The 287,444-nt window shown below is 44.5% G+C and overlaps 8 protein-coding genes and 1 pseudogene across 22 annotated transcripts in view; 5 read left to right on the top strand and 4 right to left on the bottom strand.

Moving 5' to 3' along the window:
• SPINDOC (spindlin interactor and repressor of chromatin binding) overlaps positions 1-8,119 on the bottom strand; it is a 12,380-nt gene extending 4,261 nt beyond the window's left edge. For 2 of the 7 annotated variants that reach the window (XM_081239167.1, XM_081239163.1), the window contains exons 1-6: positions 7,743-8,119; positions 7,407-7,496; positions 4,022-4,351; positions 3,794-3,943; positions 3,491-3,643; positions 3,152-3,352 (exon numbers count right to left, since the gene is read on the bottom strand). In XM_081239167.1, the coding sequence (XP_081095293.1) occupies positions 3,152-3,352; positions 3,491-3,643; positions 3,794-3,943; positions 4,022-4,351; positions 7,407-7,496; positions 7,743-7,869 (1,051 nt within the window). In that variant the 5' untranslated portion in view covers positions 7,870-8,119. Of the gene's footprint in view, positions 2,661-3,151; positions 3,353-3,490; positions 3,644-3,793; positions 3,944-4,021; positions 4,352-7,406; positions 7,497-7,742 lie in introns of all 7 variants that reach the window. The other 5 variants (XR_014016271.1, XM_081239168.1, XM_081239164.1 and 2 more) reach the window with 5 other exon arrangements.
• A 15,286-nt stretch (positions 8,120-23,405) lies between these two features.
• On the bottom strand, positions 23,406-24,105 carry LOC308620852 (large ribosomal subunit protein mL40-like; annotated as a pseudogene). The gene is made up of 2 exons: positions 24,100-24,105; positions 23,406-23,996 (listed from the first exon to the last, which is right to left on the bottom strand). The product of its transcript is annotated as a large ribosomal subunit protein mL40-like (transcript).
• A 36,338-nt stretch (positions 24,106-60,443) lies between these two features.
• On the top strand, positions 60,444-69,276 carry ZFTA (zinc finger translocation associated; the record flags this gene model as incomplete). 2 transcript variants are annotated; one of them, XM_081238987.1, is made up of 5 exons in its annotated part: positions 60,444-60,582; positions 62,732-63,229; positions 63,771-64,157; positions 64,670-65,221; positions 65,384-69,276. In XM_081238987.1, the coding sequence occupies 5 exons, from the start codon at positions 60,444-60,446 to the stop codon at positions 65,845-65,847; spliced, it is 2,040 nt and encodes a 679-aa protein (XP_081095113.1). In that variant the 3' UTR covers positions 65,848-69,276. The 2 variants fall into 2 exon arrangements, with proteins under 2 accessions (XP_081095113.1, XP_081095114.1); XM_081238988.1 differs by lacking the exons at positions 63,771-64,157; positions 64,670-65,221.
• Positions 69,277-69,285: 9 nt separating this feature from the next.
• Positions 69,286-131,559, bottom strand: RTN3 (reticulon 3). 3 transcript variants are annotated; one of them, XM_081238985.1, is made up of 8 exons: positions 131,134-131,559; positions 103,431-105,749; positions 78,256-78,463; positions 76,196-76,334; positions 75,689-75,758; positions 75,162-75,208; positions 73,577-73,635; positions 69,286-71,472 (listed from the first exon to the last, which is right to left on the bottom strand). In XM_081238985.1, the coding sequence occupies exons 1-8, from the start codon at positions 131,276-131,278 to the stop codon at positions 71,427-71,429; spliced, it is 3,033 nt and encodes a 1,010-aa protein (XP_081095111.1). In that variant the 5' UTR covers positions 131,279-131,559; the 3' UTR covers positions 69,286-71,426. The 3 variants fall into 3 exon arrangements, with proteins under 3 accessions (XP_081095111.1, XP_081095110.1, XP_081095112.1); XM_081238984.1 differs by lacking the exon at positions 103,431-105,749 and having other exon boundaries at positions 131,134-131,476; XM_081238986.1 differs by lacking the exons at positions 73,577-73,635; positions 103,431-105,749 and having other exon boundaries at positions 131,134-131,484.
• A 7,151-nt stretch (positions 131,560-138,710) lies between these two features.
• On the top strand, positions 138,711-189,792 carry ATL3 (atlastin GTPase 3). Its single transcript, XM_081240576.1, has 13 exons — positions 138,711-139,031; positions 151,531-151,745; positions 151,887-152,030; positions 155,548-155,652; positions 156,153-156,203; positions 166,544-166,600; positions 167,614-167,706; positions 168,735-168,873; positions 181,152-181,279; positions 182,128-182,184; positions 183,434-183,505; positions 183,897-184,328; positions 185,113-189,792. The coding sequence occupies exons 1-13, from the start codon at positions 138,986-138,988 to the stop codon at positions 185,197-185,199; spliced, it is 1,626 nt and encodes a 541-aa protein (XP_081096702.1). The 5' UTR covers positions 138,711-138,985; the 3' UTR covers positions 185,200-189,792.
• A 3,576-nt stretch (positions 189,793-193,368) lies between these two features.
• On the top strand, positions 193,369-221,644 carry LOC308619807 (phospholipase A and acyltransferase 3-like). 3 transcript variants are annotated; one of them, XM_081238983.1, is made up of 5 exons: positions 193,369-193,437; positions 194,117-194,194; positions 209,852-209,954; positions 214,623-214,891; positions 221,372-221,644. In XM_081238983.1, the coding sequence occupies exons 2-5, from the start codon at positions 194,180-194,182 to the stop codon at positions 221,471-221,473; spliced, it is 489 nt and encodes a 162-aa protein (XP_081095109.1). In that variant the 5' UTR covers positions 193,369-193,437; positions 194,117-194,179; the 3' UTR covers positions 221,474-221,644. The 3 variants fall into 3 exon arrangements, with proteins under 3 accessions (XP_081095109.1, XP_081095108.1, XP_081095107.1); XM_081238982.1 differs by lacking the exon at positions 193,369-193,437 and adding an exon at positions 193,463-193,635; XM_081238981.1 differs by lacking the exon at positions 193,369-193,437 and adding an exon at positions 193,464-193,671.
• A 30,061-nt stretch (positions 221,645-251,705) lies between these two features.
• LGALS12 (galectin 12) lies at positions 251,706-261,976 on the bottom strand (the record flags this gene model as incomplete). 3 transcript variants are annotated; one of them, XM_081240115.1, is made up of 9 exons in its annotated part: positions 251,706-254,124; positions 254,588-254,738; positions 256,610-256,698; positions 257,322-257,348; positions 257,991-258,029; positions 258,591-258,710; positions 259,562-259,775; positions 259,870-259,958; positions 261,908-261,976. In XM_081240115.1, 9 exons carry the CDS (start codon positions 261,974-261,976, stop codon positions 253,978-253,980), a joined length of 945 nt encoding a protein of 314 aa, XP_081096241.1. In that variant the 3' UTR covers positions 251,706-253,977. The 3 variants fall into 3 exon arrangements, with proteins under 3 accessions (XP_081096241.1, XP_081096243.1, XP_081096242.1); XM_081240117.1 differs by lacking the exon at positions 257,322-257,348; XM_081240116.1 differs by lacking the exon at positions 257,991-258,029.
• A 6,611-nt stretch (positions 261,977-268,587) lies between these two features.
• On the top strand, positions 268,588-287,155 carry PLAAT5 (phospholipase A and acyltransferase 5; the record flags this gene model as incomplete). The annotated part of the gene is given in 5 exon segments (XM_081240743.1): positions 268,588-268,638; positions 281,496-281,528; positions 281,530-281,590; positions 281,593-281,610; positions 286,090-287,155. Coding segments are annotated over 5 exon segments (504 nt in total). The 3' UTR covers positions 286,431-287,155.
• Positions 282,580-284,840, top strand: LOC308620966 (transcription initiation factor TFIID subunit 7-like). The gene is made up of 2 exons (XM_081240907.1): positions 282,580-282,916; positions 283,036-284,840. The coding sequence occupies exon 2, from the start codon at positions 283,340-283,342 to the stop codon at positions 284,387-284,389; it is 1,050 nt and encodes a 349-aa protein (XP_081097033.1). The 5' UTR covers positions 282,580-282,916; positions 283,036-283,339; the 3' UTR covers positions 284,390-284,840.
• Positions 287,156-287,444: the final 289 nt, after the last annotated feature.

Raw genomic sequence — 287,444 nt, 5'->3', positions numbered from 1 at the left:
CACACACACACACATACACACACACACAGAGGCCCTGTTTTAGGTGCTCACACACACACACACACACCAGGCCCTGTTCTAGGTGCTGACACACGCACACACACACACACACACACACACACACAGAGGCCCTGTTCTAGGTGCTCACACACACACACACACACCAGGCCCTGTTCTGTGCTGACACACACACACACAGAGGCCCTGTTCTAGGTGCTCACACACACACACACCAGGTCCTGTTCTAGGTGCTGACACACACACACACACACACACACCAGCAGGACAAAGAGGCTTTTTTCCACTATCTGCACACACACACGCGCGCGCGCGCACACACACACCCCCCAGCAGGAGGCTTTTTTCCATTGTCTGCGAGTGGGCCCTCAGGGCTCATCTCCTCTCCTGGCCGGGATGCCTTCCCCACCTTCAGCCTGGGAGGTCCCTGGAAGTCCAGCCAAGTCGTCCCTGACTGCTTGACACACATATCCATCAGGTCAGCTGACCTGACCACAGTGACTCCCCGCACCCCAACTTTTATAACCTCGATTTAAAGTGGTAGGATCTTTACTCAAATAAGATCTTTGGAGAGCTTCAATGAAGAAAACAACTCAAAGTAGAGACATTCTGGTTGAAGCCTCACAGGTTTCTGAGAAATCTGAGCTTTGGGTACTTAAAACCCCAAACCAACCTGAAACCACTGGTCTGGAGCCTGTGCTCTGCACAGAAACATCGTGGGCACCACACTATTCTCTATTTGCTGACTTGTACCCTTAGGCAGACTGTGAGTTTCGTGGGGACAAAGGCTATGGCACTCCTGTCATTTCCCATAGCTGGGCTGCAGGAACACTTGCTGCTGTGTCACTTAGTACCTCCTGCAGTTTCTGGACTGTCTCCAACCTCCCTAGGTGCCTGCCTCTGCCGGGAACACCTCTCAGCCCCCTCCATCCCTCTCACATCATTCAATCAGCTTGCTGAACCCCAAATCTCAGGCTTTGCCCACTCACCCCAAATAAACCTGAGATCTCAAGGATGCCCTTCTCACCTACTGGTCACTCCACACAGGTGGGGTTTGGGCACAGGGTACTCCAGGGGTCAAAATAAAGGCCCCACTTTCAAGAATGAAACCAGAAGACTCATCAGCCAGTGGAAGAGATCAGCCATTTGGAGCAGGGGTCCACTGACAATACGAGGGGGCCTGGGAAACACTCAAGTCCAGGCAGAGCACGGTCCTGGGGAAGCAGGACGGGAAGGTGACTCAAGCTGAAACCTGAGACAGTTAAAACCTCACAGGGGTGAGGCCTGCCTCCAGACTAGAAAAAGTGGTAAAAAATAAATAGATGAAAGCACACGTGCAGAGACGTGCACACAGAGCTTTGTAAAAGGTCTGAAGGACGTAAGCCAAATTTTTGACAGTGGTCACCACTGAGTGATGTGGGCTGAAGTGACAGGTTTGCCTTTTTCTTTAGGCAAAAAGTACACCTCCTTTCTGAGAGGCCTCCTCTGGGGAGCCTCCAGCACCCCATGTGCCATCTTTCTCAGGGCTCCAACTCCAAACGCCCATTTCAGGCAGGCGGGACGAGGCACTCTGTGTGTCACACATTCACTCCTTCAAGAACCACTTTCTGGGGCTTCCCTGGTGGCACAGTGGTTAAGAGTCTGCCTGACAATGCAGGGGACGTGGGTTCGAGCCCTGGTCCGGGAAGATTCCACACGCCGCGGAGCAACTAGGCCTGTGCATCACAATTACTGAGCCTGCGCTCTAGAGCCCGCGAGCCACAACTACTGAGCCCGCTCGCCACAACTACTGAAGCCCGCGCGCCTAGAGCTTGTGCTCTGCAACAAGAGAAGCCACCGCAATGAGAAGCCTGCACACCGCAATGAAGAGTAGCCCCCGCTCGCCACAACTAGAGAAAGCCCGCGCGCAGCAACGACGATCCAACGCAGCCAAAAAAAAAAACAAAACAAAACAAAACCATTTTTTGCGTCTAAGATGCTGCGAGCAGGGCCTGGCCTGGCAAGATAAAGAGAGAGAGGAACCAGGCTCAGCCCTGCCCTGCTGGAACACAGGACAGTCTCATCTCAATTCTGCTACTGCTAGGTTACGTGACTGTGGTAGCAGTGTACTGGTCCTTCAAAGATGTTCAAGTCCTAATCCCCAGGACCTGTGAATACGGTATCTTACACGGCAAGGGAGAATTAAGACTACAGATGGAACTGACATTGTTAATCAGCCAACTTTAAAATAAAATAGAGATCTGGATGATCTGGGTGGGCTCAGTGTAATCACAAGGGTCTTTAAAGGGGAAGGAGAAGGCAGAAGAGTCAGACCCAAAAATGGCATCCTGAGAAAGACTGCACTGGCCATGGCCTGCTTTGAAGATGGAAGGAGGGCACAAGCCAAGGAATACAGGCGGCTGCTAGAAGCTGGAAGAGGCAAGACTTCCTCCTTTAGGAGCTAGAAAGAAACTCAGCCCTGCTGACACCCTGATTGTAGCCCAGTGAGACCTGTTCCAGTCCTCTGACCTCCGGGACTAAAAAGTAGTATATCTGTGTTGTTGTAAGCCACGAAGTTTGTGGTAGTTTGTTACGGCAGTCTCAGGAAATGAATACAAGGACCGTAGAGGAGGAACCATCTCTCTGAGACTCAGTCGGTCCATCTGGAAAAGATACTTTTATAAGGGCCAGATGAGCTGCATATCAAAGTTTCTTAAAATCAGAGAACATGATAAAAACACAAGCGCTTACTGCTATTATTAGACGTAAACTGCGCTGAGGTGTCTGCTGAGTGTTCGCCCCTTCTATTCTGCTATCGGTCCCATTTAGGCCCCTGGTCCACCAGGGCCAAGGTGGGCACCTCAGGCTCCAGCTGGAATCAACCTTAACTGTGGTGATGGGTGTCGGGCTTTGGGGAGCACTGGCCTAACCCAACCTAACAACCAGCCAGGACACTGCCAAGGAGCTCGCAAAAAACTCAGCTCTCTGGCTGGCCGCTGTATTTAAATCCACCTGCCCTCGGCCCCTCTCCCAGGGGACTGGAGCACCAGCCACCTCTACCCTGGGCTCTGCTGCCAAGCAGCCTCGTGGAGGCCAGACCCTAGGGATGCGGCCTTCCTGACCCCGCACTTGTCATCCCCTCTCAGGAGCTCACCTGGGGAGGGGCTTTCTGGCTGCAGAAGACCTCCTTCTGCCACTCTCCCCTCTTTGGGCGAGTCCTTGCTGTCTGAGGCCCTGAGCTGGGTGTGGGAGAAGAGCTGGAGGACAAAGCCAGCGGGGAAGCTGCCGTCGGTGAAGTGCCGGACCTCGGCGGGAGCTGCAAAAGTCTCGGTGGGTGAGTCGGGTGAGGGGGCACCTGGAACGGAGGACAGGATGGAACTGTGAGGTCAGACTCCCAAGGGCTGAGCCCATGGCCTCAGCTGAGGTGCAGGTGCCCTCTGCCACACATCCCCCCACCCCGCCAGGGTCCTAGCTTTCCTCCTGGAACCCACACCTTCCTCGCCTTCACCTGGGTCCGGGTCTGGGTCCAGGTCCAGGGTTTTGGTCATGGGTCTGCCTCTTTTCTTTCTGACTGGCTCCTCCCCAGGGGGCTCCTTCCATCTCTGACCACGTGGCTTCTTGCTTACCGGCTCTGGGACAGGGGCCGCTGCAAAAGACAAGACCTTTTTAAGAGGCCTGATTGCCGTAACCACAGGGCTGCTGAAGGTACCTGCCCAGCAGCCTCTCTCCACCCAGATGGCAGGGCCCATGCTTCCCCTCCCCGCAACTCAGCCTCTGAGGCTTTGGGATGACTGACCAGGAAGCTCCAGAGGGCGGAGTCCCCTGGGCCGGCTCCTTCTAGGGAGGGAGGGTTTGTCCTCGGAGTCGAGGAGAACGACAATCTCTGCTGGCATTTCAGCAGGGTACGGGTTGGAGTCTGGGTCCACTTCGACCTCCTGGCCCGAGTCTGAAGGGGGCAGATGCCAGTGAGCAACAAGAGTCCTGACTTTTCCTTCCCCCTCCACCCCTCCCCCAGCCCAGCTACCTGAATGGGGTGGGGACAGCTGCTCTGCCCTGAAGTCTTGCAAAAGGGCCACCCCCTCACTCCAGGCCTCCAGGATATTGCTCTTCTCGGAAGGGCTCAGGTCCAGGGTGTGAGGGTGCTGATCCAGGATGTGGGCGCGTGCCGTGTCCGCCGAGGGGGCCTGGATCTCGGCCCCACACACCATGCACAGCGCCCGCCCGCTGCCTCCCGGGCTGTTCCCCACCAGGAACTCCTGCTCCCAAGACACCTGCTGCCTGGGCTCCTCACAGCCATCGCCGCCTGCCTCTAGCAGGCTGGGCCTCGGCGGTGGGGTCTTCTCCTGCTGGGCCACTACGGAGGGAGAGGAGGAGGTGGCGACTGTCAGTAAAGGTGCCCACAACCAACAATACAGAGAACAGGATTCCCCAAACCTGGTGGCATATGTAGGGAAGGAACTTTCCCACCTAGAGTCTCTTTCTCCCTTCCCCTGGAGCCCACAAGGCACTCGCCACGATAAACACAGCCTACATGCCTCGGCATCCTGCTACCTCAATCTAGTCTCGGACCACAGGCCCAACAGGTACTTCCAACAGACTGCGTTCCTGCCTGTCTTCGGCCTCGGCAGCCCATCAGTCTGGCAAAGTCCTCTACTTCCTTCATGGCCCTGCTCAAAACCTCAGCCCTGTGAAGCCTTCCTGACCTCCCACCCCTGGCAGGTGATTATATCCACGTGCGACTACCAGGCCACGGCGAAGCACTTCCTTGAGGACAAGAATGGTAAATTTTGTCATCTTTCTGTCCCCGCAGGGCCTGGCACATAGGAGAGGAGACGCTCAATGAGCCTTCTCGGGTCAGTGAATGGCATCCATGCCTGTTCCTCCACTTGTTGAGGCCCCTTCAAGAGGCCTCCCATCCTGTCGGAAATAGCCTCCCCTCCCAAAGCCTTTGCAGCAGTGACCTCGCTCGTCCCTACTGGTCGACACAGCATCTGTTCCCTGTGCGTGTGGACCACAAGCTCCGACAGGATGGGAACCCTTCTCAGCTCAGCAAAGGATGCAGGCTCAGACCCACGTTAGCCTGGCAGCTCAGGGCTTCTGATCCCTTGTCGCTGCACCTCCCTCCCACCTGAGAAGATGGAGAGAAAGACAAATATGGGAGACCCTAACACCTGGGGACTACCTGGAAGAGGTGGCATTTGAAATGGGTCTGAGAACTGGCTTGGTCTCAGAAGGTCTAGCTCCAAGGCTGGGTTGTACCCCTCTCCCATGTGACCGTGGGCAGGAATCCCTTGGTTGCAGTTGGGCTTTCTTTCCCACCACTCCTCCAAAACAGCTCTTGTCAAGGTCACCAGTGCTAAACCCAGCGGTCAGCTCTTCAACTTTGTCCTTTGACAGATGGCTTCTTCCATCTTGATTTTTGTCCCTTGGACTCCAGGGTACCACCTTCTATTGGTTCTTCTCTTACTTCACTGGGGCTCTTTTTTGGGCACCCGTGCCAGTCCCTTCTCTGGAACAGAGTCGTCTTCTCACCCAAGGCTTGTCTGCCGTCCCTTAGAAAGCTGCCATCTGCCCCACCTGAGCTCCCTGTTCCCCTCACTGCTTCATTTCCTACTCGTTCCCTTTGTCTCCTGATTACACTGTAGGTCCAAGACAGCATGGATTTTTGACCCTTCACAACTGTATCTCCAGCACTCGGCACAGTGCCTGGCATGTAGTGGCATTCAGCAGTGTTTGATGAGGAATGACTCAGTCTCCAAACTGGAATCACTGGAGCATTCCACAACAGTCCTGGGTCCCCATCTTTATCTACCTTCTTCCTCTGATGGTCTCAGCCCAGTGCCTGCCTGCTGACAACTCCCATGTCTATACCTCTAACCAGACTCTCCCAGGAAATTTAGATTTACATGCCTTACTTACCATCTGACATCTGTGCTTGAATGTGTCATAAACTTCTCAAACTTGCCATGTTCAAACCTTAACTCCCCGTCTCCCGCAGGCCTGCACTCCAGTCTTCCCATCTCGGCAGATGGGAAGTCCATCCTTCCAGTCGCTCAAGCCAAAAACCTTGAATTCGTCTGTTTTTCTTTCCCACCCCAAATCTTTCAAGAAGCTTCTGCTTCAGGACATTTGTACTTGCTATTCTCTCTGCCGAAAATTCTTAACCTCCAATTATCTACAGGGTTCTCTCCCTCGCTTCCTTTGGTCTGTGTTCAAAATTCACCTTATTAGAGAAGGCTTTCCTGACCACTTGATATTCCAAATGAAACACCCTCACTCTTTTCTCCTTACTTTGATTTCCTGTTCTCTGAACCACCTGACATGCTATACATTTATTTATCTTCATTTATCTCTGGTCATTAGTATCTACATATATGTTTCAGAAGAGCAGAGTTTCGACTTTCTTTATAGCGATTAGCATGCCCAACCTAAAACAGTGCCTGACATATAAGAGGTGCCCCCAAACACTTGTTGAATGAATTCACTTCTCTGGGGAAGGAGGATGCTCTCGCAGGGTTGTTGAGAGGGTTAACTGAGACAGCCTGGCACTGAGCACTCGAGAAATGTAAGCATAAGTACAGAAAGAACCTCTCTTTTGGATTGAAAGCTCTGAGAAGGGTAGTGGCCTTTATTTCCCTCATTTTATAGCACTCTTGATTCCAAAAAGGAGAGGCAGTGCAGGGAGACATCACCATGTCCTGCTGAGGCTAAATGAACGGCCTTGCTCTTAACCTTTTGGGTACTGTCCCCCTGAGGGACGGGGTATCTAGGAAGGAAAAGATTTTGCATTTTCATGAATAGTGTGTCTTCCACTAAGGTGGCTCTTTGTTTTCTAACGGTTTGCAAGATCCTGAGGACTGTTGAAATCGGTGAGGGAGGAGGGGAAAGCGAGTGCTCCCAGACTGCTCCTCAAACCCCTTCCCGAGGCCAATCCCCTTCTAGAGTGGCTGAGGGCGCCCGTAGCAAGCACTCCTTTTCCAAAACTAGGTGTCCTATGCAACCCCTTTCACCCTTGCAGCGCTAGAATCTGACACCTGTGGCTTATGCAAGTGCAAGGCACGGGGATGGTGAGGGGGGCGTAGGAAAGCTTTCTGCACGGAGCGCCCTTAAAATCCACCTTTTGGCGGGCTGCAGCGGCGCCTGCCTCCACCCACCGAATAGCTCCGGACACCAAGGTGCGGGGCCGCTAGCTCCGGCGTGAAGGCCCTGCCGCCCCTCGGCCCTCGGCCCTCGGCCCTCGGCCCTCGGCCGAGAACACGGCCTGGCCCCTGGGCCTGCCTCTGCCTCTGCCTCCGCGGTGGGGGAGGGAGGGAGAGGGGGAGGGGAGGGAGAGGGGGAGGGAGAGGGGGAGGGGAGGGAGAGGGGGAGGGGAGGGAGAGGGGGGAGGGGGTGGGACCCGCCAGCGTCACCTCGAAGCCGTCGTGCTGGGCCCGGGCGAGGGGGCGCTCGGGCACCGGAAGATCCGGAGCTCGCGGGGCGTGGATCGAAGGCTCCAGACCCTGGGCGGGGGAGGGGGAATTCGGGCAGGCCTGAGATTCCAAACCCCGCTGGGGGTGGAACAAGAGGGCGCCAGTACCTCAGACAAGGGGGAAGGGGGCGCCCGGGCACCAGGCCGGAGTGGAGTGGGGGCGCTTGAGCCCCAGACTGGAGGTGCGGGAGGGGGTACCCAGACCCCCGACTGGTGTGGGGGGGAAGCCCGAGCCCCGGACCGTGACGCGCAAGTGGGATTCCCCTCCCATTCTCACCTCTGAGCATCGGCTCGGGCCGCGGGATAACGGCCACCACCATGGCCTCCTCGTCGTCCTCCCCTTCCTCGCATTTGAGGGTCACCTCGAAGCAGTCGAGCGCGGCGCCCTCGGCCTTCAGGGCCATGGCGCGGCCGGGGGGGCTCTCAGTGACCGGACGCCGGAGGACTGGCGCGCAGGCCTCAGCGCAAGCCGGCGGCCGCCTCCCGCCCCGTGCAGGCCCCTCCCCGCCGCCCGCCGCTCGCCGGCCCGGCCTGCGACGGGCGCGTCTGGGCCTCCCCGACACCTAGAGCGTCGGGACCCCGGGGGGGAGGGCTCAATCCTGGGCTCTAGACCCCCGCCGCTCCCTTTTATGGAGGCTCATTGTCGGCGCCCTCCCGGCCGGCCCGCTGCGGGCCCGCCCCCAACTCCGAGCGGCCAATCGCGCGTGGCCCCGCCCCGGGCACGCGGCTCCGTTAGAAACCCCGCGACCCGCAGGGGGCGGGCAGGGCAGCTTGCTTCCGGCTGTCCCCCGGCGCGGAGGTGCGGGTCTTGGGCCCGCGGGAGAGGACCCTGAGCTCCCCCGAGCCGGGAGCGTCCTGAGCCGGCCGGCCGAGCCTGGCGGGTCGCCCTTCATTGAGACGCCAGTCGGGCACGTTGGCTGGCACGAAGAGCGCTACCAAGTGCCCCAGGATTTTGAGCGGGGTCTCTCTTGCCTTTCCCTGAACAAGCCTTCCTCCGCCAGAGGATGTCCGGGGCGCGAAAAGAACCGGTGGGGGAGCGGAAAGCGCCTTGGCGTGGGAAGAGTAGAGAATGAATTCCTTCCGATTCGCTAGCTCTGTGATCTTGGGTACGTTATCTGTTTTCTTAGACAATTTCATCCTTTATTTCAAAAAACATTGTGGAGCCTTCTGGACAAGGGAATGGAAAGATGAAGAGCCAAGTGGAGTGTTGTGGGCGCGCGTAAACCACCCCGAGGGTTGTGATTTACATTTTTTAAAAGTGAGTCCAGAGATTGTGACCCTCCCCACAGGTCACGCAGAAGTCCTTGAGAGCTCCAGCTCCACGCTGGTCCAGTTGCCATGACGCTGCTGCATCATAATTCTATTGTGGCTGAGCTTTGACCTCTGTGACATAGAATGGGCATCTCCCTCTGCTGTAGAAGCCCTCATGAAATTTCAGTGGAGAACATGCCTGACACTGAAAATCCGTCTTAAAATGCCACGGTATTAGACCAGACACAGTAGTAATCAGAATAATGTAGTAGGTTGGGGTGGGAGGGGAGATGTGAACTAGTTTATGTGGACTACAGTATGGTTTTAAGTGAATGATTTTGTTACTTTCACATGTATCCAGTACTTTAAAGGTTTTACAAATAAAGGTATTACCAAGCCTGTTTAACCTATTTCTATCTAATGGTTGTTCTCTACCCTTTTGCTACAGATCCCTTCCTTGCGCTTCTGCTCTGCTCTGTATTGCCTTGCAGGGTGCAGTTTCTCAGGCTTCCAGGACAGCTGCCTTTCAGGCTTGGGTTTGGCCAATGGGAGACAGTGGCAGGAGACTGGAAGTTAGGAGGTATGAAAAAGCCAGGTTACTTCTTCTCTTTCTCTCTCTTCCTCCGGCTCTGGCAGGTCTCCAGCAGCAGGCGAGGCTCCCCTGTGGTACCACCTCCTACTGGATTAGGCTGCTGTGGTTCCAACTTCCGATGGTGGTCCTCCCCGCCAGGCTCCACTAATTCCATCTCCTCTATTTGTCCCTCCAGTTAAGGAGTGTGGGCAGCTTCTGGTTTTTGCTAATCTCTGGGTTGCCTCCTTGTCTGCTGTTGGGTTTCTCAGCCCTTCCATCACCCGTGTCACCAATCCCCTGCATTAAATTCTCTGTTTTTACATTCTTAGAGTGGTTCCTGTTTGTGTGGTTGGACCCTGAGCGATACAGCCAGTATTATACCAGGCACTTTGTAGACATTATTTCTTAGACCTCACAAGTCTTATGTAGTAGACTGTGTTGTTCCCATTTTACAGAGCAGGAAGTTGAGCCTTAAAGGGTTAACTTACTTGCCCAGCGTAATACAGCACGAATCCTATTTCATCAAATCTAGCATGAGCATTTTTCCCTACATGTTAACATCTTTGAAATGGGGGTGCTTTTTTCTCTAATGGACATCAATGTGAAGTTTTAAGACTATCAAAAAAGTGTAAGATGGGGACTTCCCTGGAGGTCCAGTGGTTAGGGCTCCGTGCTTCCACTGCAGGGGGCATGGGTTGGATCCCTGGTCCGGAACTAAGAAAGTGTAAGATGGCCCTTCTGATATTCAGATAGTGATGATACCAGCAGAACATAAACCATGCTGTTAAAAAAGAAGAAGAAGAAACAACAGGCCCCAGAGCAGAGTCATTTGCCCCCATGACAGCAAACCAAGACTTAATTGCATTTTCAACCTCTCCCAGGAATGTGACCTATAAACAGATAATCTGAAATTTCCTGATCAGCACTAGTGAGGTAATCTGCATAAAGACCCCTTCCGTTCCCTTCCCCCAAAAAAGAATATGACCTGGCCTGAAACAGTTCTTTCCTTTTGCTAATAACTTCCCTACCCATCCGTCCTTCCTTCTGTAAAACCCTTCCATTTTGTACAATTCCGCAGAGCACTTTTCTGTTTACTGGATAGGACGCTGAATCATTAAATAAAGCCAATTAAATCTTCAGATTTATTCAGTTGAATTTTGTTATTTATCAGTGCTTAGAATGAGACATGCTTAGATGCTCAGATGGGGCCACTTTGTGACCACAAAAATGACTTGGCCTTTCTCTGAGTGACTGGGTCCTTTTTTTTTTTTTTTTTTTTTGTGGTATGTGGGCCTCTCACTGCTGTGGCCTCTTCCGTTGCAGAGCACAGGCTCCAGACGCGCAGGCTCAGCGGCCATGGCTCACGGGCCCAGCCGCTCCGCGGCATGTGGGATCGTCTTGGACCGGGGCACGAACCCGTGTCCCCTGCATCAGCAGGTGGACTCTCAACGACTGCGCCACCAGGGAAGCCCGGTCCTTTTTATTTTTTATTTTTTGGCCACACCACGCGGCTTGTGGGATGTTCCCTGACCAGGAATTGAACCTGGGCCCCCCCGGAATCCTAACCACTAGGCCACCAGGGAATTCCCGATTGGTGCTTCTTTACCAAAGATACAACTCTAGCCCCCTGTGAATCCTCCTGCCTCCTAGGTAAGCATTATAAAGATACCCAGTCTGAATTGCCTCTTCTTCTTGACACCATTTAATCCAGAACTGGTCCCTACTTCCCTAATCCCTCTGCAGAACCGTGGAACAAAAGCCCAGGAGATACACACAAGGGTGTCCCCAGGATGCACTCTCCTTACTGCTTCAAGTTAAATAAACCTGACTTTTTTTGACTATGAGTGTGTTTCTGGTGGTCTTTGGTCAAGGGCTTTGACAACCTTAACCAATTTATTTTGCTTACATTTTCTATTTTTAGATATATGAAGAATGATATATGATAAAAATCTACCTCAAGATATCAGTAAGTCTAAAGACCTTTTAATAACTATAAAATACAATTCCAAGAGATAAGAAATCATTGTGTCAACTTGGCAGTGATTTTTGTTAGGGTTGCCTAACATAATGGTTCATGTTGCATCTTTCCCTAGATTGAATGAAATCCAATCAGTTGCAAAAGCAGGACTCAACTCTGCTTCTGCCAGTTCCTTGGCCTTGCTCTTTCCACTACAGCACCACCAAGCTGCCTCACAGTGAGCTTTAAATAGTTGTTAAATGAATAAAAGAGTAGATATTATTAGTTTTTATACACACACACACATACACACACACACACAAACTGAATCCGAGAGAAGTCATTTGAGATCAAATGACTTGCAAGTCACAGAGCGATTCTGACTGCAGAGCTTCAGCTCTTTTCCATCATGCCTGCTGCTGAGGGAGCCCTCTCTGCACCAAGCATCGGAGGGGAAACTCTGGACCATCTCAGATGGAGTTGTTACCAGTTCCCATCCCAGCTACGTAGTCCATGCTGAGTCCTTTTTGAAGGAATTGGAATTTTAATTGCTGAGCTAGCCCCGTGTGGAGGAGAGAGGGTAGAGATTTACTAGACAGGTATGTCTGTAACTTGTGAATTTGGCCTTGGATTATGAGATTCCTAAAACATGGGAAGGACAGACTGGAGATAGGAGAGTTGAAAACAATGGCCTCTGTTCCAGTAATTAGCTGCTCCAGCCCATCATCTCCTGGGTTGGAGGCCCAAGCTGGGATGAAGCATTGCCTTTTTTTTTTTTTTTTAACATTTAAGAAAAAAATTGTAGTTAATTTACAATGTTGTTAGCTTCAGGTGTCAGCAAAGTGATTCAAACTTTCAAATTTTATTGTTCAGTATATATATATATTTTCAGTATATATTTTTAAAAATGGGTATTGTTGTTGTGACTTTTATATATTTATTTTTTTAAATAAATTTATTTTATTTTATTTTTGGCTGTGTTGGGTCTTCGTTGCTGCACGTGGGCTTTCTCTAGTTGCGGTGATTGGGGGCTACTCTTCGTTGCCGTGTGCGAACTTCTCTTTGCGGTGGCTTCTCTTGTTGCTGAGCACAGGCTGTAGGTGTGCGGGCTTCAGTAGTTGTGGCGCACGGGCTTAGTTGCTCCGTGGCATGTGGGATCTTCCCAGATCAGGGCTCGAACCCGTGTCCCCTGTGTTGGCATGTGTCACCAGGGAAGCCCCTATATATATACATTTATATACTTTTCCATGATAGGTTGTTACCAGATGTGGAATGGAGGCATTTCCTTTTGATACAGCTCTTACTGTTGGCATTGGGGGCTTTGGTGATGAGACGGGGTGGGGCGGGTGGGCTGCTGTGGGAAATGAAGCTAGATGATGAGAGGGCTGTTTGAAGGCTAAGAGGAGGGGTGTGGCTTCACTCCTAACTTCCTTGGCATTTTGTAGCTGTCTACAAAAGCCATAATAAATATATGTCCATGCTCTTTAGCTCAATAATCCTATTACCATAGGTTACCTTAAAGTCATCTGAAAGCAGAAAAATGATAACCTAACAAAGACGTCATAGTAGCGGTCACTGCTTGAACTATTCATTCCCTAAAACTTAGACTGTCACTCCTTGCTGAAATCTTACTCAGTTCTTGCATGAGGCTCGGGGTCCCCTTCTCTTGGTTCCTGAGTCAGTTTCAACACCTCTACTGTGTAACTCGTGCTATAATCACTTGTCAGCATCTCCCAGTCCCTCAGTCTGTGGGTTCCCAGAGGGCAAGTTTATTTCTCGTGTACCTTTCTAGTTCCAGCACTGTTCCGGGAGCTATGGTGTTAGCACCAGCTCGGTGTCTACACTGCAAAGATCTTGTTCAAACAAAATGGATTTATTGGCTCATGAATTCAGGGAAGGGCTGAATGCCTGAACACGGGGGAGGGCAGGGAGACAGGTAGGATGCAAACGCCACCAGTACGATCTTCCCATCTTAGTCTCTGCCTCTTTCTGTGCATCAGCCTTATTCTCTCCTTGTTAGATGTTTTTTTTTTTTTTTTTTTCCCATTTAGCAGGAGATTTCCCACCATTTCCCATCCACTAGCTTCTAGCTCAGTACATTTCAAACCTTGTTTCTCCTCCACTGCCCACATGGGCCTCGGGTGCCAGGCGCTGTAGACCACACTCCTATCACCAGATGACTTCTGGCCTTGCACTTTGGTGTCACAAAGTGACCTGAGTCAGCTTAGTGGGCACTAGGAGAGTTTCTGGAAGCCATCCCTACTCAGGACAGTTATCAGTAACTGTATAGGGAAGTGGCTACGAACGATACACATCTATACCAGTAAGCTCCTGCTACCAAGCTACTACACTGCTACTGAACTCAACAGTTGGGAACTGCCAATGGCCATCCCTCCTCCACTTGACACGAGGGGAAGAATGGTGGAAAAGAAGGGAGAAAACGCCAATTGAATGCAACAGGAATTTTTGGAATGAATTAGTATAATAGTAAAATACTAGAACTAACCACAACGCCCAATAATAGGAATTGGCTAATTAAATGATGGTGCAATAGCACCACAAAGAACAAATTTCCAGATTGTCACAACATGGAAGGTCATTTATGGAGTAATGTTAAGTGTGCAAACCCACAAACGCACACAGATCTTCCTCGATTTACATCCCCATAAACCCATCTTAAGTTTGAAATGGTGCAACTCAGATTTGGACTTGAACCCACGGTCTTTTAATTGAGATCACACAGCTGGCCTTAGGACTTAATGAAGCTCAGGTTTTTTATGTCTCATCACAGAAAGAATTCAGTGAGAGACAAAGCGATTATTAAGAAGTGGACTTATTTAGAGAGATACACATTCCATAGACCAACGCATTCTGTCTCAAAAGGTGAGAAGGGCCTTGGGAGAAACACACTTCACAGACAGATTGTGGGCCATCAGAAGGCGAGAGGCCCCGAAATATTTATGCTGTGGTCAGTTTTTATGGGCTGGGTAATTTCATAGGCTAACGAGTGGGAGGATTATTCCAACTATTTTGGGGAAGGGGCAGAGATTTCCAGGGATTGGGACACCGCCCACTTTTTGACCTTTTATTGTTAGCCTTAGAACTGCCATGGCACTGGTGGGTGTGTCATTTAGCATATGCTAATGTATTGCAATGAGCACATAATGAGGCTCAAGGTCTACTGGAAGTCAAATCTTCTGCCATCTTGGACCTAGTTGGTTCTAACCAGTTTTTGTTAGGTCCTTTGGCTATGTCATTCTTTTTTTTTTTGCGGTACCGGGGCCTCCCACTGTCGCGGCCTCTCTCGTTGCGGAGCATCCGGACGCGCAGGCTCAGCGGCCATGGCTCACGGGCCCGGCCGCTCCACGGCATGTGATATCTTCCCGGACCGGGGCACGAGCCCCTGTCCCCTGCATCGGCAGGCGGACTCAACCACTGCGCCTCCAGGGAAGCCCTATGTCATTCTTTTAAAGATCGTGCCCTGCCCCCTTCCTTCCTGTTTCAAGTTGAAAGTATTGTAAGTAGAAAATGCATTTAATACACCTAACCTACTGATCATCGTAGCCTAGCCTAGCCTTTCTTAAACATTAGCCTACAGTTGGGCAAAACCATTTAACACAAAGCCTATTTAATAATAAAATGTTGAATATCTCATGTTTTATTGAATACTCTCCTGAAAGTGAAAAGCAGAATGATTGTTTACCCTTGTGATTATGTGGCTGACTGGGAGCTGTGGCTACCGCTGCCCAGCATCATGAGAGAGGCTGCATATTGCTAGCCTGGGAAAGGATCAAAATTCAAAATTAAAAGTATGGTTTCTACTGAATGTATATAATTTTCCGCCCATCATAAAGTCGAAAATCATAAATCAAACCATAGTGAGCCAGGGACCACCTGTACACTATGATTATGTTGAAGCAAAAAATTGAATAACATTGCTACAGATTGGAAGTAAACATGAGAAATGGAAATAAGTCTGTTATGATGGCAGAATTATTGGTGAAAAAATACAAACATTAAAAATAGCGATGAGGGCTTCCCTGGTGGCGCAGTGGTTGAGAATCTGCCTGCTAATGCAGGGGACATGGGTTCGAGCCCTGGTCTGGGCGGATCCCACATGCCGCGGAGCAACTGGGCCCGTGAGCCACAACTACTGAGCCTGCGTGTCTGGAGCCTGTGCTCCACAACAAGAGAGGCCGTGACAGTGAGAGGCCCGCGCACCGCGATGAAGAGTGGCCCCCACTTGCCACAACTAGAGAAAGCCCTCGCACAGAAACGAAGACCCAACACAGCAAAATAAATAAATACATTAATAAAAACTCCTACCCCTAACATCTAAAAAAAAAAAAATAGCCATGATAGGAACTTCCCTGGTGGTGAAGTGGTTAAGAATCCACCTGCCAATGCAGGAGACACAGGTTTGAGCCCTGGTCCGGGAAGATCCCACATGCTGTGGAGCAACTGAGCCCGTGCGCCACAACTACAGAGCCCGTGTGCCTAGAGCCCATGCTCTGCAACAAGAGACCACCGCAGTGAGGAGCCTGCATGCTGCAACGAAGAATAGCCCCTGCTCGCTACAACTAGAGAAAGCCCCCACGCAGCAACGAACACCCAATGCAGCCATAAATAAATAAATAAATAAATTTATTTTAAAAATTGCGATGACATATTTTTATATAGAAAGATATTCATAAAATTTTAACTGACAATAGAGATCACAAAACGGTATGTATATCGTAATCCTAATTATGTTAAAAATAACATCAGTGTGATTATATATATGTAAGAAATTGTATAACATTAAACACTAAGCTGTTAACGTTGGTTAGCCCTGAATGGTGGAATTATAGCTTTTACATTTTAAAGTTTTCTGTACTGTCTGATTTTTTTACTTTTACAATCAGAATTTAATATACAGTCGTTTCTATCAAAGAAAAAAGGCTCCCAATGCAGCAGACATTAGACAAATGTCTCATAGTGCAGGAATGGCAAGTATTTGGCCCATTGGCTGCAGTAGGTTGGCTTATTTCCAACTATTCCACTCCCCCCATAATAAGATTACAGGCCCAGCCCCGCTGCCTTGAGACTTTTTAGTGCCTCTCATTAGGCAATGAATATTTATCCATCCCACTGACTTTGGGCTTGGCAGACTTGCCTTGTCCAATGGAGTGTAAGCAGGCATGAGGTAAGCTATACCCTAGCTGAGGCTTCATGAATGTTTGTGTGACATGCCTTGGCCTTTCCTGCTTGTGCCACCCACCGTGAGAAGAGCATGCCCCAGGGAAATGCTTTTTTTTTTTTTTTTTTTTTTTTTGCTGTACGTGGGCCTCTCACTGTTGTGGCCTCTCCCGTTGCGGAGCACAGGCTCCGGACGCGCAGGCTCAACGGCCACGGCCCACGGGCCCAACCGCTCCGCGGCATGTGGGATCTTCCCAGACCGGGGCACGAACCCGTGTCCCCTGCATCGGCAGGCGGACTCTCAACCACTGCGCCACCAGGGAAGCCCGGGAAATGCTTTTTCTTCAGCCTGGGTCCTAGAATGGGAGACACCCAAGTCCAGCTGGCCCAGTAGAGGCACAGTTGACCTACAGACCTGTGAGCAAGAAATAAATGTTTGCTTTTCTTTTCTTTTTTTTTTTTTTGGCTGCACCACACAGCATGCGGGATCACAGTTCTCCAACCAGGGATCAAACCCGAGCCCTCTGCAGTGGAAGCGCAGAGTCTTAACCACTGGTCTGCCAGGGAAGTCCCCAGTGTTTGCTTTTCTGAACAACTGCATTTTGGGGTTGTTTGTTACACAGCCTTGACACAGCAAGAAGCTGAATAACACTCCAGACCCTGCATTTTCTTCCCAATCCCCTTGTTCTTTTCTGAAAAAAATTTTATATGGCTGAGGGTGGCATTAGGGGGACAAACCTTGGTTTGCCTGAGTGATTGAGGGGTTTCCTAGGACATGGGACTTTCAGGTTTTTAAAAATAGCTTTATTGGGCTTCCCTGGTGGCACAGTGGTTAAGAATCCGCCTGCCAATGCAGGGGACACAGGTTCGTGCCCCGGGCCGGGAAGATCCCACATGCCGTGGAGCGGCTAGGCCCATGAGCCACAACTACTGAGCCTGCGCATCTGGAGCCTGTGCTCCACAACGAGAGAGGCTGCAACAGTTAGAGGCCCGTGCACCACGATGAAGAGTGGCCCCTGCTTGCCGCATCTGGAGAAAGCCCTCGCACAGAAACGAAGACCCAACACAGCCAAAAATAAATATAAAACAAACAAATAAATAAATAAATAAATTTCCAAAAAAAAATCAACCAACTGTCAAAATGCATTAAAAAGTAGCTTTATTGAGATATAATTTACATTCCATACAATTCATTCACTTACAGTGTACAATTCAATGTTTTTTTAGTATAGTCACAGAGTTGTGCAACCGTCACAACAATTTAATCTTAGAACATTTTTGTCCCTCCTAAAAGAAGCTCCAGACTCATCAGCAGTCACTAGCCATTGTCCCCACCCCCCATCCCACAGCAACCACTAATCTACATCCTGTCTATAAATTTGCATATTTTGGACATTTCATATAAATGGAATCATACAGTATGGCCTTTTGTGGCTGATTTCTTTTAATTAGCATGTTTCCTAGGTTCATCCTTGTTGTAACATGTATCAGTGCTCCATTTCTTTTATTGCTGGACAATATTCAGTTGTATATATAGACCACATTTTACTCATCCCTTCATCAGTAGTGGACATTTGGGTTGTTTCCACTTTTGGGCTACTGTGAATAGTGCTGCTATGAACATTTATGTACAAGTCTTTGTTTGCACATCTGTTTTCAGTTCTTTTGGGTGTATGCCTAGGAGTGGAATTGCTGAGTGATACGGTAATTCTATGTTTAACTTATTGAGGAGCGGCCAAACTGTTTCCCACAGCTGCTGCACGGTACATTCCTACCAGCAGTGTAAGAGGAATCCAATTTCTCCACATCCTTGCCAACACTTGTTATTGTCCATCTTTTCTATTACAGCCATCCTAGTGGGTGCACAGTGGTATATCATAGTGGTTTTGATTTGCATTTCCCTAATGACTAATGATGTTGAACATCTTTTCATGTACTCTTTCCCCATTTGTGTATCTTCTTTGGAAAAATGTCTATTCAAATTCTTTGCTTGTTTTTAAATGAGGTTATTACTCTTTGTATGGTTGAGTTGTAAGGGTTCATTATACAGTCTGGAACCTAGACCCTTCTCTGATATATGATTTGTAAATATTTTCTATTCTGTGGAGTGTCTTTTTACTCTCTTAATTTGCAGCACAAAGGTTTTAAATTTTGATGTAGTCCAATTTATTTTTCTTTGGTCACTTTTGCTTTTGGTGGTGTGTCTACCAGCCTCCTTGTTCGTGGCCGACATCCCGAAGCAGTTATGGCATTTTTTTCTCACTGAAACTGGATGCCACCTACCTTGAAACTTTCCTCAACACTGTGCTATAGGCATTGTAGTGGTTAAAAGCCCAAGCTCTGGAGACAAACTGTGTGGGTTCAGACCCCCACTAGTGCTACCACTTAATGGTGGTGTTTTCTTCACCTGAGGGTCACTTGCCAGATGAGCACAATGCTAGGTGTAGGCGAGAGAAATCAAGAATGGGTATAGACCAGTAGGATACTTAATATAGCTTATCTTGTATATGCTCTTGTAATGGATTGGACTTAATGGAGGGCCTGAACAGATCTGAGAGTTCAGGATGTGGACCATACAGGAAACTCTGGTGCATTACTTCACATCTTCTCAGGCACACACCTCTTTACCAGCCACTGTTGCCAACTTCGCACCGGTACAGCCCGACTGCATCTTGCCCATACTTTGCACCTCTCACTTCTTGCTCTGGGGCTTCTCTGACCCCTCCGTGTGGGATGCTTGGAGACCCACTCAGCACTAATATATGCGCACCCTAGAAGAGGGTGGAATGAATGCCCCTGGGGCCATCGTTGACCAAAAGGGATGGGAGCTAATGAATAAGTGCTTACACATTTGTCCTTCACTTTGTTTCCCCAAGGATACCAAAAGAAGGGGTGAAGGATGCTGAACAGGTATAAACAACAGCTACCCACTTTTTCTACTAAAAAAGAATCTATAGACGGATCCCAGGAATCTATACGTGTAACAAGCCCTACGGGTGACTCCTATGCACACTAAACAAGTTTGCAAAACACTGAATTAGGGCGTTTTCTGAAGGAATTTACATTATAAGAGGAGCAGAGATTACAGCCCTGGCACACTTGAACATTCCCTTGCATCACACAGAAAAGCACTATATGATTGTCTGTCTCCATCTCCATCTTCATGGATGCTTTTCCTCTTCTGACTTGGCATTCCCGTCCTCAGATGCACCAAGCATGTGTACATGAACTTCCTTCTTAGTCTCTATGTAAGATGACTTCTCTCCTCCAAAGGAAGGCTCCAGCCCTCTTCCACAGGAGGAGGTTTTCCTTCTGGGTTCCTTCCTGAATCCTGTTGTCTATAGAGAGCAGGGTCCTGGGCTTCAGCCGGAAGGGCACTGATGTTCGCTTCCTGCCAGCCCAGCAAGCTATGGGTGATGAATGGCCTCTAGGACCCAGAGCAAGGATGCCTACAGTGGAGCCACCAATTTAATTAGCTCAGTTGGAAGAGTGAAAGCTGCAGGGCCTGCTGGTTCCCTTATTAGATTTTATTCCTAGGTAAGCACATCTTTCAAAGACCCCCAGAAAGTTTCTGGAAGCAGTAAGGATAAATGTCTAAAAAAAAGTTTTCCCCATTTGCATGGCTCTCTCAGAAAGTATTCCTTCCTGTACTGCTTGGGTCTTGGGGGCATCATTAATCCATACCCACTTTTATTTATTTGTTTGTTTGTTTATGGCCACTCTGCACAGCCTGTGGGATCTTAGTTCCCCGACCAGGGATCGAACCCGCACCTCCTGCAGTGGAAATGCGGCGTCCCAACCACTGGACTGCCAGGGAAGTCTCAATCCATACCCACTTTCAATGGCTGCTTGACTTATGACCCAGGGAGTAGTTTTCATTAAGTTCTTTTGATTTAGAGTCTCCCTCAGATAAAGTTGATAGTGGTGGGGTTGGGGAATTTGGTAATTCTTCCTGATTTAAACAGTATAACATGTGGCCGATCTGACTTTGGCTTATTCTAGGGCAGAGGGAAGGACTCCCCAGTTTCCACAATGGGGACCATGTCTCATATATCTGGTCATGTCTTTTCCTTACTTAAAATTCATCCATGGTTCCCAGTTACTCAAGGATAAAGTCCAAAATTATTAGCCTCACTTTCAAGCCTTTGCCCATATATATGAAAAGTCCTGAGCTACACTGGCTTCAGGCACAGCTGGATTCAGAAGCACACATATTTTGGGGAATCTCATTTCTCTCTATCTCCAGGCTTTGTCTTCTGTATTGGCTTCATTTTTTTTTTTTTTTTTTTTTTTTTTGCATTACGTGGGCTTCTCACTGCTGTGGCCTCTCCTGTTGCGGAGCACAGGCTCCAGACGCGCAGGCCCAGCAGCCACGGCTCACGGGCCCAGCCGCTCCGCGGCATGCGGGATCCTCCCGGACCGGGGCACGAACCCGCGTCCCCTGCATCGGCAGGCAGACTCCCAACCGCTGTGCCACCAGGGAAGCCCTTGGCTTCATTTTCAGGGAGAATCCACTATGTGGTGGCAGAGAGGAACACATAGTGACTTCAGGTTTATAATCTGGTAGTTTATCAAACTCAGCGGGGAGTGAATGCAACTTGTCCAGTAAATTCTAGGAAAGTTCAGAGGATGCCTGTTATTAGTGAGGCTAGGTCATATACCCATCCTTGACCATGCTTTTGGTTTATTGTCCACTTCTGATGCTTTGGGGGTGGGATCACCCCAAATGAACGACTTTTTTGAGAGTGATGTTTGGGTGTTTCCAAAGGATATTTGAGATGATATTATTTTAAGAGGAGGATGTGGCATACACCATCGCCTAAGAAATAGCTGTGTTCCTCTTTTTTAAAAATTAATTAACTTTTTTGGCTGCATTAGGTCTTCATTGTTGGGTCTTCGTTGCTGCACACGGACTTTCTCTAGTTGCGGAGAGCGGGGGCTACTCTTCCTTGCGGTGCACAGGCTTCTCATTGTGACGGCTTCTCTTGTTTCAGAGCTCGGGCTTTAGCCGTGTGGGTTTCAGTAGCTGTGGCTTGCGGGCTCTAGAGCGCAGGCTCAATAGTTGTGGCGCACGGGCTTAGTTGTTTCAGGGGATGTGGGATCTTCCCGACGCAGGGCTCGAACCTCCGTCCTCTGCAGTTGCAGGCGGATTCTCAACCACTGCGCCACCAGGGAAGTGCCAACTGTATTCTTCTTCTTCCTTGCTAACAGAGTCCAAATTTTTTTAGGCAGCAAGATGCTAAGGGAAGGAGAACCCCTCCCTCAGCCTCGGGCTGAATCATAATTGGTTTAACCCAAGGCCTGGAATCCTATTCCTATTATAGTGATTGGTTTGTGGGTCTGCATGTGACCTGGCTCTAGCCAATGAGAATCTAAGGGGCAGGCTGCTGGAGGGCTCCTGGGAAATATTTTCCTCCCTGAGAAAATAAGTGAGGACATCAAGGAGAAGCCTCTGCCTACCTTCTTTGGATATTGTCATGGGAAGATGAGAAGCTTAAAGCTGTGGCAGCCATCTTGAAACCATGAAGAGAAAGTGAGATTCACAGAGAAGCCAATGCATCAATCTGCCTTTGTTGAGAAGCTGAATTATCTAAACTTAGTACCTTCTCTTGACTTAAAAAAAAAATTGTGCTAAAATACACAAAATATCAAATTCACCATATTAACCAATTTATTTTATTTGTTTTTGTTTGTTTGTTTTTACTGTATGATATTCACCCATATGTGGAATCTAAAACAAACAAACTGGTGAACACAAAAAAGAAACAGACTCACAGATATAGAGAACAAACCGATGGCTACCAGTGGGGAGAGGGAAGTGGGGAAGGGCAACACAGAGGCAGGGGATCAAGAGGTACAAACCATTACATATAAAATAAGCTACAAGGTTTGTTTTCTATGTTTGTGAGTCTGTTTCTGTTTTGTAAATAAGTTCATTGGTATCATTTTTTTAGATTACACATATAAGTGATATCATATGATATTGGTCTTTGTCAGACTTACTTCACTTAGCATGATAATCTTTAGGTCCATCCATGTTGCTGCAAATGACATTATTTCATTCTTTTTTATGGCTGAGTAATATTCCATTATATATATATATATATATATATATATATATATATATATATATATATATATATATATATATATATCACATTTTCTTTATCCATTCATCTGTTGGTGGACACTTAGGTTGCTTTCATGTCTTGGTTACTAAAGGGGAAAGGGGACAGGAGGGGTAAATTAGGAGTTTGGGATTAGCAGATACACACTACTATATATAAAATAGATTAGAAAACAAGGTTCTACTATATAGCACAGGTAACTATATTCAATATCTTGTAATAAACTATAATGGAAAAGAATCTGAAAAAGAATATGTATATATGTGTGTGTGTGTATGTGTGTATAATATACGTATATAACTGAATCACTTTGCTGTACACCAGAAACTAAGACAACATTGTACATCAACTATACTTCAATTTGAAAAAATAGATGAAGGGAATTCCCTGGCAGTCCAGTAGTTAGGATGTAGTTCTTTCACTACCGAGGGTTCGGGTTCAATTCCTGGACGGGGACCTAAGACCCCACAACTCACATGGTGGGGCCAAAAAAAGAAAAAAGAAAAAAAGAAAGCCACAGGATATACTGTACAAGACAGGGAATATGGCCAGTATTCTACAATAACTATAAATGGTGCACAGCCTCTAAAAATTGTGAATCAGTATACTGTACACCTGCAACCCACGCAATATGGTACATCAACTACACCTCAATTAAAAAAACAACAAAAACTGCATGCATCTTACCATGCTTCCAGTGTACTAGACATTTCTTGCTCACCCTGTGCAATCAGAATGACTCCCTCTATAATAGATCAATATGTTCTGAGATGTCCAGGTGGCCCAAGTCAAGCATTGAGCCTGGTCATTCCGGCTTTCTGGGCCAGTGTGTTCTGTGGACAGCTGCCTGCAGCTCTAACTCTTGAACTCCACCTATGTGTACACCTTGGTGATGTCATGGTACCTGCCTTCCGGGGGCTGGTAGTTGGAGATCGGCGGTGTGTACTCTAGCCCCTGTCTCTCAAAGGGGAACAGCCTGGGGTCCCGCTCGGTGGCTGCCTCATGGTGTTCCGGGGATGTGAGCCGCAGCTCCTGCAGACTCCATGCCGGGCCTCAAGCATGGACCTGACGGCGTCCTTCTCCAACTCCATGTTGTAGAGCGACCACTTCTTCCGAAGCAGAGCTCTCTGCTTGCTCTCCTCCAAGGGGAGCTGCACCGCAGGCCGGTGTCTCACTTTCCCTGGGAACTTCACAGGCGTGATAAAATCCTTAAGGGGAATTAGCTCGTGGCTGTCCTTTTCCTGTCGTGGCATCCTCTTTTTCAAGCGGTCCTTTGCAGCTTGGCCTTTTGTTTGGATTTTTCTTCTCCTTCTTCCTCCTCTTCCTCTTTCTCCTGCTTCTCCTACTCTTCCTCAGGGGCTCTGCTCTCTTGGGAACAAGTCCCCAGAGGCACAACAGTGAAGCTCTGGTGGTGTCTCTCATCTGTGTCTGCCAAGCTCCCAGAAGCTGGTTCGAGGGGCACAGGGGCACTCCAGAAGGGACCTTCTAACCACTTTAAAGTGTATAACTCAGTGGTATTTGGTATGTTCACCATGTATGAAACCATTACCACCATCTAGTTCCAGAATATTTTCATCACTCCAAAAGGAAATCCCAATTCTCCTTGCCCCAGCCTCTGGCCATCCCTGCTCTATTTTCTGCATTTGCCTATTCTGAATATTTCAAATAAATAGAATCATTATACAGTATGTGGCTTTTTGTATCTGGCTTCTTAGCATAATGTTTTCAAGGTTCATCTATGTTGCAACCTGTATCAGTACGTCATTTCTTTTTGAGGCTGAATAATATTCCACTGTATGCATATACCACATTTTATTTACCCATTCATCAGCGATGGACATTTGGGTTGTTTCCACCTTTTGGCTATTGTGGATAATACTGCTATGAACATTCATGTACGAGTTTTCGTTTGAACACCTGTTTTCACTTTTGAGTATATGCCTAGGAGTGGAACGATGTGGTACTTCTGTGTTTAACTTACTGAGGAATTGCCAAAGTGTTTTCCACAGTGGCTGCACCATTTTATATCCCCACCAGCAATGTAGAACGGTTTTAATTTCTTTACATCCTAGCCAACACTTGGCTATTTTCTGCATTTATGATTATAGTCATTCTAGTGGATGTGAAGTGGTATCTTATTGTGGTTTTGATTTGCATTTACCTACTTACCAATGACAATGAACATTTTTTCATGTGCTTTTTGGCCATTTGTATATCTTTTTTGGAGAAATGTCTATTCAAGTCCTTTGCCCATTTGTTAATTGAGTATTTTCTTTTTGTTGGTTAGTTGTAAGAATTCTTTAAACAGTATGGATACTAGACCTATCAGAGGTATGATTTGCAAACATTTTCTCCTCTTCTGTGGGTTGTCTTTTCACTGTCTTCATAGTGTTCTTTGATATACAAAAGTTTTAAATTTTGAAGTCCAATTTGTCTATTTTTTTCTTTTGTTTCCTGTGCCTTTGGTTTTATATCTAAGAAACCACTGCCAAATGCAAAGTCATGAAGATTTACCCACATTTTTTGTGTGTGTGTGTGTTTTTTTTTTTTTTTTGCGGTACGCGGGCCTCTCACTGCTGTGGCCTCTCCCGTTGCGGAGCACAGGCTCCGGATGCGCAGGCCCAGCGGCCATGGCTCACGGGCCCAGCCGCACAGCGGCATGTGGGATCTTCCCGGACCGGGGCACGAACCCGTGTCCCCTGCATTGGCAGGTGGACTCTCAACCACTGCGTCACCAGGGAAGCCCTACCCACATGTTTTATTCTGGGTTAAATTTTGCATATGGTGTGAAGTGAGGGTCCAACTTCATTCTTTTGCATGTGGATATATCCAGCTGCCCCAGCACCGTTTCTTGAAGAGACTATTTTTTCCCCTACTGAATGTTCTTGGCACCCTTGTCAAAAATCAGTTGACCATAGATACATGTTTTTTTTTAATGGACTCTCAATTCTATTCCACTGATCTGTATGTCTATCTTTATGCCAATACCATGCTGTTTTGATTACTGTGGGTTTATAGTAAGCTTTGAAATTGGGAAGTATAAGTCCTAGAACTTTGGGTTTTTTTTGTTTTTTGTTTTTGTGTGTTTGTTTTTTCAGTATTGTTTAGGCTGGGCTTCCCTGGTGGCACAGTGGTTAAGAATCCGCCCGCCAATGCAGGGGACATGGGTTCGAGCACTGGTCCAGGAAGATCCCACATGCTGTGGAGCAACAAAGCCTGTGCGCCACAACTACTGAGCCCGTGTGCCACAACTACTGAAGCCTGCACGCCTAGAGCCTGTGCTCTGCAACGAAGAGAGTAGCCCCCACTTGCCACAACTAGAGAAAGCCCATGCACAGCAACGAAGACCCAATGCAGCCAAAAATAAATAAATAAATAAATAAAATTTTAAACATATATTGTTTTGGCTATTTGGAGCTCTTTGAGATTCTATTTGGATTTTAGGATGAGTGTATGTATCCATGATCAGACCCCTGATGTTGAGTGTGAACCTTTCCTTCTCTTCTGCTGGAGGTCACTGACATGGTCATGATAGTAAGTGTGGCAGCAGGCATCCTAGGAGTGGGCCTGGCTGCCATAGGCATCACTGGGCTCCAGCTGGACAGAAGCAAGTGGGAAAAGCAATAAAGCCAAGGAATTGCCCTGACAGCAACCAGTTGGTATGGAGAAGTCTTGCTTAGCCAGCAGACCGTGAAATTTGGTTTACTGATTTCATTCTTTGTGCTCCTTTAGGCTTATTTTAATAGAGCTAAAAAAAGCACAGGAAGAATTTTATTGGGGGAAATGCAGCCTAAGTGAATCTATTAAAGACACAGTTGGGCTCTGTTATGGACTGAATGTGTCCTCACAAAATTCATGTTGAAGCCCTAACCCCTAATATGATGGGATTTGGTGGTGGAGCCTTTGGGAGGTAATCAGGTTTAGATGATGTCATGGGGGTGGAGCCTTCAGGATGGGATTAGTGTACTTATTAGAGGAAGAAGAGAGATCAGGTTTCCCTCTCCTCCTTGTGAGGACACAGTGAAAAGGCAGCCATCTGCAAGCCAGGAAGAGGGTTTTCACAGGAACTGAATCTGTGAGCACCTTGATCTTGAACTTCTCAGCTTCCAGAACTGTGAGAAATAATTGTCTGTTGTTTAAGCCACCCCGTCTCTATCATTTTGTTATGGCAGCCTGGGTTGACTAAGACACTCCTGATTTCCAGGCGAATAATTCTAATGTTTTTCTTTTTAGGATGATGCTTTCTGTAAGGTTTTAATTTTTAAAATTGAGGCTAAAATGTGTGCAATAAAGTGCACAATTTTTTTTTTTTTGGTTGTGTAGCATGGCTGACGGGATCTTAGTTCTCCCACCAGGGATCGAAACTGGGCCCTGGCAGTGAAAGTGCCGAGTCCTAACCACTGGACCACCAGGGAATTCCCTGGAATGTCCTCTTTTTTGATGAACTTGTTCAAGCCTTTTGCCCATTTTAGTGGGCTGTTTGACTTCTCAGTGAGCATTCACACAGAGCAAAATATCTTCACATTCTGTGCCACTTCAGAGAGGTCCAGTCACCTATTTCTTTCCTAGACCTCCTTGCTAACAATTTTCCAATCACATCTCTCCCAAGTCTCTGGCCATCCAATTAAATCATGGTTATCTCTTCATGAATCAGTGTAGGTCTGTACCTTTAGCTATCTCTCTTTCTAGAAAAAGTGAGCCACAACGTGTGCTTCTCAAGTTTCTGTCTCCCGGGAGTATTTCCCTTCACCAGTGTCTTTCAGGACCAGCCCTCAGTGGGGCTGTAGTGCTGCAGCCGTGTAAGTTCAAACAGTGCCAACATGCTATGCCAAACTGCTTGTAAACCAGGCCCAAAGTTTTGCTTCCTTGGTTAGCTGCTCATAGAAATACCCTATCAGGCTATAGGGAGAGAGAAGAGGCCATGTATTAGAGTAGGCACCATAGCAATCTGGGAAGTCAGGCACATCAGCTGCCAGACTTGGACCAGAAAGTATAGCTGGTACAGATATCTAGGAAAGGCTGTTGCCTCTGCATCTGGTGCTGGGCTGGATGTTGCTGTTGGGTAGCAGGGCCAGCGGTTGGAAAGAAGGGCTGGACAGTCTGGGATCCACTGGCATCTTTAACCAAAGTGCAAGGGCTGCTTCATTACTTCTGCTTCCTCAGACTCTCACAATTGTCTCTTTGGGCCAACTCTGACCCAGGACCACAAAAGAAAGGGGTTTTTGGGATATGTATTTCCATCTTAGCCAAAAATACAACATAAAGCTACTATGTCCATCCAATGAGTTATTAATTTCAGGAATTATATTTGTCCATTGGACTTTTTTTGGTAATAGATTCTCATTCTCTAGGGAAATTCTGCTACATCTCTTCAGCCATTTTCTCTTCTTCTTTTGTATTTTCTTTAACATATTATTGATAAAGTCTGTCTACTTATTGCAATTTCTGAATTATCTGTGACTCTGCTTCTCATTTCTGTTCTTTTTTTTTTCTTTTGAATATTGGTCCTATTTTCCTGCCTCTTTGCATGTCTAGTAAATATTGATTGTGTGTTGGATATTTTGTACAAAAGGACAATTATTTTTAAAAAAATAGACTATAGGGACTTCCCTGGTGGTGCAGTGGATAAGACTCCATGCTCCCAGTGAAGGGGGCCTGGGTTTGATCCCTGGTCAGGGCACTAGATCCCACATGCATGCTGCAACTAAGAGTTCACATGCCACAACTAAGGAGCCCTGGAGCCACAACTAAGGAGCCTGCCTGCTGCAACTAAGGAGCATGCCTGCCACAACTAAGACCCAGTCCAACCAAAAAAAAAAAAATAGACTTCATTTTTGGGAGCGGTTTTAGGTTCATAGCAAAACTGAGAGAAAGTTACCATGATTTCCCATTTACCTTCTGTCCCCACACATGCATAGCCTTCCTCATTATCAACATCATCCAGCAGAGTGGTACATTTGTTACAACTGATTAACTACATTGACACATCATTATCATCCAAAGACCATAATTTACATTAGAGTTCCCACCTACATGTGCTGTACAAATGTATAATAACATGCACCCACCATTATAGTACCATACAGAGTAATTTCACTGTCCTAAAAATCCTCTGTGCTTGACCTACTCATCCCCCTCTCTCTTCTCACTAACCTCTGACAATCATTGATCTTTTTATTGTCTCCATAGTTTTGACTATTCCAGAATGTCATATAGTTAGACTCCTACAGTATGTAACCTTTTTAGATTCACTTAGTAATGTGCATTTCAGGTTCCACCATGTCTTTTCATGGCTTGCTAGCTCATTTCTTTTTAGTGCTAAATAATATTCCATTGTATGGATGCACCACAGTTTTTATCTGTTCATCTGAAGGATATCTTGGTTACTTCTAAGTTTTGGCAATTGTGATACAAGGTACTATAAACATCCCTCTGCAGGTTTTTGTCTGGACATATGTTTACAGTTCCTTTGGATAAGTACCAAGGAGTGCAATTGCTGGATCATATGGTAAGAGTATATTTAGATCTGTACGAAACTGCCAAAGTGGCTGTACCATTTTGCATTCTCACCAGCAGTGAATAAGAGTTCCTGTTGCTCCACATCCTTGCCAGTATTTGGTGTTATCAGTGTTCTGAATTTTCACCGTTTTAATGGATGTGTAGTGTTATCTAATTGTCGTTTTAATTTACATTTCCCTGATGACAAGTGATGCAGATCATCCTTTACTGTGTTTATTTGCCATCTTTATATCTTCTCTGGTGAGGTGTCTGTTAAAGTCTTTGGCCCTGCTGTAGACCGGATGTTTGCAAACCCTCCAAATTCATATGTTGAAATCCTACCCTCCAATGTGATGGCATTAGGAAGTGGGGGCCTTTGGATATGATTAGGTCATGAGGGCTCTGCCTCCATGAATGGTATTAGTGCCATTATAAAGAAGACCCAGGGCTTCCCTGGTGGCGCAGTGGTTGAGAGTCCGCCTGCCGATGCAGGCGACACGGGTTCGTGCCCCGGTCTGGGAAGATCCCCCATGCCGCGGAACGGCTGGGCCCGTGAGCCATGGCCGCTGAGCCTGCGCGTCCGGAGCCTGTGCTCCGCAACGGGAGAGGCCACAGCAGTGAGAGGGCCGCGTACCACTAAATAAATAAATAAATAAATAAATAAATAAATAAAAATAAAGAAGACCCAGAGAGCTCCATTTCCCTTTCCACCATGTGAGGTTCCAGTGAGAAGATGGTTATATATGAACCAGGAATCAGGTCCTTACCAGAACCTGACCATAGTCACATCCTGATCTTGGACTTCCAGCCTCCAGAACTGTGAGAAATAAATTTCTGTTGTTTATAGACCACCCAATATATGATATGCTATAGCAGCCAAAGTGGACTAAGACGGGACTGTATTTTAATCATGTTGTTTGTTTTCTTATTGTTGAGTTTTTTAAAAAATAAATTTATTTATTTTATTTTTGGCTGCATTGGGTATTTGTTGCTGCACGTGGGCTTTCTCTAGTTGCGGTGAGGGGGGGCTACTCTTCCTTATGGTGTGTGGGCTTCTCATTGCGGCGGCTTCTCTTGCTGCGGAGCATGGGCTCTAGGCGCGCGGACTTCAGTAGTTGTGGCTTGCGGGCTCTAGAGAGCAGGCTCAGTAGTTGTGGTGCATGGGCTTTGTTGCTCCACGGCATGTGGGATCTTCCTGGACCAGGGCTCGAACCCACGTTCCCTGCAGTGGCCGGTGGATTCTTAACCACTGTGCCACCAGGGAAGTCCGTCATGGTTTTTTTTTTTTTTTTTTTTTTTTGCGGTACGCGGGCCTCTCGCTGTTGTGGCCTCTCCCGTTGCAGAGCACAGGCTCCGGACGCGCAGGCTCAGCGGCCATGGCTCACGGGCCCAGCCGCTCCGCGGCATGTGGGATCCTCCCAGACCGGGGCACGAACCCGTGTCCCCTGCATCGGCAGGCGGACTCTCAACCGCTGCGCCACCAGGGAAGCCCCCCGTCATGGTTTTAACTGAGCATTTTATATGATTCTACTTTCTCTCCTTTCTTAGCATATCAGCTATACTTCTTTTTTTAGTTTTTTTAGTGGTTGCCCTAGAGTTTGTAATATACATTTACAAGTAATCCAGATCCACTTTCAAATAACAGTATACTACCTCGTGGGTAATGAGTTTCTTACAATAGCAAAATAATCATAACTCTTCCCTCCTGTCCGTTTGCTCTCAATCATGTCACTTATATATAAATATACATTATATATGTATACATTGTTACTATTATTAATTTGAACAAACTGTTATCTATTAGATCAATTAAGAATAAGAAAACTGGGGGACTTCCTGGTGGTCCAGTGGTAAATAATCCGCCTTCCAATGCAGGGGATGGGGGTTCGATCCCTGGTCAGGGAACTAAGATCCCACATGCCATGGTGCAACTAAGCCCGCGTGCCACAACTACTGAGCCTACGTGCCTCAACTAGAGAGCCCACATGCCACAAACTATAGAGCCCACGTGCTCTGGAGCCCGTGTACCACAACTAGAGAGAGAAAACCCACGCTCCACAACTAGAGAGAAGCCCACGCACCACAACGAATATCCTGAGTGCCACAGCTAAGACCCAACACAGCCAAATATAATAAATAAATAAATAGAATAGAATAGCATTTTTAAAAAAAGAATAAGAAAACTGAAAGTTTTACCTTCACTTATTCTTTCTTCGATATTCTTCCTTTCTTTATGTAGATCCAAGTTTCTGACCTATATTATTTTCCTTTTCTCTGAAGAACTTCTTTTAACATTTTAAAAAAGAAATGGCAGGTGTACTGGCAAAAAGTTCTCTCAGTTTTTGTCTGAGGAAGTCTTTATTTCTCTTACACTATTGAAGGATAATTTTACAGAGTACAGAATTCTAAGTTGTTTTTTTTTTTTTTTCTCTCAGCACTTTAAATATTTCACTCTACTTTCTTTTATTGCTTGCATGGTTCCTGAGAAGTCAGATATAATTCTTATCTTTGTTTCTCTATAGGTAAGGTATTTTTTTTCCTTTCTGGCTTAGGATCTCTAGTATTTTTCTTTATCTTTAATTTTCTGTAGTATGAAAATGATATGCCTGTGTATAGTTTTATTTTATTTATTTATTTTTTTGGATTTATCCTGCTTGATGTTCTCTGAAATTCCTGGATCTGTGGTTTGGTATCTGACATTCATTTGGGAAAAGTCATTATCGTTTCAAATATTTCTTCTGTTCCTTTCTCTTTCTCCTTTTCCTGTTATTCCCATTATGTGTATGTTATACCTTTTGTGGTTGTCCAACGGTCCTTGGATAATTTGTTTTGTTATTTTCCATCTTTGTTCTTTTTGCTTTTTCAGTTTTGGAGGTTTCCTTGATGTCTCCTGAACCCCAGAGATTCTTTCCTCAGCTATGTCATGTCTACTAATAAGCCTGTTCATTTACATTACAGTGTTTTTGAGCTCTAGCATTTCTTTTGCTTCTTTCTTAGGATTTCCTTCTCTCTGATTATTGCCCATCTGTTCTTTTTTTTTTGGCTGTACGCGGGCCTCTCACTGTTGTGGCCTCTCCCGTTGTGGAGCACAGGCTCCGGACGTGCAGGCTCAGCGGCCATGGGTCACAGGCCTAGCCGCTCAGTGGCATGTGGGATCTTCCCGGACCGGGGCACGAACCCGTGTCCCCTGCATTGGCAGGTGGACTCTCAACCACTGCACCACCAGGGAAGCCCTGCCCATCTGTTCTTGCATGCTGTCTACTTTATCCTTTAGAGCCCTTTTGGACATCATATTAGCATATTAATCATAGTTGTTTCAAATCCCTGGTCTGATCTTTCCAACATCCCTGCCAAGGTTGGTTCTGAAGCTTGCTCTGTCTCTTCAAACTGTAGTGGGGTTTTTTTGGTTTGTTTTGTTTTTGTTTTTTCCTTTGAGCATGTCTTGTCATTTTTTCTTGATAGGCAGGCATAATGTACTAGGCAAAAGGAACTGCTGTAAATCAGCCTTTAGTCATGTGGTGATAAAGTGTGGGAGGGGGGGGAAGCATTCTATAGTCCCATGATTAGGTCTCACTCTTTTAGTGAGCCTGTGCCTCTGGACTGTGAACTTCACATGTGTTTCTTCATTTTTTTACCCCTCTAGGGTGGGACAGGATGACTAGAATTGTCTGGAGTTGGGTACTTCCCTTCCTCAAGGTCAGTTAGGTTCTGATAAAACCCCAGCAGGTTAGGCTCTGGTTCAACATTTTCTCCTGAAGGCAGACCTTGTTAAGAACAGAATATTTGGCATATTTCAGAATGGTTCCTTTTCCCCTCCCCTTGACAGAGCATGAGGGTTTTTTCTCTGATATTCACTGCGAGAACCAGGTAGGGCCCTTGGAGGTAAACCTCCCATAAGTGGATCCTCCTATGACAGGGTCCCCCTAGAGACTTTAACTCGGAGTGTCCACTCTGAGCTGCAAGCAATTCATCAACTATAATTCAGGTCCCCCTACCCAGCACTGGTGCCCATGGACGTTTCAGCTTGAGTAGATCTGAATCTCCGTATGTGCCTGTCTCTCCGATTTGGGGCATGGCAGTTTGCTGCCCTCACTTCTGTGACCTCACTGTCACAGGTCCCTGGCTCTCTGTGACCTTCTGTCACTTGGGACCTCACTTCTCTTACACATCAAGAAGAGTTGCTGATTTTTCAGTTTGTTCACCTTTTTATTTGCTGTTAGGACAGACTAGCAACTTCCAAGCTGCTTATGTGCTGCACCCAAAGGACCATTATCTTTTATCCAGATGACTTCAATCTTTCACCAGAGGATGTTCTACATTTGGGCTCCTGCACTAAGAAATTGATCACGTCAAGTTAGGGATTGAGCTGGATTGGGGAGAAGTTCCAGTTTTATGAATACTCTATCTACCTTTGTTTCATCCTCATTTCTCAGGCATGAGCCTTCTGGGCTTTTGAATGAGAGCCTAGACATTCTCTGTCCCAGCCTGTGGGCTGTGGGAGGTTTTATTCTGTCTTTTGGAGGTTTTGAGTTTAACTCTCCCACCTCCCGCCCCACATATCTTCAAAATCTGGCCCCTTTGTTTCAGGCAGGCCCTCTTTCTGTAATTGGACTTTGTCTCCTAAACACCACGCGACTGCAGAAGATTTTGCTCCCTCCACCTTTTAGGGGCCTCCAGGAGCCTCCAGCTCCTCATGACCACCAAAATCTTTGCTGGTTTCTCTTTCTCCCAGTAATGTTCCTTTGCCTGAGCTAAGCTTTTGTGTCCAGAATTGGCAAATGCCTCCAGAGAAAAATATTTGACCAGTGATCCTCAGCTTATTCAGGAATGAAGGCTCTTCTCTCTGGAATTTTAGTTCCTCTCATTCAGTCATAGCTCTCTGCTGACTTTAAAAAGACAATTCTTGCAATTTTTTGTTTTTCTTCTAACTTCTGCAGTGGGAGCATTGGTCTGCTGAAAACCTCTATATCCTGGTTGGAAACAGAAGTCTTTTGATCTTTTCTTAAATTCTGTATAATTTACTTTCATTATTTCTTCAAATATTTTCTCCTCTCCAACTTTTTTTCTCTTTCTGAAGTCTTATTATCTGGATATTTTTACTTCTACTTTAATACTCTGTCACTTATATTATTTCTTTTATATTTTCTAATTTTTTTTGAATCTTCCTTCTGGGAAAGTTATTCAATTTGGTCTTCCAGTTCACTAATATTTTCTTCAGCTGTATTCATTTTATTTATCCCATCAACCTGGACTGATCAGCACTTCTGGTTCTGAAGGGCTACTAAGAATTTATCAGACTGTTATTTTCATTCATTCACGTATTCATCAAATATTCATTGAATGCCTAACTTATGCCAGGCTGGGTTCTAGGCATGGGAAATTCAATCACCAACTATACAAAGGAGGCTTACTAATTTAAACCTCTAGCTCAGATTCACACATGCAACAGCCTCCTTGACATCAGAGGCATCTCAAACTCAACATGTCCAAAATTGAACCAGGGATCTTCCCCTAATCAGTATTCCCTTGGTGGCAAGTGGCAGAACTCCAAGTCAAACTGGTTTAAGCCGTAAAGCAAAATTATTGGCTTAGTTAACTGAAAAGTCCAGGGGTAGGATGACTTCAGGCCTGGCTGATTGATATTAGAGGCTCAATGATATTGACAAGACACAGTATCTGTTTTTCCATCTCTTGCTTCTGCTTTTTTCTCTGCGGACTTACCTTGTGGGATCTTGTTTCCCCCGCCAGGGATTAAACCCAGGCCCTCGGCAGTGAAAGCGTGGAGTCCTAACCATGGGACTGGCAGGGAATTCCCTCTGCTGACTTAACTTCTAGGCTTACCCTCCTCACATTAGGGTGAGATGGTCACCAGCACCAACAGGCTTACATGCTTCCAGCTCAGTGACTCCAGCAGACAGAGATTCTGTTTTCCCAATAATTCCATCATCAGCTCCAGGCTCAAGTCTTGCTGCCTTTGCTTGGGTTTTATGCCTTGCTATGAACCAATCATTGTAATTTGTAGAAGGAATCTTTGGATGAGCCAGATCTAGGTCTTAGGCTGACTCCTGCAGCTGAAGTTATGTTCTGCTAGATTTGCAACCCAGTGAAATAAAAAAGCCTCTTTCCTGAGCGCTCCATCAAACGTTTGAAGGGGGTTCTCATCTGCCTGGCTTAGGACTCATGGCCTTTTCCAAACCAATGTCTGTGTCCTATTGGTAGGCCTGGATCTGGAGTTGCCAGATTTCATAAATAAAAATATGAGACATTCAGGGCTTCCCTGGTGGCGCAGTGGTTGAGAGTCCGCCTGCCGATGCAGGGGACATGGGTTCGTGCCCCGGTCCGGGAAGATCCCACATGCCACGGAGCGGCTGGGCCCATGAGCCATGGCCGCTGGGCCTGCGCGTCCGGAGCCTGTGCTCTGCAATGGGAGAGGCCACAACGGTGAGAGGCCCGTGTACCACAAAAAAAAAAAAAAAAAAAAAAAAACACAAGAGACATTCAGTTATATCTGAATTTCAGATAAATAATGAATAAAATGTGAAGATCCATATGTCCCAAGTAGGCATCCTGTACTTTATCTGGCAACATTACCTGGGTCATACACCAGTCCCACAATGTGGGGGATGAGATCAGCCACACCCAAACCACTTGATTTAAGTGTGAGAAGCACAATTCCAAAAGGAAAAGTGGAGTTGCTGTTTCCAGAAAGAAGCATGGATGTGGACTGCACAAATGATAGTTGACCTTGATACTCTCTGTGCACACCCAGTTCATTGCAACCCATTAGCCCTTCCCCATCTCCTTTATCCCTGCTGAGAGATCCCCATTTGGTACGGGAAGTAGATAGCACTCCCTTGATTTTAGGAATATAGGCTCTGCCCTCAGCCTCGGGGGATAAATTATGATTACTCTAAACTACCAGTGATAATCCTTTTCTTTTTTGCCAAATGACTGGTGTTAAAGAGAAAATTATTCATGACAATTGTTGACGATGATCAGGTAGACTTTATTCAAGGGGCTGCTACAATGAGGGTTTGTATTAGGGGAGGGAGATCTGGATCAACTTCGAACACAATAAGGAAAAGTGGGGATTTATAGCCAAGGAGCAGGGTGGGGGTCAGTGGATGGAAAATTACTAAATGGAAACCTCAGGGGTGAGGGTGGGATTGTGGCTAAACCGACCTAACAGAGTCTTGCTAAAACTGAATGATGCAGAGATGAATACGGAAGCCCAAAAGTCAGGGCATAGTTGAGAATAGAGTTCAAAGGAGGCTGACTGGAGTTTGTCAAGGAAGAATCTTTGTCACTGATACAAATCTTCCTAGCTTCCTTTGTGTCCAGGTATGGTCATGCAGCCAGTTCTGGCCCATGAGAGGCAAGGGGAAATTTGCTGGGGAGTTTCTGGAGAGGATTTTGCTTCCCAGATAAAAAGACAGAGCCCCTGAAGGGAAGGACCTTGTGCCCCCCCTGCACCCTACTTTTTACTTGGAACGCTGGTGTGAGCACATGATATATGGAGCTATATCTGTCATGAGACAACAAACATAGGAGTAAAAAGCCATCATGCAAAAAATGACGGGGCTGAAGAGTGGGAAGAGTCTGAGAAAACTCTGGAAACTCCAACCTCCGGGCTTCATCTGTAAACAATAAACAGCCTTATAGTTTAGCCTCTGCCTTCTGGTACTTGCAGCCACGTGCTCCCCAGCTCATCTGGCCCCTCCCCTGAGCCTGCTTTTCTCCCAATGTCCCACAGCTCAATAAATAGCACCATCACCATAGGCAGAACACTCTATGACATACATCACAGCAAGATCCTTTTGGACCCACCTCCTAGAGAAATGGAAATAAAAACAAAAATAAACAAATGGGACCTAATGAAACTTCAAAGCTTTTGCACAGCAAAGGAAACCATAAACAAGACCAAAAGACAACCCTCAGAATGGGAGAAAATGTTTGCAGATGAAGCAACTGACAAAGGATTAATCTCCAAAATTTATAAGCAGCTCATGCAGCTCAATAACAAAAAAACAAACAGCACAATCCAAAAATGGGCAGAAGACCTAAATAGACATTTCTCCAAAGAAGATATACAGATTGCCAACAAACACATGAAAGAATGCTCAACATCATTAATCATTAGAGAAATGCAAATCAAAACTACAATGAGACACCATCTCACACCAGTCAGAATGGCCATCATCAAAAAATCTAGAAACAATAAATGCTGGAGAGGGTGTGGAGGAAAAGGGACACTCTTGCACTGCTGGTGGGAATGTGAATTGGTACAGCCACTATGGAGAACAGTATGGAGGTTCCTTAAAAAACTACAAGTAGAACTACCATATGACCCAGCAATCCCACTACTGGGCATATACCCTGAGAAAACCATAATTCAAAGAGAGTCATGTACCAAAATGTTCATTGCAGCTCTATTTACAATAGCCCGGAGATAGAAACAACCTAAGTGTCCATCATCGGATGAATGGATAAAGAAGATGTGGCACATATATACAATGGAATATTACTCAGCCATAAGAAGAAACGAAATTGAGCTATTTGTAATGAGGTGGATAGACCTAGAGTCTGTCATACAGAGTGAAGTAAGTCAGAAAGAGAAATTTAAGAATTTAAGGAATTTAAGAATAAACTTTTTAAGGATAAAATTTAAGAATAAAATTTTTAATTTAAGAATAAAATAATTTAAGGAATTTAAGAATTAAAAAAAATGTCATGAAGAACCTAGGGGTAAGACAGGAATAAAGACACAGACGTAGAGAATGGACTTGAGGATAAAGGGAGGGGGAAGGGTAAGATGGGGCAAAGTGAGAGAGTGGCTTGGACATATATACACTACCAAAAGTAAGGTAGATAGCTAGTGGGAAGCAGCCACATAGCACAGGGAGATCAGCTCGTGCTTTGTGACCGCCTGGAAGGGTGGGATAGGGAGGGTGAGAGGGAGGGAGATGCAAGAGGGAAGAGATATGGGAACATATGTATATGTATAACTGATTCACTTTGTTATAAAGCAGAAAGTAACACACCATTGTAAAGCAATTATACTGCAATAAAGATGTAAAAAAATAAAATAAAATAACACCATCACCTTTCCTTTCATGCAAATCAAAACTTCAACATCATCACTGGAGCCTCCCTCTCCTCCCACTGTCCCTCACCCATTTCTGCTGAACTTCCTCAGTGACTCTGGAATCTGCCTGCATTCTACATTTCCACATCCACTGTCATATTCCTAGCAGCTCCTCTTTTTTCTCCTGGTCCAGTTCAAAGGCTTTCTATCCATCTCCTGCCTCTACTCTTTGTTCCCCTGCAATATCTTTCCACAGTTATCTTTTCAAAATATAAATCTGATAATGTCAACCTCCCTCACAATGTTTAAACACCCTTCGGTTACCTCCTCTTACTCTTAGAAAAAAGACCAAAATCCTTAACAAAGCCTTTAAAATCCTGCATGCTTGGCCCTGCCTCAAGCCATATCTCATCCATGCCACTTTCCTCTTTATATGAGTCTGTTTCCTTCCACCACAGGACCTTTGCACATGCTGGAATGCCTAGAATAATCTTCCCTACCTCCACTCCCCTGACACACTCTTGCTCTGCCCTCAGATCTTTCCTTTACCCTGGCTTTCTCAGGTGAGCCTTTTCCTGTCCACAGAGACCCTCTCCATTGCTCTCAAGACCTAGGAGATGTCCACAGGTATCTCTTCCCTGCCTCCCCTGGAATCCTGCCAGGATTACCTTCAATTGCTGAGATCCTTCCCCTCTGGAACAATCCAGCTGCTTTGCTTCTGTGAACCCAGGCTTTCAGATCAACGACCTGCTCATTCTTCCACAGCAGTGAGAACAGAAGACTAATTAACATTTCAGTACATTATTTTGACATACAAATAAGAAGGTAATTATATTCTTGTGTTTTCCTGACTGGGTTTTGCAGCAGACCACCATAGGTCCTTGAAATGCCTACAGGAAACCTAAAGTATGAGGACAATTGAACCAGGAGCAGGGGGAGAAATGCATTCCAGGTGCAGTATGTGTACAGCCTCCTCCTTGAGGGGTCCTGGAGTGCTAGTAGTTAGAGATGAGGATAAGGGGTAACCTGGGCTGTGAAGGAATGGATTCTGATTCTGAGGGCAATGAGAAGCCAGAGGGCTTTAAGCAAGGGAGGTACTGCACCAGATTTGCTTTAGAAAGATCATTCTAGTGCTCTGTGGAGAATGGATTGCAGGGGACAAGACTGGGGCAGGGAGATAGAGGAGGAGGCTGATGCAGTGGTGCAGGAGAGATGATGGTGTGAAATTAATTAAGCAAGGAGGCCATTAGCCTGAGGGGGCTCTAATGCTACATCACCTAGGGAAGCAAACCAAAATCTAAGCCTGCGAATATCTCAAGGTTATGAAAGCAAAACCTAAAGACAAACAACCACAAAGAGCCAACTAGGATTTAAGTTATAGCCAATCAATACTTTCCTTACTTTGCTTCCAGTTTTTCCATATAAAAGTTTTCTTCAGCTCCCATCAACAGAGCACTTCTAACCACTTTCAGTTTGGCACTGCCTTATTTGAATTGATTTTTGCTCAAATAAATTCCCTAAAAATTTAGTATGCCTCAGTTTATCTTTTAACTGTTCTGGTGTCAGAAGTGGGATCCAAAGGAGATGCCAAATGGCCCACAGGAGCAACAAGCAACCAGGCAGAGGTACCCGCTGAGCCCATTGAGCTCACTGCTTTCTTGCTACATCTGAAAGATGGGTAAGTTCCTTTCATGTCTGAGGTTTGCAGGTTTTGTGTTTGAAAAAGCTCCCTGAATTTATTCAATCATTTCTTTCTCTGGTCTGGGTCTGGGGGCCAGCTGACTTAAAAGAAACTGGACTGGGTCCAGGGTCAGATTAGGTCTGACTTAAGCCGGACTGGGTCTGTTAGGGGAAATACTGACTGAAACTGCCAGCCCTGGCCAGGCAACATAGTAACCACTTGCATGAGTCATTTTAAACAGGAGGTCCTGGTAAGGAACACAGAACTAACAAACTACCACCAACTGGAAGAATTCAGGAAAGGTCAAGAGGAGAGAGGAGATGCCAGTCCATTTCTCCTTCCAACCTCCCAGAATCCTTCTCACTGGAATCCATCTTGGCTGAGTGATGCACGTACCACCAGGAAGGACCCTGAGTCAGAACAATTGGCCAGAGACAACCCGGAAACTAAGCCCATTCCCATAAAACCCGAGACTGCAAGCCACGTGGCAAAGCCGTCCTCCTGGATTCCCTTACCCTCCTGCTGTCCACCTGGGTACCCCTTCCCAATAAAGTCTCCTGCTTTTTCAGCACGTGATTAATTTTTTATTTTTATTTTTTTTGCAGTACGCGGGCCTCACTGTTGTGGCCTCTCCTGTTGCGGAGCACAGGCTCTGGGTGCGCAGGGTCAGCGGCCATGGCTCACAGGCCTAGCCGCTCTGCGGCATGAGGGATCTTCTCGGACCGGGGCACGAACCCGCATCCCCTTCATCGGCAGGCGGACTCTCAACCACCGCGCCACCAGGGAAGCCCTCAGTTGCCTTTTAAAGTGAGGCCCTCTGCTGAGCCTTGAATACTAAATGTAACCATCTTTTCTCATGGTCAAAGGCTGAATTAGGGCCATCATAAAAGGTTCTCCAAATCCTCAAGAGAATCCTCAAAATTTTTATGAGGAATTTAGAATTCTAATTGCAGCCTATGATATGGGCTCCCAGATCGCTGCCAGTTTATTCATATGACATTAGGACCTAGCAATACCCAAAAATAAATGACTGAAGCCCAGTGGGAAGACCCCAAGAGTGATATTAAAGACCCACATGCAAACCGCTCTGCCAGGGATGGCCCAAAAGGCTCCAGAAAAATAGCCCAAGACCTAAGTGAAAAAAAATTTTTTTAATTAATTAATTTATTTATGGCTGCGTTGGGTCTTTGCTGCTGCGTGCAGGCTTTTTCTAGTTGCGGCGACAGCAGGAGCTACTCCTTGTTGAGGTGCGCAGGCTTCTCATTGCGGTGGCGTCTCACGTTGCAGAGCATGGGCTCTAGGCATGCAGGCTCAGTAGTTGTGGCTCACAGGATCTAGAGCGCAGGCTCAGTAGTTGTGACACACAGGCTTAGTTGCTCCACGGCATGTGGGATCTTTCCGGACCAGGGCTCGAACCTGTGTCCACTGCATTGGCAGGCGGATTCTTAACCACTGAGCCACCAGAGAAGTGCCTATTTGAAAGAATTGATAAGGTATTTCCTCAAAAGACTGACTGGTCTATCAGTCAGTCTTGCAAACAACAAAAAAAGAATAAATCAGTCTCAGATCATAAGACAAATTGGAAACCCTGTTTGTGAAATTCCGGGCTTTCTTTATTAAACGAAGGCTCAGAAAACACCTTCACTTCCTTATTCATTAGCGAGCTCTGGCTGAACTAAGTAGCCTAATAAAGAGACACAAGCTGTGCTGGGAAGCCACCTTTCCTGCTGAATTAATAGCCCTAGCTAAGCATTTTGAAAAAACCCTGGAGCAAGCTGAAATTCAAAAGCCAACCAATTTACGGCCCTGAAGTTACAATAGTTCCAAGGGCCAAGGGGACCTCCACGAGCACATTAAAAGCCAGAACCTAGAGATTCTTCACTCAGGAATACTGTGCCCTGAAGTGTCTGCCTTTGCTGTAAACGAGTCAGGCACTGAAAAAAGCAATGCCCCCTGCTGAACCCATCATTTAAGAGACCTCCACCTATTAGTCCAGACTGCCTTTCCATTGGGGGAAGTCAAAAAATTTGATTACTGAAATAATAAGCATTGATGGGGCTTTGAGGGATCCTTTGGTAAGTTGCTCCCCAGGATTCCTCTAAATGAGAAAAGGGAAACTAAGATAAACAGTGCAGAATACGGCACAGTATGGGGGTTTACCATTGCCACTTTATCTATATTAAAACCCACTTTCACAAAACAGCAAATCCCTTGGAGTAAAGTATTCCCATACTGAGGGTTTCTAGCCAAAGGCAAAGGGTATTTGTGTCTAAACTAAACTAGCCCAGGTGACACTAGGGCCATTTTTGGGAAACCATAGTTGCCTTCTGTGTGACGTGGCCCCAGTAAGCCTGTTAGGATGAGATTTGCATTCTAAAATAAAGAGTTACATAAAATTTAACTCAGAAGGAATTTCCTGACCCTCCTGAACCTGAGGTGTTCTGCTCTCCGCAAGCAGGAATTGATGAAATTGAGACTCTAAAGTATGAAAGCCCTTAACTCTCAGAAGGGCGTGAATGCTGGACTTCCCTGGTGGCGCAGTGGATGAGAATTCACCTGCCAGTGCAAGGGACACGGGTTCAAGCCCTGCTCCAGGAAGATCCCACGTGCCGCAGAGCATCTAAGCCCATGTGCCACAACTACTGAACCTGCACTCCAGAGCCCGCGAACCACAGCTACTGAAGCCCGCGTGCCTAGAGCCTGTGCTCCACAACAAGAGAAGCCACTGCAATGAGAAGCCTGTGCACTTCAACGAAGAGTAGGCCCCAACTCGCCACAACTAGAGAAAGCCCACGCACAGCAACAAAGACCCAACGCAGCCAAAAAAAAAAAAAAAAATTGCTTTGACCATTCGGGGTCTTTTGTGTTTCCGTACAAATCGTAAAATTTTTTGGTCTAATTCTGTGAAAAATGCCATTGGTAATATGCTAGGGATTGCATTGAATCTGTAGATTGCTTTGGGTAGTATAGTCATTTTCACAATACTGATTCTTTTTATTAAAAATATTTATTTATTTATTTATTTGGTTGCACCAGGTCTTAGTTGCAGTAGGTGGGCTCCTTAGTTGCGGCTCCAGGGCTCCTTAGTTGCAGCTCATTGACTCCTTAGTTGCAGCATGTGGGCTCCTTAGTTGCGGCAGGAGGGCTCCATAGTTGTGGCATGCAAACTCTTAGTTGAAGCATGCAAGTGGGATCTAGTTCCCTCACCAGGGATCAAACCTGGCCCCCCTGCATTGGGAGCGTGGAGTCTTATCCACTGGACCACCTGGGAAGTCCCACAGAATACTGATTCTTCCAATCCAAGAACATGGTATATCTCTCCAACTGTTTGTGTCATTTTTGATTTCTTTCATCAGTATCTTATAGTTTTCTGAGTACAGGTCTTTTGCCTCCTTAGGTAGGTTTATTCCTAGGTATTTTATTCTTCTTGTTGCAATGGTAAATGGGACTGTTTCCTTAATTTCTCTTGCTGATTTTTCATTGTTAGTGTATAGGAATGCAAGAGATTTCTGTGCATTGATCTTACATCCTCCAACTTTACCAAATTCATTGATTAGCTCTAGTAGTTTTCTGGTGGCATCTTTAGGATTCTCTATGTATAGTATCATGTCATCTGCAAGCAGTGACAGTTTTACTTCTTCTTTTCCAATTTGGATTCCTTCTATTTCTTTTTCTTCTCTAATTGCCATGGCTAGGACTTCCAAAACTATGCTGAATAATAGTGGCAAGAGCAGACATCCTTGTCTTGTTCCGATCTTAGAGGAAATGCTCTCAGTTTTTCACCATTGAGAGTGATGTTTGCTGTGAGTTTGTCGTATATGGCCTTTATTATGTTGAGGTTGGTTCCCTGTATGTCCACTTTCTGCAGAGTTTTTTTTTTAAATCATATATGGGTGTTGAATTTTGTCAAAAGCTTTTTCTACATCTATTGAGATGATCGTATGGTTTTTATTCTTCAGTTTGTTAATATGGTGTATCACATTGATTGATTTGCGTATATTGAAGAATCCTTGCATCCCTGGGATAAACCCCACTTGATCATGGTGTATGACCCTTTTAATGTGTTGTTGGATTGTTTGCTAGCATTTTGTTGAGGATTTTTGCTTCTATGTTCATCAGTGATATTGGTCTGTAATTTTCTTTTTTTGTGATATCTTTGTCTGGTTTTGGTATCAGGGTGATGGTGGCCTCATAGACTGAGCTTGGGAGTGTTCCTCCCTTTGTAATTTTTTGGAACAGTTTGAGAAGGATGGGTGTTAGCTCTTGTCTAAATGTTTGCTAGAATTTGCCTGTGAAGCCATCTGGTTCTGAACTTTTGTTTGTTGGAAGGTTTTTTTTTTTTTTTTGGATGCGTTGGGTCTTCATTGCTGCGCAAGGGCTTTCTCTGGTTGCAGCGAGTGGGGGCTACTCTTCTTTGTGGTTCATGGGCTTCTCATTGTGGTGGCTTCTCTTGTTGCAAAGCACAGGCTCTAGGCGCATGGGCTTTAGTAGTTGTAGCACGTGGGTTCAGTAGCTGTGGTGCATGGGCTTAGTTGCTCCACGGCATGTGGGATCTTTCTGGACCAGGGCTCAAACCTGTGTCCACTGCACTGGCAGGTGGATTCCTAACTGCTGTGCCACCAGGGAAGTCCTTGTTGGAAGACTTTTAATCACAGTTTCAATTGCATTACTTGTGATTAGTCTGTTCATATTTTCTATTTCTTCCTGGTTCGGTCTTGGAAGGTTGTACTTTTCTAAGAATTTGTCCATTTCATATTAGGATATGACTTATACTTATACCTCATGCTGTTGAGAGTCTATTAAACTCCCATCAGACTCAACATTTTTCAGCAAGCCGACTAACATGAGATCCTTCTCCTCTCACTTTTTTTTTTTTTGGCCTAGCTGCGCGGCATGTGGGATTTTAGTTCCCTGACCAGGGATCAAACCCATCCCCTCTGAAGTGGAAGCACAGAGTCTTAAGCACTGGATCGCCAGGGAAGTCCCTCCTTTCACCTCCTAACCTCCATCTTTTTTTTTTTTTTTCATTTTATAGTTTTATTTCATTCCCATATATGTGTGTGTATATATATATACATATTTTTTAACATCTTTATTGGAGTATAATTGCTTTACAATGTTGTGTTAGTTTCCACTGTACAACAAAGTGAATCAGCTGTATGTATACATATATCCCCATATCCCCTCCCTCTTGTGTCTCCCTCCCAGCCTCCCTATCCCACCCCTCTATATTGTCACAAAGCATCAAGCTGTTCTCCCTGTGCTATACATCTAAGCTTCTTCTTGAGCGCTGCAACTTTCTCAACACTGCTGCCCTTGCAGACAATGGTACAGATCACTGTAACTGTGTAGACATGGTGTCATGGTTATTGACCCCTTGCATTGACTTACAGGACACATCGTTAGAAAACCAAGATCTGATACTCTTTGTCGCCGGGTCCTATGCTAAGAATGCGGAAGGGAAACCTCAATCAGGATATGCTATGACGGCTCAATAGGAATTATTGGAAAGGTGAAGCCTTCCCCAGTTTAACTTGGCTCAACCAGCAGAACAATAAAATATGCTCTCACTTGGAGTTGTCAGCTATTCAAAGGAAAATCAGTAAACCTTTATACAGATAGTAAATATGCGTTTGGGGTGGTCCATGACTTTGGTATATTATGGAAACAGAGAGGTTCCTCACTGCTGGTGGAAGGCTGATCAAAAATGGGGCCCAGGGCTTTGCTGGTGGTGCAGCGGTTAAGAATCCGCCTGCCGGGCTTCCCTGGTGGCGCAGTGGTTGGGAGTCCGCCTGCCGATGCAGGGGACACGGGTTCGTTCCCCGGTCCGGGAAGATCCCACATGCCGCGGAGCGGCTGGGCCCGTGAGCCATGGCCGCTGAGCCGGCGCGTCCGGAGCCTGTGCTCCGCAACGGGAGAGGCCACAACAGTGAGAGGCCCACGTACCGCAAAAAAAACAAAAAAACCAAAAAAACAAAGAATCCGCCTGCCAATTCAGGGGACACAGGTTCGAGGCCTGGTCCGGGAAGATCCCACATGCCACGGAGCAACTAAGCCCATGTGCCACAACTACTGAGCCTGCGCTCTAGAGCCCGTGAGCCACAACTACTGAGCCTGTGTGCCACAATTACTGAAGCCTGCATGCCTAGAGCCCGTGCTCTGCAACAAGAGAAGCCACAGCAGTAAGAAGCCCGTGCACTGCAACGAATAGTAGCCCCCGCTCGCCGCAACTAGAGAAAGCCCGCGCGCAGCAACAAAGACCCAACCCAGCCAAAAATAAATAAATAAAATAAAAATCTTAAAAAAAAAAATGGGCCCCGTGTAGCACTCCCCCAATGGTCCAGTAGTTAGGGCTCTGTGCTTCCACTGCAGGGGGTGCAGGTTCTATCCCTGGTAGGGGAATTTCCACATGCTGCTCAGGGTGGCCAAAAAAAAAAAAGAAAAAAACAAACCAGGGCCCCAAGTAAATGAACAGCTCTCTGTCATTCTATTGTCTAACTGAATTGCAGTTATTAAAACTGAAGCTCATACTAGAAAGACAGAACCTGAGTATCAGGGAAATGCTCTAGCAGACGTCCATGCTAAATCAGCCATCACTAAAATTGTATCAATATGCAACTTGAATGAACTCCATAAGATTGATTCTAACCAAATTATTTATGATAATTTATATAAAAGGCAAAATCAGGCATCTGAGCTGGAGCAACAATGTTGGGACCAACAAGGGTGCAAATTTCATATTAAACAATTCACTGAGGGCCAGGATAGTCGCCTGGTTCTTCCTGAATCCTTGAAAGTGCCATTAGTAAAAGCTCTACATTTTGCAACTCATCATGGCACAGATAAAATGATCCAAATTATGAAGAAGTATTGGTGGAATGACTACTCCAAGGTCACAAATTTGGTTTACCACCAATACCTGATTTGTCAAACCCATAACCCTGGAAAGACTATTAAGGTATTAGATGGAGCATTCTCACCACCTACTGGGCAGGCCGTTTGAACACTTACAGATGGATTTCATTCACTTGCCTCCCTCAGTGGGTTACTGATATGTTCTTGTAATTGCTTGTATGTTCTCAGGATTGATTGAAGCCTTCCTAAGCAGAAAGGCTGATGCTGCAACTGTGGCTGAGAAACTTTTAGAAAATATATTTTCTTCCTGGTGCTTCCCCAGAGAAATCTTCAATGATAGGGGAACTCATTTCACCAGACAAAAAATTAAACAAATAAAGCACTGCTGACTCAATGGCATTATCGTTGTCCTTAGTCAGCTGGTAAAGTAGAACAGACAAATGGTAACTTAAAACTAAAGCTAGCTAAATTAACAGAATCAACTGGACTGCCCTGGACTAAAGTTCTACTATTCATTTTAATGGTGATTAGATCAACACCTATGGGAAAGGATAAAGTAATACCTTATGAAATAGTGACAGGAAAACCTGTGCCCTTGGTGAAAGAACCACATCTGTCTCCTGTACTCAAATTCTGATATGATTCAATATTGTAAAGCTTTAACGTATTATGCTAAAATGTATTTCCACCAGGTAAAAGAAGCTTTTCATGACCCTCCTACAGATTGTCGAGGCTTCTACAGCTTAGAGCCTGGGGAGTGGGTCTTCTTCTCAGGAAACGACACCTGAGAAAGACTGCCCTTGAACCTCGTTAGAAGGGACCATTCAGGCTCTCCTCACTGCCCAGATGGCAGCCAAACTTCAGAGACTTGAACCTTGGGTCCACATCTCCCAGTTGTAAAGGGCTCCTCCAAACTCTTGGAACTGCATACTAGCCGGAAATCTAAAGTTAAAATTGGGAGATTCCTCCCCAGAAACAAATGACATCTTGAGGTGGACAGCTCGCTCAAGATCACAGATCAAGATCTTTATCTCCAATATGAAATCTTTATCCCTTTCACCTACTTGCTCTCTGCTTTTTCTCTTCATTAATGCATGGAAAGATAACACTATAATTAGGATTTCACAAACAATAGCTACTGCAGGAAACTTAACTAACTGCTGGATTTGTCATGCTAAACCAAAATCAGTACATGAAGGGAGAGACCCTTTAGTTTACCCTACAAGTAATTTCACTGAAATCCCCAATGCCACTGTGTGCCTAAATTGTTCGGCAGCTCCCTTTTATAAAGGTAAAAATACTAAATCTACATATCCCCATTCCTTGCTTCAATTTAATCCAACCCTGGGATGGGAAAATGAGATTCACTCAATATATATATATATATAAAACACTGCAGAGCAGCCAATGTAAGTCAGACCATTTATAGGCTTGCTGACAGGCCCATATATTTAGGTGGTCTTTCAGTATGTTGGGTCTTGGTAGGATGGTGCTAACACCTCTGTACCAACCAATGAGCCCACAGATGCTAATACTTATGAGGGAGCCCTATGTGCACTTCCTGGCTATGGCTTTATATGTGGAAGTTTTGGTATTGGCCTCTATGCTTGAGCAACTCATTGTCTTGACAGCTGGAGGATGAAAGGGCACTGTGCTCTTTTTTTAATTTATTTTTATTTTTGGCTGCGTCAGGTCTTAGCTGCAGCATGCGGGATCTTTTGTTGGGGCGCACAGGCTTCTCTCTAGCTGTGGTGCGTGGGCTTCTCTCTAGTTGTGGCATGTGGGTTTTCTAGTTGTGGCGCATGGGCTTAGCTGCCCCGCGGCGTGTGGGATCTTAGTTCCCTGACCAGGGATCAAACCTGTGTCCCCTGCATCAGAAGGCGGATTCTTTACCACTGGACCACCAGGGAAGTCCCAGGGCACTGTGCTCTTGCTGCATTTAGTGTTCCATTGTCCCTTCATAATACCTCAGAAACTCAACGTTGGCCACTCCCTTGAATTTATACTATGGAGCAAAAAGAAGTTTGTCAGCAGATGTTAACACCTCTGGATGGGCATCATTTGGATGGTCCCTACTTCCTTGGCTTGGAGTTAGTATAAACAAACATATGTTTAGAAACTTATTCTTAACTCTGGCAACCATAGCTGAGTCTACTGCTAAGGCCTTGGCTGCACAACAAAAGTACCTAGGCTCTCTAGCTAAGGTGGTTTTAGATAGTAAAATTGCTTTAGATTATTTGTTGGCTGAACAAGGGGTCTGTGCCATAGCTAACACCTCCTGCTGTACCTGAATTAACACCTCTGGTGTTGTAAAAACTCAAATACAAGAAATTAACAAACAAGCTACTTGGCTAAAACAGATTGGTACCACATCAGGTACATTCTTTGATTTACTTGATACCAACTGTTTTGGTTTATGGGGGCCCTGCCTGGCTAAGGAGTGTACTTCAGTCTTTTGGTATTATCCCCCAGGAGTCATCATTGCAGTCTCCCTGGTGGGCTGTGTTGCCTCAAAGATCTCAAATGCATGTTTGCAGCCATCAGCAGCAAATCAGATGGTCTCACTGTGCTTGGAGAAACAGAAACAAGATGTACAATGGGATAAACAGCAAAAGCAATTCTTCTATGGATCTGACATCATAACCTGATAAGAGCAATTTAACTCTCATAGTGACTGAGAATGGGGCTAATACTAAACTTTTGTTCATCCTCCAGATGATCAAAAGGGAGAATTGTTAAATTAAACAAAGAGACCATTAGACTGAGGTGGCTCTAGTGCCTCCGCACCTACGTAAGCAAACCAAAATGTTAACCTGTAAATACCTCGAGGTTATGAAAGCAAAACCTAACAACCAATCATTAACAGCCAAATAGCGTTGAAGCTATAGTCAATCAGTAATTTCCTTACTTTGCTTCCACATTTTCTCTATAAAAGATTTTCCTCAGCTCCCATCTGCGGAGTGCTAACCACTTCCCATTTGATGATGACCAATTTGGATGGATTCTTTTTTTTTTTTTTTTTTTTTGCGGTACGCGGGCCTCTCACTGTTGTGGCCTCTCCCGTTGCGGAGCACAGGCTCCGGACGCGCAGGCTCAGCGGCCATGGCTCACGGGCCCAGCTGCTCCGCAGCATGTGGGATCTTCCCGGACCGGGGCACGAACCCGTGTTCCCTGCATCGGCAGGCGGACTCTCAACTACCGCGCCACCAGGGAAGCCCTGGATGGATTCTTTCTCAAATAAATTCCTAAAATTTTAATGTGCCTCAGTATCTTTTTTTTAAATTTTTATTCATTCATTTATTTATTTTTGGCTGCATTGGGTCTTCGTTGCCGCGTGTGGGCTTTCTCTAGTCGCGGCGAGCGAGGGCTACTCTTCGTTGCTGTGTGCGGGCTTCTCATTGCGGGGGCTTCTCTTTTTGCAGAGCACGGGCTCTAGGTGTGTGGCTTCAGTAGTTGTGGCACGTGGGCTCAGTAGTTGTGATTCGTGGGCTCTAGAGTGCAGGCTCAGTAGTTGTGGCTCATGGGCTTAGCTGCTCCACAGCATGTGGGTTCTTACCGGACCAGGGCTCAAACCCGTGTCCCCTGCATTAGCAGGCAGATTCTTAACCGCTGCGCCACGAGGGAAGTCCGCCTCAATACCTTTTAACAACAGGCTCTGAAAGTTCGGTCAGCAGGGGAGAGACACTCAGGAGTTAGAATATAAAGGCATTTGTGTGATTGGACATGGAATGTTGGGGACCATTCACATTCCCCAACATTATAAAACCGATAGGACCCCCCAAAGGATGTAAATGTCCCAATAGTTCAGGCAGCAGCTTCTATTATCCCTGCACTGCTGCCAGCTTTGCACACTGGGCCAGTCCTTGATTATAGAGAACATGACATTTCAGGGCTGCTGTTTCATAGAACTTCCTGAAGGCCACATACAAGAAATAGTAATTGTGTATATATTGCATGAATAAGTGGGAAGATAATCAGAAAAGGGCTTGTCTTTCCCTAAGAATTGGGCAAATATAACCTAATGAAATACAATGACTGTTTTTAGTGAACAGTTAAGGGGAAGAAAGAAGGCAGAGAAACAGGAAGGAGGAGACATGCCCGAGGGGCAGTGGGCACCAAGTGGCCAAGGGGGCAGAGGTGTCCACCCACCTGAAAGCCCCAGCAGCCTCCAAGCTGCTCCATCACCCCGCAACTCTTCCTCTTTTTCTCATGATAGTATTTTATTGAATAACTTAAATCCTTCTGCATCTTACTTTTATCACTTTAATACACATAGATCTACCACATTCTTTTTTACTGCCATATAGTATTTATAGCATGAACATTCTCTGGCTTATTCAGCTCTTTTCCTACTGAAGGACAGTTAGGTAATTCCTGGGTTGTCATTACCTGACATGCAAAGAACACCCTTTATCCATATCTTCTTGTACATGTACGTTTCTCCAGTGTAGAATCGCTGGATCAGAGGGTATGTGCATTTTGCAAATAAACTTTGTAAAATTTTGGAATAAATTGAGATTTATAGAAAAGTTGCAAAGAGTACTGAGAGCTCCCATATTTCCCTCACCCAGTTTCCTCTAACATTATCATCTTACATTATCACGGTACATTTGTCAAGACTAAGAAACCAACTTTTGCATATTACTGTGAACTAAACTCTAGACTTTATTTGGATTTCATTAGTTGTATTAGTCTTCTCAGGCTGCTATAATAGAATATCACAGACTGGGTGACTTAAACAACATAAATTTATTTTCTCACAGTTCTGAAGGCTGGAAGTTCAAGATCAAGGCGCCAACAGGGTTGTCTTATGAGGCCTCTCTCTTTGGCTTGCAGATGGTCACCTTCTCCCTGTGTCCTCACATGGCTTTTTTTCTGTGCATACCTGCATGGGGAGAGAGAGAGAGCTCTTTGGTGTCTCTTCCTCTTAGAAGGACACTAGTGTTATGGAATTAGGACCCCATCCTTATGATCTCATTTAACCTAATTACCACTCTAAAGGCCGTCTCCAAATACAGTCACATTGGGGGTTAAGTCTTCAACATATGAATTTAGGAGGGGACACAATTCAGTCCATAACACTAGCTTTTCCACTAATGTCCTTTATCTGTTTCAGGATCCAATCCAGGATACCACATTGCCTTTAGGAGTCTGTGCATTTTTAGATTTCAATAGATTTGGTTAAATTGCTTCCCGAAGTGGCCCTAGTGGGGCTTCCCTGGTGGCACAGTGGTTAAGAATCTGCTTGCCAGTGCAGGTGACGCGGGTTCGAGCCCTGGTCCGGGAAGATCCCACATGCCGTGGAGCAACTAAGCCAGTGCACCACAGCTACTGAGCCTGCCCTCTAGAGCATGCGAGCCACAACTATTGAGCCCGCGTGCCACAACTGAAGCCCGCACGCCTAGAGCCTGTGCTCTGCAACAGAGTAGCCCCCGCTTGCCACAACTAAAGAAATCCCGCACCCGCGCGCAGCAGTGAAGACCCAGTGCAGCCAAAAATAAATAAATAAATAAATAAATTTAAAAAACAAAAACAAATTGGCCCTAGTAGTTGACACATTCCCAGCTGTGTGTCCCCCTTTCCTCATGCCCTCCCCATTCCTGATAGTTTCAAACTTTAAAATCTTTGCCAATCAATTGGGTGACTAACAATATCTTTCTGTTTAATCAGCAGTTTCCTGAATACAAGTAAAGTTGAGCTACTTTGCTGGCCACCTGTCGTTCCTGGACTGTGAACTGCCTATTTTTAGCCTTTGACCTTTTTTTTTTTTTAAGTGTATGATGAGTTTTTCTTATTGAATTATAAGACCATGTAACTTTGTGAGGGGAAGGGCTATGTCTTATAGTCACTGCTGACACATAGTAGGAGCTTTTTGTTGCAAGAATCAGAGATTAATTTAAGGAAATGAAAAAGGGGATGTATCCCAGGGGACCCAGGTATGCGTGTAATGAGGCCTCTTCAGGGCTTGGAAGCAGGAAGGGCAGGCAGCACCTTTTCCCCTTTCCACAGTCTGGGTCTCCTCACTCTGTTCCGCATAGTGGGAGAGGCCTGGTCCTGATCGATGCAGCTTCAGCCACCCACCCTCAGACATCATCTAGCTGTCTGTGAAATCCCGAAAAGTGTCAGGAGAGAGGATCTGATTGGCTTTGCATGGGTCAGGGTGACACTTCCACTGGACAGTCACCTCTAGGCCCTTAAGCTGGAATGTATGGAGGAAAGATGGCTGCTGGGGGCTCCCACTCTGGGTGGGGAGGGGTGAGCTGGGCAGAGAGCCAGAGGACAGCCAGCTCCTGCAGGATTGTGACGGATAGAATAGGAGAGATGACCCCCCAAATGTGCCTTGCCCCTGTATTACTAGTGTCTTGTTAGTAGCTGGAATGACAATATATTCTCAACATGAGTGACTAGACATCTTGTTTCTGCCATTCAGCATCCCTTCTTTTGTTAACTTCATATGTTTTTTCCTTATAGCATCCACCCTTCTCAGTCCACATGCTGACTCCTCCCGGAAAGGGCATCTGACCCCAGGTACAGGGAGGTGGCACATCCCATGTGTTTGGCCACAGTGATGGGTTGAGGGATAAACATGTGATTAAGCATGTGATCCAATTCAGGCCAATGAGAGTTAGACCTGGGATTTTGTTCACATTGCTGGAGAAAGGAAGATCTTTCTTTTCTGAGGGCCTTGAAATGGCGAAGTAACAGGTCTGGAACTGCTAGGGGCCATCATTTGAAAGACTTGTCCGAAAGGGAACCAGGGAAGCAGGGTAAAAACAAAGAGAGAGGGACTTCCCTGGTGGTCCAGTGGTTAAGACTCTGTGCTCCCAATGCAGGGGGCCCAGGTTCAATCCCTGGTCAGGGAACTAGATCCCACATGCCACGACTAAGAACTCGCATGCCGCAATGAAGATCCTGCATGCTGCAACTAAGACCCGGTGCAGCCAAATAAATAAATAAATGTTTAAAAAAAATAAAAAAATAAAAACAAAGAGAGGGAGAGACAGAGAGACACTAAGGTCATGGTGACTCTACTGAGCCTTGGGTCAAGTTACGTCTGAAGACAGCTCTTCTGTAGTTTTCAGTCCCATGAACAAATACACCCTCTCCCCACCTTAAAAAAAATACTGAACCAATTTAAGTTGTGTTTTCCATCATTTACCAATAAAAGTGTGCTGACTCATACTGAGACAGGATTAATGAAACATTAAGTAACCACTGGAATGTTCTGTGTTGGATAACAGGTTATAGAAAAGGGACAAAGAAATCCCACATGTCTGATGTTTGTTTTTTATAAAGAAGCATTTTATAAAGCAAATATTTATTTATTTTTGGCTGCGTCGGGTCTTAGTTGCGGCACATGGGATCTTTCATTGTGGTGAGGGGGACTCTTCATTGTAACACGCAGGCTTCTCTCTAGTCGTGGCACGTGGGCTCAGTAGTTGTGGCGGGCTTAGTTGCCCCGCGGCATGTGGGATCTTAGTTCCCTGACCAGGGATCGAACCTGCATCCCCTGTATTGGAAGGCGGATTCTTAGCCACTGGACCACCAGGGAAGTTTCCCACATGTCTGGTTTTGACACATTTAAAGAGGGACAGGGATGAAGGCCTTGCTGGTCAGTTACTTCTTTTTTTTTTTTAGTTTTTGGCTGCGTTCGGTCTTCGTTGCTGCGCGTGGACTTTCTTCAGTTGCGGAGAGCAGGGGCTACTCTTTGTGGCAGTGTGTGGGCTTCTCACTGCGGTGGCTTCTCTTTGTTGTGGGGCACAAGCTCTAGGCACGTGGGCTGCAGTAGTTGTGGCTCGTGGTCTCTAGAGCTCAGGCTCAGTAGTTACGGTGCACGGGCTTAGTTGCTCCGCGGCATGTGGGATCTTCCCCGACCAGGGCTTGAACCCGTGTCCCCTGCCTTGGCAGGCGGATTCTTAACCACTGTGCCACCAGAGAAGTCCCTCAGTTACTTCTTGTTCCCTGTTTCTGCTCAGGGCCGGGTCAGGGAGTTGGACCATTATGAGACTTGTCTCTCCTTAGTGGGGTGAAGTAGAGGGAAGACTAACATCCTCAAATGTTTATAAGCCAGATCAGGAGGGTAGGACACTGAGACCATCTTGAAGACATCCCCACAATGAGGGGCTGGGGACCCAGCAGCAGGCCAGCATCTGAGGCTGGTTCTGCGGACCTTCTGATGCATCTATGGTTTTCTGCACTAGTGGTAACTCAAGCCACTTGAGCCATGGTCCTTAGAGTTATTCTTCCTTCGGCACCAACAGGTAAGAACACGAATGCTATCCTGTATTTTCTGAGTGATCACGTCACCCCAATAAATAGTTATACAGCCTGGGCATTAAGAATGTTTCACTGGGGGTGGGGGGAGTGGGAGGTACAAACTATTGGGTGTAAGACAGGCTCAAGGATGTATTGTATAACACAGGGAACATAGCCAATATTTTGTAATAACTATACATGGAAAGTAACCTGTAAACAGTGTATAAAAACAATAAATTTTTAAACTTAAAAACAAACAAATAAAAGAATGTTTCGTTGGACCAACTCCTCCAGAATCAGAATCAGAAATCAGAATGTGAGACCTAGGGTTTTCATCTGTGAGTCAACCTCAGTGGTGAGATCTGTAACAAACATTCAATAAACAAGAGTTGAAAGAAAGAATGAATGAATAAATGAATGTGTTTGAGAATAAACTGTGTAGTGTGGGTAAGTGCAAGAAACTTTGAAAGTTCCAGAATGATAAGTATGGAGTAATTCTATTTAGTTAAAGCTTAAAAACATGTAAGTCATTGATTTATATTGTTTATGAATACGTGGGCAGTGAAAGTACTGCAACTTGTATGGGAGGGACAAGCACCAGCTTCAGGAAGGGTGAACTTGGGCAGGGAGGAAGGAGGTGGAGCAGGAAGGCTTGCCTCGGAGCTTCAACTGTCTCTGTGATATTTTTTCTTAAAAAATGCTATGTAGCAGATACATCAAAATGTTTACAGTTGTTAAAGCTGGGAGGTATGAGAATATGTACATAGGTACTTATATATATTTTTCTGTATGTTTGAAATATTTTATAATTAAAAAAAGTGTTTTTAAGTGTCAGGGCTTTAGAGACCGGGAGGCTGGAGTTTAAGTCTTCTTTTCACCAATTACTAGCTGTGTTTTGGACAAGTTACTTCCTTTCTCACCTGTGACTCTCCCTCTTGGGATATGTCACATCCTCTTCACCTGCAATGAACACTCGACTAAGCAACATTGGGAAACAGCTTTTGCCAGTTTTCTCTTCTCTAAAAACAGAGACATCATTGGCTGTTTTATTTGCAAATTTGAGTGCCTGGGGTTGAAATTCCTCCCCCCTCTCTCCCCTCAACACGCACATATAAAGTTTGAAGTTTACCTTACACCTGGAGATAATCTTTAGGTTTGAAATTCCTTTGGAGTTTTACAAGGGATGATTTAATGTACAGTCTACATGGAAAGTCCCTTTGACATTCATAGGCTGTATGACCCATTGACTTTTGTTCTTTGAAAGGGTTTAGGTCTGCCCTCTAGAGAACACTGAAAACCCACTTTTCTGAACCCGTTCTATAGTTCTGAGACATTTCGAAAAGTAGAATCTAGAATTTGTGGCAAATTTGGGTCTAGTGAGGTGGATGTTATTTACGGCCTGAAAAACTTCCTTTAGGAACGCTCTTCACAGTACCCCCTTCTAGTCACTAGGGAGGCCCTTCCTTCAACGGGACTCCAGAGGAGCCACTGAGGCCCTGGAAAGACAGTCCGATTCTGCCCCGAGAGACTGTGGCTCTTGTAGGCTGGGACCAGCCACCCTAAGGAGCCTGCGGTGCTGCCGGCTGAGGACCACAGATGGTGGCCTAAGCATGTGTGTCAGAGAATGGAGGGGAAGTGGCCTGGTGCAAAAACGAGGAGTTCTGGCTTCCATACAGGCTCCAAGGTCTCCACTTGTGACCTCATTCTGTCTCCACCCCCAAATCTGTCTTTCTTTTTCTATCCCTGCCCTTCCAGTGCAGACGCTGGGCGTTAGCCAGGCTTTTCTCTTGCCATCACATTCCATCAGTCACCACGTCCTGTAGGTTCTACCCTCGTAATATAGCTCAATCTAGGACCACTGCTGGCATCTACAGGGCCTTTGTTAGAAATTAGTTAAAAGGGCCCTCTCTGGGGACTTCCCTGGTGGTCCAGTGGGTAAGACTCCACGCTCCCAATGCAGGGGGCTCGGGTTCCATCCCTGGTCGGGGAACTAGATCCCGCACGCATGCTGCAACTAAGAAGCCCACATGCCACAACTAAAGATCCCGCATGCCGCCACGAAGGATCCTTCATGCCACAACGAAGATCCCGTGTGCCGCGACTAAGACCCAGTGCAGCCAAAATAAATAATACAATAAATAAATATTTTTTAAAATCACATTCATTTTAAAAAGGGTGGGGTGCTTCTCTGTGCTAGTGAAATAGGAAAAGATGCTCGCTCTAGGTGGAGGCAGCTTTCAGGTACACGCTTGGCTAACAAATAGCTTGTAGGTGAGAAGAGGTGCACCTTCCTTCTGGCTCAGCTGGGGGCACAGGTGGCATTTCACACCCCCCTCCAGTGTCTCTGTGTGCAGTGAAGATGGCACCACAATGTGCTGGGACCCTGCTCAAATCTTTGGCTTCCTCTCCATCCACCCTGTAGCTGCTGCCTTACAGCCTTTCTGTGGCTGGCGTGGATGGCTCCAACTGTGTTCAGTCTTTCTCTCTCTTCTCGCCCTCCTCCCTTGTGTTCTCAGGGCTGCCTGCTGACTGCCCTGCACACTGGCTCCAGGCACTCCCTGGGCCTCTGGGACAAACACGGACTCTCAGCAAAGGCACCCGAGACTCTTGTCCCTGCTCTTTCCATTTCCTTTTCTGCCTCTCCCACCGGAAATCTTCCTTCACCCCAGAGCTTCCCTGCCTCTATTTCTCATCCTGGCAATACCTCCTGGCCTTTGAAGACTTGGCTCAAGCCATACCTTCCCTAAGAAGTCTTCCCCAGTTGGTTGGGTAGCCTCTCCCCTGGCACTTGTCACCCTGTATTGCAATCAAGGCTGGCTAGACATTGGGCCCCGGGAGCACAGTGCCTAGAGCCCTTGATAATCTTAGGGGCTCATGAAAATATTTTAACTTATTTAAAAATCAGAAGAAAAAAAGAACTTTAAGGGTCAAAGAAAATGTGTTATTTTTTCTCACATCAGAAAAAAAAATTGTAGGGCCCATAAAAATCCATTAAATCATTTTTCTTTTCCTTTTTCCTTTTTCTTTCTTTTTTTTTAGAGGAAGATGCCCATGGAGGCAAAAGTACCTAGGACCCATGAAAAGTCTTAATGTGACCCTGGCTGCCATTGTCCACCCAGTAGACTGAGAGTTCCTAGGAAGTGGGGAATGGGAACTCCCAGGGCTGTGCTATATAATCTTTAAACCTCTGTATCCCCAGCCCAGTGCTACATACTCAGGACTGGCTCAGTCAATGCTTTCTGAATAAGTGGATAAGTAAATGAATGAATGGACTTGAGTGAGACTCTTGACTCCGAGTCTCCGTTTCTTCATCTGCAAAGCAAAGCTTCATCTTTGTAGGGTGGCTGTGAGGATCAGATGGTGAGTGGAAGATGCCTTGGACCTGTGGAGCTTGGAGCGGGTCCTGAATCTACGCAGGATGTGAGCGAGGAGAGGAGCCAGAGGTTGTTAAAAATGGCTCTAGGTGGTGTTGATACCTTTTTGTTGGTAACAAGCAAAATTATCCTATTTATACACAGAGAAAAAGAACCGGAAGGACATTTACCAAAAGTGTCTCAGTGGCCAGCTCTGAACATGGGTTGTCTTTGTAATTGTTTAAAAAACATACTTAGGAACATGTGAAGGCCAGGTCTGTGTCTTATTTTCCTTTTGTGTCCCTGGCCGGGCATAGGTGAAGGACATATGAATAAGGGAATCCCCCGTCTCATGGTCCCATCTGGCACCACATCAGCACCAGGGCCCCTGGTGGGCACCCAAGTGGGTGGAGTGCAGCAAGGCCAGTAGTGGAGAGAGCAGAGCTGTAGGACGGAGACTCTGTTTACCCAGGGTGATGTCTCTCGCAGGCCCTCATGGGGACTGAGGAAGTGATGGGACAACATCTCCAATGGGACAGACACCTTTAGACACTTCAAAAATTTTAGTTCCTGGTCCCTCTTCACGAACACTTAGGAAGCAGGCTTCCTGTGTCCCAAGTAATTTAATATTTCCCATGGCTCCCCAAGGACTGGAATCGTTTCCTTTTTATAAGCTGTGGGTGCTAAGTCAGAAACAGTATCAGACTTGTGCATCTTGCTCACTGCTGTCTGCCCAGCGCCTGGGAGCATGCTGGCACACAATAGGTGTAGAGTGAGCAAATGAATGTGTCAAGAGTGACTTCTTTAACGGGTTGCTGGGCACCTCCCCGAAGAAGAGAATAAAACCCACCTCTAAATAATGAGACCCTGTATGGCCTCCCGCACCCTGTAATTTGGATCTCTAGGAATCGCCTTTGTTGTGGGTGACCAACCACAGGCACAGAAAGCACCTGCTTCTCCAGCCGGTCCTCGAGGAAGGACCCCAGGCTGCCGTGCCCCTAGCTGCTTCTCCAGGTTCCTTCTCTCCGCTTCTTGGGACCTGGGGCTTCCGAGGCATCCCGGGGCTCGCAACCAGGGTCCGCCCCAGAGCTTCCCAGCCGTGGTGGCGCGGGTCCCCAGGTGCCCGACTCCCCAGGTGCCCGACTCCCCGCCCGGGGACAGCGTTCTTCCCTTCCTCGTGCGGGGCAGAGGGTCCAGGACCGCGTATAGGACCTCGTGTCGCACCCCCAGGCCTGCGGGGGCAGAAGCCTGAGTCACGGCGGCGCACGCCCTCCCCTCTCGGCTTCCATCCTGGGGCCACCTCCGCCCGGCAGCGTCGGGCCCCGGCGCAGCCCGCTCTCCGCGGTCTACTGCTCGCCCCCTCTCCTCGGCCTGAGTCTCCGCGGCCGCGGTCCCCGCCCCGGCCAGCTCCGGGGGAGCTTGGCCCGCCCGCCCTCCAATGCTGAAGCCCGAGCTCCCAGCGCTCCCGGGCGGCTCCCGCGGGAGGGGGCGCGGCCGCCCCCGCGGCTCCACCCTCTCTGCGGGGACGCGGCCATCTGGGGCCCCTGCCAGTCGTGTCCGCTCTGGGGCCCGCGCCTAGCTCGCGCGGGAGGAGGCAGTCCCTGGCAGGGACCGGGGCCTCCCCACCGAGCGACCCCCTTGCCAACGCCGGTGCGGGGAGCCGGGCGCTTAGATGCCCCGAGGGGGCAGTGGCTGCGAGCCGAGCTTGGGTGGAAGCGCGTCGCAACGGACGCGGCGCCCCTGGCCGCCTCGGTGACCCTTCAGGAGCCGGGACCCGAGCCCCGGAGGCGGCGGCGCGGGCCCGCGAGGACGGCGAGGTCCGTGCTCCTAACGTCCGCGGCGGGCGAAGGTTGCGGAGCCTTGGTCGGGCTGGTCGCCTCATGCCTCTCCCCCCAGCCCCCCGCGAGCTGGCAGGAGGAAATAGCGCGCGGCCCCTTTAAATTTACCCAGGAGCCCTTAAAGGAGCCCCAGGGGCCCCAGACAGGAATCCCCACCCCGGTCCAGCCCGCGCCGCCGAGCTAGCAGTCAGCCGTCCGTGCGGCCGGCCGCCCAGTGCATGCGCCCCGCGCTCCGGGGCCCCGCGCACCGAGCGCCGCGCGCGGGCCGCCGCCGGCCCCGCGGCCCCGCGCCCTGCCGCCCCGGGGCCCCGCTCCGCAGCGCAGCGCATGGAGCCTGGCGGGGACCACCGGAGCCGGAGCGGCGGCGGCAGGGGCGGCCCCGGGCCAGCAGCGGCCTCGGCACGGGGCCGACGGCTGCCGCCCGCCGGATCGAGCGGCGGCGCGGAGCCCGAGGAGGACGACGGCGGTAAGAGTTGGCTGGGGCCGGCGGCTCGGGCGGGGGCCCCGGCATGGGGGAGGGGAGGGCTGCGGCTCCGGGCTCCGGGCCCCTCTCCTCCGCCGAACAAAGGGGGGGACGCGGGCAGGGCGGCCGGGGGCGCCACCTGGCGGGCGCGGATGGCGACTGCAGGGCCAGCGGAGGAGCCCCCCGCCCAGCTCCCGGGGTTGGCCCGCGGGGCTCGGGCGGATCCCCTCCCCCTTAAAGGGCCCCGCGGCCCCCGCCTTGGAGGCTAAGCTGGAGGGGCCCCAGAGGGCCTGGCCAGGCGCCGCGGGGCTCGCGCTCTAGGCTCTTGGACTTGCGGCCCCCGCCCCTTTCTCTTTCAGACTCCCAGGTGGTCTCCCTTATCCGGCTGTCTCTTAAAAGTCTGCCCAGCCCTTTGGTCCCTTTCCGGGCTTCCCACCAGAGGAACTGAGCTGGGACTCCGCTGCTTTAAGTTGGGCTGCCCTCTCCTCTGTGGCCTTGCCTAGAGAAAGGAACCCTTTTTCTTTTTCCCTACGTTCTCCCTGGGAAAGAGCACGGCTTGCGCCTCTTGGGGACCTACCAGTACCTTCCCCACGGCGGGCAGTTCTTAAAGGGATGGGCTCGCCCACAAAGGCATACACCCACTCCTGTCCGCGCGTTATCCCCTCCCTTCTTTTCAGAAATTTTGCCACAATTTGTCAGCTATGGGGGACCAGCCAGTCCTCTTCGTTTGCTCTCAGAGGAGACTGTTTTTCTTCATCCCTCTGCTTCAGGGTCAACGCCTTAAGACCCATGAAGCTACTGTCCAGGCTAGGGAGACTCAGCCCTAATCCCCGAGCTCCCCTCCCAGAAATTCCCCATCCCCTTTTGTTTTTAAAGAATCCCAGCTCCTCCCCTTTTTTCGGCTCTTAAAGCGCCAGTCCACCTTAGACTAACATCCAGCGCTGGAAGGATGCTCGGAGACCAGCTAGCTATCCAGTGCCTTTGCAGACAAAGACGCTTAGGCCCAGAGAGCGGACATGACCTGTCAGAGGTCACAGAGCAAGTTACTAGTGAAGCCAGGAGTCGAACCCAGGTTTCTGACTCTGAAACTAGTGTTTTCTTTTTCTTTGGATCTACTTACACCAAAACCAAACAAAAACAGTGATGACAGGAGCCCTCTCTGATCCTGCCTTTTGTTTCCCAGACCGGGGGATTCTCCACTGGGAGAATGACCACACCTGTCTATTCAGCCTATTTGTCCAGGGGACCCTTTTCTAAATAAAATAAGGTCCAAACTGTAGGGAAAGTGGGGGACTGCTCAGTGTCTCTATTTGGCAAAAGGGAACACCACTGGGTTGGTGGCCTCTCCACTGACTGCCCTCTGATTGCTGGGCAGTGGCCGGCTCCCGGCCAGAGCAAAAAATAAATCCCCAGAAAGACTTAATGGACTCCAGTGGGTGGTGGCCACTCCCTGCTGCAGAGTCTTCAGTAGCCACTCTGGTGGCCCTCCTGCCGTCATTCCCTTTCAGTCATCGGCTCTCCCAGACTCTAGGAAAGTCAGAGTCCTAAAAACTCCTTTCTCTGGAGGTGCTGACAGCTTTGTCATGGGGATCCCTCCTGTGGGTTTCTAAATCTGGGGAACTGACAATGTTTAGTGCCCTTTAAAGTAGGATTCTCAGGAGGGTGTATTTGAGGCATTATTGGAAAGAGGGAGAAGATCATCTTTGGGTGGGGCCCTCCTGGCTGGGGCCTTGGGCAGTGGGTCCTGTGTGCAGCCCTGGATGCAGACAGATGCCCCCTTTGTTCTTCTCACCCTGCTGCGGCTGTAACCGCCAGGGCATGCTGCTCTGCTGGCTGTACCCCTACAGCTCTCGTCCAAAAAGGGTGCCTTGCAGAGCCTGCTGCCTCCTTGGCCTTCACCTTATTTTTTAAAAAGTCAGAGCTGTGCCCTGCATTCTTTTGTTCTTGATCCTCTCTCAAAGGGGTCTTGCTCTTTGTAAAGGACCAATGTTTTGACGCCCTGCTCTACCACCTCCCTTTTATTGCTGTTGCCATCCCTTTCCTGCCCCTGAATGACCTCTCTCCCACCTCCCTTCTCTTGCAAAATCGAAGCCCTAGGTTCTTTCCCTGGAAATCGGAGATTGAAAAACTGTCTCCCTTTCCCCCTCTTCAGGGCAAGATCTTCAGCTGGAAGGGGGTGCCTTGGGGACCTGGGGGAGTGCCCCCCTGCCCTCCTCCAGGGCCAGGGGACCAGCATCCTCAGGCAGGAAATACTCAGACCACTGTGAGGCCCGGGCCTCGAGGCCTGGAAAGAGCCGCATCCCTGGCCGTGACCACCGGCGCTACTACCACGACCACTGGCGGCTGGAGTACCTAATGGACTTCAACCCTGCCCGTCACGGCATGGTGTGCATGGTGTGCGGCAGCTCCCTGGCCACTCTCAAGCTCAGCACCATCAAGCGACACATCCGCCAAAAGCACCCCTACTCCCTGCATTGGAGTCCCCGGGAGAAGGAAGTCATCAGCAACAGCTGGGATGCCCACTTGGGGCTGGGGGCCTGTGGAGAGGCTGAGGGCCTAGGGGCCCAGGGGGCTGAGGAGGAGGAGGAGGAGGAGGAGGAAGAGGAGGAGGAAGGGGTCGGCCTCCAGGCTTGCCCTCCCAAGGGCCCAGGTAATGTAGGACATGGGGAAGCAAGGGCCTGGGTGGTGGACGGGGCCAGGTGGGGACAGCCTGGGCTTCTTAGCCAACTAGCTGGTTTTCTGGAGCAAGTTATTGCTCCTTTTTGGGGTGAGGTCTGTTTATTGGACAATAGTGGGGGAGAGACAGTGGGATTAGGGGGTCTCCAGCGTCCCTGACAGCTTTGACATTCTGTGGTTTTAGAAGGATCCAGGGAGTGGAGGCTGGGGAGAGAGGCTGGGGAAGGTCTGGGAGCAGAGGGCACTGGAAAGGTATGACTGACAGTGAAGTCTAGGGAAAGGGCTAGAATGTGGGTCTGGGGGAGGAGTCGGGTGGGCTGAGGGTTTGTGTTCAGGAGGATTAGGAGATGGAGGAGTGAAGACCTGAGGGGAGAGGAAGGGAAGGGTAAAGCTTAGGCAGAGGGCTCAGAGTCAGAGTGAGGGAGAGGCTTATGGATGGAGGACCTGGCTGTGGTGGCGGGGGCTCCCCCGGAGGGCCAGCATCTCAGTTCCTTCCCTTCCTCCAACCCTTTCAGGCAAAGCCCCAGCTGGTGGGGGCGGCCGGCGCCAGCGGCGAGGGGGCTCAGGGGCACCCCGGGCTCGGCGTCGGCGCCTGTCTGCCTCCCGGAGGGCTGGGGGCAGCAGGGGGCTGGGTGCCCGGCGCCTGGAGCGGAGGCTGAAGGAGTCCCTGCAGAACTGGTTCCGGGCAGAGTGTCTCATGGACTATGACCCGCGGGGGAACCGGCTGGTGTGCATGGCCTGTGGCCGGGCACTGCCCAGCTTGCACCTGGATGACATCCGTGCCCACGTGCTGGAGGTGCACCCCAGCTCCCTGGGGCTCAGCGGCCCCCAGCGCAGCGCCCTGCTGCAAGCCTGGGGTGGCCAGCCCGAGGCACTGTCTGAGCTCACCCAGTCCCCACCAGGTGCGAGGCCCATCCCAGGGCCAGGACCCCTTCATATAAGGGCTGCAAAGTGAGGTCTGTGGCCAGAACCGGGAGGGACTCATCCCCCCCTACACACACACACACACCCGGGAGGACTCATTCCCCCCCCTACACACACACACACACACACACACACCCCGGGAGGACTCATTCCCCCCCCTACACACACACACACACACACACACACACACACACACGGGAGGACTCATTCCCCCCCCTACACACACACACACACACACACACACACGGGAGGACTCATTCCCTCCCTACACACACACACACACACACACACACACACACACACAGGAGGACTCATTCCCCCCCCCTACACACACACACACACACTCTTTCCCGCTCCCTCTCTCTCTCTCTCTCTCTCTGGTTGGGCCCTCTAGCTTAGGGCTGGGGAGAGGAGCAAGGGACCCCTCTGTGTGGGTAAGGGCAACCCAGCCAGTAGGCTGAGCCCCTCTCCCTCACCCCTTCCCCAACAGACGATGACCTCGTCCCCCAGGACCTGACCAGAAAGAGCCGGGACTCGGCCCCCGCTGCTGGAGCCCCCTCCTCTCAGGATCTCAGCCCCCCAGACGTAAAGGAAGAGGCTGGCTGGGTCCCTGAGAGGCCCGGGCCGGCAGAGGAGGAGGAGCTGGAGGAGGGCGAGAGGGTGGGGATCCCGGGCCGGTCTCCGCGGGGCCGCGACCACCGCCGCCACTACCAGGAGCGCTGGCGGCTGGAGTACCTCATGGAGTTGGACGGCGGCCGGCGCGGCCTGGTGTGCATGGTGTGCGGGGGCGCGCTGGCCTCGCTCAAGATGAGCACCATCAAGCGGCACATCCGCCAGCGCCACCCGGGCTCCACGCGCCTCAGCGGGCCACTCAGGGCCCTCATCGCCCAGGAGTGGAGCGAGAAGGCCGCCCACCTGCTGGCCTTGGGGCTGCCCTGCCCCGAGTCCCCCAGGGACCCTGCCGCCCCCAGCACAGCCGCAGCCTCCGAGGAGGGGGGAGGGGAAGAGGAGGAGGAGCCAGAGGAGGAGGAGGAGTGGTGGGGTGAGCTGGCGGAGGGCCAGAGCAGGTGGAGAGGGAGAGGGGCCAGGGTAGTAGGGGGTGGGGAGAGTGGAAGGTCGAAGGGGAGAGGGGAGGGTGGGACAGGGCAAAGGTGGGGGGTTACGAAGCCCAGACGCTCCAGTGCGGTCCTTTGTTCCGCCCTAGGCGACGTCCCGCATTCCCCTGGAGAACCGTCGGAGCGGCCCGCCGAGGAAGAGGAGGACGATGAAGACGGCCCAGAACCCGGGGGACTCGCTTTCCCACCACTGCCGCCGCCGCCGCCTCCGCCGCCTCCGCCTCCTCCCCCCCGCAGCCGAGAGCAGCGGCGGAACTACCAGCCGCGCTGGCGGGGCGAGTACCTGATGGACTACGACGGCAGCCGGCGCGGCCTGGTGTGCATGGTGTGCGGGGGCGCGCTGGCCACGCTCAAGGTCAGCACCATCAAACGGCACATTCTGCAGGTGCACCCCTTCTCCATGGACTTCACGCCCGAGGAGCGCCAGACCATCCTGGAGGCCTACGAGGAGGCGGCACTACGCTGCTACGGCCACGAGGGCTTTGGACCGCCCGCCCCGGCGCCGCGCGACGGCGGCGCGGACCTCAAGGCGGGCGCCGTGTGTCGGGCGTAGAGGACTCACACTCGAGGGGCCGTGCCCGGCTGGCTGTCCGGCTGGGAGCCCCAGCTTCCCGCGGCCCTGGCCGCTGCCGCTGCCCCCCGCTGGCCGGGCCGGGCGGAGATTCGGGATTGGGTGGCGGTCTCCGGCTTGCGCTCGGTTCCAGAGAGTTCCCCAGGCTAGTCGGGGCACCGCAGGAATCGCGCTCTCCTCTCGGACCCGGAGCCCAGGCCCTCGCCGCTCAGGGCCTCACGTTCCTGAGAAGCCACAGCGTTTGCACGGAGAGCTTCCGGGCCCCGGCCGCACCCGCGAGGCGATCCTGTGCCAGGCCGGGACGGGGGCACTGACAGTCAGTATTAGGGCCCCAAGTAGGTGGGGGAGGCAGAAAGGACGCACCGACCCCTTTTCACGGCCGGGGGTCCAGCTCTCAGAGCTGCACGTCGGCAGGCACGGCTCCCCGGTCGGGGCGGCTGCTGCCCAGTCGTTACTGGCTTGCTCGACCGCTCCGGGGCCTGGACTGAGGACGAGGGCCTTTCTCGGGAGGAGAGGCAGCGGGGTTGGGGAGCCAGCCCGCCAGCCCGCGGTGAAGGCGCGTAGTACCGCGGGTGGTCGGGCGGGGCGGTTGCCCGGGGCGGGGGTGGAGCTGGGCCGGGCCCCGCCTGCTGTGCCTGCCTCAGGGCCGGGCTCTCCGAGGACCGCCCCACCCGCCCCCTACCACGGCCGCCCGCACCGAGATCTTGTAAAGGGATTAGCACTTTTTTCCTTTGCTCCTCTCCTGCTCCGAAGGCCTCCGTTTACCCTGAGCTCAGTCAGGCGCTCCCGCTTCAGCGCCCGTCAGTCCGAGCCCGGGGCACTGGAGGTCCCGGCAGTTGGCGTTCTGTTCCTGTCCCCTTTTGTACGCGGTGGACGCGCCACCCGTTCTCAGCCCCCAGGGCCTGGGGCCGGGCCTCGGCCTTCGTTTCTCTTCCCCGCGGCAGCGCCAGGTCCTGAGGGGCCGGGAGTGGGCCCCACGATCTCCCAGGCAGGTCCGAGAGGGATGTGTAGATTCATTCTCCTGTGGAGAACAGGTGGCCCCAAGATCAGGCCCTTTTTGCTCTTTGTATTTTATTTTGAAACTGTATTTAATGCTTTTATATGAGAGGGGGAGGGGCGGGAAGAGAGCTGTCCGTCACCCTTATGTGCAAATGTCTTATTTATTATGCGTGTATCAGAGATAAGCTGTGAGGTGGTGGAGGAAGGACCTAAAGGGAGGAGGTGCGAGGAGGCGCGGATGGGAGAACCCCAAACATCATAGACGAATGTGTGTCTCATCGGGGCCCCTCCTCGGAGTCTCTGGCACCCACTGTCTGCTCTTCACATAGGCCAGTTCCTTTGGTCTTAAAGCCTGAGAGTGGGGAGGTCAGCGGGTTGGGACTTCAGGGCTGGGTCTGGAGGGGAAGGGGCCCTGGCACCTGGGGCCAGGAGCTGCCTCTGCGGGGTGGGAAAGCAGACAGCAAAGAAGCCTTTCCTCTCATCCCAGTGCCCCCAGGCCAGAGCCCAAGGTTCAAGTGCCTCAGGCCCAGTCCCCTTGTCTCCTCCTGATTGGGAATTGAATTTTATACCACGGATTTTATAGCATTTTTATATAATTCAAGATTGTCTGAGTTGGAAGGACCTTGGAGATCTAGTACTTGCCCCCACCCCTTTCACAGATAGGTAAAATGAAGCCCGGAAACTGAAATTATCGCACACCAGGTAGGAATAGTACTAGGACTAGAATAAAAATCTCAACTCCCAATTCAGTGTTCTTTGCACTACACTACACGGCCCCCCAATCTCTGGTAAGTTAAAATTTCTTTTACCGTTAGGCCTGCCGAAGGATGACCTGTGCTGGGTGCTGCAGGCCCTCAGTGCAGTTGTGGCCCCCTGGGGATGGCAAAGAACAGCACACTTCCTTGTAACGAACGAATATTCTATAGGGCAGTCTTGCCACCACTGGCTTCAGCTGGAGGGCACCAGCAGCAGCCTTCTCCACCAGAGCTCCCGAAGTAGGGCTGACTGCCGCCTGGCCCAAGGTCTCTCTACTGGGCAAGGCTCTGCTGTTGTGTTGTTGATGCCACCAGGGGTTCAGGAAATAACTGCATGGGCTGTCAGTTGACTGAAAAGTGAATTCCTAGAGTGTCTGAACCTCCAGGTTTTTTGAGACAGTATTAAAAGCTTCAGAACAGGGATTATGGATGGCACCAGGTTGGATACTCTGCCATTTTTTAATTTTCCTTCATGCATGTTGTTTTCAGATCCAGAAGGAGGGTTGTGCCACTTCTGCTACTCTGCCTATTCAAAAACAGTAGGCAAACTGGGGCAATTATTATAGTCACCCAAGCCCTCTGCCGAAGTTCAGGTAAGCCAGGGCAGAGAGCAGGGTGGGAATGGCTTTTCCCTTGATTGGGAGAGGACTTAGGAGGGCAGGAGTGGATGTCTTTATTACGCAGCAGCCCCAAGCACTCCACTGGTTCTCAAAAGTGGCCACCAGAACAGCATCATCCCGTTAGGAACTTAGTAGAAAGGCAAATTCTTGGGCCCCTACTTGTAGATCAGAAACTGGGGTGGAGCCCAGCAGTCCGTTTTGAAAAGCCCTCCAGTGATCATGAGGCATGCTGAAGTTCTGAGCACCAATGACCTAGAAAGTGCCACTGCAGTGATTACTACTTTGCAGCTATGGCCTCATGCGTTAGGAGATTAGGTGGTCCCCATCTCTAGGTGCCTCCTCCTTGCCTTGGGAGTCTGATATGAACAGGTGAAGTTTCTTCATGAATATTTTTGTTAATGGTATGCTTGCTATTATGGCCAATATGTAAATGTTACTCTGAATACATATTTATATACCATGTTAGTGATATTATTTGAACATTTGTATGCGTATTTGTGAAGTTGTTTGCATCAGTTATTTTTTAAAATTTTCAGCCTAAGTTTTCTAAGAGGTATGTTGAATAAAATTTTAAAATCCAGCTTAACGGTCATGGCAGCCTTCATCTTGGGAAAGAGCTAATCCGAGACAAGTTCTTTCAGCAAAAACCCGATGGAAAAGTTTCCATTTGCCATGGTGATTGACTCATTTTAAGTACATTGTGACTGAGTTATAGGCTGCTTCATGTTGCAGGTGGGGGAACCTTCCTAGGTTGGTGTAAACTGGGACAACAGACCCCTCTGGCCCCCTTCCACTCATCATCTTTTTCCTAAGGTCATCTCTTAGAGGGTCTCTTATTTTCTGTCAGAAACCAAATGCACAGTTTTGCTCTACTATGGAAATTCTACAGTCTTGGAAATCATTACCAGTATCAACTATTAGTCTCTCTTTTTAAAGCCTCAGAAGTGGAGTGGGGATGGGGGCCAGTGGAAGCCTTGTTTGGTTCTTACTTCACCCAAACTGTGTATAAAGAATAAAGTTAGCAGAATGACATCACAGTCACTGTGTTGTTTTTATTATTATTTTTATTAATACCACATCAATTTGCAGTTTTACAGGAACCAAGATTCAAGCTCCTTAGGCGCTACTGTACTTTTATGTTGCACGCACATACACGCACACACAGTTTCATTAGTAATTTTTCACCCATAGATTTTTCTTAAAAAAACAAAAAATTCTTGTGTGGCACAAAGATCTGTCCAAATTAATCTAAACACAGCACTAACAAAACAAAGAGCTAGGTGTGGAGGCTTCCACTGCAGAAAAAGGTCCTTTGGAGGGGAAGCCCAAAAAGATGATCAGTACACTTACTTCCTGGGAGGGCAAAGGATGGGGATGGAGAATGCGTTCCCTACTATGACATGAAATCAGTTAAACATTTCAAAAGGAAAGGGGGCTAAGAAAATAAGAGAGTGGAGTAAGGCAAGGGTACCTTTTACCCATCTAAATTCCTAAGTAATTTCCTCAACAAAGTAGAAGGAAAACTTCCTTCCACTACCTTCTACAGAGCTGCACTACTTTGGGACTGTCAAACACTGTAGCCTTTAAAGTCACCGGTGCTTATTCCCTCTGGATTATCACGACTATGAGTTACAACCTGAAGGAACTCACAGATGATTTTCTTTCAAATTTACTGAATTTTCATGTTGGAAAGGGAGGAAGACACTTATAAGTCTCAAATGGGAATCAAAGATTCCCAAACGCCCTCCATCTGATGTCAACGTGAACTGTTTTGTTGTCTTTTAATTGTGCACGGAGCCTGTCAACACAATCTGGCCCTGCCTGATCACCCTTACCTAAAGCTTCTTGGACAACACTCTCAAAAGGTACCCTGTACCACAGTAGAGGTGCCAAGACATTTTATGTGCCTGAAAATGAAAGGAACCCTCAAACAACACACACCCAATAAGCTAGCCTCCAAGTTAAAACTCCATATGAATCACAAAATGCACTTCCTTACACAAATCTGTGATCTCTTAACCACAGACACAATCTCCTCTCAAGCCAGCTCAGCTTTGGTCCTTAGGGGAAAACGATGAGCACAGGTTAAAGATGTAACACGTGCAGGAGGAAAAGATAAAAGAGAAAAAAGGCCTTTGTGTTTCTGTAGTTCACCTCTTGAGAATGTCTCCCCACCATGGACTGAGACAGGATTACAATAACTCAATAACTGAGGAGCCCACATGCAGATTAATTTTTTTCTCTAACAAGTTTACAGCAGTGTACAGCAGTTACAGACATTTATTTTATAATAAGAAAAGTACAACCATATTTATTAAACTTGAGGGTAGGAAAGAGGGAGGAAAGCCCATTCAGGAATAAGCTCTCAAACCAAAGCTCAGAACTGGTGTCCGAAAGAGATGACACAGACCCCACAGTCCCACATGGCGGAGCCTTTCCTCTCCTAAGGGTGAGCGGGAGTCGCAGCAGCAACCCTGTGCACTCCTTCTCATCCTACTTTCCATCTGCATTCTTGGTTATCGGATGGCATTCTGAGAATCAGGAATTATCACTATCGACTATAAGTTATTCATAGAGTTGAAAGTTATATCGTTAAATGAAGAAGAATAATATGAGGGGTAGCTGCTCACATTGTGGGGCAGGAAGATGGGATCACAGGGCTGCAAAAAACAAAACAACAACAAACAACAACAAAAAAGAGGGAAAGAATCCCATTCTTGTCCCCAGATAATTTCTTTATAAGTTAATCGTTATTTCTTAACTTAAAAATAAGGTCAAAACTATGATGGAAAGCTATGTAAGACTGACTAGTCCTTGAAATTTGAATAGAAGAACCCAAGAGATGTGTTTTATTTTTCATTTTCTCCTTTACCTCCAATCTTTCCCCTCCTTTCTAGCTACAGGTAAAGCTCCACCATCATTAAGGTATTGATTTATCCTATTAATTTGATTCTTTCTTTATCCTTTTGGGTTCTAAGACATCAGTTCTTTTTTAAGTCCAACAATTCTTGTGCTTGATACTGAGGGTAAAGGGAAAGGAGGGGAGAAAACACCAAATTAAAAAAAAAAAAAGCTTGGAATGCAGGCTCAAGCTGACACTGAGCACGGTTCCTTTATAGTACAAGTAACAACATTATAACTATTAAATGGTGTTTTAGTGACTGTTGCATTTCTGGTTTCCATGTACTTATTCTGCCTTTTTTTTTGCAACTCCAGGGAGTTTTGCTTGAATCCTATTAAGGAAAAGGAAAAAAAAAAAGGGTGAAAATACAGACATTAGTTCTAGGTTTTTATTTTAACACTGATGCTAGAAGACACTCCTGGATTTACCAGAGCCATGTGAAAAACACTCCCATTTCCACAGGGCTTCCTCTGGATGAAAAGTGGCAGGGGCTGAGTCTGGCCTGGGATGAGCTGAGGAGTGTACCAGGACCCATCCCCCTCCCTGTTGCTGTGCCTGCTGCCTGTCCTCTTTCACTCCTGAACCTCCTGGCTCCTTCACTGGGGGTTCCAGAGAAGAATGAGATGTATCTAGGCATAATGCCTGCTGACTGTGCTCTACATGATGGCAGTGCAAGAGCCCATTTCTCTTGGAATGCCAGGTTACCCATTAGTGTCACAGAAGGAACCAGGAGTCAAGGGTCAAGGTCACATATAAAAAAACTACAGGAGCTGGCAATAGTTCCCCGCCCCGCACAGGACACTAAAGCTGTCCTTTATTTTGTGCACTGAGGTTACCCATCACCAAGGGTACCAAGGGACATTCACATCCCTCAGCTAATGTCAAAGCTACTCCCCACAGAGTGGGCCAATCAGCTCACACTGCTAATCAAGACTTTAGGTTTAAAGCTAAGTTATGATCATCTTTTACACTAAGGAGTAAACAGCAACCATATACAAATTTGTTCCAGGGGCTTCCCTGGTGGCGCAGTGGTTGAGAGTCCGCCTGCCGATGCAGGGGACGCGGGTTCGTGCCCTGGTCCGGGAGGATCCCACATGCCACGGAGCGGCTGGGTCCGTGAGCCATGGCCGCTGGGGCTGCGCGTCCGGAGCCTGTGCTCCGCGACGGGAGAGGCCACAACAGTGAGGGGCCCGCATACAGCAAAAAAAAAAAAAAAAAAAAAAAAATTTGTCCTAACTGCCCGTGTCTGGCTTGAGCTCCAATGTCTACCTAAGAAAGCAAAAGAGTAGGTAAAGATCCTGGCATCAAGCCAGAGCTGTCTGGATATAGTTGAGATTTCCTCTTATCAAAGCTGGAAAAAGCACTAAAATTTGGGGTGTGAAAGGTGGGAGTGGACACAAAGAGGATTTAAATGCTTGTGATGTTTTGTCTCTTGAAGAAAATCTGAAGAAAATATGGAAAACATGGAAAAATATTAACATTTTAATTCAACGTGCTGGGTTCCATAGTGTTTGTTACAAATAATTGAAAATAAAAAAGAGAAACAGTTCTGTGATATAGGGAATCATAAAAATGTCTACCAACAACTTATTACTTGATTTAAATATTAAATTGGTTAAAACAGAAGGATTTGGTAGTCTTAGAAAAAAGAGGTAGCTTTGAACTTTAATACATTGATTTACTAAAATTTTTATTTCTGAAAAGGGAGGGAAGAGTTTGGCTTAAAATTGATATTTGTGAAAATTGGGGACTTCCCTCTTGGTCCAGTGGCTAAGACTCCACGCTTCCACTGCAGCGGGTGTGGGTTCGATCCCTGGTCGGGGAACTAAGATACCACATGCCGTGTGGCGTGGCCAAAAATAAAATAAAATAAAATAAAATAAAACTGATATTTGTGAAAATAAATGAAGGTGAGTAGACAACCACGAACATTTAAAAACCGGTGCAAGGGCTTCCCTGGTGACGCAGAGGTTGAGAGTCCGCCTGCCGATGCAGGGGACACGGGTTCGTGCCCCGGTCCAGGAAGATCCCACATGCCGCAGAGCGGCTGGGCCCGTGAGCCATGGTTGCTGAGCCTGCGCGTCCGGAGCCTGTGCTCCGCAACGGGAGAGGCCACAGCGGTGAGAGGGGAGAGGCCACAGCGGTGAGAGGCCCGCGTACCACCAGGAAAAAAAAAAAAAAGCAAAAAAACAACCGGTTCAAAAAGGCAGAGTGATCCTAACTCCATTGATCCTTTTTAGTCTAAGATACAAGGCATGCTTTACAAAGAAGCAGATGAAATAATTTTTAGTAAAATCAAACTATTAACCAAGGTTTTCTTTTTCCCCAGGGTAAAAATTACTTTCTTTGGCATTAGCATTTTACACAGGAGACTAAAAATAATTGGGGAAAAAAAACACATGTCATGATGAAATGTAGGACCTAAGCATACTCACTTTTCAACAATTGACTTGGTCTGATCGCGGGCGATGCCAACATAGTGATCAATCTGGATCTTTAACAAAGAAAAGCGACTCAGTTGTGGCAACACACAGATTAACAATTTTCCTGAAGGTAATTTTTTTGTCTAGTTTAACCATTTTTAAAAAACACTATGGAATATTCTGGAAAATGAAAATAGTGCTCAGTTTTAAAAAATACTTGCTAGGTATTTCCTTCAGAGACACTGGAGTATATAGCATTTTCTGAATACTAGAAACTGTGTGTCTAATCTATATTCTGTAATCAGAAATGTGTTTTGGGGCCTCCCTGGTGGCGCAGTGGTTGAGAGTCCGCCTGCCGATGCAGGGGATACGGGTTCGTGCCCCGGTCTGGGAGGATCCCATATGCCGCGGAGCGGCTGGGCCCGTGAGCCATGGCCTCTGGGCCTGCGCGTCCGGAGCCTGTGCTCCGCAACGGGAGAGGCCACAACAGTGAGAGGCCCGCATACCGCAAAAAGAAAAAAAAAAAAAAAAGAAATGTGTTTTGACTCCTGGGTGAGACTAATTCATTTAATATCAAAAAGCCATGAATAGGGCTTCCCTGGTGGTGCAGTGGTTAAGAATCCACCTGCCAATGCAGGGGACACGGGTTCGAGCCCTGGTCTGGGAAGATCCCACATGCTGCGGAGCAACTAAGCCCGTGTGCCACAGCTACTGAGCCTGCCCTCTAGAGCCTGCGAGCCACAACTACTGAGCCTGTGTGCCTCAACTACTGAAGCTTGCGTGCCTAGAGCCCGCGCTCCACAACAAGAGAAGCCACCACAATGAGAAGACTGTGCACCGCAACGAAGAGTAGCCCTCACTCGCCGCAACTAGAGAAAGCCCGGGTGCAGCAACAAAGACCCAACGCAGCCAAAAATAAATAAAATAAAGTAAATAAATTTTAAAAAGCCATGAATAAAAGTCTGCTGATGCATGACTTAATCTATCAAGAACAACCTCATAGCATCTAGTATACTCTGTATACACCACTGTACGATGCAAACATCTGTTCATACTGATGGATCCCCACAATAGCCTTAACAGTTTAAGTTTCTTTTTAGACACCAGCTTTTATTTAAGCATTTTTTCAGCTTATTTTTTTGGAACAGATCCATGTGATAAAAACTCAAAAGGTGGGGACTTCCCTGGTGGCGCAGTGGATAAGACTCTGCGCTCCCAATGCAGGGGGCCTGGGTTCAATCCCTGGGTCTGGGAACTAGATCCCACATGCATGCCGCAACTAAGAGTTCGCATGCCACAACTAAGGAGGCCTCCTGCTGCAACCAAGACCCAGCGAACCAAATAAAAACAACAACAACAAAACCCTCAAAAGGCACACAGCAAGGTATAAGTTCCCTTCCTACCCTTAACTCTCCTAGACATTCAGCTTCTCTCCTTAAAGGAAACCACTATTACCAGTTTCTTACAGGCACCTGACCTATAAAATTAGATTGTAAAAATGGTTAGAAAAGGATTGCTCTGAACTTTCAATGCCTAAAAAATGAACTAAAATTAGTCATACACCAACATATCTGATTAGAAACAGACAAATGCTTACCTTGTACTTCTCATAGACAACTGGAACACTGAAAATGAGCAGTTCAGCTGTAAGACAGAATCATGAGACATGGCAAGTGTAAATGTGAGATGGTCACAAAGTCTCAAGACATAAGTAACAGGAACATTTTTCTTCATAAAATATAGGGAAACACAGATCTTCTTCAATATGAGAAATCCTGGCCAGAGCTCTCAATTAAGGACAGTTAGATACAGGTACACAGGCTTCCTTCTTTGTACTACAAATAATTTCCAAATTATGAAAATGATTTCTACAAATAAGATCCCCATATTTAAACCAAATCTAGACAACTCTCCTTTATTTCTAGCTGTCTGGATATTTCTTTATAGGTAGGACCATTTAGTAAACCTGTGGCCATAAACACAGATTCCTCTGAGGTCAAGGTCTCTATGGATGTTAAAGGCTGGGCCAATGTGGAAGGACTGGAGCAATGCTGACAACTCTCTTTGCTCTTACTCTTAGCAATTACTTCATAGAGCCTGGAGACATTCTCCTTGCCATCTTACCAAGAATCAGAAGGGTGATCCCATTGAAAACGGCACCAACATAGGTCATCAGCCACATGAAGACAGCCAGCTGTGAAGGCCAACATCAGAGGGTTAAGCAGGAATAATCGTAATGCAAAATTCAGGTTAACTGATGCCATTCTTCTCTAGCTAACTGAGTCTGCATAAATTTAGCGATGTATGCCATAAATAATTTCAAAATGAAGGTCACCTCATTTGTGCTATACATTTGAGGGTGCGTAAGAGAACTCTATAGTTCTCTCAGGCCCCCAAACAGACTGTAACTGCATTTCTGTCAATTAATACATTAGCCTTGTTCTGATGTTAGTTCTCCAGGTGCAGAGGTACCTCCTTTACTAACTCCTGTCCCCATTTTTACAGGTTGATTGAGAAAAGCATACATTTGCTTTTGTCTGATAAAACCCTATTAACTGCTTTTCCTCTGAATTATAACCTCGTCCCTGATTTTCCTCAGCCTCACCACCAAAAGCTGTAGAGGCAACTAACCTTCAAGGAGTCAACTAGATCTTCCACCAGAAAGAGACGAATAATGAGTTTCAGGGCCCTGTTGACGTGCACCATGGCAGCGTTCACGTAATTATGGAAAGCTTCTGAGGACAGAGTGATGTCTACGTCCAGGTAGGCTCTTCCAGAAGAAGAAACAATAGTCACACATTTGACATGGCAGGAGAAGATCTCTTTCTGTTAGCACAGAAGTTCTTTAGAGTATGAAATTCCCCAATCTGCAAAGGCATTTTTTTGCTGCCATGGGGTGGGGTGGGGGCACCACTGTCATTTAGTGCGCAGAGACAAAGCTGCCAGATGTCCGCAGGATGGGAGTGTCACGCACGAAAAAGAACTGCCCTATGTCCTGCATAACTTTTACTGCCTCATAGGATATTCATGAAGGCGAACCTATTTGTAATTATCAAGAGCCCAGAACATATAAGAGCAAAGTATTTTTTCCCATAGTTTTAACATATCCTGAATTGTCTAAAACTGTGTTTTGTTTATGCTAAAACGTTATTAAGATTTTTTCCCATCATTTTAGAAAATCACACCTATAAGGGAGATTATACATGTATGTGCAAGTCTTTATTATGGGTTTTTTTTTGGTGTAGTTATGTCCAAGCAATTAAATATTGACTGGAATACATATTATTTTATTGTCAATGGCTTTCTATTTATCACTCTTTATAATAAGGATCAATTTTTAAAATGTTGTTATATATGTTATATAATATACCATACAATGGTATATTATATAACATTATATTATATGGTATATTATCTATGAATTTCATTTCAAAATGATAAAGGAGGCATTATAAAATATTTGGTAAGAAAACAAAAAGACCTAGGTCCTGTCCCCAGACACATTACAGAATTGAGATACAACCATCTGCTCATAAACTGTTCATTCGCTCAGTACGTGCTGAGCACCTACTGAGTACCAGACCCTCTGCTAGGTGTAGAGATATCAGGAAAGATAAAACTGCTTTTGCCTTAAAGAGCCTACAGTCTTGTGGGAAAAACAGAAGAGTAACAGACATGTTTTTCTTTCCTATTTATTAAGAAAATATTTACCAAATACAAAAGTTATAAAAATTAGATGCTGTAATTAATGCAACTTAGCAAAACACATTTTATAAATCCACAACAGTGTCACACAAAAGGGAAAAAAACCCTGCCAACACATTGGAACTTGTGGCAAAACAGTAAAATTTATCCACTCAACCAACCAGCAACTATTGATTTGTTAAAACTAATTTGCAAATAACTTTTTAAATGTCATATATAGTTTAAATTATTGCTTCTATTCTCACCAGGAGAAAATACAAGGACCAGAGCTGCAGCCAGACACCTATTCTGTCATAGTTCTGAGAGATCATAGAAGTGTTTCTTTTTCCATGAGAAGAGGTTTTAAAAAACTGTCATTTTGAAAGTAAATTAAAAACTAACAAACAAACAAAAAAAACCCTGTCATTTGCTGATGTTAAAGTTTTTATGGCCTAAGACTTTCAAGAGGAAAAGCGTGAGGAAAACATCTGTTAAAGTCATAGCACAGTAGGAAAGGTTTAGCAACTGGATTCTAGAAATGCATGACCTACTGACTTAATCAAGACCTGCCCCTGGTATTAAGGAAACTAAAGGAGAGACAGGAAGGAAATCAGTAATAAAACCAAGAGTAAACACACCGAGTTCTGGTATCGCCAAGAAGCCAGCCTCAACACCAAAATTTCAAGGCTGTTTTAAGAGTTAACTATGTGGCAGCTTACACATGTACTTGGGACCCCATCTGAGTGCTGTCCTAGATGCTCTGCTTTCCTACTGACCCTGCTCAGGAATTTAGACAGTCCTTTTTGGTGAGCCTCTAGTTTGTTAAAAAGTTCCTAGCTCCCAACTTGTTCACTTCATAAGGTGGTCTCAAGTTGATGTTTCATGCCACTGATCAGCTGCATTAGGCCCTATAATTCTTGATTTTTAATCAGGTCTGATTTAGATCTGACCAGCCTCAGTGAATCCCTTCCCTAAATTGTAGTGTTACTTGTGATACTTCAACTCACTTGAATGGATGGCCTTCTTCTGACTTCTGTACAGCTTGGATGACAGACTTGTAGACCCTGAAGCTGATGGTGACAGACAGAAGAGCCAGGATGAGGTAAGAAATCACACTGATGACACTGAAAGCTGCCAGGGAGAGCAGCACGATCAGTGTGGTGCCAAAGACAAACCCAGTCTTCTTCACATCTCGCCAGAAAATTAAGTCGTGCACTGCCAAAAGAAAAAAGAACATAAGTTATATGAACACCCGAGCCACAAGGCTAGGACTGTTCTCCCTGGCTGTGTCCTGCACACTGGAGAAGCATTACACTAGCATGCAATTACAGGTGCACCCCCTCCTTAAGACAATGATAAATGAAAATCAAATTACATCAGGGATGATGATTCACACTGCCAAAGGTACCTCTGTTTCTGGATAGGTTTACAGAAACTTAGAAACTGATTTTTTAGTCATGGCTACTGAAGTACGATGGGATAAAATATCATTTACTTTAAATGTTTCAGTAGAGCAACTGTGGGAAAATCTTGCTAACTGTTGACTAAATTAAGCAAACCATGCTTATAAAAACATACCAAGTTATGTTAGTGTTGGTTACAATGAAACACCAGTCTCTATGTTGATCTGAAGAGAACTCAAGGAAGGATTTTGGGTAGGGGACCATATAATTACTAAACGATGATACTTTTGAAAATGAATGGGGACACTATTAATAACTGTTAGGAAATAGGTATAAACCAAGACTGTCTCAGGCAAGTGGGTCTTATGGTTGGGAAATCCAAACTGGAAAAATCTAAGTTCTTCTCCTTAAAGACACCTCAAAAACTCCGAGTGTGAGGGCTAGCAATTACTTCCAATCTAGCAATGCCACAACATTTGAATTCCAATCCGTGAAGTCTAGCTTCAACACTAATAGCCCTGTGCAAGTTTCTTCTGTGCTACTCTTTCCTTTTAAAGAAGAGTAAGGACTTTGGAATTGGAGAGACAGGAGTTTGAGTTCTGGTAATTTTTAGCCATGTTACCTTAATTAACCCTTCTAAACCTTTGTTTTCTCATTTATAAAATGAAGAAAGTGACATCTATTTCTTAGAGTTGTTTTAAGGAACATATAATGTTCCTTAAAGCTAATGTATGCAGAATGCTTATTAGCACTGTACACAACACATGGTAAACACTCAAATTTTAACTATAATCCATATATGTATGTCACAGTTCGTATGACTACAAGAACAGTTTCAACACAGAATGCTTAGTAATGGAACTGCCTCTTGATGTAATGCACTGAGAACAGCACAACACTTCAATGGTATTCTTGCCAAACCATATAACCTGAATCTAATGAGAAAGCACCAGATAAAACCAGTTTGAGAAAAGTCTACAGAACAATTGACCAGTATTCTTCAAAAATATCAATGGTATGAAAGACAAGAAAACGCTGAAGAACTTTTTCAGATTAAAGGAGAGTAAAGAGACTTGAGAACACATAAATGCAAACTGTGATCATAGGCTGGATAAGGGGGTACAAACAGCTATAAAGAACATCGCTGGGACAAGTGAAACAAACTGAATGTACACTATATAATTGATAAAAGTACTGTATCAATGTTGAATTTCCTAAATTCAATAAATATACTGTGGCTACGCAAAACAATTCCAAACAATTTCTGTTTGAAGGAAACATACTCCAAAATATTTAGGGGTAAAGGGGAAGGATGTTTGCAAGCAGTTCTTAAACGGTTCAGGAAAAAACATGTTCTATAGAGAGAGGGAGGGAGTGATAAAGCAAAAGTGGTCAAATGTTAACAATTGGTGAACTAGAGCAAAGGTTATATGGGAGTTTTTCTTACTATGCTTACAATTCTTTAAGTTTGAAATATTTGAAAGAAGGAAAGACAGAGAAAAGCTTAGAGGATAAGGCTGGGCCTAGAGAGAAAAAGACCTTAATGTATTGGAGAAGGAAAAAGGCATAAAAACATTAGCCTAAATGCAGATCTACCTTTGTGCAAATTAGAAAAAGCCACCCTTCCTCGTGAACTTTACTGCCATCTGCTGGAAAACAGTGACGAAACAGTCAAACCTACAATGATAACACATGTGACTGGTGCCCCCTATAGGTGTGCAGTATACAAACTGCATAACAGTATGGAAGGCCCTGGGCTCGGCCTTAAAAACAACGGTAGAATTGTGGTCTGGGCTAGAAGCAGGAACATACTGATTAGAAGGGGGATAACAGAGGGAAAGCTAGGAAAAGATGGTTCAATACCACAAACCTCTGGGATGCTCTTTGTCCACAACTTCCCACAATTTGCTCCTTTACCCCATTCAGGTCCTGGTGCATGGGATACCGCCTCAGAGACTGCCCACCCTATCTCACATCCTCTCCTTCTCCTCATTCTCTATCTATCACTCATCTATCTCCTCATTCTGCCTTATGTTTCGTCAGAGCACTTGTCACTTTATTTATCCACAGCAGGCTCTTCATAGCTGTTGCTGAATACTTAAACATGAGCTAAACTAAGCTAATGACCAAGAGGTGGCATAATCACAACTTTCATTTGTTTTCTGATAATCCCTCTCAATCTAGTCAAGTTTCTGCACCTAACTCCTATCAAGTACAGTGGACCAAGGATTCTGAGTACACAATATCAAACAAAGGCAACAGGCATAGTCTGCAAACATTTTCCTCTCTGATCCTTGAGGGAGAGTTAGGAGGATGAAACACACGTAGGAAAAGCAAGAAAGGAGACAGATGCCAAAAGTTTAAAATGTGAAGCCACTAGACTTAGGGTTAGTGTTTATTTCATAACCAGGAAACCAGCAAGAAGCTGCAACTGTTCGATTCCATGAAATGTTCTTTTGCTCTTCTACTTTTATTCATCTGCTCTTACTATGTCAGTGTAAGACTTTTTAAAACCGGAAATTCCCTATTTTTAATGTGTTTTCTTTCCTTCCTTTCCCATCCTTCTCTCTTTCAGTAAGCTTTAATTTAGTGGCTACCACGGGCCAGGCAAGTGCTAGGAACTGGGAATACAACACAACAGTAAACAAAGCAAACAAGGTCCTTACTCACATTCCAGTGGGGAAGAGAAGCAATGAATAACAAACAAGATACATGTCACTTGTAACCGAGGCCGGTAAGAATATAAACCCATTGTGGTATGATGAGAGTAATGTGTGTGCACACATGCACTACTGTAGGTACGGTGGTCAGGAAAAGCCTCTCTGAGGAGTTGACACTAAAGGTGAGACATGAAGGATAAGCAGGCCATGCAAAAAAGCCAGGGGAAGGGTATTCTAGGCTAGAAGATTCATGTGCACAGGCTCTTGGGGATGGTGGTGGTGGGCTTTGGCATTCCTTAGGGGAGGGCAGAAGGCCAGTGTAGATGGTGTGTAGTGAGTGAAGGGGAGAGTGGTGTGAAATAAGGCTGGAGAGCCTGGCAGGGACTAGATCATGGAGTATTTTCACAGAGCAGAGTAAGGAGCTTGGACTTTACCTCAGGTGAAATGGGAAGTCACTAAAGAAGGCCAAGCAGGGGAATAACATGATATATATATATATATATATTTTTTTTTATGTTATTTATTTATTTTTGGCTGCATTGGGTCTTCGTTGCTGTGCACGGACTTTCTCTAGTTGAGGCGAGCGGGGGCTACTCTTCCTTGTGGTGCACGGGCTTCTCATTGTGGTGGCTTCTCTTGCTGTGGAGCACGGGCTCGGGCTCTAGGCATGCGGGCTCAGCAGCTGTGGCTCGAGGGCTCTAGAGCACAGGCTCAGTAGTTGTGGCACAGGGGCTTAGTTGCTCCACGGCATGTGGGATCTTCCCAGACCAGGGCTTGAACCCGTGTCCCTTGCATTGGCAGGCGGATTCTTTTTTTTTTTTTTTTTTGCGGTACGCAGGCCTCTCACTGTTGTGGCCTCTTCCGTTGTGGAGCACAGGCTCTGGACACGCAGGCTCAGTGGCCATGGCTCACAGGCCCAGCCGCTCCGCGGCATGTGGGATCTTCCCAGACCGGGGCACGAACCCGTGTCCCCTGCATCGGCGGGTGGATTCTTAACCACTGCGCCACCAGGGAAGTCCCAACATGATATATTTTAAAAAGAGGAACACTTTTACTGCTGTATAGAAAATGGATTGGGATTGGCAGAGACTCCCTAGGAGGCTAACACGGGGCTTCAAATAAGAAATGATTGTCATTTAGATGAGGTCAGGATGGAGCAGAGTGGACAGGCTATATTTTGGAGACAGAACAGACAGAACTTGGTGATGAACTGGATATGGGAGGTGATGGGGGAAAGAAATATGGATGAGACCTAGTTTTGGGGCCTGAGCAAATGGATGGATGTGGTGTCGTTTACTGAGATGAGAAAGGGCCATGTTAGTTTTGGGATGGATGTCTAGAGACATCCATAAAGAAGGTGGTTAGATCTACCAGTGGGAAGCAAACAGGACAAGTCTGAGCTGGAGATACACATTTGGAAATCATCAGCACACAAATAATATTAAGAGTCATGGACTGCCAACTACGCCAAAGGAAAAAAAAAAAGGAAGTCACAGTAATGGAAGAGGTTATGTAGTATTGATAGGGAAGAAGGCCCAGTCTTAATTCTGAGGTACTCCGATACTTAGTAGCTGAGTAAAAGTAGAGGAACTAGAGAAAGGAAACAGAGGAAATAACCAAGGAAGCAGGGGGTAACTAGGAGAGTATGTATGGCATCACAGAAGCTGAAAAAGGAGTGCTTTGTGGAGAAGGATGTGGAAACGGGCCAATTCTGCTGAGGTTGAATAAGGAAAAAAGTGATCCTGGACTTAGTAATATGGAGATAGTTGGTGATCTGATCAAAGCTGTTCAGTGAACAGCTGGCGGGGGCTGAAGAGGAATCAGTGGTGAGACATGGAGGCAGTGTGAGAGAAAATGCCTAAGAAGTTTGGCTGTGAAGGGGAGTAGAGACATTCAGAGCCAAGGGATGGTTTAACAGATGGGAAACACTAAAGCACGCTTCTATGCAGTCACAAGCAAAGGGAGACTGAAGATAGGGAGCAGAAGCAGTGACGCCCAGGAGAAAGGAGGGACGGAGATCCAGAGGCCAGGTGAAGGGACTGATCCTTGTTAGAGTAACATAGTGAAGAGGATGAAGAGAGATAGACACAGGCCCATTCACGGATCTGAAGAATGGAAGAGGAGGGACTCCTGTCTGAATGTTTTTATTTTCTCAACAAAAGGGAGCTGAGGTCATCAGCTGGAAGAGGGCAGGGGAGTGAAGACGGTTTATGGAGAGAGAAAAAGATATGAAATGGTTGTTTCAGATAACTGAGAAAGTGTCTTAAAACTCTTAGAAGAAAACACAGGAGCACATCTTTCTGATCTTTCTGATCTTGGATTAGGCAATCCTCAGACATGATACCAAAAGCACAAATGACAAAAGAAAAAATAGATAAATTGGGCTATATCAAAACTAAAAAACCTCTGTGCTATAAGTAGTACCAAGAAAATGACAAGAAACCTCATAGAATGAGAGAATATATTTGCAAATTACTTATCTGATAAGGTATTTGTGTCCAATATATATATAAGAATAAAGAATTATAACTCAATAATAAAAAGAACAGCCTAAATGAAAAAAATAAAAAACATAATAAAAATGAGAAGACACAAGAGGGAGGGGATGTGGGGATATAAGTATACGTATAGCTGATTCATTCACTTTGTTATACAGCAGAAACCAAAACAACAATGTAAAGCAATTATACTCCAATAAAGATGTTAAAAAAAAAAAAAGACAGAAAGGATCCAAATAGACATTTCTCCAAAGATATACAAATGGCCAATAAGCACATAAAAAGAGGCTTAACATCATTAGTCATTAGGGAAATGCAAATCAAAACCACGGTGAACCCACTAGAATGGCTATAATAAAAAGTACAATAACAAATATTGGCAAGGATGTGGAGAAATTAGAAACCTCATGCATTCCTAGTGGGAATGAAAAATGGTGCACCCGCTTTGGAAAACAATTTAGCAGTTCCTCAAAAGTTAAACATAGGGTTATTATATGACCCAGGAGTTCCACTCTTAAGAAAATGGCCAAGAGAAATAAAAACATACAACACAAAAATCTGTGTATGCCGATGTTCACAGAAGCGTTATTCACAACAGGGAAAAAGTGGAAACAATGTAAACATCCATTAACTGATGAATGGACAAATAAAATGTAGTATATCCATACAATGCAATAATTATTTGTCAATAAAAAGGAATAAAGTCCTGATGCTACATATTACAACACAGACAAAACGTGAAAACATTAGGCCAAGTGTGAGACGCTGATTACAAAAGACCACATATTGTATGATTCCATTTATATAAAACATCTAGAATATGCAAATCTGTAGACAGAGAAAGTAGATGAGTGGTTGTTTAGGGTTGTGGTGGTGGTGATGGGAAATGGGGAGTGATTGCTAAGAGGTATGGGGTTTCTTTTTTGTGGGGGGACTAAAACGTTCTAAAATTGGATAGTGGTGATGGCAGAAAACCATTTAGCTGTACCCTTTAATGGATGAATTGTATAGTATGTGAATTATATCTCAATAAAGGTGTTAAAAAAACAAACAGACAAACCTGCAATTATAGTCAGGGATTTCAACACCTCTCTCAATAACTGGCAGAATAAGTAGACAGAAGATCAATAAGAATATAAGACTTGAATGCTATTAACCAACTTGACCTTCTTGACATTTGAAAGAACACCCCACACAATAACAGCAGAATATACATTCTTTTCAAATACATGTGGAACATTTACCAAGATACACTAAATTCTGGGTCTTGAAAAGGATTCAAGACACTTTCATGTTTTCTGACTATAACGTAATTACATTAGAAACAATAACAGAAAGATACTGGGAAAACCAATATTAAACTTTGTATAAACTAAATACGCTTCTAAACAACTCACAGACCAAAGAAAAAAATCAACAGGGAAATTACTGAGTATTCTGAACTGAATGAAAATCAAAATCAGTGGGATCCAGCCAAGTGCCTATATTAGAAAAGAAGATGAGAAATCAGTGATCTCAGTTTCAACCTTAAAAAACTAGAGAAAAGAACAACTTGAACGCCAAGTAAACAGAAATAAGGAAAGAAGAAAAACCAGAGCAGATCTCAATGAACAGATAACAGAAAAACAACAGAGAAAAATCAATGAAACCAAAGTTGATTCTTTGAAAATATCAATAAAATAGATAAAACTCTAGCTAGACTGATCAAAAAAAAGTGCAAGAATACACAAATTGCCAAAATATCAGGAATCAGAGAGGTGACATCACTACAGATTCTAAAGACATTAAAAGGATAAGGAAATATAATGATCACTATTATGCCAATAAACTAGACACGTTAGATGAAGAGGACACAGACTATCAAAGCTCACTCAAGAAATAGATAAACTGCGTAGTCCCATATCTATTACAGAAACAAAACTTATAGATAAAATACTTCCCATTCAGAAAACTCCAGGGGAATTCTACATCACTGGGGAATTCTGCCAAACACTGAACAAGAAATAATAGCAATTCTACACAATTCTTCCATGATAATGAAGAGAGAAGGTAATGTTTACCAACACATTTTATAAGGCCAGCATTACCCTGATTCCAAAACTAGACAAAGACATTACAGGAAAAGAAAGCTATAGACCAATATTGCTCATGGACATAGATGTAAAAATTCTTAACAAAAATTTAGCAAATGCAACCCAACAATATGTAAACAGAGTATATCATGACCAAGTGTCTTTTTTTTTTTTTTTTTGCGGTACGCGGGCCTCTCACTGCCGGGGCCCCTCCCGCTGCGGAGCACAGGCTCCGGACGCGGAGGCCCAGCGGCCATGGCCCACGGGCCCAGCCACCCCCCGGCATGTGGGATCCTCCCGGACCAGGGCACGAACCCGTGTCCCCCACATCGGCAGGCGGACTCTCAACCACTGCACCACCATGGAAGCCCCAAGTGTCTTTTTGCAAAAATCCAAGACTGGTGTAGCATTCATAAATCAGTCAGTATAATTCATCATATCAACAAACTAAAGAAGGAGAACCATATGATCATCTCAAAACATACAAAAAAACAAAATCCAATATCCCTTTTGATAAAACCTCTCAGCAAACTAGGTGACAGAAGGGAATCTCCTCAACTTGATAAAGGTAATCTACAAGAAACGTAGAGCTAACATCATATTTAATGAAAGAAGGCAAGGATATTCTCTTACTACTTCTGTTGAACACTGTATTAGAGGTTTTAGCCAGTGCAGTAAATCAAGAACAATAAATTAAAAGGCATCAAATTGGAAAGGAAGAAGTAAAACTGTCATTATTCACAGATGGCTTGAGTGCCTATGTAGAAAATCTGACAGAATCTACAAAAAAGGTAATAAGTTTTAGCAAGGTTGCAGGACACAAAATTAACTATATTTCCATATATTAGTATTAACCAATAAGAAACTGAGCTAAAAACACCATTTAAAACAGCATGAAAATATGAAATACTTAGGCATAAATCTAACAGAAGATGTATAAGACCTGTACACTGAAATCTATAAAATACTGCTAAGAGAAACAGATGAAGACCTAAATTAATGGAAAGCTATATTGTTTTCAGGGGTTAAAAGACTCAAAATTGCTAAGGTGTTAATTTATCTATAATTCTAAGTAATTCCAGTAGGCTTTTTAAAATAGAAATAGACAAACTGATTTTAAAATTCCTATGGAAATGCGAAGGACCTAGAAGAGCCAAAACAACTGTGAAGAAAAACAAAGTTGAAGGACTAACACTGTCTGATTTCAACGGTAATATAAAGCTACCATTATCAAGATGGTGTAGTATTGGCTTAAAGACAGGCAACAGAGCAATGACACTGTATACAAAGTCCACAAACAGGCCCACGCATACACGGACAAACTGTTTTTTGACAAAGTTGCAAAGTCAATTCAGGGGAGAAATGAGAGTCTACAACACATGGTGCCAGAACAACAGAATATACATGTACAAAAATCCCCAAACTTTTATCAATACCTCACATGACATGTAAAAATTAACACACAAGAATCACAGACTTAAATGTAAACCTAGTACTATATAGCTACTAGAAGAAAACAAACAAAAATCTCTGTGACCTTGGAATTGGGAAAAATTTCTTATATACAACAATAAACATTTGATACATAACAGAAAAAACTGGAAAACTGTATTTCATCAAAATTAAAAACTTCTGCTCTTTTTGAAGGACATTGTTAAAAGAATTAAAAGATAAGCCACAGACTGGAGAAAGTATTTGTGAAGAACGTATCTGATAAACAACTTGTATCCAGAATGTGTATAAACACACACACACACCCGTTATCAAAAACAAACACAATAAAAACTAGTCAAAATTTGAACAGACTTTTCATCAAAGAAGATATATGGATAGCAAGTAAACACATGAATAGATGCTTACCACCATTAGTCATTAAGGAAATGCAAATTAAAACCACAATGAGAGCCTACTATGTACCTGGCACAATGTCTAGGGTTAAAAGACTGACCATACCAAGTGTTGGTGAGGACATGGAAGAACCGCAACTCTCATACATGGCTGGCTGGAATATAAAATAATGCAAACCACTTTGGAAAAAAAAAATTCGGCAGTTTCTTACAAAGTTAACTACGACTGGCCTATGATCCAGCCATTTCACTTGTATTTACCCGAGAAAAGAATATATTGTGTCCATATAAAGACATGAATGTTCATAGCAGCTTTATTTGTAAAATAAATAAGCAAAACTGAAAATCAAAAATTCAGCAAAAATTGAAAATAACCCAAACGTCTGTCAACCAATGGTATATCCATACAATGGAAAACTACTCAGTAATACACTCATCAACATGGATGAATCTCAAAAAAATTAGGTTGAGTTAAAGAAGCCAGATAAAAAAAATAGTACACATATTTTATGATTCCATATATATAAAATTCTAGAAAATGCAAACCAATCTAGTGACAGCAGACAGATCAGTGGTTGTCTGACAGGAGGGAGAGATTTAAAAAGGGAGCAATGAGGGCTTCCCTGGTGGCGTAGTGGTTGAGAGTCTGCCTGCCGATGTGGGGGACACGGGTTCATGCCCCGGTCCGGGAAGATCCCACATGCCGCAGAGCGGCTGGGCCCGTGAGCCATGGCCACTGAGCCTGCGTATCCGGAGCCTGTGCTCCGCAACGGGAGAGGCCACAACAGTAAGAGGCCCACGTACTGCAAAAAAAAAAAAAAAAAAAAAAAAAAAAAAAAAAGGGGAGCAATGAAATTTTTGTGTGATGGAGATGTTCATCATCTTGATTGTGATAGTTTCATGAGTGTATACATATGTCAAAACTTATCAAACTGTATATTTTAAATATATGCAATTTATTGCATAGCTATTATACCTCAATAAAGTTGTTTTGTTGTTGTTGTTGTTGCGGTACACGGGCCTCTCACTGTTGTGGCCTCTCCCGTTGCGGAGCACAGGCTCCGGACGCGCAGGCTCAGCGGCCATGGCTCACGGGCCCAGCCACTCCGCAGCACGTGGGATCTTCCTGGACCGGGGCACGAACCCGCGTCCCCTGCATCGGCAGGCGGACTCTCAACCACTGCGCCACCAGGGAAGCCCTAATAAAGTTGTTTTTTTAAAAAAACTTAAATGACCAGGAGGTAATATATATCATTTTTGGTCTTCAAGTGGTTAATCTAACAAATTAAAAACTTAACAATTATGCATGAGACAGAATCAGAGGAAAAGGAAGAATAATGTACAGTAAAACCTTTTTAATTTGAAGTCTTTTACTATGAATTCAGACTTCATAATAATCTAACCAGCCCAAGCTTACCTCTGTATTGTCTATAAATGTCTGATAAATAACAGAACAGTTTCCCAACCCCTTAAACGACTCAGAAGTACTATTTATAAACAACAAATGTACACATACTTACAAAGATTAAATCTTATTTAAAAATTACCAACAAAGAAAACTTTACTCTAGAAATCTGGTTACTGTGTCAGAGATGAGCAACCTATGGTCCTGGATGCTAAGGCAACATCAGAGATGATTATGAAAGGCATTAGTTAGATCCAGCTTTAGGTACAATTGTGAATTAAGCAATGTTTATTTTAGGGATTATTCCAGTTTTCTCTTTGGAGCCCCTTCATACCTCCTGGCTTCCACTTGGCCCCAGATCCCTACTTGGTGACCCGCTTTATCCCCAGCTTCAGAATCAGTACAGCAAACAACAAACTCTGCTCCAGACTGCCTGGGTTTGCATCCTTTTCTATTTACTAGCTGTGTGATTCTGAGCAAGACACTTAACCTCTCTGTGCCTTGGGTTCCTCATTTGCAAAATGGAATCATACAGTATCTGGTTTTTAGGGATGTTGCCTGCATTAAATGGGTTAATCTGTAGAAGCGCTCAGAACACTACTGATTAGGTAGTAATACAAATGTTAGCTATTATTATTATTATTCATTTGACTGCTAATTCCTGCTACAATTAAAATGGAAAATTGAAGAACTAAAGTTAAAATCTGCTACAGAGAATTAAAGTTTTTTTCCTTTCCTCTTTGTTGCTATGATACTAAGAAATTAAGATTGGGGGATTACTAGGGACGCTTTCAACCATATCAGCTCCTTTGATCTATTTTACATACTAAGCTTCCACATAAAATTTCCAATGAAAAAGAAGTTGCACTGTCAGCACTATGATTAAGTAAAGAGAATGGCCTGTAAAAGGTTAGAGGGAGGCAGAGAGCCAGGAGGTAAATGCAATACGACAGGTGGGCCTACAGGTTAGGCTGGACTAGCATAGATTCAGGAGATTTTGACATAGAGGTGGAAACCTAAAGCCATGGGAACAGAAGAGATCACCTAGAGGCACCTCAAAACACCTCAAACCCCATTTATTCTACCCTCCATGCAGTAACCCAAGACAGAGTTACGGAAACAGGGCTCACCACTCCTTCTCCCTCACCCTCCACATTCAAACACCGTGGCCTGACAAAGTCTACCTCCTTGAATCTATCCACAGGAAAAGAAGATCTTAATTGAGAGCCAGTGGGCTAACAAACTGCCACTCTAGTACACTACCTGACAGAGACAGAATTAAGCTTTGGCTAGCCTCTTCCAAAGTCCTGAATACTGACCCAAGCTAGTTCAATGGGTACTAGAAAAAAAAATGAAAGCCAAAAGTTCTCAGAAGTGCAAAGTCAGTGTTTTCCTTACTTTTCAATTATAACTTTATTATTATTATCACATGACCTAAAATTTATTTTCATTTGAAAGACACTTGTTTCTAGTTATGTTTCAATATGTTTAAAGTCTTGTGCTGCACTAAGTATTGCTTAGAATCCATTTCAATATATAATACACCTTCTCTGTATAAATTTATGTAAGTAAAGTCAATAATTTCTCAGTTACCTTAATTATTTTGCTAATGGCAGATGAAGCATCTGACAATGAATATATTCACCAAGAGTGTTTATATTGCTGGTAGAATGACTGATTCATTCCTTCCTTTTATTTTCCAAATCTTCTATAATGTGAGCATACTTTTTATTTTAAAAACTTTTAAGGATATCTATCTCTTGCCCGTATTATTTAAGGATGCAGTACTGTTCTTACACCAAAAGAGGGCACTAACACACCCAAAGGTAATCTCAAGGCAGAGGGAAAAAAATTGGTTCCTGCCAATTCAAAGAACAGCAGCACCATTGATTTTCATTCCTAAATTTGGGGAAATCTCTTGGTTTCATGACAACTTCAACCATTCCCAAAGCCATTCTCAAACTTTACTCTCCCAAGTATACACCTCGAAGAAAAGAAAGGCTGCTCAAATGCTTATTCTGAAAAGGAATAAACGTGCAAGAAATTTCAAGGTTTAGTAGTCTTATCATCTTTTTCATTTTCAGGAATAAATCACCAACTAAGGATCCATACAACATGTTCTATCTTCTGTGCACTAATTTTACAAAATTTGTAAATACACATCTCCAAGATTTAAATGTAACTGAAAGAGCTAAAAGAAAAGAAAAAAGGATTTATGACCACAAAAGGGAAACTGTTCAGTAATAAAAGGGGAAACGGAAATGGGCAGTTCAGTTTTTTATATGAATAATTACTTATGTAAAGAAAAGTATGCAGACATTTTCACATTGATTAGTTCTTTTCTTTGGTTACTTTTGCATTAATAGTTCATAATAAGTGAAGCCACTTTTTGAGTTGCAAAAGACATTGTGGATAATGTGTTTATAAACTCAGATCCAAATTTTGTGGCTGCTGAAATGGGTTAATAGTCTGCTCTACTACAGAGTTATGCTTACCAAAGACACTCCGTTCAAAACGGCACAGAAGGATCACTGACAAAATACAAAACTCACTGTCAAAGACAAACACACATGCTTTGGCCACGGATGCACCTGGCAGCAGGCCAAAGAAATTTGTAGGAATCCCTTTCAAGCTAGCAGTCTTCTCAAAGATGGTCAAGAAAAAAGTTTTTCATTCATTAAAATAACCTAACAACCCCACTTGCTTTCAATTTCAGATTTTAAAAGCACAGAAGACAAAATGGCCTTGACTACCCTTGCCCAACAGAATAACTAGGTGGATCTGAAAATGTGAACTTCTGAACTAAGTTATCTAAAGAATATAATTAAAGATAATAAATGCAGTGCTGAATCATGATGGAAAGGATAAAGGCACAAAACTCTGGCTTTAGTTTTCTATCCTTTTTTTTCCCCAAGTACAGTTGGTTATTTGCACATGTTTGACAACTTCTTAATTCTCCAACTAAGAAAGTCTAGACTTAAGTCTGCAGAAGATAACCAGATCCAATCTAAAATTAAACAAAACACTAGTTAATTGCTAATAACTGTGAAAGCCCAAACTTAAAAAGTGATTTTATGCCCTTTGCACACATTTATTTTTAATTCAATCTTCCGATGCTAGTCTTGTTATTGGTAACATGACACTTCTCCTATGGTTACAACACACTTGGACTTGGATGCTTCTTTGACAGTCTGTTAAGTAAGGCAGATAAATGACATGGTTTCAGACTATTGTAATAAGTGATAGAATTGTTTTCTTCTAAAAAACAGCTCATAGTCTCTAAAATCTTTACCAGAAATAAGCAAAAGAAATGTTAAAAATGAAGTATTAGGTAATATACATACCCTTGACTTCTGAGATCTCATTCTATTTTCCTGGGAGCTCTACTGAGTGTTTCCCTCATGGAAAAAATGGGTATCTGCTCGGTAACCGGGACAGCTTTTCCCCATTCTGCCTTATTCCCCCCAACCTTTAACTTCCTCCCAACACATTGCACATTAGAAATCGTTTAGAGTGAACACCCATATAATCACTACCTAGATTTTTATTCAATACTAGCAATGTCTTATTTTAATTTTTTTACTGTGGTAAATATACGTAACATAAAATTTAGCATCTTAACCATTTTTAAGTATGTAGTTCAGTGACGTTAAGTATATTCATTGTTGTGTAACCATCACCATGATCATTAATGTTTTACTATACTTACTTAACTGTTCTTCTTATCCACTAGCCCAACTTTTAAAAATATATTTCAAAGTAAATAACAAATATCAGGAAATGATCTTCAGCTTGCATATCATTAACAAAGTTCAATATTTACTGTTATTCTTTTGATATAAGATTTCCATACAATACATCCACTGAGTCGGGACACACGCACACACCTGTGTAACCCTATCAAACTACAGAATGTTATCGTCACCCCAAAAAGTTTTCTCATGTTATCTCCCAGACAACATGCCAAGAAGTAGCCACTGCTCTGCTCTGGTTCTTTCCCCTACATAGAATAGTTTGCTTGTTCTACGATTTCATATAAATGGAATCATGCAGTATGAATGCTTTCTGTACTGCTTCTTCCACTATTCATAATTTCTGAGATTCATCTGTATTTGCTGCAAGTATCAAAAAATAACTAGCTATACCACAGGTTATCTACTCCTTTATCGATGAATAGCTTTGAGCTGTGATGAATAAAACTGCTATGAACATATACGAGTGTTTGTATGAATGTTTTCATTTCTCTGCAGTGGAGTTGCCAGGTCATGGGACACATGCATGTTTAGTTCTCTTAAGAAACTGGCCAACCTTTCTCCAAAATATCTGTACTATTTTACATTCTTACCAGTAGTTTGAGAGTTAGTTGTTGTCAGTCTTTAATTTTAGCCATTCAGGTGGATGTGTAGTGATAACTTATTTTAATTACGTGAAGACTTGTGAAGTTGAACACATTTTCACTGGATTACTGGTTATTTGTATATCTTTTGTAAGTGCCAGAATCTTTTCTGCCCAATTTCTTTTATTGTGTTGTTTGCACTTTTATTGTAGAAATGTAGTTTTAAATATTTCCTGGATACTAGTCCCTCATCAAGACACGTTTTGTAAATACTTTCTCCTAGTCAATGGCTTGCCTATTAGTGGTGTCTTTTAATGAGGAAGTTTTACTTCTGATTAAGTCTAACTCATCAATCCTTTATTTTATGGCTAGTGCATTCTGTGACTTAAAAAACCTTTGTCTACCTCCAAGTCATGAAGATATTCTCCTATGCTTTCTTCTAAAAGTTTCATGATTTTAGTTTTTAATGTTCCATTTTAAGTTCATTTCTGCATATCATATGATGTAGGGATTGTGGTAGGCCGAATGCTAAGATGGCCCCAAGACTCTTACTCCTCGGTGTACATGCCTTATTTAATACTTCCTCCTACCCCCAAATGTGAGCAGACCCTGTGAATATGATGGGATAGTCACTCTTGTGTTTAAGCTTCAGTTATATAAGATACTGCAGCAGACTAGAGAGAAATTCTCCTAACAGCTTTTTTTTTTTTTTTTTTTTTTGCCGTACACGGGCCTCTCACTGTTGCGGCCTCTCCCGTTGCGGAGCACAGGCTCTGGACACGCAGGCTCAGCGGCCATGGCTCACAGGCCTAGTCGCTCCGCGGCATGTGGGATCTTGCTGGACCGGGGCACGAACCCGTGTCCCCCGCATCGGCAGGCGGACTCTCAACCACTGCACCACCAGGGAAGCCCCTCCTGACAGCTTTGAAGAAGCAAGCTACCATGTTGTGAGAGGGCCACAAGACCAGGATCTGAGTGCAGCCTCCTGGTGGTGGGCACGATCCCCGCCCCACCGCCAGCAAGCTAGAAGAGAGGGATCCGGTCCTTCAACCTCCAGTGAATCCTACCAACAATCAGTGAGCTTGGAAGAGAACCCTGAGCCTCAGATGAGATCCCAACCCTGGTTCACACCTGGTGATTTCAGAATCACACTTTATTTCAGCCTGGTGAGATCCTGAGGAGAGGATCCAACTAACCTGTGCCCAGACTCCTGACCCTTGAAAACTGTGAGATAATAAAGTTGGGCTAAGTTGCCAAATTTTTGGCAATGTGTTATTTCTGGATTCTCTGTTTCTTTGACCTACTTGTTGACTCTTTTGCAAGTTCCACAGTCTTTATTACTGGAGTTTTATAATGTCTTGGACTATTCCAAGCCCTCAATTTTGTCCTTTTTCAAGACTGCTTTGGATTTGCTAGGTCTGTGTACTTCCAAAGAAATTTTACAATGAGCTTGTCAATTTCTTTTTTTTTTTTAATTTTTTATTTTTTTATTAGTTTCTGCTTTATAACAAAGTGAATCAGTCATACATATACACCTGTTCCCACATCCCTTCCCTCATGCATCTCCCTCCTTCCCACCCTCCCCATCCCATCCCACCCCTGAGCTTGTCAATTTCTATTGAAAAATTCTTCTACGACTTTGAACTGTACTGAATCCATAGGTGAATCTGGCTAGGACTGACTTCTTTACGATATCCAGGTTTCCAATCCATGAACACAGCATGGTTCTCTTCTTAGACAATTCTTGAGCTTCTCTCTGCAGTTTTGTAATTTTCAGTATAGAAGTCTTACACATTTTTTTCTTTTGGTTAAATTTATTCCTATTTTATGCTTTGGTGCTATTGTAAATGGAACTTTAAAACTTTTTAATTTTCTGATTATTTGTTGCTAGTATATAACAAATGAAACTGAGTTTTGTGTATTAACCTAAAATCCTGTAAACTTGCTAAATTAAATTCACTTATTAGTCTTAGTAGTTGCTTTGTATCAATAGATTCCTTAGGATTTTCTATGTACACAATCATGTAATTTGCATATTAAGACAGCTTAACAACTTCTTTTCCAATAGTCATTCCTTTTATTTCTATTTCTTGTCTTAATTCAAAGGGGAGGACCTCCAGTATAATGCTGAATACAAATGGTGAGAGTGAGCATCTTTGCCTTGTATCCAATGTTAGAGGAAAGTGTCCAATATTTTGGCATTAAGCATAATGTCAGCTATAGTTTTCAAAAGATATTATTTATTAGACTGAGGAGATTACCTTCTATTCCTAGTTTGCTGAAAATTTTTGTCAGAAAAGGATGTTGAGCTTTTTCAAACACCTTTTCTGTATGTGACAGAGTGCTGGATTTGATATGCTAAATTTTTTTTTGATTTGCTAACTTTTTTTTTGATTTGCTAATATTTTGTGAAGGAATTTTCATCTTATTATGTTCCATAGGGATACTAGTCTATGATTTTCTTTGTAGTGTCTTTCTCCAGTTTTGGTATTACTATACATATACTAGTCTATGAGTTGGAAAGTGTTCTCTCCTCCTTTTTCCTTAAGTGCTTGAAAAAACTTCCCAGTAAAACCACTGGGCCTCGACTTTTTTTGGTGAGATTTTTAATAATGGATTTAATAGAAATTGTGTTAGCTTTGGTAAATTATATTTTTCAAGGAATTTGTTTCATCTAAGTTGGCATAAAGTTGTTCATAATATTCTATTGTCCTTTTAATATCTGTAGGATCTGAAATAACCCCCTTTTCATGCTTAATATTGGTAATCTGTATTTGCTTTTTTTTTGATCAGTCAAGAAATCAATTTTGTTAATCTTTTTCAGGAACCAAATTTTGGCTTTGTTAATGTTTTTTATTCCTTTAATTTCTGCTCTTATCTTTATTCTTTCTTTCCTACTTCCTTTGGATGTGCTTTGCTTTTTCCAGTTTAAGTTGAAACCTTAGATCACTGAATTTAGATATTTTTCTTTTCTAATACATGCACTTAGAACCAAAAATTTCCCTTTCAGCACTACATTCCACAAGTTTGATATATTGTATTTTCACTGTCATTCAGTTTAAGACATTTAAATTTTTTTCTCATGATTTCTTCTTTGAGCTATAGATTATATAAAAGTGATCTGTTTAATTTCCAAATATTTGGGAATTTTCCTAGATATCTTCATTGTTTAAAGTTTTTATTTCATTATGGTCTGAGAACATTTTTATTTATTTATTTTTTTGCGGTACACGGGCCTCTCACTGTTGTGGCCTCTCCTGTTGCGGAGCACAGGCTCTGGACGCGCAGGCTCAGCGGCCATGGCTCATGGGCCCAGCCACTCCATGGCATGTGGGATCTTCCCGGACCGGGGCACGAACCCGTGTCCCCTGCATTGGCAGGCGGACCCTCAACCACTGCGCCACCAGGGAAGCCCTGTGTCTTTACATTTAATGCATATCTTTTATAGTCAGCATATAAGTAGGTCTTGCATTTTTATGCAGTCTGTCACTCTGATTGTAGTCTTCAGTCCACTAACATAGTGATCGTACCAAGTCTCCCACCTCTTGGGAGACATACACCCTTGACTTTTCAATCTACTTAAAATATTGTACCACTTCATAAAAAATGTAGGAACCCCTGCTATAGTATAGATTCACATACTCTTGTCTTTTGTTATAAACTGTCATATGAAATAAACATTATAATCTCCGCACACATTATAATTTCTCCTTTAAACAGTCTTACATATTTTAAAGAAGAGGAAAAAAAATAAGTCTTTTATTTTTACTCAGCTATTTACCATTTTCAATGCTCTTCATTCTTTCCTGAAGGTCTAAGTTTCTATCTGGTATCAATTCCCTTCAATCTGAAGAACTTCTTTTTCTGTTTCTTGTAGTACAGGTCTTCTAGTGATAGATTCTCTTAGTTTTCTTTTATCTAAAAATGTCTTTATTTTGCCTTCATTCTTGCAAGGTATTTTTGCTGAACAGAGATCCTGGTTGACTTTTTTCCCCGTTTGGCACTTTAAAAGATATTATTTCACTGTCTTCTGGCATCTGTGGTTAGTGGTAAGAAGTACGCTCTAATTATAATTGTCATTCCTTTATGCGTGTCAGTTTTCTCCTTATCTTTCGTTTCAGCAATTTGACTAAGATATACTGGGAAGGAAAGGATTAACTTGGCAGTTCTGGAATGCTCAAACCCTGAACATGCCAAAGAAAGGTCTGTCTTCAGGACTGGCCTTTGCCTGGCTCCTGGGAGATGAACTCTGAGCCCTTGGCATATTCTGGCTGATAAGTGTTTTTGCATACCTGGGGCCTTGGGCCATGCTGTACCAGCATGACCACTTAAGTCTACCTGAACAATATGATTTATGGCAAACACCTGTTCTTGCTCTAGGTGGCTGGGGTCTGAGTAGCTGAGGTAAGTCATGGGGATACTGCGTGCCACCCTGAACACCCAGGACTGGGTGAGCTTCCCTAGTTGGCAGCACTTTGCACATGTTGTCACGTGTCCTTGATGGGAGAATTAAGGACAGCTCTGTGTGACTCTACTGGACACCTGGAGCTTGCACCTGGTTCCTCCTGGACTTTATCCCATGTGTCTTTCCCCTTTGTCAATTCTAATCTGTGTCCTTTTGCTGTATACAGTGAGTACAACAGCTTCTGAATCCTGTGAGTCCTTCTAGCAAATCATTGAGCCTGACAGTGGTCTTGGGAACCTCTGACACGTGTACCAAGGTATGGTTTTCTTCATCCTCATCCTAGTAGGTGTTTGCTAAGCTTCTTTAATCAGTAAATATGTTTTTCATAAAATTTGAAGGTTTTTTTTCGGCCATTTTATCTTCAAATATGTTCTTCTCCAGCCTCTCACTTTCTTCTCTTCTGGGATTCCAACTATACATGTTAGCTCTTATAATATTGTCCCAAAAGTCCCTGACGCTTGGTAATATTTTTTTCTTTCTATTCTTCAGGTTGGGTGCTTTTCTGTTCATCTATCATCGAGTTCACTGACTCTTCTATCATCTCTGTTTTACTGTTAAGGCTACTCAGTGAATTTTAATTTTAGCTGCTGTATTATAGAATTCCACTTTGCTCTTTTTTGTTTCTATTTCTCAGTTGAGGTTTCCCTTTGTTTTCATTCAGTGCAAGAATATTTTCCCTTACTTCAACTGATCAGTTATAGTAGCTGCCTTAAAACCTGTTTGTCAATTCTAACATATGAAGTTAGTTTCTGTTGGTTGTCTTTTTTCTTCAGACTAAGTTATATTTTCCTGGTTTTTAAAATGTTGTGTAGTTATAGATAATATCTTGGACATTGCGAATATTATGCTGTATAGCCTCTGGACTCTGTTATATTCCTCTGGAGAGTACTGATATTTCTGTTTTAGTATGCAATTAAATTTGGCTTAGACCCAAACTGCAAACTCTCTGGGCAATCAATACCTCAAATCTTAGTTCAGTTCTTTTATCTTTGTGGTTCAGGGATTAAAAAGAAGCTTAGATAGAGAGCTTATACTCAGAATTTTAGGCTGTCACTCTCTAGATCTCTCCTTTCCAGGATTCCTCCTCCCCTCACTTTTCAGTGGTTGAACAGCTGTGGCTGACCTGAATTCTGTCCTCTGATAAGTTTTCTATTAAGTTTTAAACCAAGCTGCCAGGGGCCAACCTTCAGCCTTCCTCTGGCTAAAAGCAGTAAAAATGGAAAATTAATTCCATGCTATCTCTTCCTGAAAGTGTCAGCCCTTTTTCAGAATCTGTCTGCTTTTGCTCATTTTCCAGTGTTTCCAGGGCTCCCTCGCTGCCCCCACAATTTTGTCCAGAGACATAGTTACATGCAGAAAGATCAGGTCCAGTGAAAGCCTACTTGGCCATATTGCAAGAAAAGTCATCGTGATCTTATTTTTAAAAATTCACTTCAGAATCACTGTGTGTAGGTATACAGATTCACTTTTTTTTTTTTTTTTGCGGTATGCGGGCCTCTCACTGTTGTGGCCTCTCCCGTTGCGGAGCACAGGCTCCGGATGCGCAGGCTCAGCGGCCATGGCTCACGGGCCCAGCCGCTCCGCAGCACATGGGATCCTCCCGGACCGGGGCACGAACCCGTATCCCCTGCATCGGCAGGCGGACTCTCAACCACTGCGCCACCAGGGAGGCCCCAGATTCACTTTTAATGATACCAAAGTAGGTATTATTCTGAAAACCTTGTTTTCTAACTTGTTTTCTTCTACTTTAAGCATTCATCATGTAATAAAAACTCTGCTATATTCAATAATATAGTTTCTATTAATTAATTATGAACATTTTCACATAACAGAAGAAACTTCAACTTTGACAGCAAATTGACAGTAACTAGAAAAATAATGCACACACCCAGAAGTGAAACTGATAAGCAGTGGCACAACGACCCTAGAGAAATATGTGCGTATGTGTAAAAACAGGCAAGTACAAGGACGTTAACTTCAGCACTGTCTATAATAGTAAAAAAATGGAAAATAATCCAAATCTTAATTAAAAGAGAAATAACATAGTAATAAAATTGATTACTACACAGCTGTTAAATAGAATTATACACATTTCAACATGAAAAGAGTTAAAAAAAAACCTAATGTTGAATGAAACAAGTTGCATAACAAAAATAATATTAGTAAAGCTTTAAAAATACAAAACAATACCACACATGCACCAATTTAAAATGTAGTGGAAGGATGTTATCAGCTCCACTGACGGTAGTTACCCTCTGGGCAAGGGGAAGGAGTGGGTCAGGTGGTAATCAAAGCATCCTTTAGTTTGGAAGCAAATATGATCACTAATTAACAATTAACAGAGTTAATTCTAATGTATAGAAATACAAGTGTATGTCTTTTTGTACTTTTCTATATTTTTCAATTTCTTAAAAAAAAAAACGGGGGCTTCCCTGGTGGCGCAGTGGTTCAGAGTCCACCTGCCGATGCAGGGGACACAGGTTCGTGTCCCGATCTGGGAGAATCCCACATGCCACGGAGCGGCTGGGCCCGTGAGCCATGGCCGCTGAGGCTGCGCGTCCGGAGCCTGTGCTCCGCAACAGGAGAGGCCACAATAGTGAGAGGCCCACGTACCGCAAAAAAAAAAAAAAAAAAAGAAACACCAACCTATAACAATTTCAATGGCTATATAGTATTCGACTGCACAGATATATTAAAAGATACTCAAACAATCTCTAATTGTTAAGATACTGAGATATATGCCACTATCATAAACAGCCCTACAAAGAACATCTTTGTAGTTGTTTTTGCACATAAATGCTTTTTTTTTTTAACTTAGAATTCATACCTAGAAACAAAATTGCTAGGTCATTTCTAGTTCTTTGTTATATACTGTCATATATACCATAGAACAGCAAAAGAAAAATAAAATACCATTAATTTTTTCATTGTTTCTTTTGCCTCTTTTCCCCAACAACTTTAGGCAGGACATAATTACAGAACTGGTTTTACTTTAGAAAGGAAGACTACTCAGATATACTACTTAGAACTAGACTCTGGTATATTTTGCTATAGTTTATATTTTAAAAGGTTTATTCATGAAGACAATTTTAAAAGGTTTTCAATTCTGAAACCTTAAGGAAGACCTTTTAGCTTCTTGGTCTAATTATACTAGTCTTCTTTAATCATCATCTAAAAATATCTACTAATCACAGAATTTGGTCAGTGACAAATATCCTAAACTTCCATACTCCTTTTTACCTCTCACACTAGATTAAATAACTCAGTTGAGATTTACTGATAATTACTACACAGTACTTTATTTACTACAACACTGTGAAGCAAGGCAAAATAACTACGAGAATATTAACAAAGGAAGATGCCAAACTAATCTGGCCAGTTGTCTAAGGTCACACTAAAGCAGGTATTTGCCAGAATTAGACTCTGGATTGTTGCCTTACTTCTATATGCCTCATCACTCACAAGAATTACCTTTAAGAATTTTGACAACTAATGAAGAAAGCTAGAATATACCAGAGTCAGAGAATCATATTATTGAAATGATATCGATGAACACCTACTTCAACGTCCTCACTTTACAACGGAGGCCCCAAAAGGTGATGTAATGTAACTGTTTAAAGTCACAATTCTAGACTCTGTAAAGCAACAATAATTCAACTCTCTTTAATCCAAGTTCAACAATCTTCAATTACTAGAGTATAACAGCTATCCTTAACTGCCATTTCAAATTTTTGAGTTTATAAAAAAGCCTCGATGTTTTCACTGATAATTATTAACACTTCATTCAACTAACAAATAATTATCCAGTACCTACTATATGCCAGGTCCTGTACTTGGTGCTAAATGAATATTCACTATATTCTAGGCCCTGCATTACCTGTATTTTCACATGTAACCCTCTCACTATTATAAAGTAAGCACCATTAATATCTCTATTTTAAGGATTAAAATTTAGTAAGATTAAATAATCTGCCCATGGTCTTCAGCAAGGAAATGTCTTTATAAAAAGTAAACAGTGCCCTTCTGCTGCAGGCACTAAGGGCAGCAACCGTGGCTCTGCAGCAGCCCATGACTATGGGCTTCAAGGTGACCCACGTGAGCAAGGAAGGTGACGCACAGATACCAGCAGGGCACCTTACCAAGCAAAGCAAGTTAGTGAGGGACAAGCTCTGAGAGGCATGGGGCTTCACTCCTTGCAAGGAGTGCCCCTGCAGGAGGAGCTGAGCAGTGTTCTGGATACTGTGAGGAGAGGAAAGTGGCTGCTAAGGACTGAGCCCCCCTCCTTACTCTGCATAATTAAACCTTCACAGAAAAAAAAAAAAAAGTAAATGGTATAATCTCACTTATAAATTTATCCTAATGAAAATATTTTTTGTTTTAAATATTATAACTCTGCATATGATTTCATTTGAAAGAAGGGATCTATTGTTTAAAAAGTTTGGAAGGGCTTCCCTGGTGGCACAGTGGTTGAGAGTCCGCCTGCCGATGCAGGGGACACGGGTTCGTGCCCCGGTCCAGGGGGATCCCGCGTGCCGCGGAGCGGCTGGGCCCGTGAGCCATGGCCACTGAGCCTGCGCGTCCGGAGCCTCCGCAGCGGGAGGGGCCCCAGCAGTGAGAGGCCCGCGTACCGCAAAAAAAAAAAAAGTTTGGAAAACCACAGAGTCCTACATAGCACCTAACACTGACCATACAGTAAGTGCAGAACTTGGTATCAGATTAGAGGTTGCGGGTCACTTTTGGAGGGTTTTATATATCCTTTTTTCATTATACTTTCTAAGACACCAGAACAGAGAGCATTTGAAATAATTTAACTGAAGGCCAACCGCTAGCAAAGTAATCACTCAAATAAACAGAAGACAAGGGGAAGGGCTTCTAGTACCATACATTGGGTTTTGGCCTGAAGCACGATAAACAAGGTCCAAAGTAGAAGAATGCACGAGTTCTCTTAAGTATTACTCACAAAGCTGTACTACAATACTGGTTACCTACTTTCAGAGCATAAAATCTCTGCGGTGTAAGATCAAATTAATTAAAAGTTTCATTTACTATCTTCCCAGCAGGGATTCCTTTATCTTTGATTGCTAAATAGATTTTCCAAGCCCCATAGCAAAAAACCCAAGTGCCAAGCAGTGCTACTATTATGGAGATTTAAAAATAAGCTTTGTAAATAAATAAGAGCCTAGGATATTCTTAAAAGCAGCAATCTCCCCTAGGGGCAACGTACAAGAAAAGGAGAACCTTGAAAAAACTGGACCATAAAATTCTTTCTTTAGGAGAATATTAATTTGAACAGGTTGTCTGTTGCTTTGGAAAATATTTGTACAAGAAAAACAAATCAAGCAACCATTAAAAAAATCTACGTTTTCCCGTTTTACTGTATATTTTTATTCTAGCTGTAATTTTGGTGATATAAATCAGAGACTAAAAAAATAGCACTCTAAATAATCAATCATAGCAGAATTAACCACATGCAGTATTTCTAATGTAAACAGTTACCTGAGAATTCTGTCTGAAGTCTTGCTAGGACATCCTTGTTTACCAGTCCAGTCTTGCTAAGGCTGGAAGGGATATCTACCCTAGTAGCTTCTTTGGTAATAGTGGGCTTCTTGGAAATCCCGAGATCAGATCCAGTCTTGACATCTTTGTGTTCTAGGACATCACAGGATCTCTCTGGCCAAGATTCTGGAGCAAATGTTAAAGTCTGCTTGAGTATTCCTTCGGGAGATTCTACTTTATCCTGTTCAGAAGCCGACTTCTCAGCCTTCCTTTCACTCAGTTCTTTCAGTGCTTTGATTGTGAGCTGTTCCTGGTCTAAGTCAAGAGATGCTACTGGAGTACCTTGGGTAGGGAAAACACCCAGAAGCTCACTCCCATCTGTTTCTTTGCTTTGTTCACTGTATTTGCCTTCTATGTTTTTAATTTCAGAACCACCTGACTCACTTTCATGTAAAACGTCTACAGGAAGAGCTGTTTTAAAGTCCTCAGTTTTCTCTGATGTTGCTTCGAAGGTGTTTCCTTCACCTTTACCTCCTATTCCTTTCTCTCTGGTTTCTGTAAAGAGGTCCTCTGGGGAAGAATCATCTATATCTTGAACACTTTTTTCATGCAATGACTCCAAATAGGAAGAGGCTGTCACATTTCGTGAGAATTCTGTCTTACCATTAAAAACCTTTGGAGGTGCTTCTGAAGGAAGTTTGGGGTTCTCAGCTGCAACAAGCTTTTCAGGAGCAACTGCACTCATACTGCCTGACTGCTCCACATCTTCTGACATGACATTCGCATTAGGTACTTGTGAACATGCTGCCTCACCAGCTGGACTCCTGCCAAGAATATCAGGCTGAACTTGTCGTGGCCCAGAGTCACTGATGGACCCGTCAAGGTTTCCAGATGTCTTATCTTCCCTATTACAGTTAAGACTCTCTTTGATTGCTCCTTCATCTGTTTTTACAACAGCACTTGGGATGGAAACAGGTTTGTCAGCCTGAATTCTGTTGCTCTCAAATGAAGTACCTGCTGTGATGTCCTCAGACGCACCAGAACCACCAGCCTCTGTCACTTGTCCCAACACAGAGGTCTGCCAGGTCACTTCACCTCTCAGGTGGCCATCAGGTAAAACCACTTTCACTGTGGCCACTCCAGAACCAAGAGAGACACATTTCTCAAGTGGAGATCCGGGTAACTCTGTAAGTGTGTCATCTGTTTTTTGCACACTGCCTCGCACACCTTTGATATGGATTTCCTGTGTGGAGGTGAGACAGTCTGGCGTAGCATTTTCCTGCGGGAGAGATGTTTCTGCCCAATCACCTGTTGATTTAGGGATAGTAGTGCTCCCACTGATAGAACATACAGGAATTTTCTGATGAGTGTTACTTTTAAGATTTACAACTGGAATTTCTGAAACATATTCACCCATGTCAGGGCCTGTAGCTTTTGTGATGTAGTCAGATTTATCACTCTGCTGTTTTACTTGGGGAACCAAATCCCAAGTCAATATTTCATTAGTAAAGTTATGCATATCATTTACACATCTAGATACCTCCTCCAATGCTGCAGTTGTGTGTGAAAACTGCCTAGTGAGCAACGCAGAGGCTGGGGAACGCCCTGTTTCTTTATCTCTCAGTGGAAATACTTTGTCATTAGACTCAGAAATGTCTGCAGGTGATTCTCTATCAGTGTGCACTGCCCAGCTACCAAAATCATTTATGTTTTCCTTATATGCGTCTTTAAATTCTCTGTCAAATGCTGCTTTGTCAATAATTACTTCAAATGGTGATTCAGGGGAATCCTTTTCCATAATACCAACTCCTGAAACTTCAGAGGGGGACAAGGAATATGTACAAATACCTTCCGCTTTATACTGCTCGGTGGGTGGCTTCTGGGCTGTTAGCAAAGTGAATTTGTCATCTGCATCCAAGGCAGTTCTATCGTCCCTACTTGGTACCTCATTTGGGTTCTTGGACTCTTGATCTTTATTTATCTGCTGTTGCATTTGACCAACTTCCTTTGAGAGAAAAGCAGGATGATCTGGGAAACTGTCTGGAATGGAAGGACGGTTACAGTGAACTCCTTCTGAAACAGAAACTGGGGAGTCTGCTATGTCTTTACTGGTCCCCTGAGGCTTTTCCATCTTTTTCACATCTAGAAGAGCCAAGCAGTCTTTTCTTTCTTTGGTTAAAATAGGCTGGCTGCCTAACACTTTACTTTTTTCTCCATGTAGTACTGTAAGGTCAGTGCTATATATTTCAGAAGGTGAACAAAAGAAGGAAGTCAAAGTTTCTGAAGGTGGCTCATCAGAGCAAAGAGAGCTCAATCCCTCTATGGTCAGAATTTGAAAGAAAAAAAAATTGTTTACCAGGTACAATTACACATTAGCTAGTCAGGCCAAGCAGCATGCTTTTTATTTTAAAATTCGTATATATACACACAGGATGTACATATACACACACATAAATTTATAACAAAACAATGATCAACAGCTATCCTATAAGACATGCATAAAAATGTCAGCAGTGAAACAGAAAAGGCTTATCATGCTACAAATTGCAAAAGACAAAAAATTTTCACGACAAAATACTTTTCAATTTACTTTTTCCCTTTAATGGTAAAGCATAAAGAAGGGTATAATAAGATGGATAATCTGGGGAAGTGTTTTTCCTTTGGTATTTGATATAGCTATTCAACAGAAACAATGTAATCCATATAAAACAAACAACTTGATATTATGAAGTACTGATATGCTCTCATCTGTAGGGGGAACAATTCAGGACACACACCTTCTATAAAACCACTGTTAAGAGTCTGACAGTCTGAAAAGGAAAAAAAGAAGTGACCAGAGTTCCCCTCCCACCCCCAGAGATAGAGCGGACCCTTCCTAAGTCTAAAAATCAGACTAGAAGTAGTCTATTCCATCCATAGGGAAGATGGGCCCCAGGAACAGATGGCTTCAATGTCTTAAATTAAAGGGCACTGAAAAGGTCTTAAACTAAAGGGCACTGAAAAGGCTGGTCTGTTCCAAAATCTCTTGCACCACCTTGCCAATTCAAACAAAACTGAACTGTGCAAATTGGTTTCCTTTATTAAGAAGAGTAAACTTCAGAAATCCTTTTAAAAACAGAAAATATCCCCCTAAAAGTAATACATTAATTAAGTCTTAACAGTTTTTAATATCACAGTAGCCACTGATTTACCACACTGTTTTCCAACTAACCAATCTAGGAAGCTTTTACTGGGGAAAAGATCAAAACAACTGTCCCAAGGGCAGGCACTATCTTTCTTACACACTATTGTATCTCTGGAGTTGGAACAAAGTAGGTCTTAAATAAATAGTTCCAAATGAATGAATCAAACATTCAGCTTGGTCAGATGTGAGACCTAAGTAGGCTCAGGACAGCAATGCCTTCCTTGAGTGTGAATGAGTAATTAGGAAGATGTGAAAGAGAAAAAGCTTAGGGATTACTTTTACTCAGCTTATGTTCTTTTTCAGTGAGAAGCTGAATTAACCAGACAAAAGCAAAATTATGATTTATTCAAAACCATTTTATAAAGATGAAAAGAAATATCTTATTACAAGAAATAAAATTCCACTATAATAAAAATGTTTCCAAATGCCAGATAAAGTTCCCCTATTTTAACACATCACTGGAGTCTGATGTAATAGGATCTCTGACTTTTAGAACAGTGTAACTGTAATCATCGGGGGTGGGGCGGGGGCAGGGAAAGTCTTTGTAAATTGAGGAAAAATAAAGTTTGGTGGTACAAACTGTACCAGTGAGACAGACAGTACAGTAAGCTGTAATTCATATTTAGTTCTAATGCAGTAAACATGGCTTGCATCTCTCACTGTATAGTATGGATACTCAGCAAGATTGGATTAAGGATAAATGAAGCTCACCACTGTAGATTAAAATGTTTTAAAAAACCTGAAATTTAAAGAACTATGGCCTACGTTTAAATCAGAAATATTCCACAGGGCTTCCCTGGTGGCACGGGGGTTAAGAATCTGCCTGCCAATGCAGGGGACATGGGTTCGAGCCCTGGTCCAGGAAGGTCCCACATGCCGCGGAGCAACTAAGCCCGTGCACCACAACTACTGAAGCCATGTGCCACAACTACTGAAGCCCGCGCACCTAGAGCCCATGCTCCACAAGAAGAAGCGACCGCAATGAGACGTCTGCGCACCACAACAAAGAGTAGCCCCCGCTCAAGGCAACTAGAGAAAGCCCCTGCACAGCAACGAAGACCCAACGTAGCCAAAAATAAATAAATATATTTTTAAAAAAAGAAAAAAGGAAAGAAATATTCCACAATCTGAGCTATGTATTATTACTGAATTTACTGCGGACTGTTCCTACCAGGAAACATTCAATGGACTAAATCTGGAATAAGGTAAAACTGGGACCGCCCCCCTCCCTTCAAACAGGAATGGAGGACTTCCCTGGTGGCGCAATGGTTAAGAATCTGCCTGCCAGTGCAGGGGACATGGGTTCGAGCCCTGGTCTGGGAAGATCCCACATGCCACGGAGCAACTAAGCCCGTGTGCCACACTGCTGAGCCTGTGCTCTAGAGCCCGCGAGCCACAACTACTGAGCCTGCGTGCCACAGTACTGAAGCCTGCACGCCTAGAGCCCATGCTCCGCAACAAGAGAAGCCACCACAGTGAGAAGCCTGTGGACCACAACTAACAGTAGCCCCAGCTCACTGCAACTAGAGAAAGCCTGCGCGTAGCAACAAAGACCCAACGCGGCCAAAATTAAATAACTTAAAAAACAAACAAACAGAAATGGAATCTTAAGGTGAACAAAACTGACTCCACCTCAGAGGGAAGGCTCAGCTTATATGTTTTATAGAGACTGAGATTTCAGAAGATTTAGACCTGTCATTTTACAGAAACAAGTGGACAAAATGAATTAGTAATAATTCATTAGTAGTTACTGAGTGCCATTATCACGTGCCTAACACTGTTTTAGAAACTAGATTAAAAGCAGTGAACAACACAGAAAAAATCCTTGCCTTTGTGGAGTTTACAATACAGAGTGGGAGACAGAAAATAAGCAAAATCAATAAGTAAAATGATGATGATGTGGAGGTGGACTGGATGAAATGAAAAAGAAAGCAACCTACATTGAATGCTAATGAAAGAATGCACACAGTACTACAAACATAAAAAGCAGGGTAGGGCGGTTCCCTGGCGGTCCAGTGGTTAGGACTCGGTGCTTTCACTGCCGTGGGCCCTGGTCAGGCAACTAAGATCCCGCAAGCCACACAGTGAGGACAAAAAAAAAAAAAGCATGGTAGAAATGTTTTGCTTTGTCAGGACACAAACTTTTCAGTTTTCTAAGCCTTGTTTCTTTTCTAACTTCCTTGAACTCTTTTTTTTTTTAAGATTTTTTTTGATGTGGACCATTTAAAAAATCTTTATTGAATTTGCTACAATATTGCTTCTGTTTTATGTTTTGGTTTTTTGGCTGAGAGGTATGTGGGATCTCAGCTCCCCGACAAGGGAATGAATCCGCACCCCCTGCATTGAAAGGTGAAGTCTTAACCAACGGACCGCCAGGGAAGTCCCTCCTTGAACTCTTAATACTCCAAAAGTTTCGGGTTAGGTATATAATAATCTGAGGTAAAGCTAGAAGATTAGGTTAGCAATCGTATTCTCAGAATAACAACAAGTTCTGTACTGAATGCCATGACTGCTTGACAGACTTCAAGCATCTTACTGAAGATCTGTCAATATGATGTAACTATTATATATACAAAAGAACTTTAATCATGTTCCCTAACAATAATTTTGTGACTTAACACTTGGAGTGGATAGTGTTTTCAGGGCACAGGTTTAGGGGGTAAACAGAGTATGATGTTGCATTCATTCCTCAGTGATCATGAGATGCAGATATTAGCTCTCATGACTGTCAATCAAGGTTTCCCACATGTAGCAAAATAAGTTAGCATCCTCATCTTTGTTTTAATTTTAATAATTATCTTGTTTAGAATTTCAGCAAATGGAAAGAAGTTTATTTGGCTAGTTGAAACCCTCACCAAGTTGAACAGAGCTGACCTGTACCAAGACAATGAAAAAACTGGTCTGGAAGTAAAGAACTTATAATGGCATGAAAACATTAAATAAAACAAAGACCAGAATCTAATAAGCCTTTAGAAACTAAGCTCCCATAAGTAAAGATTCTTCCAATTAGTCAGTATGACACAATAGTCATTAGTGTTGTCAAAGTCTGTACCTGGCAAAACAGCAGAAAACTCCAGGGAGTTTGAAGGGTGTTAGTTTTTAAAAATACTATACGCTGGAAAACTGCCTGATGGAATAACTCTGGATTATCTTACATCTCAGAAAATGTCCACTACCTTTCCTTTTCCAAAAGATCCAGCCCTTCACATGCACTACAAGATATTTTCAACATTACTCAAAACACATGTCTGTCAAAAATCTCATTATATTTTCTAGATTAGTTATTTGCTATAATGCAATTTAATGTGCACATTCATTTTCAAAAAGTCTAGTTACTCAAAAATATAGCATTATTCTAGTTATTAACAAGCAAGAGTTATACATCTAATAGACTTGTCAAAAAGGGAATCAATATATGGTAAGAGGTGAAAAATGTCATAACCCCGTAATGATCACGAGAATGTCCCCAAATGTATTTCAGTACTGAGCTCCCTGCTTACTCAATTTCTTCTTAAACTCTAAATATTCAGAAGTCTCCATTTAAGTATATTATTTTAAATAAGACTAGGAATTTAAGTTAGCAGTCATATTCTAAATTTCTAGACCACTCCCAAACCAAAAATTCCTATTAAAAGATGCAAACTCCGGTCTTTTCTGGTGGCGCAGTGGTTAAGAATCCGCCTGCCAATGAAGGGGACATGGGTTCGAGCGCTGGTCCGGGAAGATCCCACATGCCGCCGAGCAACTAAGCCCGTGTGCCACAACTACTGAGCCTGTGCTCTAGAGCCTGCGAGCCACAACTACTGAGCCTGCATGCCACAACTACTGAAGCCCGCATACATAGAGCCCATGCTCCGCAACAAGAGAAGCCACTGCAACGAGAAGCCCACGCACCACAACAAAGAGCACCCCCCGCAACTAGAGAGAGCCCACGCGCAGCAACGAAGACGCAACACAGCCAAAAAATAAAACACCAAACAAACCAAAAAGATGCAAAATCCTTTCATCACACTTACTAATCGTGTGGCCTTAATCTCAGTTCCTTAATCTCATCTGAAAATTGAAAATTGGGATACTAAAGCACCTAACTTGAGAACTGCTGTGAGGATTAAATGAGTTAATACATGTGAAGTGCTTAGAACAGGATCTGGCACTTAATAAATCTTCCATAAATGTCCCCAAACACCATATTCTCAAAAAAGTATCTCCTGACATAGAGACTCCAGACCATATGCCTTTTTGTTTGGGGAGAGAAAAAAGGCATAGTGCCAAATCACAACCACCTTCATGTGGTATATAATAAAGAAAATCCTCATTTAGAGTTTTAGACACTTTCCCTCCAACCAGCCATAAATAAAAGGAAGTAATTCTTTTTTTTTTGCGATACACGGGCCTCTCACTGTTGTGGCCTCTCCCGCTGCGGAGCACAGGCTCCAGACGCGCAGGCTCAGCGGCCGTGGCTCACGGGCCCAGCCGCTCCGCAGCACGTGGGATCTTCCTGGACCGGGGCACGAACTCGTGTCCCCTGCATCAGCAAGCAGACTCTCAACCACTGCGCCACCAGGGAAGCCCTAAAGGGAAGTAATTTAAAGAGCTTTTATCTACTTCAAAATTTTGGGTGATGCAACTTCTGAATCATCTAATACAAACAAAATGCCTATGACATTCCAAGAATTGTGCAAAGTACTATGTGGATAAAGACATTTAATACAACCCAACATATAAAAAATTCTAAGTCAATGCTGAAAGATAAAAGAACTTTTCCTTAACAAAATGTTTCAGCAAATGATCTTTACCATCATCAAAGTATATTTTAGTTCAACGTACAACTAGCTGAACAATTTAACAACCTAGTAAAAAAACAGCCCTTGGCACCAGCTTTTATAGTCCTTTTCAAACTTTAGAACAACTACTAGTACTTCATGGGCTCTATCTCTCTGACTTACTGACTCAGAATTTCCCGAGTAGGATGGAGCTTAACGATCTGCATTACAAGTTTGCCAGTAATGAACCGTTTGGGAACCACAGCTTTACAGCGTTTTATTAGTTTTCAAGGGGTAGAAAAGCCGAGCAGTACTGCAGAACTTTAGCCCTGTAAAAATTCCACAGGCGTAGAAATTGGCACTCTTCACTCTCACTCACCACAGATTCTTTGTCCAGGAACACAACTTACAGGTTAGTAGGGCATGGGGCAGGGGTGATCCTTTTGTGCCTGCTTTAAATACTTCCATATACTAATTTTAAAGTACATATACTAATTTTAAACTTGAGGGAATTCCCTGGCAGTCCAGTGGTTAAGACTTGGCGCTTTCACTGCCGTGGGCCTGGGTTCCATCCCTGGTTGGAGAACTAAAATCCCACAAGTGGCGAGTGGCGTGGCAAAAAACAAACAAACAAAATAAAACAAACAAAAAACACCCTTCTCTTTACTTTGTTTCTTAGTCCCCAAACTGTCTTTTAGGAAAAGGTTTAGTACTTTTTTATTTAAGTGTTTTATAACTTAATAATGAAAACACAATGTGATCTAGAAACAAGTAAGCAATAATGAATGTTATATGAGACTTCTTCCTTAAAAGAGTGAATAACTTAGAATTATGCTATACTGGAGTTACCATTTGGTTACTACCCCCCCTCAGGAAATTCATTACTTTTAACTCAAAGGATACCTGTAACAAGGAAAAAGCATACACATCAGTGAAGAAAGGGTGCCAGCCTATAGTAAACCACTAAGTTACTTTTTCACATACATACTATGCATAGTCATACAAGGGAGGCTTGAAATATTCAGGTATAGGTTTTTCTACACTTGAATTTTCTCATGTTCACAAAACAAGAGGGAAAGACAAATTATCGTGCAAAACAGTATAAGCAACTTTCAGCCAAAGCATCAAAATAGGAAGTTAGCCAGCAGACACTTTGCAGCCAAGCTAGATCCTAAACAAAAAGTCTCTTTTGTACAAAGAAAAATGTTTTGCTTTTGTTTAAAAAAAGGCTGTAACTGGCATATTTTTTCTCCTCAACGCTTGCCCCAAAGTTCAGTGCTTAACTTCCTATTCCAGATGCCTACTGCATTACTCAAACTGAACACAAATATTCATTACTGCAAATGTACTTCCAATTCTACATGGTGGGTAGATCCTCTCTAATCTTATTTTCACCCACTTTTCTTCCAATGTTTTCTAATGAAAATTGTAGTATTTTCCAGCCTCCACTTTTTTTCAAAGATTTCATAAGTAGAAACCAAATTTCAGTTTGATTTTGTGTCTGATGGAGTACATCCCCCAGATGATACTAAATTACATCACTAATAGCAATAATATGGTTAAAATAGTAATTTCTGTCTCTTCTGCTCTCATGATTTTAACATTAACCTCAAAATGACATCTCTAAAAATACCTGTAAACCCTAAAATACAACTAATATATCATCTTTACTGTAGGTAGTGGTTATGCGCATGGACGGTGGAGTCCTAGGTGTGTCACTTACTGCGTGACCTTGAGCAAGTTATTTCACCATTTTAAACCCCAGTTTCCTCAATTAGTAAAAGAGGCAGTACCTTTCCTCCATAAAATTGGCTGTGAGGATTAAATGAGATGATTCACATAAAGTACTGAGCACAGTAAAAGCTTGGAAAAAAAAAAATTGGCCACATACCACAACTATACCTCTGTTAATATTCTTATTTAACAGTACAGGAAAACATCATTAAAATTTACTCCCCTATTTTGAGATGCTTGGGGATTAAGCTGAAATTAAACTCTGCTTGATGAGAAAAAAGGACTCAATAAGCAAAAGACTGCAAAGCACCTACTCAGGAGTACAACTTATTTAAGAAGGAACTGATTATTCCATTGATATTCTCATCACAAATCTATTTGTTAGTTTTCAAAAAGCTTAATTTACTAGCTTAAGTAGCTGTATACTTCAAGGTAGTACAATTTAATAAAGATTACATAATTTCCTTTTGAAAGATTTAACTGCCCTTTCTTCTCAGTCCAAATTAATGACAACTGTGGGAATTCCCTGGCAGTCCAGTAGTTAGGACTCAGCACTTTCACTGCAGTGGGCCTGGGTTCGATCCCTGGTTGGGGAATTTAAGATTCCACAAGCCGCAAGGCGTGGCCAAAAAAAAAAAAAAAAAGGCAACTTTTAATACATGCATCTCCTTAAAGTTCAATAATGATAAGTATATATTTCAGGATTAAAAATGTCATTCTTAAATATGAAAATGTCTTATTTAATTACTGCTACATAATTACTGCTACATATTACTTGATATGGTTTAGATATATAAAAGTAAGGCACAATCCTTCAAGGCTAAATGGCTAAGGGATATGGAAGCCAGAGACAGATTAGCTGGGTTACTGCCAATGATGGACTCAAGGTACCTGCTGGTGACAGTCACTCTGAAAGGCCTGCGGTTGGGTGGAACTGGTCCTAGCTATTCTCTCCAGGGGTTTTAATCCAGTTAACCAAGTACACCAACAACTTCCTTTCCCTTAGTTTTATTAAGGCAGACTAGAAGCTACTAGACTTGGCTACCCTGGAACACACCTAATCACTTGCCAAGGAGTGCCCTCAAAAAACTGAATAGGCTGATCTCTAGACCTGCCAATGAAGTAGAGCATCAACTGGGTTGCTTTTCCATTATGTTTTTTTGCAGGAGCAAATGTTAGTAATAGAGGCTACACTGGAACACCTTCAGGGATATGACATTTTTAAATGCTTCTTTACAATACAATACCCTTTTAACAATAACACTATGCTGAATCTGCACTGGTCAAAATAACTATAAGAAAAAGGAAGAATGACGAATCTATTTTCTTTAACAAACTCTCATACTCACTGAAACTGAAGCCTACTTAAACATTTTTAATTACAAAAATCCTCTTTATTTACCTCCATTTTACCTGAGTGTATATGTAATTTCTCCTAACAGGGATTAAAGTAATTTTTTAAACTATGACACTTATCTTTCTCAACATTCTATACATTAGGTATGTTGTCCTTAGGTTGTATTGTTACACTATTTAGGATATTAATTATTCCCTCTCTGTATGAAAAAAGTGACTATGAAGAATGCATGTTAGAAGATCTGAAATACAACAGAGAAAATACAATTATTTGTTCTATTTACACTATATTTTTACTGATTTATCTTCCAGAGTAGAATAAATGTAATACCTATTTGCCTAAATTATTGAATTTCTCATGAGGAAAAAAAAGAACCCTTAGAAATATAAATATGGTTGGGTTCCAGATGTCAAGGATCAATTTGTATGTCTGAGTTACTTTCTAACATTCACAAAATATCTTTTAATGTAAACAATTTTTTTTAATTTCAAAGGTCATGATTTGACCCAGAAGATATCCAAATTCACACAATGAGGCACATTATAAAAATGTTGGGGACTCTGAATGTTATCAGTCTGAATTAAAAGCAACAAATTATCTATCATGTTTCCTAAGAAGCAGAAACTCTGAAAAACATTTACTATGTTCATTTTATCCCATTATTATTATTATTATTATTATTATTTTTTGGCTGTGTTGGGTCTTCGTTTCTGTGCGTGGGCTTTCTCTAGTTGTGGCGAACGGGGGCCACTCTTCATCGCGGTACGCGGGCCTCTCACTGTCGCGGCCTCTCTTGCTGTGGAGCGCAGGCTCAGTAGTTGTGGCTCACGGGCCTAGTTGCTCCGTGGCATGTGGGATCCTCCCAGACCAGGGCTCGAACCCGTGTCCCCTGCATTAGCAGGCAGATTCTCAACCACTGTGCCACCAGGGAAGCCCCCATTATGTTTTTATTCCTATAAGGTCAAAGTCTTCCTAACAAACCAGCACCCAGACTTCGCATTCCAGCTAGGACAATAAACTCTTTGCACAAGGCTTCTTAGACCTATCTATTGAGTTTAATTACCTTTTTTCAAATAATGCTTTTCCATTGACCTATACTCGAGGAGGAGAACAACATCACAAATGAAACAGCACTTTATTATTAGCGCAAATCAAAGCACACTCGCTCTTCCAGGTTCTTGGCAGTGCTTCCCCTACAAACATATAGTTAACAACTCTGATTCCCTTCCTCACTGGCTGACATTAAAACAAACAACCCCCCCAAAACACCACAACTTAATCTCTAGGAAAACAAGCCCTGCTTGCCAAAAATTCAACCGACACGTTCAATGTTCCTAGGCAATTTGGAATTGGCCTACCTCTTGGGACGAATCTCAGATAAGTTCACACTAAAGTATTCTAGCTAGGACACTGTTATTAGTTCAGTGGAAGCACACTTTGAAAGTTTTTCCAAATCTACTACCTATCCAAACCAGTTACATAACCACAAATCTATAGGTCAAATGCATTCTGGAGGTGGTGTGTTTTCTGACCCACAATTCTATCTACTCCAAGTTCTGTGGGCAAGTTTTTAATTTTTAAGAAATACTCAAAACTACACCTAAAGCTTATGCTATGTTAAAGGGTCCACCTAGCCTCATTCTATTTTATTAAGCTTTACGAGAAATCCATTAGAAACTGCTAAATAGAAAGCACTGGCTTGGATTTGGTTTTTATTTTAGGGGATTTGGGGGCAAAAGAAAACCTGTGCCTCGTATCCCCAGTTACAGCCTCTTTCTCAACATTTTTCTTTTATTAATGCACACACAAAAAATGACAGACTTGCCTTGTGAGGTCGAAAATAGAGATACAGGCTGAGAGGAAGAAACAAAGGAATCTGAAAGAAAATATACAGCGTGAGAATTTGACAACCTCACACAGGAATTTGAACTTTAACTTTCCTTTTTTTTTTTTTTTTGGCCAAGCATCTTAATTTCACTGGGTTTAAGCAAGATGAGAAAACCCAAATCTATACTTCCAATTACTGTTTTCACTCACCTGGCAGCAAAACCTTAATTCATTTTCAAGATGCATTTCTAAAAGTTAATCAATTCAATTTTTTGGTCAAATATTCTCACCTGCAAAGGAAGAAAAGAGGAACCCCTAGCATTTTTAAACAAGTATAACCTCAAGAAAGATAATGCTCGCCTGCAACTTCATGTGGGGAAGGAAAAACAGGGATCTGAGTACTAACTGATTTTGCTTGTAACCATTTTCAACTTCATTTTGAGGAGTCAGTCACGAATATGAGTACTAAACATTATAGTTGGCAAATACGTAAAATTGACCCTGAATACTTTTTTTTTTTTTTTTTTTTTTTTCGGTACGCGGGCCTCTCACTGTTGTGGCCTCTCCCGTCGCGGAGCACAGGCTCCCGACACGCAGGCTCAGCGGCCATGGCTCACGGGCCCAGCCGCTCCCCGGCATGTGGGATATTCCCGGACCGGGGCACGAACCCGCGTCCCCCACATCGGCAGGCGGACTCTCAACCACTGCGCCACCAGGGAAGCCTGACACTGAATACTTTTAATGATTAAATACTTTTAATCACTATTAATCCACTGGGAAAACAGCACCAACATGAGAAATCTTCCATCTCTAAAATTATACTTCTCTAAATTTGGCAACATATATCAAAATTTTAAATGCATAGACTTTCTCCGCCACCTCCTGCACATAATCTCTGACTTGGCAGATATATTTGCATACATGTACAAAGACATGTATATAAGGATATTCATAAGAGCACTGGTTATAAATACTAGGAATAATCTAAATGACCATCAATAGACGTCTACTTAGTTACATCCAAATAATGGAATACTTGCTGCTATGAAAAAGAATGAGGTACAGCTATATATGTTGATATATTAAATTAAAAACCAAAGTACTGAAGTGCATTCAGTGTGCCTCCATTTGTTAACTGGCAACAAAAGGGACTTTGAGGTCTGGGGCAGGAGGGAGATTTGCTTTTCACTACAACCTTTGGCCTTAAAAGAAAAATCATGAAACAGAATATAAATTGCCATTGGTAAAAATGGAAAAAAAATTAATAAAAACAGCATGTGAAAAACAAAACCCTCCAAAAGTGCCCCTAAATATACTGATCTTTACTTAACGCCTTTTTTCTTGTAATTATAAAAATGTTTTCACAAATATTAGAGATACACTTAAATTGAGGAGATTGCTTTAAAGGACTGGGCCATCAGTATATCTGTAAGTACTAATCTAAATACAACACAGGGAATATAGCCTATATTTTATAGTAACTATAAATGGAGTATAACCCGTAAAAATTGTGAATCACTGCATTGTGCATCTGTAATGTACATAATATTGAACATCAACTATACCTCAGTTAAAAAAAAGCAAACTATTGGGGCTTCCCTGGTGGCGCAGTGGTTCAGAGTCCGCCTGCCGATGCAGGGGACACGGGTTTGTGCCCCGGTCCGGGAAGATCCCATATGCCGCGGAGTGGCTGGGCCCGTGAGCCATGGCCGCTGAGCCTGCGCGTCCGGAGCCTGTGCTCCGCAACGGGAGAGGCCACAACAGTGAGAGGCCCGCGTACCGCAAAAAAAAAAAAAGAAAACTATTTAGTCAACAGACATGGAGCATGTTAACACCAAGGCAGAATTTAGTGGACAAGAGGCAGTAATTCAGTAACTCTAGACCAGAATTTAAAAATTCACTACTTTTTAATTATCTTAAAATGAAGCATCACATTTACTCCTACAAATGAAAAACAATTCACCTTTCCTTGTTAAAGCAAGCATTTCTATCTATTTCTTTAATGTTTCCAGATGGGTTCATTTCTTTTCTTTTAAATTTATTTATTTATTTATGGCTGCATTGGGTCTTCGCTGCTGTGCGAGGGCTTTCTCTAGTTGCAGCGAGAGGGGGCTACTCTTTGTTGTGGTGCGCAGGCTTCTCACTGCAGTGGCTTCTCTTGTTGAAGAGCACAGGCTCTAGGCGCTCGGGCTTCAGTAGTTGTGGCACGTGGGCTCTAGAGCGCAGGCTCCGTAGCTGTGGCGCATGGGGCTTAGTTGCTCCTTGCTCCGCAGCATGTGGGAATCTTCCCGGACCAGGGTTTGAACCCGTCTCCCCTGCATTGGTAGGCAGATTCTTAACCACTGCGCCACCAGGAAGGCCCCCAGATGGGTTCACTTCTGTATGCAATTATCTGCAACATTAAATCTCTGCCAACTGAACAAATCTGAAAATCCAAATGCTAAATAAGCCTGATGACAAAAAAGATCCTATGAACTTTTCATCTCCACCTGACACCCCTCCTAATGGAAAATTTCGACATACAAAGTTTTATGCAATAGCATCTATTTTGACACAGAACACAGATAACCAGTAGTAGTTTGCAACAATATTGCATGAGGTCTTCTAACTTACAAAACCATGTTGTACTCATATGCCATATTTATGCTACAGGCAACTGAACCCAAAAAAGGCAACCTTAATGCTCAAATACTATTAATTAAATCAAACATTATCTTCAAGTAGCTAGGTCTAGGCACTGTATTAGCACAGAGATGATGGTTGTGCACAAGCAACTGAAAAAGACAAACCAGCAAAACTGTATGCATTGTGGGAATGCAGCAGAGGCAGAAGAGACGTTCGTCAGGTGAACAAGACAGGGGAAGGCATTCTAGGGAGAAGGAACAACTAATCAGATTCCAAATGGCTTTAAATGTCATGTAATGAAATTTGGATATTATGTATAATGAGGCATCACTGAAGGTAAGGGATTCACAATATCACATGTATTTTAAAGAGAACTCTAGCAGCAGGGTAGAGTATGGACTTAAATGAAAAGCTACTACATAATCTTGGCAAGACATGAGGGCTTAACTAAGGCAATGAGGATGGGAATAAGGGGATAGATACGACAGGACAGAATGGCCTGGACTTGGTCATTGGATGTTGGAGACTGGAAAAGCAAAAATCAAAGGACTGAAGGACTACATGAAATGCCACTTGGTTGGGGAATGAAACAGAGGAAAAGGAATTCTTTATATTAATTTCCACTAAAAATAAGTTGTCTAAGGCATATCAAAGAGGAAACTGTTTACCAATATGAATAAGCTCAGGAGACAGGTAAGGGTTATAGATAAACATCTGGGAGTTAACATTTGGGTGAGAACTGACACCACTGGAGTGAATGAATTTGTCCAGGGAGAATCAGAGAGCTGTTAACAATGGAATCTTGAGATACACTACCAATATTTAAAGAGGAGCAAGAAAGAACTACCAGTGAAGGAGACAGAAAGGAGTCAGTGTGGGGGAAAATGGTGTCACTTGGAGAAAGCTTTAGAGAAAGATTAACAGAGTCAAAATCCAATGAGTGGGGCTTCCCTGGTGGACAGTGGTTAAGAATCCACCTCCCAATTCAGGGGACATGGGTTCAAGCCCTGGTCCTGGAAGACCCCACATGCCGTGGAGCAACTAAGCCCGTGCGCCACAACACTGAGCCTGCGCTCTAGAGCCCGTGCCCTGCAACAAGAGAAGCCACGACAATGAGAAGCCTGCGTACCGTAACAGAGTAGCCCCTGCTTGCTGCAACTAGAGAAAGCTCACGCACAGCAACGAAGACTCAACACAGCCAAAAATAAATACAAATAAATAAATGAATATATTAAAAAAAAAAAGCCGATGAGTGGTTAAGACTTTCAAATGGGTCACTGAAATTAAGTAATCAAGTAATTTAGCATTGATGACTCTATAGAGAGAGGGGTGGGGAGCGGGCCAAGCACTGAAGACTGAGGAGTGAATGGAAGTTTAAAGTGTACGAAGTATGATGATAAAGGGAAGGACTAAAAACTGGGCAGCACCTAGAGGGAGAGGCAGAGTCAAGGGAAAGATTTTTAGGAACGGAAGTGACAAGCATATTTATATAGAGAAAGGAGCAAGCAGAAGGAAAAAGACTGAACATGAAAAAGAAGCAATATTTGCAGGAACAAAGTCCAGGAAGTTGCTAGAAGGTAAGGGATAAAAAAGTACGAGTCGACCTGATGAAACCTAATTCCAATAAATAATTAATTTATTTATAAATAAAATAATAAATCTGTGCATATATGTTTTATTTGTTTATTTATTTGGCTGTGTCAGGTCTTAGTTGCGGCATGCAGGCTCTTCCATCGCGGTGCATGGGTGTGGGCTTAGTTGCCCCGCGGCACGTGGGATCTTAGTTCCCCAACCAAGGTTCGAACCTGCATCCCCTGCATTGGAAGGCGGATTCTTAACCACTGGACCACAAAGGGAAGTCCCATAAATCTGTGCAAATATGAAGTTATAAGATTGTTTATCACAAATATTAAGGAAATTTAATAAAAATCTATTAGGGACTGGTTAAATAGGTTTTGGTATATCCATACGATGGGATACTATTCATTAAAAACTGTATTGTAGGGCTTCCCTGGTGGCGCAGTGGTTGAGAGTCCGCCTGCCAATGCAGGGGACACGGGTTCGTGCCCCGGTCCGGGAAGATCCCACATGCCGCGGAGCGGCTGGGCCCGTGAGCCATGGCCGCTGAGCCTGCGCGTCCGGAGCCTGTGCTCCGCAACGGGAGAGGCCACAACAGTGAGAGGCCCGCGTACCGCAAAAAAAAAAAAAAAAAAAAAAAAGATTGTTACAAAATGAAAGGATACAGTACCCACTGATTTTTAATTTTCTTTACATTTTTGTTTCCTAAATTTTCTATTATGAACATACATTTTTCTTATACTTCCTAACACATACCTATGCTCCCCCCCACATGGAACGGGTTAGTTACCTTCAAGGGAGAAAAAGGACACCTAAAATGGGATCTCTAACAGGTCTTTCAATAAAACCATTTAGTGAATAATCTTACTAGTCTTCACACCACTGGATTTTCAATATTGATAATACTTTAAGCTGCAACAAACTGTCAAAACTAAAACTAAAACTAAAAAAAAAAAAAATCATCCTCTTTGAAAACAGCTTCATTTCCCTTACTGAGTCCCAAGTATCTGTGATAGACACTGAATTAAGTATTTATATACATTATAAATCAAATCCTTACAAAAACTGAAGCTTGTAAGTGTCAGAATCAAGATTTAAACCTGAACTTTTCCTGAAAGCCTGTGCTTCTTCTCTATCACTCTACCAGTCAGATCACCTGGGGAAGATACACTAAATAAATCTGACTGTTTGAATTTTCTAAACTGCAGTAAAAACAGCTTCAGTGAATTGTTTATTTTGGTGATATCTGTCCTTCAACACCAGCAGAATACAGATGATTTTTTAGAGAAGTAAGTTACTCTAGGAACAACTTTGTATAATGACTTCTACAATTTAATGCCAAAGCTTTTTCCTTTGTGTTAGTTTCTATAGATTATTAAAGCATTTTCTAATACATAAGGAAAAATAAAGTATTTGAAATTTTATCTAAAACTAATATAATGAAAATGAGAAATTCATTGGCTCTTTTAAACATCTCTTCTAATATTAATATTCTCTCTAGGGACTTCCCTGGTGGTCCAGTGGCTAAGACTCCACTCTCCCAATGCAGCAGGCCTGCGTTTGATCCCTGGTCAGGGAACTAGAGCCCACATGCCGCAACTAAGAGTTTGCGTGCTGCAACTAAAGATCCCACATGCTGCAACTTAAAGATCCCGCGTGCCGCCAACTAAGACCCGGTGCAGCCAAATAAATTAATTAATTAATTAAAAAAATTCTCTCTAATATCAAAACAAATGATTTTTATCATGTAGTTTTCCTTTTTGCTTTATAGCTGGGCCACAAAAAAATGTCAATCTTTCCACTCTCTCTCATGACCACCATTCTTGATGGCAACTCATGATCTCAGTAAAAACTGCTAAAGGGAGCCAATTACTGCCCTCTCCCCCATCAGAGCTCCAGGAATAGGCAGACTGATTTTTCTCCCAAAACTTAATGCCCTTTTTTTCTTTTTCTTACCTTTTTGTGCTGGCTAGGACCTCCACTGCATTACTTGGACCTGCTTGCCTCTTCCAAAATAATTTATTTCATGATTAAGTCTTTCTCCCTCTTTTTGAAAAAAAAATTTTTGAGAATAATTTTAGATTTACAGAAAAGGCAAAAAGATTGTAGAGTGTTGCTTTATATCCAGCACTGTTTCCGCCATTAACATGTTACATTAGTATTGTGGTACATTTGTCAGAGTTAATGAACTAATATTGATACATTACTAATAACTAAAGCCCACACTTCGTTGTGATTTCATTAATTTTTCCCTATTGCCCCCTTCCTGTTCTAAGATCCCATCCAGGATACCACGTCACATTTTGTCATCATGTCTCCTGAGCCTCCTGTGGACTATGACAATTTCTCAGACTCTCCTTACTTTCATGATCTTGACAGTTTTGAGCAGTACTGCTCAGATATTTTGCAGAATGTCCCTCAATTTGGATTTGTCTGATGTTTTTCTCATGGTTAGACTGGAGTTATGAGTTTTAGGGAGGACTACCACTGAGGTGGTAACCCTTCACTGAGATGAAGGGCCATCCTTGTCACACCATATCAAGGGTTCATACTATTAATATGACTTACCACTGATGATATTAACCTTGATCCCCTGGCTGAGGTAGAGTTTGCCAAGTTTCTCCACGGTAGTACTTCTCCCCACCCTTCTACACTGTACCCTTTGGAAGCAAGTTACTAAGCACTTTCCAAACTTAAGGCATGGGGAGAATCTACATAAACTGGCAGGCTAATTTTTAATTTACTAGAGCTAACATAACTATGGTAAATAGACCAATTAGTAATGTTTTGGTCCTCTGGAACCAATAAACCTAGATAAGATCTAATATCTAGTTAAATACATTCAATTTATTTGCTATTGGAAATAAATTCCAACCTGACTGGAAGCACCTTACGGCTACGGGCCACCTTACATGTCCCTGTATCTTTCATAGGCACAGAATATGATGGTCAGCATATAGTAGAAGGCACAGAATATGGAGGCCTGAACATTACAGAGCCTTAATAAATGTTTGGTGAAAACTAAACAGTAAAAGTTTAAATTGTTATTTCAAAAACAGACTTTGAGTAGCTACTGGATATTAGTCCTACTAATGTAGTAATGTAGTTCCCTCTAGTATAAGTCAAGATGCTCACTCTGTTACAACACTAAAAAGAGTTGGAAAGCTTTCTTTGTACGTTTGTGGAGTAAATGCATATGCAATCTAAAAGGAAAAATAAGCAGAACTCTTGTTGCAAAAGAAACAACATTAGAAAGCCTGACAGAAAGAAATTGGACTGTATAAACAGTAAATTGGTTACAAATATTTTAATAACCCAACTTCTAAAGTAGTGCTACATTTACTGTTGTTAGGAATATCTTACCCTTCTCCAAATAATGTTTGAAACGTATCAAATCAAAATCTCAGATTCTGTTAGGAGTAAGATGGGAATCAAACTTATTCTAACGTATTTTAAAATTCTGACACATCAGACTAGCCTACCATTGAGTCCTTATTGGAAGTGAGTCTCTTTCTAATACACCAAAATGTGGCATTCAAGTGGTTATAATTTTCTGGATTAAGGCCATTAGTGGACTTAATACCTAGAGTCCAGAAGTAAGGACAGTAACGTACGATATATTTGGATATAGTTTTATGCGCTTACATGAAAATTCTCTCCTCAGCACCTAAATGAATATATAAATTTCCATATGTGTAAGTTTTTGCAACGCTTATAATTTGACTTTTAAAAACTAAATTTTCTTTACCTGAGGTTTATGAGTAGATTTCATAGTAGTTCACGAATCTGTGAAAGTTCATGCAATACTTCATTTATATGCGTATTTTTCTGGGAATAAGGTTTCTCCAACTATCTATCCATTCCATAAATTTACTGAATATCTATTATGAGCCCAGGATTAGTTTTAGTTGCTGAACAAAAACAGTAAGGTCTCTGCTCTCTTTCAAAAACATCCGAGGGTCTGCTTTGTGCCAGGTTCTGTTCAGGCATTAGAGATAGAGCAGTGAATAAAGCAGCAAAAATCTCCACTCTGATGGAACTTATATTCTACCGTGGCAGACAGACAATATACAAAATAAATAAGTCAAATACTGTAAGATAGATTATGACAAGTGGTAAGAAAGATAAAGCAGGAAAGGCCTACAAGGTGTTTTTTCTCTTGTGCAAGTTAGATCAGGTGGCCAGGGAAAGACCTAAAGGAGGTGAGAAAGTGAAGAGCTGCGAGAATGTATGAGGGAAGAGCATTCTAGGCACAGTGAACAGCAAAGACGGCGGTAGAGAGCTATTCCTGGTGTGAAGAACAGCATGATCAGTGTGGCTAAAGCTGGGTAAGCAAGGGGGAGGCTGGGACCAGATATTATAGGGCTTCATAAGCCTTCTAAGGACTTCAGCATTTAATCTGAGTGGGATCAGAAGCTACTGGAGCATTTGCCAATGAGCGAAATAATCTGACTTACATTTTTCACAGGCTTCCACCAGCTGCTGTGCAGAGAAAAGACTGAAGAGAGCCAAGGGAGAAAGTCTGGAGACCACTTAGGAGGCAACTGCAGTGATCCAGGAGAGCTATGATAACAGCCTGGACCAGGGTGGTAGCAATGGAACTTGAGAAAACTAGTAGTCACTGAATATATTCTGAAGGTAGAATCAATAGGATTTGCTGATTGTTGTATGAAGGAAAGAGAGGAATCAAGGGCATTTAAAATGAGGAAGAGGGCTTCCCTGGTGGCGCAGTGGTTAAGAATCTGCCTGCCAATGTAGGGGACACGGGTTCGAGCCCTGGTCCGGGAAGATCCCACATGCCGCGGAGCAACTAAGTCTGTGCGCCACAACTACTGAGCCTGCGAGCCACAACTACTGAGCCCGTGTGCCACAACTACTGAAGCCCACGTGCCTAGAGCCTGTGCTCCGCAATGAGAACCCACTGCAATGAGAAGCCCGCACACCGCAACGAAGAGTAGCCCCTGCTCGCCACAGTTAGAGAAAGCCCGCACACAGCAACGAAGACCCAACGCAGCCAAAAATAAATAAATTAATTGATTAATTAAAATAAAATAAAATGAGGAAGAGAAGTAACCACTGGAGTTAACAATGTGGAAAATAACTGGTGAACTTGACAAGAGATGTTTCTGTAGAACGGTGGAGCAAAAAGGCACCCGGCTTAGGAACCATGGGACCAGAAGTGACGGTTTCTAAGTTAACTGGACTCAGTTAACCAATAACTGAATTCAAGAGGATGACTGAACCGTTTTTATCACATGCTGTTTCAAATTTCAAAGAGAGGCAGTGTACATATTTGAAAGAACTGAGTTGGTCCTCAATCCCTGTTTTATCCTATCTTCAACTTCACAGACACAAACCTTTGGGCATATCACTTAATTTCTCTGATTCCTCATCTGTAAAGTGAGATTTATTTCACTACCCACCTCACAGATAAAAAATATAAGTCTTTCTCCTATCGAATACAACCTCTAAGAGAGATGTTGTACACACAGCAACTAACAAAGAGCTTTAATGTATACTCAAACATTTGTTGAATTAAGTTAATGTATGGGCACAAATTAAACCATAAAGCAATATACAAAGGTAAGATATAAAAAATCAAATATTTCCAACTTTATGTAAAAAGAAGACAATGCTCACTGCTGAAATGCCTTCAGGTGGCTCTGTATTAGTTTTGCTAAAAATGTTTTTCAGAATACCCTTCAATATACCCTCAAGGGCAAATTGCCAGTGAGGAACAAGTCAAACAGCTCCTTCTGCCACCCCCCGACCCGCCTCCCCACTAGGTATGAGGATGTGCTTACAGGCAAAACTCAACCAGTAGATTGGAAAAAACAGATACGAATATTTCTTTGAAATTTAAAGAGACCATCACAAGAGGAGGCTAACTGGTAACAATTACCACCACCCCCAAAACGTAAAACAGAAATGCAAATCCTATACAGTATTTAAAGGAATTCTCTCTGGGAATTCCCTGGCCGTCCAGTGGTTAGGACTCGGCGCTTTCACTGCCGTGGCCCAGGTTCAGTCCCTTGTCGGGGAACTAAGATCCCACAAGCCATGCAGTGCAGCCTCTCCCCACCCCGTCAAAAGAAAAAAGAAATAAACGGATTCTCTCTGAAATTGCAGTATTACAGAGTAACATGTCATACTCTAATAACAGATGTTACTAGTCAGATATGCAGTAAAAGACTTCAATGATGTAATCACAAGCAATACTGATTACAGCTAAACTTATGTAGCATACGTACTTTTTCAAAACACCTATAACATACCCGATGATCCAAATTAATTCTAGAATAGCTGTTATGGATAAACAGAATAAAAGATGTCAGTCTCCTGCACAACTCCTGAATGACTTAAATGATATGAACATAATATCGACTTGGTAATTTTTATTTTAAAAGTTTTACTATGAAATGTACATATTTTTCACAAGTCTGTACAGTTTAGGAGGCAGTTATAAATTCATCATTAACAATAAAGTTGAACACAAACTATAAGCTAGGTACACGCAACAAATAATGCATAGCTAACCATTTATTTGGAGCTTTTGTTAATTCTGCTCAGAATTACAAAAGTGGTAAATTCTAGGTTTATGGCTAGTCTAAAGAGAAGTGCCCTTCTAAAGAACAAACAACCTCTTGGCTCACACAAAACTGGAAACCTTAACTTTCCCCTGGCCCTTCAATGGCACATCACCAATTCCTTCACTACCAAGCTTTGTTTACAAATGCTTGTAACCTGCACAGGATTAAACAGGTGCCTCCTGTATCAGGACCAGTATATAATTTCCTCACGACAGAATACAATAAAAGCAATAATATTTTATTTTGTTTTCAGACCATCACTAAAATAATAAAAATAAAAACACTGATGCTCTTACCAGCTACTACATGAACAATTCCCAAGAGATTTCAATTTAAGAAAGGTGTAAGTGTTAAATATACATAGACTGGTTTGTTTGATCATAGTCGTTAAACTATTTGTGAATTGACTCTAAAAGAAAACAGCATTAAAAGAAATCTTCTATTCCTGGGGAATAAAAACCACCTTAGTCAATAGGCATTTGTAAACCATACTGACATGACCATTCTTGCTGTCTCCTGTACTCTTGCTTCCACTGATAGGAGTTTCACAATGTATCATAACTATACTTATGGTCAGAATGCTGCAGAAAGTATTTAAGCATACTGATGCCAAGCGATCTATGAAACATCCTGGCTCCCCCTCAACTTCTTTAACAGATCAGGTGAGTGAAAGGAGTGGCAGCTCTTATTAATATGAGGGGTCAGAAGCTGAAACAACTGCCTCGCTTTTAGAAAGCAGAAAAAGATATAAGAGTATCCTTTACTGGGAGGAAGATTAAATGATTTCTCACTTGTAATTCAACTGTTTTTTGTATCTATGTGCTTCAAACCGGCAAAATAGATGTATCAAGTACTAGGTATTGTTATTCAATCAAAGTTAGGATCTAAGGGCAGCAAAGCAAATTTGTCTAGGTCACGTTCCTGAGGCTTAGGATGTGCACAAGGTCATACAATTAATGAGAGAGACAGGATTGAAATCTAGGTGTCTCTGGGGCTCAAGTCTGTGTGTTTATCACCATGTTATACTGTCACTGCTAATCTGAGATGAATACAATACAGATGTCAGTGTTGAACAGGTGGTCAGAGTTCTGTTTTACTCAAGAGTTAAGACTGAAAATACAAGTTACAACATAATCATATGATTGATTGACGTGTTAGAACAAAGCGTAAAAATGATGCCTTAAAAAGTACACAGAACAACTCAGTTTCATGAGTGAAAAAGAAGTATTTAAAGCATTAAAGCATTAAAATATTTTTTAGTTGTCCAAGCTGTTTTTGCTTTAAGCTAACTTCCACAAACAGACACAAGAAATGTAGCTTTATTTTGGCACCATGATTTTCACAGCAGTAATAAAGAATAGTCTCTAGCAAGTTATAGAATTTCAAAGGCTACAGACAACAAGCTATTAAAGCACTTTTAAACATCAGACAATAGACAGGTATCTATACTTGATGTCTAATAAGGCAACCCTCATCCTGAAAAGAGCACTAATTATTTACGTATTTTCTACCTCAACCTCAAATTTCTGCCTTTGAAATCCTCACTTTCCTTCAAAGGCAGAAATCCGGGAAGCCAATCCTGGCCCCGACCTTCTCCAAGCGTACATCATTGCCAGCTGCACTAATACCCGATGCACTGGAAGAGAGAGTGCTATTGCTGATCACCTTTAGGTAGGAACTAAATTTCTAAAATTTGGACAGGTCAGTCAAGACACAATTGTCTCCTGCAGGCACCAAGTGACCACTTCCTCTTCTTTTTTTATTTTTTGAAAGTCTCTAAAACCAAGAGGAGCTTGGTGAATGAAAGTGAAGCTAAAGGTTGACATCAACACAGATTTTTATTTTTTAATTTTTTTTTTTTTTTGCGGCACGCGGGCCTCTCACTGCTGTGGCCTCTCGTTGCAGAGCCTGTGCTCCGGACGCGCAGGCTCAGTGGCCATGGCTCACGGGCCCAGCCGCTCTGCGGCATGTGGCATCTTCCCGGACCGGGGCACAAACCCGTGTCCCCTGCATCGGCAGGCGGACTCTCAACCACTGCACCACCAGGGAAACCCAACACTTACAGATTTTTAAAACAAGGTAAATTTTTTAAGAATCCATTTTAAATGAGTCAAATTTTGGAATAACAGACTTCATCTTATTTTCATGGTGCAAAAGCTTGAGACATTTCCTCTGAGAGTTGCGGAAAGCATTCTGTAAGGAGGAAGAGCTTCTGCAATGAAATGATGACTATACACTGCAGTGTCTTAAGCTAAACTTTTCCAGTAGTGACCTGACAAATGAGGATCTTGCACTGAACCCACTAAAACTGTATTAATGATTTTTACACAATATTAATACATATTTGCAATGGGTAAGACTTTAAGGTGGAGAGAGTATCTAATTTATTTTTCAACTGTATCAAAAATTTAAAACCAAGAGAAATCAAAAGGTATGCACAAAAGGGCCAACAACCAAAGAGTAACCAATGACAAGTGATTAGAGCCAAAAGACCAAGTTGCTAAATATATAAGGAAGCTGCTGTTCATCTGGACCTTTGCCCAGAACACCGAAATTTGGAGGAGAAACAGTGGTAGTTTAAAGGGGACAAGGGTTCTAAATTTGCTGCTTCATTCCTTTATGTGGACATGTAATCTTGGCCTTGCAGAAGCTTCCTCTGATACTGTTTCGACTGAAATGGCCATAACCACACTGGAAAATCCAAATGAGTACCAAAGCTCTTACGTGGAAATCCACTGTTCGAAAAACACGTAGAGAATATACTTAGAGCTAAGATCAATTTTGTTCTTTAGAACAATCAACCCAAGATTCTGGCAAAGGAGACGATGAAGCATTTTAAAACGTCTCAAAATCCTTTAAGGTAACTGAATAAACAGCAAAATTATCTGTACTCTGCCAAGCTTATGGCCCTTCTTTTGACAAAAAGCTTTTTTTTTTCTTCTTCTTCTTGGAAGACTGAGTTCCTTTAAGAACCACCACCTGCTCATGGTGCTTTTTTTTTTCCCCCCTCAAGAAGGCATCTGCACTGCAGATCTCTGCACGAGGGGAGCTTGCCAGCCAGCTCCCACCACCAGGCAGACGCGTTATACAATGGAAACTGAAAGCGGCCTGCAGCTTCCCTCCTAGTCTTTCACAGAGATGGGAGGAGAAGGGGGTTCAACCAGCCCCTGCTTTGTCTGACTTTTCTCCCCCTCCCCCCTGTCTGCGGGAAACACTCCCTTTTGTTATACTTCGATCAATAATAGCCGACAAAAAGCATGAAATTAAAATATGTTGATAGCTTGGCATGACTCTACCTATTATCTTCTAGAATATAAGCAGCTACCCTCGTGTCCCCACCCCGACGCCGCGCCAGTGAAGAGCAGGCTGTGCTGCAGATGCAGCCACGGATCCATCTTGGACCATCAGCAGCTCCCTCCCAAATCTTCCCTGAGCTATTCTCATCACGCCTCCTTCTACCTCGGAGCCTCAGAAAAATCGGGCATTCGGTGTCTGGCCACAAAAAATTAAAGGCAGATGAAAACAGTATAGAAAACGGCCTCAGTGTTTCCATTAAACTTCCTCATCTTTCCCACGGGCAACCAAAAAAAACCATGTTTTTTGGAAGACTACGAATGGCTGATTATGTCAACACCTGTTTGCAAAACCTGCAATGCAGCCCAACCTTTTCACCACCATCCCCTCAAAATCGTAAGGAGTCATTTCTCCTACCACCAACCTGCCCCAATCCGCTCAATCTCTCTAATCCTCCACTAAATCACCCCGGTTCAGAGGACGGCTCCCCCCGAACCCGTGTCTTTCCCCACCTGCCCGGTCTCGGCGTTAACGCCCACTCTCCAGAGTATCTCCCCTCCCCCAACCTGTTTTCCTCACACCCCGTTATTTCCTCACCGCCTGCAAGACCTGACGCTCCCCTCCCCCTTACCCCATTTTCCAGACGCTCCTTCCCGAGGGCCGAAGCCTTCCAGTACGCGAGAGTGATTTGCAGTCCCCGACCCCGAAGGTACCCCCCCTCCCGAGGTCGGGGTCCCCCGGCGCGCCTCACCAGCACAGGAGGAGCCGCAGCTCTTCGCCCCCAGGGCGGGGCAGGCTCCCGGGCTCCCGCCGCCGCCACCGGGCGCAGAGGACTCGGCCACGGAGGATGACGAGGAGACGGATGGGGACTGAGTGGCCGCCGACGGCTCCGCCATGGCTGCGCGAGCAAAGGCGGGAGAGGGGTGAATAGCGATGTGGGACGGGAGAGAGGAAGGGAAAAGAAAATAATCGGGCGGCTGGCTCTCCAAAGTCGCCTCGCCTCTCCTCGCTCGGAGGACAGAGTCCGACAGACAGACTGCCTTAGCCGAGCGCCGCGAGAGGGCGGAAGCGCGAGCGCGCAGGCGCACAAAGGGCCCTCGGGCTGGTGGCGCGGGCGGGAGGCGGTCGAGTTGAGGCGGCCAGCGACGCAGGGCGCAGGCGCAAGAACTGTCCCTCCGCGCTCTAGCAGGGAAGGAGGGACAAAACCAGCTTCGCCCAGCGCCCGGGCCAGTGGCTGGGGTGGGCCGTGCCCCTCGGGGACTAGGCGCAAGGGGCGTGACCAAGCATCAAGCCCCGCCCACCACTGCGGCCGAAGTGGGAGGGGGGCCTGCGGCTTAGTGTTGCTTCACGGCTCTTTTTGTGAATGTTTTAGCGTAGGCTGATTATGTGTTTTAACGATAGAAGTTTCTTTTTGCTTCCATTAGTGGAGCATATCTTTCCCACAGATTCCAGAGCCGATGTCTTTTGTCTGATGCGTTCCCGCTCTTAACTCCAATGGTGAAAAACACAGTGTAGGCCCACTCTGCAAGGTGCTTTATGAATTTTTCTGGATGTGTCATAACATCTCATCACCATGAGGCAGAGATGGCACGATCTCCCATTTGGTAGGTGGAGAAAGATGCTGTACAGAGTGCAAAACTATTACTTATTCCAATCACATTGCAATGCAGCCGCAGAACCTGCTTCATGTTCTTATCTCGTTACTGTTCCAAAAGAGGTATCCACCTTGGGTCTCAAGGTTGTCCTCTCCTCTAAATAGACTAACAGATAGAGAAGACACATTCTGAATGAAAAAAAAGCTGAGCTAATGAAAAAGAAAGAGCCAGGAGATAACATCCTGGCTGTGGTTATGGGGGATGGTAAAATGAGGTACTAAAAATTGAGAATATGGCACAAAAGACACGTAATTGAATTTTATTCGTAGCCTAAAAGACGTCCTTGGTGAAAACTGTATTTGAAACCAGATATCTAGCTTATACTGGATTTTGTTCAATTTTTGGCTTCTCTTTGGTCGGCTTGCGAAATTCAAAGCCTTCTCCCTACGTCTGGTCAAGTGATTTGAAACGTGCCTGATTCTTTTAAAAACGGAAATGTAGACTGGAAGTAATAAAGATGAAGACTGTAGGCTTTGTTATTGCTAAAGCAGCAATTGATGACCAGAAGGGCAACTGCAGGATCAGCAGATCCTGTAAAGATGCAACCTCATGAAGGGGGAGGTAGCCAGCCAAGCAGCCACAGAGAGGAAAAGTGATCTGACCAGAAGAAATCTTCTAGAACAGTCAGTGGACTACATCTGTCCTTGACAGTTTTTAAGGTCAGGTAAAGCCCAGACAGGAAAAAAACTCCTGGCCATTGAAACACTCTGAAAAAAGGCACAGAGAATATTTCCCAGAATAACTTTGTGGCAAATATCTAACTCTGGCACTTAACAGCATCAGATGACACTGCAGCAACCTGTCCCTTAGATGACAAAGAGAAATGCAATCCAATCTGATAACCAAGCCAGTTATCTACCCATTCTGATAAATGCATAAATTTAAAAAATTTACATTATTAGGTGCTGGATAAGGAAATGAATGAGGCTGGTCCCTAACTCTGACAGCAATTGCTAGGATCTGCAGACCCTGGCTGGAAAGGAATCCTGTTTCCATATCTAGAAAGAGAGAAAAGAAGATAAAAATCAAGACATTGATGTGGTCTTGGTGGTCTCTTCAAACCCTTCAGATTTTTTACATAAGACGCCTTTGTGCTAGATCCAATTCTTGAAGCTGCCTTTCCTTCCTGCTCTCATTTGCTGTACCAGTAAATTTCCCTGAGACTGACTCTTGCTTGGGCTGTTATTTGTATGCATGGTTTGTTCCACAGATGTTTACTGGTCACTTGCTGTGTGTATGACGGTATCCTGGGAACTTTGGAGGGATCCCAAAAATATGTTTGTCCTGAGCTTACAAGCTAGTTGGGGCTTAGAACATACATAAAGTTAAAAAAATACAAATTAAATAGCAACCAAAAACAACCCCCAAACAACACAAAATTATAATGCTATGATTAGATGACAAGTGAATTGTATGAATTTGAGAATATAGGGAATCACTATGGAGTTATTGTGACTTGGGGAGGTTTTATGAAGAAGCTAACTCAGGAGTTTGGAGTGGTAAGGAGGTCATTAAAGGCAAGGGAGAATGGTGTGAAGCAAAGGCATGGGCTGTTTTTGTGCAAGTATACAATAACACCTCCTTCTGGGCAGACCAATCACACAGAAGCACCCCTTCCTCCCAGCCCAGCCCATGATGCATGTCAATGCTGGCTTGACTAGCAGAACTTGGCTTAGATTTGATCCCATCTTCCCCTCCCCTCCACAGGCTGCATTAGTGCAACATAACACAACACAGCCTTCTGTGGTGGCTGGAGGCCTAGAAGTGTGAGATGTTTTGGGTACGGTTAGCCCAGGTTGGCTAGAGCCAAGGGCTTGAATTAGGACAAGAGGGAGATAAAATGGGGAAGATGGGTTGGGGCCAGAGTGTGGAGAAGCAGTAACAGAGCCTTAAAGAATTGAGGGTTCATCTTAATGGGGATTCAGCATAAGTTTTCAGGCAGGGAAGGGCTCAGGTGGGATTGTTAAAGTGCTCACTGGAGTACAGCCATTTCTCAGGAGTTCTGAGCAATTTTTACTGCTGAGGAACTGAGCTGGGAAATCTTCCTTCTTGGTCCTATCCTTATAGGACAGGTATTTACAAAGCTAATTTCCCACATCATTTTCTAGGCCATCTTATTACCTAGTTTATTTTTTTTCTTGACTTTTAGAAAAAAAATTATTTAATTAAAAAATTTAATATAGTCACATGCCATAGATGTGTTTATATTCAAAAGTATAATACTATAAAGTTTTATTCTATCACCAACCCCTCTCCACCCACTGGTCTCCCCCTCTACACTCACATAGGTAATTACTGTTAGGAGCTTTTTGTGACAAGTGCACAGGTGAATATAGCAAATCTATATTCTTCTTTGTTTTTTTTTTTTAATTTTTATTTTTGGCTGCGTTGGGTCTTTGTTGCTGCGCGTGGGCTTTCTCTAGTTGTGGAGAGCGGGGGCTACTCTTGGTTGCGGTGCGCAGGCTTCTCACCGCGGTGGCTTCTCTTGTTGCAGAGCACAGGCTCTAGGCGCGTGGGTTCAGTAGTTGTGGCTCATGGGCTCTAGAGTGCAGGCTCAGTAGTTGTGGTGCACGGGCTTAGTTGCTCCGCGGCATGTGGGATCTTCCCAGACCAGGGCTCGAACCTGTGTCCCCTGCATTGGCAGGCGGATTCTTAACCACTGTGCCACCAGGGAAGTCCTATACACCATTTTATAGGCGAGCAAAGTAAGGTATTTAAATGACACCCAGGGACGCCAGTAGTCCAGTCTGTCTTTTCTGAGTGCCCAGACCGTTGCTTAAATGTGGATCCTGCGAGTAGGTGGTAGGAGAGGAGGCTGAGCTGTCCGCACAGTCAGTGAGTGATAATTACTTGCTGTTTACCCCAGGAGGCTGTGAGTCTCTGGAGGACAAGAATGTGTCTTATGCATTGTTGCAGCATTACTACCTAGCACTGTGCCTGGCACGCAATAAACACCCTATTTTTGGAAAACTGTGGATCCTGAGTCACAGTGGATGTTATTGCAGAAAACAATTTTTCTATTTTTGTGCTTTGTAACATAATTTAGCATCTCGAATATTTATGACATTGTTTTGCTTTTCCAGAATGAATATAATGATTACCAATTTTTGAGCACTAATTATGCATCATTCATAATTGCCAAACACTTACATCTCATTTAACCTACAACTCTGTGACTTGAGTATTCAAATCATTTGGCAGATGATGATAAAATGAATTCAAAGAGGTTAACTAACTCACCCAACTTTGCCCAGCTAGTGAGCATCAGAGCTAGAATTCAGAGCCAGCTCATTCTGACCACAAAGCCAGTGGCCTTGACCATTCAAACATGTCTACATGTCACCTACTCTGGAAAACCACAAGGAAAGCTCAGCCTCTGGTCATACCACATGACTCAATTCAGAGTGAGATGGTTGAAGGCAGGCTCAAATCAGTCTCATCAATTTTTAGCATTTTGAACCTCCACTGTTTTGATGACCCTGGATACTTGAGAAGGAAACAACAATAACAAAACAGTTTTCTTGTTTACAGGGGTTGTTTTGTAAGCTGTGACTAATCCTAAAGTGTACCTATAATTTGTAGTGTTGTTCTAAGTGCCCAAAACTTCTACAGTGTATGGGGAAGCTGATATGCTGACACTGACCTTGATGTTATATTGAGAAAGATGTAATGTATTTTAAAAAACATTTATTTTATTTATTTATTTTTGGCTGCATTGGGTCTTCGTTGCTGTGCGCGGGCTTTATCTAGTCGCGGCGAGCAGGGGCTGCTTTTCGTTGCGGTGCACAGGCTTCTCATTGTGGTTGCTTCTCCTGTTGCGGAGCACGGGCTCTAGGTGCGCGGGCTTCAATAGTTGTGACACCTGGGTTTAATTGCTCTGCGGCATGTGGGATCTTCCCAGACCAGGGATCGAACCCATGTCCCCTGCACTGGCAGGTGGATTCTTAACCACTGCGTCACCAGGGAAGTCCCTAACGTATACCTTCTTTATTCTTCCATTCAATAAATATTTGAGTTTCTACCATCTGCCTGGTACTGTTTGGGGGCACTGGAGATATAGCAGTAAACCAAAACAAAAATTCCTGTCCATTTGGAACTTATATTCTCATGGGAAGAGACAAACAAAAATAAAAGTAAAACTTAAAGTCAGGGCTTCCCTGGTGGCGCAGTGGTTGAGACTCCGCCTGCCGATGCAGGGGACACGGGTTCGTGCCCCGGTCCGGGAAGATCCCGCATGCCGCGGAGTGGCTGGGCCCGTGAGCCATGGCCGCTGAGCCTGCGCGTCCGGAGCCTGTGCCCCCACAACGAGAGAGGCCACAACAGTGAGAGGCCCGCGTACCGCAAAACAAAACAAAGTTAGATGGTGAGAAGCCTTATGGAGAAGGATGGGGAAGGGGAATATAGAATGCTGGGAGGTATGCTCAACTTTAAATTCTTTTTTTTTTTTTTTTACATCTTTATTGGAGTATAATTGCTTTACAATAGTGTGTTAGTTTCTGCTTTATAACAAAGTGAATCAGTTATACATATACATATGTTCCCATATCTCTTCCCTCTTGCGTCTCCCTCCCTCCCACCCTCCCTATCCCACCCCTCTAGGTGGTTACAAAGCACGGAGCTGATCTCCCTGTACTATGCGGCTGCTTCCCACTAGCTATCTATTTTACGTTTGGTAGTGTATATATGTCCATGCCTCTCTCTCGCTTTGTCACAGCTTACCCATCCCCCTCCCCATATCATCAAGTCCATTCTCTAGTAGGTCTGTGTCTTTATTCCTGTCTTACCCCGAAGTTCTTCATGACATTTTTTTTTCTTAAATTCCATATATATGTGTTAGCATATGGTATTTGTCTTTCTCTTTCTGACTTACTTCACTCTGTATGACAGACTCTAGGTCTATCCACCTCATTACAAATAGCTCAATTTCATTTCTTTTTATGGCTGAGTAATATTCCATTGTATATATGTGCCACATCTTCTTTATCCATTCATCCGATGACGGACACTTACGTTGTTTCCATGTCCTGCCTATTGTAAATAGAGCTGCAATGAACATTTTGGTACATGACTCTTTTTGAATTATGGTTTTCTCAGGGTATATGCCCAGTAGTGCGATTGCTGGGTCATATGGTAGTTCTATTTGTAGTTTTTTAAGGAACCTCCATACTGTTCTCCATAGTGGCTGTACCAATTCACATTCCCACCAGCAGTGCAAGAGTGTTCCCTTTTCTCCACACCCTCTCTAGCATTTATTGTTTCTAGATTTTTTGATGATGGCCCTCAATTTTAAATTCTTACACTGCATGTTGCAACTGTGACAAGTCATTAGCCTCTGGCTCCTTTCTCTTCTGAGCATGTCTCATAATGCCCTGGATTTGTGTCACATCCTGTAGGTCCTGCTTTCTGCACACCCAATGAGAAACCCCAGGAACCACTTGTCTTGAGGTTCTCATCTAGTTTCTTGCTGGCCAGAGTTAATTTAGATCTAACCTAGACTCAAATATAAAGCCTGGACGAGGGTATTCAGATAATCTTGAGAGTTTGCAGAGAATCAGAAGGTGCAGGGGAAAAGAAATCAAAACAGGACCTCTTCAGGTAAGATTAGGTAGAATTATCTTTACCTTTTCACTTCCGGCCTAATCACTTGGGGAGTGAAAAACAGCTCAAGGGCGTGGCAGGGCCTGGAGATATAGCTGGAAGGAGGTTCTGGGTAGGTTATAATAGTTAATGTAGAGGCAGAAGAAAGCAAGTGGAATAATTTGTCGAGTGAATGAGGCAATGGTGATGCCCAGAGGTGGTAGCAGTCGTGGGGAGGGAGATAGAGGCTTTAGCCCCTCATAAGCTCCACTAGCTATTTAGCCCCAGGACAACTGCCCCTACCCCAACGAATCCAAAATAACAATATCCTTCAACTGTGACAACTGACATTTTCTCAATCACACGTGAAGCGTGAATAAAAGCATTTTTGGAGAACCCTGTTTTGTATCGATCTACCATACAGTTTAAGTAAGAGTGTGATTGCCAAAGCAGCTCCAAAACAAGCTTCTCTAAGCCGTTGATTTACAAAATATGGCCATGGCTTAGACTGGACAAAGCCAGTGGAAGGACTTTGCCTAGAAGTTCTTACGTTAGCTATTAGAGTGGCTATGGTGCGCCATCAGGCTTGGACAGGGACGGGAATATGGGGCGAAGTTGCTGATGGTGATAATGAAGTCACGACCTCCTCTCCTTGTGAAGTCAAAATCATTTTAAAAAACAGCGATGCTCACGTCACCCAGGGTTGAGGCCTCCCTTCGGTCCTTAGGGCAGAGTGCCGTCGACCTATGGCCCCGGCCAGCGTTAAACACCAAAACCGTCTCAAACACCGCCGGTAAGGATGTGAGAGGCCAGTTCCACCAACGCCTCCTCTGGGGGCCTGGCCTCAAGGCTAAGTGAGGGCAGGGCGGGGATGACTGGTCGGCCCACCGCTCCCTGCACAGCCTGCTGGGAGTTGTAGTTCAGTCGTCGAAGAGCCGCGGCAATTCACACCCCTCTCTTCCGCTTCCTCCCCGCCCGGATGAATGCGCAGAATGGGAACCGTTGGAGGGTACCCAGAGAGCGTGGGACTACAATTCCCAACGGACGGTTGCCCCCAGGGCGCAGCCCCAGGTAGTCGGCTGCGGGTGTCGGACTCCGGCGCACGCGCACACGCCTCGGGCGGTGGCAGAATTCGGCCGCGTGCGCCTTCCCGCTCCAGCCGGCTCGGCGCTCGCTGCACCTCGGGCTGTCGTTTGATCCTCGCCAGCCCGCTGTCTACGCGCCGTCTCGTGGTTTCGCGCGCCTCTCCTTCTCCCTAGTTTTTTGTAGAGCCCAGGCCACGCCCGTTTCCCGCCGCCAGGGCCTGGTTCGTTCCCGCCCCAGCCCGCCCCTCTCTGAGCTCCTGCTCCTTTTGCTGGAGGCGGAGGCTCCATGTTGTCCCCTCAGCGAGTGGTAGCGGCTGCATCGGGAAGAGCAGGTGAGGCGCGCTATTTCCCCCGAGCCCGCTCCGTGGCCAACCCCGCCGCCCTCCCTGCTATAGTTTCGAGGAGACCGGACGCCCGCGCCGCCGCCCTTCCTCGTCCCGGGGTTGGGACCGCGCGCCTCTCGCTGGGGTCCCTTGGCCGACGAATTCGGGTCCGGGGGCTGCTCGCGGGGCCGGGCCAGTCGGACGCGGGCGGCGCCTTCCTCCGCTACCGGCTGGGAGCGGCCGACTTCGGGGGTCGGGCCGTGGGCCCGGAGGAGGCCGTTAGTGCCCCTCGGGGCTGCCGCCGCCCATCTGGCCCTTTCCCTCCCCACCTGGAGCAGCCCCCGAGGGTCGGTGGTCCTGGGGCGGCGTTTAGAGGCTGAGCTGGGCGCTCCGGGCTGCTGCCCTCTCCCTGCCTAGGCGCTTCGCTCGCTCGCGGGCCGGGAAACCTCGGGCCGAGTGGCTCTGGCCGTATTAACGGGCCCAGGGACTGGGGAAGGTAGATGCTTTATTTTTCAGCCTTTTAAAAAGCTCCGGAGGGCTGCGAAGCGTCTTTGAGTTGGAAGCTTTATTTTTATCCTAAAGACCTTGAGTTACAGGAGGTATTAGGGAAGTCGATTTTCAACCCGCACTTATCTCCCTAAAGGAGATAAAAGAATGTGGCCTAAAGATAAAAGAATGTGGCCTAAATTGATTTTTAGGAAGTTCTTTTAGTACGTTTGGTACAGTACATTGTTCTTTTGCTTTCTTGAATACACAAAGCATAGGGAAAGTATTAAAGAAAAAACAAATAGTCACCATAAATTCATGGATTTTAATTTCATCTGTCATTCTACCTGGCTTTATTCTTGTTTGCTGTGTGCTGTTGAAATGGCCAGAAGTTTTCACTTGCGAAATCTAAAGGCAAAAAAAAAAAAAGAAGAAAAGAACATTGTTTGAAGTCTCTTTTAATAAATCCTAGTCCTCAGATTTGAATACGAAGTTGGATGGAATGTTTTGGGAAGGAGAGAAAAGAACTAACGGACCAAAAACGTGGTTTCGCATTTTGGCTGGCTTTTGGAGAAGCAAAACCTACGTAGTTTTAAACCGCGACGAGTATTCAGCATTGCAGTGTACTGAATTTCAAATTACTGTGTTTTTTCAATCCCCACAGAAACCAGCTCATAGTATAGAAATCTCTGTTGCTGCTTTAACACCTGTAAAGAAAACGCTTGATTGAAAAAGACCTCTACCTAATGAAGCATTACATTAGTAGAGCAGGTTGTTTTATTGGGTGTTGTTAACTGTCTTATTGGAGTAATCATAAAATTAAGAAAAGTAGTAAAAAGTAAGGATAAATGTGATGATGTGTACTAGCATAATTGTCTTAGTTTTCACTAAATAGGACTTGTTTAGATTAGGTTTTTTATAATTGGTTTTCTATGGCATAGCACATGCATTTTTCATTTTTATGATTCCTAAGTCATAAAATAAAAGGTATACTCACACTAATTATTTAAAATGAAATAATAGAGAATTGTAAGAAGCAAGAAATATAAAGTCATCTCTACTTTCCCAATTCCCCAGTGGTAGTCATTACTCACAGTTTGGTCACGTATTCTAAGATTTCTTTCAAGTACCTTAGGGAATCCTAGGTTGTGTGAACTTGTTTGAGGTTTAAAATTTACCTGCAGTGACTCGGCATGCCTGTTAAACTTTCTATGTTTTTGTGTCTTATACTGAGAAATTGTTTAACACAACTACAGTTTAAAGTTAGTATGAATTTTAAAACATTTTCCTGACTTATCTTTGAGATTCTAGGAGCATATTCTCTAAAAAATATCAAGGGGGGAAAAGTGAGTAGAAAGCTTTTAGTTAAACGAAAAAAGTCTTTTAATTGCTGTAGAGCTGTGGTTCTCAGCCCTGCTGCTGCGCATTAGAATAACTTGGGGTTTTAAAAACCTGCCAATGCTTGGGGCCCACTCACAGATTCTGATTTAATATATTGAGGGGCTAGGCAACAGTTTAAAAAAACAACAACCCCCAAACCCAAGTAATTTAATTTCTGTGCTAATATATACAAATTTCTCTGTAGGTGGTTGATTAATTTGAATTGATTTATTACTTTATAGGAAGTATAATTTGTAATATCAGTATTTTTGTATTGAGTTGATACTCTTCCATGCACATATCTAAAGAATGCCTTTTATTGGTATGTGTTTTGATTGTTAGAATATGTTTTGATTGTTAGAATGTGTTACATATATTTCACAGATAAAGTATCAATATATTACACATCAGAAAATAGGTTTTAGTGGTATAGTAGGTGAATAAGCAAAGAAGTAGATTAACTCTTTTTGTCTTGAAATGATAAGGACTCCACATCAGATGTTGCCAGTTAAAGTCTTATTCAACTGGAATACAGGTAATTAAAACCTTCAGGTAACCAGATTGATTTTGGCGGTGGTCTTATTTTTAGGGTAAAGTCAAATAAGATGAATATTGAATTCATTCTATTAAAAAGATATTTATCTTTTTAATAGAATAGCCTGGCATCTATTCTGTTAAATGCCTGTATTAAATTAGATGCCTGTAGTATAGCCTGGCATCATTATTAGATTCAGCCCAGTCTCTGCATTTCTGAATCTTTAATACTGTTTAGTCATAGTTGATCTTCATAAATCCATTAAGCACTACAGAATTCTTAATTGACAAAGAAAATGTGGTTTTGTTCAGCATTCTGTGCTAAGGTACAAATTTCCCCTATTCCGTTAAGTTGCATTTAAATAGAATTTTCACTGAAACAACATACGTGTATCTACCAGCATGCTTACTGCCTTGAGACCTAACAGTGTATAAAAGCACTCCCTCACCATCACCAAAAAAGAACCACACCCAGCAGTTGTAGAGTTGGCTGAGGGCTTTAGTGTACTTAGCCATACATATGATGATGTGTTTTCTTTGGCCTTTTCTGTGAATTAGGAACTTTAAAGACTGCCAGTAAGAACAAGGCATGAAAATGGTATGCTTCTGTTTTTGGGTGTGTTGCTTTTGCCCTTTAGAAAATGTGGTATTTCAAAAGGAGAGTGGAAAACTCAGGTCATAACTTTACCCTGAGTCATGCACGCTACTCAGTGAAATGTTTCTATAACTGTAGTTAAGATTTGCTTTTCAAAACTCTCTGGACAGTAAGGATGAGTACTGAGGCTGGCTCTACCCCAGTGGTTCTTAACCCAGGGCGGTTTTGCCTGGTTGGGACGCTTAGCAATGTCTGGAGACATTGCTGGGTCTCACAATCAGGAGGAAGCACTACTGGTATCCAGTGGGTAGAGGCCAGAGATGCTGCTAAATATCTTGCAGTGAATGGGGTGACTTCCCACAACAAAGAGTTATCCAGCCCAAAATACCAGTGGTGCTGAGGTTGAGAAACCCTGGTCTAAACTGTTGCCTTGATCTACTAAATTCTGTCTGAATTATCTGAAATAGCAATTGTAATTGCTTCCAAATAACTAGTTTCATTGAATGTATCACTGTTCCGATGGTCTTCTCAAGTATTTGAGGGACATTTAAACTTTTTTCCCCATAATGCTTTTTCTGATAGAACTTATTTCTTAAAATTTACGTTTTCCGTAGGAGCAGAAAAGCCAATTATAATTCAGTAGTCTCATCTACTTTTATTTAGCCTGTGCAGCTACTTTTTTTTTTTTTCTTTCAGTCCTTTGAAAATTCAGAAATAATTCTAGGAAGAATCAGCGCTGTAATTTGCCCAGATCTCTACAAATTTGTCCCTATAATAATTAATTTCACTTGTTAGTCTTTCAGCCATTCTATTTGGGTTGTCTGTTTTTGTTTTAGTGCATAGCTTCTCCATTGAATCCAATCATACAGCGATTGTTTGAATAGGCATACTTAAACCTATTGGTTAGTCTGGATTAAGGTGTGTTGTGTCCAAAGTAAAGGATACGTCAGTACTTTAAAAGTAATTAGAAAAAATGTTGTAGCTTCCACATCAACTATTGGAGTCCTTTTTAATTATCCAAATATTTTCAACATTTCTACACACTTTGAAATGATGGCTGATGCGGTATTACTATGAGCTATTTACAGCACTAATCAGAATTGGCAGTGTGATATAGTTCTACCACTCACTTTTTTTTTTTTTTTTTTTTTGCGGTACACAGGCCTCTCACTGCTGTGGCCTCTCCCGTTGCGGAGCACAGGCTCCGGACGCGCAGGCTCAGCGGCCATGGCGCACGGGCCCAGCCACTCCACGGCATGCGGGATCTTCCCGGACCGGGGCACGAACCCGTGTCCCCTGCATCGGCAGGCGGACTCTCAACCACTGCGCCACCAGGGAAGCCCACTTTTTTTTTTTTTTAAACTTAGGTTTTAAGTTCACTAAACTTAGGTTTTCCCTAAACTTAGGTTTTCCCTAAACTTAGGTTTTAAGTTCACTTAAATGTATACAGATGGTCGGGGAACTAGGATCCCAGAAACTGCGTGGTGTGGCCAAAAAAAAAAAAAAAAAGATGATAGATGTGACTGTGGTCAGGCCATATCTTTGTATGTGTATAAAATGTCACATCTATTACTCATATAAATGAACATAATAGAGCATTAGCTCTTCATATCGAACATTAACTGTTCATGTAAGTGAGCATTACTGTTATCTCAGAATGCATATCTAGACCTTGGGAAATGATTGCTTTGCTAAAGGGAGGAGACATATAAGGTTGCCACTTAAAGTTTTTCTAGTACTATCCCTGGAGGTTAGATCTCCAGAGTATAAGATTACTGAGAAGTGGGAGTAATTTCACTGCAAATGGAGTATCTCTCCCCCTTAAAAAACTCCTAAAACAAACCCCCAAGTCTTTGGTGGGGTCCTTGCTGAGCAAGTTGCTTTAATGTTTTTATCATCGTAAATTTTGATCTGTTCTTTAGCCAGGACTATACAATTTTAAATTAAGCCAAGGCATGAATACGTTACCCAGCAAGTTTGGCCAATTTAGATATTCAGGAAATTTTCAGTTGTTCAAGAGAGATTGAATTTTAGAGCTATAGAATGGCTTTACGTAACTGCCTGATTTTGTAGACGAAACCGAGACACAGAGAAGTAAAGTGATTTACTCATGCTGTTACGGTTAGTACGAAACTGGGCCCAGAAATCTGGTCTTTCCTGATTGTTAGGGAAGGCCTTTCTCCTGTAGATACTCCTTCACTGTCACAACAGTCTTTGCCAAACCAGGAGCTTAAGTCATAGAAGGAAGAAATGATAGGGTCTGGTGGTATGTTTCATATAGGAAGGTGGAGTCAGGGAAGATGTGAAGACTGAAAGGTGGAGATTTGAGAGAAGTGGAGCAGCTGAGAGGATTCATTTTATCCTCTTTTTTCTTTTTTTTTTTTTTTTTGCGGTACGTGGGCCTCTCACTGTTGTGGTCTCTCCCGTTGCGGAGCACAGGCTCCGGACGCGCAGGCTCAGCGGCCATGGCTCACGGGCCCAGCTGCTCTGCGGCCTGTGGGATCTTCCCAGACCCGGACACGAACCCGTGTCCCCTGCATCGGCAGGCGGACTCTCAACCACTGCGCCGCCAGGGAAGCCCGAGAGAGGATTCATTTTGATGATACTAAATGTAGACTTATAAAATGTTAGAACTGAAAGGGTTGCTAGAGGTTAAATCTTGACTCATTTTACTGTTGAGACTGAAGACTAGACATGCCCAGAATCACACAGGTTGTTAGTGGTAGAACTGGAACAGGAACTTGTCTCCTGACTCTTGTACCCATATATTTCTACATAATACTCCTCCGAGAGTGAGCCGATGGTGGAATATCCAGGTGAATCTGTCCCTTAAGCAGTTGCACATTTGGACCTAAGTGCAGGTTAGAAATTAATGAAGTTGCATCACCAAAATAGAGGGTGTAGTGAAATTATAAGAATAAAGAGCTTATTCAGGGAGAGGTTGAGAACTGCAGAAGGCTAAAGCAGGGCATTGGTGGGTATCACAGGAGGCTGAAAAGGAGAACCGGTCAACGGGGATGATAAAGAGGCTGGAAGAGAACTAGGAGTGGGCACTGTTGTGGAGTCCAAAGGTTTTAAGAAGTTTTAGAAGTGGTTGGCCAGTGTGTTATATCACAGGTGTAGAGTTGAATGAGAATCAAGAAATGCCTATTGGATTTGGCAGGAGAGGTCATTGATGAACTAGAGAATGGTTTCAACAGAGAGACTGAGAGGAAAGTCAGATTGCAAGGTGATAAGAAGGGAATGAGTAGATAAGTGGTTGAAGACACACTTTCCGGGAGGCTGACAAAGAAAGGAGACTGGGAGGAGGAAGGGAAGAAACTGACTTTTATTGAGGTTCTTTACATGTACTATAGGGTTTAGTGTTTACAATACTAGGAAGCTATTATTCTATGGTAGATCCTGGGGCTGAATGTGGTAGTTTCCCTACTCCCCAGGGGCTCCCAGGAGCTCATTACAATATTATTATGTTGTAATGAGTGGAATAATAGTAAAGGTTTTAGTGGAAATAGGAAAGTGGGTTCTTTTTATGGAGTCCCTAATATGTGTCAGGTACTGTGCTTTGAGATGGGTATTAGATTTATAAATAAATGGAGCTACAAATGGTTAGAAATTTATCCACAGTCACATTGTGACTAAATGGTGGAGTTTTTCGTTTGTTCCCCAACTGTTTATTGGATGTCTGCTCTCTGTGGGCACTGTTCTGGTTCTTGGGGGATATAGCATTGAACAAAAAGACAAAAATTTCTGCCCTCATGGAGCTTACATTCTAGAGGTGAGAAAGTAAGGATTTAAGCCCTGCCGTCTCTCTTGATTGCTTTTAGTGTACTGTGCAAAGTGATGGACTCTGAGAGGATGGGGTGGGCGATCAGGACAGAGGGAGGGTGAAGGTGATTGTTGAAGGATGAGCAAGTGTTTGCTGGAGTCAAGTGGAAGAAACATTTCAGGCCATGAGAACAAATGGTTGAATAGGCTGTATATTTGAAAATTTGGAATCAAGACAGGACAGGACGTGAATCCTAACTTTCTCCTAGGGGGAAGACCAATGAATATAAATTTACCTGGGAGGATGAGGAGAATAAAGAATTAGAGGAACGAAGGCAGTAGGGCGAATGGTGAAAGGCTTTGACTTACAGGATGGACACTTTTAAAAAAAAATTAATTAATTTATTTATTTTGCGGTATGCGGGTCTCTCACTGTTGTGGCCTCTCCCGTTGCGGAGCACAGGCTCCGGACGCGCAGGCTCAGCGGCCATGGCTCACGGGCCCAGCCGCTCCGCGGCATGTGGGATCTTCCCGGACTGGGGCACGAACCCCTGTCCCCTGCATCGGCAGGCGGACTCTCAACCACTGCGCCACCAGGGAAGCCCCAGGATGGACGCTTTTTAGCTTTAAGCCATCAATCCATAAATTTTTTTTTGTTTGTTTTTTTGCGGTACGTGGGCCTCTCTCTGTTGTGGCCTCTCCCGTTGCGGAGCACAGGCTCTGGACACACAGGCTCAGCGGCCATGGTTCACGGGCCTAGCTGCTCTGCGGCATGTGGGATCTTCCCAGACCGGGGCACGAACCCATGTCCCCTGCATCGGCAGGCGGATTCTCAACCACTGCGCCACCAGGGAAGCCCCCATAAAATGTTTTTGTAGTTTTTTAAATAAATTTGTTTTATTTATTTTATTTTATTTGTTTATTTTTGGCCGCGTTGGGTCTTTGTTGCCGCACGCGGGCTTTCTCTAGTTCCTGCGAGCGGGGGCTACTCTTGGTTGCGGTGCGCGTGCTTCTCATTGTGTTGGCTTCTCGTTGCAGAGCATGGGCTCTAGGCGTGCGGGCTTCAGTAGTTGCGGCACGCGGGCTCAGTAGTTGTGGCTTGCAGGCTCTAGAGCATGGGCTCAGTACTTGTGGCACACGGACTTAGTTGCTCCGTGGCATGTGGGATCTTCCTGGACCAGGGCTTGAACCCGTGTCCCCTGCATTGGCAGGCAGATTCTTAACCACTGTGCCACCAGGGAAGTCCTTGATAGTTTTTTTTTATGTAGTTGCTGTCATGATATGTTTATGTACTGTAATGAAGTCATTCATCCCTGAAGGATGAGGTAACATCCTTAAAGCAACACTTGGGGATGTTAACTTGCATGATCAACCTAACAGGCAGTAAAGGTTGGAAGGTGGCATGGCTAAAGGAGAGGGCCCTGAGGTTTTGATTAAGCGATCTATGAGATTGGGAGGCAGGTTGTCTGAGATGCGAGGATAAATCAGCAAAGGAAATTTACATGATATCTAGAAAAGAGTGAGTGGAAATAAGATTTTTACTTGGACGATCAATAATGTAGTTCTCTTGTCTTAGGAAGTGAGAGATAAAGATAGTGTGGTGAAAAGTGAGCAGCTCTGTTTGTTTAAATTAAATTATTAGTGATGTGTACAGTTTAAAATGATTTTTCCCTTAAGTGGATCCAAACCAAAGGAACAAGATCTTTTAAAATCCGGTGTGCCCAGTATACTGTCAGAGAGAAATGCAGGATCACCCCAGCTCCCTCAACTAAATATAGCCTGGTTCTCTTCTTTTTCACTTTGCTATAGGCAGAAAGAGGAAGAGATGAGGGAAGGCTTTATCACTTTTTTTTTTAAATTTTATTTATTTATATTTGGCTGCGTTGGGTCTTCGTTGCTGCACGCAGGCTTTTCTCTAGTTGCTGCGAGTGGGAACTACTCTTCGTTGAGGTGCGTGGGCTTCTCTCTGCGGTGGCTTCTCTTGTTGCGGGGCATGGGCTCTAGGCCTGCGGGCTCCAGTAGTTATGGCTCACAGGCTCACTAGTTGTGGTGCACGGGCTTAGTTACTCCGCGGCGTTTGGGATCTTCCCGGACCAGGGCACGAACCTGCACCCCCTGCATCGGCAGGCGGACTCTCAACCACTGCGCCACCAGGGAAGCCCGGTATCACTTTTTTTTTAAACTGTCCTTCTTAGTGGTCTTCATCTTCTCTTGAAGTGCATTTCGTTGTCTACAGCTGCATACATTTTTGTCATGTGATTATTCTATCTTGTTTGTAGCCCAGGTAACTTTATCTTCCATACCTGTTGCCCTGACAATATCACCTGCATCCTTAGGGTGGTAGCTTTCAACTATATTACAGTACATATCATCCATCCTTTTTACAGTTGTGTATTGTGTGCCTGCTTTGTGTCAGTTCATTCACACTGCTCAGTAAACTTTAATAGTGAAATAGATAAAATTGAAAGAGCCAGTACCATGAACTTAATTGTGAAGTCCTGGGGGACTATTGTATTGGTTACTAGGTTTGATTGTATCTCATAGAGCCTCCAAATAAGTGATTTAAACGGGGTAGACATTTTTCTTTCATATGAAAGTGAGCCAGCATGGCAGTTCTGCTACACCAAGTCCTCAGCCCTACCTCTCTTGTTGCTCCAATATTCCTAGGGTGTTGCCCTCACATGCCTGGTCCAGGGTGACTCGCTCCCACTTTCACATATAGCCAGCAGGAAGGGGGAAGATGCATGATATGGAAGTTGCTATATCATTTCCAGTCAGAACTTAGTCACACAGTGATACCCTGCATACAAGGTTGGGTTGGAAATGTGTTTCTTCTGAGCATTTATATGCCCAGCTAAAAATCTATTGCCATAGCAGGAGGAGAAAGTGAATATTGGGGGAGCAACCAGCCATCTCAGGGACTTTGTTTGGTATTGCTTTGAGTACTGCACAGTACTTAACCTTGTGGCTTATCCATAAGGTGTGAATAAATTGTTCTCATTTCTTCTTTTATATAAAAGTCTGAAGGTCTTCAGGTCCTGGATTCACCTGCTGTTATGGCAATAAGAACTCTAAGAGATTATTTACAGAAATGTTTCCTTTTTATAATAGGAAATAATGGGAAAGAAAAGTACTAGTATATATGTATTATAATGCTAGAATGACATTGAATCAATGTTTATAAATTGTTTTCCAACAGTTTGCAAAAAATTAAAAAGTGACAAGAACCCTTTTGTTGCTGTCTGATACAGTAAGTATAAAAAGCGAGCAGCAGGACTCCCTTGGTGGCGCAGTGGTTAAGAATCCGCCTGCCAATGCAGGGGACACAGGTTCGATCCCTGGTCCAGAGAGCTCCCACATACCGTGGAGCAACTAAGCCCATGCACCACAACTACTGAGCCCACGTGCCATAACTACTGAAGCCCACACACTGTAGGGCCTGCATGCCGCAACTACTGAGGCTGTGTGCTGCAACTACTGAAGCCCGCTTGCCTAGAGCCTGTGCTCTGCAACAAGAGAAGCCACCGCAATGAGAAGCCTGCGCAGTGCAATGAAGAGTAACCCCTGCTCGCCACAACTGGAGAAAGCCTATGGTCAGCAATGAAGACCCAATGCAGCCAAAAAATAAAAAAACTAAAAAGTGGGCAGCAATTCCCATACTTAAAGGTTAGAGTCTGGCAGTCAAAGCTGTTTTGTCGACTTTGCCTGCTGTGATCATTCAGCCTTCAGTGCTTCTCAGATGAAAGTGTTTCTGGGACCATGTGTATGATTTTGGCCAAATCTGCCTACCTGTTCTATGCTCAACTTAATATTTGTCCTTCAATTTACTTAATATTGATTAGTTTTTAAAACTTAGCCTCCTTCTAAGCAATAATCCATTAAAACATGGTTTTGTTTCCTAATGTTTAATAGTCATTAAAATACATAATTATTAAAATAAAACAAGTGTCATTTTAATTACCTAAAAACATCTCCTTTAGTACATACACTTAGGGAAGGGAAATAGTGCTTTGCCTCATTTCATAGGCCCCACTGCTGTTTTTTTTTTTTTTGCGGTTTGCGGGCCTCTCCTGTCGTGGCCTCTCCCGTTGCGGAGCACAGGGTCTGAACGCGCAGGCTCAGCGGCCATGGCTCACGGGCCCAGCCGCTCCGCGGCATGTGGGATCTTCCCGGACCGGGGCACGAACCCATGTCCTCTGCATCGGCAGGCGGACTCTCAACCACTGCACCACCAGGGAAGCCCTCCACTGCTGTTTTTTTGTAAACCTTCCATAAATCCACATAGCTAAGTGGCTCTGAATTTCAAAGAATTAATATCTTTGTGCTTTCAACTCTAGAAGAGAAACTACTGGTTAGTGCTTAATTTTGAACTAAAGAATTAATTGTCTCTAAAACCTTGACTAGGTTATTAAGAGTGATCTGCAAAACATAGCCACCTAAAGATCTTTTCAAGCTTTTCTCCAGAACCTGTTGGAGAAGATGCTTAACTTTTGTAAGCCTTAGTTTCTTTATTTTTAAAATGGAGCAGTATTATTTACCTCGTAGGGTTGTTCTGAGGATTAAGTAAAATGATGTATTTAAAAGGCTTAGGGTCTTCCCCGGTGGTCCAGTGGTTAAGACTGCACTTCCCCTGCAGGGGCCACGGGTTAGGGTTAGGGTTTCCCTGGTCAGGGAGCTGAGATCCCACTAGCCACGTGTTACGGCCAAAAAAAAAAAATACGACTTAGCGGTGGCAGTCACCCTTTCTACTATTGGTGGACGTTTGGGTTATTTCTAATTTTGGACCATTTTGAGTAAAGCTGATGTGAACATTCTTGTATATATGTCTTTTGGTGGATATACACATACATTTCTCTTTAGGTGTATACCTAGGAGTGGAATTGCTTTATCATAGTTATGTTTAGTTTTAGTGGATACTACCTAACGGTTTTTTCTATTCCTATCAGAATGTATGAGAATTACAGTTGTACCACAGTCTCTCCCACAGTTGATATTGTCAGTCTTTGAAATTTTAGCCACTCTGATGGGTGGGCAGTGGTATCTCATTATGGTTTTATTTTTAAAGTTATTTATTTATTTATTTTTGGCTGCATTGGGTCTTCGTTGCTGCACGTGGGCTTTCTCTAGTTGTGGCGAGTAGGGGCTACTCTTTGTTGCTGTGTGCGGGCTTCTCATTGCGGTGGCTTCTCGTCGCAGGCTCTAGGCGCACGGGCTTCAGTAGTTGTGGCACGTGGGCTCAGTAGTTGTGGCTCGTGGGCTCTAGAGCGCAGTCTCAGTCGTTGTGGCACACGGGCTTAGTTGCTCCACGGCATGTGGGATCTTCCCGGACCAGGGATTGAACCCGTGTCCCCTGCATTGGCAGGCGGATTCTTAACCACTGTGCCACCAGGGAAGTCCTGGATATCCTTTTTTAATGAAATGCTCGTTCATAATCTTTTACCCATTGCTATTTTTAAAGGTGGAATGGTTGTCTTTTTCTTTTGTTTTTCTATAATGATTCTGGATATGAGTCCTTTGGATTTAGGTGTTAGGAATATTTCCTCCTAGCCTGTGACTTGCATTTTTACTCCCTTAAGGATGTCTTTTAATGAACAAAAATTCTTAATTTTAATGAAGTCTAATTTGTCATTTTTTTCTTTTATGGTTGGTGCTTTGTGCCATGTTTAAGAAGTTTTTACTCTTCCCATGTTAAAAAATACATATTTAAAAAATATTTGAAACTAATTTTTTTTCTCTACAACAACATAGGTGATGCTATGGAGAGTGGAAAGCCTTGTCCAGTGCAGGTTGTTTTGGTTCAGAAAGACCAACATGCCTTTGAGCTAGAAGAGAAAGCCTTGGCCAGCATCCTCTTACAGGAACACATCCGAGACCTTGACGTGGTGGTGGTGTCAGTGGCTGGTGCCTTCCGAAAGGGCAAGTCCTTCTTTCTGGACTTCATGCTACGATACTTATACTTCCAGGTAAAGTAGAATTATTTCATTTCAAATTAGAAAGTGAGACTGTTATATCCAAAAGAGCAAAACTAAGCTCATGAATTATCCTTGATGTTTAAAGTTACTCAAAATTTTAGACTTAATGGAAATTTCTTATTTCTCCTATAGAAGGAAGGTGGCCGTTCAAATTGGTTGGGTGACCGAGAAGAACCGTTATCAGGGTTTTCGTGGAGAGGGGGCTCTGACCCAGAAACCACTGGGATCCAGATCTGGAGTGAGGTTTTCACTGTGGAGAAGCCAGATGGGAAGAAGGTAAGGAAGAAAAAGACTTATAAACTAACAAACACAAGAAAATGAGAACTTTAATGTGTCGCCTGATAATCCAATTAAAAATGATTTTTATCATAATGATATAAATGCATGTTTAAAACTAATTCATGAATATAATTTAAAAGGTCAAAGAGTAACATAAAGCTTCTAACGAAAAATAGCCGTCAGGTGCCCTAGTCCTCCGTCTACTCATTTTCACTTTCCAGAGGCTAATGCTCACAGCTGTTCAGATGTTACTTCTGTTCTTTATACTCTTACTCCTGTAAGCATTCACTCCCCCCACCCCTCCAGCTGTCAGCAGGGCATCTTACCCACCTCATTGAGCCTAGTAAGCTTCAGTTGTAGAGCTTCTCCCCAGGTTTCTTTGTAAGGGTCAGCAGGGGCAAGTCATGTGTCTCCTAAAGTGGAAGAGGGGATTTGGGGTTATGACTGTTTCTTTAACAGACTTTAACCCATTCCTTCTGTTTTTAGCCTCACCCTAAAGCATACCTTCACAGCTGTTTGTGCCTCTCATTTTTGAGTCTTTCCAGGGCTTCAGGTTTCATATCCCCCTTCAGGTTGTTCAGCTTCAGCCGTTTCCTTGATGTTAAGTAATTAAATATTTTGAGAGCTGGACAGTTGATGCATGACTTTTTTTTTTTAATGTTTACTTACTTACTTACTTATTTATTTGGCTGCGCTGGGTCTTAGTTGCGGCATGCAGGATCTTCGTTGCTGCATGCGGGATCTTTAGTTGCAACATGCGGGATCTAGTTACCTGACCAGGGATTGAACCTGGACCCCCTGCGTTGGGAGCCAGGAGTCCTAACCACTGGACCACCAGGGAAGTCCCTGATGCATGAACTCTTGATCACTGTTTCCACAGCTTCTATTTTTTCCCTTATAAATTTCCTTATTCTTTTAATGTTTTGTTTCTTTCTCTTTTTTTTTTCTTTTTAGTGAAGTTTCAGGAGAAAGGTATATTGGAAGACCCTTTTTTTTTTTAGCATAGATACACATACAGAAATGCGTAGCAAAATGGGGAGATTATCACACATTTTTTTTAAGGGTAGAGAATGTAGGAGAATAAGGAGTTTTTGGAATATAACATTAGAAACTTTTGCATGGAAGGATCTTCAGATGTTATTTTTATCCAGCCTTTAATTTTCCAACAGCTTTACTGAAATTTAATTGATGTTCCATTTCTCCCCTCCCAGCTTCTGTCACTATTTTACTTTAATAACATTGTTTTTATTTTTGTTTAAATGGTCAGTTATCTTTTAAAGATATTTAAATAATAGGAAAAAAGCCACATATTTACCCATGCAGTTACCATTAACTGCTCTTCACTTTTTGTGTCCAGATTTTTATCTATTTTTTGTATTCATTTTTCCTTCAACCTGAAGGACTTCTTTAATATTTCTTGTAGTGCTGCTCTTTTGGTGCAGAATTAGCTTTCTTTCTATGTTTGAAAAGTATTTTGCCTTTGTTTTGAAAATATTTATGCTGGATATAGAATTCTAGGCTGGCAGTTTTGTCTTTCAGTGCCTCAAAGATGTCACTCCCCTGCCTTTTTTTTTTTTTTTTTTTAAGATTTAATTTCGGGCTTCCCTGGTGGCACAGTGGTTAAGAATCCACCTGCCAATGCAGGGGACATGGGTTCAAGCCCTGGTCCAGGAAGATCCCACGTGCCGTGGAGCAATAAAGCCTGTGCACCACAACTATTGAGCCTGTGCTCTAGAGCCAGCGAGCCACAACTATTGAGCCCGTGTGCCACAACTACTGAAGCCTGTGCGTCTAGAGCCTGTGCTCCGCAACAAGAGAAAGCCCACACACAGCAACGAAGACCCAACGCAGCCAAAAAAAAAAGATTTAATTTTATTTATTGTTTTGGCTGCGTCGGGTCTTCGTTGCTGCGTGCGGGTTTTCTCTAGTTGCGGCGAGCGGGGGCTACTCTTCGTTGCGGTGCGTGGGCTTCTCATTACAGTGGCTTCTCGTTGCAGAGCACAGGCTCTAGGCGTGCAGGCTTCAGTAGTTGTGGCACATGGGCTCAGTAGTTGTGGCTCGCTAGCTTAGTTGCTCTGCAGCATGTGGGATCTTCCCAGACCAGGGATCGAACCTGTGGCCCCTGCATTGGCAGGCGGATTCTTAACCACTGTGCCACCAGGGAAGTCCCCATGATTAGTCTTGATTGGTCGTTTAGTTTGACAGTATCCTCTTCACAAAACAGCTAAGGTATGGGTAGATGAAGTCTTTTATCCTTAGGTTTCAGTGTATTCATGCTAGAAACTTCATTTCATTTGAATTGATCTTTTTTCTGAATAGTGCTTTCTTTTGGTTGAATTTATATCTTATGTATTCAATCACAGTAGTGCATTGGGTATATGAAAATCCATAAATATATAATGTTATTAATGGGTCCTGATATATAAACTATATAAAATGATTTATTATCATTTCTAAGAATAAAAATACTTTTCTAAGTAATAAAAATATTTCTAAGAATAAAAATTTTGATTTGTATTTGTTATCATAAATCTTACTTAAAAATGTTTTTGACTATGGCATTTCTCTTCTTGTATTCAATAGAGCTTCATAGAAAGCTTCCCTTCTGGCCTTTGCAATAACTTTGGTATTGGTAAAGAACTAGGCACTTGCTGATGAATTTACTTATTTTTCTGAACATATTAAACCCTGTCTTCTTTTGGAACTAGTTATGCACAAGTTTGAAAAGTTTTATTTTTAAATTATATGACTGAAAATTATAGCAAGTTGTATAAGGATTATAAGGTACTATATCTTATTTAACATTTTGCATACATCTAACTTTTAAGGTGGGAACGTTCATTAAGGCTTCATGAAACCTAATTACATAGAGTGAATGATAGCCTAGTTTCTCGTGCTTTCATTTGGCATCTGTGGTGTGGGTCTCTGTTTCATAAAGATTGAAATAAATGTTGATTTTATTTTATCATACAACGAGAAAACTCTAGAAATTTGAGAGAAGAATGCAGGCTTGCAGGTAAATGCCAAAAATATCCCACGCCATATGTTTTATTTATTTATTTTTTGATTATGCCTAAGTTTAAACTAAGTCAATTAGTTAATTGACTTAGCCAATCCAAATGACTGGCTTTGAAAGTGAGCTAATTGACTTCAACATTTGGCTGTTTTGACTGTTAGGGTGATTTTCCCCTCTTTTCATACCTTATTGCTTTGTATACCTCTATTTTGTATCATATCACCAGGTGAGAGCAGATAATCTTCTCCAGAAAAGTTCTCTGTTCAAAAATACAAGGCAGCTGAATACTTTATTATTGAAAAAAATTCACGTATTAAGTGGACCTGCGCAGTTCAAACCCCTGTTGTTCAAGGGTCAACTGTAATTGTACTTTTCTGATAGAACCTACGAGCAGGTGCTTGAGCCTCATTTAAATATTACCTGTACTTTTCAATTTCTCCTTGCATGTCTTCCCTTCTCACTTTTACATATTTTGTTTGTGTTTCCTTTTTTTCATAGGTTGCAGTTGTTCTGATGGATACCCAGGGGGCATTTGACAGCCAGTCCACTGTGAAAGATTGTGCTACCATCTTTGCTCTAAGTACCATGACTAGTTCTGTTCAGGTAAGACCATTTGACTAGGAAAAAAGTTTGTAGAAGAAATAAGATGAAGAGAATACATCTAGTTTCAGTTATTGTTCTGTTATCAGCATTCCTATGGTGATATGTAAATGTTCTTTTTAGACTACAGGTATAAGTTAAGCTCTTATAAGCTTAAGAAGGAGCCTAAACTATTTTTCCATTTTGGTCATAAATATATGTAGTATATTCCAAGAAAAGTCTGAAAAGTGAAAATCGAAATTATATCATTTACATCATACAGGAAATATAGATTTGGTAAAAATTGAAGAAAACTATATTTTAAAGTATAAAGGAAAGATTATGTGATTTCAACATTATATGCATAGTTTTCAAAAAGACAGCTGTTATTACTGTTTAAACAGACCTCATATTCTTATATGCAGACCTTTAATTGTACAAAGCTTCTGTTCAGTCCTTTAGCCTTATTTGGGATTCATTTGAAGTAAGCTAGACTAGAATAAATCTGGACTTTTGTTTTCTAGATTTATAATTTGTCCCAGAACATTCAGGAAGATGATCTTCAACAGCTACAGGTATATATTTCTCATAAAAATGTTAATATATCATTTAAAAGTTTTAAGACTAAGATAAGTTTTACAACTGAGTAGTTTCAGCCAAAGATTGAAACATGGAGGAAGGCTTGGGGTTCATGGTAATCCTGCATTCTGTATCTGTGGCTGGAGTGGTCAGGGAAGGCCTTAGTGAGTTGAGCTGGGAACCGGAAGAAAGTGGGTGGGTCAGTCCTGCAGATATATTGGGGGGAGGGGTGTGGGGAGTGGTGCAGGGGAGGGGACAGCAGGAAGAAAGACCCTGAGGTGGAATGTGCTTGGTGGGATCCAGGAACAGCAAGGAGGCCAGTGGGTAGGGCTGGAGGGTGAGACGGGAGAAGGCCAAGTGATGAAGTCAGAGAGGCATTCAGCTTCCAGTGATGCCCTGCCTTTGTAGGACTTGGGCTTTTCCTCTGGGTGAGATGAGAGCCATGTTTTGATCAGAGGAGTGATATTATTTGACATATTATGAAAGGATCACCCTGGCTGTTGTGTTTAGAATAGATTTTTAGAGGCACAAGTGTGCATTCAGTGAGACTGGTTATGGAGCTATTGCAATAATTCAGGCAAGGTTAAATAAATTCATATTTATAAAATGCATAGGATCATGTGCCTGGAAAACAGTATGTGCTTAGTAACTGCTAGCCATTACTTATTATACCTATCACTGCTACTGTTATTAGTCATTGTCTCCTCTTCTCCATAGTAGCAGTTCTTTTTTTGGGGGGGGCTGCGTTGGGTCTTTGTTGCTGTGTGCAGGCTTTCTCTAGTTGCGGCGGGTGGGGGCTACTCTTCGTTGCAGTGTACGGGCTTCTCATTGCGGTGGCTTCTCTTGTTGCAGAGCATGGGCTCTAGGTGCGCGGGCTTCAGTAGTTGTGGCACACGGGCTCTGCAGTTGTGGCGCACGGGCTTAGTTGCTCCACGGCATGTGGGATCTTCCCAGACCAGGGATTGAGCACGTGTTCCCTGCGTTGGCAGGCAGATTCTTAACCACTCTGCCACCAGGGAAGTCCCAACAGTAGCAGTTCTTATACACTTTTCCTGTAAAGTCCTCTTCATTGAGTATTCCAGAGTTGGATGCAATTTGGCATGCTTCTCTAATTCTACTCCTCCCACCGACATTCAAGAAACATATCAATACCAGAGTGGGGGTGTCTTTTATTATAGAAATTACCTTGAATTAGCTCTAATTTCTATTTCTATTTCTTAAAAAAAAAAAAAGGAGGCCCGCGTACTGCAAAAAAAAAAAAAAGGAAATAATTCCTAAATTTTGGTTCTTAATGTTATTATTAGTAGTTACCTGTACTTCATAATTGGTGGTTCTACACCAGTGCCATTGTTCAGTAGTTGAGAGCTGTTGCTCCATAATACATATCCATCAAAACTTGAATTTGACACCTTTTTACCTGAAACAATATTCCTTTCTAAGCTCCTTTTTTTGGAGTGCCTAATTTGTGTGAGGCAGTGGACCAAGTGCTGTAGATACCATAGTATGTGAGGTAGACATGATTCTTTCTGGATTTTGTAGTCCAGTCAGTGAGAGGGTGCCTAAACGCCTAGGCGTGGGTGATGTATTAGGATACTGTCACAGAGTACCATGACCTGGGTGGCTTAAAACAGTAGAAATGTATCATCTCACAGTTGTGGAAGCTAGAAGTCGGAAATCAAGGGGTTGACGGGGCCACAGTCTCTCCGAGCCTGTGGGGAGAATCCTTTCTTGCCTCTTCCTGGCTTCTAGTGGTTTGTTGGCAATCTTTGGCATTCCTTGGCTTGCAGCTGTAACACTTCAGTCTCTGCCTCTGTCTTCATGTGGCTGTCTTCCCCCTGTGTCTGTGTGTCTTTGTCTTCCCGTTGCATTCTGTTCCCTGTGTTTCTGTTATGTCTTCTTATAAGGACACTAGTCATATTGGATTAAGTCTTACCCTAGTGACTTTATCTTAACTTGAATAATCTGAGAAGACCCTACATCCAATAAGGTCACATTTCACAGGTACCAGGGATTAGGACTTCAGCCTGTTTTTTTGGGGGGTGGGCACAACTCCATAACAGGTGATAAGGATTATGATGCAGTTACGTAATTCTCCTTTGATAGTCCTCTCAAGAGCTCCACCATCCTCTGGTTCCTCAAACCCAAGAGGTGTTTAAACATGTCTTTCCCGTAATCATTTCAAAACTAAACGTTCCTGATTCTGTTAATTACGCCCTACTGTAGGGGAGGAAAAAATCTTTACTCATCTTAGGTTCTTGGCTGAAGCAGGGATTGAATGGAAGTGCCTGCTTTGATGAAGAGGACTGGGACAGGTGTCAAAGTGCTTGATGAATGATAGGGAATGACCACATGGTTTGCAGATGGATGGCAATAAAGAATGGGGAAAGATTATTCTACAGAATGGCGCAAATCCTAAAGGAGTAGGGCTTTTTACCAGAAGATGGAGGATGATGGTTGAGAAGTGATAAAGGGAAGCAGGGAAGTCACCAACCCCACCTTTTGATCTGGAGACACATGGGATGTGAGAGAATAACAGCTGCTACTTCAGATATTTATGGGGAAAATTGTGCCCTCAGGTTTTGTTAAAGCAGGGAGGTAGAAGAAATTCTCAGGGAAGGAGCTGGAAATTTAGGAGAGTGTTCATTGTGGCTCTGAAGTTGCAGGAGAAACAGTGGAAGTGTCTGAGGGTGGGGGAGGGAGGACCAGAGAATTTAGTGGCTGATAGTGCCAGTGTCTTCGACTGTGAAGCTGGAAGGGGGATGTGACTAGGGTTAGGGCACTGGTCAGTGAGAACAGGGATGGTAGGTCGGATGGATTTTACGCTTATGAAGGGTGACCACTGGGCCTAATGGCCAGAGGCCTTGTCTCCTTGGACAAGGTTGATTGATGGTAGATCTAGAAATTGAATAAATATAAATTTTATGAAGGAGGCAATAATTTTCTTGTGTACCTGGAAATTCACAAGAATCAACTGGCGAACTATTTAGAACTAAAAAAAATTCGGCACCAATCACAAAGTACAAATACAAAAATCTGTAGGCTTTCCTGTCTACCAACATTAACCAGTTTAAAAATGTAATGGAAAACATTTGCTGTAGCAAAATATTAACAACTTGGAATAAATTTAAGGAGACCTATATGAAGCACTTCAGTGTTGTATGAGGCATATAAAAGATTTAACCACATGCAGGAATACACCTTGTTTCTTCTGTAAATATATATATTTCATATGTATCTTCTATATGTGGAGCTAACACATGTTTATTGCTTACTCTGTACCAGACACTGCTGTGTATTATATAAATGTTACCTCATATGAGACTGAGTATTATAAAGTTGTTACTTCTTTCCCATTAAATAGAATCATAAAGGTATTCTTTTGGGAACTTGACAGGATTGTTCTGAGATTCATTTGGAAAGTTAAATTGTAAAACCTCCAAGAATATTACAAGGGGTGGGGGAAATAAGAGAAAACTGACTTAGTACATCTTATAAGGCTGTAATTACTGCAACAGGGCACTGGTTCAGGGAAAAATAGATTAATGTGATATATACTTATGATATAGTACATTTTCATATATTTCATTCTACTTAAGAATATATAATACATAAAGGATGGATCAGTCAGTAAATGATGTTAGGATAGTTGCCTATGTATTTAGATACAAAGAAATTAGATGCCTACCTTGTGCTATATACGAAAATAAATTCCAGATGATTAAATATTTTGATGTAAAAAAAGAACATAAATAACTGGAAAAATAGGCCAATATACAATATTGAGGGAGAAATTCTTTTTAAAAATAAATTTATTTATTTATTTTTTGCTGCATTGGGTCTTCATTGCTGCACGCGGGCTTTCTCTAGTTGTGGCGAGCAGGGGCTATTCCATGTGGCGCGTGGGCTTCTCGTTGCTGTGGCTTCTCTTGCTGCGGAGCACGGGCTCTAGGCACATGAGCTTCAGTAGTTGTGACTCGCGGGCTCTAGAGCGCAGGCTCAGTAATTGTGGCGCATGGGCTTAGTTGCTCTGTGGCATGTGGGATCTTCCTGGACCAGGGCTCAAACCTGTGTCTCCTGCATTGGCAGGCGGATTCTTAACCACTGCACCACCAGGGAAGCCCCGAGGGAGAAATTTTTTTAAAAAAATATTTATTTGCTTATTTATTTGGCTGCATCAGGTCTTAATTATGGCACGTGGGATCTTTTGTTGTGGCTCACGAGCCCTCTAGTTGTGGTGCGAGGGCTCCAGGGCGCGTGGGCTCTGTGGTTTGTGGCATGTGGGGTCTCTAGTTTAGGCCTGTGAGATCTTAGTTCCCTGACCAGGGATCGAACTCACATTGCCTGCAGTGGAAGGCAGATTCTTAACCACTAGAGCACCAGGGAAGTCCCGAGGGAGAATTTTTTAACCAAGATGTCAAAGGTAGAAGACAAAAGAAAAAAAGTGGCTAGATTTGATTCCATGTAAATTACAAATCAGGGTTCTGAACAGGAGTTCATTACCTATTAAGTGCTAAGGGAGAGAGATGCCCAGGTATCTGAGGTCCCAGCCTCGGGGATTGGGAAAGGTTTCCTGGTGGAGATACTCTCTTCACTCTGTGCCTTCTTCATAGAGCCTAGAATTAAGCTCTCTAAATGGGTAAGATGATATCTATCATTGTAATACTTTTTCTCCTTTTAAAAGTTAATAATGTATAATATTACTCATGAAATTAGAAATATTATCCTTTCAAAAAATTGGGCACTTTGGATAAGGCTGAAGTCCCCCTCTCCCCCTCCCCAGAGGTAACCACTATGCCTATCAGTTTTGAATATATCCTTTCTATTCTTTCCCTGCGTTCTGTAAACAGGTATGTATCCCTATAGGAAATATATGACATGTGACAACAAGCCCTTATCCAAACGCTTTGAGGCTACATGTGTTTTGGAGTTCAAATTTTTTTGGATTTAAAATTAAAAAAAATTTTTTTAATTTACTTATTTTGCTGCACTGGGTCTTCGTTGTGGCACTTGGGATCTTGGTTGTGGCATGCGGTATCTTTAGTTGCAGCATGCGTGATCTTTAGTTGCAGCACGTGAGATCTTTTAGTTGTGGCATGTTGGCTCTTAGTTGCGGCATGCGGGATCTGGTTCCCTGACCAGGGATCAAATCCAGCCCCCCTGCACTGGGGGCATGGAGTCTTAACCACAGGGCCACCAGGGGAGTCCTGTTTTTGGATTTTAGATAGATAATATGGTGCATATATTATAGCATGATGTCTGGGATAGGAATGGGCACTTGGTTAATACCTTCTAATTAAACACATTAATATTTCTGCAGTGAAATGTGTGACCAATTATATGAAATAGGATAAATAAAACCTATTTAAAGCCTTACATCAGTTTAAGGCAGACTTTCCTCCAAAGGAGTTTGCTGCTTAACTTGGGGTTTTAGAGCTTTTTGGATTTCAGAATTACAGATAGGAAATCATGGTTGTATATAGTTTTATAGTGTGTGTTTGTCTTTTTTATATATATAGTATTTTAATTTACCAGGTAGTTTTTTTTCCCTAATAAATTTTATTTATTTATTTATTTATTTTTGGCTGCATTGGGTCTTCGTCGCTCTGTGTGGGCTTTCTCTAGTTGTGGCGAGTGGGGGTTACTCTTCATTGTGGTGCGCGGGCTTCTCATTGCAGTGGCTTCTCTTGTTGTAGAGCACGGGATCTAGGTGCACGGGCTTCAGTAGTTGTGGTGTGCGGGCCCATGGGCTCTAGAGTTCAGGTTCAGTAGTTGTGGCGTATGGGCTTAGTTGCTGCACGGCATGTGGGATCTTCCCGGACCAGGGATCGAACCTGTGTCCCCTGCGTTGGCAGGCAGATTCTTAACTACTGCGCCACCAGGGAAAGCTGTACTTTTTTTAAAAAACATTTTATTTATTTTTAATATGGTGATCTGTATTCATAGTTTAAAAGTCAGTAGTCTTGCAGTGTCATAATGAGCATCCCTTCTACGTCCCATTCCCTTTCTCCAGAGGCAGCCACTTGTACTCCTTTTGGCTGTGTCTTCTGCTATTTGTGTCTACAGTTTTAAAGAATGTGCTTATATTGTTCCTTCTGGATTTAAAAGACTTAAGTGTTATTTCTTATATAAAATTAGGATTTCTCTCTCTTTACAACTCTCCTACCTCTCACTCAGTTTCCTTCCTCTCATCTTCCCAGTAGTTAACGTTGCAATTTTTGGTTAAAAAAGTATTTGTATTTGCCTTATTATATGGGTATATGTATATGTTCTTCATAACTGAGGTGTCTTATATCACTCTTTTCATTAGTTTAGTGTTCTGTGCTTATCAGTAATGCGTCTGCAAAGGAGAGACTCAAAAAATATCTCAGTCTGATCTTAATACTTTAGGTTCTGTTTTATTTTTCCTTGGGGAGGCATGACTTCTTGGCCTGTGTTTTGTTCCTTTAGTCTGGAGTGCTTCTTCTAGACCTGGGGCATAGCCATCATCCTAGTAATTTATTTATTTATTACAATTATTTGTTTATTTGTTTGTTTATTTATTTTGGCTGCACCAGGTCTTAGTTGTGGCACGCGGGATCTTTGTCGTGGCATGTGGACTTCTTAGTTGCGGCATGCAGAATCTTAGTTGCAGCTTGTGGACTTCTTAGTTGTGTAATGTGAACTCTTAGTTGTGGCACGCATGTGGGATCTAGTTCCCCGACCAGGGATTGAACATGGGTCCCCTGCATTGGGAGCATGGAGTCTTACCCACTGGACCACCAGTGAAGTCCCTATTTTCTTTCTTTTAATAAAAAATTATTTTTATTTTTTGTGTGTGTGTGTGATAAAAACTTTTAAAACTCTTAGCAACTTTCAAGTATACAGTTCAGTATTATTAACTACAGTTGACCCTTGAACAACATGGAGGGTTAATCTGCATATAACTTGGCATATTACCCTTACGTTTCATCCATGTTGCCACAGATGACAAGGTTTCCTTCTTTTTAAAGACTGAAAAAAATTCCCCTGTGGTATATATAATCCATTATGTATATATGTATAATATATATAACATTTTTCTTATCTGTTCTTCCATTGACAGACACTTAGATTGTTAGATTGTTTCTGTATTTTAGCTATTGTGAATAATGCTGCTATGAACGTGGGAGTGCTGATATCTATTTGAAATATTGGTTTTGTTTCCTTTGGATATATACCAAGAAGTTGGATTGCTGGATCATATGGTAGTTCTCAGTAGCTGTTGTGTTGCATAAGTTCTTCATATATTTTGGATATTAACCTCTTATCTGACATATGATTTGGAAATATTTTCTCCCATTCGGTACATTGCCTTTTCATTTTGTTGATGGTTTCTTTTGCTGTGCAGAAGCTATTTAGTTTGATGTAGTTCACTTGTTTATTTTTGCTTTTGTTGCCTTTGCTTTTGGTGTCAAATCCAAAGATTGCCAATACCTATGTCAAGGAACTTACCACCTATGTTTTCTTCTAGGATTTTTATGGTCTCAGGTTTTACATTCAAGTCTTTGATCCATTTTGAGTGAATTTTTGTGTATGGTGTAATATAGTAGTCTAGTTACATTCTTTTGCATGTAGCTGTCAAGTTTTCTCAACACCACTTATTGAAGAGACTCTCCTTTCCCCATTGTGTATTCTTGTCCCCCTTTTCCAAAATTAATTGACCATGTATATGAGGGTTTATTTCCGGGCTCTCTATTCTGTTCCATTGATCTGTGTGTCTGTTTTTATATCAGTACTGTACTGTTTTGATTACTATAGTTTTGTAATATAGTTTGAAACCAGGGCTGGGCAATTTCTTTTCGATTCCTTTCTCAGTTGGATCCCATTTAATCTTTTGTTTATTCTGTCCATCATTGTATGCATTCTCCAGTAGCTTCCTGAGAAAGGCTGCATAGGAGATAACATTTTTGAGGTCTAATAAATCTGAGCATGTGTTAATTTTATCCTAGAATTACAAGAAATAATTTTGTTTTAGAATTGAAGGCATCGTTTCATTACTTTCCAGCTTCCAGTGTCTCTGCTGAAGTCCCACATCATCTGATTCCTTTGTATGTGACCTTTTTGTTTCTCTCTGATGCTTTTAAGATCTTCTGATTCTTGGCATGAATTTTCATGGTTATATACCTTAGTGTGGGCTTTTTCTTCATTCTTGGTACACTCATATCCTCAGAAAGATAAGACATTGCAACTGTTGCAACCAAGAAATAACAGGATGCTGGTATAAAGCAACCTTCAGAAAACCAGAAAGAGCTCCTGGAAATTACAACTATGACAGCAAAAATGGAAAATTCCGTACAGGAGGAGTTAGAAGGTAAATTGGAGAAAATTCTCCTAACAGGTTGACTAAAAAGACAGAGTAGAAATCAGTAGCAGGGGAGGTAGTGGAGCATCGAGAGAAGAGGAGAGGAGAGGAGAGAGACAGAGCGGGGAGGAGAGAGAAGGGAAAGGGGAGGAAGAGAGGAGAGGGAGAGGTGGAGGGGAGGGGAAGAGGAGGGCACTGAAAAATAGGAAAATTTGAGGATCAATTCAGGAGAGGTTTAACATGTTGGTAATCGATATTAGTAAAACAGAACATAGAAAATGGAGGGAAAGAAATTATAAAAGGATTAAATGATGTTCTAGAATTGAAAGACATGAGTTTTTGTCTTCCCTACTAGAAGCTTTTCTTAAAGGAGTGGTGGTCCCTGGTCATCTGTATTTAAGAGTGAGCCACTAAAATACCAACTGGTAGCTTTTGGTAAGAGAGTGGGCCTTTTGTACTGGTTTGGATCACCAGTGAGATCACTGGGCAAGATTATTTAGTTATTTTGTTGCAGCCCCTAAATGTCAGTGTTTGCAGACTATTATTCTTGGGTCGTCAGTTTCTCCAGAGACATCTTTAAACTCCTGTGTGGGTAGGTAAAGCTTGCTGTGGCTCCAGCAGGGTGAGAGGCCCAAGGAGTCTCACTGTGGCACATGTAGACCTGACTTAAGTACCTGTTTCCAGTAAGGTAGGGGACTTACTCCCATCTTCAGCTGAGTTTGGTTTCAAAGTCTAAATTCTTTTTGGTTCACTTCCCATCTTCTGTGGGGGCAGGAAGGGGATTGGAGCTGGGGGAGGGGGCAGGACCTGGGAGTGTCGGCGATCCCTCAGAAGGCTTCCAGGCATTTCCCAGCTCCCTCACACCCTCCTTCAGGGTGACCGGTGCTTCTAATTTCTGAGCCTTTCAGGGATTCTGCTGAAAGACTCTGCTTGTTTCTTTCTGGCCCCTGCCTCACAGATTTCTTAGCAGGGCGGAGAAAGCCAAAACCCGAGACAGTTCTCATTTGTTTTCCTTCCAGAGTGTTTGTGACAACTCCTCTTTTTCATATCATTTCTGATCCTCTCTGTCCTGTCAGTTTACAATTTTTAAACTTCGTTTTGCTTTACTTTTTAGTGAGGCTTCATGAAGAAATAGAGGTAAATGTATGTGTAAACCCTGACTTTAAAGAATCGTTCATTGGGTCATTTGAATGGCATGCATCCTACAGGCCCAGTACATGCTACCGTTGCTGCTGGAGGTCCCGTAGTGCACAGAACAGACAAACGTCCTTACCCTCACGAAGTTTAAATGCTAGTAGTGAAGACAGACACTAATCACGATAAATAAAGGTATATTACGTTAGGTAGTGAGACAGGTGAAGGAGAAAAATTTCACAAGGACATGGGGTAGGAAATATTATGCGGAAAACTGTAATCTTAGGTAGATGGCCATGGGAGGCTTCACTGAGAAGAAGTCATTGGAGTAAAGACCTGAAGAAGTGAGGGAGCTGATTGGGCAGATGTTTGGGGGAAGAACACGGCAGGCAGAAGGAGGAGTGAAAACAAAGGCCCTGAGGCAGCAGTGCGCCCGCAGGCTTGAGGAGCATCACGGAGGGCCAATGTGACTGGATCACACTGTAGGGACTGGCTTTTATCCTGAACGAGCTTGGAGGGTTTTGAGCAGAGGTATGACGTGGTCTGACTAACCTTGTGTATGACAGAGCCACCGTGGCTGCTGTAGTGAGAAGAGTCTGGGGGGGTGGGCAAGGGCTGACGCAGGAGAAGCTATTGCAGCCACGTGGAAGTTGTGAGTGGTTGGATTTTGGGTTTGCTAATGAATTGGGATGAGGGGTGTGAGAGAGAGGGAATAGTCAAGATTATTTTAAGGTTCATGACTCCTGTGGGCCTTTGAAACTGTAGAATTTTGGTCTCAGATAAGTATTATTCAGTCCGTTAAATGAATTATTTGCTACAGAATAGCCATAGAAATACTTTATGTAATATTGCCTTACAAACCATAACTCTTCTTTTTTAAAGCTCTTCACAGAATATGGTCGTCTGGCGATGGATGAAATTTTCCAAAAACCCTTCCAGGTAGAATATTAACTATAAATATTTAAGTCATATCTTTGTTTTAGTTCAGAGATGAGCAAATTACAATCCACAGGCCAGATCTGGCCAGCTGCCTGCTTTCATATGACCTGTGAGTTAGGAATGTTTTTTTTTACACTTTTAAATGGCTGAAAAGAATCAAAAGAGGAATAATATTTCATGACATATGTAAGTTATTTGAAATTTAAATGTCAGTGTCCACAGTGAAAGTTTTATTGGAACACAGCTACACTCATTTGTATTGTCCGTGGCTGCTTCTTGCTACAGCAGCCTGAAATATTTACTCTGTGGCCCTTTACAGAAAGTTTGCTGACCCTTGCTTTAGCTAATTGGTTTATGAGGGTAAGAATGCATAGTAGCCTCGGTAAGATTAGAGGATCTCTAAGTATTATTGTTTTAGTTTGCTTTTCCTTTCTGACGTTAAAAGTAGATCTCAGGGCTTCCCTGGTGGTGCAGTGGTTGAGAGTCCGCCTCCCGATGCAGGGGACACGGGTTTGTGTCCCGGTCCGGGAAGATCCCACATGCCACGGAGTGGCTAGGCCCGTGAGCCATGGCCGCTGAGCCTACGCGTCCAGAGCCTGTGCTCCGCAACGGGAGAGGCCACAACAGTGAGAGGCCCGCGTACCGCAAAAAAAAAAAAAAAAAAGTAGATCTCATTTTATGAGTAGCTAGTGCCATATGTTTTTCTTGTTCTCCACCATATTCCTCATACTTGCATTTCGAGCAGAGCCCTGAATTTAACATTTTCTCATCAGTCTCTTCCTATTAACCCATGAGAACAAAAATATCAGATGGGATATTGACCTCACATATGGTTTATACATGTTCTGCTAGTGTTTATAAGGTTTCTAAGACATTACAGAGTAGATAAATCCTTTAGCACATTTTCTTGCCCCCTTTGAAGAAGCTGGCATTATGCAAAGAAGTATTTGAATGGTTATTTTGAAAATACATTTATGCAGTATTATAATACATTCTGCTCTCTTTCTAAACAGACACTGATGTTTCTGGTTCGAGACTGGAGTTTCCCTTATGAATACAACTATGGACTACAGGGAGGAATGTCGTTTTTGGAAAAGCGTCTACAGGTAAATAGAAATATAATCTTCTGAGGAATTACCTGAACTAGTGATAACTTTCTCATTTGCCTTTAGCTATTGTATTTAAAGGACATCATGGAAAATTACCTTTTGTGTTGAACATTCCAGAATATTAGCACACAATAATATTATTTATGGTAAGATTAGAGAACCCATATATATAACTCACAGGGATTGGAGAGCAGAACCCCGTGCAAAAGCCCAAGCTTTGATTGCAATTTCCGTTGCACATTTTACACGTGGGTCCATATGTGCCTTTTGTTTCTGGTGTGGATACAAACAGGCTTCAAAACACAGAAGTCAGGATTCCCTGGTGACGCAGTGGTTGAGAATCCGCCTGCCAGTACAGGGGACACGGGTTCGATCCCTGGTCCGGGAAGAGCCCGCATGCCGTGGAGCAGCTAAGCCCATGCACCACAAGTACTGAGCCTGCGCTTAGAGCCTACAAGCCACAACTAGTGAGCCCACGTGCCACAACTACTGAAGCCCGCGTGCCTAGAGCCCATGCTCTGCAACAAGAGAAGCCACCTCAATGAGAAGCCCGGGAACCGCAACGAAGAGTAACCCCCACTCGCCGCAACCAGAGAAAAAGCCCACGCTCAGCAATGAAGACCCAACGCAGCCAGAAACAATAAATAAATAAAATAAAAATAATAAAATAAATTTATAAAAAAAGCAAAAACAAAAAAAAAACACAGGAGGCCTCTGTCAATCACTGCTAATTGGTTAGACCCTGCTTCATGCCCACAAACCTTCCCTTATTCTTCCTCAGTCTTGTGCAGTATTCCTATTTAAGAAACTCTTTAGTTGCTGTTCTTTGATAGCTCTAGGAGCCAAGCCATGGTTAATCGATTTTATGCATTTATTGCTTCTTAGGGTTCTGAGTTTTCTCATTGGAAAACACCTAGGCCACTACGATCCATTAGAATTGGGAAGTCTTTCCTTTGTCATATACTAGTGGTTGCTGGTGAGGAAAATCAAATGGTCTTTTGTAAATTGTCGGCCTTTATTGGCAGGTGAAGGAACATCAACATGAAGAAATTCAGAATGTCCGAAATCACATTCACTCATGTTTCTCCAGTGTCACCTGTTTCCTGCTACCACATCCGGGGCTCCAGGTCGCCACAAGCCCTGACTTTGATGGCAAATTGAAAGGTGTGTTTCAAATGATGTTATTTTATACATGTGATTTCACGTTTGGAGTTAAACAGTGACCAGAAAATATCGGTTGTGAATAGTAAATGCTAAAGAGAAATAGTATGTTCTCTTAGAAAGAATAGTTTTTAGAATCTAGTTCAGCTTTTGCTCCTGCCTTACTGTGACCATAGTTTCTCCATCTGAAATGGTTGTGGTAATACCCATTAATGATCTTTCTAAGAGAGATGTTATGTTTACTGGTTTACAAGAGATAAAAGTGCTAAAAAAGGGACAACTTATCATTAGCTCATTTTTATGATGTGAAATTAAATTCCCAAACAAAGTAGCATGATGCATGGCATGGCTATTGTTTTCATCTTATTTGTGATTATAGCAAAACTTGATGCTGGGTCATGAGTTAATATCAGGAAGTGCTGACTAGACGGTAACTTAGAGAAATCAGAGGTGGGACACTTGGGTTCCATTATCTTATTTTTGTTCCTTTTTCACTGAGACCTTGAGTCATTTAATGGCTAGTCCTCAGTTTACACATGTGTTAACCTAAGTGCTTTTGTTTATAAACTTATCTGAACTTCTTAGGTTCCGAGTAAAGTAGAAATAATAATAGCTGCCGTTTTTAGAGGCCAGCTGTGTTCCCAACTGTCAGTCTCTCCAGGCTGCTATGACAAAATAACATTGACTGGGTGGTTTATAAGCAACAGAAATTCATTTCTCACAGTTCTGGAGGCTGGAAATCCAAGATCCGAGTGCTAGCATGGTTGGGTGAGGGTTCTCTTTCTGGTCTCAAGAGTTCTGATTGTAGGATCTCTTTCATAGGAGCACTAATCCCATTCTTGAGGGCTCCACCTTCATGACCTAATCACCTCCCAAAGCCCCCACCTACTAATACCATCACCTTTAGGGGTTAGGATTTCAACCATATGAGTTTTAGGGGCACACAGACATTCAGGCAATAGCACCAGCACTGTGCTCATTACTTTTATACTTTATGTTCCCAGTAATTCCATGGAGTTGGTATTTCCTTTATCTTAAAAATGAAGAAGCTGGCTTAGGAAAGTTAAGTAACTTGCTCAAAGTACTTGGCTAGTAAGTAGTGGGGCAGAGATTCACGTCCCCGGCCTTCTTGCCTCAAAGCCTTACTGTGCTAACCTAGAAGTTCTGTTATATTGGGGAAGTCATTTAGAGGATATATACTGTTCAGTTAGTAGGAGAACTTGCCTTTTGAAGTGGGAATTTTTCATAGCCTCATATTAAATGTAAAATGCATCTTTTTCGGTTTATTTGGCTCAGTTGATTCAAGAAAGTTAATATGCTTGTTCAACCTAAGATTTACATTGCAGCTGGTCTTAATATTGCAAAAGAAACCGAGTTTGAGAGACTTACCTTTACCTTCTATTTGTTACCTGTGTGATATTTTTATGTGGTTGGCAGCTTTCCTGAGCAGGAAACTTCCACAGCTTATTAGTTGGCAATTCAGAAATCCAAGGTTGGGGCCTGGCTTTGGAGAGAAATCTGCTTAGGCAACACTTTGTGAGTTAGGTAGGAGAGAAAGTTGAGTGTGTAAGTGACGTGTTCTTTTAGGGTTATAACGTTCCATTATTAGACATACTTTTACCAAACCTAAGCTCTGGTTTGTTCATCACTGGTAGGGAAGGTGTCCAGTGGAATTCTTTTTTTTTTTTAAGTACTTGATTTTCATTTGAATTAAAAAAATTATTCATTCATTCATTCATGCTGCACCAGGTCTTAGTTGCAGCATGCGAACTCTAGTTGTGGCATGCATGCGGGATCTAGTTCCCCAGCCAGGGGTCGAACCTGGGTCCCCTGCATTGGGAGTGCAGAGTCTTACCCATTGGGCCACCAGGGAAGGCCCCCAGTGGAATTCTCAACTGAGGATGTTTAGGAGAGGGTCGGTTAGAATGACTCTTCATGCCTTTCCTCTTGTCTTAGGGTGGTCTCAGGTTATCGGGCATAAACATGCAGAATGACATTCCTCTGTATTATTAAACATTTAAATATTTCAGAACATTCTTTTTTTAAAATTTATTTATTTTACTTATTTATTTTTGGTTGTGTTGGGTCTTCGTTGCTGTGCGTGGGCTTTCTCTAGTTGCGGGGAGCATGGGCTACTTTTTGTTGCGGTGCACGGGCTTCTCATCGCGGTGGCTTCTCTTGTTGCAGAGCATGGGCTCTAGGCGCGCAAGCTCCAGTAGTTGCGGCGCGCAGGCTTCAGTAGTTGCAGCGCACAGGCTTCAGTAGTTGCGGCACGCAGGCTCAGTAGTTGTGGCTCACAGGCTCTGGAGTGCAGGCTCAGTAGTTGTGGCGCATGGGCTTGGTTGCTCCGCGGCATGTGGGATCTTCCTGGACCAGGGATCTAACTCGTGTCCCCTGCGTTGGCATGCGGATTCTCAACCACTGAGCCACCAGGGAAGCCCCCAGAACATTCTGTTTTAAAATTCATTTTTATCATGGTATTCCAGGAAATAGGAAGAGCTTTTTAAAGTTCTGTAACCCTGACTTTTGAAACTTTGTATTGCAATACAATATATAATGCATATTGTAATACAATATGCATATTGTATTAGTTTCTTAGGACTGCTGTAACAAAGTGCCACAAACGGGGTGGCTTAAGAAAAGAAATTCATTCCCTAACAGCTCAGGAGACCAGAATTCCGAAAATAAGGTGTTGGCAGGGTAGATTCCTTCTGGAGGCTCTGAGGGGGAATCTGTCCTGTGTTTCTCTTGGTGGTTGCTGGCAATCCTTGGCATTCCTTGGCTTTTAGTTTCAGCATTCTGATTTCTGTCTCTGTGGTCACATGGCCACCTTCTCTCTGTGTTCTCTCTTCTTACAAGGACACTGCTCTTTGAATTTAGGTCCCACCCATATCCAGTATGATCTCAACTTAACTAATTACATCTGTAAAGACTCTTTTTAAATAAGGTCCCATTCTGAGATTCCAGTGGACATGCATTTTAGGAGGGGGGACACTGCTCAACCCCATACACATATTTACAGATATGAAGGGTTTATTACTAAATATTAAGTGTGGTAAGTTTCATATTATATTTATAAAATAGGGAATAAATTCTATATAAGCAAACTTTAGTCTCATAATTATGTACTATTGGCTTCCCTCATGCATGATTGAACTATAAAACACATTTATAGGGTTAAAAATTTTCCTTTGCTACATGAAAAGGCAAGTCCCAAAGGAAGAAATACAAATGGTTAAGACATATTCATGAAAATATGTGTTGCATAACAGTAATCAAGAAAGTACAAATGTGTTGGTACACAGTCTTTCTGTGACAGTACCAACATTTTAGATGTTCACGTCTTTTCATCCACTGTTTCACTTTTAGGAAATTACCCTAAGGGACTATCCATATGTAAGTAGATAAAAATATGTGGACAAGAATACTACTACTGTGGCATTATTATTATAATAGTGAATAATTGGAAACAACCCAAATATGTATTTTTGAGGAATTGGTTAAATTATGGTACATCACACAAAGGAATGAAAAGAAGTCATTTAAAAGGATAAGATAGATAAATGGATCTATCTGTATTTACATAGAAAGATATTCATGATACGTTATTAAATGTAAAAAGATTGCAGAGTAGCATATATTGTAAGGATCCTAATTATTGAAAAATATGTACATATAAGGATGTTTTTAAAAGGAAAGATTTGAAAAATAAAAATTTCCTTTTTTATTTCACTTTAAAAATATGTTAATACTAGTTTGCCCTGGGACTTCCTTGGCGGTACAGTGGTTGAGAATCTGCTTTCCAATGCAGGGGATGCGGGTTCGATCCCTGGTCGGGGAACTAAGATCCCACATGCTGCGGGGCAACTAAGCCCCTGTACCCCAGCTACTGAGCCTGCGCACCACAACTAGGGAGCCCATGCGCTGCAGTGAAAGATCCCGTATGCTGCAACGAAGATCCTGTGTGCTGCAACTAATACCCGAGCAGCCAAATAAACAAATAAATAGTAAACAAAATTTTTTAAAAACCTTAGAAAAAAATATATTAGTTTGCCCTTGTGTGTCTATTTAGGGAACTATAGTCATTAGGATTGTTCGTGAAGAATTCTTGTTAGCTCTGCAAAGATGTATGTACTTTTTAGCTTTGGAGTTGGGTAGTTTGTAATTTTAGGGAACCTTTTAAACAAGATATTGAAGGGTTTTGAGTGAAGAGTAAATTTAGGATGCTACATTGCAAATAGTAGGTGACTTGTGAATATTTGGCAAGTGCTTGATTGAGAACCTCATAAACTTCATTGTGGGGGGGGGATCTTTAAGTAGAGCTGACACATTTCTCAGAGTTAGAAAAATACCTAGACATTTCAATATATTTTCTCATGTATATTCTTGTACAGTGACTTGGTTGAGGTTCTGTAGCCCTGCCCCATATAACCTGGGCAAGACACCATTACCCTGAGAATGTTATGTTTAATCCAGAAAAGGATCTTTATGTAGTTTCTGTAGGACATTTAAATTGATTAAGAACTACATTCTGTGGCTTCCCTGGTGGCGCAGTGGTTGAGAGTCCGCCTGCCGATGCAGGGATATGGGTTCGTGCCCCGGTCAGGGAAGATCCCACATGCTGCGGAGCAGCTGGGTCCGTGAGCCATGGCCGCTGAGCCTGCGTGTCCGAAGCCTGTGCTCCGCAACGGGAGAGGCCACAACAGTGAGAGGCCCGTGTACCACACACACAAAAAAAACCTACATTCTGAAGCTATTTTCTGCAAATGTTCCCCTAAGTACTTTAGGGATTGTTTTAGTGGTTTTATTTTATTTTTTTAAAAAAAGAATAACCATTTATTCAGAGGTGAACACCTGCCAGACAGTCTTAGTTTTGGTATAATCAGTGCTGACCTGCTGTTCCTACAATAGTTAGCTAGGAGATGAGCTCATTTTTGAGACTCCTTTTCAACCGACACAGGACGACTGTCTTCACCATAAAGAAATCTGTCTTCCTTTTCACTAGGGCAGAGAGACCTAATACAGTAACTACTGAATTGTTTAGAAATTAAACAGAAGAGATTGTAAGGAGCAGTCTTCTTGGATGCCATGAGATTCTGAGATTGTCTCAGTCGTGAGACAGTTCTTGTCTGTTCTGAGTCTAAAACTCATATTTTGGTACAGCCTTCATAGAAACATTAATAGCTGAGGGTCTATGAAATCTGTGTAAAAACATGGATAATACAGTCTGTGGTGTCTAGATCCTGCTGCGTCTTTTGTGAAATAATTGCTGAAGCTCTCATTCTTTCAGTGTGATGAATGTTGAAACCATAAAAAAAATTTTTTTTCTGAATAGGTAATGCACTCACATGTTTAAAATCCCAGAAAAGATTAAGAAGTATTTAGTGAAAAGTCTCTCTTCTATTGTAGGCTTCCAGAGTTTCTTTTAGTATATGCAAAGCAAATATAAATATACATGGGATAGCATTTTATGTACCCTATGTGTTTTTCACTCCAAGGTTATGAAGAATTTGACCCACTTTTTTTTCTTGAAATTTTGCGGTTCCATTTTTCACATTATAATTTATGATCCAGTTTGGATCCAGCTTATTTTCTGAATGGGCACCTATTTGTCTCAACACTATTTGTTGGAGAGTCCAACTTTCCCCCACTGGTTGAAATGTCACCTTTATCAAATGTTAAGCCACTAATCAATGTGTAATATAGGGATCAATCCTTTTTTTTTTTTTTTTTTTTTGCGGTACGCAGGCCTGTCACTGTTGTGGCCTCTCCCGTTGTGGAGCACAGGCTCCGGACGTGCAGGCCCAGTGGCCATGGTTCACGGGCCCAGCCTCTCCGCGGCAAGTGGGATCCTCCCAGACCGGGGCACGAACCCATATCCCCTGCATCGGCAGGCGGATTCTCAACCACTGCGCCACCAGGGAAGCCCGGATCAATCCCTTTTTAAAGTTGATATAGGCCATATTTTGGCGCCATCCTGAAAAGACTATAGAATTAAGAGTATTTAGGTGGAGATTGGTACCCATTTACTTAGGTAGGACATTGAAAAACTTAAAAAAATTTTTGATGTCAAGAGACCTTATGATTGATTAGTTATTTAAGATGGGGTGGAAATCAGTGATTAGAAGTATATGTTATTATTTAGAGAAAAATCTCGTGTAGATTTCAATTTAGGAGCCATAAATAAATTCTAATTACAAAATTTAAAGCATGGAGGAAAAGTAAATTTTATTAGACTTCTGGAATTGGGGAAGGACTCTTTAAAATTAGAAAGAATAAAATAAATTATCTAGGAAAAGTGCTATAGTTTTGAATACATAATAATCTTATGCATATTTACAAAAAGGCAAACAAACTGGAGAAAATATTTTAGTTATCATGGTACACATAAGGATAACATATTTATTTACTTGCTGAAGAGTGACTGTATTCTAAGATAAAGGCCCTAATAAATAGTTCACTGAAAAGGAAATCAGCTGATGAACAAATATGGGAGAAAGTTTGGCCTAACTAGTAATAAAAGAAATAAAAGCAAATTAAAATAATGACCTACCATTAAATTTTTAAATATGCTATTAGATATCCAAAGGAAAGCATAAGTATTACATGTAAGAAAGGATACACGTAATGTATATATGTAAGGTATGAAACATAATTTAATGAACATCATCAACCCACTACCCAACTTAACTATCTAGAACTACAATTGGCAAACTTTTTCTGTAAAAAGTTCTGACTAAATAGTAAATATTTTAGACTTTGTGGGCCTTACAACTTCTCAGCTCTGCTGTTGTAGCAAGAAAGCAGCCATAGACAATTGTATTAATGAATGTACATGGTTGTATTCCAATAAAACTTTCTTTACAAATATAGTTCGCAGGTCGTATTTGGCCCAAGGGCTGTAGCTTTCCAGAACTACAGAACATTACAAGTACTATTTTCTATACCTATATGCTTCTTCCCATCTCCCTGCCTCTCCACAGAAATAACCACTATTGTAAAATTTGCTTTTTCTGTCCTTGAATTAAAAAAAAGTAATTACTTGTGTTTGGTTCATGTAACAGTCTATTGCTAAGTTTCTTTAATTTTGAACTTTATAAAAATATAATATGTGGCCAACCTGAATTTTCACTGAGCATTTTATTATTAAGGTTATCTGTATTATTGCATGTAGTTGTAATTCATTCAGTTTCATTGTAGTATAATAGTGCCTTCTGTGAATATAACAGTTTATTCTCAATGGTTTTCTCCAGTTTTTTGCTATTCTGAACAATGCTGCTATGAACATTCTTGTATGTGTGGATATATGGGAATTTCCCAAGGGTATGTGCTTAAAAGCGGGATTGATGGATATTGGAATATGTAATACAGCTTCGCCTTTACTAGATAATGCCAAATTGTTTTCCAAAATTCTTGTTCCAGTTTATAGTCCCTTCATCGGTGTTTATAAAAATTCCCATTGATCCATATCCTTGGCAACACTTGGTATTATCAGGCATCTTAGTTTTGCTAAGTTAGTGATATAAAATATCTCATTGTGATCTTAAATTGCATTTCCCTGATTACTAATGGGATTGAATGTCTTTTCATGTATTTATTTACATTCATGTTTCCTTTCCTTTGAAATTCCTGTTGTCCAGTTTTAATTGGATTGTCTTTCTCTGCACTGTAAAGATCCTGTATGTCTACTTTAAGATATGAGCCTTGGGCTTCCCTGGTGGCACAGTGGTTAAGAATCCGCCTGCCAGTGCAGGGGACATGGGTTCGACCCCTGGTCAGGGAAGATCCCACATGCCGCGGAGCAACTAATCCCGTGTGCCACAACTACTCAGCCTGTGAGCCACAACTACTGAAGCCCACACCTAGAGCCTGTGCTCTGCAACAAGAGAAGCCACTGCACTGAGAAGCCTGCGTACCGCAACGAAGAGTAGCCCCAACTCTCTGCAACTAGAGGAAGCCCGTGCCCAGCAATGAAGACCCAATGCAGCCTAAAATAAATAAATAAAATAAGTAAATTTATTTTAAAAAAAAAGATATGAGCCTTGTTGGTTATGCATTGCAGGTATCTTCTCCCATCCTGTGTCTTGCCTTTTCTTTTTTTAGTAGTAGTGTCTTAGTTTTAATGTGGTCGAATTCATTCACCTCTGATTTTATGTAGTGCTTTTTAAGTCTTGTTTTAGAAAATCCTTTCCTTTCTCTACACACACACACACATGCATACAAACACTCTTAAATTTTGTCTTTCATATTTGTGTTTAGTTGACTGGGAATTAATTTTTGTGTATGTGAGGTGGAGATCCGTTTTCTATTTTTGTACATAGGTGCCAATACTTTTGACATGATTGATTGAATACTCTGTTTTCCCGTTATTTGCAATTTCTGTTATGTTTAAAAAAATTCTTTTATAAATGCATGGGTCAGATTCTAGGCTCTTAATTCTGTCCCACTGGTCATTTTGTCTAGCCCTGTGCCATTACTACATTATCATAATTAGTTATTTTATAATAAGAGTTGATATCTGGTAGAACGATTCCCTCCCTTTTTTACCTGTAATCATCTTCAGGAGTGTCTTAATTATGCTTTAGTCTTTGCTCTTCTGTGTAAGTTTTGGAATCAGTTTATCAAGTTTATTAATGTCCCTGTTTGGCTTTTGATTGCAATTGCATTGGATCTGTAATTGGTCTGATGGGGATTGGCGTGTATTTACAATGGGAAGGTATTCTTATCCTGAACAGGGTAATCTCTCTCCATTTATTTAGGTTTTTTAGTTTCACTTTATGAAGAATATAAAAACTTACTTGATTAAGGCCTTATACATGTTTTGTTAGATTTATTTTAGAAGTTTCCTTAGAAGTTAGAAATCTTAAAAATTATTTTTCCTAATTATGCTGGTATGTTGCAATGCATTTGATTTTTCTATATGATAAATTGAGCCATCTTGCTAAACTCGCATTATTTCTAGTAATATATCTGTAAATATTAGGTATTATCTACGTAATTCATGGAGAATGGAGTTTTTGCTTTTTTTCACATCAGATTTTATATATATATATATATATATATATATATATATATATATATATATATATATAATTTTTTTTTTTTTTTTTTTTTTTTGCGGTACGCGGGCCTCTCACTGTTGTGGCCTCTCCCGTTGCGGAGCACAGGCTCCGGACGCGCAGGCTCAGTGGCCATGGCTCACGGGCCTAGCCGCTCCGCGGCATGTGGGATCTTCTTGGACCGGGGCACGAACCCGCGTCCCCTGCATCGGCAGGCGGACTCTCAACCACTGCGCCACCAGGGAAGCTCTAAAGCTCTGTTTTTTTAATTGGTGGGTTTAATCCATTTTCTGATTTCTGAAATATTTGGTTTTAGAGCTACCATCTTGCCTTTTGGTTTCTATTAGTTTTACTCTTACTATGCTTTTTTTCCCCCTCCTATTTGTCTTTTAAAAAAAAACTGTGTTAGTTTTCTTATTCCAGTCCCCTCCTCTTACGGAAGTTATACCACCTATAAAAATTCTTTCAGTTGTTACCCTTGAAACTTTACCACATGTACTTATTTAAAATGTAAAGAAATAACTTAATCTCCTTCCTGAACAATACAGAGCTTTAGAACAGATTACCTGATTACCTTCCTCCCAACTAGTGTTTCAGTTCTGTTTTCTTTTTAACTTCATCAGTTAACTGTCATTATTACTGTATAAGATAATATTTGTTTAGCTTTTCTTACATTTTTAAAGAATTTCTTGGGCTTCCCTGGTGGCGCAGTGGTTGAGAGTCTGCCTACCGATGCAGGGGACACGGGTTCGTGCCCCGGTCCGGGAAGATCCCACATGCTGCGGAGTGGCTGGGCCCGTGAGCCATGGCCGCTGAGCCTGCGCGTCCGGAGCCTGTGCTCCGCAACGGGAGAGGCCACAACAGTGAGAGGCCCGCGTACTGCAAAAAAAAAAGAATTTCTTTGTTCACTTTCTTGTCCTGTAGATCTTCCTTCTGGAAACAGTTTCCTTCTTTCAGAAGGTCTTTGCCATGTGACAGTTTTACTGTTATATGTGTTTTTCTTTCTATTTAATCTGCTTGTTATATGCTGTGGTTTCTGAAGCTGTAGATTCATGTACTTCATCAGTTCTAGAGAGTTCTCAGCCATCATCCCTTCTTTTATTGCCTCTGATTCACTCCCCTTCATCTCCCAGGACTCCTGTTAGACATATATTAAATAATCTTATTCTGTCTTCCATATCTTAATTTTCTTCCTTATTTCCCATCGTCATCTGTCTGGGTTGCTCTTTGGTACATTTTTCAGATATCTTTTCCTCCAGAAGCGATCTGTGTTTGCTTCTTTGGGGAGCTAGCTTACCCACCTGGGACCAGTCCAGCCCCATTTCATGATCCAACTGAATTTAGGAGTTATTTTTGCCCAAAGTTTGTCACTGCATTGCAGTGAATGGCCTCAAATAAGCCACAGCTTCACATGTACTTAGCTCAGTGCTCTGGTTTCAGCTCACTGCCCACCTGCTCAGCCCCTTGCAGCTCTCTTTTACTTCCAAGTGTACACTGTAATGAAATATATTGTATGCAGGATCTTGTTAGGAAGAAGGTCCCTTCAGATTCTCTAGTCTTTAGTACTGTCAGAAGCAGAAGCTGCAAGATAGGGACTTCCCTGGTGGCGCAGTGGTTAAGAATCCGCCTGCCAATGCAGGGGACATGGGTTCAAGCCCTGGTCTGGGAAGATCCCACATGCCGCAGAGCAACTAAGCCTGTGTGCCACAACTACTGAGCCCGCATGCCACAACTACTGAAGCCCATGTGCCTAGAGCCCGTGCTCCACAACAAGAGAAGCCACCGCAGTGCGAAGCCTGCGAACCACAATGAAGAGCAGCTCCTGCTTGCCTCAACTAGAGAAAGCCCAGGCAGCAATGAAGACCCAATGCAGCCAAAACATAAATAAATTAAATACAAAACAAAACTGCAAGATACTATTTTTCACCAATCAAGTCAGTAAAAGTTTTAAAAACAACGAAAATCTCGGTGTGTTCAGAGTAATAAGTCTTCTCCTACATTGGTGATAGGGGTATAAATGGGTACAATCTTCTGTAGAAGCAGTTTAGCAATATATAAGAGCCTTAAAAAGGAAGGAGGATATTTTAAATGTTAATTGTAATTGTCTGATGGTGGGCTTTATGTATGGTTGTTTTTTTAAAAACAGTTTTGAATTTTTTCCAGGAGTCTACATTGTTGTCACATACCTAGTAACTTCTCTTAGTTGACCCTATAGTCTAAGGAGGTAAAAGTAACCTGAAGTTTTTTCTATGGAGATTTTTATGGTGATATTTGTAGTTGGAAAAATTTATAAACCACTTTTGTTTTATTCACTATGCTATCCCCAACTCTTACCGCAATGCCTGCCACAAAAGAGTGCCCCCAAAGTGTTGAATGAATAAATAAGAATGTCTCAGTTTTGTAAATTTGGGTTATGGACTGTTGAAAGAGTTCCTATCTTGATGTGGGTTCCCATCTACTTTCTTTTCAGTTGATAGTCTGCATTAGTTGGGAACCTAGGAAGAAGTTAGATCATATAAATCAGATTCCTTGCATTTTCATAGTTGGGCCAGCGAGTTCTCACTTTGAGGAAAGAGCTCTATTTAATGGCTCTCCTGAACCCTCTGTGAGAACTTTGTAGAAGCTGAAAAGAAGCTATCACCTTTTCTGAGATAGTAGCCTTTTCCTTTTGGGGTGGCCCAGAGGGCCTCTCTGAGGAGATAATAGAAAATAAATATCATGGGGTCCAGGTGCTTTTACTTCCTTTAACATTAGAAAATGAACAAAAATAAAGCATGTGGATGAATAGTGAAATCTAATGGATTTAAGGGGGAGAGAGAGGGTACAGCAAAGGCCTGGCTTGGGAGAACCTGAGGGGTTGATACTTGATTTTCTTGAAGACCTGTTAATGAAATTCTTTAAAAAGTGAAATTTCTTGTAAGTCTAGGGAGTAGACTGAATCTCCTAGAATGGAAAGCAGGGTAGGGATGTTCTGCATATTCTATTCTGGACTAGAGAGGACTTAATACTGCACAAGGGAAGGAGACAATACAGGTACATGAGAACAGAAACCCGTAAGCAGTCTGGTCATTGTCAGACTCACAGTCTGGGACCCCCGCCCTTGTCTTTCAGCTAGCAAACGTTAGAACAACTAGATAGAGTGTGAAGATTGTGCGTTATGCTCCCCTTGGTTGAATAAATCTGTTGGGCTTATTGTTTCCTTTTTCTTTGTCCTGCGAACAGATATTGCCAGTGAATTCAAAGAGCAGTTACAGACACTGATACCATATGTATTAAACCCAGCTAACTTAATGGAAAAGGAGATCAATGGCTCGAAAGTCACCTGTCGGGGGCTATTGGAATATTTTAAGGTAAATGTGGGTTTTTTTTTTTTTGTTTTTTTTTTTTTTTGCGGTACGCGGGCCTCTCACCGCTGTGGCCTCTCCCGCCGCGGAGCACAGGCTCCGGACGCACAGGCTCAGCGGCCATGGCTCACGGGCCCAGCCGCTCCGTGGCATGTGGGATCTTCCCGGACCGGGGCATGAACCGGTGTCCCCTGCATCGGCAGGCGGACTCTCAACCTCTGCGCCACCAGGGAAGCCCGTAAATGTGGGTTTTAATTATTAAAATGTTTGACTTTTGGTTAAACTGATCTAGGTTATAAACTAACTTGGTTTCAATATTTTAAAGCCTGGGGGAAAGTTTCAAGGGGGAGATGGTGAGAGGCGTTTTGAGAGACTCCAGTGTCCTCCCAGGAGTGGGCCACTGGGTGGCAGTATCGGTCTAAGAACCAAATGGATGATGTTGTTTGCACTCTCTTAGAGGAGTAATTACTGTGGCTAAAGGAAGATTGTTCCTCAAGGAAGATGGTGTGGACAGGAGGTGGTTAGGAAGTTGCTGTGAGTAGGAGGAGACGGCACCTAGATGTGACACGACTACCTCAAGGCGGATGGTCACTCTGCCCACAGGTAGTGGTGAGGCCAGTGTGCATGGGGAGCCTGGTGGGAGTCCTAGACTTGTGCTGCTTTGAGAATATTTTCAGTTAACTAAAAAATGCTAACATGCACTCAGAGGTGTGCTGTGTTTTTGCTAATTCCTGGGTGTTGATCTAGGTCTTTAGGAAAATGCAATTGTATGGTCACTGTTTCTAAAAATTAAAGTCCAGTTAAATATGACAGAATGGCATTTTTCATAGTTGTTTTTATGTTTATATTCTAAGGCATATATTAAAATTTACCAAGGAGAAGATCTGCCTCACCCCAAATCCATGCTTCAGGTAAGCAGTTCTTTGGCATCCTAAATGATATCCTTTGATTACTTGAGTTGACCCGTATACAGTAAGCAGAGTCCTTTAAGAAGAGAATGCTGTTGGTCCCCCCTCTTTTCATTATGCTGAGGTCCATTCATGTTTAGCACAGTTTCCAGCAGTGTGACTCCCTTCCGGTTTTCTTGTCTGTATTCATGCTGGTGAAGTTAGAACAGAATGGCTTCTTGCTGGGCCTGGTCTTCCCTCAAAATATACTGTGGAAAACAGTGTTTTATTATTCCCAGGTTAAACATACCCAGTTCTGTTAGACAAATCATTTTCCTGTTACCTGTTGTCTCTTTTCATAGAACATGTCCGATGTAGCTATTTCCTGTTTACTAATCAGGTTTTTAATTTGCAAATAGTTTTATTTCCAACATTTTGATGTTTCCAAGATGTCATTTTGTTAAAACATATAATTTCTGACTTTCATGTGCTGAGGATAAGGCCATTTATTGCCAAATCTTTATTTCTTTTTATTTATTTATTTATTATTAATTAATTAATTAATTTACTTTTGGCTGCATTGGGTCTTCATTGTTGTGTGCGGGCTTTCTCTAGTTGTTACGAGTGAGGGCTACTCTTTGTTGCGGTGCACAGGCTCCTCATTGCAGTGGCTTCTCTTGTTGTGCAGCACAGGCTCTAGGCACATCGGCTTCAGTAGTTGTGGTGCATGGGCTCAGTAGTTGTGGCTCATGGGCTCTAGAGCGCAGGCTCAGTAGTTGTGGCGCATGGGCTTAGTTGCGCTGTGGCATGTGGGATCTTCCCGCAGCAGGGATCAAACCCATGTCCCCTGCATTGGCAGGTGGATTCTTAACCACTAGGCCACCAGGGAAGCCCCAAATGTTTATTTCTTTAGTAGGATAACGTTTTCACAAAGGGAGCTAGAGATTGGGATTGATGTTGTAAAGATAAAATTTTCCTCTTCTTTTCTGAGTTACATCTATTTTTTAACACATAAAATTGAAGCAAAGGAAATACTTTCAGAGGTTTAATTTTATGATAAAGATTCTTATGTATGAGAACATTTTTTGGCAGAAAATTTGGCAGAAAAGGTGTATTTTAATTCATAAATTGGGCTATATGGAAAGCTGAAAAACAGAAGAATAATGAAGGGGGGATGGGGAATAATAGGGTGAGAGAAAATATTTACTTGGTTATTTGTGGAAGAATATTAAAAGAGAAAGGATTTATGTTTTATGCTTTCATTTCTTAAAAGGCCACTGCTGAAGCCAACAATTTAGCAGCTGCAGCCTCTGCCAAGGACATTTACTATAAAAACATGGAAGAGGTAGGTGTGCTGGGCAGTTGTCTTATTCTGAAATATCTATAACTGGGCATGTTGCTGACTTCAGAAGTCCAAACTTGATCCCGTTTAGTGTATCTTATGATGATGAGGCAACATTCAGGTCTTCCTGCTTATTGGGGCCTTTTAATTATGCCCCTTTCTAAGCAAGACTTTCTTACAGTGTCACTGCTCTCACTAATCAATATCACCCTGGTTACTAAGTGTGCTTTTCTGAGGAATTGAAGCCAGACCTCTATTGGTCTTGGTCATCATTTTAAAGTTAATTTCTAATATCTTAAAATATTCTGAGCTTTTCAGTGTTTTCACTTGTTTTATTTGGCATTTGTTTTTGAAGGGTTCTTCACCCTTCACATTGTGTCTTTATTCTTTTTAGGTTTGTGGGGGAGACAAACCTTATTTGTCTCCAGACATTCTACAGGAGAAGCACTGTGAATTCAAAGAAGTTGCTCTGGACCATTTTAAGAAGACAAAAAAGATGGGTGGGAAGGATTTTAGCCTTCGTTACCAGCAGGAGCTGGAGGAGGAGATCAGGGAACTCTATGAGAACTTCTGCAAGCACAATGGTAGCAAGAATGTCTTCAGCACCTTCCGAACCCCTGCAGTGCTCTTCACAGGCATTGTGGCTTTGTACATAGCCTCAGGCCTCACTGGCTTTATTGGTCTTGAGGTGGTGGCCCAGTTGTTCAACTGTGTGGTTGGCCTGCTGTTAATAGCGCTTCTCACCTGGGGGTACATCAGGTACTCGGGTCAGTATCGTGAGCTGGGCGGCGCTATTGATTCTGGTGCAGCATACGTATTAGAGCAGGTAAGTGGTGCCAGCTGCGCAGGCTGACGGTTGCTAGTGGACAGATATTTGTGCTTTCATTGTAAAATATCTCCGTTTGGAAGAGTTCAGTAGTGAAAGAAGGCATGAGAAACTTCCCCTGGCCATTTTTTTTTTTTCTAATAGGCCTTACGTTTTATTATCCTTCTTTAGGATATTAATGTTTATTTGTAATATTTTGTTTCCATGCTTAAAAACTGCTCTTTAATGCAAAAAAATTTCCAGCTTACATATGTTTTCTTCATGGGAATCTTTTAACTGCATGTTCATCAGACACAATTCCTGTGTAAGTCTCTCCCCCATCCAAGGTTAGTTTGCTTCACTGAAAGTCACAAGCTTTGAAAAATATGAACTTAACAAACTGTTCTATTTTGAGACCTACTAATGGATGGCGTGTCTTTCACTTAAATCATTCAGTAAGCCAGTGGCTTTTGACATTGACATGATCTCTAGGTTTATAGATCCTTGAGACTCAGCTTTCTCTTTCTGAGTAGCAGGAACATATCAGTTAAGTTAGAAGCTTGTGGTAAAGCCAGGAGAACTGCCCACCCCATTCCAGTAAGGTAGCAACGGCTCAGCTGATGGACTCTCTGGGGAGTTAGCAGCTGCCACAGGCTCCCCGACCCCTGCATTTTCATTCCCTTATTTTCTATAACATACTAACAATGTAGGCGGAGATTTTCGAAAGTTTGTCTCCAATGGCTTACTCTTTTGATGCTGTGCTGTATTTTATTAACTGACATGTTGAATAAATGGACTTTTGCAGGCCACTTCTCACATTGGTAATTCCACTCAGGCTGCTGTGAGGGATGCAGTTGTTGGGAGACCATCCTCGGATAAAAAAGCTCAATAGCATCTTAACAAGAGGATCCTACAAGACCCCGGCCAGCCCCTTCTGATTTCTGGGCTTCTGCCCCGGCCACAGGTCCAGGTCCCGAGGAACGCAGACCTGGGACCATCTGGGAAGAGCTGAAACACGGCACTAATAAATGAACAGACCTTTCCTGTGGTTTCAAATTCTTAAACACACTTCCATTTCTCTTGGAAGCATTTCTTTTCCTTGCTGGTATAGATCCAAGCCTATGTCTGTCTTCTTATTACTCTCTGCTTTGTGCACTTTATGGGGAAAAAGCTAAAAGAAAAAACGGAAATGCGGTTTTGTCCTTTATGTGCCATTTAGTGCCTTTTAAGGTTGAATCCATGCTTTTGAGGACGTAATAGGGAGGGGATTGAGGATAACCACATGAAAGATGCTGTTTTGGTGAATTATCAGTTCTTTTTTGTACCTTACTCTTTTGAAAAGGATTTTTTTTTTTTAAAGTTTACAAAACTTGCAAAAGCTTCAGAACTAAAGACTGACTAAAAATGATGCCATAACACTTTTAAAGTCTTATAATATTAGAGAATTGTTTTTGCCACATAGTATGGGAAAATTATATCGTATTTAACTCTACCGTACACTGAAATTTAAGGTCTGTTTCCTGACAGGCTGGCAGTTTTGTTAGAACATACGCTGTTTTTTTTTTTTTTTTTTTTGCCTTCATTCATTCCTATAGCTTCTTTCTAGAAAAGAGACAAACGTGGCTTGAGAAACCAGAGCAGCTTGTAATAAAAGGAATGAGCTTTCATACTTTAAGAAAAAAGTGAAATGAACCATGTAACCTCTGATAACTCATTTGAACTTGTGCCTTGGTCAGATTCACTGATTGTAGGTTTATATACATATATGTATTATACATAACTCACATACAATTGTCATTTGAGAGTTTTTGTTTTTTAGAGTTCTGTATGAGAACAGAACTTTATCAAGGATTAGAGGAAAGACATTTACCAAACATAACTGCCTTTAACTGGCATCCTATTTCATGTGGTTTAGCAGTAAATCAGGTCTTTATCCACAATGTTTATTTGCATTCTCCTATTCACTGTCTAATATTTTTAATAATGGAACTAAAACTGTCAGTTTTACTGAATCATCCTTTATTTAACTTTATACATGACTAGTCTGGTAGCTTTAAAATAGCTTTGGCTTAGTAAGGACCAAAGTCCCACCCAAATATGGACATATAATATCTAGAAGTATCTAAGAATTCTTCTTCATTTACCTTGATCATGTGATAAAAAACTTTATCAGTTGCCTTTTCCTTCGGTTTTATAATGGTGAATTGTTGTGGATTTTAAAACTTCATAAAACTTGCCTGCAGGTATTTATATAAACATTCAGGTATGTGAGCCTTAATTCTTAAGATAATTTAACTTTTGCTGTGGGAGGGAGGGAGGTAGGGAGGTTTAGGCCACTTCTGAGTGTAAATTCTTTATACGTGAAGTATGAATGGAAGGTAGAAAAAGTCTCTTCTAGCATGTAATCTCTGTCAAAGAATATTTCTCTTGACTGTTTTAACACTTTACCACTCAAGTATTTTTACAAGTTCTGAATTAATTCCAAGTGTTTTATGTATTTTTTCATATTTACATACCATCTTGCCCTGAAGTTCTTGCTATTTTATTCAGCTGTGGTTAAATTCTAGAAAAATTCCAGCTTGTCCTAAAAACCGTTTACTTGCATATCAGTGATACTTAGCTTTATTATCAATAAATTAAAAGCTTAGTTTTGAAATTTTGGTGCATTTTCAGGTGGCCTCTCATCTTCCTGAAGGTTGATACTTATTTGCTAAAGGCCTTACAGATGTTGAAATACTTAGCTTTTAATGCATTTGTATAAGCACATTTATAGATTTCAGAAAAATTGTCTAGAATTATCCTACTTTTAATGGTGAGAAAGGATGCTGTGTTTAAATTTTATTTTAATACTAAAATATTAGATTTTTTAAAATAAAAAAATATATGATAATGTATGATTTAATGAAATCTTAGAATTTAGTTACTGTTTAAATCCACCGTTTCTGTTTTGATCTTAAAGGAATAACTTTGTTTAATTACCCTGGGGAACCCTTATTTTTTTGTCTTTATCAGTTAACTTATTCTGCCTCTGGAAATTGTTTATAAAATTTTCTCAGTGAGGATTTTTATGAGTTTCCTTTGGCCTCTTTTTTTTTTAAACAGAAAATTGATGATTTTATGTCAGCTTTCCCAATAAAAGGTACATTCTCATTGCTGGCTATAAATAGTCTTGGGGAGGTTTATAACCAGGTTGAAAAGAATGCCTTTTACCCCTTACCTTCCCTCAGCTGTTAGTTTGTGGGTCAGGGACATTACTTAGGACTAAGTTTTTGCTTGGTGTTTGTTGCTCTGCCACTCCTGCCTTTCCATGCAAGCATTTTTTTTTTTTTTGCGGTACGCTGGCCTCTCACTGTTGTGGCCTCTCCCATTGCGGAGCACAGGCTCTGGACGCACAGGCCCAGCGGCCATGGCTCACGGGCCCAGCCGCTCCGCGGCATGTGGGATCCTCCCGGACCGGGGCACGAACCCGTGTCCCCTGCATCGGCAGGCGGACTCTCAACCACTGCGCCACCAGGGAAGCCCATGCAAGCATTTTTAATTTGCACATTCCTAACAGTATATGGGGCACATTCCTATTAACATATAAAAGGTTTTCAGAATTTTCTATGAAAATACTTCATTTTAGGAGAGGTTAAATATTGTTAAGTTTTTTGTTTTCTTAATGCTTCCAGTTAGCTTCTAAGTAAAAATAATAGAATCAAAATTTCGATTGTTTTACTGAGGTGTGTAGACAAAATGAGGGAAAACTATCATGTATGGTGATAAAATATCCTTAGAGTCATAACCTTATTTTAGCAGTATACCAAGAGGTGTTAGTCCCGCAGAGGTTTATATAGTAACAGCTACTTCATACTTGGTAGAGTTGCCTGTGAGTATTGTTTTTGTTTTACCTGGTTTTTCTTTTTTTTTCTCTTTCATGAAGTAAAATGCTTATGCGAACAAACAAACAAACTGCCTTGTACTGGCAGTGCGTATCTTTAACAGGTCATACCCAGCGTTCCACCTGGCTTATGAAAATGGTGTCTTGGATGGGGTGAGTTTGGATGAGTATGTATGTACGTATGAGTTACAGAGAAATTAAGTAGTTGATTTAAGTCCAGGCAAAAGCGATTTAAAAAGTTTTATTTTTCCCTAGAGTATTTTTTTAAAAATAATGTAACATATGGACATCTGCATAGAACTATTGAAATGTAATTTAGGATTATTTAGGATGGCAGCCATCTAGGGTCGCCAACATGGGCTGCATCATTCTGGCTTACCTTTAGATCCAACAAAATTTTAGTCAAGAATAAGGGCACGATGAAGACAAGCTTCAGTTACTAAAACACAAACTGTTTGTGTAGGTGGTGTTTTAAAATGACACTCAAAAGCCCATTTGTAAGAGACCATTTTGCATTTGAATCGTTTTCCTTCTGTTAAGTCCTGTTGTAGCTATGTTTTGGATAGTGGTTCTCGTCTGTCTTGAAGTGCATAAAACTTACCTCTGGGAGGCATATTTAAAGAAATTCAAATTCCCAGCTTTATACCCAGGGATTGCCTCAGTGGGTCTGGGTCTGGGTTGTGGCCCTGGAATCACCACTTTTAAAAACATCATCACAGGTGGTTCAGAGACCACAGCGAGAGAGAGAGACTGCTCGGAGGGACGGGAGAGTGCAATTCAGTATATTGTCTGGAGGCATGTGGATGGCTTTTGCCTGAGGTTCAGAGTAGGTGGTCTACTGCCAGATACAATCACTGAGCGTTTACAGTGTTCAGAGTAAAAAGGATGCCTTTAGTCTAGAGGATTATCTAAGCTCTGTGAAAATGTTTTCTAAATTAGGAAGCCCTAGTGCCTTCTCTGAGAGATGAATGTACAAGTATCCTATTTACTAACGGGTGTAATTAGGATTAAAAAAAAACTATTTTGAAAGTTGTTTTTCTTTTATTAAAAAGCAAAATTCAGCACTGTGACTTGAACCTCTAAATCTTTTATGCACAGAAAACCTTAAGCCTAAGTAAAAGTGAACAAAAAGGAAGGAGAAGATCATAACTGTGAAAATTAGCCACAAAATAGCCCTTACCAGGGACTTTCAAGATAGATCTAAGGGCAGAAAGATTTTAGAAGAAATTTTTCTTCCTGGGAAAGGAATTTCAGGTGCCAGAACTAAAATTTAAATGTAGTGTTTTATGACCAAGGGAAGGTTGCATTTGATTCCCAAAGTTTCCAATTTAGATGAATAAATGCTATCATGGACTTAAGCCTTAAAGGAGTTAATATTAATTTTGAGCATATATAGAATTTCCTCTCTGATTTCTTTTTCTTCAAAAAAAAATGATTTGTTCAAAGCACTTTCTTTCTCCTAGACCCTTTTTGAATGGCTTTAAAATTTAATATACTTTTTTAAAAGTGCAATGGATTAGATTATGCTATTAGTATATTAAAAGCTTGTTTCTGTTTCTTAGTTTTAAGGTCACTTAATGGAATAAAGATCACAGCACCATGTTACTTGTGTTTCTTCTTTCTCTGTTCTTTAACATGGGAGGATCTGTGAAGTACGTTTGGGCTTGGCAAAGCAAATAGGATCTCTAAGGGGATGAAAACTTGGATCAAAGGCGGCAGTGGTCATGTGGTTTGAGTGAGTCAGCTTCCTCTGTCCTGCAAAACAATACTGAACTAGTATCTTACTAGCATAATGCTGGAGCAAGCCGTGCTGTTGGAGGTATTGGGTAAAATGGAGCTAACTGGTTAACGGTTCCTTGTTGGGAGTGGGGTGAGGTAAAGAAAGCTCTACTGAAAGCTTTCCCTTTCACTGACGACCTTGGAGGCAGTGGGGAAGTTGGTTTGAACTTCTCACATATTGACTAATCACTTTACATACCCAATTTAGCCCTACAATAAAAAGATTTATTTCCTAGTTTGAAACATACACTGGGTGGCGTCAGTAGCCTCCATCCATCCATCCATCCATCCATCCCTGATCGTACCAGGCTGGGTGTTGCACTGAGTTCACCGCAGTTTAGTAGGGAAGGGGCAAAGTCACAAGTAGATGTGACACGAAGAATATGGGGAGTGATGATGCCTCCCTCGGCGTAGGCTGGGGGGAAGGAAGGACCAGGGTGGGGAAAGTGGTCGTGTGTGTGGGGCGGGGGGATGTCAAGCAAACTGTGGCTCATCTTTGGTGCATTGGCATTGTTGCCTTTGATGACCATAAACAGTTTGCCAAAGGTAAGTCCAACTCTGACTAGCTTAATAACTAAAAAAATAGAATTGTAACTAGGAGAAAGTTTCTTATAATTGGCTGTCTAGAAGTTAAGCTAGCATGAGGCCCTGGAAGAACTCAAATGTCAACAGGACTAATATCTCCTGTATGCAGTGGCTGCATTATTTGCTCTTGCAGATAGATCTCCTCCATGCTGCCGGGGAGGGCAGGAACACATGGCTCCAGGCTTACATCATCTCTTTTAAGTCCCCAGAGGAAAGGCTTTTTGACCCCACTGCCTATTCAAAAATGTGTATTTTACACACACACACACACACACACACACACTCCCTCCCTCCCTCCCTCCCTCCCTCCCTCTCTCCCTCCCTCGGCTTGGGTCATATAACCTGAGGGCTGGGGCATGATAACCAGCCATATGTAGGTCACGTGTGTCCCTACTCAGGGTGATGGGGGTATTGTGATTGGTGGCTCCACCAGAACCACATGGAGCCACCAGATGAGAGACTGCTGGACAAAAATGAATGTCCACTGCAGTTTTCAGTTCCCCAGACTGGCCATTTAACAAGCGTAGTGGAATGAGAGCCTGCAACATCTCGGGAATGTGCTTTTAAGGGGAAATAGACGTGGTGATGCGCATTTATGCAGTGGAAGCTCTTCAGGGCCTCTCAAGAGGGGTTTATTCTCACCTCTTCAGTAGGGTTTGAGGGGTTGCAGAGATAGGCAATTCACAAGGAAGTTATACTTCACCTTCCTTTCATAAAAGCCTGATTTTTCCAGCCAGGACGAACTGTCAAAATTGGTATATTCACAAAGCCTGCCCAGAGTGGCCTGGATACACGTAAAAAGCCTGCATTCACTTGGCTGATGGAGCACCTTTCCCCTGAGGGGTGCTCCAGGTTTGAGTTGCTCTTAAGCGTCAGAGCCCTCATGTTATCATGAAATGCTCCTGCTATGGATTCTGCTCCCTTAGATGCGGTTTGCTGCCCACTCTTCCTCCCCCCCTTTCCTCTTGGCCTGGCCTTGCTTCTTGTACCCGCCCCCCACCTGCTCAGAATCCCCACAGGGTCTCTTAGGCCTGCTCGGCATTTAGCCTTGTGCCATTTCCTCCCACTTTCTCAGTTACTTCTTCCTCAGAGGCAGCACGACAATGGATCTCCTGGAGGAGAACCATCAGAAGGCAGAGAATGGAGAGATTGCAAATAATTAAAAGTTAATATTTTCCACCTGTCACAAGAAGAGTAACGGGGCTCCATAGCTGGTTGCAGAAAAGACTGGAGGCTTCGTAGACAGATAGCAGTTTGATCCTGGCTGTTTTGATCTTGGCTCTCCACCCAAATCGTTGTTTTGGACTTGGAATGGGGCTTAAGGGCAGACTGTCTTGCTGGGGATGGTGGTGGCATCACATGGTATCTTCTCCTGGGGCTTTTCTTACAGAGCTCCACTTTTGAGAGCTGTGTGAAAGGTCAAAATCACTTCTTTGACACCCCCGCCCCTCAGTGTTCTTTTTATTTTGTTTTTCCTGGCAGAGCAACAGGAAAAAAAAGAAGGGAGGGAGGGAGGGAGGAAGGAAGGAAGAATAAGAAAGTAAAGGAAGTGACATCTGGGCAATACTGAAAGCAGAGAGTAAGAAGAGGCAGAATCAGTGTGGTTTCCTCAAAACCGAACCTTTCCACGCTGGGTTTGACTGCCTTACAGGTAGTCTCTTGCTCAATACACGTAACAATGTGTTGAGTGAGTAGTAATGCACATAAAGCTCTGGTGTTTATTTACAGCGCCTCTGACTCTCCTTGGCTGGGAAGCTGGTGATGTTGATGAGCATGTTCCTTCTTCCTGTTAACAACAGCCAACAGGTCCCGAGTGAGAACTTGCCCCGTGCCAGACATTGGGCTCCCACTTTATAAGCCTCATTTCATCTGTTGCTTTCCCTTTGGGGAATGTATTTTTTTTAATATTGTCTTATATATTGTACAATATCATCACCACTCCACTGGCAGATGAACAAACAGGCTGAGAGAGGGAAGGGTGCCCTGGACCCTGTAGGTAGCCAGGGACAGGATTTGGCCCACGCGTCCTGATTCCAAGCTCAGTGCCGATGGGAGGGGGCAGGAAAATAGAGATGAACAGGAGCTACTTCTACCCTTGAGGAGTCACAGACCAGTGCACAGGAAGGGCCTGTCTTTGGTCACTCGTTCACTCATTGATTCATTGATCCATTCATTCATTCATGAAATACCTACTGTGTACCAGGTGGGTGCCAGGTTTGGGGGATATCTAATGGCTTAAGACCCAATAGTTAAAAGTACTTTCTCGGGGCTTCCCTGGTGGCGCAGTGGTTGAGAGTTCGCCTGCCGATGCAGGGGACACGGGTTCGTGCCCCGGTCCGGGAAGATCCCACATGCCGCAGAGCGGCTGGGCCCGTGAGCCATGGCCGCTGAGCCTGCGCGTCCGAAGCCTGTGCTCCGCAGCGGGAGAGGCCACAACAATGAGAGGCCTGCGTACCGCAAAAAAAAGTACTTTCTCTCTGGTATGCCCTTGCCTTTAAATGGCTTTAAAGCTTAATATACAGTAGTCCCCCCTTTTCCTAGGGGGATACGTTCCAAGGCCCCCAGCAGATGCCTGAAACCGCAGGAAGTACGCAACTGTTAAGATAGTCCCCGCTTATCCACGGTGTTGTCTCCCTGTTTGTTACCCAGCGAACTGCAGAAAAAGAAACCGCGGATAACGGGGGCCTATTGTAGTTTTAAACTACAGTATAAGCCCACTGGAGTGGAGGAAATAAGCAGATTGATGACACTCCAGTGTGATGTGTATACAAGATCTTAATTTGAGCGGGCCGCGGCGCGTGCGTAGCCGAGGTGAGGAGGCGGTGGCCCTGCGCTGGGTTCTGGAGGCGCTTCCGCGCAGGGGAGGGTGTGCTGAGAGGCTTCGGGGTGAGCGGGGAGCGTCCTGGTCTGTCTGCCCCAGAGGCGGGAGCAGGCTGTCACTGTCGCCGGGCAGGGAGCTCTGCGAGGCTCTAATTAGTCAGTCTCACGGGGAGGGGCCAGTTGACCTCACGCCGGCCTGGACTCTGCGGCCATTTAGCCGGTTCCCTTTGCAGTGGAGGCCGCGCTGCATTCCAAGTCCTCGCGGTGGGTGGAGCGGTACTTCCCAGAACTTGAGGAAGGGTAAGACGCTTGGGTGGGCTCTCAGGTGTTAACAGGCTGTGTGGGGGATGGAGAGCTTGGGTGACGCGGGAGTAAACAAGTTAGGGAGCCGCTGAGGGCAGCGGCCGGGGACGGAGGGCCGGGCGCGAGGGCGGCCCCGCTGACTCTCTGGGGGCGCAGCGCGCCCTGGTAGGTGACACGGCTCGCGCTCCCCCACGCTGCGCCGCCCGGCTCTCCAGTATCAGGTGTACCTCCCTGGCCCCTGCAAGGGATTCATCCGTTCACGGCCAAGTTCAGGGGCAGGGAGGGGGCGGCGAGGAATTCGCAGGGAGTGAGCCCGTTGTTCTCGGAGGGGTTAGAGACCAACTGGGCACGGTCTCCCCCGCCAGAAGCCACAGTCCCCTGGGGTCTTGGGGACTCTGTTTCCTGCTACTGACAATGAATCCCTGCTCCCCCGCTGCCTCAGGCGTTTACTCAGCTGATAAAGCCAACTCCAGCTTGAAATTGAGGGCCTCCTTTACCGAAGAAGATGGGCGCGCCCATGGTAAGTTGCGGGGGCGGGGGCGAGTGGGCTGGGAGTGGGGGCCGTGTTTCGGTGGGTCTGAGTCATCACTTCAGAGAGAGGGTCCCTGAGGATGTGGCCTCCAGATGTGGATGCCCCACTGGCCGGTGGGCATCAGGTGTGAGATGCGCGTCGGTGGGTATCCGTTGGAGTTGTCTCAGTGTGAGTACCTGCGTGGGCGGGTTGGGAGACCGCCCTGCCTGAAACAGGCCCCCAGGAGCGGGGAGGCAGCAAGGAGAGATTTGCCCCACCAAGGTCCTGTGCTGCCTTCCCGAGTCAGACCAGAACACCTGGATGGGCTCCTGTGGCTGAGTGTCTGGGGCTGCACCTGCTGCCCCCGAGCCTGGGTCTGACAACAGGTGCTTCTTCTGGCCTCAGCTGATGCACCTCATGACCAGCCCTGCCAGCAAGTTCCCAACTCTCACTTTTCCTATGGTTCAGAAATCATAAAGGTGCTTAGCAAATGCTTCCTTTCAGCCTAGCTGGACCTGCTCCAGAGAGGTTCTGAGCCCGGCTTTTGAGGTCGACTCCCCCGGGATTGTGTTTCTGCTGAGCACCTAGCTGTGGCACTTTTTTTTTTTTTTTTTTTTTTCCCCCGGTACGCGGGCCTCTCACTGTTGTGGCCTCTCCCGTTGCGGAGCACAGGCTCCGGACGCGCAGGCTCAGCGGCCATGGCTCACGGACCCAGCCGCTCCGCGGCATGTGGGATCCTCCCGGACCGCGGGTCACGAACCCGCGTCCCCTGCAACGGCAGGGGGACTTCCAACCACTGCGCCACCAGGGAAGCCCCTAGCTGTGGCACTTTGACCAAGTTTCAAATCAACTCTGTTCCCCAGAGTGAGGATTATATGACTTAATACTTACGAAGTGCTCAGAACAGTGCTTCACACACATATTATGTGCTCAACTGTAATTCATTATTGTTATTATGATTATGATTTAATCCATGTAAAGGGCTTAGCACAGTGCCTGGTATTAGGGTGTACCTGGAATATTTGATGTCTGGAGTGGTCATTTGAAAACATCCTCTCCTTTATCTAGCAACATTATTTTCAGTGATAATCATGAAATGAATAGTAGTAATGGCCAGAAAAGAAACAGTCAGGTTCCTTCTGTTGAGCTTTGTATATGAAATCATGCCAGTGAAAATATAAAAACTGAAAAATAAAGTAGGTGTTACAGAGAAAAATAGAAGTAATGGGTTAATAGCTTTTAATTGCATTAGTGTATTTTTGAAGAAAACGTATTCTTACATATAGGTTGGTCACAGTAGTGAATAACAATGCCATTACAGTTTCTGTTTTGGAACTTTAATTTCTGAAAAGTTGTCCTTGACTTTGACAAAATTGATCTTCTTTGCATATTCATGTTCAACACTCAGTAGAGCTAGATTTGTCCATTTCTCTTTATTCACAGTTGAAGAACACTTTTTAAATTTATTTATTAATTTTTAAAATTGAAGTATAGTTGATTCACAATGTTGTGTTACTTTCTGCTGTACAGCAAAGTGAATCAATTATACATATACATATATCCACTGTTTGGATTCTTTTCCCATATAGGTCATTACAGAGTATTGAGAAGAGCTCCCTGTGCTATACAGTAGGTCCTTATTAGTTATCTATTTTATATATAGTAGTGTGTATATGTAGAGAAGACACTTTTTATTAATTTTAATTTCAAAAGCTTCTCTCATATGAAACAACAGATATACAAATTGGAAAAACCTTAAACATTAGGATAAGTTTGTCAGAAACTCATAAAAATCCCATTTCATAATAAATTGGAGAAATTGCAACGCTGCCTATGTCTTAAAAAATTAATTCTAGTGGCTTCTATGTTTTATTTTTATTTATTTTTGCTGATCTCTAGATATCGCTCTCTTTTTTTTTTTTTGGCCGCACCACATGGCTTATGGGATCTTAGTTCCCAGACCAGGGATTGAACTGGGTCCTCGGCAGTGTGAGTGTGGAGTCCCAATCCCTGGACCACCAGGGATTCCCGATTTTTTATTTTTATTTTTAAAATTTATTTTATTGGAGTATAGTTGACTACAGTGTGTGAATTTCTGCTGTACAGCACAGTGATTCAGTTATACACATATATACATTCTTTTTCATATTCTTTTCCATTATAGTTGATCACAGGATATTGAATATAGTTCCCTGTGCTATACAGTAGGACATTTGTTGCTTATCTATCCTAGTGGCTTTAATTATTTTTATTTTGATTTATTATTATTATTATTATTTATTTATTTATTTTTTGCAGTACGTGGGCCTCTCACTGCTGTGGCCTCTCCCGCTGCGGAGCACAGGCTCCGGATGCGCAGGCCCAGCGGCCATGGCTCACGGACCCAGCCGCTCCGCGGCATGTGGGATCCTCCCGGACCGGGGCATGAACCCACGTCCCCTGCATTGGCAGGCGGACTCTCTCAACCACTGCGCCACCAGGGAAGCCCTATTATTATTTTTTAAAACATTTATTTATTTATTTATTTGGCTATGCCGGGTCTTAGTTGCCACATGTGGGCTCTTGGTTGCGGCATGCGGGGTCTAGTTCCCTGACCAGGGGTCTAACCCAGGCCCCCTGCATTGGGAGCGTGGAATCTTAACCGTGGACCAGCAGGGAAGTCCTCACTCTAGTGGCTTTTAAATATATCCACATTTAAAACATTTTCACTGAAACATATTCACCAGAAAATTCATTGTAAGTTTTTATCTTATTTGGCAAAATTCTCCCCAGTTTTTCTTCCTTGGCAAAAATCAGAGAAAATGGCTGAATGATGGTGAACTTTGACATTTCTTTAATCCATTGTTTTAGAATGAGAGTCTAGTTCTTGGTGAAGTTGATCCAGACTTTCAAACACTTTTCTGGCGCTGGGAGAGCAGACTCTTCTCTTCTGTTTAAACACAGGAAAATGTAGGACCACAGGGATTGGTGGCCCAAACTGTGCTGAAAGTGAACTTGAACCATTCTGAGCCATTCAGAACTTACTGTTGGCACAGACACATGTAGCTGAGTCTGTGTATGTTGGGGGTTGACTGTATAGCTGTGTGTTCTCTGATTAAACTTCCACATAGAAGACTGAAAGAATAAGAAATGAAAGTGTGCTAATTTAAAGCTCACATATATATATATATTTTAAATAAATTTATTTACTTATTTATTTATGGCTGCGTTGGGTCTTTGTTGCTGTGCGTGGCTTTCTCTAATTGCGTTGAGTGGGGGCTACTCTTCGCTGCGGAGCGTGGGCTTCTCATTGCGGTGGCTTCTCTTGTTGCAGAGCACGGGCTCTAGGCATGCGGGCTTCAGTAGTTGTGGCACATGGGCTCAGTAGTTGTGGCATGTGGACTTCAGTAGTTGTGGCTCGGAGGCTCTAGAGCGCAGTCTCAGTAGTTGTGGCGCACGGGCTTAGTTGCTCCGCGGTATGTGGGATCTTCCTGGACCAGGGCTCGAACCCGTGTCCCCTGCATTGGCAAGCAGATTCTCAACCACTGTGCCACCAGGGAAGTCCCTATATTATTAACTCTCAACAGGAATTGCATGAGTTAGAACTTAGACCAATATCATTGATATTGTTTAAAAGTGTTGGCACATGGTGATAATAAACAGCAGACTGATTTTTGGTGTGTCTTATCATGGTTTTAAAATTCTCTATGGACAACTCTCCCCTATTTGTCTGCACCCAGAGGATTCGGCTCTCACTTTCCCACTCTGGGTGTGCCACTGCCTCGCTCTTAGGGCTTGACAAATGTTAATTGTTGTTAAAGCAGCTGCCTGGACCTCCCTGGGACGGAGAGGCTGTGTGTCTACCATATGGGCCCACGTTTCTCCGAGCCCTTTAGTCCAGCCCTGAGTCCTCCTGGTCAGGGCCAGTGCTGACCATTTCCCTCCCCTCTGTGTTCTAAATTTACTTAGAATTTGTGGGCCACGAGCTTTGCCTTCCCTTCTCCACCCACCCTGCCCTTAAACCTGTGGCTTGTTGAGCAGCGGCTGCTGGGGATGTGAAGCTCCAAAGGGCATCAGAGGCTCCAGATATGCAGAAATCGACGGGCCTGCTCTGGTCTCTGACTCTAGACACGCTTATTGACTTCTTTATGACCCTCCAGGTTTGCCTGATGATCTGAATCTCTGTGGGGCTAGTTAAGGTGCAAAAGGGAGGGGGCGGGGCCAGAGGCTGGGAGGGGCTTGAGGAGAAAGCAGTGTGTCCCTCTTGCCCACAAACCCCTGCTGAGAATGTTGTATGTGCTTGGCTGGTTGCTCAGTCCAGCTGGAGAGGTGGGCAGGGAAACTGATCATTCCTTCCCAGGGACTCAGCCCAACAATTATAGTCATCGGATAAACGGGGCTGCGGCTGATAAACACTCTCTGCCCTGGAGTCTGGGGGAGGCACTGAGGAGGTGGAGACGTGAGGGATGAGTAGGAATTTGCCAGTGAGCAGTCAGGGGCATTTCAGGACTAGAGCACAGTGATGTGGAGGCAAAGCTCACCATGGGGATGCTGATCAGATGTCAGTAGCTTCCTGTGAATTACTGGGTGCGGTGAAAAGAACTTGGCCTTTGGATTCAGGAAGACCTGCAGTGTAATCCTGGCATTGCTTCTCAGGGAGTTCTCTTGGGCCAGTTACTTCCTATATCTGAGCTGTTTTCTGGTCAGTAAAATGGGCTGCTGTAAGGATTCCAGGTAACTTGTGAAAACCCCAGGGAGTGCATAGTGACAGTGGTGGTGGTTCCCACATGAGTTCAGGGGGAGTCCTGGTTCCCGTGGGGTGAGGTTCAACATGTAGAACAGGTCTGAGGCTTGGAGGTCGAGGGCCTGGGAGGGCGAATGAGTTTTGCCTCCTTTTTCCAGGATACACATGACCTTTGGGTTGCTGTGGCTGGACCCGGTACCCACTGGAACTGCCACTGTCCCTCTCCCTGAGGCTGGCAAGGGAGGAGGTGATGTGTCAGCCCAACCCCTCCTCTACCTTCTCACTGGGCCCGAGGCTGGGGAGTCTGCCCCCCACCTCGAGTTCCCCAGACCCACCCAGCCTGGGGCACAGGGTCTCAACCCTCTAATAAGCGTTAAGGGGTTTTACAGCTTTTCACCCCCATTATCTCACTTATTCCTCACACAAACTGCTGGATGGTTCTTAATGGCGCTGTTTAACCAGAGAAGCTCAGAGAGGTTAAATGATTCTTGAAGGTCACACAGCAATAGAGCAGAGGGGCCTCACTTGCAGGTGGCCTGGGCCCTCCTTCTGACAACGCAGCCTCAGATAGACAGGATTGATGGTGGGCTCCTCGGGGGTTTCTTTTCTTCTTAAAGCCTTGGCATCAAAACTCCCAACTCTCTGCTGGAAAAGTCCCTTTTCAGCACCCTCCCTGGACTACAGGTTTTTGAATTACGTGCTTGTAGATGTTTTCCCCAGAGTATCCGAAATGAAGTGGGTGAGGTGAGGGATTTCCGCATTCACCAGAGCATGTGATTTGGGAACAAGGAGAACTTGCTGTCAGGCTGGGTTTCACAACCTCCGTAGTGTCTCCAGCTACTCCTGGAGCTGCCTCTGACCTTCCCAAATCCAAAATAATAAAAGCACCCCCAAGAACAGTGGCAGCAATTACCTGTGTGCCAGGTAGTATTTGCTGAGTGTTTTATAGGTACTAATTTATTTGATCCTCAGGACAACCTCATGAATCAGGTGCTGTAATTATCCTCAGGTGCTGTAATTATTTTAGAGCTGAGGAAACTGAGGCTGGGAGAAGTTGGGTAATGTGCCCAAGGCTATCCAGCTAGTAAGTAGCAGAGCCAGAATTTGAACCCAGGCTGTCTGGCTTCAGAGCCCCACAGCTGTAATCAGTATGCAGTTTCTGAAAACCAAATGCATCCTAATTTAAATGCAGAGCAGTGATGCTCATTAGCCTACTTTCTGTATTTTTTGTATGCCTGAAATATTTCATTAAAATAAAAAAATTGCAAACTTCTGATGAGGAGGCTAAATGGAGCTGAGTGTAGGCGGATTGGAATGCTTCCTTAGGGGCCTTGAATGAAAGAAAAACATTCTAGGGACTTCCCTTGTGGTCCAGTGGGTAGGACTCCACGCTCCCAGTGCAGGGGCTGGGGTTTGATCCCTGGTCAGGGAACTAGATCCCACATGCATGCCACAACTAAGAGTCCACATGCTGAAACTAAAGAGTCTGCATTGCCACACGAAGATCCCATGTGCTGCAACTAAGTCCCGGCGCAGCCAAAATAAATACATAAATAAATATTTTAAAAAATAAATAAGTAACATTAACTAAAAATATAGGTACCCCATTCAAAGTAAAGTTTAAAAAAAATAAAGAAAAGCATTCTTTTTGTTTTGTTTCAACCCTTGGGTTGAAAATTCTTCTGGAAGTGCCCTTACTTTTCCATCTGGTCCTGTCCAGTGCCCACAGCTGAGGGTCTCACACTGGATCAGAGTTGCAGGAGTGAATGTGGATTCACATGCAGGGGCAGATGGTGAAATCTGCCAGAAGGCTGGCAGATTCTTCTTGTGGTGGGGACCAGGCTGTGGTTCAAGTTCCTGCTTTGCTACTTTCGGGCTGACCCTGGATAAGTGACCTCATTCCCTTAGTGTCAGTTTCCCCACCTGCAAAGTGAGGTATGACTGCCCCTCTCTGCCTAACCTGTCTCTCCTGTGGTTCTCTGGGCTGCACAGTAGAATCACCTGGAAGCTTACAAAACTGCCAGGCCTGGGTTCCACCCCAGGGATCCTGCTTCTGAACCAACTGCAAGATCACCCTGAGGCGCCTGCATCGCTGTGTTTTGCTCCTGTCTGCCCCGCCTCCATGTTTCCCCTTTCTGGCCGCTTCCTCCCCACTGCCTCCTCTGACTGCAGGAGATCGTGACGGTTAAGAGTGAAGGATTTCAAAGCACCGAGCTGATCTCCCTGTGCTATGTGGCTGTTTCCCACTAGCTATCTATTTTACGTTTGGTAGTGTATATATGTCCATGCCTCTCTCATTTCGTCCCAGCTTACCCTTCCCCCTCCCCGTGTCTTCAAGTCCATTCTCTACGTCTGGGTCTTTATTCCTGTCCTGCCCTTAGGTTCTTCAGAAACAGTTTTTTGTTTTGTTTTGTTTTGTTTTTAGATTCCATATATATGGAGAAAAAAAAAAAGTGAAGGATTTGGGGGAATTCCCTGGTGGTCCAGTAGTGAAGACTCCGCGCTTCCACTGCAGGGGGCACGGGTTGGATCCCAGGTTGGGGAACTTACATCCCACATGCCTCGAGGTGTGGCCAAACAAAGCAAAACAAAACAAAAGTGCAGGATTTGGGTTTGAATTCTGTGTCTACCATGTACATGCTCCCTGTCATCTTTCAAGACTTCAGCGAAATCTCAGCTGCTCCCTTTTCTAGGAGGAGGTCCTCTCCTAGTCTCTCTTATACCCATTTCAGCCGGCTTTTGCCTCCAGCTCCCAATAGGGGCTGTTCTCCTAAAGATTGACAGTGACCCTCACCCCAGACCCCTCTTCTGACCTCCAGACTCATGCACACAGCTGCTTCCCTGCCTCTCCAGGTGGCTACCTGGTGGCTGTTTCAACCCAGCGTGTCCTCCGTGTCTGCAGCCTGCCCGTTCAGCCTCCCTGAAACCTTGAAGTCACGTTTCACTCCTCTTTCCTTCATACCTTACCTCACTGCAACAGCAAATCCTGTTGGCTCTGCCTTCAAAGAAAACCAGAACGCATTCCTTCTCATCCCCTGAGCCATCAACTTCTCTCTCCATCCTCCACCCTCCCCTCCTCCCCTCCCCACTCCACTACAGCCACGCTGGCCTCCGGGCTGTTCCTCTAACATACTCCTACCTGGGGCCTTTGCTCAGGCTGTCTCCTCGGCCTGGGTCTTCTCAACATCTGCAGGGCCCACTCTCTGCCTTCCCTGACCCCCTTTTACTATTGCAATCCCCTCCCCTTTCCCATCCCACTTCAGCCCCTTAACCCTGCCCTACCTTTTCTTTCTTTCTTTTTGTTTTTATTTGGTATCTCTTCTACTATTCTGGATGATTTACTCATTTACTAAGGCTTTAAAGAAATTTAAAAAAATTTCTGTCTCCTTGATGCTGAACAAAACACCTGATACCTGACTCCGTGAAGTCAGGTATCTCGGCTTTTGTTCACAGGCATGGCCCAGGTGCCCGGCTCTGTGAACATCTGTAGAATGAATGAGCAAATGAAAGAGTTCCTTGACCCTCTCAGGCAGAGGTGGGTATCCCCAATGTGAAGGGATTCTCAAGGAGTGTCGTTGACCAGTTACACCGTTTCCCTGGGGCGGGGGAGGGCGTTTGTTAAGGGCAGGGTGATTCTGCGTGCATGCCAGCAACCTCCCCTCCTGTAATTTGTGCGGAGTAGGTGGACATATTTGTGATACAGCAAATTCAGTAGCATAACAGTAGATGTAGGTGGTGGGGTATACAGGTGTTTACTGAAAAATGCTTTCAATTTTGAACATTTGGAAATTCAAACTAGTGTTTGAAAAATTTTCATAACAGTGTTGCAAAGCATGTTATAAACTTTTCTGCTCGTTGCAGAAAAGCTGGAAAATGCAGAAAAATAGGGAAGCAAAATAATCACAATAACCACACTTAGCCCCAGCCCCTGGTGGGAATCTCTGTTAGGATGTTGGTATGCATCTTTCTAGCTTTTTGTTGTGTGTATTTATTTTGTTACATAATAGTAATTGTACGGATTAACCCAGATTGAACACACTGATGTTTGTCAAGCCTTATGTTGTTTTCTGATTCTAAAACAAATATATATGTATTTACACATTTGGAAAACTAGAACAGAATTAAAAAGAAAATTAATACCCCAAGTTTCACCACCTAGTAATAAACACTGTTTACGTTTTGGTGTATTTCCACAGTTTTCAAAAAAAATGTGTTGGTTATCTTTTTTTGAACAAAGTTTAAAAAAAATACCGTTTTGTGTAAAGCTTTTTTAATTTTTACTTAAAAAAAATTGAGTTAGCGTTGATTGTAAAGCTTTTTTACTTACCATTATATTATGGACATTTCTTGTCCTTAAGTATTCTTTTAAAATATGACTTTTAAAACATAACTGTACATTAGTATATAATTATGGCAATATTTAACTAATCTCTTTATGTAGGATATTTAGGTATCTAATTTTTCGCCATTAGATGTGACTTTGTGACATCTTTTATAGGCATTTCAGATTATTTCCTTAAGATCTGGTCTATAAATAGAAATTGGGTCAAAGGATATGAATATTTTTAAGGTTAGTGATACAGATTGCCAAATTGACCTTCAGAAAAGTTGTATTTATTTATACTCCTAAAAACTGTGACTGAGGGTGCCTGTTTACCTGCCTCTTTTCCTATATTTAGTATTAGTATTTTAATCTTCCCCCAAACCAGTTTTTAATTTAATTTGATTACTAGTGAGATAGAATGTGTTTTCTTGTATTAGTGGTAATATGTATTTCTCCTTTTAAAATTATTTATTATACCCTTTCTCCACTTTTTTCTATTTCGCTGTTTACATTTTTTTGTGTGTGTGTGTGGTACGCGGGCCTCTCACTGCTGTGACCTCTCCCGTTGCGGAGCACAGGCACCAGACGCGCAGGCTCAGCGGCCATAGCTCACAGGCCCAGCCGCTCCGCGGCATGTGGGATCCTCCCCCACCGGGGCACGAACCCACGTCCCCTGCATCGTCAGGCGGACTCTCAACCACTGCGCCACCAGGGAAGCCCGGTGTTTACATTTTTTATTGATTCATAAAAACTCTTTATGTATTAAAGCTGTCATTTTCTTCCAGTTGTTCATGGTAGTTTGTCTGTGGTGTGTTTTCAATGCACAGAATGTTCTGGTCTGTCTCTTTTGGTTATAAGTAACCAGCAGCCCACTTAAGCTAGCTCAAGTGAAAAAAGTTTATTCTAAGGACACGTGTGGAGCGGTAAGGGGATTCTCTTGAAAATCTAAGTATAGGAGCTGTATTAAGGCTGGGCATCCCAGGGGCTGGGAGGCAGTTCAGGATCACGGTGATTCCATGTACCCAGCAGCTGGAGTTTGTGCATCTCTCCTCTAGTGCTCCACCACTGGTGTGACTCAGCTAGCTGTTCTTGATATGCCTGCTTCCTTCTCTCCCACTGTCAACAGGGGTCTTCTACTTGGTCAGAGTGGGTGTGAGAACTCCAACCCTTGGTTTGGCTTGTGGTTCATTGGGGTCTCCCTTGCCTCCTCTTTGTCATGACTTTTCAATTTTAGCCCCTCTGCCAAAAGCTATTTTCTTTTTCATTACTTGGTTCAGCTTTTTGAGAGAGAGAGAGAGAGAGAGAAAATTTGGTTGGCCCGGGTCCACTTATGGAGGATCGAGGATCATAGGATGGTGACCTGCTTGGGAACCGTGCCTTTTTCTAGTCCAGCTGATGGAGGCTAGGATGAAGTGGTCACATGGTATAAAATATGGCTGCCTGGGCAGTCGGGATTGCGGGTGGTAATTTTCTCTTAAAAGGGAGTATGAACGTAAAAGGCAATGATAGAAACTTTTAATAAGAACTGTAACATTTTTCAATTGTAAAAACTCTCAGTCTTTTACTTTATGTCTTGTTCTTTGGACTTTATCTTTAGAATTTCTTCCTCTATTCTAAGATCTGAAACATATCCACCTATATTATTTTAAATTTTATTTTATGCTTTTATGTGTTACTTTTTTTTTTTTTTTTTTTTTTTTGCGGTACGCAGGCCTCTCACTGTTGTGGCCTCTCCCGTTGCGGAGCACAGGCTCCGGACGCGCAGGCTCAGCGGCCATGGCTCACGGGCCCAGGCGCTCCGCGTCATGTGGGATCCTCCTGGACCAGGGCACGAACCCGTGTCCCCTGCATCGGCAGGCTGACTCTCAACCACTGCGCCACCAGGGAAGCCCATTATGTGTTACATTTAAGTGTTAATGATTTTTAAGTATCATTAACATGGTAATATTTACAGGCTCCAGATGGGAGATGGTTTCAAGAGGTTTTGCTGATAGATAACATCCACCTTTTTCAATTAAAAAACTGCAAGTTCATCAATATGAAGGATGTTTTCCCATCTAAAACTCTTTTATTAAAAGTTTTTATTATAAAAATAATTCACATTGGTAAGAAAATAATAAAATAATACAACAAAATATAAAAGTCTCTGAATCCCAACCCCCACTGTATGTAATACACAACAGTTTGGTGTATTTTCCTCAGCTCATACATAGTGTATAATACATTTTGCATGTGAATGTATAACAATGTTTTTTAAACAAAAATGGGATAATGTTTTCCAACTTACTTGTTTTGATTATTTCTATGTCTGCTTACGTAAATCCAACTTGTTCTCTCTATTGGCTGCTTGTACATATAAATATAACATAATTAATTTAGTTGGTCCTTATTAATGGTTGTTTAGGTGTTTTTTCCAGTGTGAATTGCAGAGGCCAGATATTGTTCTCCATTTGCTTGCTAAGGAAAATGGCTGTTACACAGCTCTTTGTAAACTGTGCTTTTGTGGAGAGAATAAAGACTTTTTGTTCTGAAATCCTGTGGGTGCAGAGTCTCAGCTTTGCCACTGTCATTGGCTGTGTTGTGTGGGAGAGCCCTGGTTACTGTGCTCTGGAGAGTTTCTGGCTTCCTGCTGGCTCACCTTGTACCTGGGGGAAGAACCACCTGACAACAGGGTACAGCTAGGTTTCTGGGACTGGGGATCAAGCTGAGTGAGAGAGGGATCACTGTTGATCCAAACTGAAGGGCCAGAGAGTGAATATTTTACAATCTCTGGTCTCTGTTGCAACTACTCTACTGCTGTAGAGAGAAAGCAGCCTTGGCCACAAGGTAAATGATGGTGGTGGCTTTGTGCCAATAAAACTTTATAGATACTGAAGTTTGAATTCCATATAATTTCATGTGACACAAAATATTCTTCTTCTTTTGACTTTTCCCCCAACCACTGAAAAATGTAAAGATCATTCTTTGCCTGCATACAAAAATAAGCAGAGGCACAAATTTGGCCCAAGGACTTTTGTTCTCCTGTTTCTAATTTCATAACATGCTTTCTTGAGTTCTTAATTTTGATTCAGCTCAGTTGGCTGTGTGTATCATTAAGCAGTTGTTTCTCCAGTTAGAGTTTAGTGAAAGGGTGTGAATTATTTATATCCCTGTTCATGGCACCCTGTCCTCACTGGTCCCTGAAAGACCCCTTGTCTTCTGTTTTTTTTTTTTTAAGTTCCCTTTTATCATCATTCCTCTCCCTCTCCATCTTCCCAATGGCTAGGTAGCATCCTAATATATTTAATATGTATTCTTTAGATTCTTTTGTTGTTATTTTTTAAAATTGTTTTTTTGGATATGGTTCTGGTAAGACATGTATTATTGGTTTGTGTGTGGGTATCTTTAATATGTATTAGTGGTATTTTGCGGAGCTCAATCTCATTTTTTCACTCAGCACTGTATCTAAAAGATTATCCACATGGTCATGTGAACATCGAGTCCTTGCTTCTAACTAATTAATGCACAGGGCTCTGTGGGCGAGTCCAACACCTTTCACTTCATTTTTAAAAAGAAGTTTCCTTGAGTGGTGTCATGTTTTAAGCTAGTGCATATTTGGAATATGTGCCTTTTGCCCTTACAAGGGACAGGCAATATGACTGAGTATTAAAAAAAAAAAATCACAGCTTTTTTGCTTTCAAATTGTGGATATCCATTTTTTTAAAGTTAAAATTTTTATTTATTAAAAAATTAGTGTTTAAAAAAGTTACGGTCTAATTTACCCTTTTAGTGTTCAGTTTGATGAGTTCTGATAAACATGGACAACTGAGTAACCATTCACCACCATCAAATAGAGAACAGTACAGAAAGTTTAATTGCTCTGAAATTTCCTCATTCCCCTTTCTTGTCAACCCCTCTCCTGACTCCTAGCCCCTGACAATCACTGATTACTTTTCTGTCCTATGGTGATGCCTATTCTGGAATGACGTGTAATGGAATCACACAGTATATAGATTATTGGTATGGCTTCTTTCACTTAGCATCAGTATTTAGTGTTATAAAGTCTGAGTTTCTTTGTAGATATTTTTGTCTCTGTGTGTGTGTGTGTGGGTGTGTGTGTATTTATTTATTTTTGCAAGCATGTTTCTCTGTATATCAATATCTTTCATTGATATCTGTCTGGAACACATTGAGCCCCTGGGCTCCTTGGGTCTGTGTACCTACTGGATGCTTATTACTTGACATCATATTACTGATGTCCCAACTGTCTCCTTTTCTAATCAGTAGCCTCCCTGAGGGCTGGGTCTCTGCCTTGCTTTTATGTCCTGGCTTATTCATGGAAATGTCCAGTTAAATTGCCCTTTGGGGATCCTTGAAGACCCCATAACTCTCACCAAACAATTAATATATACTTTTTCTTTTATTCTGGAAAACAAATGGGATTCATCAATTGTGACCATTGTCCAGTGTTCTGAAAGTAAGGTCTGGGCGCCTTCTTCTGGGAAGATAAATTATAATCACTGCCGTAAGACAATATGATTTATCTGCAAAATTCCTGTGAAAAGATTTTTTTCCTACCACGTGGGATGTTTGTTTGCAGTTTTATTGTTTCTATAAGCAGAAGTGAACTGTCATTGACCCTGCTTCCTAGCCATTATAGAGTTGTGACTGGCTCTTCCATTGCCCATCATTTTTATCCCAGGGGGGGCCATACAAGGGGGAGTCCATGCTCCCCCCTCATCTTTGATGGAATCTCTCAGTCAGGCCCATAGAGTTTGGCGGTGGGATGTGGGCAAACCCCTATGGGTCTGTCCCCTAAGAGCAAGCAGGTGAGCGGGAAAGGACAGAGGGCTGGAACGACCACCGATGGGCTCTGTCTCCAGGTGTTCTAAAGAGATTTAAGGTTGGTTTGGACCACAGAAGCTCATCAGCCCTGATCCTGGTCCAGGTCGGAGTGTCCCCACCCATAGTACTTAGCCCAGTGTCTGGCATTGGGACCTCAATAGGTTGAATGAAAGTGTTCTTGAACCTCCCCAGGTTTTCTCAGGCTCTGGGCTGCTGTGCTCCCCTAACAGGGCAGGGCTCTGAGGAACATTTCAGCCTCCTTCCCACCTTCCCCTGCACACACGCAAACACCCTCACTCCCACGCACTCTCACTGTGATATAATGAGAAATGGATATTTAGTCTTGGCCCCGGGTTCCTGCCACAGAGCTCCTAAAACCCGAGTAATTTCCTGAGCAGTAGAGGTGAGAGGAATGTCTTTTGTCATTCATAATAAGCCCCTTTCAACCGACCAGGTGATCAGAGGGCTGGAGGTTGCATTAATCACCAATGGCCAATGATTTAATCAATTGTGCCTACATAATGAAGCCTCCATAAAACCCCTAACGTAGGCTGTTGGTGAAAGCACGGGGGTGCTGGAGAGTGCTGGTGCCCAGATGGGTAATGGAAGCTCTGTGCCCCTCCCACCACAGCTTGCCCTCTGCATTTCTGGCTATTCCTGTGTTGTGTATTTTCTAGTAACTGGTAATCTGGCAAGTAAACTGTTTTCCTGAGTTCTATGAGCTGTTCCAGCAAAGTACTGAACCCAAGGATGGGGCTATGGGAACCCCCAATTTACAGCCGGTTGTTCAGAGCACAGCTAACAACCTGCAACTTGCAGTTGGCGTCTAAATTGTGTGGGGGGCCTCAGTCTTCTGGGACTAAGCCTGTGGGTCTGTGCTAACTCCAGGCCGTTAGTGTCAGAACTGAGGTAAACTGTGGGTGCCCAGTCAGTGTGCACCAAGGAGTGAATCACTTAGTGTGGAAAACCCACACATCCAGTGTCAGAAGTACTGGTGTGAGCACAGTGCAGAGGAGAGTTTTCCTTTGCTTGTCATACACACACACACACCCCAACACGCACACACACTGACACACACACATACACCCTCTTATCCTTGGGATGAGCAGCCATGGGGACATTACTGCCAGAGGTTGACACCAGTTCTCTGCCAGGCCCTGGGCCAGGTTGCGGAGTGTCTGTGTGACACCCCCCAATTTGACCCCCCTGGAAGAGTCTCCAGATACACAGCTCTAATCAAATAAACTGTGGTGTTGCCTGACGGTCAGTGTGGTGGTCAAGACACTGGGCCTGGGAATCAGGCAGCCTAGTGTTGAGTCCTGGCCACGTCACTCAGGGGCTGTGTGGCTTTGAGAACATTCCTTTGCATCTCTGAGCCTTCATTTCCTCATTCATAACATGGGGTTCACAGCAGTGCCCACCTCATAGGAGGGTTGTGTGGATTTATTGAGCTATGCCTGTAAAACACTTAGCAGACTGCTTGGCTCTGAGTAAGAGTTCAATAAATAATACTCCTAGAAAGAGGAACAATAAGGCAGAGACCTCAGCTAATGAAGAAACCCTTTAGGCGTGCACTTTGCAGGTTGTAATGACAGGTGGGCAGGCCCATAGTCCCTGCAGGTCTGGGACACAGGATTGTGAAGTCGGACTGGCATTGGACTGGCCGGGCAGGGCTCAGGAGGACACCCTGGAGAGCTGTTAGCGGAGGCCGTGGAGCTGCACCCGCCTAGCTGAGCCCTGCCCCTGGTTCCAAGCGCTCGTATCACCTGAAACAGCCCTCTTCTTGGTTTTGCAGCCAGAGCCCCAGCCTGGAGACCTGATCGAGATTTTCCGCCCTTTCTACAGTCACTGGGCCATCTACGTTGGCGATGGATATGTGATCCACCTGGCCCCCCCAAGTAAGGGTGCCCAGGGCTCCATTGTGCTGGGGCTGGGAGCAGAGGGAGATGGGGGAGCTGTGGTTCACAGGGGACCCCAACATTCTTCTTTCACCCCCAACTGGTGGTTGGTTCCTGGGTGCTACAAGAAGACAGCTCGGTGTGGAGCAGTGGTTTTCAGACTCTGCACCTTGGAACACCAGGGCCATGCAGAGAGACTGAGGTGGGCTTCCAAGGGGGCAGTTCTGCTTTTCATGTATTTTATGTATTATGACTTCGTATAAAACACATTCAATCCTGAAGTGCAAATCTCCTGGGAAGAGCACAGGTGTTTGGGCAGCAGACTTGGCTGTGAATCCATTTTCACTCTCCGGCCTTGGTTTCCTCATTTGTAAACTGACGTTAAGAATCTTTAATGTGCAGGATTATTGGGAGAATTCCCCACCTGTTTTCTCAAACTTTTTACTTAAACTGAGGTATAACCGAAATACAGTAAAGAGCGCAATATTGTCAAGTGTATAGTCAGTGAATTAAAAAAATGTATCCATCCATGTGACAATGACCGGATCAAGATCTAGAACATTTCCACTCCCCGAAAAGACCCCCTCGTGCCTCTTCAATATGCTCCCTCCCTCCCTAGAGGCAACCACTCTTCTAGGTTCTCCTGCTGTAGGTTAGCTGTGCTTGTTGCAGAACTTCAGAGCAGAGGAATCACACAGCCTGTGCTCTTTTGTGTCTGGCTCTTTCCCTGGGCCTGTGAGGTCACCTGTGTTGTTCTTACTTTTCCATTGCTGCGTGTCCTCGGTTATATGGACATCGCCCAGTTTGTTATCTCTTCTTCTGCGGATGGGCATCGGATGCTTCCATTAGTGGGCTGCACTGTGTGCAGCTGCCGTGGACATTCTTGGATGTGTCTTTTGCTGACCAAGAATGGTAGCAAAATGAATGACCTCACCCTGTATTTATAGAGAAATCTAGAAGTAACCAGGGTAGATGTCACCATCCCCACCCCTGATCAACCAAACCATCAACATCTAGAACCACATAATCTGCCTTTTCTTCTGTTACAGTGCAAATGTGCCCCTGCCCTTATTTTAAAAGCCAGCATTTAGGTGTGGGCCCTGGACCCCCTTCTCTTACTTTCACAAGCACTGTGCCCTCAAATTAATAATAATTCTGTATTATTCCTATTGGCCTAGAAACCACTGGAATATCTCCCACTGATAAAACAAACAAACACCCCTTTGACCTCACATCCTCCCTAGCTAGCTTTCCATGGAGCAGCTCTCTTGTCTGCCATGGCCCCTGCTGGTTCCTCACTTCCCATCCTCTCTTCTGTTCCCTCCACCAGGGAGTATTTACTCCCCTCCTGGAGCAGCTCTTATCAAGGCTACATCAATACAAACAATATCCTGGTCACGGCTTACTTGGCTTCTCTGCAGCATTTAACACGAGTGGCCTCTCCCTGCTCTTCCCCTGGCGCTGCCTTTCTTCCTTTCCCACTGGGCCCTTCCTTCTTGGCCTCCTGTGTCTAGGGGGCTGGGCTCCTCCTCTCCCATACCCCTAATCCTTACTCCTCCCTCATCCGGTCCCCTGGCTTCTAACACCTTCTATTTGTCGATGTCTCCCTTAGACCATTACCTTAACTTGATTTTAACCCTGCCCAGCTTCAGATGTGTGTAACCTCTTGACGACTTGGCATCTTCACTTGGGTATCTAACTGGCATGTTGAACTTGACACACCCCGAATGGAGGGCTCCAGTGGACAATACCATCCAGTTGCTTAGACCAAAAGTCTAGGCATCATCCTTGATCCTTTTCACCCCACGTCTAATCCATCAGGAAATCCTATTGGCTTTATCTCCAAAACAGAACCCCAATCTGATCACTTCTCAGCATGTCCACTGCTGTGCCCTGGGGTAAGCTACCATCCTCTCTCACCTGATGCTCCTGCAGCTTCTGGTTGGTCTCTCTGCCTCTTGTCCACTTACGGTCAGTCCTTCCTTCACTGGGCAGCCAGTGTGATCATTCCAAAGTGTAAATCTGATTATGTCACTCGCCTTCTTTTTATTTCGACTGGCTTTTCCATCACACGTAGAATAAGTTTGAGATCTGTGCTGTGGCTTGTGAGCCTGGCGTGGTCTGGCCTCTGCCTGCCTCTCTGACCTTCTTGAAGCTTCTTCTTCTCTCCTCCTGGGTCTCTAGACTTCAGCCACATTGGCCTCCTTGCAGCCTCAAGTATGCCACGTGCCTTTCTTCCCGAGGTCCTTGCCTTTGCTCTACCTTCTGCTTGTGATGCTCTTTCCTGGCTCTCAGCACAGCTGCCTCCTCTTCATCGTTCAAGTCTCAATTCAAATGCCTGTTTCTGGGCGTGGCCCTCCCCACCCCAAGTGAGAGCAGCCTCCCCTGGTCATCCTCTCCCATGTGACTTCACTTAATCTTCTCCATAGCATTTTCAGTACCTGAAAGCGTGTTATTTTTTTCTATTTGTTCTTTGTCAGTGTCCTTTCACTAGAGTGTAAACTAGTTGAGGGCAGGTGTGCTGTCTAGTTCATGTCTGTATTCAGCACCTTGGACAAGGCCCGGCACGTAGTAGGGCCTCAGTATTGCTTGACTGCACTGAGTGGGTGTAACTGCTGGACAGGAAGTAGGGAACGGCATGACAGGGGATCTGGGTGGATAGGTGTGACACCCTTCATTGGGTGAGTGATGCTCCTTAAAGGGAAATATGCTTCTATCTGCATCTTCTCACTCGAGCTTCACAGGAGCCCCGTGGAATAGGTGAGGCAAGGAGAACTGACATCCTGCTACTGAGAAAACGGTGGAAATTAGAGTTGGAAGGAAGCTTAGAGAACAACCCAATACTAATGAGAGCGGACACTTGCTGGGCACTCACCCTGTGCCAGGCACTGGTGGAGACACCTTGCCTAGTCAGTTTCTTTAATCCTTGCAGCTCCCCGTCCAGTACCGTAGGCACAGGTAGAACTTACTGACCCTATTCTACAAGGAATTGGAGACTCAGAGAAATTAAGCCACTTGTCCAAGGTCACATAGCAGGGAAGTCGTGGAGGTGGGACTCAAACCCTGGCTGTCTGACTCTCTATTCCCTGCCCTTACACATGCCGCTATACTCTCAAGTCTGAGGTTTCCCCAAATTTAGTCACTGATTGCTTGCCATATCCTTGTGCCCTCTCTCCAATTATTTAATTGGTATTTTCTTTAATAGACTAACTTTAAAAAGTAAAATAATTCTTTTAAAAGAAACTTTAAATTCCTATACTGATGTGTGTTTGTGAATCCATCTTAGCTGGTATTTGTGGATTCCCAGTGTTGGCTCAGCAAAGTTAAGTGACATGTCAAGACCATTCAGTGATGGAGCCAGAATCAGATCCCAGAGCTTCCGACTGTCAGCCTGTGCACTCACTCACGAGGGTGGCACCCAGGGTGTGAAGTGTAAGGAAGCCCTCACTCTTAGGTGTTGACTCTGAACTTGCATCCCTGAGAGTTGGTGCCTCCTGAAATTCTGTTCTCCAGGCACCTTGCTTGCCTCGCCCCAGTCCCAGCCCTGCCACCCACGCGCCTAGGGGCTGAAGGTGGACGGGTCTCAGGAGCTCCCCTGATCCAATCACCACACTGAGCCTTTCCACAAATTTGGGGCTCAAACACAGCACTATCTTTTATTTACTTCACTGAATCCTCAAGCACCTTGTGCCCTATTAGTAGCAAGTCTGAATTCTTCTGATTTTCTAAAATCTCAGGATTATACTCAGGGCAGAGGGGTTTAGTCCTCTTTGGAAAGCCTAGCAGAACAGGACCTGGTCTCTGATCAGACCCTCTTGCCTTTGCTTGTTGCTGTCACATGGTGTTACAGTGGAAGATGGGTCCTGCCCAGTGTAATAGGATGCTTCCCCTGCTGAGAAGAGCCCTGGGGGTTCCCAATCACGGCAGGGCCACAGAGACTCTTTGAGGGACAGTGAGCCTCCTCTGTGATGTTCCCTGGGGTCCGCCTCTGTCGTACAAGCCCACCTCTTCAGCCATCATACCAAAAGCTTGCCCCTCACCACACGGTGTAGGCTGGCTGCCTCAGGAGGTATGCCCAATCTCTGTGCTGGCATCAGCTTTCCCTCCCAACTATCCTGGTCCTTCTACTGAGCCAAAATCCCTTGCTTCAAGGCAGTTTCATTTCTGGAAATTTGTTGCCTCTTCCAGCCCCTCCCCGTGGACCTCCCTGGTGTCACACCTCTGGGAGCAGCTGTGGGGTTTTGGTCCCTTTGCTCCAAGAAGGATAGGATCCACTTCTGCAAATCCATCTACCTCTTCTGCAGTGATCAGCTTTGTACATGTCAAGGAAGTGTAGCATTTTTAGGATCACAAAAAGTTCACACTCTATTCCTCCAAGGAGGTGGGTGTGCTCAGGGCCCATATTTGCACAATCAAGAGGGTACACAAGGCCCGCTTCTCTAGGTTAAAAATAATCACAACAAATCATGGAACTTTACTCCTCCTCATTTCAGATAAGGAAACCAAGGCCTAGAGACCATAAGCGCCTTATTCATAGCCACACAGCTGTGGCCCTTTCACATCTGCTCATCCCCTTGTGGATGTGGTGGATGCCAGGCTTGGGGCTGCTCTGAGCCCCTGTGGGCCGGCTCAGGACCGATCCTGCTGTTTCTCATCCTGAATCCATAGGTGAAATCGCGGGAGCTGGCATGGCCAGTGTCATGTCTGCGTTGACCGACAAGGCAATAGTGAAGAAGGATCGGCTGTGCGACGTGGCTGGGAGAGACCAGTACCGGGTCAACAATAAGCACGATGACAAGTACTTGCCGTTGCCTCCCAACAAAATTGTCCAGCAGGCGGAGGAGCTGGTGGGCCAGGAAGTTCTCTACAAGCTGACCAGCGAGAACTGCGAGCACTTTGTCAACGAGCTGCGCTACAGGGTCCCCCGCAGTGACCAGGTGCGTCCTCAGTGTGTGCCCATCCCTGGGAACCAGACCATTTCCTCAGCTGACCTGGGCATCCATGTGGGCTGGGCTGGGCTGGAGACAAGGGCACAAATAAGACAGAATAGCAGAGGCAGAAGCCTGCCCTCAAGGATGTCACAATCGGGGTGGGGAGGAGGGTGGGGAGATGGGCCAGTGTGGGTGCGGGACGATGGCCGAGGGTGTGAGCACAGCCATCACTGTCCGCCCGGTGCCCAGCCCTCCCTGGCTGCCTGGCCCTGAGATGGACCCTTCCCACAACCGCAGAGGCAGGTTTTACTATCCGGCTTTACAGATGTGGAAACTGAGGCTCACAGCACTTGTTGATGGTCATTCATTTCATCAAACAAATCTGTGTTGTCTCTTTTCCTGCGAGTTGTCTCCAACTTTGCTGATAAGTAGCAGAGGTGGGGTCTGAAGCCCAGGTCTGCCGGGACTTATAAAAAGCCCTGTGCTTAGCCCTGCCTTAAGCCAAGGGGCAGTCCAGGAGGCCCCAGGGGATTCAGGTGTGTTGATTTACTTAGTTGATTTTGGCCATGGCCACTCTCTTCTTTGAATTGCTTTTTCACCTGGGTAACTAACTTCCTTCCCATTTTCTCTCACTTTCTCCTCTCCTTTTCTGGCCCTTCCCTGCAGCCCCCTCATTTGTGTGTGTGTGTGTGAGAACATTGTTTGGAAAAGTTCTTGGTTGCCTGTTGATGCAAAGGAGTATGATTTTTTTTTCTTTCAGTAAAGGATGAGTTTAAGATCCATCAGGTTGTTGATTTTCAGTACTTTTTAATTTTTTGAGATCTGGTCTCTTCTTCCTTGGTCATTGTGATGGTCAAGGGCATGGCCTGGCAGACAGATTGATTCATGTTCTCCAAACCCTGGTAAAGTACAAGTGATAATACTTACCTAGGAGAGTTACTGTGTGAATTAAATAAGAACATCCTTATGCTAGCAGATTGGCAACTCAGAAAATACACTTAATAAATTGTAATAGTTGAAGTAGTCATAATGGTCCTCATCTTCATTCTTTTTCTTGGTTCACCCACTGTCTTGTCCACTGGCCTGTCTGGGCCACAGTGACTTGCTGGGGAGGCATCCACCAACACCCCCTACAGGGATCATGCTCAGCCTTCCTCATACTGCTGATCATCAGCTGTGTTTACTACGCTGACCTGCATGCTCGTTAGTTCATCCTATGCTCTGTGATGATACAGTAGATATCTTCCAATGGGTATTCTCTTATTTTTTTCTTCAATTACTCATGTTATTATTTTTCAATAAATATATAAATATGTAAAAATGTATATAAGTACATGTATATATGATACCTATATTTACATATACATATATGTACATACATACAATAAATATAAGTGTGTGTGTGTGTGTATATATATATGAATGTGAAAGATGATTAATACAAAAATTGACTAGTAGCAAGTACACACCTAGCTAGGGAAGGATAGGGCAATACTGCCAATGTTTGGTGAAGAGTCCCAGAATCTCTGGGTCACAGTCTAGTTTCAATTTCCCTGACAGTTTATAAGAGACTCCTTCTGGGAAAGTCAGTGGGTGGGCCCATGAGAGGAACCTCATGACTCAGATTACAAATGTGAGGCAACCAGAAGGAATCTGGGGGATGATGGCACTCAGCATACCTATCTAGGGGGGATAATGGCCTTCAAAACATTTGTTTTGAGTCACTTTTTTTTTTTTTTTTTTTGCGGTACGCGGGCCTCTCACTGCTGTGGCCTCTCCCGTTGCGGAGCACAGGCTCCGGACGCGCAGGCTCAGCGGCCATGGCTCACGGGCCCAGCCGCTCCGCGGCATGTGGGATCTTCCCGGCCCGGGGCACGAACCCACGTCCCCTGCATCGGCAGGCAGACTTTCAACCACTGCGCCACCAGGGAAGCCCGTTTTGAGTCACATTTGATGCATACTGTCATCCTGGTATCTCTCTTTACTAGCATCCTTTAGAGATGCCCTTCAGTTCTCTCCTGTATTCATGCTTTTATCCTCTGCAACTCACATCTTTCTCTTTCTTGGATTACTCTCTTGTTTTGGTGGAATACCACCTCTAATAGATTCTGAGAAAGGATACATTTTAAAAAGACTGTTTATGCCTGAAAACGTCTTCATTTTATCCTCGTATTTGATTGATAGTTTGGCTGGGTATGGAATTCTAGGCTGAAAAGAATTTTTTAAAAAATGTGAAGGTATTGCTCCATTGTCGTCTAGTTTATGCTATTGTTTACGGGAAGTCTGAATTGGTTCTGATTTTCGATCCTTTGTACGTGACCAATTTTATCTTTCTGGAAGCTTATAGAATCTTCTCTTTATCTTCAGTGTTCTGAGATTTCACTATGATAAACCTTGTGTGGATCTGTTTTCATGAATTGTGCTGGGCACTTGATGACACTTTTCAATGTGCAAACCCTATTCCTTCAATTCTGGGAAATTTTCCATTTTCTCTTCTCTCATTCAGGAACACTGATTATTCGGAGGTTGTACCCCTAGACTGCTCCTCTGATTTTCTTTTCTTCTCTCCCCTGTTCCAATTATTTATCTTTTTCAATGAGAAAACTAACACTTATTGGTAGATCTGGGTACAGTAGAAGTTTTTAAAGAAGTAGCAGTGATGATATCAGCATAAAAAAAGAAACATATGCTAAATAAATCTGATTTCCTGGGTGATCCTGCATAACAATTGAGGTTTTGATTATACCTGGCTTCTACTTCAGGTAAATGTCCACCCTTCTATGCAGCAATAAACTCCAAATAGAGATTACTGTACAAATTTGGGAAGTATAAGATACCAAATTCAGGGTGCTATTTTAAGAAGATTTGGTAGATTTATAAAATATCTCCAAATCATCTCATTTTTAGTTATCCTTTAGTGATTATTAATAGACTAAAGAAGAGAGTCACAAGTTAATATAAGTAGAACATTTCTTCACAAAATTGTTACATAATTTAGTAAAATACTTATGTCAGTATGCACAAATAATATTTAGAGCATTTAAATACAATTCCAAATCTTGAGATACTGAAAGAACCAAGAAATATTTTTTATCATTTCCTCTTTCTACAAGCACCTTCTTGAAAAATGGAACAATACAAATTGGATACCTCCCATTCCCTTCCTGAGGCTTTAGCCCAGTGCCCTAGCCAGCCACCTGAAAGAGGCAAAACCGTGACAACACAACAATGATAAAACAGCATCAACAATTCTACTGGACCCCCTCACAGAACGTGAAACCAGAACATACTACAGAACAAAAAGAGGTGCCATTTATACTGTTTCCAAAGATTTCCTCTTTCATTTCTTGGCCTAGGTGAGGGTTTCTCAGCCTCAGCACTGTTGACATTTTGGGTCATTAACAATGAAGATAAGCCTTTGTTGTTATGACTTGCCCTGTGTATTGCAGGATGTTTAGTAGCATCCATGGCCTCTACCAACTAGATGCCAGTAGCACCCTCCACCCCCAGGTGTAAGAACCAAAATGTCTGTAGATATTGCCAAATTTCCCCCAGAGGGCAAGCCTGTACCCCCTTGGGAAGTACTGGCCGAGGTGAGTAATGATCATAATACACGGTGTGGCCCAATTAAAATGTAGCTTCTGCACTTCTCCCATCTCACTAGAGAGGGTGGATTTAGTGGGTGCTGGACAATGTCCAGCAGTACTGTTTTTTGTAAGAGCCATCAAAGCAGCAGCTCTCTTTTTCACTTAACTCATGAGGATATTTTTCTGTATGAAAAGGATCTTATTAGTCATTATGTTTATTTGTGTTAAGCTCTTTGAAGCAGACTAGATTCTCCTTCAATGGACTGTATGTGACTCATCTAAGTTTCCATTTAGAAAGGGAAACAACGGATTTAAACTAAAATGTTGTTTGTGCTTTTCATGCCTCAGAGTATTCTAATCAAGATGGTCCTATTTTCCACCTACCTACTTAAAAATACTCAGGCTTCAAAAAATGTATATTTAGTAAGCTTTTGTACTAAATAGTACTCTAGCAAAAAGCAGCTAGGAGCTACACTCATGCTGAAGTCTACTCTGTGTCAGATAAAATTTTAAGCTAAATAGAAATTGAAGATGTGGCCAATGGTATTGTGTAATTACATAAACCTGGATAAATTACAGGGTATTATTTAAAAACTACTGTAAATATTAAAGCCAACTTTCTGTACACATATTTTATAACCATTGTTATTTTATAACCTCTCATAGTCTGAACTCAATTGCTTTCTGAATAATATTACTCTTCTTATATCCACTTAGAACACTGCTGAAAGTGAAGAAAGCACATTAGAATTGTCTTTCTCCTAAACAATTCCAGGGCTTAACTCATAGTAAACTTAGCATAAGCAGCTAATTGTCTGCAGTCTGATAGGATTACTGTTTGCCCACTTTCAAGAAAAGATAATGAGGAACAACTTTTCTCTTTCATAATATTCTGATTGAAGACCTCTGGTGCACACCGTGTAGCCCATTTTCATGATCAGAACTGTTGTAATTTCAGCACAGTGGCTGGGCTGGACCCAGCAGCCTTACAACAAGAAAATCATCAATGGCATCTGCAGGTAGCTCTGTCTCTCCTGGGAAGATCATTCTTTCCGTAAAATCTGCACTCTCAGGGCTAGCTAAATACTACTTTCTTGTATTTAATTACACACTTTGACTCTGTACAAAGCATGAGCACAAACAATGAGGCTATTGTTGTTTTCCTTGACAAAGTACCTTTTGTAAGAACCGGCTCCATCAGCATTTCTCCTCACACTGTGAGGTTCTGTAAAGAATTGGGGGCTTATTGTTCCTACTCCATTATCTGCAAACCATTTCTCCCACCTTGACACATAGCTTTGCAAGGAAAACACTGGATATAAGTGGTTTTATGCAGGCTCCCTAGCAAGAACCGAACAGGACCATGGTTGCCACAAAGCCAAGCCTAATTACCTTTAATTTAACAGGAAGGTCTAAAGACTGACCGGCAGTCAAACCTTAGGTCAGTAGCTTCATTCAAGCTTTTGCTGACATGTGTTCTGGATACCTTGTGATGTTAGTTACACTGGTGTATTTCCTGGCATTTCACACAGCTATGCTGGACACGTTTATGGCTCAGATAAGCCTGGGCAGTGCCAACATATATTCTTTTTAACCATTGAAGTTTTTCAAAGTCTTCTCTATGGTGGGCATGTGGGAATTTTTTGGCCACAAATTACACAACCTAGGCAAGCTCTGTGCTTAGGGTACCAAGGGCAGAGTTGGCGGTGTCATGTAAGGATGTGGGTTTGGGGTACCAAGTCCACATTTTCATCCTTTTTATTACTGGGATTTTTAGTACACTGTCTCATTGGACTTCTTGGCGTAAAATCATTAAGAATCTTTTCCGGGCTTCCCTGGTGGCACAGTGGTTAAGAGTCCGCCTGCCGATGCAGGGGACACGGGTTCGTGCCCCGGTCCGGGAAGATCCTACATGCCGTGGAGCGGCTGGGCCCGTGAGCCATGGCGGCTGGGCCTGCGCGTCCGGAGCCCGTGCTCCGCAACGGGAGAGGCCACAGCAGTGAGAGGCCCGCGTACCGCAAAAAAAAAAAAAAAAAAAAAAAAAAAAAAAGAATCTTTTCCTTTGCAGTTCTTGGTTCTGCTTAAATGCTTGGCTTGGTTTTAGGGTGAGATTTCTTGATCCATGTTCATGATACCGTTAGTGGGAAAAAGTACAGTTTTCATGATTTCGGGCATTGTGCCTTCACTGCATTTAGTGTTCTCTGGGTCCTAGTGGAATTATGCCTAAAACAAATGCCTTATTTTACTTTTAGTTGGATTTAGGAAAGAGTGAAATTTGATACATGTTCAGTTTTTACCCTGAAACTTACTCTTACTTTTGCAACAGTTTTTTTTCCTAGTACAAACAATACAAGTCAGATATCTTAATAATTTAAAGTATAACATTACTACTCTTCATAGTTGAGTCACTTAAGAACATGCAAAGAGCACCTCTGCGCCTGGCAGGACCGGGTGCTGGGGATACAGCGAAGATGAAGGCAAGTGAGGGTTTTGCTCTGACGGAGGTCACAGTTTGTTGAGGGTTCAATAGCAGTGCCTCTTCAACTTCACACTTACTTCGAGAGCTCCCTGTTGGCCAGCCAGGCGTTCAACCATCTGGCTTCATCTCCCTGTCCTTTTCACAGGCACCCTCTGGGGATGTGTGTTTTAAGTACTCACAGGGTGAAGTGAGTTTCCCTCTTCAGACCTGTGTATGTCATTGGCCAGCTGGCCCCATCCACCACTCCTTCCCCATCCTGCCCTCTTCTCCCCATTTCCCTGTCAATATTAGTTGACTCCTGAGTTTGTCAAGGAGGCCAAGGGACATGGGAGGCCCCCTGAGCTGGATGTTCTTGTTGAATGTACAGCGTGTACTCAGATTCCTGACACAGAATCTGATCCACCGTCCTCTCTCTTCCAGGTCAGAGATACCGTCATGGCAGCTGGCATCGCAGGAGTGGGCCTGGCAGCCATGGGCCTCATTGGAATCATGTTCTCAAGAAACAAGAAACAAAAGCAATGACTTGAAGGGACCCTCTTGTCAGCAGTGAATTTATACATTAAGGGGGCCTTCTTTGCTAGAGGGTTTGAGCTTTGGTTTGTGGATTTATTCTGTTTTACAATAAGGCTTATTTTCACAGAATAAAGTAAAGCCCAATGAAGGAGGATTTTATTGGGGGAAATGCAGCAAGAACTGCCTGGCGTGAAGTCTGTTGAGGGTGCAGCTACGCTCTGTTCCTGATGATGCCATGTTGTTCTCTGCCTCTTTGGTGATTTTCTCTCACTTTCTATGTGTGGGCTGCATTCTTTACATGCAGGAAACAAAGTCCAACTCCGGTTATCTCAAGTAATGGGGGTTTCTAGTGGTGAGGATACAGGTGGGCAGCAAGGGAGACAGACAAACCTGACTGATATGCAAGAACAGGAACCACTGCACACCCAGGACCTTTGGCCTGGAGCTAGACCCAGGCTGGCTTCCAGGACTTAGTAGCTGGAGTCTATGTCCGTGGGGTTCAAACCTCAGCCATAAGGAAGGACTATATGCTCTTGCCAATCTTGTTAAAACCTCCTTTCTCTCCCTCTGATCTCCACAGCTTTTCTCAGCCTTATCACTTCCACCCCGCAGCGCTCCTGCGTCCTCTCCACTTGGGCTGTCACGACACCCCTCCCCGCCCACTGCCAAGTCTCTGATCCCGCACCCGCTCCTGCGGCTTCTCTCCCCACATCTGTTCAGTTTCAACCCTCCCTGTGGCCTGCGAGGCGCTCCCAGCGCAAGCTCCTGAGAGAGAATCTGATTGGCTCAGCTCACCACACTTAGCCTACCGATTGATTGGCTGCCATTGGGTCAGGTGGCCCCACTAGGCCAGTCAGCTCTGCCCAATGGGGCCAGGTCACGTGGTACAAGGTTGCCTCAGGGCTTTCGGGGTGGGGGTGTGGCTGGTCCCGTGCCTGATGTAGGTGCTGCTGAACCCTCGCGGGAGGGTCTGGGGGAGAAGGCACGACCCTTCATGGTTGGTCCCTTGAGGTCTCCTGCTGTTGCTCGCTGGGCTTGGCAGGTGTTCAAAGTGACCATTTTCCTGAAAGGGGCTTTTGTTGGTTCCTCAGAAGTACCCTGCTGGGGCCGATTGTCCTTCCCTCCACAGGGCAAGTCTTCTCCTCTGTCTGCTTGCGAATGTTTCCTTCATCAGCCCTGGTTGTCTGGGGACCATCAGTCTTTTGGAATCCTGGACAGGACTTACAAATGGCTCCTGGCCAGCTCCCTCCCGCTTGGCCCACATCTGGTCCAGGATAACCTTGTGCCCATTCATGTCCCAGCGTTGACGTAAGAGTAGTGTCTCCCAGTGTAGTTTTCTTTCTTTTTGTTTCAGTTCTATTGATGTCACATGTCGTGCCAGTTCTCAAGCTCCCCAAACCCAAGGGACACAGGCCCAAATTAAAGGGTGGGTTTCTTGAAGCCCCCTCTGTCACATGGCATAAGGTGATGCAGAGGCATGGAGCATAAACCTCCAAACTAATTATCGAGTAAAAAGGAATGAAGTAGAATAAACACAAGAAAGCAAAACGAAAACACCCAGTTCAATTAAAAAATAAACATTACGTACAGGAAGTGGGGTGTGTAGAAATGACCAGAGAAGACGGAAGAACTAATTCCAAATATATTGGTAATGACCATAAGTATATATGGACTAAATTTGCCAAGTATAAGATAAACATTATGCTGGACTAGACAACTAATCCAGGGAATACTGTCTACAGCAGATCCCACTGAAATATAAGGACACAAAGACTGAAGTTAAAAAGATGGACATTGTGATGATAACTCATCTGATGTCTTTAAAACATTAATGTTGGGCTTCCCTGGTGGCGCAGTGGTTGAGAGTCCGCCTGCCGATGCAGGGGACACGGGTTTGCGCCCCGGTCTGGGAGGATCCCACATGCCGCGGAGTGGCTAGGCCCGTGAGCCATGGCCGCTGAGCCTGCACGTCCGGAGCCTGTGCTCTGCAATGGGAGAGGCCACAACAGTGAGAGGCCCGTGTACCGCAAAAAAAAAACAACAACAAAAAATTAATGTTATCAAGGAAAAAAATTGGCAGTGTGTATAAACTGTCCTAAACTGAAAGACATGTTGGAGACAAAACAACTAAGTGTGAAAAACAACTATAAAAGCAATTCAGGATAATAGGGAAAATTTGAATATGGACTGGGTATTTAAGAATATTAAGAAATTATGAATTTTATTAAGTGTGAAAACGGTATGAGATTTATGTAAAACACATGACCTTATTAAAAAATAGATGCAGATACAGCAAATATGACAATAAGTTTTTATTTAATCTATGTATTGTGTATATGGGTAACCACTAGTCTTTCTAGTACTTTTTGTATATTAAAATTTTTACCTAGTAAGCATCTGAAAAGTATCTGAAATTTGAACTTGAAAATTTAAATAAAATGAAACTTTTGAAATTATTTCAATAAATTATATAATAATTTTTTAATTAAAAGAAGATATGCTAGGCAAATACTAACTAAAAACTGGTTAATACTAATTAAGTAAAAGCTGGTATATCTATATATCTATATTGATATCAGACAATATAGGCTTTAAACCAAAAATGATTACTGGACAGAAAAAAGATAAAAGGTGTGGCATAATAAGAAATACATTTGGTCTTTATCCTTGGTTCCTGGTCAGAGCTCCTAAAACCCTTGGAATTTCCTGAGTGATAGGCATGTCTTTTCCTGTTCCTAAGGAGCCCCTTTTGATCAACCTGAGTTTGTCCTAATGAGGTGACTTAGGGTGGGGACACTAAGATAGCCTTAAGATGGGGCTGGTCATCAGAAAGACCAAGTGATTAGAGGGTTGGAACTTTCAGGCTACTGATGTCTAAGAAGGGGAGGTGAGGGGTGGGCAAGCTGAAGATTAAGCTCTATAAAAACTCTTGATCAAGGAGACTTGATGAGCTTCCTGCTGGTGAACATATCAAGGTATCAGAAGAGTGGCTGCCTGAAGAGGGCATGGAAGGTCCTTGCCCACACACCTTGCCCTATGCATCTCTTCCATTTGGTTGTTCCTGAGTTCTGTACATTATAATAAACTGGTAAACGTAATTAAAGTGCCTCTTCCTGAGTTCTGTGAGCTGTTCTAGCAAATTATTGAACCTTAGGAAGGGTTGTGGGAACCCCTGATTTTTAGCCCATTGACAGAAGTACAGGTGGCCTGGGTCTTGCGAATGGTGAAAGGTGTCTAAAGGTGAAGGAGGGCAGTCTTAGGCGACTGAGCACTTGAGCTCTGATGCCTGTGCCAGCTCCCAGGGGTTAGTGTCAAAACTGAACTGAATTGTTGAACACCCAGTTGGTATCTGGGAAATCAGAGAATTAGTTGCTGGTGTTGAAAAAGGCTCCAAAAAAGTTTCTGAAAAAAGTTTCAACTCACTAGGAAGGTATAATACTTCTAAAATTGTTTGCACCTAATAAAAGTCCTAAAATAGATACTGAACATTTTGGCCTGTTGCAAGGAGAAAATGACAAATTCCCCATGATAGTGGGAGATCTAAATACACCTCTCTCTGGAACTGATAAATCGAGGAGACACAAAAGATACAGCAATTTTGAAAAACCAACGAGCTGATTTAATGAACACATATAGTACAATTGTCGAATATAGGTTCTTTTTGACCACACACAAAGGAATGCTCATGAAAACTGACCACATCCTTGGCCTTGAAGCAAGTCGCAACAAATTTCAAGGCTGGTAACATAGGGATCATCTTTTCTAACCATAATGAAATTAAGTTAGAAATCAATAAGAAAGTGATAGCTAGAAAAACTCTATCCTTTTAGAAATTTTAGAACACGTTGTTAGATCAATTATGTGTCAAAGAAGAAAACATGATGTAAACTAGAAAATATTTAGAACTGGATGATAACAAAAATACTAGAGATCAGTACTTGGGTCATTCCGGTCAAGGGATACCTAGAAAGAAATGTGTAGCATGAATTCTTACATTAAGAAAGAAAAAGGTACAAATTAATGAGTTAATCATCCAATTGAAGAAGATAGATAGAAGTCATACAGATGGCCAATAGGGACATGAAAAGATGCTCAACAGGAATAATCATCAGGGAAATGCAAATCAAACCTACAATGAGACATCGCCTCATGGCTATTATCAAAAAGACAAAAAATGACCAGTGTTGGTGAGGGTGTGGAGAAAAGACAAGCCCTGTCCACAGTTGCTGGGAATATAAAGTGGTGCAGCCACTATGGAAAACAGCATGAAGTTTCCTGAAAAAATTAAAAATAGAATTACCATACGATCCAGCAATCCCCCTTCTGGATATTTATCCAAAGAAAAGGAAAACATAACTTGAAAAGATATGTGCACCCCCATGTTTGTCACAGCATTATTTACAACAGCCAAGATATGGAAACAAGCCAAGTGTCAATCAATGGATAAATGGATAAGGAAATTGTGGTATACATATAGAACGGAATATTATTCAGTCATAAGAAAGAATGAAATCTTGCCATTTGCGACAACACGAATGCACCTTAAAAGCATTAGGGCTAAGCGAAATAAGTCAGACAGAGAAATACAAATACTGTATGATCTTACTTATATATGGAATCTTTCAAAAAAAAATCATGCTTATAGATACGGAGAACAGATTGGTGGTTGCCAGAGCTGGGGGTTGGGGGTGGGTGAAATGGGTGAAGGGGGTCAAAAAGTACAAGCTTTCAGTTATAAGATAAATAAGTCATGGGGATGTAATGTACCACATGGTGACTATAGTTAATAATACTGTATTGCATATTTGAAAGTTTCTAGGAGAATAGATCTTAAAAGTGCTTATCACAAGAAAAAAATTTTTTGTAACTATGTATGATGACAGATGTTAACTAGACTTGTTGTGGTGATCATTTTGCAACATATGCAAATATCAAATCATTATGTTGTGCTTCTGAAACTAAGATAATGTTGTATGTCAATTATACCAAAAAAAAAAAAAAGAGAGAGAGAAAGAGACAAAAGAAAAAAAAATAGGAAGAAAGTAAAAAGATATGAACCAAAAGAAATGAATCAAAATAAGCATATAAAAGAGAGTACACAAGTTAATGTTTTAGGAATAAAAACGGGGATATAACTACAGATACGAAGGAGATCAAAAAATAAGAAATCAATAAATAACTTCATGACAATAAATTGGAAAATTTGGATGGAATTAATACATTCTAAGGAAAACATGTTATCAAAATTGAACCAAGAATAAGTAAAAAAATCTAAGTAGTCCTATTACCATTAAAGGAATTAAATCAGTATTTAAAATTTGTCCCACAAAGAAATGGCATTCCTGGATGGCTTTACAGAGGAGTTTTCCCAAATATTCAAGCAATACATGAATGAGATCTCTCTGGAGAAAATATCAAAGGAATTTGCATGGCTAGGAAAGCTGAATATCATAAATATGTCAGTTTCTTTCCAAATTCATCTCTAGATTCAGTGCAATTCCGAACCAAATTCCAACAGGGTCTTTTCTGAAATTTGCAACCAGATTCTAAAATGGACCTGGAAAAAGTAAAGAAGCAAGGTTAGCTTTTTCATTACCAAGAAGAAACACCAGGCAGGGAGACTTGCACTATCAAATATCGATTTATTATAAATTATTATTGTGATCAAAATAGTGCATTTTTGGTGCAGGGCTAGTTAGGCTGACTAATGGAATGGAGTAGAACCTCTAAAACAGACCCCACAAATATATGAAACCTTAATTTACAACAAAGGTGACACTGCAGATCAGTGGGGAAGGATGAACTATTCAGGGTTGGCAAACAGTTTTTGTGAAGGGCCAGGGAGTAAATATTGGTAGGCCTCAAAGCGATGCAACTACTCAACTCTGCTGTTGTAGCAGGAAAGCTGCCATAGTCAATTCACGTCTATGTACTGTAATACATGGGTGTGTATCTAATAAAACTGTATTTGTAAAAGAATAAAAACAAACTTTATCTATGTACACTGAGATTTAAATTTCATGTACTTTTCATGGGTCATGAAATATTAACTTCTGATTTTTTTCAACCATCTAAAAATGCAAAACCCAGTCTTAGCTACTGGGCTGTATGAAAACAGGGAAAGGGCTGGATCTGACCTGTGGGCCATAGTTTGCTGATCCTCAACCAATAAACGGTACTCAAAAAACTGCATAATCATATGGACTTTGTGCTGTACAGAAAAAGTCAGTTTGGGGAGGATTTCAGACTTAAATGTGAAAGGCAATATATAAGTTGCAGCTCTCCAGACACACAGAATGAATAGGATATAGATAGATAGACAGATAGATAGATAGATAGATAGATGCAAGAGGAGATTTATTATAGGAAATGGTACACGTGGTTATGGAGGCTGAGAAATCCCACCCTCTGCTATCTGCAAACACAGAACAGAAAGCTCGTGATGTAATTCAGTCCAAGTCCGAAGGTTGGAGAACCAAGGGAGCCGATGGTCTGAGTCCCAGTGAAGGCCTGACCACATGGAGGGTAGGGCGCTGGTTTAAGTCCTGGAGTCTAAAGGTCAGAGAACCAGGAACTCTGATATCTGAGAGCAGGCAACGATGGACCTCTCAGCTCAAGGAGAGAGATTGTCCTTCCTCCACCTTCTTCGCTCTATTCAGTCCTTCAGCGGATGGGATGATGCTCACTGTCAACCTAAATAAAACTAGGAGGCCATGTTCAGGCAGAAAGCAGTTATTTGGGATCAAAGAACTGCAATGCAGGGCACACAGGTTTGGATAGCAACCTAAACAGTGTCCTACCAGGGAGTTAAAGTCATGGGTTTTTAAAGGCAAAGAAGGAAGGTTTGCATTGCAAAGAATTTTAATTGGAGCTGGAGGCAGAAGCTAGTCTTGGCTGAACAGGATTGCTGAGGCTATCACTAGAGCGAGGTAACAACCCGTTGCTATGACAAGTTGCAAGTGTTTTTGCAGAGTCCTTGGAATATTTGTGGTTTCACCCAGTTCAAAAGTTCAGGTTCTTGGGCTTCCCTGGTGGCGCAGTGGTTGAGAGCCCGCCTGCCGATGCAGGGGACGCGGGTTCGTACCCCGGTCCGGGAGGATCCCACATGCCACGGAGCGGCTGGGCCCGTGAGCCATGGCCGCTGAGCCTGCGCATCCGGAGCCTGTGCTCCGCAACGGGAGAGGCCATGGCAGTGAGAAGCCCACGTACCGCAAAAAAAAAAAAAAAAGTTCAGGTTCTGCTCAGGGAGGATGTGGGTAAAGTCCACCTCCTTAAAGGCCTCTTGGTTCCATTAAAAAACCCCTTGACATAAATGACCCCATTTTTTTTTTTTTTTTTTTTTTGTGGTATACGGGCCTCTCACCGCTGTGGCCTCTCCCGTTGCGGAGCACAGGCTCCGGACGCGCAGGCTCAGCGGCCATGGCTCACGGGCCCAGCCGCTCCACGGCATGTGGGATCTTCGCGGACCGGGGCACGAACCCACGTCCCCTGCATTGGCAGGCGGACTCCCAACCACTGCGCCACCAGGGAAGCCCTAAATGACCCCATTTTATTTCACATTTCGCACCACCCACATTGGTGAGAGCTGATCTTTACTCAGTCTACTAATTCAAATGCTTAATCTTGTCTGGACTCACCCTTACAGACACACCCAGAAATAATGATTTATCAGCTATCTGAGCATACCTTGGCCCAGTCAAGTTGACTCAAAATTCACCATCACAGGCAAAAGTACAAAATTTTTAGAAGGAAATATAGGAGAACACTTTTATGACCGTTCTGTAGTTCATATGCACAGAATAATACAGAAAAAAAAGTAAAACACCAAAGGTAAATTTGATTCCATCAAATAAGAATAATAGAGTAAATGAAAAGACAGGCAACACTTGGGAGAAGATACTTGTAACACAAAAACTGACAAAGGATTAGTATTCAGTATATATAAAGAACTCATACAAATCAATAAGGAAAAGAGGGCTTCCCTGGTGGCACAGTGGTTAAGAATCCGCCTGCCAATGCAGGGTATACGGGTTCGGGCCCTGGTCCGGGAAGATCCCACGTGCCGTGGAGCAACGAAGCCCATGCACCACAACTACTGAGCCTGCTCTCTAGAGCCCACGAGCCACAGCTACTGAGCCCGTGCGCCATAACTACTGAAGCCCACGTGCCTAGAGCCCATGCTCTGCAACAAGAGAGGACACTGCAATATAAGCCCGTGCACCGCAATGAAGAGCAGCCCCTGCTCGCTGCAACTAGAGAAAGCCCGTGGGCAGCAACAAAACGCAGCCAAAAATAAATAAATAAATCTATTTAAAAAATAAATAAATAAGGAAAAGACAACCCAACAGAAAGGTGGACAAATATATTAACAGGCTTTCCACGGAGGAGAGAATACAAATGTCCAAGAAACACATGACAAAATGGGGCACTTCATAAGTAATTATAGAAATGTGAATTAAAAGATCCTAATCTACAGCTACCATGTTGACAAATATTTAAATATTGAGCAGTTATATCTCTGGTATTCTGCTGGTAAGAAGCTTAATTTTCCATTCTTTTTCTAATAAAGCTGAAGGTCATACCCTACAACCCAGTAACTCTGGTCTGTGCTCCTTTAGTAAGTGATAACTTCTATTTAGTGGGTCACAGTCAATATTTTAAAAATCATTCAGTGAAACACAATGATAGAGAATAGGATTTGTCAGAGTGAATTTCATCTTGGTTTTTGGTAAATTTTTTGGTAAGACTTTTACTTGTATACATCAATATCCTGATGCATTGCAAAGCGTATTTCTCACCGTGAGTCTTGGTCAAACAGATCTGAAAGCCTCTGCTTAGAGAAGAGCGGCCCGGTGCTCCAGGAGGCTTGCATGAAGACGCTCGTGGAAGTTTTATCAGCAACAGTGAACACCCCCAATGTCCATTGACCCGAGACAGGATGATTAGCTGTGTTACATTCTACAAAGGGAATCCTGTGAACATGAATGAACAATGACTACAATCCGTCAGCATGGAACCTAATTGTGAGCAAAAATAATCAAATTGTAGAATGTATGATGTTTGCTTCTGTTTTTACCAAATTAAAAAAATATTGTTAAGGGATACCTTTTTATTTGTAAAAACTTTAAGAAAGCAAGACGTTAATAGGCACAAAATTCAGGAGAGTGGCTACAACAGTACTAGGAGGGAGAGAAATTGGGTTAATTTTTTTATAACAGCTTTATTAAAATAGAATTCGCATACCATCCACTTCACCCATTTAAAGTCTATAATTCGGTGGGTTTTGGTTTATTCACAGAGCTGTGAAACAATCACCACAATCAATTTTAGAACACTTTCACCACTTCAAAAAGAAGCTCCATACCCTTTAGCTATCACCTCCAAGCACTGCCTGTGCCTCTAGTCTTAAACAATCATAAATCTACTTTTTGTCTCTATATATTTGTCCATTCTGGGCATTACATATAAATAGAATCTTAAAATAGGTAGCATCTGTGACCGGTTTCTTTCACCAGCATGCTTTTAAGTTTCCTCCCTGTTGTAGCATGAATTATTACTTCCTTTTTCTTTATGGCCAAGTAATATTCCATTGTATGGATATACCCATTTTTAAAAAATATTTATTTATTTATTTGGCTGCACTGGGTCTTAGTTGCGGCACGTGGGATCTCCGTTGCCGCGTGCGAGACCTTTTTAGTTGCAGCCTGCGGGCTCTTAATTGTGGCATGCAGGATCTAGTTCCCTGACCAGGGATCGAACCTGGGCCCCCTGCATTGGGAGCACGGAGTCTTAACCACTGGACCACCAGGGAAGTCCCTACCCATGTTTTTTTATCCATTCATCAGTATGCATCCACCTTTTGGCAATTATGAATAATGCTGCTGTGAACATTTGTGTACAGACTTTTTTGTGTGTCATGGGGCTTATTTAAGATATTGGTGATTTTCTATTTCTTCAACTGGGTGTTGGTGCATGGGTATTTTATTGTTATTTCTTATGTCTTACACTTATGACTGTTCTTTTATATAGATATAAGATTTTAGAAAACTCATTAAAAAGTACATGTAGTCTAAGATGTTCCAGGAAGGATATCATAAATTGATAAGGTTGGGCTTCCCTGGTAGCACAGTGGTTAAGAATCCGCCTGCCAATGCAGGGGACACGGGTTTGAGCCCTGGTCCGGGAAGATCCCACATGCCGTGGAGCAATTAAGCCTGTGTGCCACAACTATTGAAGCCTGCATGCCTAGAACCCGTGCTCCACAACAAGAGAAGCCACTGCAATGAGAAGCCCGTGCACCGCAGTGAAGAGTAGCCCCACTCGCCGCAACTAGAGAAAGCCCGTGTGCAGCAATGAAGACCCAACGCAGCCAAATATAAATAAATAAAATAAATAAATTTATTTAAAAAAAGAAAGAAATTGATAAGGTTTCCTCTAGATAGGGGACCTGGGTGGCTAGGGGATGGGGGTGGGGAGTATAGAGGCTTATCTTTCATTTTATATCCTTTTATAAATTAAAAAAATTACATATACATAAACACAAACACAGTTAAGACCAAAAATGTATGTCTTCCAGGCTGTGGTCCTGTTTGCCAGCAGGCTGGTGTGTGGCCTGCCCCTGCCCCACTCTCTGCACAGTTGGGGGGCACTTTGGCCTCTTTCTTGCCCAGCAGCTTCATGGACAGTACAGGGACAAGCAGAATCCCCAGCCCACCAGCCCTGGCTTTGATGACTGCCCTATGGTACTTGGGACTGATTTTCTGACACCCTGAACAGACTGGATTAGGTGAAAAGCCACAAGCCGCAGCATGGGGACAGTGAGGTTTCTTCCTGTTGTTGCCACCATGCACGACTGGGTTACTCACTATGCTGGCCTCATCTGAAGTTTCTTAAGCTGACAGGGCACAGCGAGTCCTCCTGCTCAGGGAAACAGGGTTGTGATGTCGTGGCAAGGGGATGGCACTGAATGGCTGAAGCAAGATCACATGACTCCAGGTTGGCCACTCAAAAGGTGTCCAGCGTCCTCAAGTCAGGGCTGGCCCAAAGGGCTCTGGCCAACGGTCCAGGAGGTAATTAGCTAAGCCAACCCCGCTATCTCCTTCCAGAATGGAGGATGAGAGATACTTCCAAGATTGTCCCCTGAAACCAGAGGAGAATGGAGTGGAGATACTGAGAGGGGCTGCCTCTCCTCGGGAACACGACCACGTGGGCTGTGAGAGCAGATGGTCTGCAGAGAGGGGCGATCGTCAGTCGTCGTCCAGTCTCAGTTCCAGTCCACCTGTATCCTGACGGTAAAGGCCCCCTTTTCGCTGAAAGCCTGAAGGATGTAGGTTACTGGTCCTTGCTTCCCCCCCACATTGCTTCCCCACCACGTGCCCCACAGTGAGGATGCTAAGGGCCCCCGCTCCCACCCACCCCTGCCCAGTTTGCCCAGGATGTAACAGCCCATAGGTGCATGTCGTATGAGAGATACTTATTGGAGGCTTTGGGTAGGATAGCGTTCTGGTGCCTAAAAGGGCAGGCCCTCCATCCCCAGGCTGTTGTGGATTTGGGGTTCCCCTTTGGTCTAGAATAGGTATCTGAACTGTGAGCCACAGGGAAAGGGGAGTGATCCCCTGCCATACTTGGGGCTGTGCGGCTCATTCTCTGTCCATGTGTGGCGGGGCAGGGTGCCTCTGATGACTTGCTTTGTCTTGTTCCACCGGCTTTGAGGCTGGTGGAGAGCAGTCCCAGTTTTCGGGTCTCCTTGGGGCTCCTCCTCCTTGGTGAAACTCCTCCACTTGGGCTCTCCCACTCCGCCCTGCCTGGCCCCGCCCCACCGGGCTTGGCTCCTTTTTTGCCCCCCTCCCCGCCACTCTGCCCTGAGACTTGGTGAGTGTTGACCGTGACCCTGACCTCAGCCACCACCAGCTCCTTCTGAAACTACCTCCTAAACTCTGATGGGTCTTCTTCCAGGCCTGCTTGTCGACCCGGCCTGTACCCTGCCCTGCTTCAAGACAGAGCAGTTTTCACGTGAACTTTGATTCATGTTTCTAAATATTTGTATGCCTGGGCAGCATGAGAGGGAAAACCAAACTCTTACAGCGATAAAGGCTGGACATCCAGGCAGCAACACACAGACACCATCTTGACAGAAGGATGGCCTCTGTCAGTCCAAACTTACAATAAGCTTTTATTTTTTATATTATTTATTTATTATTTTTTTTGCGGTACACGGGCCTCTCACTGTTGTGGCCTCTCCCGTTGCGGAGTACAGGCTCCGGACCCCCAGGCTCCGGACACGCAGGCTCCGGACACGCAGGCTCAGTGGCCATGGCTCACAGGCCCAGGCGCTCCACGGCATGTGGGATCTTCCCGGACCGGGGCACGAAACCGTGTCCCCTGCATCGGCAGACGGACTCTCAACCACTGCGCCACCAGGGAAGCCCAAACTTACAATAAGCTTTTATTTTGAAAGTAGCTCTGTTGGTGGTGATTCTGGGGGGTTTCCTTGTTGGTCTGCAGCTCTGGCACAGAGGGGCACGGGCACAAGCTGAGGCCTGCGGGGCTGGGGTGAGGAGTGCTCCTCTGGGCCGTCCTGAGGGGGCAGGAGTGGTGGGCTCGGGAGGGCAGCCTCTGCCCAGTGCCCAGGCCCACCTCCTCCGTCCCACTGTCCTTGTTGATGCGACCAGGGAAATGGTTCACAGTGGTGGGCCCTGGTGGGGGCCGCCAGAAGGCGTCCTTGTCCCCCTCTCATCTCCAAACATCGCCGGCCCTTTGCTTTTCCCTCCATCCCTTCATCCTCCTTCCACCCACATGCTCCTTCTTCCTTGTGGCTCAAAACTAGCCACACTTCCTGAGTGCTCACTGCAGCCTGCAGCACGAGAAAGGCTCTTCTCGAATCTGTGCAACGACCCTGTGAAGCAGGAATAATTACCCCCAAGTGTGCACTGAGGGCACTGATGCTCCGGTAAAGGGACTTCCCCAAGAGGCGGAGCGGGCATCTGAACTTAGGGGAGTCTGACTCCAAAGCCCTACCTTAAAAACAATCAATTTCTTTGATTCCACAAGAAATATGTGAATACATTTTCAAATGACATGGTGAGTCTTTTGCACCCTCCAAAGGTGACAGATTTTTAAAAAATATCATGATGAGCACACAGGTTTCAATTACTGGATTTTTTCCATCTATGTGTAGTTATTCTTTTTGATGTTCAAATTGTCCCATCTTGGGCCAAGTTGAGTCTTGACTTCTGTAGTCAAAGGCTTTGCTCTCAACCATGTCTCCTCTTTGCCCCCCCGCGGCAGCGCAGCCCCCTGCTTGGGTGCAGCTGGCTCAGCTGAGTCATGGGGAGGTGGGGTGCCGGCTGGCCTCAGAGTGTTCCTGAGATAGAACTCCTGCGTCAAGGGCGTATCTCACATTCTGAGTGTGACCAGGGCCACCTACCTCCTGCTCTTGTAAACTCCAGAAGGGCACTGCCCCACTGCCAACTCTAACCGCACTGTGATCCCCAGCCCGGATCTTGGCCTGGAGCCCAGACTTGAGCTGCCCCAGGACTGCCTGGGATGTTCTGGGATCGTTAAGGGCATAATGTTGGAGATGTTCAGGCCTAGGTTTCAGTCTCACTCTTCTACTCACTAGGTAAGGATCTTTGGCAAGTTACCTTGCCTCCCTGGGACTCAGTCGCCTCATCTGTCAAGTGGGGCAGTGACAGTTCTCACTCCAAGGAGTGATGGATAAAGTGGGTCAAGTGTTGAGCACTGCATCTGGCACGCTGAGCTGTGCAATTTGGAGCTCCATCCCTCACGAGAGACACACGGGCCTGGGGACGAGGTGGGTGGCCCTTTAGGAGACATTTTAGACCTCCTGGGAGTCAGAGGTTCACTCGCTGACACACACATGCTCTGTACATACAAAGCACTCACACCCAGCTTGTGTACATCACTCTGACCCACTCCCATGCTGCACGCCCACCCACACAGCCTCCTGGACCCCCGTCCTTCTCTTCTTTGTCCTCTGAAGAGCTCCTTTCCAGCCCAGCCATCTCAGGAAAGAGAGGGGCTTCTCCCTGGTGCGAGGAGAGCTCCCTGCCCCCTGTTTTCTACAGGTGATGAACACAGGAAGCCTGCAGGCTGGACTGGGGCTCCTTGAGGGTCAGGTTCTAGAATGTTCCCTGCGAGGGCTCACCTCTGCCTGTCTCTGGTTTTCCTGTCTCAGGCCAAGCTGAGACTGAGACTGGGAGACCGGTTGGAGATTTCTGCTTTTGGTTGTGAGCCCTGGGCCTTCTCTTTGGGATGTGGCTGTGTGGTCCGTCTGGCTCCCTCAAGTGAGGACAGGTGCTCGGTTTAAGCACCAGGGTTGAGGTGGAGAGTGGGAACAGCTGTACGACCGTGTGCACGCTCTCACTTCAGTGCCTGGCACAACGGGCACTCAACCGCCATTTCCTGAATGCATCGTGCTCTCCCCCGCAGGGTGTACCAACAGCTAGTCTTCGTTAGCAGTGAGCTCGTGGAGAGACTGTTGACCTTCATTCCGTCAGAGAGTGGGGTTCAGTTCCAGGCAACCCGCTGTACCTGGGAAGCACCCCTTCATGGGTCCAATCTCCTACGTATTAGCTGCTCTGGAGGGACAAACAAGAGTGAGGAACAGCTATTTCCTTCAAATAGTTTACAACTGGCTGCACCGCGTAAGGGAAGGCGCGTGGGCCTCCCAACTCGACAGAACCAGTTTGGAATCCTGGGTCTTCTGCTCGCTGACTGTGCCACTTGCACAGGTGACTCCCCCTCGCTAGTTCAGCTGCACCCTCTGCAGAGCAGGTAAGAATTCCTACCTCCCGGGCCGTGGAAGGATGGATTGAAGGAGGGCCCGGGGAGGCACTGGTGCAGCGCTGGGCCAGGTGCTGGACCAGCCCCCTTTCCTTCAGGGGCATCACAGCATTAATGAAGATGCCCCACCCGGGAAACCACTCAATAGCGGGGAGCTGGATACCTGCATTTAACGGCACGTTATGTGACCATTAAAACAGCTGTTCAGCAGGTGTGTATACACAAGTATGCATATGTGTAAATATGTAGGTTTATTTTCAAATCCATTTTTAAAAATTAGGCTTATTGAGGAACAATTTACAAACAGTAAAATTTACCCTTTTTAGTATACAGTTCTTTGACTTTTGGCAAACACATATAGCCGTGTAACCATCACCACAATACAGATATAGGAGAGTTCCCTCACCCCTAAAGTTCCCCCACGTCCCTTTGTTGTCAACCAACCCCTAACCCCCAGCTCCTGTGATCTTTTTTCTGTCCCTATAGTTTTGCCTTTTCCAGAACAGAATCATACAGAAGGTTGCCTTTTGTGTCTGGTTTCTTTAACTTAGCAGAATGCGTTTGAGGTTCATTTATATTGTAGCAAAATATAGTAGTGACAGGGCTTTGTTCCTTTTCACGGCTGAGTGGTATCCCGTTGGTTGGACGTCCCACCCTTTGTTCATTCACCACCTGAAGGACCTTTGCGTGGTTTTTGACTTTTGACAATAATGATTACAGCCACTATAGATGTTCCCATACAGGTTTGTTTTGTATGCATGAACATAGAGTTTAATTTCTTTTGGGTAAACACCTAAGAGTAGAATTGTGGGGTCATATGGGAGGTGAATGTTTATCATAAGAAATTGCCCAGCTGTTGTCCAAGTACCTCACAGCAATGTAGGAGAGGTCGCCCTCGACCCGGGAAAGGAGGAAGCCCATCTCAGAGCTGAGGGGCAGAAAAGGGAAAATGAACCCAGAAGGAGAGACTCGGGGTTGGGGGATCCCCGGGAGCGGAGATGGAGGAGACAATGTGTTTTTCTCATGAAAAAGAATACATTCTTGGCGACATATTTTCATGCCTATGTTGATCTTGTTTCCTCCACCCACCCCTTCTCGTTATGATCTGCAGCCCCGGCAAAGCTTGGTACTGCCCCTCCTGGTTTTGACTCAGAAGAGGGTCTCTCTGCCCCCATCCCTGCTCCTATAGCTGGAGTGAGCTGGGGCAGAGACTTTTAAAAATGCCCTTTTGCAAAGAAAATCAAACCGGTGAACTAAAGTTTAAACGCACACACACAAGTGAATTTAGAAGCTGGTCATTAGGTGAACCGGCTGTTCAGAGATTGGCGTTACACCGCAGGCTTCCTGTGAGCCCTGCTGCTTCCAGCAGGTCCATCGGCCCCTCCCTGAGGGTTCCAGGCGCCATCACCTGGCCTTCTCGTTCCAGCTTCCCGGAAGCCTGGATGAGGCAGGAGGCCGGGGTCCCCTTTAGAGGCAAAGCAGAGAATTTAGAGCTGGGAGAAGGTGGACAACACCAGGCCCAATCCCTTCAATTTATACATGATAAAAGCAGGTGAGAAGAGGAGGGACTTGCTTGAGGCCACACAGAGAATGAGCCCCCGGAACCTCAGCAGACAGTGGCTGGGCATCCTGGGCTGGGGTGGAGACAGGGCTATTGAGTTTCCCTTCCCTGCCAATATTTGTTTCCTCTGTGGTTGCTCTGAAGAGGACAAGGGCCAGATGGGTCTTTCCGGAGCTGAAGGTTCTTGGCGTACATATCCGTGGTCGGACTCCTGAGGGTGAGTGTGACCTCTCCTTCTCCTCGGCTGCAGGTCACTCATGTGGTCATGACTGTAGGCATGAAAGTAGATGCCTGGCCGCCAGCTCATTGGGATCCTGCCAGCCAGAAGCAAGCAGGAAAAGCAGTTAAGTTCAAGGAATTGTCCTGACAGCAGCCATTTAGTATAGAGGAATCTTACTTAGCCAGCAGGCATGGAGTTTGCTTTATTAATTTCACTATTTCATCATCCTTTAGGCTTTAAAAAAAAATTTTTTTTTTTGGCCGCACCCTGAGGCATCTGGCATCTTAGTTTCCTGACCATGAATGGAACCTGTGCCCCATGCAGTGGAAGCTCGAAGTCTTAACCCCTGGACCACCAGAGAAGTCCTTAGGCTTATTTTAATGGAGCTAAATAAAAGCACAGGAAGAGTTTTTTTGGGGAAATGCAGACTAGCGTGAATTCTATTAAAGACACAGTTCAGCTCTGTTATGGACTGAATGTGTCCCCCCAAAATACATGTTGAAGCTCCAGCCTCCAATGTGATGGGATTTGGAAATGGGCTTTGGCAGGTAATTACATTTAGATGAAGTCATGAGGTTGGAGGCCCCCATGATGGGATTAGTGCCCTTATAAGAAGAAGAGAGACCAGAGCTCTCTCTTTCCCTCTCCTCCTTGTGAGGACACAGTGAAAAGGTAGCCATCTGCTAGCCAGGAAGAGGGTTTTCACAGGAACTGAATCTGGGAGCACCTTGATCTTCAACTTCCCAGCTTCCAGCACTGTGAGAAATAAATGTCTGTTGTTTAAGCCACCCAGTCTGTGGTGTGTTGTTATGGCACCAGAGCTGACTAATACAGGCTCCTTCCCAGCTACACTGAGATGCGTCTGGGCTGTTCACTGCTATTCTCAGTTTTCCTCTTGGAGGGCTGTGTTCTTTTTATGGTGTGAGGGTACAGGAGGGGCAGGGGAGACACACCTGTGATGGACAAGAACCAGAACCATCTGCCTGCCAGAGCCCGGGACCTCAGCAGCTGGAATTGTGTTGAATATTCTCAACCACGCACGTGACTCAGCCACCAGTGACTGCTGGCTCCCCGTTCCTCCAGTAACTCCCTGTTTCTCTGGATTCCAGGAACCATTAGCGTTATGACCTCCCTCTGCTCTCCACATCTTTCATGTGCCCTGTTACTTTCATGCCCCCGCTCCCGCTTTCTCACCACTTGGGTTAGCCATCTTCCCACAAGGTCTGATTGCACATGCCCTCTTGCGGCTACTCTTCCTGCATCCACTCACTTCCACCTCTCAAGCTGCTTGCGGCTTCCAGTGCAAGTTCCCGAGAGAGAATCTGATTGGTTCAGCTCGCCACATCCTAGCTCTGCCTACCTATTGGCTGTCCTTGGGTCAGGTGATCCCACTAGGCCACTCAGCTCTGCGGGAGGCAGCGTGGTCACATAGTTCAAACCTGACAGGAGAGGCAGTTTCACTCGGAGGGGTTTGTGGGTGAGACAAGCATGACTGGTTCAGGGCACCCAGGGGAGGGGGCAGGGCCAGCACCAAGCTTTGGCCCCTGGAAAGCTGCTGAGGTCCTGGGTCTTGTCCCAGGGGACATTCATTGACTGGTATTAGAGACTGGAGCTCACATCTCTCATAAGATCTGATTTTCCAGTCTACCACTACTATTTGGAAAATAAAATCTTTGAATCCAAACTTTTCATTTATTTTTTTCATGTCTCAAATGTCTGTTTCTTTTTATCTTTTTTTTTTTTTTTTTTTGCGGTACGCAGGCCTCTCACTGTTGTGGCCTCTCCCGTTGCGGAGCACAGGCTCCGGACGCGCAGGCCCAGCGGCCATGGCTCACGGGCCCAGCTGCTCCGCGGCATGTGGGATCTTCCCGGACGGGAGCACGAACCCGTGTCCCCTGCATCGGCAGGGGGACTCTCAACCACTGCACCACCAGGGAAGCCCTCAAATGCCTGTTTCTTTAGAAGCCATCAGGAGCAGTGAGAGAGAAGAGGCCTCTTTCCCCTCCACCTCCACCCCTCACCGGGCCAGATGTCCTGTCTGTGCTGAGGGCCCACAGAGTGAAGAGGAACAGCTCCAGCACCTGTGAGGGGCCCACTGTGGGTGCAGAACCGGTTCTCTGAGCAAATTCAGCTGAGCTATCAGCTTAGGCACAGCTCTTGGGCTTCTGTTTGGTCAATAGCGGAAACCACTGGAACGTTCACATGAGCTCATGTTAGCTACTCTCCCAAGCCTCCCCCTCAGGTTATGATGAAAGCAAATCTCAGACCAAATTCCGTCACACACCTAGGCATTTATTAAACAAGTGTTCACCAAAGAAGCACTGAGCCGTCCGTCCAGCCTGTTCTGAAGGCAGAATGAAGACACGGCCCTCGTTCTTTCAGGGGCTGTGACCACACGTTGCATGACAGGCTCACTCAAAGCAGGATTCGGGTGCCCAGATAGCATCAGGCAACCAGAATCCAATCCAGAGCCCGGCACAGGCACGCTGGGGATCAAGCTCCACCCCTAGAGAAATAGTTTCCTCTCTCATGCTCTGCACCTGCCAGGGTGGAGAGTGGCTCTAACATATTTTAGCCAGCGTACATCTCCTGAATGGCACTCATTTCACCAATGAGAGATCTTGTCTAGCCCCTGTTATCCTGATTATTAAGTCCTTAATTTTCCCAAGGAAAAACCAGTTCCAGCACTCAGTTTGCTAATTTGAAAAACATCTCTTGTTTAGAGTTAAAGATGGGTAAGAGCAGCCACCTCTTTCAGACATGGTGCCAGCCTACTGCCCCAGGGTGTGGTTTCCTGCTTAGAGAGCTCGCAGAACCTGGGGAATTCTTGGGAGACCCTAGCTTCTGTCCCTTTTGTTTTTCAAGCAGCAGGAGAATGTGTATAGGACCGAGCATGACTCTTTTCTGGAAAATCTCAAAGAAAGAGGCTGGCTAGAGCTGCCCAGAGAGCAAAGCCAAGAGGAAGGGTGTGGAGAGAGTAGTCTGATGGTGGCAACATCTGCCCTGAGGTTGGGCACAGAGCCCTCTGCCTCCCATGCCTTCCCAAAGCGCCCAGGAAAGCTGACCCTCTTGGCCTTCGTTTGCAAGTCCCCCACGTCCCACTTCAGCATCCCTCTCCTGACCTCCTACTGCTTCCCCCATTCCCACTCTGACCACTTATTCCAAAGAGCCCATCCACCGCGGCCACCCCCGGCACCAGCCAACAACCCAGGGTCCCACCTACACATGCCCTCTCACACAAACACACTCACACCAAGACTTACCCATCCCAAGCTCCATTTCTTCCATGCCCTCCCAGAGAGCTGAAAGCCATGGCAGGACTAATTTTTACTAAAATGCTTTAAAAGAGATTGAATGCAAATGTTGTTTGGGACAGCACCTTGAATGGGACAAAATGCTGAAAACTGAATTCAGTATGGCAAATTCAGGCCCCAGGCTTGGGGGCCTTCCCCCAAAACCTGCAGGGAAACTGATGGCTGGGTCTGGTGATGACCTTGGCAGCTCTCCACGTGACCTGGCCGTGAGGACAATGGTCCTTTCCCTGCAGCAGGCGAGACTGCCATGGATCTCCAGATGGCCTCAGCACTCCTGTCACCCTGGCAAGTGACTCCCCCAGGGACCCGTCCTCCAACTCCAGGGAGCATAGGGTCTCACCCTGGAGGATGGCTCTGTGGTACATCCAGTCAGCTGGCAGCCCTGAGAGTTCCCATGCTCCTCCTATGTCCCTGTTGACTCAGATCTCAGCAAACTTCGGAATATTCTGGTGATTCTCTGACTTAGAGAACAAACTTATGGTTACCAGTGGGGAAGGGTCGGGGGGAGGGACAGATTGGGAGTGTGGGATTGACATGTACACACTGCTATATTTAAAATCAAATGCCTTTCCATGGAAAAAAAAAAAAAGAAGAACACTCTGGTGATTCTGGTGGATGCACACAGAGGGAAACACCCAGACATCCACGAGCAGGAGGGGCACCATCGAGGACATCCCTGTGACCTGTCAGCTGTCCCACGGTCCCCAGAGTGGGGACAGACATGCTGTCTTACAAAAGTGACAGAATGACATCAGAAGGGCAACCCTAGTCATACCATGCAGACCCCAAGGTTCCTATTTCTCCAGCACCAATCACCATGTCCTTAAACTTTTCTTGACGTAAAAATCAAGCTGTGGAATATATGCACGCTCTTGAAAGCAAGTTATAGTCCTAAAAACAAGTTTTTTTTTTTTTTTTTTTTTTTTTGTGGTATCTGGTATGTGGGCCTCTCACTGTTGTGGCCTCTCCCGCTGCAGAGCACAGGCTCCGGACGCGCAGGCTCAACGGCCATGGCTCACGGGCCCAGCCGCTCCGCGGCATGTGGGATCTTCCCGGACTGGGGCACGAACTCGTGTCCCCTGCATCGGCATGCGGACCTTCAACCACTGCGCCACCAGGGAAGCCCTAAAAACAAGTTTTGCTGAGACCAAGGATTGTCCAGAGATAGCTCAGCCATTTTATGAGTTTATTATGAAACAACAAAGCATGCTTTTTATTTCTTATATGTACATATATACTTTTCACATTTTAGTGGAATCCAGTTCATGGAAGTCAGTCCAGAGGGCAGGGCCCTGGAACCAGTCCAGCATATTTTTAAGCTTCACAGCAACACACATCTGGTGGATGGTAACCTGTACAATGATGGCTTCAATTTTTTAAATTTTCATATCAAAATTTTTCTCACAATTGCAGAGAATAGTTGTGTTTTTAAGGTATTGGTTAGTAAATTTATTAATAAAGGAGACAACTGTTTATTGAGCACCTATAGTAGGCCAGACGTTGTGACTGATGCTGCGGTCTGAGGGTAACAAGCTTAGACAGTCCCAGCTCTTGGGACCCCTGTAGTTGTAGCAGGGAGTGGGATATTAGTAAAATAACCGCATGGATCAATGTTCAATTGTTAACTGTGAGAATCCCCACGAAGAGCAGATACATGGACACTTGAGACTCTTAATGGGAATGTGACCTGGTCATGCAGACCAAGCACACACTGTCCATGACTCTGGAACCATAGATCATGGACCGGAAATAAGGTCTGGGGAGGGGAGCCTTAAAGTGTAAGAAATGAGAAGGCCTCCTCCTCTCTCTCCTTCATCTGGTTATTGGGCCTGGGCTCTGCAAAGAGCAGCAGGGCCCACTGAGCCAAAGGGAGCCCTGAAGCAAGGTAGGCACAGACCTTTCTGGAACCCCCAAATGGAGGCTGACATTTCAGCCTGGGGATCTGAGCAGGACCCCATTTGATAAGCAGCAATTGTAAGTGACTCTCCTTGTTCTTCAAACTTCTTATAGCCCTGAGCTTCCAGAGGAGTCTTGGGAATTGTTCCAGCCTGGTCTCCACTGCACTTGGGGATCAAGGGATACACCAGCTCTTGCAGGCTTGGGAAGGTAGAGCCCAGGGGAGCGTGATGTCCCTAATCCTCAAGCCAGAGTGGTAGTGGCTGTGGTGACACCATGGAGGATGGCCAGATAGAGTGGCCATTCAGGAGGGTCCCTGGTGGCAGAGGCCACTGAGGAAGCAGGAGCACATGGGGATCGGGTCCTTCTGAGACCACACCCAGCACATGCCGGGAATTAGCAGAGGAATAGTCTGAGGCAGCTAATTTAAAAAAAACAAAAAAAAACCCAAAACAACTTTATTTTGTAAGAGCAGTTTAGATTCACAGCAAAACTGAGAAGAAGGTACAGAGATTTCCGTTCGTCCCCTGTCCACGCCCACAGCATGCAGAGCCTCCCCCGTTATCAGCATGCCAGGCCAGAATGGTACATCTGGTTACAACTGATGAATCTACGTAGACACATCATAAACACCCAGAGTCCATAGTTTACCTTACGGGTGACTCTTGGTGTTGCACGTTCTACGGATTTGGACACGTATAATGACATGTATCTACCATTATAGTATCATACAGAGTAGTTTCACTGACCTAACAATTGAGGTGGCTAATTTTCAGCATTCAACCCAGGGGCAGCTAAGCCATGGACAATCTGGGCATAGAAAGATAGTGTCATTCCATCTGGTAGTCCCAGACGGGTGAGGACTAGATCTCAGGCAGGATCCTATGTGCTCGTCCCTCCCTTCCCGCATCTCCAGCATCCAGTGAAGGGCCTGGCTTGGAACAGGAGCAAAGCAGTTGTGCAGGCAGGAGGGCTGGAGGCTGAAGGGGCCAAGATTCCTGCCCAGTTCCTCTGCTCTCTCACCCCAAGGCTCCCCGTCAGCCAGGGCCGGGCCAGACACGGTCCTCGTCGGAGAACATGTAAGGACTATTCAGTCCATCCCTAGATGTCCCCAGATGTCTAAGACCGTGGCCAGGGCACCGACAACAGCAGCCAGTGGAAAGGCAAGACTTCAGCTGTGTCTCTACTTGGAAAGGAAATGGAGCAGGATGTAGGCACAGAGCAGCACAGAGCAAGGCTAGCTGCTGCACCCTTCCCCCTTCCTGTGAAATCTGAGACACCTCTCCCCGGACCTGGTTGATTTTCAGTAATGGGAGGAGTCTGGCTTGTTCCTTCCCAGCTGCACATCGGGAAAGGAGCCAGCCGCCCACTGAAACTTCCCTAATTCAGAAACATTGGGCTACTTGGGAGGGGAGATTTCAGAGTCAGAATACAGAAATGCAAATGCGCTTTCTAGGGCAGGACAAATGCCTTGGGGGATGGAGGAGGCACCAAACTCCAGTCAGTGGCTGAGGCAGAATAGGTGGATGCGCTCACTCCCCAAGTCCCAGGGTCCCCCCTCACCCCCGACACCCCCCCAGCTTCTCCCCGACGTCGCCCACAGCACCCGCCGCTCCTCCCCGCGGAGGTCCCTGCCCCTCACTGCGCTGGAGGCAGAGAGGAGGCTCTCTCTGCCCAAAGACCTCACGGCCCTACAGGAAAAGGGACTTTCAAACACCAAATATATTTTCGCATGAAAGCCTTCTCAAGACAGGCTCTGGCAGCCAGACTGAGGCCTTAATACGAGCGGAGCTGCCCTCTCACCACAAAGTCGGTGATGGGAACTTTCAGGGCACTTACCGAAGCCATCTGCAGGCCAGGGCTGTGTCTGGGGTTCCTGAACCCATTTTTATGTTAAAGTTAACATTTAAAAATTTTTTTTTTTTTTCGGTACGCGGGCCTCTCACTGTTGTGGCTTCTCCCGTTGCGGAGCACAGGCTCCGGACGCGCAGGCTCAGCGGCCATGGCTCACGGGCCCCGCCGCTCCACGGCATGTGGGATCTTCGCGGACCGGGACACGAACCCGTATCCCCTGCATCGGCAGGCGGACTCTGAACCACTGCGCCACCAGGGAAGCCCTAAAGTTAAGAATTTTGCTTTCACTTTCCTTCTCACACTGTTGAAAAGCTTTAAACACTAAACTTTTTTTTTAAGGGAGACTAAAGATTTGCTTTAATTGGAAAGGTCAGTAGTTACCTACATCAAAACATAGAATCACCGAGGCTTTAAAGCCACCTAAAAGCAGTCAGAGTAGGAGGGAGACCTTATAATCTGCTCCTGCTTGAGAAAACCAAGGTGTCTTTCAACAAAAACCTGGACAACTATTCCTACTCCAGGAAGGGGGGCATTTAGAGGCACAGAGGTGCCAACCCCGAGTGCACTTACCTAGGCCATCATAAAAACTCCAGGAAATATTAGGTCGGAAGCCATGGGAGAGGCCAAATGGGGTGCTTCACTCCACAGGGCAAGCCTTCAGGGGGTGGGTGCCTTGGAGCACATGGATCCCAGGAGTTCATCTCCCCCTGTAGGACACATTTGGCTGCAAGAAGCAAAACTTAACTAAAAGGGGTTTTGACAGCCTGGATAGTCACTGTCTCCGTAACAAAAAGACAGAGGCAGGTGACTCAGGTTCAGTTCAGCAGCTCACCAAGGCCACCAAGGACCCAGTCATTTTACAAATCTGAGGAAAAATATAAATTCAAAGTTTTCAAAGTTCAACAAATCCCAAGCAGGATAAAAATGAAGAAGATCACACAAAGGCACAACATAACCAAATTGTTGAAAAGCAATGTTAAAGAGAAAAGTCTTAGAATCAGCTAGAGAAAAAAGACACATTAAAAACAGTAGAACAGTTTATCACCAGAAACAGAATAAGCCAGAAGACAATTAAACATCTGTACAGTGATGAAAAATAAAATGAGAAATCAGAGTATGTATCCAGCTAAAATATTTTTCAAGAGCGAAAGTGAAAGAAAAATGTATGCTGATAAATAACACTTAGGAGAATTCATTGCCAGCACTCTTGCACTATAAGAAATATATTTCCTCTTTCACCTCAATCAGTTTTCACCTCATGTATTTGAAGCTCTGTTGTTTGGTACATTCATATTTGCAATTGCTAAATATTCTTGGTGGATTGTCCCCTGTATTATTATAAAATGTTCCTCTCTGTCCCTGGTCATTTTCTTTGCTCTGAAGTCTACTTTTTCTGATATTATTATGGTCTCCCTGCTCTCTTCTGAGTAATGTTTGTGTGTGTATATTTTTCTTTCTGTTTACTTTTGACCTGCACATATCATTATATCAATACTTGAAATGAGTTTCTTGTAGACAACATGCTTTTTTTAAAATCCGTTCTATCGATCTCTCTCTTTTTTTTTTTTTTTGCGGTACGCGGGCCTCTCACTGCTGTGGCCTCTCCCGTTGCGGAGCACAGGCTCCAGTCGCGCAGGCTCAGTGGCCATGGCTCACGGGCCCAGCCGCTCTGTGGCATGTGGGATCTTCCCGGACCGGGGCACGAACCCGTGTCCCCTGCATCGGCAGGCGCACTCTCAACCACTGCGCCACCAGGGAAGCCCTCGATCTCTCTTTTAATTGATTTATTAAACCATTTGTATTTTATGTAATTGTTGATACGTTAGGGGCATCGGTCTGCCATTACACTGTTTTGAACACTTTCTTTGTTCCTTCTGCTTTTGTTCTTCTGCTTCACTTTTCTTGCCTTTGTATGTCTTACCTGAACGTTTTTAGAATTCTATTATCTACAGTGGTTTTGTAGATTTTTTTGGTGGTTGCTCTAGGTATTATATTATCGTTATAATCGATGAACCCACATTGACACCTGAAATCTATAGTTTACATTCACATTCACTCTTCCAAGGGACATTTTTATGCAGTTTTGGGGGCTTCTTTCTCTGCAGCTCCCTGTTCTCTGGTACCCTGCTCCTTGAATCCCAGTGGTCTTAGAAAATCCCTGAACTCTGATCTGCTTCCTGCACTTAATGAGACTGTCAGTCTACGTCTGACTCTGTTTACCTGCACCAAGGTTTGGGAAATACCCTCAGGCATAAGTCTGGGCGCACGTGAGCCTTGCCTCCATCACGTCCCTTCTATCAAGGATCTTTGTTGCTGTCCAGTGGCTACAAACCCTTTTGAAAATAGTTCAGAGATTCACAGGAAGTTGCAAAGATAATACAGAGAGGTCCTGTTATCTTCAGCCAGTTTCCCCCAATAGTTACATCGAACAAAACTATAGTACAATATCAGAACCAGGAAATTGTCATCGGTACAAGTGTGTGTACAGTTTTATGTCATTTTATCACATGTATAGATTCATGTAACCGCCATAACCACCAGGAGACAGACGGTTCCGTTACGACAAAGCTCTCCCTCAAGCTACCTCAGCTCTTCCTCTCCCTCCTACCATTGCTAACCCCTGGAAAACGCTTATCTGTCCTTTATAATTTTGTCTTTCTTGAGAATGCTGTATAAATAAAATCACACATGTGAAGTTTTGGGATTGGCTTTTTTCACTCAACATATTTCCCTCGATATCCATCCAAGTTGTTGCCTGCATCAACAGTTTGTTTCTTCTTTATTGCTGAGTAATATTCCTTGATATGGATGTATCACTGTCTGTTTAACAGTTCACTTGTTGTAGGATAATTTTAGTTGTTTTTAGTTTTTGGTTAGTACAAATAAAGCCGCCATGAACAATTGTGTCCAGGTATTTATGTGAACATAAATTTAATTTCCTGCTTCCGTGTGTGATGGGCCAACTGCATACTGTGGTCCCCTCCTCAGGCTTTGGAGTTTTGATCAAAGTTTGGTCAGTGAATCATAGACTGAGCAGTGTAGATGAAACCAAGAGTGAGGCGCTGCAGTCCATCTGGAAGGCCAGGCAGGAGAGCACACTCAGCCTGGGCTCCATGATGTCTACGCTATGTCCTCTTGATTGATGAAGGAAAATCCGTAGTGGATTGGCTCCCTCACTTCCCTTTCCTGGGCTTGGGAACAGTGGGCACCAGCTGCTATTTTGCAAACTTGTATAAGGATTCTGTTATTACATAAGGGCCTCTTTTCCCTGGGGGACTATGACGTCTTTGCAGAGTGGGTATTTCCTTTCTGTGACCACAGACTACATGTCTGGCACATGGGGAGGGGGAGGCACTGTGAGTGATACATGCGGGGATCTGGTCCTTGTTCTAGAAGCTGTGTCTGTCTGGGTCTTGGGGTCCAGCTTGCTCACGCCCAGTTCACAGAGGAGCCTCGATACTGAGTCTATGGGGGAAACCTTGGGTCTCTGGGAGGTGAACTAATCCCTGTCTTTCCTCCCTCTGCTGCTGGTGAGGGTTTAGACCCTTCTCAGCCCCCAAACAGCACCTCTGTCCCCCTTTTCCTTTCACAGTCTTTTCCTCACAGTTCAAGACCATTCTAGTTTAAGCTGTGCAATATCCAGCAGCGTTTGATTTTCTGTGTGATTGAAGTTCTAGGCGGGGTTGGATTCAGCTCAGTGGTATGCAGCTGAAAAAGATAAGCTGCGTTCGTACATTTATTCCAGGAAACGGGACAATTCCAGGAAGGCATGTACCATCGTCTTAAAAAAAGGCAGTTGTCTGGCCTAGTTCCAGAAGGGAACTTCCCCACCCCTAGTGACCATCCTGTTTCTTCATCCAGATGGGGGCCAAGGGTAGACTTCAGCTCAGCATTGCTATTGACAGTGCCCTGGCCATGGTCTTAGACATCTGGGGACATTTAGGGATAGAGTGAATAGTCCTTACATGTCCTCCAGATGGAGACCATCTCTGGCCCCGCGGAGCCTCCAGCCCTCTTGCGTGCACAATTGCTTTGCTCCTGTCCCAAGCCAAGCCCCTCAGTGGATGCTGGAGATGCAGAGAGGGAGGGACGAGCACACAGAATCCTGCCTGAATGGAGATCCAAGTCCAGAGGGGTGAGACAGGAACAGGGAATCACAGCACGACACAACCATGGGGGAGACGGGGAGGTCCTGGGCGCCTGGGGACCCAGAGGGTGGCAGCTGACCAGGCTGGGGCCTGCAGGGCAGCTTCTCAGATGTGGGGGGTCTGATGGGGGAGAAGAGGAAGGGGGGTATGGGGCAGGGTGTGGGGTCAGAGAGAACTGGATGTGCACAGGAGCAGAGGCAACGACAAGCAGTGGGTCAGGGAAAGGGCAAGTCATCCAGTCAGCCTGGGTGGAGCAGGGAGGGCGAGGAGAGGTGAGGAGGGCAGGTCAGGAAGGGCTGTGAGCTGCCCAAAGGACCTGCCCTGTGCTCTGAGGTCAGAGGAAGGTCATGGGCAGACGTGCCCTTAGGAGGCAGGTCACAGAGGGTCTTGGGGAGACTGGATGTGGAGTGATGGGAGCGGGGGTGGGCAGTGAGGGGGCCGAGGGGGTCACAGAGGCAGGGACGGGGCTGCCCTGGACCAAGTCAGTGGATGGGAGATGGACGAGGCAGTGAATTCAGGAGAAACTTCCAGGGTTGGCACTGACCGGACTTCGTGATTGGATGCAGGTGGCAGGAGTTGGGGTGAAGGAGGGGCAGAGGGAAAGGATGCGCTAGGGAGATGGAAGACTTGGGATGGTCCTCTTTTGGGACTGGGAAACCTGGGGGAGGGGTTGGAAGGGGGGATGTCATTCCCCAGATCAGGAATGTAGAGGGAATAGAAAAAGTATTAGTTCTTGCAGCTGGGGTGCCCTGGGGTGGAACATGGACTGTGAGGAATGGGGTGAGGAAGGGAAGAAAGTCAGGACCATGGGGTGCCTAGTGAGAGATGTGGGCAGAGGAAAGACCCAGCCCGAACTCTTCACACAGGTGACCTTGAACAAGTCACCGCCCTTGAGGGCCACATGGCAGGTGTCCACCCCACTGCAGACAGCTGTGTGATCCCACAAGGTCCTGGTCCCTGGCCGAATTGCCTGTTGGGTCACATTAAGATCCTTCAACTTGCATCTTCAGGACATCAGCTCTGAGAGAAGGGCATCCTGAGGCCAGGAGGGGATCTAAGTGGGGGGCCTAATGTGACCCTGAACACCACGCGCAGGGGGTGCTGGGCTCGAGGGTCAGTGTGCAAGAAGGGCAGGGACCAAGACTGACTGCTCAGTGCTGTCCTGGGTGGGCCTGGCTCTTGGACATGTTGGAAAGATGCTGTACATACCATGTCATGAGTACACATGTGCAGAAACACATCCACACAGCCCTGGGCATGTGAAGGCACATCTGAATGAACGTGTACTCAGCCAGCACAGTCCCTGGACCCTCCCTCCTTTCCCATGTCTCAGTGGGCAGGGGGGGTGGTGAGGGTGCCAGCCGAGACAACTGCTTGCACTTTCTGAGTTTCCCACCAGTTGATGAAGCTGAAGCATCCCCCCTTTCCCCGAAAGAAGCCACTCTCTGGGCGGTGGGGCTCAGGTTCATGGACATCTGGCTGTTCTGGGGCAGGCAGGCCAAACACTACACCTGGAGACCTGGTTGAGATTTTTCAAAGTGGCTACGAGATGAGAACGTGATCCATCTGGCCCCCGCAAGCAGGGAAGGATTTTCTGTCTAAATATCATCCCTTGAGCTTGGAAGCATGAACGTGTGCACATTGAATTGTGTTCTTTTCCATTGATGAGTTGTGCCATGTGCAGTGTTGTCTACCAGGGAAGTTTTTTGAGTCTAGAAATTCAGGCTTTTATAAAGGGTAAGTAATATAGGCACCCTCTGCCTAGCATGTACCAAAATTCTAGATTCCCAGAAGGAAACTTGGTATTCGGCATAAACTATATATATATATATATATATATATATATATATATATATATATATATATATATTTTTTTTTTTTTTTTTTTGCCATACGTGGGCCTCTCACTGTTGTGGCCTCTCCCGTTGCGGAGCACAGGCTCCCGGATGCGCAGGCTCAGCGGCCATGGCTCACGAGCCTAGCCGCTCCACGGCATGTGGGATGTTCCCGGACCGGGGCACGAACCCGTATCCCCTGCATCGGCAGGCGGACTCTCAACCACTGCACCACCAGGGAAGACCTGGCCAGTTGATTTTTGACAAAGTGGCAAAAGCACTTCAACAGAGGATAGATAGTCTTTTCAAAAATGTTACTGGAATAATTGGACATCCAAATGCAAAAACCAAACCAAACCAAACCATACCAAAAGAAACCTCATAAAACTTCAACCTAAACTGCACAACATAATTAACAATTAATTTAAAAGGGATCATAGATCTATATGTGAACTATGAAGTATAAAACTTTTAGAAGAAAACAAAGGAGAAAATCTTCATTAGGCAAAAACTTCTTAGATATGACACCAAAAATACAATTCAAGAAAAAATTGATGAACTGGACTTTATCAGAATTAAAAACTTTTGCTCTGTGAAAGAAACTGTTTAGAGAATGAAAAGATAAGCTAAGACTGGGAGAAATTACTTACAAATCACATATTTGACAAAGGACATTTATCCAGCCTATATAAAGAAACTCTTAAAAGTCAATGGTGGGCTTCCCTGGTGGCACAGTGGTTGAGAGTCCGCCTGCCGATGCAGGGGACACGGGTTCGTGCCCCGGTCAGGGAAGATCCCACATACCACGGAGCGGCTGGGCCCGCGAGCCATGGCCGCTGAGCCTGCGTGTCTGGAGCCTGTGCCCCGCAATGGGAGAGGCCACAACAGTGAGAGGCCCGTGTACCGGGGAAAAAAAAAAAAAAAAAAAAGTCAGTGGTAAGAAAACAAACAACTCAATTAAAAATGGAGAAAAGATCTGAACAGGCACTGCACCAGAGAGAATACACAGATGGAAAATTAGCACATAAAAAGATGCTCAACATCTTTAGCCACTAGGCAAATACAAATTAAAGCCACAATGAGATACCTCTACACACCAATGAAGATGGCTAACAAAAAAAATACCGACAGGGCTTCCCTGGTGGCGCACTGATTGGGAGTCTGCCTGCCGATGCAGGGGACACGGGTTCGTGCCCGGTCCGGGGGGTCCCACATGCCGTGGAGAGGCTGGGTCCGTGAGCCATGGCCACTGGGCCTGCACGTCTGGAGCCTGTGCTCCGCAACGGGAGAGGCCACAGCAGTGAGAGGCCCGCGTACCGCAAAGAAAAAAACCCCGACAATTATGAGTATTGATGAGCATGCACAACAACTGGAAATCTCATAGATTGCTGGTGGGAAAGCAAAATTCCCAAAACTACTCTGAAAGAACTCTGGAAAATTGTGACAGTTTCTTATAAATTAAACATGCATTTACCATATGATCCATCAATCTCACTAGTAGGTATTAACCCAAGAGAAATGAAAAGTTACATTCATACAAAGACTTGTATACAAATGATTTTAGCTGCTCTATTCATTGTCAAAAACTGAAAACCACCCAAATGTTCTTCAGTGGGTCAATTGTGGTACAACAGAATACTACTGAGTAATAAACAGGAATGAGTCACTGACACATACAGCAACTTAGATTAACTTCCAAAGGGTAATGCTGATTGAAAGAAATCAGTTTCAAAAGGTCCCATCCTACCTGATTCCATTTATATGACATTCTCAAAAACACAAAATATAGTAATGGAGAGCAGATCAGGGAGTTGCTGGGGGTTAAGGGAGGGGGTGGAGGATGTGCAGTTACACAGAAGTAACACCAGGGAATTTTTTGGAATGGTGGAGTTGTTATGTATCTTGATTGTGGTAGTGGCCACACAGATCTACATATATGTTAAAACTCAGAATTTTACCCACCCCCAAAAGTCAATTTTATTGTGTTAACTAAAAAATAAAATAAAAAGTAAGGATAACCACTAGAAGTATAAAATGGAATTTACAACTTCCAAATCAGCATAAGAAAAAAAAGGGGGAGGGTGTTAAAGAAGACTTTATCAATCCAATAGCAAGTAAGAGAGCTGAAAATATGACGAAAAATAGCAACGGTAAATAGAAAACACAAAATAAGATGGTATAATATAAATAAAACCAAATACTCCAGGAATCACAGCAGTAGAACTATGGCCAGGCACGTGGTCATCCCATGGAGGACACTTCCAGCCTCCCTTGCAGATAATGTGGCTGCGTGACTGAGTACTTGCCAATGAGATGTGAGTGTAAATAGCGTGTGCTAATCCCAGGTCTGGGCTTATGACATCAGATGGGCCTTGTCCATATTCTCTATTTGCCTTCTCAGTGGTTGAAACCTAGATATGGTGGCTACTGAGCTTCTGCCATGCAGGTGATGCTGATGCCCTGGGGGTGGTGGGATGACGACTAGGATGACCCAGAAGGTCACTGACCTGGACGATTTTTCTGTTTAGATGAGAAGGAAATAAACATCTAAATGTTTAAAGCCGCTGTATTTTGGAGTACCTTCATTAGGCTACAAAGCCTGCCTCCTTGTCTAGGCCCTGAAGGAAGGCAGAGCCAAATCCCAGGCTCCTGGTGGAGGGAACTGCAGAGTTTCCGGAGCCTTCACACTCTTGTGCCCTCTTTCTGCTGTGGGGTCCAAAGCACCTGCAGACTCAGGCTCCTGGTTCCAGAAGCGAGCCAGGCCTGACACCGTGTTGACAGGTGGAGATTTTAATGAGGGTAGGAGAGTGGGGCCATCTGGTGGGGCCCCGGCTATAGGCTGGCCCTCTTCTTCTCTGGCTGGGCCCTCTGGATCCCTCCTCAGTAGTGGACGCAGTAGAGCTGGACACTGCCACTGATTCGCAGCTCCCGCAGCCGCTCCAGGGCCTGCTGGCCCAGGCTGGTGGCCCCCACGCCCTGCCCACTGAGCGCCAGCTTCAGCTCTCCCTCTTGGCATAGGAGCAGAACCTGGGAAAGGAGGGCATGGGGTTCTGCAGGCTTCCAGACCGTCCCTTGCCTGCCTGATGCCCCACCTGGCAAGGACACAAAGACTGGACCCATGGGGCACCCAGTGGTGGAAGAGACCAGGACTAGGGGCCCAGCTCATCATCAGCCCTTCCACAAGGATCTGCCCAGGACTTGGCCTCAGTTTCACCATCTGTAAAAGGGGTCGTTGCTCTCCCTGGACGAGTGGTCTCAACCTCAGCGGCACACTGGAGTCATTAGGGGGGCTTTTTGATAATGCTGAGGCCAAGGCCCCCCCTGATTAATTAAAGAGGGGTTTCTGGGCATGGGATCCCCAGCCCAGATCTCCTCTGCCCCAGCGGGCACTGGCTTCCCTGCCCCCCCCCGACACACCCCCAGTCTCCCGGATGGGAATGCAGCTCTACACTCCACCCCAGAGGGACCAGGCATATTGGCTCCGACCCACCTCGAAGAATCGCTGCGGGTAGAAAAGGAAGGGGGCCAAGATCAGTTTCTTCCGGCCCCAGCGGGAGACCCAGGCCAGAGTTCTGTCGGCGAAGGAAGCTCTGAGCGTCACAGGAACGTGGGCGGCCTCGTCCAGCAAACTGAGCGTGAAACTGCAGAAAGGGGCCGGAGAAGGGGCCGGAGAAGGGGCTTGAAGCCTTGCTAAGTGCCAGGTGCGGTGCTAAGCCTTGATGTCGGTGGCCCAGGGCTGACTTAACCTGTAGAAATGTTCTGGCTGGTCCACAGTATTCTTCAACTTTAAAGTAATATCATTTTCAAAACTTGAGAAAGTTTATATAAAAGATAGCTTTCAGCTTCTCTTTTAAATAATTAGAAGATCTGGCATCAGAAGATCTACGGAAATATCCTTTCCACTTCACCACATTCCCAACCTGGTGCCTCGCTATTTATGTGACCTGCCTGGCCTCTGAGGACACGTGAATTCATGGCCCCTGAGAGAGAGCAGTAAAATAATTCGCTGTGTCACTAATAATAACCATGTGAATTGAGCTAAGATAAGCACCTGGTCTCCTGTCTCCAAGCTTGGGGAGGAGTGGGGGTTCTTTCCTTCACTGGGAACTTTTTCATTTTCCCATTTTCCCTGGGATTATCTTTCTCCTTTTTTTCTGTTGGGGGAACTCAGCACTCTAGGCTAAGAGAGGTGTAGTGACTTGCCCAAGACCACAGTTTTTAATCCAATCCAGTCATGCCCGGCTTTGGAGGCTCATGCTACCCAGGGCTGTGCTGCACGGCCTGCCCATAATTCACAGGCCTGATCAAGAGCATGCAGGGCAAGGGTTAACGAGGTCAGTGACTTCAAAAACAAAAACAAAAACAGGGCTTCCCTGGTGGCGCAGTGGTTGAGAGTCTGCCTGCCGGTGCAGGGGACACGGATTCGTGCCTCGGTCCGGAAAGATCCCACATGCCGTGGAGCGGCTGGGCCCGTGAGCCATGGCCGCTGAGCCTGCGTGTCCAGAGCCTGTGCTCCACAATGGGAGAGGCCACAACAGTGAGAGGCCCACGTACCGCAGACAAAACAAAACAGAAGTGGGTAGGGCAGGGAGAACATAGGGCACTAGTCTTACTTCCCTGGCCCTCCGCCAAAAGAATTCTGATATCACCACATTTGTGGACCACTTGCTATGTGCCTGGCACAATTCTCCGTATTTACACCATCCCTGAAGCTGGCACTATTTTTATCCCTTTTTACAGACAAGGAAACTAAGGCACAGAAAGGAAAAGTAACTGCTGTGAAGTTGCACAGGTTTTAAGTGTCCTCAGCAGAAGTCAAACCCAGGAAATCTGGCCCAGGAAAGTCATGAAATCCAAATCAATTCCAGAAGGAAGGAAGGGAGGAGGGAAGGAAGGAAGGGAGGATGGAAGGAAGGATGGAGGGGAAGAAGGAAAGGAAAGAAGGAAAAGGAAAGAAACAAAGGGAACGAGAAAGACACGTCTAACTGGCTTGGAATCCGCAGGTTTGGGAAATGGAGCATGAGCACCCCCTATGGGAGAAGTCAGGAAGCATCCACTTGGTTACTGCGTCCCTCCAAGTCCCCACCTCCCAGTACTGGGCCTCTTCTCTGGGGTCGCCTGGCTGTGTTTCCTAAACCAGGGCACTGTGGGAGGTCACATCCTCTCTCTGGGTCTCAGCCTGTGCCTTTAAAGGGCCTTTCCTGAGGCTCCAGCTGGGACCTGCAGTGAGAGGCTGGTTGGCCTGACCACATGCACAGGCAGGGAAAATACTCCCAGGGTGGGAGCTGCTGGTGCCACGAAGGCACCAGAGCCCTGGACCCAATCCCAGATCAGACTTTCACAAGCTCTGCGACCTTGGGCAACTTACTTCTGTTCTCTGTTCCTCTGTTTCCTGATCTGGAAGATGGGGATTGAGTAGTGGTGCTGGGGGTTAAAGCGGCGATGTTTATCAAGCTTGTGCCTGGCACAGAGATGCCCCTGCTCCCCCCGCCCCCCGCTTCTGCATACTTACTCCTTTGGCTCTGGCAAGACCAGCCCCCTCACTATGATGACCTGTCCGGGCCAGAGACCCTGGGGAAGGGCACGCGAGCAGGGCACCTCCTGAAGGAACACGGGAAATGACTGAGAGGGGGACACCCAGAGGGGCTCGGGGAGGGATACTGCCCCTAGGAGCTGCTTCATGGGCTGCCCTCAGGGGCCAGGGAGCCCCGGGGCTGGTTAATCTCTGCCTCTAGGCCTGCAACCAGGAGGAGACAGCTCTGCTCAGTTATTAAACACCTACTTCAGGCCTGTCTCCAGTACTTGGCTCTCTCTGGCCTCCCCCCCACCCGCCCAGCCCCCGTGCTGGGAGCCCCGAATGCTGTGCTCCAAACTGTAATGGCTCATTCATTGGTCTGCCCCGCTACCAGCCTGTGGGCAGCTGGGGGGGCTGGGACTGATTCGTCTCGCCATCCTAGAGCCTGGCTCTGGGCCTAGCACAGGAGAGTATCAGATAATTGTGTGCAGAATAAATGGAGAAAAGGTAAAATGAAGCTGGAGCTTCAGCCTGAAGTCGACTGGCCCACCCATAGCCTGCAGTTTCCTATAAAGAAGGGGAGACCCTGATGCTGAGGCCATATGCCACCAGCATACGGGATATGAGTGGGCAGGGGTGCCCTCCCACTCCTGATGGAGCAGGTGAGGGACTGTCCCTCTGCCAGGCCGAGGAGGAGGAGGTCACTCACCAGGCTGGGGCTCTTCAGCAGGAAAGGCTGTCAAGGAAAGAAAGAGGGGACATGGAGGCCACACGGTGTTTGCTCACTGAAAGGGAGCCTCTTGATATTATTCTTTAAAAAATGGGGATATTTGGGGTTTGCCCCTCTCAGAGATAATACGGGAAAATGACTGGAACCCCAGTGGGGCCCTCTTGAATTCAGATGCACACCAGCTCTGGAATAATGCAGAAGAAGTGGACGGGGGTGGGGTGGGGTGGGGGGGGCGGTCCTGTCATTCACTCACTCTGTGGCTCTGAGCAAGTCCCTGGGCGTCATCTCCCCTGCTGCCCTGCTGGCCAACCGCAACCTCACAGGGATGCTAAGAACTGAAAGCTCCAACTGAGACGGATCTTCTGATAGGAAGACCGGGGCCCTGCCCGTTCCGGGAAGCCAGCCTACCCCAGCCATCCTCCTGAGCTGGCCCTGGCGCTGGGAGAGGCAAATCCAGGCTCCCAGGGACTGAGGTGGGGCCAGCTGTCTCCATGGCAACCGCACAGTGAAGGAGGGGGCAGCCGGGCCTTGTGCAAAGTGAGCAGCAGCCCAGAGAGGGGCAGGTCCCGCTGTGGGGGGAGGGAGAGCCAGCGGCTCAGCTGGCGTGGCTGGGACCGCGAGGGCCAACCCTGCCCCCAGGAGACTCACGTGTCCAACCGGATACTCGCTACCGCCCTCCACAAATGGCTGTTAGGAGAGAGAAAAAGCAACAGGCCAGATTCGGGACCACTGCAAGCCCCAGAGCTTGATTGATGTGGCTCCCACCTGCCCTCCAGTGCCTGGGAGCAGGCAGAGGCCAGCTTTGGCCTTGATAGCGCCTCCTCTCCCCGAGGCCTTGTCAGGGCTTCTCAAACCCGGCATTTTGAGCATGCCGATTCCTGGGCCAAACCTCTGACTTACTGAATCAGAATCTCTGATGGCGGGTCTCAGAAATCTGCATTTTTAATCAGCTCCTCAGCTGGGAATGATACCCCACGGGTTCAAGACTCCAAGTCATTTGCCTTCTGGCCACTGCTCCTCATTGACCAGACGCCATGCCCAGGATAGGATTCTGCCCGAGGCTCTTGGACCCACTGCTGTGGTCCTCTCACCCCTCCTCATGTCCAACACCTGGATGGATGCCCTCCACCTTGGCTATAATTGGTGTGACACGGCTTGTCTGGGGCGGGAGGGGATCCTGGGCCTGTCCAGGCATCAGGGGAAGCCAGAGGTTGCTGCTACCCAGGACTTGGCCCCAAGGGAACTTACGCTGACGTTCAGGAATCCAACGGCCGTCACCAAGATATCTCCATATATGCCCAAGGTGTCTACACGAGACAGCGGGAGTTGGTAGCGGTAATGGAGAAAGTGTTGTCCATTTACACTCACCTAGAGAGACAGACAGACTAGGCTGGCTCAGCAGCAGCTGATGTTCCTGAGTTCGTACTAACGTGCCAGGCAACATGAATTCAGAAATCCTTTCTGAAATTTTCCTCATTTAACTTCACACCAACTCTACGAGGCAGGCATGTTTTACAGATCAGGTGCCCGAGGCTTGGGGAGCTTAAGTAGCCTCCCCAAGTTTGGGGAGCTGGCAACTTCAACGCCTCTCCTGGCCCCTGACACCCCATGCTGGCCCCATTTCGCCTCTCAGCTGACCCACCAGCAGCTGGAGCAGCAGCCCCCGAGCCCTCCCCACCATCCACAGGTGAGGAGCCTCCGGAGGCTGTGTGACCCCTGTCCCACAGGTCCCCCCCTCCACTGCTGGCTCCCACCAGCTCCCTCTCCCCTGGAGAAGTCTGAAGATCTTCCTGGCAGGAGTTCACATCAGCGGTGGAAGCCTTGAGGCTTCACTCTCCCTGTCCCTTCCCCCTCTTCCGTGAGATGGGGAGAAGGAAAGTGCCCCATTGTTGTGAGGCTGCAGTGAGCTGATATTTAAAGGATGAGAACAGCGCCCGGCATACTGCACGCGCTCTCTAGACACTCCCTGTGATGGTGGCAGTGGCACCCTCTGCAGGGCCGGCACCATAGGGCCTGCTGAATGCTGCCATGTGTATCGGACCAAGTGGACCCAGGGCAGCTTGGAACCGGGCTTGGCAGCTCCTTGGTCCTCTGGGTACTGGATTCTGTGCCCCATCCCCCCAACTGCCCCTTAACACCATGACATGGGGAACTCGGCTGAAGGAAAGAGAAGCAGAAGGACACAAGTTCTAGACCCCCTGATTTCCCCTTCCATTCACCTTCATCTCCTCATTTCCAAAGAGAAAGAGGATGAGGAAGCTCGCTCCTCTCTGCAGGGCCAGATGGGGCCACCGGGCCTCGGCTTGCCAGCGCCCACCGTGCAGGGTGTTGCAGATGACGTGCGGCTTGGTGGTGTGGAAGCGAGGGTTGAAGTGGATGGCGATATCTGGCTGGGGGTGCAGGCTGCAGCCGCACTGGAAGTCCACCTGGAACCTAGGGGAGATGTGGCGCCCAAAGGGCACCTCCGGTCAGAGACTCCCGGAGACCCTGAAGCTAGAGAGGAAGCCCTGTGGAGCACTCCCCTTACCTGCGTGCATTTAGAGGGACCGCTCCCTGGAGCACGACCATCTTGCCTGCTCGCAGGCCACCAAAAATTGTCGTGACATAAGGAACCACCTGAACAAGGGGAGAAACTCATCCATACAGGGTTGAAGAAAGGGCCTAGGGACCCCTGGGTCGGGGGTGCGGTGGGGAGGGAAGAGGAACAAGAAGACTCAGCTCTCCCACCCCAAACAGAAAATGTCCTAATGGGGAAAAATTAGTTTTCTCTGAAGTGTTCTCTTCCATCTACTCCCCTTTCCTGGACCACCACACATCAAAGCCACACTGCACGGGCAAACCAGATTCAACCCCACTGCCCCCTTGGAGTGCCACCCCAGCCCCTTACCCCAGCTCCTAGGGCACAGTAGTGTCCCCAGTGAGGCTGACTGTTCCCTGGCTGCCACCCTGGCCTCTAGAAGCCTGGTGTCGAGGCTTCCCAGGGACTGTTTACTGGCCAGAGCCTGGGAAGTGGGAGGCAGAAGGGTGGACAAAATGGGATCTGAGCGCAGACCCTGATATGGACGCCTGGAGAGATACCTGATAATGACCCAGCCTACCTTCCCAGCTCACCTTTCCCCTGGCATTCCTAAAACACAGCGTACACTTTTACCACTCCTGACCCTTTCTGGGGCTGTTTCCTCTGCTCTCCTTCTACCCTGTGAAATCTGACTTGACTTTCCAGGCTCTGACACCTTCTCCAAGCATCATCCATTTTGGTGCCTGAATTATTCCTTCCCTCACCGTGCTCTCCACTGGCATGGCTAGTTTGGCCCTTGGCCATCTGGCTTAGAGGGAGCCGTGTGGCTGGCTGTTCATGCTGGAAGGCACAAGCCCTTCAAAGCCGAAGCCCTGTCTTTCGCTTCTACAGGCTCAGTGCCTGGCCTGGCACAGAATGGACTCTGAGCAGGTATGTGTAGAATAAATATGAACATGCAGCAGGTACTCATTGGGCAGTATCTCAAGACTGGGCCTCATGCGGTGTTCTCCAACTCCTAGCAGCCTTCAGAAGCCTGAACTGCCCAGAAAGAGCTGAGATCCAACAGTGTTGCCCTCCAGATGGGATTTCGCAGCTTGCAAAGCAAAGGAGCCACTGTAACCTGGGCGGCTGCTTCATCCCATCACTCAGGCACCTGGGGAGGTGTGGGAGACCCCGGGCTGTCCGAGCACCCACAGCTTAGCCAGGCTCAGCATGTCAGTCCCTCCTGCTTCCCAGGCTCTGGGCCTGGCCTGTAATTAACTGAGCCAAAGCAGTTCTCCTGGGAGGTGAGGACCAAGTAAAGAGAAAGTGATAATTAGTGCTCATTAGTGGGAGGGTGGAGTCTACTGGGAGTTCAGCCTTCTGTGAAGCACTGTCAGGCTTCAGGAAATCTGCAGGGCACTGGGCTGAAGGAGGAATCGAGGAAACCCCAGCACCATCTCTCACTTGGAGGTTCCGACCTGACTCCCAGGCTGGAGATGAGCCTGCCCTTCCTAGCGATCAATGTCCCCCAGTGATACTACGCACTTCCCCAGACCCTCCTAGCCACCCATCGTACAGTAGGGGACACCACTCTGTCTCCAGGCCCTACTAGTTTTTTCTTTTTTTTTTTGTGGTACGCGGGGCTCTCACTGTTGTGGCCTCTCCCGTTGCGGAACACAGGCTCCGGATGCGCAGGCTCAGCGGCCATGGCTCACGGGCCCAGCCGCTCCGCGGCATGTGGGATCTTCCCGGACCGGGGCACGAACCCGTGTCCCCTGCATCGGCAGGCAGACTTTCAACCACTTGCGCCACCAGGGAAGCCCAAGGCCCTACTAGTTTTGAAACGCAAGTACCCTGTGAACACAACAGTCATTGACACGCGAGTGGGAATGAGCTGTCAGCCACTTTGCTAAGCTCAGGATGGCCTTCCAGAGCCCATGGGCAGGGGCCAGGAAAACAGGACCTATGACTGAGGGCCTCTCCAGCCCCCAACCTGGGAGACTGGGCCCAGCTGGAAGGGGGAGCCCTGAGACCCAGGAGGTTCCGGACCCGAGCGGCTGCTCACCGGGTGGAAGACTGGCGGCTGCAGGATGAAAGTGTCAGGAAGCGGGTCCAATTTTTCTCCAGGTGACATGGTGGAGGGGGGGCCTCCAACTTGGGCTGCAGATCCTGATTCCAGGAGCCCTGCCCCCACTGGACTGACTCACCTTTCCCAGCCAGATCCTAAATGCCTGGGGCAGCTCTCCCAGCTGTCAGTCTCACCTGCACCTGGCAGGGTCCTTCATAATGGTGCTTGGAGCAGGTCTGGGAGGGCAGCTGTCCAGCGCCCCACCCCAGCTCCAGCCCCACCGGCTGGACTGGGTGTCAGAAGAAATCCGTGTTGAAGGGCGTGAAGCTTGTACTAACTAACCCTTGGGTCTGAAGCACAGAGCCCGTTGCAGAGGGAAGCCAGAGGCTGGCTCCCTTGGGGCCAGCAGGGTTTGTGATTTCCTGGGCTGCAGCCTGAGCCCTCCAGGGGTCAGAGGCAGGGGGGATGGTACATGGGGGCAGGTCCCAGGAGAAGCCCCACCCCCAGCTTCCTGGACACCAAATGAGTGGCTTCCCCTCCCCTCCCCACAAAGGTTTCCATCTCTCTCCCTCATTCCCCCCCCCCTTTCCCCACTCTTCTCCCTTTGGCAAATTTTACAGTCCTTTGGGGCTCCATTTCAGCACTGGGTGGAAATGCCAGGACCCAGCTGGGGTCACAAGAAAGTGGGATGGGGAGAGGTGAGAAAAGGCAGGGAGAGAGAAGACCCTCTTAGGCTCAGAAGAGGGAGTGGTGGGCAGTGGGGAGCACACAGCTGCACTGAAGGAGACCTGGGTTCTTTTTTTTTTTTTTTTTTTTTGCGGTATGTGGGCCTCTCATTGTTGTGGCCTCTCCCGTTGCAAAGCACAGGCTCCGGACGCGCAGGCTCATCAGCCATGGCTCACGGGCCCAGCCGCTCCGCGGCACATGGGATCTTCCCAGACCGGGGCACGAACCCGTGTCCCCTGCATCGGCAGGCGGACCCTCAACCACTGCGCCACCAGGGAAGCCCAAGACCTGGGTTCTTGCTCAGCTTCTGCTCTAATGTGCTGGGTGCCCTGGAACAAGTCACTTACCCTCTCTGGGGCTCCCTTTGATTATCTGTGTATAGAAAGGGTGATCACAGTAGCGTCTCCTGTCTCGAAGGGAGGTCTGTATCTGGGGGTGGGTCTAGATTCTTTTTTTTTTCTTCAAGCTCCCCTATGATCCTCTGGACTGGAATCATTCCGGTTCTGGTTCAAATTCCAATAAGCCTTTCCCTTTAAAAAGCAGCACAACCTCTCAACTTTATCCTGAGTTGGGAGGCCCCAGGATCTGACCACAGCGTCAGACGTGGCAGCAGGGAATTGCTGGCAGGACCAGGCTGGGCAAGGGCTCAAGGGCACGGGGTGGTGAGGGAAAAGTAAGCAGCTGCTCTGATGGTGGGGCGAGTACTTGGGCAGTCCTGCGGAAAGACGTGTGTTAGCCGTGCTGCTGAAGGGCTGCCTGGAAGCTTGTTCGAAATGCAAACTTTTGGGCCCCACCCCAGAACTACTGGGGGTGGGGGCAGAGCCCAGGAATCAGCATTTTGACGTACTCTCCCGGTGATTCTGATGCATGTTAATGTTTGAGAAGCACTGACTTGGGTCCTAACCGGCAGGGCTTGGGATACAGAGCCAAGGTGTTTGTTCAGATCCTGCTGGGTAGGTGGAGCTGCGTGGCTGAAGGTGTTTCGTGGGGGAAATGTGATCAGAGGTGCGTTGAGGAAGGAGGAAAAATGAAAGGTGGAGAAACCGTTTGGGCAGCGACAAGGTTGGCCTTGCCGCTGGGAGTCAGATCTGGGTCCTGGTCCCAGCCTGGCATCACCCAAATGGTGCCCCTCCCCCACTCCCATCCCAGCCTCAGCGCCTCTTCTGTGAATTGAGGAACCAGGGCCACCATAACGAAATACCATGGACTGGGTGGCTGAAACAACAGGAGTTTATTTTCTCACAGTTCTGGAGGCTAGAAGCCCAGATCAGGAGGTCAGCAGGGTTGTTTTTTTCTGGGGCCTCTCTCCTTGGCTTGCTGATTTTGTGTCCTAATCTCTTCTTGTAGGGAGACTGGTCATATTGGATTAGGGTTCACCCACTTGACCTCATTTTACCTTAATTATCTTTTTAAAGGCCTTATCTCCAGATACAGTCACATCCTATGTACTGGGGGTTAAGACTCAACATATGACTTGGGGGTGGGGAACACAGTTCAGCCCATAACAGAAGAGTAGTTATAACTGTTCTCTTTCTGAAACTCCAAGGTATTGCAGCAGTCGGGAGAGGGGGATGCTGAGGGCCTGCAGTGGGAAGGCAGCAGAAGGAAGGCGGATGGTTCATTTCATTTCTCTTTTCAGGTGACCCCAGCTTTTGACAACTGGGAGGGACCTGGTTGGCTTAAAGCACATGTTCAGAACTTGTTGAATCTGATCTAAGAGGCTCCAGAATAAGAGAGGGTCTTAGTGTCTGTTGTTCTGTCTTGGGGTGGGCACAGGGGGGTAAATTCCTCTCCTGAGCCAGAGTGAGGGAAGGACTTGTGGGAGAGCTCCAGGACAGGGCTGATGGTGACCCTGACACTGGCAGGTGGGTTTCTCCTGCCCCAGACTGGCACCCTCCCACCCCATCCTCCCAATTCCCTCCACCCTGTGCTTTTTCCTCAGAGCACTTAACATAACTTATCATTATATATTGAAGAATTGTTTGAAACTTCCCTGGTGGTCCAGTGGTCAAGACTCCGTGTTCCCAATGGAGGGGGCCCGGGTTCGATCCCTGGTCAGGGAACTAGATCCCACATGCCGCAACTAAAAAAAAAAAAAAAAAAAAAATCCCACATGCTGCAACGAAGACCTGGTACAGCCAAATAAATAAATAAATACTTCTAAAAAGAATTGTTTAATGTTTGTCTCCCATTCCCCCTACTCCCCACCTATAAGTTCCCTGAGGGCAGATTTATTCTTACATTCTCAGTACCAAGCAAATGCCTGATACAGAGGAAGTGCTCAAAATCTATTTAAAGACTGAATGACTGTAAGAGGTGATGGTTTATGGCTCCTGTCCTCTCTCTGCCTCCTTCTCTGTCTCTCCCCCAGCAGGTGTGGAATTGTGGCCCAAGCACAAAATTGTCCATATACTCTTCTAGCTGGCCACAGATTGTAATTGAGGCAATTTTATTGATATCTGTCAATTACCAGTTAATAGCCTGGGAAACATAATTCATGGTCAGGGATCTCAAGGTGCCCCACTCTCCCCCTTTCTATGATCCAGCAGCCTCTTTCACAAGCCCTGCTCCTGAATGGGTGTAACTCTCTGGGCCTAGGGAGGGACTAATGCATAGATTAACCTACTTTGGTCTACATCTCCACCTCTTTCTTCTATCTGATTCCTTCTATCTGCAAACTCTCATGGATCCTCTTTCTCTTGGGACCAATTCTGCATCATCCTGGAACAGAGGGTAGGATAATTAGGAGGAATACTAGGCAAGAAGAATTGACAGAACCCGACAGCTGCCTGGATAAGGGAGACAAGGAGAATGGGCCCCAAAAAGTGGCTCCAACAGCTTGAATCAAATGATTGGGAAGATTCTGGAAAAACAGGGAAGATCTAGGTATAATCTGGGGGGGTGGCAAGCTGGCTAATTTCAGCCAAGACCATTTTGGAGGAGGTGGGTGTATAGGAATCAGTCTGGATGGAGCCCGGACACCAGGGATGTCCAGTCAGTGTTTTTGAAAGAATGGATGCTATTGCCTATAAGCATGCTCATATACTCTTGAGAAAACAGTTTCAATTTCTTTTGGTGTTATTTTGCCCTGTAAGTGAGTTTTAGTGGCTGCAACATTTTTCATAACTGGGTGCTGTGGCCGTTAAAAGGATCAACAATCAATCTTGCTCTCAGGGAGCTTCCAGTGTAATTGGAGAGAGAAGACATACACTTGGAGGGGAGAACCAATAGGACAAAGCCAGCTTCTTTTTATTTATCTTTTCCCCCCAAAGAGATAGAACCATTTGATTAGAAATATAAAATCGGGCAAAGAACAAGCATCACCCATAACCTCAGTAAGCTAACACGACACTTCTTGTTACTTTGTTGTGTATCCTACTGAACTTCTTCCCTCCCCCGCAGATCATATATTTATTACGGAATCTCAACTCAAAACCTGAAGTAGCTTAATTTTCTTCCAACCACTGCTTTTGCCCATATATGTTGACTCTCTCTTCCCTGATGGGTCGAAGACCCCATAATATCCCAGGCAGTTCCTATCACTTTCCAATCACTTTTGGTTACTGAAACTCAACCCTGTTTGGCACTGATCATCAATGGTTGTTGACATCACACAAAGAAAGAGAAGCAGACATATTTACTTCCTGATGGTAGAACACATCGTTACTAATGAAATCCTCTTGAAGAAAAAGCCATCTGATCTAAATTTGATTGAGCCTCTGGACTTAACCACCAGCTTACAGGAGTACAGGGCACAAATGATCATCTTGAACAATAGCAGCAAAATTCAGACCCTGGGAGACTTTACAGGACCAATGACCCAGTTTCTTCAATTAAAAACTTAAAAGGGGAAAAAAAAGGTGGAGGAGAAACCCATAAGATCAGAGGTTGGCAAACTTTTTCTGTAAAGGGCCAGAGAGTAAATAGTTTAGGCTTTGAAGGCCATGAAGTCTCAGATGGTACAGCAACTATGCGTCCCTGACCTTGTAGTGGGAAATTTGTATAGACAATATGTAAACGATGGGCATGCCTATGTTCAAATAAAACTTTATGGAGGCTGAAAGTTGAATTTCTTATAATTTTCACATGACACAAATATTCTTTTATTTTCGAAACCATTTAACAATGTGTAAAACCAATCTTAGCACTTAAGCCACACAAAAACGGGCAGTGGGTGGTAGTTCATGGGTAGCTTGCTGACTCCTGCTTTAGTTAAAAGAAAGTATGAGGCACATCAGCCAGTTCTAATTTATGGCTTTATTTGGATTTTGGTTCAAACAAAAAAGAGTTAAACAACATACAAACAGTCAGGGAGATGTGAACATTGATTGCCTATTTGAGGACATGGAACTGCTAAAATATTTTAAAATATGCTAATGATATTGTGTTCATCTTTATTTCTTATCCTTTAGAAATATGTAGTGAAATATTTACAGATGAAAGAATAAGGCATCTGCCATGTGCTCCAAAATAATCTGGGTATAGAGGAAGTGGGTGGGGGATATAGATGAACCAAGACTGGCCATGTCCTGATGACTGGAGAAGCTGGGTGAAAGGTAAATGGGGACCCATTATTCTGTTTCCTCTACTTTTATTTGTGTGTGAACACTTTCGTAATAAGAAGTGAAAAAACCCAAACCAAACCAAAACCAACATCAACCGAACGAAAACCCCCAAATCCAAAACCACAACTCAATCAGTGCACAGCTTTTGATCTCCTCTACTTTTCACCTGGGGAGAGATGTATGGCTTAATGGCCTGGAAGTGCGGGAGCACAGTCTGCTCCTGTGGGCACCGTCCTACTATAGTACCCTGAATGGCAGGGGTGGTGGGAGCTACTGCAGTTGGGGGCAGGGGCGAGGAAAAAGGTTGACAGATGCCAGGCAAGCTACGGGGGCTGTCATGGACTCGCTCTAGCTCTGGGCAGTTCTAGTCTTAGGGGTGGGAGCCTTGGTAGAAATAGTGTGCACTCTTTCTACCAAGTAGTAGAGAGTGTTCCAGCACTCTCTGCCATGGAGGAGCCCCTCAGAGAGGTACCTGGAGCTCCCTCTGGGCCCTTCCAGGAGTAGGAGCCCATCCCCCACCTCAGTCCTCCTGCCCAGCCTGGCTGCCTGAACAGCCCTGTGGCGCTCGCTCCTCCACCTCAGCTCCTTCACATGATGCCAGGAGCCTCATGAGAGCCAGGAGTTAATCACCCACAGACGTTCACTACAGGAACTGCAAAGGCCTATATTTTAGGAAGAAGAAAGATGACCTCAGAGGGACCCACCGGGCAAATCTAAGCAAATGTCTGTATAATATAATAATGGTAATAATAATAATAATAATAATGTGAATTTGGGGTTAAAAAAAGGGCAGAACTAAAATAGCATGGAAGGGACAGATTGGAGTGAGAGCATTCCAAGGTCCTCACATTGTTTCAGAGGGGTGTTTAGGATATGACTTTTAGAGTATGAATGTTAAATTTTCAAGGGCAATGAATAAAAGAATAGAGTGTAAACTTCCAAATGAATAGAGAGAAAAATGTAATACACACCTAAGATCAGATCTGTATGAAGAATATTATAAAACTCCATTGAAATACATTAAAGAAGTCCTAACAAATAGAGAGACATAATATGTAATAGATCAAAGACTCAATTTTGCAAAGATGTCAAAATTGCCAAATTGATTTGTGGATTCAGTGTAATGTCAATCAAGATGCCAACAGAGTATTTTGAGCACCTTGACAAGCTAATTCTGAAATATTTATAGAAGGGCAAAAGCTCAAGAAGAGTCAAGAAACTCCTGAGGAAGAATAAGGAGGGGGAATCTGAAGATATCCATATATTAAGATTTATCATAAAGGTATAGTAATAAAGATTATATGATAGTAGCACAAAGACAGACACATTTGCCAGTGGGGTGGAATAGAGCCAGCAACGTTCTGCTCGTCCATGAAAACCTGACACATGACAGAGGTGGTCTTGCTCATCACGGAGTGGGGGAAGGAGAAACTCTCAGTAAGTGATGCTGAGATATATGATTATTCATGTAGGGAAAAATCAGATTGGATCTCTGCCTCACACATACAAAAAAATCAACTCCAGGTTGATTAAACGAAAAAGACAACATTTAAAAACTTTTACAAGAAAATACAGGAGAATATTTTTCTGACTGCAGGGCAAAGAAGAACTTCATGAAAAGACACAGAGAGCTGACCACAAAAGAAAGAATTAGTAAATTCTACTTCTTTAAAGTCCATAATTTCTCTTCATCGAAAGACTTCATAAAGAGAGTGAAGAGACAAGCCAGGAACTGGAAGAAAATACGTGTAAACAAATACAGCCGACTAAAGATGAGTATCGAGGATATATAAACAGCTCCTACAAATCAGTAAGAAAGCAACTCCAAAGATAAATGGGCAAAAGACACGAACAGGCACTTTTTTGTGTGTGTGTGGTACGCGGGCCTCTCACTGTTGTGGCCTCTCCCATTGCGGAGCACAGGCTTCGGATGCACAGGCTCAGCGGCCATGGCTCATGGGCCCAGCCGCTCCGCGGCATGTGGGATCTTCCTGGACCTGGGCACGAACCCGTGTCCTGTCCATCGGCAGGCAGACTCTCAACCACTGCGCCACCAGGGAAGCCCTCTGACTTCTTTATGACTGAGTGTTTTTTCTGATTCAGTTTTATTTCATTTGTGGTTTATTGACTATAATTCCTTGTGTTTTATAATTTTAATTCTTGTTTTAGTTTTTGTATTCTACATTTTTAACTTATTATGGTCTACCTTCGAGTGATTCTATACCACTTTATTTATAGTATAAGAAGCTTACAGTGGTTCCATTTCTCCATATCTGGCCTCACTGCATTATTAACATACATTTTGCTTCTACATATGTTATAAATCCCAACATACATTGTTGTTATTGTATTTTTGCTTAAGCTGTCAGTTACCTTTTTAAAAAATGACAACTTTATTGAGATATAATTCACATACCTAAAATTTATCCTTTTAAAGTGTACCATGTGGTGGTTTTTAGTATATTCACAGAATTGTGCAACCATCATAATGGTCTAATTTTAGAATGTTTTCATCACCCTAAAAAGAAACTCCCATCATTAGCAGTCTCCTCATTTTCCCTTGTCCCCAGTCCCTGGAAACCACTAACCTGATTTTTGTCTCTAAGTATTTGCCTCTTCTGGATGTTTCATGTGAATGGAATCATACAATCTGTGATCTCTTGTATCTGGCTTCTTTCACTTAGCATAATGTTTATAAGGTTCATCCATGTTGTAGCCCGTGTTAGTATTTCATTCATTTTTATTGGCCAGTAGTGTTCCATTGTATGGATATACTATCAGTACATTTTGTTTAGCCATTCATCAGTTGATGGACATTTGGGTTGTGTCCACCTTTGGCTGTTAGGAATAATGCTGCTATGAACATTCATGTACAAGGGTGGACCTGTGTCCACAATTTCAGTTCTCTTGGATATATACAGTTATCTTCTAAAAGAATTTAAATTATAAGAAAAGATGAGTAGATTGATCCGAAGTTTTGAAGGTGTCTTCTAGCAGTGATTATAGTGTCATGTGATCTGAAGTACTCAGGGACTGCTAGAGAGCTTGGCCATCACAGTTACTGTTGGGCTTACTGTGACTCGCTACATTGTACTTGTTCAAATGGTGGTGAGGCTCTTAATCTCTTTAGTAGAATAATAATCCTTACAGTCAAAGGTTTTTATTTCTCATTCTATGATAGGAGAGGAAGGTGCCAATTGAGTTGGTCTCAATTTTATGGTTTAGGAATATAGAGGCGTCAAGATTCCAACATTATTGCCAGGCCGGTGAGTTATCAAGCCCAACCACCAATAGGAATTTCAGTTCCTCCTTGAACTACAACAATTTCTAGAATGTCTCAAGACCACTTTGTTCAGATGATATTCTAAGGACTGATTTATATTAACAGAGAACAGAACAAGTTGGTGACAGTTAATGAATATTCAGGAAGCCTCCATATTGCACAGTATCTCAAGCCTGATACTCTTGTGTTTTCAATTTGACACTTTATCAAGTCAGGTTCTTTAGCAAGCTTGATGCTTCGGAAAGATACAGCTATCTCTGCAGCTGCAGGGTGACCATCACTTTAAACACTTAATTTTATTTATTTATTTTTAACATCTTTATTGGAGTATAATTGCTTTACAATGGTGTGTTAGTTCCTGCTTTATAACAAAGTGAATTAGCTATACATATACATATGTCCCCATATCTCCTCCCTCTTGCGTCTCCCTCCCACCCTCCTTATTCCACCCCTCTAGGTGGTCACAAAGCGAAGACTCCTTTTAAATGGAAATTTAGAAGGACTTGCATTTTTTAAGGTTAGGCTCTGGAGTTTCCTTAGTATATGTGCTGCCGAAGTGAGCACTCTGGAGTTTCTTTTGATAATGTTATAAGCAAAAGCAGGTCTGTAGAATTCAGTGTTAATGGCAAAAATGTAATACAAGATGAATAGGATTTTACTTAATAATAGCGACATAAGGAGTGTATAGCATTGCTTCTCTACAGTTTTTTACTCAGCAGAGATCTGGGAGGATAGTCTTTTCCTTGGCCTCAAGGTGCCCCTGGACTATTTGGGTAATAGAAGGAAGAGAGGAATTTATCTTATAATATGACAAGCAACATCATTACCAGCTCCCCATATGAAACTTTGTGTAACATTAGTACAAGGTTTCATTCACTTGCCCCTGTTTCAGAGAGTCAGGACAAAAACCTGCTGGGATGTATCACTTCAAGCTGTTATGTTTTCATCTTAACCTGATTGAGGTCTACGCGTAGGTCTTTGACGGACATGCTTACTTTTCACCTTCACTAACCTCATGTCATTTTGAGGCTCTGGATACATCCCTTCTATCATTTGACTCCTATTTCTGCTGATTTCATCAAGACATGTACATATCCTTTAAAATACATGGAACGACTTACTGCTTTGTGTAACAGGGGTGAATTAATGCCAAGATAGGACAGATGAAATAAATGCATCTTGAGGTCCTAGCACATGAGGAGCGCCAGCTCTTTTACTCAAATGATGCCTCAGAGATTGCTCACCATGGACACATGTCCACCCCCACCCTGCCCATATTCTCTCCTTTTTGCTTTCTATTGTCTGGATCTGTATATCATCTCCAAATTCATCTTGTATCTCTCTCCTCCCCCTGATCACTCTGTACCAACCATCCCCCCCTCTTTTCTGTACATTTCATGAACCCAAGTCCTCCCTTTCTCAGAGCCTTTGCACTCACTGGGTTGCCAAGGCTGCTCTTTCCTGGTTTTGCAAATCCAGCTCACATATGTTGTTATGGACTCAGTGTATGTGGGTCCCTCCCTCCCCCCACCACATTCGTATGTTGGAGTCCTAATCTTCAGCATGACTCTATTTGGAATAAGAAGTAATTAAGGTTAAATGGGATCATAATGGTGGGGCCCTAACATGATAGGATTAGTGCCCTTATAAGAAGGGACACCAGAGAGCTAGCTCTCTCTCTCCACACACAAAGAAGTAGTCACTTGGGAGTTCCCTGGTGGTCTAGTGGTTAGGATTAGGAGCTTTCATTGTTGTGGCCAGGGTTCAGTCCCTGGTTGGGGAACTGAGATCTCCCATGTGTCGTCATGTGAGCTTGCAGTGAGGTGGCAGCTGCCTACATGCCAAAAGAAGAGGCCTCAGAGTGAAACTTACCTTGCTGGCACCTTGGTCTTTGGACTCCGCAGCCTCCAAAACTGTGAGAAAATAAATTTCCCTTGTTTAAGCCACCCAGTGTGTGGTATTTTGTTATGGCAGCCCAAGCAGACCAGTGTGTGTCTTCTGGTCAGAAAGGCCCTCCCTGACCTCTCTATGGGAAGGCCAGCTCCTCCTTGGGGGCTCTTGATCTCAGCCCCTCCCACTTTTTCAGGACCCTTTGCTGCTGATTAATCTTCTCTCTCTGCCACCTTCAACATCTCCCTCCCGCCGGAGCCGTGCTACCAGCACTCACATGTGCTGTCATCTTTCCTGTCTTGAAAATGCCCTCCCTGGACCCCTGTTTCTGTCCATTTCCCACCTGGTGCCCCTCCTCCCTTTCACAACCGGTATCCTGAAGGACTCGTCTGCCCTCATGGTCTCCTGTCTATAACTGGTGTCGGAAAGACCTCCACCTCCTCCACGATGGGGTCCTTTTCTTCTTCTACAGTCTCATCCGACCTTCTCTCCCTTCATATTCAGCCACACTAAACCCTCCTGCCCAAGAGTCTTTGTTCTGCCCCTGCCTGGAATGACCCTCCAGATGGTCACATAATTTTCTTCCTCGTGCCTTTACTTTCTCAGCCTAAATCTTACCTCTTCATAGAGGTCTCTCTTGCCCTTGGGGCCCAGAGTGTACCCACAGTCACCCTCTACCACACCACTCCCCTTTCAGTTGGATTATAGAAAACCAGCTTTAGCTAGTATACGTCAAGAGGAGATTTTTTTTTTTTTTTTTTTTTTTTTGCGGTACGCGGGCTTCTCACTGTTGTGGTCTCTCCCGTTGTGGAGCACAGGCTCCAGACACGCAGGCTCAGCGGCCATGTCTCACGGGCCTAACCGCTCCGCGGCATGTGGGATCTTCCCGGACCGGGGCACGAACCCGTGTCCCCTGCACTGGCAGGCGGACTCTCAACCACTGCACCACCAGGGAAGCCAAGAAGAGATTTTTAAATTGGAAGGTTACTAGGGTAACTTAGGGTCAGGGAGGACTCACCGTAGGAACCTGGGCAGATCTGGGCTCTTTAGAGACTGGAACCAGGATCTGGGCCCCTGCCACTGCCAGGGGATCCTGTCTGTCTGGCCACATCTCCCCTTGGTTTCTTTCAGATCGATGGCCTCAATTTTCCTCTACATCAACAGCTTCTTCCATGTGGTTTACAGAAGGGAGGCCCTGCTTAGCAACCCCAGAGGAAATAGACAGCATCTCTTCCCTTGCTTTAAACACAAAAAATCCTGAAAACAGACAAATAAACAACCCCCAACCAACCAACCAAGCAAACAAAAGGACCCCCGAGCTCATAGATACAGAGAACAGATTGGTGGTCTCCAGAGGCAGGGGGTGGCAGGTGGGCAAAATGGGTGAAGGGGGTCAAATGGTACAAATGTTCAGTTATAAAACCGAACAGGTTGTGATGTACAGCATGGCGACTAAAATTAATAATGCTGTATTGCATATTTGAAAGTTGCTAAGAGACTAAATCTTAACAGTTCTCTTCACAAGGAAAAACACATTCTGTAACTATGTATGGTGATGGATGTTAACTAGACTTATTGTGGTGGTGACCATTCTGCAATATATACAAATATCAAATTACTATGTTGGATACCTGAAACTAATATAATGTTGCATGCCAATTATACCTCAATAATAATTTTTAAAAAAATCCCAAGGGAAAGGCTCGGATTGGCCTGAGTTGAAAGGGTGCAATGATTGGCATCCCCACTAGGATCACAGGGATGGGGAGGAAACAAGAAATTACCCAAAGAGAAATGAGAGGGCTGCTATCAGAAGAATCCAAACCATCTGCCATGGCTACACTTTAGTATTTATGGTACTAAAGTAGTCTTAGCATTCCATCATATCACCCCATTTATTTCCTTAATAGCATGTATCACATTATATAGTCATTTTGCTTATTGACTGTCTGTCTCCTTCCAAAAGAGGGCAGAGCTTTTATCAGCCTTATTCACTGCTGTATTCCCAGTGCTTAAACTAGTAGGTGCTTGATAAATATTTGTTGATTGAATACATAAAGGGAGAATTTCTGGGAGGAATAAAACCATCATATTCACTGCAAGGGATTAGAAAAAAGTTCACCATGGCAGATTCATAACAAAGTAATTAGGAGTGAGATGCTCCATTGGGACATACAATAATCTTTTGACATTTGTAAAATGTTCTTTTGTAAAGACCAACATCTTTGCTCTCTCGGAAGTTCTACTGAGAATGTGTCAAACACCTAGTAAGTGGCAGAGTTGGGATTTGAACCAGGTCTCCTAACAACAAACCCTGTCTTCTTTCTATTACTTTGTAGCTGCCTACCATTCTTTTTTTTTTTTTAAAGAAATATGGACTTTTTTTTCAATAAATACATACACACAAAACCCCTACAAATGAACATTTATATTTATATATATGCTAATCTGTTGACTTGGGGTAAAACTTTTTCTTTGAGTATGAATCTTGCTTAAGTACAAAAAGTATCTTCTATGATTTCTATTTTCCATTTCTTTTAGATGGTACATAAACTTGAAGATGCTTGTAAAGCAATCTGAGTGCAGATCTCTTTTAAGTATTTACAATTTTCCCAAATCTTTTATGATTATCTTCCCTATACCTTTTTTCTTTTCTTTCTTTCTTTCTTTATTTTCTTATTAGTCATCCATTTTATACACATCAGTGTATACATGTCAAAACCAATCTTTGTTTTGTTTTTGTAGGTCCTTTTCTTCTCTTGTGCTTCCCACTTAGAGAAGTTCCTTTAGCATTTGTTGTAGAGCTGGTTTGGTGGTGCTGAATTCTCTTAGCTTTTGCTTGTCTGTAAAGTTTTTGATTTCTCCATCGAATCTGAATGAGATCCTTGCTGGGTAGAGTAATCTTGGTTGTAGGTTCTTCCCTTTCATCACTTTAAGTATATCATGCCACTCCCTTCTGGCTTGTAGAGTTTCTGCTGAGAAATCAGCTGTTAACATTATGGGAGTTCCCTTGTATGTTATTTGTCATTTTTCCCTTGCTGCTTTCAATAATTTTTCTTTGTCTTTAATTTTTGCCAATTTGATTACTATGTGTCTCGGAGTGTTTCTCCTTGGGTTTATCCTGTATGGGACTCTCTGCACTTCCTGGACTTGGATGGCTATTTCCTTTCCCATGTTAGGGAAGTTTTCGACTATAATCTCTTCAAATATTTTCTCGGGTCCTTTCTCTCTCTCTTTTCCTTCTGGGACCCCTATAATGCGAATGTTGTTGCATTTAATGTTGTCCCAGAGGTCTCTTAGGCCGTCTTCATTTCTTTTCATTCTTTTTTCTTTATTCTGTTCTGCAGCAGTGAATTCCACCATTCTGTCTTCCAGGTCACTTATCCATTGTTCTGCCTCAGTTATTCTGCTATTCATTCCTTCTAGTGCATTTTTTATTTCAGTTATTGTACTGTTCATCTCTGTTTGTTTGTTCTTTAATTCTTCTAGGTCTTTGTTAAACATTTCTTTCATCTTCTTGATCTTTGCCTCCATTCTTTTTCCTAGGTCCTGGATCATCTTCACTATCATTATTCTGAATTCTTTTTCTGGAAGATTGCCTATCTCCATTTCATTTAGTTGTTTCTCTGGGGTTTTATCTTGTGCCTTCATCTGGTTCATATCCCTCTGTCTTTTCATCTTGTCTATCTTTCTGTGAATGTGGTTTTTGTTCCATAGGCTGCAGGATTGTAGTTCTTCTTGCTTCTGCTGTCTGCCCTCTGGTGGATGAGGCTATCTAAGAGGCTTGTGGAAGTTTCCTGATGGGAGGGACTGGTGGATGGTAGAGCTGGCTATTCTCTGCCTACCATTCTAACTCGAATTCTCTCCTTGGTGTCATGTCAGTGTCTGAGGCTTCAGGTTTTATTTCTGAGGTATCACCTGGGTTAGGATCAGAGCTGAAAGTGAAATTCCTAATACCTGTATCATGATGATTTTCTTCTGCTCCCAGCTTCCCACATCTGCTCCAATGCCTGGTCAGGGACTGACCCAAGAGTCAGTGTGTTTCAGAAACAGCTAGGGACTTTACATTTTTACTCCCAGGAGTTCAAAATAAAGCTCTGTCTTTGTGGTTTTGTTCCTGCCTCCCTGCCACATGGTGCAGGCAGGAACGAGCCCTCCACCCACTTCCCTGCACCATCCCTGTAATAGTTATAAGACTTTCAGAAACTGTTATCATCCAGGGGCCTTACGAAAGACTGGTTTTTCCAACCAGGTGCCTATTTCTGGGAGAAGAGCCAGAACTGGGTTGCCAGCTTGTGCAAAGGAGATAAATAGCAGATGGATGGAGGATTTCAAAGTCATATCTTATTCCAAAGAGAGAAGAAGGGGCAGGGAAACCTTAACCTGGATTTGAAGATTGGAGCATCAGCTGGGAGTGGAGTTCACCCTGGAGGATATAGACAGGTTCCCTAAGGTCCATGAAATGCTGGGGACAGGGTAAAGTCAAGGAAAAAGGAAGGATGGGACCTTGGGAAAGCTCCCAATATGGCTACAACCTTGGCTGCCATTAGAGTCACCTGGGGAGCTCTTAAAATTCTGGTTCCCAGGCCATACTCCACATCAATCTTAATTTTTAAACGTCTACAGGTGATTTCCATGTGCAGCCAATGTTGAGACTCAAAGCTCAATACCATCAATTTATAGTGGGAGAAACTTCAGCAAGAGAGCAGGTAACTCTAGGTGACTATTAAGTCTGTCGTGAATCCCATTCAAGTTTCCACCTGACTACCCCTATCCAGTGGCAATATTGCAGGTGGAGAGTATTAAGGAACAAAAGAAAACTTAAAATTCTAAAATCCACTCCCCTCAACCCCAGAATTTTTTGTTTCCTGTACCACAAATCTTGTTCAACATCCTTGATGAGCAGCACGAGGATTTCTTTTGAATTTTTTTTTTTTTTTTTTTTTGGCTTAGAATAGCATCACAATGAATTGTGCTGTCTTCCTACTGGCAGATAATTCGAGGAAAAAACAGCAAGGATAGTGAGTGATTCTGCTTTCCAGATGAGAAGGCTAGTTTGGGGCGCCCTCTAGTGGGAGCTCAGTTACCACCGTATTTTCTCTTTAAGGCAGAAGGAGTTGGTTTGGTCCAGGACCCCAGTTCTGGTCCTAGCTCTGCCACTGACTTGCCTAGGACCTTGGACGAAGCACTTCATCTTTCTTGGCCTCAACTCCTTCCATGTAATATCACTGAGTAGATGGTCTGCTTTTTGCCCATAAAAATTCATTCCGTCAAGTGGGCAGGACTTCTGGAGTGGCTAACTGAGCATCTCAGAAAAATCTCCCCAAAGAGCAAAAGTAAAGCTGGACAAAACCATCAAAGACAACCATTTAAAGACTCTGGAATTTGACCAAAGGCATACAACAAATTGATAAGTGTTGAATCAAGAAAACCTACTGAGTCTTGGACTCTCAGAACAATGGAGATCTGTAGTGTCTTAGTAAGTCCCCCACCTCCCCCAGCTCTGTGGTGGGGAAGTTGTACCTGGGTGGGTGGGTGGGACATGCCAGGAGGACTGGCAGTGGCAGCAGAGGGCAACTTTATTTGGAGCAGAGTGTGGAAAATTCCATGCCCAGAGATGTTGTTGAAAACAATAGTTATCTCAGTGACAAACATCATGGAAGGCCAAAATTGCAGATAGCCTGAGCCTGAAATACTGGTTGGGACAAGTGATGGACTAACAGACCAGCCAGAACTTTAATACGGAAACCCAGGTAATGAGACAGCTAAAGAGGGTCTAGAAAAGCTGCTGTTCTCTAAGGGGTGCACAAGGCTGCACACACATTTGGGAGAGACTAGAGGGGCCTGCATGAGTCTCTAGCTCCTGGAGGAACATGAGGCCTTGTGAATGCAGAAAGTAACAGCTGGGACAGACTTTTAAACTTTAGAACCTGAATGAATTCTCCAAACCACACCGAACTCCGTAGGCAAAGAGTGATGCCTTATTGGCCCAAGATGTGGCTTAATCTCTGACCAGTCACTGGCTGACCATTATTTTTATGCCAGGCTTAAAAATAAGAGCAAGAACAAACAAACAAACAAACAAACAAAACTGAAGCAGATACACCAGTGGTTGCATGCTCTGAGGGAAACAGACATCACAGAATCAATCCAGGCAAGCCTCTAAACAAACAAACAAACAAACAACAGCAACCACTAGCCCTGGGGGAGAATCAGAATCCAAACAGCTGAGAGCCAAACACAAAGAGAAAATCTTGAAAGCAACAAGAGAAAAAAAGACTCATCATGTACAAGGGAACCACAATAAAATTGGTAGCTGGCTTTTCATCAGAAACGATGGAGGCCAGAAAGCAGTGGAATGGCATATGAAAAGTTCTGAAAGAAAAAAAAAGCTGTCAACCAAAAATCCTATATCCAGTAAACTGTCTTTCAAAAATGAAGGTAGAATAAAGGTAGTCTCAGATAAGTGAAGACTGCCTTAAAGGGAATAGCAAAGAAAATTCTTTAGGCTGAAAGGAAGTCACACCAGATAGTAACTAATCCACATGAAAGAATACAAAGCATGGGAGATTCCTGGTGGTCCAGTGGTTAAGACTCTGCTCCCTCACTGCTTAAGGCCCAGGCTCAATCCCTGGTCAGGCAACTAAGCTCCTACAAACCACGTGGTGTGGCAAAAAGAAAAAGAAAAAAGCACCCATAAAGGTAATTACATTCGTTATTATTATAAAAGAGTATAAATATATATTTTAGCTTTTATCCTAATTTAAAAGACAATCGAATTAAACAGTAATTATAAAATTTTATTATTGGCCTTTTAACATGCAAAGATATAATAAATATGACAATAATAGCACAAGGGAGGGAGGCTGAAATGGAGCTATTTTGGATCAAGGATAGGACACTAGACAGTAACTCAAATCAACAGGGAGAAATGTGACTCAATTAACAGTCCAGAAAAGGCAGAGATCATCTGACTTGATAATACAAGATCCAGTTATATGCCACCTACAAGAGGCATAGTTTAGATTCAAGGTCATAAATAGGTTGGAAGAAAAGGATGTAAAAAGATGCAAGCAGAACCACAGCTGGAGTGGTTACACTAATATCAGAAAAAATAGACTTTAAGGGAAGAAATATTACTAGGAAAAAAGAGAAACTGTTTGCAATGATAAAACATTAATTCATCATGAAGATATAACAATTATAAACACACACATTTAACAACATAATCCCCCAATTCATGAAGCAAAAGCTGATAGAATTGAAGAGAGAAATAGACAACTCAGAAATAATAGTTGGGGGTCTTAAATACTACACTGTCAATGCTGGATAGAACAATGCGACAGAAAATCAGTGAGCATATAGAAGGTCTGAACAACGATATTAACCAACTTGACCTAACTGACGTTTACAGAATAGTCCACTCAACAATAGCAGAATACATATTCTTCATAAGCAGACATGAATATTCCCCAGGATAGGCCATATTCTAGCCATAAAGCAAGTCTCAGCAAATTTAAAGGGATTGAAATAATATAAAATATTTCTTTGTTCACATGAAATTAAATTAGAAATTAATAACAGAATGAAATTTGGGAAATCTACAAGTATTTGGAAATTAAAAAACATACTTCTAAATAACCCATGGGTAAAAGAAAAAATAGAGATATTGGAAGATATTTTGAGTTGAATGAAAATGAAAACAGAGCATATCAAGTTTTATGAGATGCAGTTAAAGCAGTGCTTAGAATAAAATTTAATATAGACTGGTGCGGGTTTGATCCCTGGTCAGGGAGCTAGTATCCCACATGCGTCATGGCCAAAAAACCAAAACATAAAAAACAGAAGCAATATTGTAAAAAATTCAATAAAGACTTTAAAAATGGTCCACATCAAAAAAATCTTTTAAAAACAAAGGAAGATTTCAAATCAATAATCCAAATTCCTACCTTAATAAACTGGAAAAAGGAAAGTAAACTAAACCCAAAGCAAGCAGAAGGAAGGAAATAATAAGTATCGGAGCAGAAATCAATGAAATAGAAAATGGAAATAAATGGAGAAAATCAGTGAGGCCATATGTTGGTTCTCTGAGAAGATAAATAAAATCGACAAACTTTGGTTACATTCATTGACCAAGAAAAAGAAAACTCAAGTTACCAAAATTAAGAATGAAAGAGGTGGCTTACTACCAGTCTTACAGAAATTAAAAGGATAATAAAGGAATACTATGAATAACTTTATGCTAACAAATTAGAAAACTTACATGAAATGAACAAACTCTTAGAAAGACACAGATTACAAAACTGACTCAGGGATAACTAGAAAATCTGAACAGACCTATAACAGGTAAATTGAATTAGTAAATAAAAAATCTTTTCACAAGGAAAAATTCAGGCCCAGAGGGCTTCTCTTGAGAATTCTACCATACATTTGAAGAAGAAGAATTACCAATCCCTCACAAACTCTAAAAATAGAGGAGGGAATGCTTCCCAACTCATTCTGAGGTCAATGTTACCCTGATACTAAAGTCAGGCAAAGAAAAGAACTACAGACTAATATCCCTTATGAATGTAGACGTGAAAGTCCTCAACAAAATGTAGCAAACTGAATTCAGCAACATATAAAAAGGATTATACATCATTACTAAGTGAGATTTATCCCAAGAATGGGAGTTTGGTGTAACTCCGCAGCCCAAAGCCAGAACCTGCAGGAGAACCTTTTCCTCTTGCAGTGTCTCTCTAGCGCCCTCTATTGAGAAAGCTCGCATGGTGCTGAGTTTCAAGGAGAAATGCTTACAGGCGCTCCTTCACTTATCACAGGGCATGTATACATACGGAGCTGTGCATTTGGAGCTGGCACTGTCAGCCTCAGTGGCTTTAATAATGAGGGTGGTAGCAGGAGTGGGCGGGTCCCTCGGCCATTTGTGTGAAGAGAGCTTTTTGCAGCCTGGGTTTCTGTAAAGTGATGAAAGGCAGTGTCTTCAGGCTGAGCTGTAGCCAATCCCCAAACAAGGTCTCTGGAGTTCCTTGGGCGTGTGAAGTCTACTTTATTTTATTTTATTTCATTTCATTTCATTTTATTCCATTTCATTCCATTCCATTCCATTCCATTTCCATCATAGGGTAAACCAAGACCCAGACCTGGAGACCTGATTTGAGATTTTCTGGATTGGCTACGAGCACTGGGCCGTCTATGTGGAGGATGACTGTGTGGTCCACCTGCTCCCACAAGTCAGAGTGAATACTCTGTTGAAATATTGATATTGAAGTTAGCAAAGTAAAAAGGAGGACAGTTAATTACTGTGTTCCTCAGCTGCTGCCTTACTTTAGCAACAGAACACCCAAAGCATGACTGGACCTTAATTTACTGTGTGATAGAGCTTGGTCTCTGTCCACCAAAAACCACTGAGTGTCCAGCCCTAAGACAGATGAAATTATAAAGATCATTCCTAAGTTCCCTGACCACCTAGACCACTCTTTCTTTTAAAATAGAAACGTAAGAACCGGAGCCTCCATTTTGTAATGACAGCAGTTCAATATCCTTCCTCTGTTTCTGAGGGTCCCCTGGGAGGGGTGCAGATGCTTATGCGTTCTGATTGTCACTTGCTTCCTATTGTCCCCAATTGCTGCATCCATCTGGTTTCCTGGTCACCTTTGGCACCTCCATCCTCACCTTGTCTCCCTGCTTTTCCAACCCGTCCCAGGCTGCTCCACCCACCGTGTGGACATCGTTCTCCTTTCATTGCAGCATTAACACAGGGCTGAGATTAAACGGGTGACTAATTAAATTTTGGTGGAGATTTGATGGGGGCAGAAGTGGTGATAGTGGACGATTACAGCACAGAATGTGAAACAGCTTAAAACTGGACATCCAGAACCATTGGTCACATGGTGGCCTCAGGAGATGGGGGAGCTGGGAGAAGGGGAGGTGGGGGCTCCTCTGTGTAATCTTTGATGCTTTTGGGATTTTGCCTCCTGTGCAAGTACTGCCCGTTAAAGATTAGATTACAGAGAGATCCGGTAAAAGCCCTGGCTTAGCGGAGGCGCGCGGGAGAATCTATGTCCTTCTTAGAACCGTTTCCTCTAAATACTTTTAAACCAACAGCTCTTTGCGAAACAGTCTTCATCCCTTTAAGGCCAAGTTCTCGCGAGACGACAAGACGCCGGATAGCGTAATCGCGCGTTGCGCCTGCGCGCGCTGGGGCAGCTCGCACTTCCGCCCGAGGCGTGTTGCGACTCAGCAGCTGCTCGTCTCGTGTGGTGACGTAGCTGTTTTTTCTCGGCTAGGTTGGCTGTAACGGACGGAGGCCGCCTGAGCTGCGGAGTTGCAGAATCTGGCGTTCGGAGCTGCGGTTCTTGGCGAGATTTCGCGTTTCCCGTCCTCAGCCATTTCACCGATAATCAGCGGATCGCTTTGCCAAGTGCCGGGAAGAACAAAGGAATTCGGAAGGAGACTCTCGGCTCCCGGCCGCCTTTCTCTGAGTGGCTTCGTTTTCCGCTCGAGCCTGTCCGGAGAAACTGGACTTATAACCGTCACTGGATTGTAAGTACCCGAGGCGAAGAGAGCTCACTGCGCCCCGCTTTTTGCGTATCTTTGTTCCGGGAAGAGTTTGTGGATTGGGAGTATCTGCTGAGCCTTTCTGTGCCGAAAATCATTTCTAGGAGCCGCCATTTGCTTTCCCTGCGTTGTCCTGCAGCGGCATCCAGAGGTTGGAACTTGGCATTGCAGCTAACAGATTTAAATGGACCTGAGTAAGGCAGTGCGTCATTAACGACTGGTATTGTCACAGCATATTTAGAAAGACTTGGGGCTTAATTCAGAATAGACGCTTAGTTGCTGTTCTACCTAGAACTCTTTGTAATTAAAGACTTCAATTTATAAAGAACTGGTCTTTCAGTTGAAATAGCTGAAATTTTTTAGTGCAACAAGTGGTTACTAGAGAAAGTGAGTCACAAAGAAATAAAGATGAGTAAGAGCAAAGATGATGCTCCTCACGAACTAGAGAGCCAGTTTATCTTACGCCTACCTCCGGAGTATGCCTCTACTGTGAGGCGGGCGGTACAGTCTGGTCATGTCAACCTGAAGGACAGACTGACAATTGAGTTACACCCTGATGGGCGTCATGGAATTGTCAGAGTGGACCGGGTCCCATTGGCGTCAAAATTGGTAGATCTGCCATGTGTTATGGAAAGTTTGAAAACCATTGATAAAAAAACCTTTTACAAGACAGCTGATATCTGTCAGATGCTTGTCTGTACAGCTGATGGTGATCTCTATCCTCCTGTTGAGGAACCAGTTGCCACTGCTGATCCCAAAGCAATCAAGAAAAAGGATAAGGACAAAGAGAAAAAGTTTATGTGGAACCATGGAATTACTCTGCCTCTAAAAAATGTCAGAAAGAGAAGGTTCCGTAAGACAGCAAAGAAGAAATATATTGAGTCTCCAGATGTGGAAAAAGAAGTAAAGCGGTTGCTGAGCACAGATGCTGAAGCTGTCAGTACCCGTTGGGAAATAATTGCTGAAGATGAAACAAAAGAAGCAGAAAATCAAGGCCTTGATATCTCTTCCCCAGGAATGTCTGGCCACAGGCAGGGCCATGACTCCTTAGAACATGATGAGCTTCGGGAGATATTCAATGACCTCAGCAGCAGCAGTGAAGATGAAGATGAGACACAGCATCAAGATGAAGAAGATATAAACATCATTGACACTGAGGAAGATCTGGAAAGGCAGCTACAGGACAAGCTAAATGAGTCAGATGAACACCACCAAGAAAACGAGGGAACTAATCAGCTGGTTATGGGAATTCAGAAACAGATTGATAACATGAAAGGCAAGCTCCAAGAGACCCAGGACAGGGCAAAGCGACAGGAGGATCTCATCATGAAAGTGGAAAACCTGGCTCTCAAGAACAGATTTCAGGCTGTGCTGGATGAACTGAAACAAAAGGAAGACCGAGAAAAGGAGCAGCTCAGCTCTTTGCAAGAAGAGCTAGAATCACTCCTAGAGAAGTGAGAGTTTTGATACTTAATTTCATTCCTGATGGTGGTCAGCCTTGAAAGAAAAACTTTGTTTTCATCACCTGGACTAGATAGTAAAACTTTGCAGTTGTTCCCAATTTTCTCCACTGCCTTCTATTGGATTTGTTTTATAATTGTGAATTTCTATCATTTGTTTTTGGAACCACTTTGGTGGGTGTTTGTCCTGTAGTAAGTAGGAATATATAGACAGATAAATGTAGGGAAGTTGTAGGATTAGTGGAGTGAACAGTTCAGTTTGGTAATTAATCACAGCTTCACTGCAGGACCTTGCTGCTGTTTCTCCGTTTACCAGAAGCTGCCATTGCTACTCTGTGATAACATCTGAGATAAATTAGTAGATTCTAGTTTGGTGGCAGTGAAGTTTGTTTACATACATTTTCCCATGCTGTAGCTATTTTCCCAGTTATTAAAAGCAGTTTTCCACATTTTGCATTGCAAATCATTTCATAAAGTTGTTTTAACAATAAATAAAAGCAAGTAATTTTCACCTTAAAAAAAAAGATTAGATTACAGAAGGACACTGGTACCAAATGCCTGTGGCCGCACCTTGTTCACAGCTCTCATCCTTGTCTCCTGTCCCCCTCGGTTGGTCCCGCCTCTCACCTGGCTGAGACCTTCCTGCAGAGCAGAGTCCCTCTCGCCTCGCTTTGCTTCCCCACCCCATCCACTCATACCCGTCCCCCTTCCTGTCTGGATGCCTACACGAAGAATGAAAAATTGCTTCACATTGCATTCATCTCCACCTCTCCTTTCCAGACTAAGTCCAGGAGACTTCCTCTTGTGTAACCAAAGAGTTGTACAAGTTAACAGTTTTGTCACCACCGCCCCCCATCAGATCTTCCTCCAAAAATGAATTCTGCCATCTTTGTTCCTGAGAGCCGAATTGCCTACTGCCAGCTTTTGTAAAATCAGCAGGTAGTCCTCAAATACTTGAGAAAGGAACAAGGGACATTTCTTGCACTCAGACAACTTACAGAGGGGGAGGGATCCCACGTTTGCCTCTCCATATGGTTGTAGCAGAAAAACAGTCCTGATATTAAATTACCACCCACCTGGCCTTGGGCAGCTTCCAGACCTTCTCTGGAGCTCTCTCTCCTCTAAGGACTGAATATGATAATACAGCAGTTTTCAGACGTTTCTGTTTTTCCAAGCTGTGGAACCCTGTTTTCAAACAAACCCTTGGTGAGAATCCTGATACTTGAGCAGAGAGAAAGGCAGAGTGCCTCTGGGTGGAAGCGGGTTGGAGCGGGTCTGCATGGTGGCAGAGGGAGGCCTATCCTGGAACCGCATGACAGTCCCTTGTCCAGGAGCTGACTCTTACTTGTAAGGGTATTCGCCACATGTTTGTGAAGATTACTGGAGTCTGGTTAGGAAAGCAAGACTCCAGTCCTAGGATTTGGTCAGGTCTGTACACCGAGTGGAGTCTGGGCCTACACCATAAGGTACCCCTGGAGCTTGATGAGAAAGAGATTGCAGCGGTGGTTGAAAGTGGGGAGTGCGGAAAGCTGGCCCTTTGCAGTTCATTTAGTCCAACTCCCCATCCTCTCCTGTGCCTTTTAGAGAAGGTGAGACCAGGACCCCAAGTGGAGCCACTGATCCAGCACCTGGAGTGAGCCGGTGCTCTGCCCCACTGCCCCTTGCAGTTTCCAACTTTGGCTTGTCTTTGGCCTGTAGGTGAGGAATTTGAGGCCAGCAGCATCATGTCCGTCTTTAGCAACCAGGCGGTGGTGAAATACAGTTGTCTGGAGGACTTGCTGCATGGCTGCTCCTGGAAGGTCAACAACAAGCTGGATGGGACATACCTGCCCCTGCCCGTGGACAAGATCATCCAGCAGATGAAAAAGATGATCAGCAAGATAGCGCAGTGCAGTCTGATCGAAGGGAACTGTGAGTACTTTGTCAACGACCTGAGATACGGCATGCCCCGGAGCCAGCAGGTGTGGCACCGCCTGCCCCCGCCCAGCTCTGACTCGGGGTCTTGGGGCTTGTTGCTGTATCAGGGGTCCAACTGGTGATCCGTGTTTTCATTATTATTTGTTGGCCTTGTGGGGCCTTCCATTGCTCCAGGACGGCTCAGGAGGTGTTTTCACCTCTACTGACTCATGGAGGAGTAGAGGGGGCACTGGGCTGCATAGTAAGACCACCAGGTGGAATCCCTCCTCAGCCACTTAAACTGGCATCGTCTCCTCAGCCAAATCATCTTACTTGTGAAACTGTTTTCTTCCTTTACAAAAAGGAAAAACTCAGGTAGATACTCGGAGCTAAAGTTGCAAACAAGCAGCTCGCAGGCCACATCTGGCCCACAGACGTGTTTTGCTTGGATGACTAGTATTTTTTTTTCCTTAATTTGAATGACTTGCCAACATTTAAGAATATAGAAATTTATTTAAAAAGATCTGGATTCCCAGCCTCTCTTGGACAACCTATTGATCAGGCCACTGGGCCCTCGTTCCAGCTGCTAACACTCTACAGGGCTGAGTAGGAGCTCCCCCTTTAGAAGGGGTGTGGCGCGTCGGTACGTCACCTACCAGCTTCACCCACATTCCCTGCCTGTCTTGTGTGCACTTGGGTCTGGCCTCCTTCCTCCCCCAGCCCGCCCCATGTAGGATGGTGATAAATTACATGTGGTACACTACATGTGAAAAAGCTTTGAGAGCCTAAATACCTGTGACAATTTGAGCTGCTCTTGTTACTATTTGGACCTTACTAAAACCCCATGAGATGAGAGGAGGAAGTGTGTACTGCTGCCTTTTTTTTTTTTTTTTTTTTTTTTTTGCGGTACGCGGGCCTCTCAGTGTTACGGCCTCTCCCGTTGCGGAGCACAGGCTCCGGATGCGCAGGCTCAGCGGCCATGGCTCACGGGCCCAGCCGCTCCGCGGCATGTGGGATCTTTCCACACCGGGGCACAAACCCGTGTCCCCTGCATCGGCAGGCGGACTCTCAACCACTGCGCCACCAGGGAAGCCCCATGGGAATTTATACTTTATAAATTTTAGCTTTGAATTAACTCAGTCATGGATTAGTAAACC

The sequence above is a fragment of the Mesoplodon bidens genome (assembly GCF_964165515.1).
Source record: "Mesoplodon bidens genome assembly, chromosome: 7".
In the NCBI taxonomy this organism is placed as follows: Eukaryota; Metazoa; Chordata; class Mammalia; order Artiodactyla; family Ziphiidae; genus Mesoplodon; species Mesoplodon bidens.
The sequence above is the reverse complement of the archived record's forward strand: the minus strand, read 5'-3'. Positions and strand labels throughout refer to the sequence as shown.

Bases quoted from the DNA above. Each gene is read 5' to 3' on its own strand.
- ATL3 (XM_081240576.1), top strand. From the start codon at position 138,986: ATGTTGTCCCCTCAGCGAGTGGTAGCGGCTGCATCGGGAAGAGCAG. The intron at 151,746-151,886 runs GTAAAGTAGAAT...TTTCTCCTATAG, and splicing joins TACGATACTTATACTTCCAG to AAGGAAGGTGGCCGTTCAAA. The intron at 168,874-181,151 runs GTGTGTTTCAAA...TCCTGCGAACAG, and splicing joins CTTTGATGGCAAATTGAAAG to ATATTGCCAGTGAATTCAAA.
- LOC308619807 (XM_081238983.1), top strand. The intron at 209,955-214,622 runs GTAAGGGTGCCC...CTGAATCCATAG, and splicing joins GATCCACCTGGCCCCCCCAA to GTGAAATCGCGGGAGCTGGC. The intron at 214,892-221,371 runs GTGCGTCCTCAG...TCTCTCTTCCAG, and splicing joins GGGTCCCCCGCAGTGACCAG to GTCAGAGATACCGTCATGGC.
- LOC308620966 (XM_081240907.1), top strand. From the start codon at position 283,340: ATGAGTAAGAGCAAAGATGATGCTCCTCACGAACTAGAGAGCCAGTTT.
- RTN3 (XM_081238985.1), bottom strand. From the start codon at position 131,278: ATGGCGGAGCCGTCGGCGGCCACTCAGTCCCCATCCGTCTCCTCGTCA. The intron at 105,750-131,133 runs GTGAGGCGCGCC...TTCTGACCATAG, and splicing joins CTGCGGCTCCTCCTGTGCTG to AGGGATTGAGCTCTCTTTGC. The intron at 75,759-76,195 runs GTTAGTTGCCTC...TGGCCTTCACAG, and splicing joins ATCTAGTTGACTCCTTGAAG to CTGGCTGTCTTCATGTGGCT.